Raw genomic sequence first — 288,358 nt, 5'->3', positions numbered from 1 at the left:
GGAGCTGGGCTCTGTGCTCCGCTACACAGTTGGCAGCTGGGGCTCAGGCACTGCAGGGGGCAGGGGGTTGTGGACCTAGGTCCCTGGCCCCATAGCCCTGGAAGTTGGGGACCCCCCGGCAGAGCTTGGGAGGATTGGGGGCTGTGGGTAGGCAGTAAAGGGCACCAGCAGAGCCATAGGGCCTGTGGGTAGGGACTGAGAGGCATGAGTTGGGGGGGGGATGTGGATGGGGAATGAGGGGCACCAGAAGGGGTGGAGGGGCTGTGGTTGGGGAGTGAGGGACAACAGCAGTTGTGGTGGGCCTGTGGCTTGGGAGTGAGGGGCAGAGGGAGCTCTGATAAGAAACAAAACTTATAGCTCCAATGCTGCAACCAGTTTATAGTTCTCCTCAAGGAGGACTAATGGTTGGGAAAATGTCAGATCATAAGTTTCAGACACTTTTCTCTTCTGCAAGTAAAATATATATCTCACACTTTTGTTTACAATATGAAATTTCTTTTTTACTTTTCTCTGAATGTGCTAGCAGATTTTGAGGTAATTATTAGGAAAACAAAGTATGTTAGGGCTCAGAGGGGTGCTGTAAAATTTCATATGTATGCAGGTGTTCAGAAAGTACCAGCAATTTTGAAATAAAAGCATTTTGTGAGAAATTAATGGGAAACTACAGAGCAACTGGGAACATAGATGGTGGCGCTGTCAAATGTACCCGTCATTTATGACTGTAGAGAAGTGATGTGATCCAGTAAATCAATGCATGAAAAATGGTTTTATTTCAAAATTATTGGTACTTTCTGAAATACCATTGTAAAAGGAATTTTTTTAGAAAGCACATAAACCCAGAAAATTATATATATATATAGAGAGAGAGAGACACACACACACACACACACAAAATTACAAAGATTACAAAAAGTACAAAAAAAGTAATTTTAAATTGTGGCATTTGCTACCAATAAACGCTCTGTCACAAAGTCAGGAAGTTTACAATTTAGGATGTAGATGTATATATTTTCATTTTAGAATTTGCACTTCTGTTTTCTCTACTATTCCTTGTAGCGTTTGCTATTGGCTCCTGGATTGCTTAATACATTTCTTGTCCCAAACTTCTTTTTTCCCCCCACAAGTAGCAACTGGTTATAAGGTTAGGCTTAACTTTTAGAAGTATTATAGTGATCTTTAGTTATTTTTATAAGTTACTAGAGAAGAGTAAAACTGATTTAAAAAATATGAGCTCCTTGAGCTGTTAGGAATGGAGTGGTGGACTCAGTATAAAATAATGAAATTGAAACAATTTAATATAATTAAATTGAGAATCTCATCAAGTCAAAAATAGAATCCACATAACTTACAGTATTAGTGTTTGCAGAAGTACCTGTGAATTTGACTAATAGAATCCAGTCACACATGGGAACAGATTCTATTTTAGGATAAAAGATTCATAGAAGGAGACAATAATCTCTTACAATCTCCTGAGATTTTGGCATATAATTTTGTGTGTGTGTGACGAGGGGGGGAGGTATTCCCATGGAATGAGTAACCACAGTTCCTACTTTTAAATACTTTGGGATTTCAGGAAACTTGTGGAATGCCAGGGTCATCTGTCGGGAAAGTCTTTTTCTCCTGCCTTGTGTCCTTCTTTCTTTCCTGGCTCCACTAATGAAGCTTTTTTTCAAAAGCAGTTGCTTCTGGGAACCATAGGTTTCTCAGTTGCCAACAGAGGAAGTAATAGTTTCTGTTGTAATAACTCCATCAGCTTCTTATTGGGACATAGGCAAAACAAGCTGGAAAATAGGCATTTTCCTGCCTCTACAATAGACCCTCATCTTTCAGTCTCTTCCCTGTGTCTTTCCCAGCCACACATTCCTATGCCTCTGGAACCATGGAAGCTAATAGCCAGTGAAGGCAAGGTGGAGAGCAATGGCTTATCTTGATGGTGAGGTTTCCCATCTGTTAAAATCCCAATGGATATGCCAAAAGGGATTTAGGAAAGAGCCTAATTAGTGTGACTTCATTTATGCATTTGAAATTTACTTTGTACTTCTGGGTGGTCCTGGACACAAAATGTTGAGGGGATCACTCTGAAGAAGGTGGAGAGGGGTACTCTTATAAGAGTTGACCTGTTTGAACATAATAGGGAACAAGAAAAGGCTACCCAGTCTTTATTTTTATTTGTCTTCATTCATGCCTTCTTCCTTTTTCATTCAACATATCAATTCCTCTTCTACAAAAATCACATTACATAAATCCTTCTTAAGAGAGATTTTTAGTACAAAGTAAATTTATAATGTCACTTAACCATTTATATCTTTAAGATATAACAAACATATCCATTTTTGGCTAGATCACCTGAAGTACTGCAAGTTTTTAATCAGTAACTGATTAATGGGAATTTTTTTGTGCATTACCCTCTTCCATATAACCAAAGAAACAGTAGGGAAAAGAAAGAGATGCCCTACCAGTTTGCAAAATAAGTGAATAGATTGTTCACACAATAAGGGACAGGGAGGAGATGTAAACTGGCTCTTAATCCATCCCACAGTCTCATTTAATGGCAACATGTGTCCTTTATCTTTGCATAAATGATCATGTAGGTTAAAAGACCAGACAGAACTGAAAGAAAGTACAGTTTTTATTGGTGGGGTTGGTAAGTTATACTGTGTAAAATCTATGGGCAGCATATTCAGAGATAATCGGAAAAAATAATCTGTGGTTTTCTGCATCAGCTACTTAGGACATCTCCTAGAGAACTATAGGAATATGACCTAAATGTCAGCTTGTTCAAATTTGCATGAATGAAAACAGTTGAAGAGCCAAGTTTCTAACCTTATTACTGTAATAAATGAACAAATGATGACAGAAATTAAGTAATGTAAGATACTAGGCTCTTCATCTTTGAAAAAGTATTGTTACCTTTCAGTAATCCCTTAGGGCTAAATGGAGTTGGTTGTAGCTATGTTGGTCTTAGGAAATAGGCAGACAAGGTTGTTTGGGTAGAGTTGATATCTTTTATTAGACCAACTAAATAGTTGGAAAAAATGTTCTTTGCAAGGTTGTTTGTGCCTGAAAGCTTACACAGATTTTTTTCCAACTATTTAGTTGGTCTAATAAAAGATATCACATCTACCCAAACAACCTTGTCTGCCTTTGGGATAAATGCAAACTCCCATTAAGTCACAATCTGCAGTGAGTTCAACAGGCATTGGATCAAGATACTTAGGAAACTAAGCAAAATTTTACTTCTGTATTTGGGGACTAAAGCTTTTGCTTTAGTATTGTCACATGGCTGCCTACCCAATTTGGATGCAAGATAGTTTTCCCTTCCTCATGGAAGAGTGGATTTTTCCCACTCTTCTAGGAAGGATTCTTTATCACACCCAAGTTTCCTTCCAGGCACAAATTAATTCTTGAAACTTAGGCAAACCATCAAAACAGAAAGTAATTTTTTTGGCCCACTCTGGGCTACAGCTGTAAGTTGTTTTCCCCTTGCTTTTTCTAAGGGTAAATCCACACTTGCACCATAGTATACAGACCCAATCTAGCTTGCTGTCAGGCACAGTTTAGCTGTGGTAATACAATGCTTCAGGTGGGCTAAATTACCCTACTAGGAAGGATTTCTCTGCCTTCCTATGCAGTATGCAGTATAGACATGCTCAGGGGAGGATCCAGCGGTGGGATGCACTGGTGCACTTTCATAGTTTCATGGTTGTTAGGAGTTGGAAGGGAACTTACAGATCATTGATTTGTGGGCAGGAAAGACTGCTGATATCAAATGATCCCAGCAAGATGGGCATCAAGCAGTGAAAATTGCCAGGGTAGATGACGATACCACTTCTGGGGGGAGCCTGGTCCAAAGCCTTGGGACTTGGCATGTAAAGAAGGTTTTCTTTATGTCTAGCCTGAAATGTTCAATCAGCTTGTGCCCATTATTTCTTGTCCTCCCCTGGGGGCCTTGATGAATAGATGCTCCCCCAAACTCTGATGTATGCCCCTGATATACTTATAGGCTGCAACCAAGTCCCCTCTGAGTCTTCTCTTCTCCAGGCTGAACAATACCAAGTCCTTCAGCCTCTCATCATACGTCTTGGTCTCCGGGCCTTTAACCATGTGAGTGGCCCTCCTCGGGACTCCCTCGAGTTTACCCACAACCTTCTTGAATTGCAACACCCAGAACTGGATGCAGTACTCCAGTTGTGCTCTCACCAAGGCTGAGTAAAGTGAGAAGATGACATCCTTTGCTTTGCTCGAGATGCCTTGGTGGATGCTCAAAAGTGTTTGGTTAGCTCTGCCAGTGATGCCATCACATTGGTGCCTCATGTTCATTTTGCTGTCAATCATGATACCCAGATCTCATTCAATTGTGGTGCTGGCAAGCAAAGCCCTGCTGAGCCTGTAAGTGTCTTGTGGATTATTTCTCCCCAGATGGAGCACTTTATATTTCTCTGTTTTAATTGACATTAGGTTGAGGTCTGCCCACTTCATGAGCTTGTCCAGGTCGGCCTGTATTGCCAGCTTGTCTTCGAGTATGACAACTCTCCAGTCCAAGTACCGATCCTTGAGGGATGCCACTGGTCACCCTCTGCCATGATGACTCAGTTCCATCAATCAGTACCCTTTGGGTCCTACCACAGAGCCAGTTACCTAGTCACTAGATTGTGAAGTAGCCAAGGCCACATTTTTCCAATTTGACCATGAGGACATTGTGGGAGACCAGGTCAAATGCCTGGTCCAAGTATATGACATCGACCTCATTTCCTCTATCCAGGTGGTGAGTGACCTGATTGTACAATGAAATGAGGTTGGTCTGCATGACCTGCCTGTCACACAGCCATTTGGCTATCCTTCAGAATACTGCTTTCAGTTAGCCTGTGTGTGATGGTTTCTTTAATGATTTTCTCCAGGATTTTACCTGGGGCTGAGGTCAAACTGCTTGGCCTCCCTTCTCTCTTTCTTAAAGATAGGTACCACATTGCCTTTTTTCCAGTTTTCTGAGGCCTCTCCCAAATGCCATGAGTCTTCAAATAACTTTGCCATCAGTCACCCGATGGCATTGGCTAGTTTTTCTAGCACTCTTGGGTGTAGTTCATCCGGTCCAGCTGACTTATAGATATTTAGCCTTTGTAGGTGCTCCCACACAAGATCTACATCAACTATGGGAGGGCGCTCACCCCCACCATGTTCATCTTGTATCCTGTCAAGCAGGCTAATACCCTTGGACTGGTGGAATACCAATGTGAAATATTCATTCAGGAGTTCAGTTTTGCCCTGAGTGTCAGTTAATAGATGTCCTATTTCATTTATCAGGAGACTAATGCTTCCCTTGTTCCTTTTGTGACTTCCTACATATCTAAAGAAGGACTTTTTGTTGTCCTTGATTCTGGTTGCCATTTTATGTTCAGTTAGTGCCTTTACTGTTCTTATCTGCTCCTTACAGGTGCAGGTGGCTTTTGGATACTCCTCTTTGGTAGTTGTTCTTTACTTCCATCCTGTGTAGTCTTCTTGTTTTAATTTCAGGAGGTCCATGAATTCCCTGTTTAGCCAAGGTGGGGGTCTCCTGCTCTTTTGCTGCCTTTTTTTTGTGAGAGGGAATAGAATTTTGAGCCTTTAGGATTGCTTCCTTGAGGAAAGACCAGTCTTCTTGTATTCCCTTCCTCATCAACCAATCTCCTCAGTTTGTGGAAATCAGCTTTCCTAAAATCAGGGATTTCTACCCTACTGGATGATTTCTCTGGCTTGTGGTGGATAGAGAAAGTGGTCATCTCATGGTTGTTGTCTCCCAGTTTCCCTTCAATCCACAGGTTGCTCACTAGATTAGATCATCCCCTTTGGCCAGAACCAAGTCTAGGAGCGCCTTGCCCCTGGCCAGGTCGTAGACCTCCTAAATCAGATAGAGATCCATGACGCAAGTGAGAAAGCTTGATCGGATCTAGCTGAGTGCTCATCCCACAAATGTCTGGGTAGTTGAAGTTACCCATGATGACTGTGCAGTTCTCTAGAGAATTCTTCATCAAGCTGTTCCTCTTTGACTGCCCCCTCTTTGATTCCTTCTCCACCCAAAGTTTAAAACCAGCTGTCTGGCAGTGGCAGCAGCATTTCTAGTCAGGCAGTGCTTGAGGGAATCACTTGACTTCATGGCTGATTATAATCTACCCGATCCCTTCTAAATTCCTCATTCCATAGGTGTTAACAACCCCATCTCTTTTTTAATGGTCTTGATGTTCCACCAGTCATGCTATCCTTGTTCTGCAGTTCTCTGCCCTGGTAATGAAGCTGCTCCTGGTAATGAAGCTCTTATTTCATAGCCCTTCGGATATTTTTCAACTAATTCCAATGAAGTTATTTTTGGTTTTGCTTCAATCTTAAACTGAATAATTCAGCCCTAGGCCCTTAGTGTTTTAGTAAGGCATCTATTTTAACTTGAGAAAAATGCATTGTTTTATATGGGATGATCACTATCTGCACTCCCTTTTTCAAAATTCTAGATTTGCCCATGGACATAGTCACCCTTTCTTCGCATAGGTCCCCTGTATTCCCCTTCTACTGCTCTTTGACATTTAAAGTACCATGATCACTGCTCTATAAAGGTTAAGTATGTTAAAAAGATGCATTGGCACATGAAAGGAAATACTGTAGACATCAAGATATACATTACCTATTTATTACCTGAAATAAAATTAGAGACACTTTAGTGTGACCACTGTAAATGTAATATATAGTTTAATCTAAAATCTTCAGTGCCCTGAGGCTACCATTCCTAATGCTGAGAGCTTATACTTATACTTTTAAGTCAGTGTGGTGTATAAACACCATTTTTATGTCATTTTCAATTTATATTTTTAGCTTTTCCATAGTGGAATTTGATGGAAAAAAATAGTATCACAGATTTAACATATAATTTAGTTTTAAAAAAATAGTACAGAAAGGCATGCTATTGTGTTTGGCTTTAAACTAGAATAAACATGACAAGTTAAACATCCTAATCTAGGCAATTTGGCTCAGCTGTGACATTTTTGCCTTAGGCAGTGATTGGAAAATTGTGGTTTATGTCACAACTATACAGCTAAATTGCCTAATTTTGATCTTAAAATTTCCATATACACAGTTCAATCAACATATCTTGCTTCACCTAATCTTTGAAATGTGAAACATTTCCAGCTTTTTAACTAATTAAAGGTTTCCTCACTTTAAAAATCTTTACAGTTACTTTCAAAGGCTGAAATGTAGTTGAACTGATGTCTAATGTCAGTAAATGGCAAATACGATTCACAGTGCATTTGCTGGGGCCATTGCTTTTCAAAATACTATAGCTTTTACCTGTGGTTCTTCCTTTTGGCTGATGAGTTTCCCAGAAAGCTCATTGTTACCACAGTCTCTGAGGGTATTTGTCACATCTTGGAAAAGAAGCAGAAGATTTTCCCTTAGGAATCCATCAGCACCACTGGGAATTTGTAATGGTTGCTAAAAGCAACAAAATGTGTTCCTTAGGCTGATTTGTCTCCACATTATGTGTATAAAGCAATTAAGTTTGGGCTAATATAAAACACTTGAAGTAACTATTGCAGAATATTGATGCATTAAAAATAAGGCATGATATATCAATATAAATTGACCAATATTGTAAGATTCTGGAACCTATATCTAGAATTCTGCTTAATTTTTACCCTTACAGAAAAACTTAGAAAAATGAAAATATTAGGGCTGTCAAACAATTAAAAAAATTAATCACAGTTAATTGCAAGATTTAAAAAAAGTTGTGATTAAACACAATTCTAATTGTACAGTTACACAATAATAGAATCCCAATTTATCCTATTATTTAATTCCATTATTTATTTATAATTGCTGGTGCCCCACACTCCTGATCTCCAGTTCCTCGGCCTTGCTGGTGCCCCTAAGTCCTGACCTGCAGTCCCCTGATCTTTCCAAAGTCCCCCCAACAGCATCTCCTGGGTCTGCCAGACCCCTGCAAGCATGGGCACCAGCCCCTGTGCCATCGACTGGGCCAGAGAGTTCCCCTCCACCCACAAAGTGTCCCCACCGACCCATTCCCCTGTTGGAGGGGCATGCGCCTCACCCTGCCCTGCCACAGCCCCAGTACCCAGATAGCTTCCCCCAGCACAGACCCCCCCCACACACACACATGCACACATCCTCTAGATAATCCCTAAGACCTTGCCCTCCAACCCTACCCCACTATACACTTACCTACATCCAGCTGCCAAGTCTGCTCCCAGGACCCTGCCTTGCTGGCCGTGTGTATGTGCGTGTGTGTGTGCGCGCGTGCGTGTGCATGTGCGTGCAGCCTAGCAGCAACAGCGGGGAGGGGCCACTCTTCCCCCAGTACCAGCAGTGATTAATGCTCATTAAAAAAATGAATGCAAAAACAAATTGATGCATTAATTTCCAGCACTAGAAAATACTGATTTCTCATTAGTTTGAATTCAATATCATACAGTAGTACCATGTTATACCTAACAGTGAGATGGCCACTGAATTCTTAAGAGTTTATTCTGATTTCATATTTGCATAATAGGTAGTAATTTAAAATTAGCGGAGGACAAATTTTCATACTGTGATCCAGCAGAACACTTAAACATATGCATAAGAAATATTGCCAAACTCAAGCATTTGACAATTAGAAGTCAAGGCTCCTCACCCCAAATCATGAGATTGGCTTAAAACCAATACATTTTGGATCCTTTATATTTGCCTCATTGTTGGTTCATATATTGCAATCTGGAGGGCTAAGAACATACTTTGTTGAAGAGGATAATTAAAGTTGTCATGTAAACACATCACTTCTGGAACTTCAGCTTTAGGAATAACACTGAAGAATTTCCATTGGAATGCTGAGAATTGAAATGTCTGGATAGCTGGACATGTTCTACTGAATTTACTGGTTTAGGGCCTGATTTCACAAAGCATGCTTTAAGCAGGTGCCTGTGTCCCACAGATGCTTACCTGCTTGACTTAACAAGAATAGATGTGATCTTGTGCTGAATTGAGGTTCCAAGGATATACAAAACTGAACTGAAATCTGAAAACTGAACTGAAATCTTAATGTTTCCAATGTGGTTGTTGGATAATTTTTCCTATGTATTATACAAGCAAAATAAGCAAACAATAGAACAACCTAAAATAACATTAATCATGCTGTAAATATACCATGGGATGCAGGGGCTGGGGTCATTTGAATTGGAAAAGGTAATAATTTGGTTCCTGGGAAATTTATGATCTTATAGGTCTGGAAAGGCCTATTCTTTATTTTCAAAGCTAAAGAATCCTGCCTGGATATGGAATCTATAGAATACATATTATTATTATTATTATTATTGCTTCTCCAACTATAGATGCTTTTGCCATGGCAGCTGTAATTCTGGTTGAACTCCAACTCAGCTTTAGAAGTTAAATGAAATAAAGGAAACCTATTTGTACTGTGTGCTGTTTCATAATGTTAATATACCATTAAATTTTTAAAGAAAAATTCCCCCCTTGCCACATGCTAAGATTGTTGGGGTCTACACAACTCTATCAGTTGGGTACCCACTGGTCTTTCATTAAGTTAAGCTGCTGTGTCTGCTGGATGAATATACACACTCCATTGAAATTACTTCCAGTGAATTAGGTTTTGACTACTTGCAGTTTTACATTCTTTCCACAGAACATGTGTTGTGTAATTTGAGTCATGCTTTCTATTACTTTGTGTTTTTTGTACACATAAAAATAAGACCACAGAAATGTGAAAAAGATTTTTTTTGTATTTGATTTTAAGATGACTCAGAAGTCAAGGGACTTCTTAAGTGCTTCAGTTTTGCACAATTGTCAGAGCAGTAATTTTACAAGAAACAGTCATGTCAGAAAAGTTGACAGACAACTTTATAAAATGAAAAAAATGATGATGTTAACTTCAGGGGAAAAAATCTACCAGATTTTTAAGGGTTCTTGGAAGGGAAATCTCTTCTCTGTGTAGACTGCATTAAAAGTTTGATAAGAGATAAAAATGCACACATGTAAAATGGAGCATATGTATAAGGTTGTCCCCTTTGAGCTAATCACAAATGACCCTGATTAGAACAGAACTGAAGCCAGGTTTTCCATTTTCAATTCTGCTGGAAGTATAGTTCTGCCTCTAATGTGGAATGTACCTCAAAGTAACGATTAAAATATTAGAATAGAATCAAGTCTAATATCCTAAGCAAACAGGCCTGGAGAGAAAAGTAGAACTGACAGTTAAAGAATGTCTGCTTCAGTACATCTTCTCCAGAGAGACTCTCTTCATGACCCTGGACCAAGGCAGTAATGATTTTTTTAGAAGTTTTCAGTGCCCACTTTGGAATACATCAGGGGTTGGAACTGACTGGGAAGATATTTAGTAGTATTCCAGTTGACAAAGTTTTTTAGTTGATCTTTGATTGACAATACCAGAAAGGAATAATACTGAAAAATTCATGAGTGCATTCCTCAGGTGGTTTAGAATGAACATACATGAGTTTAGATGATGCCAATTTAATTTCTAATGATATAACTGGGTGTTAAAGGAAAGGATAAAAAACATATTAATCCCTTGATAAGGCTCCCTAAACTTATTTAAGTTGCCACAAACATGTGAAAAATATTGTGAAGAAGAGAGATCAGAGTTTCCCAGATGGCTGCCCAGTGCTGGCAGCTGGCTCTGGCTTCATTTTGGCTGCCAAGTGCTGGTAGCCATGTGGCTGGAGGCTGGAGCCAACCCCCTCCCCACCTGGTGGCCACAGGGACACATGGCAGGGATGCAGGGTCTTGGGACTAACTTTAGTGCCAAGTCCAAGGTCTTGAGACTAACTTTATTCCCAAGTCTGCACGTGTAGACACCTGTCAAAAAATTGCTTAATGTGCATTAGCTTAATGCACATTAAAGTTAGTTGTGCTTAAATGCACATGTAGACACACCCTATATGAATAAAGATGAAAGGATCTAGCCCTAAGTGATTAATGTAGTACTGATGTGTTTCCACTTTACACTTATTAATAAGAAGTCCCACTTCTTATTCCCACTGGCAAAGTCATCAATTATTGCCTTGTCTTTTAATTTCTCTTTTTAGGAAAAGTTGTTATAAAGGTGTTGAAAAGGAAATATAAAAATGCTATGTAGTGATGGAAGACCTGTGGCCTGAAATTCCATTAGAGGAGGGTGAGGGATGTAATACAGCTACAAGAGATTTTATCTGCCTTTGCTTTCTACTCATATTTCCTTCAATAACACATAGGGATAGTCATAATTATTATATAGAAAATCAGAATTGGTTGGGTTTGAACTGAGGGTATAAAAGCTTTCTACCTTATAGGTGGTATTCTGTGCAAAGGACATTTACTACTGGACATTGATACTAGCATGAGGGGAAACAAGGAAGTGGATCAATATTGTTACTTTATCCACATTGATATACTGTAGTTGTGGTTTTCTCAAATTGATGCTAAGTTCCATTTTTCTTCTCAGGAAGTTTTCGTTGTTTCGTGCACAGATTTAGTGTTTGTAAGTAGGGAATTACTATCAATTACAATATTTACTGATCCTCTGGAAAGGTGTATAGTGATCCCATAAATACTGAGTGAGGGTTCTAGTTTGCTGGGATTGGTTTAATAAGGGACAGCCTTTAGGGACAGTCACAGCCCATATCAACCTGGCCCTAGTTGTCAATGGCTTTATCTACCAAAATATCCTTGATCTTTGACTGTGTTGACCTAAACCTTTTTCAGTCTTCTTTTAGTCTTGAGTGTATAACTGAAATTACAATCTTAGTTTTATAATCTCCTTTTAGTGAAAGATTAAGATTAGATGACAATATTGATTTTTTTAAATCTTTCAGTCTTTGGTACCACTGACTTGCATGCAGTGTCTAAAGAGTAGGTAATATCATCTTTTAAATGGTGTTTCTTTTCTCTGAGAGATCTCAAGAGGTTTGTCTTGTAACAGCTCTGTAAATGGGTGTAAGTAGCAGCCTTCTGGTACTGCTGAACACCCTCACTTTCACAGCATGATATGGAATAAATTCATCCCTTTCCTGGGGTTTGCCTTTATTTTTAATTTGTTTAACAAGCCCTGAGGCAAGGTTGTACTGACAGTATAATTCAGAGCCTCAGCTTTCTTTAATCCCTGCTGTTATCTCTCTCTTGGATCAGAAAGTCAGTGTTATGTACATCTGAGACTCTCCTGCACCTAGCTGTCAATGTGATGCTCTGGACCACTGCACAGGGTTCTAAAGCTCACCAAATTCATTTATGAAATGGACATTTCCTTCTAAAAGATGTTCCATTTAAGGATCTCTCCTGTCACTTCTTTTCAAGGACAAATTAATTTCCCAAGGTTCTATGTTCATTAGTTTTAAATTCTAACATACTACGTATTTGAGCAAAGAAAGCACCATAGAATATAGCAACGCTGTAGTTGCCACATTTTTATCATACCAGATGTCATGCACATGTACATACCTAGAAGAGCTGTCCCTGGATGGACTGTCATCAGACTGCTATGGTTGGAGCCCACCTGAGTCTGAATGATCTGTGCACCACAGTCCCTGCATTGGTCCTGGCTTGCTTTCCTTGGGCACATATACAAGGTGCAGATCCTCTGTCACTGCCTTCCAGGAGCTGAAGACCCATAGTATAACTCTTGGGACTGGTACTGACCTTTCAGAGTCCCAGTGGCTTACGCCTGGTCTCCCTGAACTTCAATAGTACAGTTTAAACTTACAAGTCTAATTCATCGTGAGTACTTGATAGACTTAGTGTAAAACACAACCAGACTTTGCAAAGTTTCCAAAAACTGTTCTTCACTTGGATGATAAATGAATTGTGTGGATGCAGATAATATAATAAAAACAACAAACATGTCTTTGTCTCATTTTTTTAATTTTATCATTTGAGAGCATTCTCTTGGGCTGGGGTCAGATGCCTCTGATGTAGCGTTTCTTGTAGTTACTTTCTGTTTTCCAAGTTATAAATTCCTTCTGTGCTTCAGGCCTTGATTGATCCCGCTGTTAAAATATCCCATCATAATGGCATTCTTCACCTGCCATCTACTCCAACACTTCTTGTTTGCCTCTGTGAATCTCTCCTGACCTTCACAGCCTCTTTGATTTTTAAAAGCCACCATCAACGCATGCTTCCTTTGTTCTGCACTTGGGAATTTTCCACACTTTAAACTCTAGTGCTGTTCAAGGAAGGTTGAACAAAATCTCTTTTGTAACTCAAGCCAACTTGTTTACCAAGGTATATCTACCTGAATACTCTGTCACTAAAGTGCTAATGACCAATCATTGTACTTGGTTTGGGTGGAACGTAAGACAGCCCATTTCAGCAAATGATAAATTCCATGTATACTGAAGCCTTTCTTGGTTCCGCAAGTTCAAAATAACAAGAACTCGGAAGTGATACACAGACTGATTCCTCAAAGCCTTGTATTTGACTCATGTGCTGTATTTGTCTTCTAAAATTGAGTTAAGAACTTGATTAAAATTGATCTGTCTGGACCTTTATTTAGGCAAGGTAGAGGTGATGCTTGCAATTCTGGGGAATGATCTGGAACACATGGTAGTGTCTTGCTTTACTGTTGAACAGTTTTCCAAAATATATGCCCAAGAGTGGGCTGCAGTTTAGGGAGGAAGGGAGCATTGAGGGCTAAAAGTGTTCTTTTATCTACCCAAACCTCTAATCATCTGTCAACCTCTAATCTCTTTCTCATTTGGGTAAGTGTAGCCCTTGCTGCTGAGGCTACTCCTGCAGAGTCTTAAACACCAGTGACCATCCCCTTGGCCCCTCCTTCGGGCCCAAGATTTTGGGATGAGTGGAGAGAACAAGACAGACTGCAAAGTTTGGCTCTGTCTGTCCATCTGCCTGCCCATCTGCTTGCAGTTGAGCACATTGGTGGGCAGGGGCGGCATCAGCTCTTCCTGGTGCAGGGGGGCTGAGTGTGGGCTGCAGCTGGCTGCAGGTGGGAGTGGGGTGGGCTCAGCTGCATGGGGTGGGGAGCTAAGGTAAACTTTAAGGTGGCTATTGCCCCCTGCAGGCCCCCAGCACTACTCCTGTTGGTAGGAGTTTGTAGGGGCTGGCACAGGGGCTCCTTGGGAGCAGGAAAGGGCCAGGGAATGCAGAAGCAGTGGCAGCAGTCTTCAAAGGGCAGCCACAGGCACCACTAGAATAACTGGGGCAGGTTCAGGGTGCCAGACAGGGGACATCATTTACCTCCTCACTCAGGGAGATCTTATACCACGCTTCCATCACTCTTGCAACACATTAGTGTGTCATTGCACACCATTTGGGAGTGACTGGGCACATTTACACACGTATTTTACTGCTCACTAAAGTAGCAGTGTTACATAGTGTTACAGAAAATAGTATTACAGAAAAAAAGTGCTATTACTCTAATGCATAGTAAAATAGGCTACTGTGCATTAAGCGTCACCTAAAAGCCATGCTCATTCGTTACTGTGTATTAAGGCAACCTAACGCACATTTGTTTAGTACCTCACATTAGAGGTACTAAATTTAACACGTTAGGAAAAGCACTTTAATGCATGTGTAGACATGCTCATTGATTTATAGGAAAGCTTATGTCAGTAGCACCAGAGAAGATGAGTCAGCTTTAGCAAGAGAAAAATTTGAACAATTTCTCTACTGAGAACAGGACCAGAGAATAACCATTTTCAATTCTCTCCATTCATACTAACAACTCATTTCATTTACACATTTCGTTTTCACATATAGGGGCAAATCAGCCCAACTGTAAACAGCAGGACTGAATTTGGCCTACAAGTTATCCAGTCTTTTGTGGGAAAAGTGAAATTCTAATCACTAGCCTGAATAGTTCATTAACATGCAAATAGAAGTAGATCCTTTGCCAACTTCCATCCTCAAAAGAGAGTAGTAATATCTGTATGGAACATATATAGAGCATCAGTTATTTAAAATCTTATTATTTATACCATATTCGTACTGGATGGCTGGATACAGCATCACAGTAGCTATCAAAGGCTAATCCTTTCTTCTTCATGTTCATTTGCTTCATTTCACTTCTACAATGAACAACATAAGAAATTGTAATATCTGAGTTTTTAAAATAAAAAAGTCTTTTCCTGTGGAAATAGACAAAAATGTTTTATTTTCAGATAGAAAAGGTGCAATGTCAAGAAATCAATCTGCTTATCACCCCACAATCATCTCTTCTCCTTCAGATTGGTGTTTTGGTCCTGCAGAGTTTGCCTCTTTCGAATAAATGGTTTATAAAATATAGAATGAACTCACTGCTTTAATTTGATTTGAGAAAACTTCTTGTAATGCATTGAAAAATGTGGTTCCAAAAATTCCCAGCTGGTATTATTGGAGTGGCAGCACTCCCACCTGCTATTAGTGGAGTAGTGCTCCCACCTGGTATTATTAGTATTAATGTCACTAATTGTTGCCATTGTCTCTTTTAAAATTAGATATAAATATAGTATATTTAAAAAGGAATCTCATTTCATGATTAGCTTATGATGCTGAGGTATTATCTGAATGTTTTCCTTGACAGACTCAGTGTTGGCATTTCGTCTCTGTGTTCCTTAGCTAGGTATTTAAGGTTCAATCCAGGCTGCTGTAAGGCACTTGACTTCCCATTGATGCCAGACAAGCATACTGAGAGTACTCAGTAGCAGGGTGGGGTCCCAAAAGAGTTGGACAGTTTCCTTCAGAAGTTTCATGTAGATGTTGAAAACGCTTTGTGAGTTATTAGAGTTCTGAAGGTATTCATGAATGAGTGGATGGAAAACAAATGCCCATCATGATTCTGACAGTAATTGGAAAGGAAGGAGTTTGATTACGGCTGGTTGGAGAGTAAGAATTCTGTGTTATGAAAAAAATTGAGGTTTTGAAATTTGTTTGTATTTCTTTTCAGAATGAAACTGAGACCTTTAAAAAAATAGGGGAAAGCACATGAGCAAAAGAGATGCAAAGAGACAAACCCCTGTGTAGTTCAGGAACCAGTGGTTAGGGCACTCTGCCTGGCTCAGGGGGTCTTCAGAATTCCAGATGGATCCACTAACCCCAGGCTTTGGCTATTCTGGGCAGACATTCCAATCTTCATCTGAGAAACTTTTCCCAATAAAGTTTTTTACTGAAACCAATGTGTTTAAACAAAAGTATCTTTAAACAAATCAGCATTTTCTGACAAAGAACTTTTAGGTGAAAAATTTCTCACTAGCTTTAATTGCAGTCTGTTCAATGCTTTCTTTTCAACCCTGCTACATCTCTAAGGAAGGATAATATAAATATAAATACTATAATAGTAATTGTTCTGCATAATCTATAGTAAGGGTGCTCACCCCCCCAACCTGTGGGCCAGTTCTAGCTTGCAGAGCTGTCATGCAGCCCATGAGGCTCCCGAAAGGTGTGAAAATTTGGTGCCGGGGAGTGGTGGCAGCTAATGGTGGCTTAGGGCAGCATAGGGCTACGCAGATGACATGAGTCCAATCAGGGTGGTATGGAACAGAGTGGGGTAGCATCGAGTCTGATCCTGGCATGCAGGGCCCAGTCTGGCCCATGAGCTGGCTCTGCTCCACTTAGCCAGCCTGTGAGGCCAAAATATTGAGCAGCACTGGTCCCTGGATAAGAGCAAATCATTCATCACTGCGATGAAGGATGGTTTCCATATGATCTTGACCTGATATATGATTTGAGGTCAGGATAAAATCTAGAATGTTTGCAGTGAGTAGCTGCTATTGTAGAAAGGAAGCTTTGGATTCTGAGGAGCCATTTGCTAGAAACAGAGACTAATAGTGGCTTCTTGAAAGTTATTCTAGAATTTGGAAGAAGCTTTCCTCTTCAACAGTGTAATTTTCTTTGAGACTTTCCGTAGTTAACTTTCCTGTCCCCTTAATAAAGCTTTATATCATCTTAGATTTTGCAAATAATGATCATACAAATATATTTAATTAAGTTCTATTGGTTGTTTATGTTTGTTATATAATCAGTAAAACTTTTTAAAATGTTAGTTTCTTAATTCTACTTCCCAAGCCAGAATGTCTTGCAGCAGGGCTGCATAATTTGGGGGTTTTATCCCTTAACTTATTGAATATTTATCTGGATTAAAAAATAGAACATAACAATATCACTCACAGCTACATGAATCATAGAATGGGAACAGTATTTGACCTTGTGGTATGATGTCTTCCCTTCATTAGCTATGTCTGTTTCACTGGCAAGAGTGCAGATGAATTATCTATGACTTCTGTTAAGTCCAAGTTGCAGATAATGACTTTTCAGAAAAGAAAATGCTTGAATACTTCATATTGACTATTCCTGAAAGGAGTGTACAAAAAGTCTAAGAATAAATCATTAGTCTTCTTTGGGGTCCATCCCTACAGCTCCTATTGAGGCACATATTTCCTATTTGTATCCACATGTGTATTGATTTAGCACAATATTGTGCAAATAGGATTCTGCATGGGAATGCATCCATGCGGATGAATCTGTGGGATACAGACCTTAATCAGAGCAGGTCTCAGGGCCAGACCCTTAGAGATTTACTTGGATATTATATAGTCTAAACTGAACTAGTGCTTCTGCTTATCTTGATTTATTTTGGCCCAGATGCATTTGCAAGAGAAAGAGTTGGAATGAAACTAAGTTAGAAAATAGTTTTGCGTACAGCTCAGTATTTCATTGCTCTCACTGTGATTGGGATGCTCCACATTTATTTCCAATTGCATAAGAATAACAGGAAAATTGAATGATCTTCACAGGTAAATGGACTGAAATATTTGAAGGGTGTTCGCCCCAAGTCAGTCCACACACAGTGGCAGTGACCCTGCCGCCTCTGCCGACTTAGTCCCAAGTCAGAACGCTGATGGACTGCTGGTGCTGGAATGGCCACTCCAGCCCCAGGGTCTGCACCTTGCAGAATAGCACCTGCCGCATTTTCTTTTTGCAACGCAGGGCCCTGCAGGCTCGTCTCCAACCCACTCTTATCCAACACTGGGGAGGCAGGAACATGGGGAATGGTTTAGAGCTGGGGCTGAGGCTGGGGTTGGGCCAATCGTGTTGGGAGGACTGAGGGCTCCCACCCCCTCTGCCAGCTACGCTGCTGTGAGCTTCCGTGGACTGTCCAGGGTACTTCCCAGGGCAGGCTGTCAACATGTTCACCCAGTGATCCGTGTTAAGGAGCCTTAAGGTGTACACGTATAGATGAGCACCTAAATTGCCTTAATGTACCTTAGGTTAGGTTAAGGTACATTAAGTTTAGACATGCATAAATTCATGTATAGAAACACCTAGTATTTATCAAAATTATTGAATTGTGATAACTGACATTGCAGTTATTGCAATTATTTCTTATTCTAACATTGTACCATTAGGGAAGTCTTGATAAGCCAAGTTAATACATTAAAATCTCTGTCTGGTGTATATATGGAAGTTGAGCTCTCAGAAACTGTTTTGCTCACAAGAAATTTAGCTACCTTATTGTATCTCTTCATGTTTCATTTTGTACAGGCACATTATTAAATATCTTTCTTTTGCCATGTCCTCTAGTTTCATGTGAGTTTGTCGTCATTTACTTCATTTATTTAAACCATAACCCTGACTAATGCAATAAATGTGTTTCTTTAAAAATAATACCATATTTATCTGAATCCAAAATGACCTTGAATTTAAGATGACCACCCAGTTAAATTCTATGTATGGAAAATTTGTTATACTTTTCCAGGTATAGAATCAAATTCATGCTTCCTACTGCTACAGTGGAGAAAGCAGTGGCAGGAGGTCAGGTGGCTGGAGGGTCAGGAGTCCACCTTGCCCTCTGCTCTCTCCATCACTTCTTTCCCCTGCAGCCTGCCCTCTCCCTGCCACCCCAGTGCCTGGCACCCCACAGTGCCTGCCCCCTCATTCTGTACCCTCCACTGCTCTCCATAGCTTCTGTCCCTTCCCTCAACTTTACTGCCCAAAGTGGCTGTGGCTTAATTTCCTCCTGGGTCACAGAGCACATAGAATTGTGGCCCCTGCCCAGCCATGCAGCAGTGTCCCCAGGGCTAGAGCTGCACCACTGCTGATTGGCTGGGCAAGTGCCCAAGTTTCCATGTGCTCCGTGTCCTGGGAGGAAATCTAGCTGGTGCATGAGTTAGAGCCATGCCTGACAGTAAGGCAGGAGAGGGGCAGAGACTGGTAGCAGGGACAGAAGCTCCTCTGGGTTTGGCTCTGACTCTGGCCCTGACCCTGTCTCAGAGCCAGTTAGTACTGTAGCAGCAGCCTGAGCCTCCTCCCCCAACTTTGTACTCAAATTCAAGACAAGAAGCACCCCACCCCCATGCTGAATGGGAAAAGAAACCTCATACTGGATTTGAGTAGATGTAGTATATGTGCCATTGAGAAAACTGAACTATTACTCAATGTAAGGATACTTCTACAAATTCACAATACTTCATCCATATTTGGAACTGGATAATATTATCACTTCCCAACTATACTAGCACCGGATCCCTTACATCAGTGCCAAAACTCACATTACTTTTGACAGAGTGCGGATTTCACCCTCGGAATATAGCAAACAAGTCCAGGTGTCTGTGATAAGACAGGGGAACATACAGTCTTTTATGTAAACTCTAGTCATCAACATGTTAACAGTGGAGTGGGATATAAAATATTAAGCCTATTTTTTGAATGATTAGTGAGAGAGGCTAGGGCCAGTTGATTTTATTAGCGGGCTTACCAATGCACTTATCCCTTAGTCACTCCTTAACATTAATTGTGTCCTTACTTGAGACATATTGGTATGGGTTGGGTGTTTTTTCTTTGTGTTGGTCAAACATTCCTTGGATATCTGAGTAAGCCTATATAATAGTGGGGCTCATTTTGTTGTAGCTGTTGTTTCTTTGGTGCAGAGGGGTGTTTTTGTTTTTTTTTTAACATTCTTCAGCTAAATTTGATTGTCTGTTTCAGGGGGGGAAAAAAGAAAAGAAAAAAGTGGTTGTCACAAAGAAATTAAGGGTTGTGTCACACATTACACTTAGAACATCTTTTATTTAGATCATAGTAAGCGTTACTATGAGTTACTGTAATGCTTACTATGATCTAAATAAAACATGCCCTAAGCCCCAGAGCTCTTGAAGGTGTTTTTTGGTCTCAGTCCCCACAGTGCACTAGAGCCAGTTGAAGACTCTTATGCCTTATCACAGGTATGATAAATAATTGTTTGTCAGTCCCTGACCGCTTATCATGCTGGTGTCTTAAACTCACTCTGGTGTCTTGGGGGCTGGGACTGACAATCAACTGTTTTTCTGTCTCACCCCCTCATACTGGAGCTGGTTCAAGATAGCTGTTTGTCAGTCCCATCCTCGGTACCACACCAGTCTCCTGATCATATTACCTCTGTGAAGCAGTTGGGCATTAGCTCAACATGTGTTACATAAAGTGTTCTGGAGATATGCCTTGTTGGAAAAATCCTAACTTTGTTATCCTATGATGACACTTAGCATGCGTTTTACTGCTTGAATGCCAGATGCTAAAATGTTAAGTGTGGTTAACATGTGCAAAGTGTAACGTGTGACAAGGCCATTAGTTTCCTGAGTATTTTTGCATGTACAAATATCATATTTCATTAAAGAAAAAAAAAAGAAGTAAATTTCCAACCTTCTTGGTTGTAGATCCCAAAGGATTAAAAACCAGGAAAGAAATTAAAAGACCCTCAATTTTATTCTTTTAAAAATAAAATCTCATAATATTACAGATAATATTATGATTTTTGAATGCTTAGACTTCGCAATATTACAGATCAACAAAGGTTTAAAAAAAAAAAAGACAACTATGAGATTTTACAGTTCAGTTGTTTGACTTTCACTTGTGCTGTTAAGGCTGTCTCTAAGAAGGTGTGATGGTTTTGGAACAGACTGAAAGGATGTTGGAACTAGCATTAGTTTATTTTTTTGAATATTCTACAAATACCGTGTTCATCTAAAATAACCACTAGTATTTTGAGGTTATGAAGACTGCCCTACTAATTTTCCCTTTTACAACATTGATTATTATCTATTAGGGCTGTGCAAAATTTTGCCAGCTGTTTCGTCAACACTGTTTCAACTCATTTTGAGCTCAAAACAGTGAAATCAAAATGAAACGAAGTGCTTCAAAACAGCCTGAAAATGAACTGAGGACAGTCAAAATGTTTTGAAAGTTTTGAGTTTCAAAGCTGAAGCTGGGCTTGCCTGCAGGGAAACAGAAAGTAAGGAGAGGGAGGGAGAGGAGGGACTGCTCTGATATTGACTGTAACTATTTGGCTGCCTGAGATGCTCCTGGTGCTACTGTGCTGCTTACCAAGTTATTTCCTGTTGCCATTTAAAGTGGTGGACCGGGATGATGCTCAAGGGGAGGAGGAGACCTCATTGGGGCACACTACCATGCTGTGTAGAGGCAGTAATGGCGCGCCTTAATACACACAAAGTCAAATATCGCAAGTTTTGCTTGTCAGCAGCTTGAGATGCAGTTTCCCAGAAACTCCTGCACCTGTCTCCTTGGAGCTCTTCAGCCTAGAAAAGCGCAGGCTCAGGGGTGATCTGATGGCCACCTATAAGTTTATCAGAGGTGCTCATCAGGATCTGGGGGAACGTCTGTTCACCGGAGCACCCCAAGGGATGACAAGATCAAACAATCACAAACTCCACCACGACCAATTCAGGCTGGACGTAAGAAAGAACTTCATCACTGTCTGAGCCCCCAAGGTTTGGAATAAACTGCCACCAGAGGTGGTTCAAGCACCCACTTTGGACGCCTTCAAGACACATTTGGATGCTTATCTTGCTGGGATCCTATGACCCCTACAGACTTCCTGCCCCTGGGGCAGGGGGCTGGACTCAATGATCCTCCGGGGTCTCTTCCAGCCCAAATGTCTATGAAACCTATGAAAGCTGGCAGGCTTCATAGCCTCGGCAGGGGCTACCATGCACAGTTTTCACCCTGCTGTGCCTTAACACACATACGTGACACAAGTTTTTCTTGTCAGCAGCTGGAGGTATAGTTTCCTAGAAGCCCCTGCACCTATCTCCTTGAAACTTGGCAGAGTTCATGCCCTCAGAAAGGGCTACCATTCTTACTTTTTTCATCCAGATCTGTGAAAAAATGACAAAGTTATAGGCAGTTTCATGCTTCCCCATTATAGCCTATGGGTGAAACGTTGAAACAGCAAAACAGTTTCAATGAAATGAAATAGAACAGTGCTTTTGAAATGAAATGAAACAGTCCCATCAAAACAGTGAAACAGAAGTCGAAACAAAATGGTGCCGTTTTGCATAGCCCTATTATCTATCAGTGCTTATTGCCATTCAGTGGAACTCCCCCAGCAATGTTCATATTAATAAATAGTTTAATAAATTATGAGCACTCTTTCCCATTGGAAAAAAATCTACCAGTATTAGAAATGAAACTAATGGCAAATTTCTTGTAAACTGACATCCATTTATTAAGTACATGAGACAGACAGGCAAAAAATGTATAAGTCATTAAATCTTTCCCCCCCACCTTTTCTAGGGTAATTTACATATGTTTTATGCACTGATAAATATATTTCACCTTTTCCCCCTTGATTTTATACCTCCATCCACTGTACTCCAAAAAAAAAAAAAAAAGAGACAAACTACGAGAGACAAGTGGTTTGTGATGTATTTTCCAGAATATTCCGACACAACTCTCCAGTGATTAAGCCACATCAATTAGACTTTCTGTGAATATTCATTGGATTGTGATATAATCAAGAAATGGACTTCTGTAAACTATAGATTATTTTTTATTGACTTCAATGCTTTGGGAGACTCCAAAGAGTTATTATGAGCCTGATGCTGCAACATCAGTATAGGTATGGTATGGAGTATAGGTATGAGTACCTTGACTCCCCTGAACTGTCCTATTGTAATCATTGAGACTGAGTGAATGTGAAGTCACTAACTTTCATCAAAGCATTTGTTTGATTGGGCTATAGCAACAATCTAAAAAGAGAGCTTAGATGAAAATCAAGATATATAATTAAGATCAAGATGGGATCTCTGTAGAGAGAACTTTGCAGCTTGTTCTGCCTAAAAGCATCTGGTACCAAGACAACTTATTTTGAATGTTTTATGGGTGTAAGACAACATCAACCAAGAGCTAAGATAATTTCATAGCTTACTGTAGAAACCTATGCAATTAGCATGACAAGGCATTGCCATAGAAAGTCTTGAGGCACTTTGCCCACTTTTGGGTCAATGACACTCATTTTACTTCTACAATAGTGAATTGCATCCTATTGACATTTTCTTTCTCTAAATGTTTCATCTGGCTAGGGACAAGTTTTATTTTTTTTTTTGTGAAGCTAGTACTGCAAATCACAGCAAAGCTTTGAAAGGAGTTTCAGGAAGGGCTTAAAAGAATATCTTTTAGTTTATTCTTTTGCACACCTGAAGAAGGGCACTTTATGCCTGAAGCTTGTCCAACATTCTTCCCAACTACATAGTTGCTTCAGTGAGCGATATCACAAAGAATCATTGTGTCTTGTACATTTTCTGGACCATCACAGTTACAACAGTCCAACCCTACTACTTTCATGGAAATGTAAGGTACTGCTGAATTTTAAAGTATTAACAATTGGTAGCAAAATATAAGCACTATTTGAAGGTACAAATCCCCAGCCTAGCTTGGTAACCTTGGTTGATTCTGTTAAGTAAATCCACAAAATCATATATAGTGTATATGCTTTTTGATAGAATGGCAAAAGTAGGTTCCCCTCTAATGATTTTTCTTCCCAGAGTGCCATGGAAATTTAATGGAACTGTAGGTGCTATTCCAGAAAAAAAAAAAAGTATCTTTTGGAGAGAATAATATTTGTTTTATAGGTTTTGAGCCACCCTATAGGATTCTGAAGTAAAGATAAATCTTTCTAATATATGACTGGTTCAACAAATGCTCTTTGACGTTTCTGTAAATAAATTAATAATATTCACAAAATATTTAAATTTCTGATTTTTAAAGGGATGCTAAACTTAAATCAGAAATTATAAACAAACCTTATATATTCTTTTAATAAATGCCTTCAGCTATTTCCACATGCCACAGGGATTTAATTTGATTTAGTTCTCCCTAAATTGAAAAGGTGATTTTTAAAAACATTGCTTCAATTTAGGGAGAATTAAACACAACTAAACCCCTGTGGCATGTACAGGTGTCCTGATCCTTACCTGCCTCTTTGGTGGCCAGGGGGGAGTGAGCTGCCGGCAGACTGAGTGATCTCTGAGCTGCATGGGGGCCCCCCAGGCAGCACCTGCTTGCCGACACTCGACCCAGGCACTCCCGGGGGGTGCTGCAGCTGTGAAGGGAAGCACTGTGTGCCCCCCACCCCACCCCACAAGCATGGAGGGAAGCACAGGGCCCCCACACAACTCAGGCAGGCAGGCTCTGGGGAGAGAAAAAAAAAAGAAAAAAGATCAGGCTCACTGCTTTTGTTTTGTTTTTTTCTTCAGTGGAGCCTGCCTGCACGGGCTACCGCTGGGTCCCACAGCCCTCAAGCATGTTGGCTTCCTGTGCACTGTTGCAGTTTGTTAGGTAGCAAACTAAAACACCTCAAAGGCGTTTTGTCTTGCTATGTACCAAAGTCACTTAAAGCAGAATACACCGCCAAGTGTGCAAACAGCAACGCTATTAAAGTGGTGCAGAATGGCATTTAAGCTGTTTTAAAGGCTAATTTTGTGATGCGTATAAAGGCCCTTAGATTATTATATTTCTTTTTACTTGTCACTATTTAAACATTTTTTGTTCTTGTTGTTAAAAGTCTTTGAAAGAACAAAGGCATAGAGTCTTATTCTCATAATTTTAAGGCTACTTTGCACTGCCCTGGTAGTATAAAGAAGTCTCAGTTGTTAATGTAATTTATATTTGCTTTACATATTCTTTGCAGAGTTAGAGTGCTATGAAACAAATTTAGTAAATGAGAAATAGGCCTTTAGTGAATAATGTATGTAGTTTCTTTTGTTTTACTAGCTTATGTTTTTGTGATGTCTCCTGAACATCTCCATCAAAGGTTTTCCATCTCTTGGCTTGTCTGTCCTGGGTTTTTAAGTATGTAGTATTTTCATAACAGTTTTATAGTAGTTCCATGAATGCTCTGTAGACATGCTCTGGCAGACAAGTCAATGGAGTGAAAACTTTACCCCTCCGAACAAAAATTTTATCAAGTTTTACAATGGAATAGTGATCAACTTTAAAGCACAGGTTATGTTTTTTGTTAAAATCCTATAGGTAAAATCCAGGTTCAGTTGCAGACAGACAATAGCAAAAATTCCATTGATTTCAGTGTAGGCAGGATTTTATCCTAAATGCTTATTAAACAAGCATAAAAATCAAAGGAAAACAAAAGGATCATAATTAGTTCAGGCACAACAGATTTTGGAAATCTCAGGTTGCCTCTAGCTCTCAGAGATAGAAGCATCAGTTCCTGCCTTAAGAATGACTTGCATCATTCTTAAGGAATCAAGGGCTAGATCGTAAAGGACCTAGGGTTCACAGATCTGAGCACTGCAGCTCCTAACTTTAAGGAACCCTCTGCTTTTGCAGGTAAAGGCACAATGGGATCCAGTGTATGCATGGTAGTGAAGAGAAGCATAGGAGGCATGAGGAGAGCCCAGAGGGGCAGGAGCAGGTAATGCTTACCTCCAGTCCAGGAAGAAGCAGACCTAGGAAGAAAGACCACCTGCCAAGGTCTTGTAGCAGCTGCTCTATCAGGATTGGCAGGAAGAACCCAGGTGCTGGCATTTCAGGCTCAGAAGAAGGGTCAAATGGGGGAGAGAAACTGCAGAGAATGGTGACAGAAACTGGAAGTAGCTGGAGCCAGCAATCTCCTGTGGAGGGCAGTGGAGAAGGGCCAGGACTCCAGATCTGAAGGGGTCAGAAGAGCCCTAACCAGATCCAGGACTCAGCCAGTGATGGGGAAGCAGACTGGCTGAGATAGTGAGATGGAGGGAGAAAGGGGAAGTAAGTAAGCAGCTGTTGCTCAAACTGTGAGTCTTAAAGAGGCCATACCTCAGGGGGGGTTTTCTTTTCTGAGTTGATTTTTTCTTTATCCCTCTCCATTCTGGACTGTATTAAAAGGAGAAGGAACAAAGGAGAGATATGTGATTTATTCACATGATTGAGAAAAGGGCTGTTTATGAATTGGATGACTAAATCCAGGAGGAAAATAATTTGAGTTACTTCATACTACTGTTATTTGTGAGAACCCATTAGTAGAAACTGATAAGCCCATGTGGAAGGGTGGATTGATTTTGTGTTCATTATTTTCTGAGTTTCAGGATGGATTGTTTGGTTTATACTCAAGCAGTAGATTGATTCAAGTTTGCTGCTGATGTGGCTTTGGCTGGGCTGATTAAAAGTTAAGCGACACCTCCTACAAAGAGCCAGAGACAAGCTATCTGTGGCCCAGCTTTGACTGGATTCCAGACTGAAGGTGGCTCAGCTCAGCTATAATCACAAAGGACCACTAATAGACTTCAGTGATCATCAGGATGAAGACAAAATTAATCTGCTTGAATGTGGTAAGGTTGGGTATGAGGGAAGGAGGAGCCCCATGAAGACCTATCAGGGTGAGCAGAGAGAGTTAATAGCTGGTAACCTCTTGGTACATGTCCAGAAACATCAAGGTGTGGCAGGAGCAAGGCAGGCATCACCAGCTGGGTATTTGTGGAACCCTCTCCCTTATAGCTCACACCTCAAAGACCTCAGGCCACCAGGGACCACAGCCATACAGAATCCCTACTCCACAAAGGTCCACACAGTCATGCCTTTTGCCATGCCACATGTGCATGACAGGATGGGCAATTGTGAGATCATGCATTAGATCCAGTTGTGCCTTACTTCCAGAACAGGGGGAGCCTGATCTCAGGCTCCCCCTGCACCATCAATCTCCCATGGCTACTTGCCCCTTCCCCATGGCTAGGAGATGCACCGGCTGCAATCTTCCATCCCTGGGGGTGTATGAAGCCCCAAGAATGTGCAAAATCTGTGTGGCATGGCAGGAGGTGCCATTGTGTGGATCATGCATTATCCATTTCACTTTTACCTGCATGTGTACAGGGGTCCTGTGACAGGTTCACATCCAATGCAGCTGTCTTCATGCTGTGGGTGTGTCCTGCACCCCAGAGGCCACATCACACCCAACCTTCTCAACCACCATGACTTGGTGTTGAAGTAGGTGAACCTGTACTCGCCTACAGGTGATACTGGGGTTCAGGTGTGATCATGGTAGTAAATCTTCTGTGGTGCTCCTCCTCCCCTGCACTCCACCCCTTTCCACTCAATTGCCATCAGCAAGAGTGGTGATATGTCCCCTATGGTGTGGCCTGAACTTCTCTGCATGAGTAGTGATGGGGTCTGAATCCACATGGATCCAACCACAGCCTTCGACTTTTCAGAAAGGAAAACTAAACAGGTAATGGACTCAAATGATTTGTCCTGGAAGCTAAGCAAGTCATTTATGTTTCTCCCTTCTCCAGGTTGTGGGTAGCTCTGGGGCCTGGTGTACTTCTCTCCCTCCCATTATTGGGCCCTGTAACAGGTTGACGTCCCCAGCAGTATTTTTTTTTCTTTTGTTTGCTATCTGTGGCCTATGAGGGGTGCCCTTGAAGTCCCTTAATGTTTCTTGTATCCCACTTTTACTCTCCTGCCACGTCTTGATGCAAGTATTATACAGATGTTCTTACAAGCAGGAGACTGCCTATTGTATTTCTATGTTGGGGTTCTCAGCCATCACGGGCCTTGCCCCCCTGTCTTTCGCTAGCTAGGCCTACCAGTCTAAACCCACCAGTTAGGGCTTGACTCCAAGGCTCTAGCTCCTTAATCTTGGGGCTCATGGCCCTTGCTTTTACTTCCAATATGGATCCCAGGCTCTCTGACCTAGAGGCCTGTCCACTGGCCGCACAGCCAGAGGGCTACAAGTTCAAGCCTGGGCAGCAGCCTCGCACCTTCAATGGCCCAACCCAGAAGCACACACCTGCACCCACTGGTGCACCAGGCCTCCTTGGCCTTTTATGACTTCACCCAAGGCACTAATGAGGTCTCCTACAGCCTCAACCACAAATCAGTGATCTCAATCAACAAATATATATAAACAGTAAGTCCATGGGTTATAACCACAAAAAAAATAGAAATGAAAGAAGGCAGCATGCCAGCTTACGTTTCTTCAGGGTTTGGTGCTTCTGCTTCTCCGCTGTCTGTGATGCTCCTCCCTGGGGTGCTGTCGCTGCTTCTCTGAAAGTCATCAAGAGTTCTCTTCTCACAGCAGCCAGACTGGCAGCTAAGCCACTTTGTGGAGCTCTCATGCACAACCTCCTTCCCTTTCAGCCATTACCTCTAACTGCTGCCAAGCCCAGGGTTTTTATAGTTCTGGTCTGCCTCCTTCCAGTCACCTGACTAGCCATCCAGGCTTAGCTTTTAACCCCTACCTTGCCAGTAGGCTGAGCCCAGAAAGTTCTGGTCTTAAAGGAACCAGCCGGCTTTCTGGTAAGAGGGTTAGGGTTCCCTGTTACAGGCCCCTTGTCTCTTGGTGAAATGCTTTTTCTGAGAGGGCCCTTCTTGATTAGTGCTGGGCCAGGTGTAGCTTATCTCTATGGCAGCCCCTGTCATGCCCACATGGGGCCAGTGCTGTCACCAGTCACCTAGGGGTGTGTTCCCTGTGCGCATAGGCCCTGGTGGACCTGCGGTATTAGGAGGCCTCTTTGGGAAGGCTCTCCCCCTGTTTTCCCCAGCAGCCTTCCTCTGTTTACCTGTTCACAGCCCCACTGGGCTTGGGTCCCATGGTGTGGGCTCCTAAGTGATTTCTTGGTCCTTGTTGCACTGCTGGTAGGGCACTACCCAGCTTTACTGTCCAGAAGCACTTCTGGAGGGCTAATGGCATAGAGAATGTCCCCATTTCCTCCTGGCATCCTGGCCACAAGAGAGACAGATAACTTCCCCTCTGCCACGCAGAGTGTGGCAGGCTGCCTACCTGCCCCCGGGAGGACATCCAGCATCTCTGAGCACTCTGACAGGGGTGAGAATGTCTGGGCCCATTTCCAGTGTTGCAGTTTGCCCCTTTCCCTGTGCTCCAATCTCCAGCACATTTTTGGTCAGCTGCCTTGGGGCTCTGGGCTAATCGTTGCTGCACTTCCAGTTGGTGTGGGTTTGGTGGGCTTGGTTGCAGCTTGGCTCCCCAGGCCGCATCGGGCAGGCAAGTTGGGCAAGTACCTGTTACAGGCCCTAAGACACCTTTTCTGTGTAGTAGAACCCACAACCCTGAGTTAAGTGTATGTGTTCACTATGCAAGGGGAGAGCTGGATACCTCTGAATAGGATCCCAAATGACATGCATTCTGAGTGAAGGCTGCCGTGGTAACTAATAAGGAATGCTGAGGAGAGTTCCTTAAATCCTGGCCTTCTTGTGGACTTACATGCCTAACTATTACCTAAGGTACTTCACTTTGAAATATTGGACATTGGTAACAGCTAGAGATGCCAGCTTGGCTGGGATACTTCCTAGAAACTTCTTGGGTACCTGGCCAGAGGGATTTCTCATATGTTCAAGGTCAAATCACCATATTTGGGGTCAGGAAGGGATTTTTCCTCCCGGTCAAGTTGATAAGGACCATGTCTTTTTTTTGGTATTGCTCTGTACTATGTTCCTCTTCCTAGAACATCTGAGCCAATTTCTTGCCATTTCAGTTTTCCCCTACAATTTTACCTGTGTTATGTTGTAAGGTTTTTTTTTAAATAAGGTACTTTGGGCCATGATGTGTGAGAAGGATTAGAATAAATGATGTTGTGGACCCTTTGGAGAAATAATTTCAAGGAAATGCAGGAGATGGAACTTGATGGTTCACCGTACCTGTCTGATGTTCTAACTTCTGTTCTACAGAGAAATGTCTCCCTCCACCTGGTGTTCACAACTCTGAACCCTCTCCTAGATATAGGCACCTATATTAGGCAAAATGTAATATCACCTTCCTATTTAATTTTAGGAATTAAATTTAATTTAGTTTTAGAACTCATCAAGGATGTGGGAATGCAGGTCCCATTTTCCTGTTCTGTGTAAGGGAAATGGGGCTCATATAGTCACTTAAACCACCTCCAGAAGAATACTTTAACATTTAGATCATAGTGTGCTCTGGCGTGGGGGTTCTATTTGTCCCTCCTGTTGAGAATAATGCAATTTTTATGATATAGTTAAATATTAATTTGGCTGGAAAGTGGGATTGTGACTGCAGCTTAGTGGTTGGGGCACTCACATAGGAGAGTAGAGAACTCAGTTTCAGACCCTGTGCCTGTGAATACTCAATATAAAAGAAAATCCTGATTACCTGACATTGCAACTGCCTAAGACTTTGGTGGACTGAGCTCCTAGCCTTTAAATTTATCAGACACAAGTACAGCCCTAAAGTAAGCATTGTTATGTCTGATTGCAGCAAGTTGCATTCCTTCTTTGCAAGCTTATACATTTTCTTGTTTCCTCTTCTTTTTTTCTCCGTTTTCTTCAGCATGAAGAAGTAGGGCACATCCTTGCAGGATTTGAACTACAGTCCACAGCCTGAAGGTGTAACACTGTGGATTTCTTACGTCACTAGATTAGCTTTTAGACAAAGAAAAAATGAGGCAAGTAGCTCAAACTAATTTAAATCATTACAGAAACACCACCAGCCTATTACCACCAGTAAATTAACCCAGATTCACGTTTGGATAATTTCTGTATATGCTCTAGAAATGTCTTGAGCCAGATGGGTATGATGTGAAAGTATGGGAATGAAGCATTGTACACCTCATATCAGTTTAGCACTCAACCTTTCCTCACCAGGCACCACACATTAACAGAGGAACAAACCTGAAAAACAAGCAAGGATTCTGAAAGATCTCTTAATTTGCAGCTGCTGTATGATGTAAGAAAGGAATGGAAAAATCTGTCATTAAAAATATTTCTGTGCTTTATCAGTGTGGAAAGAGAAGTAGGGCTGGAAGGAATATCTAGTCCAATCTCCTTCCTGAGACAGAATCATCCCTATCCAAACCATCCATATAGTCTAACATATTAGCAATACTACACAGTCAACTTTGACACAACCACAAGACATGACACAGGTAATTTGCCACAGGTAAGGCAGGGGGCAGTGAGGAAGTGAAGCCAGACAATGTGTAGAGTCCAGGGCTGCAAGAGGAGGAGGACTTGTCTTAGGGAGCAAAGGAGCCCTGGGTCCATCCTCAGCAGTGCTGCAGCATTTTAAAAGCTGCTGCTCCCTCAGGATTGGAAGAGAGAGCTCAAAGCCAGCTACTTCAGGCTCTGGAGAGGGGCAATGTGGGGAAAACCCTGCAGAATTGGGCAGTGGTGTACTTCCAAGTTCCACTCTGGCTGGAAACAGCTGTTCTCCAGCAGACAGGGAGGAATGCCTGCAGAGCAGAGGCAGTCAGAAGATCACCATACTTCAATGGTGAAGGCAGTGATGCTGAGCTATGACAATGGGGTGAAAGCTTAGAACCCCAAGGACGAAGGAACACAATGACCTGAGCATTGAAAGGATGAGAGATCAGTCCAGATGGACCTGAAGGGATTGTCCCAGGCTAGTGTGTCAGAAGACTGCAGACTATATAGTTTTCCTGTTTTTTGTCTTAAGGTTGGCCCAATGGTGGGCAGGGAAGAGTCGGCAGTGTAATAGTTGAGTTTTCACACTGGGAAGACTGAGCCCCAGAGGGGCTGAAGGGTGCTATTGACAGTGCAGAAAGGACAGGGATTGGGTGGCCCTTTGACATGCTTTGTATTCCTTTTTTTTTTTTCTCTTGCTTGCTATGGTTTTGTTTTTTTTTAAATTAATGAAGAAGCCCAGGGACTGACTCTCCAAGCTGTGAGGTGGGCATGGAGCCTGGGAACTCATTAGGTGAGCTGGAGTGCCCATAAATGTATCTCTCTGGTTAGGAGCCTAATTAAGACTTTCTTGGAGTATTTATCAACTACGTTGACATGGTATGGGTAGGGGTGTCAAAGGGAGGAGGAGCCCCCTGGAAAGCCCTGGGAGGGACTCAAGGACATGGGCTGTCAATTCACTGCTGCCCTGTCACGGAGTGGGACCTAGGAGCGGCCATGATCTCTCTCTAGCGCCCCCTGCCATGCCAAGTAAGCGGTCCAGCACCCTCTTACTCGCTCGCCACGTCTTGTTGTTATATGGTTCTAGAAGGGAAGCTGCCTCTTGTCACCCTGGACACCGTGACATGCTTATACTGTCCCCCTATTCTGTATGGAGTGACCTGGTGCACCCCAGCCTTATAGGCCATGCGTGCCTCCAACCTCCCCTTTAGCACACCCCAAGCCTCGCAGATGTACCGGACATTATCTGGTCAGATTCCTGTATGCACCCTTCACTAGTGCCCCTGGGCTTGTCACACAACCAGTGCCCCTTTACTGGCGCCCCTGGGCTTGTCACACAACCAGTGCCCCTCTATCCACTAGCCCTCTCAGGCCTACTAACTATATCCGCCCCGCTCCTGGGGTTTGCTCAATATACTCGCCCCTCCTGGGGCCTCTCCACATACAGACAGTGCCCCCACTGGGGTCTGTCCCTCTGCGCACTTGCCCTCTGCGGGCTCTCTATAATCGCGGACTCACCCTCTCCGGGCTCATCTCTACTGTAGCACCCTACCCTGGGGCTTATCTTTGTGTGTACCCCCCCCCCCCTTGGGACTAACACGAGTCCCTCGGGCTGCTCTCTGGTGCTCCTTGCAAGTGGGGCTCAGGTGGCCTTAGCCATGCCTGGCCCCCAAAATCCTCTTTGCCCCTTCTCAGGGCTGGGGTATTACACCCCGAACTACAGGGCCATCGCCAGCACTGTGCATCCTGTCAGGGCTGGGGTAATAAACCCCTCCTATGGTGCCTTTGTGGGCCCCAGGGTCCCTACCACTGTGGAGCCCCTCTGGGACTCTTCCCAATTGGGGCTCAGGCGGCCCTAGCCTTACCTGGCCCCCTTGACCCCTTTCTCTGTGTCCTGCCCCCCGGTGCTTCTACCTACACCCACACTGGGCTTCTTCTCACTAAACGTGCCCTCCCTGGGCTCCTCAATCTGTTCGCCCCTTCTGGGGCCGGGATCTAGACGCCCCACAATACAGCATTCCTCTCGGGGGTGGGAGCACCCCCACCTCCCTGGGGAGCTCCTGATGAGGCCTCCTCCACCCCTACAGCCTCGCCCGGTCCTCCGGTGTAACAATAACTAAACAGAACTGTAAGCCAATCGGCTGTAATGCAACAATAAGCCTCCTGGCTACAACATAGGATATAGGCCCACCTGGCTCTCTTGCAAAGGCCTCCCAGTCAGGGTTCTCTCCACCCTTACCATGGTGCAGCCCCTTGGGTGCTCAGGCTGCACCACTCATCTCTGCTCTGCTCTGCTCTGCTCTGCTCTGCTCTGCTCTGCTCTGCTCTGCTCTGCTCTGCTCTGCTCTGCTCAGCGCTCCTGCACCTCAGGCTGCCAGAAGGGAACTGTTGCTAGGCTTTGGCCTGGGCTGTTTATAAAGGCCCGGCCCTGCCCCCTTCTGGTCATGTGATCAGCCTGGCTGCTCCAGCAACCAACACCTGTGCTGTCTCAAGGAGCTTCAGCAGCCCTTATTCCTTCTTAGGAACAGGGCACCCAAGTGCTCCTGTGACACGCCCCCAAGAAGTTAAGATTTCCATCAAGTCATGGCAGATGGGAGCAGTCCATTGGAAGTAGCAGATGGCAACTTCCTTGAGCCACCTTCCCAACAGCACACACACACAATGACCAGCCTTGGCTTATTATTCTAATAATGAAAAAGCTTATCTTGATATTCAGTCAAAATGTACCTGGTTTCAGTATTAAGCCAGTGTCCTACTCTCTTCTGCACAAGAGAAATGCTATTTTCCCTCTTTTTTATGGCAGCCCTTCAGGTAATTGAAGACTGCTATTGTGTCACCTCTCAATAGCTTTTTCTGCAAGCTGAATGTGCCTATTTAATATTTTTCATAGTTTTTAGGGGCTGGAAGGGACCTTACAGATCATCAGGTCCAGCCTCCCTGCATTTGGGCAGGAAAGACTGCTGGTAGCCTGTTCCAAACCCTCAGTACCCAATTTGTAAAGAAGTTTTTTCTTAAGTCAAGTCTGAAGTGATCTTCAATAAGCTTGTGACCATTATTTCTAGTCCTCCTTGGGGCTCCTCTTTCAATCTCCCCTTGTATGAGCCCTTTATCATTTTTATTGCCAACCTCTGGACCCTCTCTAATTTTTCCACTTCCTTTAGAAAATGTGGACCCCAAAACTGCACATAGTACTCTAAATGAGACCTAACCAGTGCCAAGTAGAGGCACTGTCAGCTTCTGTCATGCACATAATGCTCCTATTGAAGCACTCTAAAACTGCATTCACTTTTTGTGCAACTGCATCACACTGCAGACTTATCTTGAGTTTTTGATCTTTTAAAATTCCCAGATCCTTCTCTGTAGTGCTGCCATCCAGCCAGGTGTCACCCATTTTGTATTTGTATTGTTGTATTATTGTTCTCTGAGTTCAGGTTATGCTACTTCAGGAGTTGGGTCCTTTTCTTCATCAAGTACTGTGCAGTATGCAACTTATATACCCCTTTATAGCCAGCTTATTTCATAGGTTTTAAGAGCTGAGAAGACTATTTTGACCACTGAGTCTCATCTCCTATTTCAAGACCAGTGACTGGTGGTTAAATTACATTAGAACATACATTTTTGAAGACTGGTGCCCCACCTTTTACCCCCCTCAAGCCAGATAGATGGTGCTCAGTCCATCTAGAGGCCAGATCCATCCAGGGGCCTGGATGTGGTGCTCAGGGTGGCAAGGCAGGGCCATGTGGGTTGTGGGGAAGGTGACCCCTCCCCAGTTCAGCCATGCACAGGGATGGGAAGGGGCATGACCCAGCCCCAATCCATTCCAGACAGGACTTGGAAATTTGTCAGCAGGGAAGGGGTGGCACTAATACTTGCCACTGCTTCCCTGCCACCAATTTCCCTGACCCAAGGGGAGCCCTGTGGGCTGGATGTAATGGAATCTGTGGCTGCATTTGGCCCATGGCCCAGAGGTTGAGCACCCTTGTTTTAGAAAGATAGCCAGTCAGGATTTAAAGACTACAGGAGAGGGAGAATTTATCTTAACTCTTGTTACATTGTCCATGTGGATAAATCCTCTTAGTCTGAGTACTAATTGTAACTACCAAGACCTATTGAACAGAGGAAAACCTTCAGAAGTCCCTATGTGATTAGTAGCCTAATTCTTGTTTTCAAAACTGACTGATGCTCTTTTGTATAATGCCTACACTGCAGTCACTAAAGTGAATCCAGGTAGTATAAACTAGCTAGCCTGGGCACTATTGCATGTCTAGTCACGACAGCACAAAGCATAGTTTCATAGTTTCTAGGGTCAGAAGGGACCTGAGTAGATCATTGAGTTTGACCCCCTGCCATGGCAGGAAAGAGTACTGGGGTCAAACAACCCCAGCAAGGTGTACAACTAGCCTCCTCTTAAAGACCCCCCAGGGTAGGAGCCAGTACCACTTCTCTTGGAAGTTGGTTCCAGATCCTAGCCGTCCTGACCGTGAAGTAGCGCCTCCTGATATCTAACCTAAATCTACCCTCTGCCAGTTTGTGACCATTATTCCTGGTCACTCCTGGCAGTGCTCGGGGGAACAGGGACTCCCCCAATGCCTGCTGGGCCCCTCTGACTAGTTTGTAACAGGCCACTAGATCCCCCCTCAGCCTTCTCTTGTGGAGGCTGAACAGGTTCAGGTCCCATAGTCTCTCCTTATAGGGCCTGCCCTGCTGCCTCTGATCATGCGAGTGGCTCTCCTCTGGCCCTTCTCCATGTTGTCCACATCCCTCTTGAAGTGTGGCACTCAGAACTGGATGCAGTACTCCAGCTGCAGCCTGACCAGTGCCGCATAGAGGGGGAGGATCACCTCCTTGGACCTGCTTGAGATGCATCTGTGGATGCATGACAAAGTATGGTTGGCCTTCCTGACAGCATCCCCACACTGCCGGCCCATTTCATCTTGGCATCAATGACGACTCCAAGATCCTTTTCTGCCTCTCTACTGACGAGAACAGAGTTCCCCAGCCTGTAGGTATGGTGCTGATTGTTCCTCCCCAGGTGCATCAGCTTGTACTTGTCGGTGTTGAATCCCATCATATTCTCATCTGCCCACCCCTGTAACCTGTGTGGGTCTGATTACAGCCTATTTCTCCCTTCTAGCATGCCCACATCCCCCCACATCTTAGTATCATCAGCAAATTTGAACAGGGTGCTTTTTACCCCCTCATCCAAGTCACTGATGAAGATGTTGAACAGTGCAGGCCCGAAGACCGAGCCCTGCAGAACACCAATGCTCACGTCCCTCCAGGTCGAAAATGACCCATCCACTACCACTCTCTGGGTGCGGCCCTCCAGCCAGTTGGCGACTCATTTGACTGTGTGGGTGTTGACACCACAGTCCCCCAGTTTCTTGCTGAGAACGGGGTGAGAGACAGTGTCGAAGGCCTTCCGAAAGTCCAGGAAGACTACATCCACTGCTACCCCCCTGCATGTAAGGATTTGGTGACCTGGTCATAGAAGGCCACGAGGTTGGTCTGACAGGACCTGCCGCTAATGAACCTGTGTTACCCCTAAGCATAATCTCCCCTGCTGGCCCCTCGTGGACATGTTCCAGAATAATTCTCTTAAAAAGCTTGCCCAGGATTGAGGTAAGACTAACTGGCCTATACTTTCCTGGGTCCTCCTTCCTCCCCTTTTTGAAGATGGGAACCACATTGGCTCTCTTCCAGTCCTCTGGCACCACACCAGAGCACCACGAGTGCTCATAGGGCCATGCCAGGGGTCCCACAATGACCTCAGCCAATTCCCTCAGTACTCGAGGGTGGAGATTGTCCGGACCAGCTGATTTGAATACATCTAGTTCCTCCAGAAGTTCCGTAACTAGGTCCTCACTAACCCTTGGCCTAGATGCACCCCCCCCCGGGATCTAAAAGGGGCCCAAGGGGGATGGCTGTTCCTGTCCCTGTTCAGGAAAATGGAGGCAAAGAAATCATTAAATATGTTAGCTTTGTCATCTGGTGTGACGACCAAATTTCCTAGCTTGTCTTGCAGGGGCCCCACGTTAACCAGAACCTTCTTTTTGCCCCCTATGTATTTAAAAAAGGACTTCTTGTTGTCCTTGATCCGGGAAGCTAGTCCCAGTTCCATCTCTGCCTTGGCCTTCCTGACTGTCCCCTGCATGCCTGTGTCACAGTATAATTCTCCCTGGTGATGGCCTCTCCCTTCCATTGGGTGTGCGCCTCCCATTTGGCTAGGAGATATTCCCGGATGCTTTTGGTGAGCCATGGGGGCTTTTGCACCCTCCTGCCACCTTTGATCCATGTTGGGATTACCTCCCTTTGGGCTTGGAGGATCATCTCCTTAAGGAGCAACCATTCTTTTGGACACCTGGCTCCCCTCCCCTCCGGGACCTCAGTGCTTCCCCAACTATTCTCCTTAGCTCATTGAAGTCTGCCCTCCTGAAATCTAGGGCTGCTGCCTTGCTGTAGGCCTTTGCCACCTTGCGCTGGATGGTGAATTCCAGCAGGCAATGATTGCTGTCGCCCAGGTGGTCAAGCACCTGCAGCCCCCTCACCAGGTCATCACCCGTGGCCAGCACCAGGTCCAACAAGGTGTCTCCCCTGGTGGGGCTGTGTACCTCCTGGGTTAGATGGAGGTCCTGCATTTTGGCCAGGAACCTCCATGAGTGGTCAGATTTGGCTGGCTGCTCTTCCCAGCAGGTATCTGGAAAGTTCAGGTCACCCATGATGACCACATCCTTTGACCTAACTACCTTTGCGAGCTGACTTAAGAATTCCTGGTCTAGCTCTTGCCCTTGGTTGGGTGGTCTATAGTAGACCCCCACCATTAAATCTCTTTTCCCTCAACTGCCCTGTATTCTAACCCAGAGCACTTCAGAGTGCCCCTCCTCTGATTCTGTGCTAATTGACGAGGATGTGTATTCCTCCTTAATGTAGAGCGCCATGCCCCCACCTTTCCTCCCTATCCTATCCCTCCTGTACAGCCTATAGCCCTTGATATTCACCGCCCAGTCATGCGTTGGGTCCCACCACGTTTCTGTGAGCCCCACTATGTCTGGGTTGGTGTCAGCTAGCAGGAGGGTGAGTTCCTCTTGCTTGTTTCCCACACTATGAGCGTTTGTGTAGAGGCATTTGAGGTCTCCTGTGGATGTGTGCATTGGTCCCCTACTTCCAGCATTACCTTGGCCCCTGTTGCTTACCTCCATATATGTTCCTCTCGTCAGTCTAGGCTGGGCTGTACTTGTGGGTGTTGCTTGGTTTGGCAGTCCAAGGCTTCCTCCGCCCTTGTCTTCCCCTTCCCCCAATGAACCTAGTTTAAAGCCCGCCGGAGGAGATCCGCCAACCTAGAAGAAAACACACACTTACCTTTAGGGGAAAGGGGGAGCCCATCTCATCTGAGCATGTCTCTTGTCGTGATGTGGGGGTCATTGTTGAGGAAGCCAAAGCCCACCTCGAGACACCATTCCCAAAGCCACCAGTTGGTCTCTGCGATGCATGTCGCATGCCATCTTCCATGTCCGCTCACTGGTAGGATAGAAGAGAAAACCACCTGTGTGTGCCTATCTCTTTCAGCATGCCCCCCAGAGCGTGGTAGTCCGCCATCAGGTGATCAGGGCCCGCATCATTAGTACCCACATGGATTAGGACCATGGGATAGTAATCGGTGGGCTGGATCATGGCCTGGATCATCCCCTTCACATCCTGAATCTTTGCTCCCGGTAGGCAGTAGACCTCGCGTGTTGAGGGGTCCTGGCGATAGATGGGGCCCTCTATACCTCTCAGGATGGAATTGCCTATGACGATCACTCGATGCTTTTTCCTCCTGGACTGCTTAGTTCCTTCAGCCTGCTTGGATGGTGGAGAGCATGGAGTTGCCTCCTCTCCGGTTGCCTCCTCTCCTTCCTTCTCCTCCAGAGTTGCTAGGGCCTTGTACCTGTTCTCCAGGTGGACTGAAGGAACTGATATTGCTGTGTTACGAGCAGCCCTGGTTCTGGAGGTGACCATCTGCCACTCTGTAGTGGAGCGCACTTCCTGAGGTGCTTCTCCCTTGGGTGTGTGACCCTGCAGGGAAAGGAAATAGTTGTCAATTTCATCCTCCACCTCCCTGATTCCCCTCAGCCTGCTAACCTCCTCCTGGAGCTCCCTCACCTGCGCCTCCAGGGCCTTAAGGTGGGCGCCTGCAGGACAGGTGTGGGGGTCCCCAGTCCCTGCCCCCCTGTGCGTTGCTGGGCAACTCCTGCAGGTCAGAAGGTGGGTGGATGCCAGCCCCCCCATGGTTTTGTCATGGTGGAGGCCTCAGAAAAGCCCAGGGAAGGCTGTGCTCCTGGGCAGGGGCCCTGGCAGCACTCTGTGTCAACACCATCTTAGGAGTTGCTGCTTGTTTCTGGCTTAGTCCAGTGCCTTCACCCTGCACTAGCAGGAGTCTCCCTCCTGGCCCTTCCTGCTCACCCGCTGGCATGAACACCAATGCAAATGCCGGCGCACTCTTACAGACTGTGCCTGTTTGTGCGCTCTGTTTGCATGGTGCGGCACAGCGCGGCATGGCGCAGCTCAGAAGCACAGCTCCATACCGGCTTAGTTAAGAGGCATCCTGGGGGCTTCCCCTCAGGATCCGGCTCAGCTGCGTCCAGTCTCTCTGCCTCACTTACCTCAGGGGGATCAGCTGGTGCTGCCCCCACTGCTGGCTCCTCTGCTGCTGCATCCGCCTCCGCTTCGGACACGGGTGCCTGGATCCCTCCTTTTCTCTCTGCTCCTGGCTCCTGAGTCTGAGCTAATTTGCTTAGCTTCTTAGCAAGGTAAATTTGGCCTGCTCTGCACTCTATGCTGCCATGGATAGTCTGTTATTGGTTCCCAAGGAATTTAGTTTAGCTAAGCTGCGGTGATGGCACTATAGGACTGCGCTAAAGCTTCCAAAGCATATATGCACTTTTGAAATGTTTTCCTCTAATTAAGGGTAACAGTTTTAACTTATAATTTTTACCTGGTGTTTTCTTGTGGAGGGGTTGGGGAAAGGGAAGGGGGCAAGGGGGCATTTCTTTTATTTCTTGTTGGCAGCTTTTCTGGCTTGTATACATCCTTTTTAACCTTCCATCTTTGGATATTTAGGCTCAATAAATTTCCCACTTAAATAAATTGAGAGTTTTTCTACTTATTTTAATAGGAGCTGTAGGTCTCTTGTGAAATGTTTCCTCCCTCCAAGCCTTTTAAATGCATTTTAAAAAATTAAAACCTTAATTCTTTAAGGGTTCATTTAAAATTGTTTTACAAAATGTGAATGGATGTGCTATAGCACCAGTTACCTAATCAGATGTTTTATTGATCCGTTCTTATACTGACATAATTGTTTTTCTTCCTCTGTTTTTTTTTCAGCTTCAGAAGCTACACCAAGTGACCCTGTTATACAGAACCATATACTTTTAAAGGTAACATTCAAAATGGCTCACTTGAGTCTCTTTTGTGAACTTTTATTTAACTATAGTTTAAAGTTGGGTGATATTTTTCAGTGTTCATAAACAATGAAAGGAAGGTCAAACATGGGGCAAACTATAATATAAGAATTTAATTCCTAATGTCTTTCTATGCTGCAATTTAGTCTGATACCAGCATTAATACTGAGTCTTCTTTTACTACTAAGTTACAAATAAAAAAAATGCTCACTTGCTTTGGTTTCATTAAGTGATGCAGAGATTGTCCTTTTCTGCATTTCTTCTAACCTTGATTACTCCAGTCTATGATTCTGATATGTGAAGTCTTATCATAATAGTTCCAACCCTGGAAAACCCCTTAAGTATAAACTTATCCATAAATGAGTAAATAAAAGGTAAACATGTGCTTGAGTGTTTTTCTGAACTTCGAGGAAAAAGAAACCTTTACTGACTTCACTGGGAGTGCATACAGACATTCAGGAAGGTTAGGATGAGGTTAGATTAATATAAGGGCACCCAACCTAAGAAAGGTTAGGATAGGGGGACTAGTGGGCAGGACTTGGGGGAATCAGAGGGGCAAGTAGGCTCTGGGGGATTGGGGGGACAGGTGGGGATCTTCAGAGGAGAACTGGAGTGCAGGCAGGGTGTTTGGGAGAACTGGGAAGGCAGGCAGGGTCCGGGAGGGATCCGGGAGGTGGAATCTGTGGAGGGATCGGGGGATTGGGGACAGGTGGGGTCTGCGGGGGGATCAGGGAATTGAGGGCCAGGCAGGATCCGTGGGGGTATCAGCGGGGTCCAGGAGACTCACAGGGTCCACAGGGAGGATCAGGGTTCTCTCCCTGATCCCTCAGGACCAAGGGCTATATTTAGTCCCCTAACCCCTCTCACTCCCAGATGAACACCTCCCCCTGGTAAAACTAAGTCCCCTATCTCACCTGCTCCCCCTCCCACCTTGACTTACTTGCTCGACTCCTGGCACTGGTTAGTGCCAGTAAAACTTGCACTGGAAGTGGCTTGTGAGATGGGGTTTTGGCAAGCTCAGGGTGGGAGCTGCCTGGTCCATGGGGCTGGGGGAGCATTATCCATCTTGGGGTGGGAGGAGAGGCTGGGGGAAATACAAATAGCCAGGTTCCAGGTATCGGGTAGTAAAGGTTCAGCCCTGGGGCTCAGCCCAGTGGCTGGGTTTTCCCAGCTCTGGAGCTGTGCTGGGAACTGTACAGAAATTCATAACAATCTAAAAATGACCAACCCAATGTAAGTTAGGTGTACTTCACAGGTAGGGTTAACTTATATTAGGTCAGCCATTTTTAGACTGATCTAACTGTTCTGAACTTCTGTACAGTTCACACTTAGATCAACATAACTAGTGTAAGGTCTGCAGCTGGGCAAATTAAGTTAGATCATGTGGTCATTTTTAATACCATGTAACTTCCCTGTAATCTTCCCAAATATCTGTATGCACCCTGGGGCTGTTAGTGCAGTGTTATTCAGGGACACATATACACAAGATGCTTAACTTCACATTAGCATAGTTTACTGTGAAGTAAGCATGTGCATCTACATGTGCACATGGTTACTTCACAGTAAACCTCCCCAGTCCTGAGTAAATTTGCTACCTGCAAATGCAAGTAGCAAATTTAGTTGGGAGCAGTAACAGCACCATATTGCTTGTTTAGATTCCTGACTGGGAACAAAATCTTCTCCCGGTCAGAAGCAGGTCCCCGCCCCATGCCCTGATCAGGCAATCAAGGTATGGGGCTTGGAAAGACCTGCAGGTCTGGGATAGGTCCCTGAGCCAATCTGTTGCTGAGGCAGCTAGCAGTGAGATCTGGGCAGGGGGCTGGAAAATGTCCCTCCCAGCAATGTTTTTCAAGCCTCATGCCCCTGATCAGGGAGCTAGGGCCAGGAGCTCCCTGCTGCTGAAGCAGGAGGACATTGTCCCTGCCCCAGCAGCAGGCAGTCCCCCAGGGCCAGGAGACAGCTGTCTGGTGGCCCAGTGTTCCCTGCCAGCCCCTGGAATAGCACCCATGGAGAGCCTAGAGCACCCCCTGGTAATGGCAGGGGCTTATTGCAGGGCTGCAAGAAACTGGGTGCACATCTGCTTCCTAATCCCTACTTGTGTAGACACCTGCCCGAAAGGTTTTACACCCGACTATCTACCACCAGTGCAAACTTAGGCCAAAGTAAATCCTTGTGTAGATGCACCCAGTGTGACAAGGGTAGGAGAATCTGGCTTTTAGCAAACTACACTAGATTTATACTCTTATCTAAAAGTTTTGCCAGTGCTCAAGTATGCATCAATTAATACTGGGTATTAGCAGCTTATTTTACTAATGGCTTCCGTATGGAAGTTAAAAAAAAATACAACCTTTCATTACTTCTAGCACAGTAACTGATTAACTGATATAAAGTCTACTAATGTTTAAGGTACCTTCTTGTTTCCTGCCCATGATTATATAACCCCTCTTACATTGCAGGCTTGGACACAGGGCATGTTTACATCAGTGTAAACAAAGAGAAGATCCATTATGTACAGCCTGATACTGGTGTAATTTACTATAACATAGTGTATAATTACTCTGGGAAAAATCAGGAATATAACTGTAGCAGTGTAAGTTACACCTTCATAAAGAGTCAAGTATCCACAGGTATCCCAAGATAGCTCTCTGCTATAGGCAAATAGGTAGTGGTGAGGCAGTGTAACAGCAACTACAATGACCCCTGGAACAGAGAGATCATCAGGTTGTGTACAAAACCAATATAAAGTACACTAGTGTAGTTGTCATGTGTCCAACCCTATTACTTCACTTTAAGATAAATCTGTTTGGATTCTGCCCTAGGCCACAACTGAAAGTAAGCTGTTCTTACTCTAATGCCTGATAGAGATTAGTCAGAAGTTGACTTCTGAAAAAAGAAATAGCAACACAAAATATCACTAACCAATACTTTGGAATCAATTATATTTTCAGTCCTGAGGGCTAGGAAAGCTGGGCTTTTGCATTTCAGGTTGTAGTCACAGTGAAGCTCAGTAACAAATTTAAATCAGATAATTTAGTTAATGGATTTTGCCTTGTTTTCTGTTTCTCTATTATCCCCAAACAGATTGTAGAATTCTTAAATGTACTAATTTTTTAAGTTATTCACAGATTCCTTCAGTAAATCATTTGATGAACCATTTGTTGTGAATGTTTTCTATTCACACTGTGCTGGTTTAGACTTCTGTTCTGCAAGCTGCTCTATGCAGGTAGTTTCCAGTTTAGCTTAATATTTTTGTAAGAAGGTCCAGAAACAGCCACCAGGAAGAGAGACTGCAAACATACCGAGGACTTAGTATGTTACATAAATCTTTGCAGGGTCAAGTCCTTAGTTACCTAAATCTTACGCTATTATTTTCAGATTAGGTGACATTCCAATAGAGGGCAAATTTCTAATGTAATATATAGGTCAAAATTTACTTTCAGCAAATATCTGAGCATTTTAAGCTCAAAATCCACTTTCCATAAGTATTAATAACTCCAAGAAACTCAAGTATTTGAATGCTTACTGCCAACAAAAGAAAGTTGCAGACACATCCAGAAATTGGCTTTTGTATTGATTGAAGTCAATGGAAGTAAGGTTTTCTTAGCCCCAATCCTGAAAGTGCTTGCACTTTACACATAAGGATCATTCCTTTGATATCACTAAGAGGATTTTATATATACAGTTATGCTAATGTATGTATGACCATGTGCAGCATCAGGGCCCTGGCTCTACTCAGCAAGGGATTATAGCATAATTGCACAGATATATTACATACTTATCTAGTTAATACTTATTGTTCATATACCCCAAACTCTGAAACAAAGTAATTAAAGCCAATCCTTGTCATGGAAGTGGATTTGTTGCTAACTTTCCATTTTGAGATAAAAGTAAACTCTACTGCATTCTCATCTACAGACTTTTATAGAGCACATCATGGAAAAAGTATGGCAGACAGTACAGGTGCTCTAAGATATTGTATAGTGCCATAGTATTTAGCGGCATGTTCTGTTCAAAGGGGAAAAAAGGCTTTTGCACAGCTTGGTGAAGTCTGTATAAGAGTAACAATGTATTGTTCGTATCTCTTTTAGACTCAATAGATTTCGACTCAGAGCAGATGGAGCAGATTGCTCCATCTGCTAGGAGACTGCCAAAAGAATACATTTAGAAGTGAGATGAGTTGTGCATTATTTTAAAGCTTGATCTGTGGTCTTTATCTCTTTTAGTAAACTCAATTTTATGTTGAGATTATAACTTTGTTTGAATGAATATGGAGATGTTTCTAAATCATTTACCATGCCTAATTTATAAACAGAAAAATATATTATTACAATTTATACTTTTTGTAGACAATTGTGGCATTTAAATTGTCTGTATTTTCATGTGCTGTATCAACATTGATTGATTTATCCTTACAACCACTGTTTGAGGGAGATAAATCTCTCTCTGTTGGCAACTGTTGATCCTTCCTGAACATGGTGTATGTGTAGAGGTCACCCAGACCTTCAACACTTCAAAATTGCTTAGGGGGCAGTTTGAAGGAGTGGAGGCTGCCCAGACCTTCCATCCCCCTTTTAGCCCACTGAGACAGAATCCAAAGGCCAGACTGAGTCCAGACATTTGGTGCATCCATGGCTGTAATTGTACAAGCATGCAGGAATCAAATCCAGGTCTCCTGTGTGACAGACAAGGGTATTACCACTGAACCCACAAGGGACTTCCAGGGACATAAATATTACAGCTGCAATACCGGTTGAGTGTATATCATAAAAATGACTCTAGTTTCATATTCATAGGTTTAAGAAAGTAGAATCATTTTAATAACATTTTGTGTGGACATTTTTTTGTATGAGTATTGAAAATACTTGGCTATTTAGTGGCACAGTTTTGGATTTCTTTTTCTGGGTTTGGTTGAGGCCTGTGACCTTTGTTGGACCAGAATGTGTTGTTCCCAGGAAGCAGAGATAGCACCGTTCCATGCTTTCTTGCATGAAAACAACGTCAAGCTGGGTTGTTGGCAAGATGTCGTGATAGAATGCATTGGCTAGAAACTGTATGTGAACAAGGGGCTATATGGCAAAGGTGCATTGGGATGTGAAAGGGAACACTACAGACATTAAAATTTACATGACCTGTTTATTAGCTGAAATAAAATTAAAAACACTTTCATGTGATCAGAGTTGAGTCCACCATAGATTATGATAAGTCTCCAAATATTGAACCCTTTTCACTTATCTTAACACTAGATTCATATTTAGTTTAGATTCCAGAAGAGTGATTTGCTGCATGTGACTGAATGTGAGTTTGCAATGTTTATGCTGTTCCACTGAATGCTTTTAATTACACATTGCTTATGTTAACATTAGAGTTGGCATGTTGTTCACTTTATGCTCTTGCTGTTTCAGGACCACATCATGTTCTTGACCCCATCAGCTGAGCAGTGCATTAAGGAGTATCGGGTATTCCTGCTCTTAGATTTTAGGCACAGATCTGACATGAGCTAGAAGCAGAATTTGCACATTACACTTTCTCATTTCCTCATGCATTTGGTTTCCATTATATTTTTTGAGGAAAGAAACATTTGTACAAAGTGTCAAAGAAATGAATGCAGGACTAACACAAAATAACCAACTGGACTGGAGCTCAGAGGTTGCTGTTTCCCAGTTCCTTCTCTACCCATTAGACCAAAGCTGGTGTTCTGCAGGCCACATGCAACCTGTACAGGATTAAGTTGTGGCCCCAAGTTTCCTGCTTAGCCACCACTCCCCCTTCTGCTCCAGCTGTAGCAGCAGACAGGGTTTTCAGGGTTCCTTCTGCCTCTTCCGGCTGCCACTTTCTTCCCCTTCCCCAGGGCCAGGGCAGTGTGGTTCATGGTGCAGGGAGCAAGGGGTGAGTCCAAGGCCATGCAAGCATGAGGTACAGCAGTGTAGGTGGGAGGGCCTATGTGGATGCACGGGGCCTGTGCAGAAATCTTGTACTGTGGTTGGAGCATCCATATGGCACACAGTCCAGGAGACCCATGGCTTGTCATGGTGGAGACTATGGTATGCAGCCCTTGCAGTACAGCCAGCAGGACATGCAGCCTCTGGCCACATGGAAATTGAACAGCCTTGCATTAGACTATACTTATCTCTTGGACATATACAGGGGCAGCAGACAAGGCCTTTGTTTCAGAAAATCATAGTAACTTGCAAATTTTTATTTTACAGTTACTTCAAATTTTGTTATACAGTTGCCTAGAAATATACTTATTTATAACAGATCTGTATTTGGCCTATTATTTGTATATATGTATAGTTTTTACTACGGAATTCCTCATCAAATAAATATAATATAGTAATACAACTTAACCAAATTTACACTGCATAATAATTCCATGGATTATTTTGATTGTGCGAAGCAAGATATTCTCTTGATAGAAACAGGGTGCATCTATATGTGTGCTTTTCTGTGGAGCTGATTAATTAGCTCTGCAGTAAAAGCATCGTCATCTCTCTGCATGTGCACCCATATTATGCTGCAGCAAATTAATTAACTCTGTCATAGGATAGCACTGTCCAGGACCAGTACTATCCTACAGCAGAGTAATTTTTGGTGCCGTAACACACACGTGGACAGTGACTGGGCTGGCTGGGGCACAAGGGAGTACCTGTTGGTTAGCTCTGAACTGTAGCACCCTCATGCTGCAGCCAACCCCTCTGCCTGATGCTGCCACCTGAAGCCTAGGGCTGACCCCTCAGCCCTCCTGCCAGCCCAGGAGGGCTGCCCCTACTCAAATTGCTGCAATCCTGGGTGCAAATGTAAACTCTGTGCCTAGGAGGAGCTCACTCTAGTGTGAACTGTGCTGAATTTATGTTGCAGTAATTGCACATATAGATGCACCCATAGTAACATAAATTGACAGTCACTTGTTTCCTTTCAACTTTCTGTAGCTGAAAAATATTTACTTATTTATTTTTGTTTATTTATTTTAGATTTATGCTAGTCTTCCTAGAAAGGCTGAGGGCAGCTTACAGTAAGAGTCATAAAATGGATAAAATAATAAAACGTTAATAAAAATAGTTCCCCAAAGAATACCTAGAACTTAAACCCCTCCTGTTGAAAGCCTGCCCAAATAAAAATGTCTTACACTACTTCTGAATGATAGCCAGGTTCAGGCTCTTGCGGGCCTCATGGGGGACGGAGTTCCAGAGCTGAGGAGCAACAACTGAGAACAAAGTCCCATGTGTTTTGGCTAAGCAGGCTTGGTGCACAGATGGTAATTGCAGGAGGGTGTCCTTGGCTAAACTTAAGAGTCATGATGGAGCATAAAGGATGGGGCAGTCCCTTAGGTATATATGACCCAGACCATTTAGGGTTTTATAGGTCAAGGCCAGCACTTTGAACACTGCCCAAAAAGCTACTGAAAGCCAGTGTAGGCTCTGGAGCACTGGAGTAATGTGTTCCCAGTGACTCACCCCCATCATGCCTACATTCTGCAGCACCTGGACTGTCCTCAGGGACAGCCCTGTGGAGAGCACATTGAAGTAGTTTAGCCCCATGTTTGTGAAAGCATGGATGATGGTGGCCATATCTGAATGTGAAAGAAAAGTTCATAGCATTTGTACCAGATGGGGTTGATGAAAAATGCTACTAGCTACCACTGTAACTAGAGAAATCAGGCATAGCAAGGGGGCCAGGATCACCACAAGGCTGCAGACCTCAGTGACACAAGGAGGCTGAACCCCATCAATAATGACCCAGTCTCTTTCCTCCCCCCCAAACCAGATCATGGAGTCTGCCTACTACCATCACCTCTGTGTCATCTGGATTCAGTTTCAACCTCTTCATCTTCATCCACCCTTTTTGAGGGCCCATGTGAGGAAAAGCTGCCAAAAATCTGGCACATGTCAAAAGTCATCGGTCACCCAAAACCGAGAAAAGACCCAAACTAGGTGTCAGTCAATTGCCCAATATCACTGCTGTCTGTTCTAAAGTTCTGGAGTGTCTGATTCTGCAGTGCATACTCCTAGAGGTGGAGAACATCCTGAGTATTGATAAAGCAGGTTTCTAACAAGGTCGAAGTACATGTGATCAGGGCTGGATTAATGTATAGGCAAACTAGGCACATGTCTCGGGCCCTGAGCTCTGTGTGTGTGTGTGTGGGGGGGTCCTTTCCTCTGTGGTGGCAGCATGAATGGCCCCATCCACCTCCTTTTCCTTCCCTTCCCTTCCTCTCTCCTCTGCCAGTCTCACTGCCAATGTGGCTGCTTCTTAGCAGCAGTTCTGAACCCTGCTCCCTGGGGGCGATAGTGCTGGGGTGGGGAGAGGGGTCTTGACCAACCTGGGGTTCATAAGTTTGTTTGCCTAGGGACCACTAAAGGGTTAATCTGGCCCTGAATATGGCCAAGTACCTGTACTAACAACATTAATTTAAAAAACAGTTTTCGAAGGAACCTCAAGACAGGCACCATTTGGCACACCAGACTGCTTGTAAAGATAGCAAGAGTTCTATTTATATGGATGACTGATGTTGTTGAACTGCTTCCCTGCAACAGATGGTTCAGGGTGCATATAGGTAAGTAGACAAATTCTTGGAGAAGACAGACAAAGGAACTGCCTTAGGAATCAGTGCTTGCTCTGACCTTGTACAACCTCTACACCAATGACTTGCCACAAACCCAGTCATTAATTTTATCTTTGCTGATGACATCTGCTGTGGGTTCCAGTCCTGGACTTTCTCTAAGCTAGAACACATGCTGAACAGTGCTGTTGCAAAGCTGGCTGACTACTGCAAGACATGGTACCTCCAGCTAACCATCAGTAAGATGATTTCCAGCATTTTCCACTTATACAATTCCATTGCTGCCCGAGAGCTGAACATTTGCCTGAATGGCCAGAGGCTGAGGCATGAAGCACAATTCATTCAACTGGGTGTGATGCTCAACTAGACACTGAGCTGTCATGAACATTTTAAAAAGATAGCAATTAAAGTTAAGACACTCAACCACCTCTTTAATCTGGCTTGGTCATCGTGGGGTGTAAGAGCATCTACTCTAAGGATGTTAGCTCTTGCCATTTTGTACTCTGCAGCAAAGTATTATACACCAATCTAGAATTGGTTGTCATGCACCAAACTTGTTGATATGCAGCTACATTCAATGATGCGCATCATTTGGGGAACTCTTTGAGTGACCCCTGTACCATGGCTCCCAGTCTTGAGCAACATTGTTTCCCCTCATATCCAATAGGAAATTGCAACTAGCAAGCTACGGGAGAACCCACGCCTGCCACTATATGACAGTCTCTTAAATACACCTGCTGCATGTCTATCATCATGACACATACTGTGGTCCAAACTGCCACACCAGGACCATACAGCAGAGACCCTCTGGTGTGAGGAATGGAGGTCAACATCAGCACCAAACAAGTTTTTTATCATAGATGCTACAGTCTGCCCACCTGACTTCAACCGGCCATGCTATCAGTGGGCCTCGCTGACTAGGTTGTGGAGTTGACAAGGGCTGTATGCAACCAACCTCCACTGTTGGGGTCTTCATGACAACCCAGACTATAGCTGTAGGAAAACATATACCATATTGCATATTGTCAATGAGTGTCTGCTGAATAAGTTCAGTGGGGGACTACAGGAACTGCACATGGCCACTGAGGATGCTATTGCCTGACCTGGTGATTATGCACATGCTGACTGACTGATCTGCATCCAGACTACAACTGTAACTGGGCACTGAGTAAGGGTAAAGACTGCAGGGCCTTGGTTGGATGAAAAGGGGAGATAGAGATGGGTGTTATCTGCAGATAGCTGGCACCACACTTCAGAAATCCAAAGTCTCACCCAATGGCCTCAGATACGCGTTAAACAGAAGGGGTGACAAGATAGAGCCTTGAGGATCTTGCCTTACTCAATGGGTTTTTTAAGTTAAGTATAGTATTCTTAAAAATAAATAAATAAAAGTGATAGATCACACCTGGCCTAAGAGTAAAATTAACTATCCCTCCTTCTTTATTAAAAACTTCTCATGTGCATATGCACAATGGAATTATATTTTTGCACTCCAGCTTGTACCCGTTTGAATGTATCTTTTTTTTCTAGTCATGATAGTGAAACTGAAAACATTTGCATGCAGACAAATTCTGAATATCTTCCCTGGTAACAGTTTATTGCAAAAGATGTGGAATAGTATAATTACTTAAAGTATCTTAGTTCTCTATGTTTTGATGATACAGTATCAGTGTTATATCTGAAGAACGTTTATCAGGCAGCAACAAAAATAAACATGATGTCCAGGCCACTTAAGACCTTTAGTACATTAAATTGCCAAGTCTAACCAACTGGTGGCTTACATTTGGCACGTTAGTTATACTTGTCATATTTTAGGAACTCTTGTGTGATTATGCTTTCCTGAGTTGAGGGTCAGATGAAGATTAGTGAGAACATCAAAGCTGCAGTTAAACTGAAGAAAGATGAGTTTAATCCAAGTCATTAGAGATCCCTTTGAAGTGATTACAGATTAAGCACTGTCTCTTTTAAGTGAGATACTTATCCAGCTTTCAATATTTAAGTAATAAGGCCTGACAGACATTGCTTTTCTGTGGGTTTATTTCATGCCTCTGGTGTGGTGTAAGGCATGAGGCTGAAGGCTAAGTCGTTCCAACTACTGAAAACTATAGTAATCTCTTAAATCCAATGCTGGACTTTCTTTTCCATCAAAATATGCTCCTTCATGTTTTGTAGCATAGTAACTTAAAATGCCTTCCCTAACAAATTGTTCTGATATTATAAAAGCCTCAATCTGTCTGTCTGTCTGTCCATAACACTTTATTCATGCTCTGATTGGCTGACTGAAACAGCCAAACAGAGTGCGAATATAGCATAGGCACAGGAGGTGATGGTGCAGTGGAGTGCTGTCATGATGGCAGGGACACAGGGGATGGAGTGGGGGCTGGGAGGCCAGCACAGCTGGCCTTGGCCCCCACCTCTGCCCTGCTCCTTGGAGGTGGCAGAAACAGAGTGGATGGAACGGAAGGGCAAGGCCAGCAGCACTGGCCTTGCCCCCCCCGCCCTGCTCCCTGCAGGCAATGACAATAGAGGGGGGTTATGCCACTGGAGCTGGCCTCATCCCCCTCCTAGCTACTTGGAGGTGGTGACGGCATGGTGAGGAGTGGGGTTGGGATGCTGCGGGGGGGGAAGGCCACCTGCAGGACTGACATGGTGGTGGTGGGGGTAGGAACAGACCCAATACAGGGGGGAGAAGCGGGTGTGCTGTAGTGGGGCAGGGGGAAAGAGTGGACTCAGGTCAATGTGGCAATGGCAGTGGGGGGAGAGGAGGAGTGGGCCCAGGCCTGAAGAGGGGGAAGGGTGGGTCCAAGTGGGGGGACAAGCTGTCCCACTGCAGTGGTGGGAGGGAGGGGGTGAGTAGCAGGCTCAGCCCAACTTGGCAGCAGTGCGGGGAAGGAAGGAGCGGGCCTTCTCCCCACCTCGGGCTGTAGCCCACTCCTCCCCCATGTCGGCCCCTCTCCCACGCCTCCCATCCTCACACTGCTGCCGTGTTGGCCCAGGCCTGGTGCCCCCCTACCACCACCATGATGGGCTAGCTTCTTCTCACCCTTGGGCCCGGTCCTCCCCCATGGCCCCCACATCAAGCCTGAGCTTGCTCCTCCTCTCCCTCCACTGCTGCAGTGGAGGGGGGGAGTGGGCCTGGACCCCAGGCAGCAGGAGGGAAGGGAGGAGTGGGCCTAGATGGGGGGGGCAGGCACGGGTCTTTGTCCCCACCCACTTCCCCCCACCATCATTCTTGACAGCCAATTGGCTAGTCCCTTAATAAATCCAAAGCATTATCATTTTCTGTTCACTTACATGATTATTTCATCTTACTTTGCCAGGTCATAAATAATTGCATGAGAACCTGTTCAATGATAATGATAATATAAATATGCAGATAAAACCAATGCAAGTAGAGAATACTGCTGTAATAGAAAGAGCTTTCTGAAGCAAATCTCCTTGGGAGAACTGAAATGTGACTACTGGGTACATGTAGTGAATCTATAGAAAATCAGATTGGCTGGCAATATAATTAATGTACATTTTGCCAGTGGCTATTTCACCAGTCACTTCTCTGTTTCTGAGGTATTTATCCATGATTAGTGTTACCTAATTTATGTCAGTGCATATGGCAGTGGCCAGGTGCAATTCATGTGTTGGTGTTTGTTCAGAAATAAAACACATGCCAGTTCTTGGCCCAAGACAAGACACAATAGCTAGATGGTATAATGAGCAGGACTGGATGGACAGTGTAATAACATTTTTTTTTAACAAGGGGACATGTATAGTTTTTATCACAGCTTGCCACTTGATTGGCTGCTGTGAAGTTGTCATTTTCTGCATGTATTCTCCTACAGGTGGGAAGATACTTGAAGAAGGATAAGATGTTGGCTTTCTGGAGTTTGACTCCCAATTTTTCCCATGGAGAGAGTGCAAATGGGAGAAAATGCATGATTCTCCATACACTACTACAAGGAGCTGTTCACCAAAATAAATTCACATTTTGACTAATGGTTTATGTGTTTTCCTTTAAAACAAAATTTTATCTATAAATACTTGAAAGAGAGCTACAGTTCTCCCAACAAATGGTGTTAATCATAAAAAATAACAGCATAATAATGGCTGTGTGTAATTGCAACTACATTTCATATAACTTGTAACCTAGGTAAATCTCTTCTGCCCAGTTTTGGCACAAAATATGTTTTCTATTTATCCCCAGGAGCATCAGTAATATTTACTGAGTTGGCTCACAGGAGAAATGTAATGGAGGACAAATGTTGAATTGAAAGTGAGTGTGCTGATGGTTAAGTACTGGGATGGTATCTGGGCTAATGCTAGTATTCAGTAGGGTGGGAATGTTGTTTCAGGTGTATCATATACTTGTCTTTAGATCTTGCATTATGAGTCAGTGCACTTGAGGAATATTAACTGTAAATTAAATATGTTTTTGAAAGGATATTATATAAACCATAATGATGTATAGGTCCATTAAAACCTCTGTTATTGGAGACATTATTTATATACGATGGGAAGCTCCCTTGATACTGCAGTTACCCAAAGCTGGAAAGGAGGGCCTGCTGACTTCAGGATGTGGAGTACCTGCATTTCCCACTGATTTCAATAATGTTTTTTAGCAGAATCACCGGAATTAGGCCACATCAGTGCTAGTGGCTGTGCAGCACTACAAACTTTGGGAGAAAATAAAAAAGAAATAAAATGGCTCCAAATGGTTCTAATACGCATAGCGGGTCTAAAATGTTATTTGTTACTGTTTTATTCCTTTTGTATGCTTAAACTCTTCACCATTGACTTTAATGTGATAAGGGATTTAAGTATCTGGACATGTCTACAAAAAGAATTGCCCTGGTTTAATTAAAGAAGTTTTGAAGTGGTTATGTCTGATAAGCTTGTGTCTGTAGAGCTGAGAGATTTTTTTTATTTGATTTATGTGTTGTTGATGTCTCATTTACAACAAGCATCATTGCTTGAATGCATCTTAAATGTTACTGCAGTTGTACCTCCTACCAGTGCCTGATTCCTTTGGCATTGTACAAAGCAGAATACTGCTTTCTTTTCAAACTGTAGAGAGGTGGTTTATGCTTTTAGCATTAGTGCTAAACTTTAACAACTTCAAACACACTGCTCAGTATAAGCAGAACCAAATTTTGGTAAGGCTATTACCTTAAGATAAGATCTTTATCTGAAGTCTCAAGCATTTGATAGGTGGTTTAAGGCAAGCCTAAGGGCAAATGACTTTTATAAAAAAACTGGCTGATTTAAATTTAAATTATATTGTTCAACAATGTTATGTAATTGGATGGGAAAGCAGGAAAGTTCTTTTATTAGAGAATTCTTTGTAGACAGTAGCCATGAAAGCCACAGTGGTTGATGCTAATTACCATATTTTGTTTAAACTTCCATCTAAATGAAAGGATCATTCAATTCAGAAGCTGCAGTCATACAAAAACCACAAGTGCAGTTGAATTGCTGCTGCCAAGCAGATGGGGCTTTGATCAGAATAAGTTATTTGCAGCTTTATTGTCTGGCTGCTAGGGTGGGGCTTGTATTGAATCATGTCCTTTAGAAGAAGGGGAAGGGGAAGAAACAGGTCTCGCTGATCAGTGATAAGTTCATGGGAGAATTTTTCCCTTTTTCATTTTTTGCAGATGAAAATCCTGAGCTGAAAAGAAAAAGCACCAAGGTACTTATTTTTAAAAAAAGGCTATTTACTGATGTTGGATCACATAAATATGTAAGATGTTTTTAGCAGAAATATTGCTAGTGTGTTTATTTTAGTCTGCTAATAGTTCGGGGTGAAAGGGATCAGAGTATTTTAAGCACAGTTGAAAAATCTGATAGCTTTCAAATTCACCTTTGTGCTGACTTATGTTGGAGAATATGAGAGAAGTTTGTACTAGAGCAATTACTGCTTTTGTGATGCATCCCATACTTCATGCTAACAGAGTTTAAAGCTTAGCAACTTCATGCACATCTGAGATGCTTTCTTATTATGCTGGGAGGCAAAAGCAGTATTGTAAACCAGGTCAGTTGACAAAGAAACATGGAGGGTGAACTGAATGTGGAGGCAAATGCTTTCTGTAGTGTAGTTTTCCGAGAAAGCACAAGGAATCTTTTTGATTATATAGATTTACTATTAAAGCAGCTAGTGGTCAGATAGGCTGAAAAATGTAGAGTACAGATGCCGCCAGATCTGAACTGGGAACTTAGCATGTGAGGAATAATACCAAAGAGTTAAAGTATAAAGGTTTAATCTGACCCTCAAGCAGAAAATGTACTGTTCTTATTTTTAAGTAGTATTTCCTTCAACCTTGTTTTTCGTAAGTCTCCCTTTCCCCACTCTACTTCCACCTCCCTCCAATGCAAGTGAAACTAACAGAAAAATTCAAAATTGCTTTGCCAATACTTCATAGAAAAAGTGCCCTTTTGAGCTTTGTGCTATTTTAAATATTGAAAATACAGTCAGTGTCTAGAACCCAGATTGGAGCTTTCTGAAATGCAGATTTTTTTTCTCAGTAATAATAATCATTGTCATCATCATCAACCCTTATTGTAATTTGTTTTTCACTTCTGCTTTTTCTACAATCTTTTTTGTACATAGTGTTTAGATTCCTGCCTCCCTTCCTCACTACAATCCATGTGTTAAAAAGTTAAAAAGAACAAAAGGTAGTAGGAAATGGAGTCTCAGTTTACTAAATCATGTTCACTTTCTTACACAGATAATTCTGCCAGTTCCGATGCTTAGATTTGAATGAATGAAGTATATATACTGAATTTGACCCTTGCTATATGATTGAATCTTGGTGCTAAAGTACCCCAAACATTTAACAAACAACCTCATGAGGATATAGTTATATATTGTAACAACAATTAGAGTGGATTAGAGGCAAGTCTTTAGATTTAAAGGGATTTGATCAATCATTATAATTAAACTTAGTGCAAAGAAGTATAGCATCCAGTGTTAAGCAGGGTTTCCTATTACAACAGGAGTTTAAAAAAGGGTTGGGAGAGGGTACATGGTACCACACATTTAACTTTAGAGTGTGTATAGGTACAGAGAAGGAAGGGAATATAACATGAAAGGATATTTTTAAATGTAGCTCTTGCCTTACAACCTAATGTTTTCTTAGATTGTGGTTCACTGGCACTTGTGTTGTTTTATGGGTACCTTAATACTTATTTTGGTGGTAAAACTCAAAACTGAAAGTTACACTTCTCAGAAGTATAAATAGCTATAAACACTATTATCATCATTATCCCCATCTTTTATTTAATTTCTGCCACTGGCTTCTCTCTTTCTCTGCCTTTCACTATTCTTGTTCCCATATCTCTCCTGTCTCTGTGATCTCTTTCCCCCCTCCCAATTTTCTTATCTTTTTTTTCCCTTTCTGTCTCTTAGTGGTCTGGCTCCTAAGTCAGATCACACTAATGCTTTTCACATGGAAAAGATAAAGGAAAACTAACATCCAAGTCCTTGTGCCAAATTGTAGTAACAAGAGCGATGACAACAGTTCTACCTGAAGGGTGAAAATGGGTGTTTAAAGTGAAAATCCAGCTAGAGGCTTATACTAGGAACTCTACAACACTAAATTCTTTGTTATAAGTAAATTAAGTGTTGCAACTAAAAGAACTAATTATGTGGAGTATTTTTATAGTAAAATAAAGTGTTGTATTTTTGATGGGTGTTTTTTACAGTTGCTCTGCACTGTGGCAGAATTTTCTTTATCTCATCTTTCCCATGCTGCTTCAGTAATCATAATTCAGGTTTGATGGGGTCAGTCCTTTGCTAATTTCAGTTGAAATGGTTAACTATTTGCTTCTGGGACTTCTGAAATGAGACTGCCATTTAGCATGATGAAATAAGCACAATGGATTTGTTATGTACACAAATTTAATCTTTTGAAAAATGAACTGAGATTAATAGGCTTATTTCCCAAGGAGCTCACTATTAAAACAGACACAGACTTGAGCTATTGTCTAAAGCCAAGCAGGCTGCTGAAGAAAATACTAAACTTTGATTGAGAATTCCCTCACCAAACAAAATTTTAAAAAAAAAAGTTGTTAGAGATGTCATTAAGGTCCTATATCAATAGTACAAGGTTAAAACACTGCAGGGGTGTTATAATCATTGCAGAACCAAACATTATAAGCCTCAGGAATTCAAAATTTAAGTTACCATGAAAAGAAATCGAACATTTAAGATGTATGACAATATCAAGGTGCCCAAAAAGTGTTTCCTCTGTTGCAGGGGTGGGCAATTATTTCAGGTGGAGGGCCGCTTACTGAGTTTTGGCAAGCCATTGAGGGTTGCGTGACAGCCAGCCAGAGGCAGAGAAATATTAATTTTCTAAATATTTTAGGGGCCCTGTGGGCTGGATAGAATGGCCTGGTGGGCTGCACCCAGCCCATGGGCCACATTTTGCCCACCCCTGCTCTATTGCATGTACAACACTGGAGAACCAGAATTTTCTTTGTCATCTTTATGTCAGTAGTTTGCAAAAATCAGTTTTCTACAAGTCTGTATTGTGAGTGAGTACAAAAGTTCCTCAGGAGAGGGAGTCAGTGGGGAGGGAGAAGAGTATGATGGTGTTTCTGTTGTTTTCATGCTTCCTGACTAAAAGAGGAAGTTGGCTAATGTAAGGCAAGGTTCTTGCTTCCATGTTTACCTACAGCTGAAATTCAATACATTGCCTGCTGAATACAAGGTAACAGGTTCAGATAAGCACGTTGGCCACACCCACACAAGAGCGCACAAGTGTTTTGCTGCACCTCCAAGGCTTTTGAAGTGCAGCAAAACACTCCCCATGCACAAGATTTGGTTCTCCACACTGCATATGTGCAGCGTGGAGCCAGATTTACATACCAGGAAATCCCAAATTTATGCTGCTGCTTCTTTCCCCACGGCAACCACACACCCCTACTCAGGGATATGTGGCCTTTATTTTTCTTTTTTTTTTTTTTTTTTTTTTTTTTGCAGGTACCTGACTGGTCATGGAAGTGCTATGAATCATAGAAAATTAGGGTTGGAAGGGATCTCATGAGGTTATCTAGCCTGACCCCCTGCTCAAAACAGGACTATTCCCAACTAGATCATCCCAGCCAAGGCTTTGCATAGCCTGATCTTAAAAACCAGTTGTGGGGCTTCCACAACCTCTCTGGGTAACCTGTTCCAGTGCTTTGTCCATTGACATCTCCCCCTCCCCTCCCTGCCAGACAGGCAGATCAGTCAGTGGGGTGTGTGCATGACACAGGGGTTTAAATCAGCCATAAATTGAAGCAGTGTTTTTTTTTTTTTAAACCTGCCAGTTCAATTTAGGGCCCCCTGTTTTATCTACACATGCCTATTGACTCTGGTCAGTTATATGTACATATCTGAGGACAGAGTTTGTCACTTACAATCTAGATGATACTTATAGCTCAATTCAGGAAATAAGGAGATGAAGATAGAGGTGTTACAGATTATGTTGTATCTGAGTTATCTAGTACCAGAGCACAATGATATGATGCACCTTATATTTTCGCGTTCCTACATTTTAAGATCATCAGAAATTTTTTTATGATTAGTCTTGGTAGCTCAAGTGAGGTAGAACAGTTGTAGAAAAGCAAATAAAGAACGCCAAATAAGCAAGAGCATTTGGCATGTACCATTTCATCACTAAGCAATACTCTTTGTTTGCTACAGACATATTTACATTTTCTTGGTTAGTTTACATCATTATCTTTAAGAGAAAGTATTTCATGGTATACATAAAAAAAAAAGTGGTGGTGGCTTAAGAGTTTTGTACTGAATACACTTCTTTGCTTTGAAATCTCTTAATAAATCTCATTCTCTGTTATCAGAATAATATTGTCACTATACATAACTTCCTATTCATAGCAACAGTTCGTCTTAAAGATAGACGGTGTTAATTTTGTGACTGCTGTACTGATGGTTTACAAACCAGAAATGCAGATTTTACTACTGCTAAAGGAAAAAAGAAAAACCAAATTTATGAACACGTGTAAATAATCTGAAGCTGGCAACAGTTGGGATGAGGATTTCCCAAATTGTAAAGTGTGGATTACAGCCATTTGGCATTACTTGTTGAGTTCTCCAATGTTGTATAATACAATAGCTGAATGATTTTACCATATTTTAAAATATTATTTAAGCATTTGAAAGATTCTAGCATAGACCTAAGTATTCTCTAATTCTCAGGAAGTATTCAGTTTTATTTTAGTTGTTTTGTTTGATCAGTTACTGTAAAAAGCAATTAAAGGTTACTGAAGCAGAAACTCTTTGAGTCAGGAACTTCTATGCCTTCATATTTGTAAAGAAACATTGTCTGAATGCAATTTAGGAGCCTGTCTACACGAAGGAAATTGGTATCCAATTAGCAAGAATGTAAATTTTTTTAGTACAAGCAACAGTGTCCATACAGTTAGTACAATATAAATTCATGGTCTAGCTTACTGTACACTGAATTTCCCAAGTTGACAGGTCCTCAATAAAAAGAATGGGAGAATTCATTCTTCCCAATTTAGAACATATTCAAACATTGTGGGCTCTAGATGTAAATCCATCCTTGACTGTTTATATTTCTTGAACTAGTTTTGCAGATTTTTTTTTCAACAAGTTTTAAAAGACTAAAAAGGCAAATATACTGGTTTGAAATAAGCATTTTTCAGAGTAAATACAGTAGCAGCATAAAGTAGATCTTTATTGGAGTGTCTTGCAAAAAGTAGACTTGTAGATATGAGATTTTTCAGCCATTTCAATAGGCAGTCTCTTTCTACATAATTTATACCGCTCTGACGTAGGCCTTCGATACAGTCAACAGACAAAGCCTTTTTACTGGGTTGTCCCAACAAACTGTTGAACATCATTCACTCATTACATCAAAACATGAAGACAACTGATGTGGGCGTAGCAGCGCTGGGAGTGGGAGCTATGTGCTGCCACCACCTGGAGCGAGCTGTACCTGCATCGCACCCCCCTGCACCAGCTAGGCAAGCAGCAGCAGGGCATAGCCGCTGTGGCTGCCTGTGCTGGGGCAGAGGCAGGCACAGCCAGAGGAGTCATGGGAGAAGCCCCCATGGCTGCCCTGCCCGGCTCCATCCCCTGTCCGGCCCCAACCTCCAGGCACTTAAAGCCCCACACTCACTGGCTCTGGCTGCGGCAAATGGGGGCCTCTGAGGGCTCATGGCAAAGTTCCCCCCCCCCATGCAGCGCGGAGCAGCAGGGGGCAGTGGGAATCATCCCCTCTTGCTTGGTACCCATGCAGCATGGCTTGGCAGGGCTGAGGCTGGGCAAAGCAGCCATGGGGGCTTCTCCTATGGCTCCCCCTGCCTGGGCAGAGGCAGGCACAGCCAGAGGAGCCACCTGGCTGTGCCTGCCTCTCTCCAGTCAATCCAAATCACCAAATCTTTCCCAATCAGCACTGAATCTGAATCCAAATCAACCGAATCGATTCAGGACAGTGATCCGAATCTCCAAATTGAATTGCTGCCCTCCAAATCAGCTGAATCCAAATCTGAATTGAATACTTCCCTATTTGCACAGGCCTAATATGCTGCTGTTGAGCATGATATGTTTACCCTGTAGGTACAGCCTAAGATACAGTTCAGAAAGTTACTAGTTTGTTCCCTGCCTGACTTTAAGTATGTAAACATTCCCAGGAAAAACAGGGAATTTACACACATGTTTAAAATTAAACAAGTGTCAAGGAATGTTGCTGAATTAGTCTACTTGGGTTCTGCTAAGGATGGAGTATGGACCTGGCTGTTACTTAAGCTTTTAGCCTCAAAGGTCCGCCCCAAAATACTTTGAATTGTTAAATGAATAACACATATTTGTCTCATCTTGTATAGCTGAATACCAAAAACTTGCATATTTTCTGTGCACTGCTATTCTATTAAATGTTATCAAGATTCTAGCTTCATATACAGTACACAGACTTTTATTAGTACTAATTGCAAAATTGCCACTATTGCAAAGGGAATTTAATCTCAATTTAAAATAGGACATGTTATATCCAGCCTGACCTAATGAAATTCATATGATGAAGAATCATACTGTACTGGTTTTTAAGAGGCAATATGCTATGGGGACCTTGGATGGATTAACACCCCCCCCCAAAAAAAACCCAAACAAAACAAAACAGGTTCATTTATCTTCCCACGTTTTTTGTAAATTTCAAAATGTGGTCAGAGGGGGTAGCTTTGTCTCGGTATTGCCCACAGATTGAAGTTTTGAAATCTCTTGCAAATTTACATCAATGACTGGTACTGTAATGATACATTTAGGAATATGATCTTTAAAATAATATAGTCAGTTCTTTAAAATAATACAGATTACAGTGTAGTAAAAGGTTAAAGTCTTTGTCTTTAGTGGTAATAAACCTATCATTTCAGAGTAACTGCTTTACGGCACTGAATGGTTTAATAGTCTGGTTACCATTTTCTGTGCTGCAGGGTAAATCTGTATGGTAGAGTACTTTAAAGGGCTTGCAGTTAGTTAATACATTTGAGAGTTATTTGTTTTGGAGAGATAATTTGATTACAAATCAACCAATTTTAGGACAAATCCTAAAGTCCTTATTCCAGGCCACATCAACCACTTCATAGAAGAACCTGCAAGGTTCTGCGTTATGGGAAAGACTAGAAGGAGTACTCTGCAGTTTTCCCAGGGTTATTGGGCTTGTTCTTTCCCTTGTAAAATTAACAAAGGAGTGATCCCGTTTCCCTGCACTGGCTCAAAGTCATGCAGATTTCTTTTCTGGCTCATTGGCAATGCAGCATCCTCTACCTTTGCTGCTCTCCTGGAAACCATACTCCAGTGGCAAAAATCATTCTACACTATGGACAAACTTTACTTCAAAGTCCATACACTTCAAATGAATTACTTTTCATTAGTTCCCACTTGGTTCCATGGTGAGGAGGCCATATACATGCTACATTTGCACTCTTCTCCCTGGTGCTTTCTTTCACCTACCTTTACTACTTGCAAGCCCTTGACCCAGCAGAGGTCTTGCTATTCGGTCTAGGATTGCTGCAGTAAAGATACAAAACACATACAGCTTTGTTAATGGGAGATCCAAACATAAATTCCTTCTTTCGTGTTGGAATCAGTGGAAAAATCTGCTTCCAAATACTTACCAGCCTGATTTGGGGGAGAAAATAAAACAAACAAACAAATCTTCCATTGGAGCTTTTTCTTAATAATTACTTCCTCACTTGTACTTCAGGTTAGATGATGATGTCCTATCTTTTCAATTGATTATCTAATGTAGCTGACAGGTCTATTTAAAGGAACGGTTACTTGTTGCTAATCTATCAAACCACACCCTTTAATTCACAAAGACACAGGTTTACCGAAAGTACTTAAGATTTCAGTGTAATTCTGGTAACATACTTTTACATGTATAGTATCTTGATTTGTAGATTTTCATATCATTAACATTAGTATCCTCCAAATTATGTTATGGTAATCAACAGGATAAATTTATAGAATATTATAAATCTTTCCTTTCCCTGTTAACCAGTTATTTCAATACTGGATTTTGTAAAGGTATAACAAAAGTATAGCAAACCAGTCATTGCTGGCATTTTGCTTAAGCTAGAAAAGAATAATTTTGGTGAATAGTTCATTTCCTTAAGAAAATCAGTTTCTATTGACTGACACCATTCATAATTTTGGGTTGAAGTTGGCAAATAGTTTTGGACAAATAAAACGAAGGAAAATGTTAAAAATGTGTAAGTGGTTTGTTTCAGTATTTCCAGTAAGAATTATTTTGATTTTGGTGGCTAGATTAACACGGAAATGTAGATGCCATTAAAAAAAATATATTCAGTATTTTTATATCCAAAAATATAAATTAGGGTTTAAATGGACCTCAGGAGGTCATCAAGTCCAGTGGTTCTCAACCTTTTGCATTTTACATCCCACTGAAGTAAGGTAAAAAAATCCTGGTCCCACCAGTCAGAGTGGGGGGTGGGTGGGTCCCCCCCCAGAGGCCAGTTGAAGACCTGGGGGGGGGGAGTCCCCCAGCAGCCATTCGAAAATGCAAACGTGAAACTGGAAGTCCCGCTATAGCACTTCAGGTTTTGCCGCCACGACCCGAGTCCCACTGGTTGAGAAACCCTGAGCTAGTCCAACTCCCTGCTCAAAGCAGACCAGCCCCAACTAGATCATCCCAGCCAAAACTTTGTCTAACCGAGTCTTAAAAACCTCCAAGGATGGAGATTCCAGAGCATCTCTAGGTTTCTCAACACTTGGAGGAGAAGGTGGTTATTAGGAACAGTCAGCATGGATTCACTCTGGGCAAGTCATGCCTGACCAACCTGATTGCCTTCTATGATGAGATGACTGGTGCTGTGAGTAAGGGGAGACCAGTGCATGTGGTATACCATGATTTTACCAAGGCTTTTGATATGGTCTCTGTGGTGGGCCAGTAGGGGGTGCTCCTGCATTGAGCCGCCCACCTCCCTGCGCCCGACCACCTTCCAGACTCCGAATGCCTCCCTAGGGGTGCCTTATGCTTGGCCGACCCCTCTCCCGGAGCACACTCGCTAGTCTGGGGGTAATGTGCTGCCATCACCCTGAGAAGGGACTGCCTTGGCCCTGTGTCCTCGGGGAAACACAGGCCTAATAGTCCGATGGGTACTCGACCCAGTACAGGCACTTGGGGCACTTCCCCAAGTCAAGGGGGCAAAAAGTAAAGTCTCCCTTAGTCCGCAGACCTAAGCGGTCTCTCTGGCGTAATTTAGACCCACCCCTCAATAAATCTCCCACACCGGGCAAAAAGGAGAACTTTATTGATTACAGAAGTAGGGGAAACTAGGGTACAGGGTTGAGTAATATCTTAGAAATCCTAAAGAGCAAACAGTGTGGCTGTGGTAGCCTTTTGATTACGCATCTGTGTTACTGCCAGCTAGATATCTAATCAGATTGAGTAGCTTACTCACAAGCATCTTCCAGAGTTCTTCCATTTCCCCTCTGGAGTCTTGGGGTGAGAGAGAGAGCTAGGTCCCGATGGCAAGGCTCCTCTGTCTCCCCTGCTTTGCTGCTGCTTCACCTCATGGCCAAAGAGAGAGCCTCCTCCCCCTCCCAACCTATATAGCCCCTGTGACCTCATTCACCTGGTCCAGTGGAGGTCAGCCCCAGTTGGCTGTCAGCCAACCAATTTGAAATGCATCACCTGTTACCAGGCAGATTCCAGCTCCCCAGGTAGAAACCCCCCACCCAGGTAATTGATGCAAGTCAGGTATGCAGAAGAAGCAGGTTTCCCCCTCTCCCTCAGGAATGCAGCCAGCTCAAGTCACCTAAAGAGACCGGCCAGGGTGTGGTCCCCTCCGTGCTGGCCCACCCTAATCAAATGGTTGCAGCTCAGAGATTTTAGTCACAGTGTCACAGGGCAGAGATTTTGGGGAGAAACAAGGTGGCTTTCTGCCACAGTCTCCCACAACATTCTTGCAGGCAAGTTAAGGAAGTATAGGCTGGATGAATGGACTGTAAGGTGGATAGAGAACTGGTTGGAACATCGGGCTTAGACAGCAGTAATCAATGGCTAGATTAGAAATGGATTCCTTAATGTTACAAGTCAGGGTCCCAGGGGTGGCTGTGATGCCCCCTGGTGGCTCCGTGACTGTGCCAGTTCCGCCCTTAAGGTGCTTTCTTGTCTCACCTGCCATGCCTTGATTGTAAAATAATAAATAGGCAGGCTTTCCATGGGCCTTTGCACAGCCCCAGTCCTGTTAAACCCCACTAGACCTCACTGGTCCTTGGGCCTCCTGCTGTGCTCACTTCAAAACTGTGCCACACGGGGCACTTCAAGCCTTATAAGCTAATTGCATGGCTCCAAATCCTGCCCTACACCTCGCTCCAAGCCTCACAGATGTTACAATGATGTTGTTCCCTCTGTCAGGGGCCTTGGTCTCCTTGGCATTTTCCCCTTTTATCTCACTAAGCCTTGGTCAGTGGGCCCCTGCCCCCCCGGTGCCAGGCCCCTGACTCTGCAAGGCTGTGCCCCACTGGCACCAGGCCCCCAGCCCCTGCAAAGCTCTGCAGCCTTGTACTATGCCCTCTCTGGACTCAACAGAAGCTCAAACCTTGAACTTACCCCTAACAAGGCTCAAGGCAATCGTGTGCCTTTTTGGGCACTAATGGGACCTCCATAACTTTCCCTTATAGTCCCATCCCAAACACTAAGCCCCTGGTTTATAACAAAAATATGTAGTAGAAACAGGCTTCTGCCCCTTTGAGAGAGCAAGACTTTCTTTTTTCCAGCAAGTATACCTTCCAGCTCAAGCTATACCCAAGCCTATACACTCAGCCCCCTTGATGCTTAGACCCTCTGGTCCTGGCTCAGCCCTTCCATGGGCATATGGACCATTGGTAGGCCCCTCAAACCCTCTAGGGCCTAACATAAAATGAAAGCCAGTTGGCTGCTAGTCAGTCTTTCTCTGCTCAGGAAATGTGTCCCTTTTTTTCCAGGCCTGCAGAGTTGTTTAGCTTCATCCAGCTTACTTCAGGAGCCCTGCAGCCAGGAGCTCTTCACCTTGTAGCTGCTGGGGGAGAGGCTACCTAAACCATGCTGGCTCTGGGCTTAGATAGCTCAAGCCTGAGCCCTCTTCTGCTCAGGTGCGTCCCTCATTAGCTTCCCCTGACACCTGCCAGCAGCTTCTCAGGCTGCTTGTCCTCTTAAAGGAGCAGGCACAAGCCAGTACCTTGCTGTCCCAGGATTGAGAGAGTGGTCGGGGGTAGAAAGGTAAGAAAAGTTTATTGACTTAACAAACACACAACTACGTGTAATATAATAAAACCACAATAACAGGCCATAACAATTTGCATTGGCAACTTACTGGCAGTCCCCTCTGATGCCTGATGTATAACAAGTTCCTCTTCTATAAAGCTCAGCAAAGTCAGGTGTCCCTGATCTGTGTTGTCCAAGGGGTACCAGGAAGGGCCCTGGTATTCAGTTCTCGGGCTCCTTGAGAACCACAGGCCCACCAAATCCAGGTCAGCAGCTAATCTTAAATCAGTGACTTCTTTCACACCACTGCATCTTCCTTCTAATGATTTCTGGATGAGCTAGCCAATTTATAACTTCTGAGCTATGCTGATAACTTACAGCCGTACAGATTCTCCCATTACAAACTTTCCTTAGGACTGACCAATAGCAGTACAAGCCTTTGCACTCTTCTGATAAGGTTAATTTTAACTGTATCACAAAGCGTACTACTACTTCTACATGGGCTTGCTAAATTTACTAGGCCTCACTACTTACAAGGCCTCGCTAATCTTTGATTTTAATTAGGCTCTTAGCGGCAACATACAGCTTACAATACAGGAACAGATGACAAGAAATGCCTGGTCTAATCTTCACAGTGTTCAGGAAGCATCTTAAACACAATTTTCAGCTGTCATACCTTGCTACACTTGAGGATCTGGTCCATGATTTTTCCAGGGACTGAGGTGAGGTTGACTGATCTGTAGCTCCCTGGATCCTCCTTTTTCCCTTTCTTAAATATGGGCAGTATGTTTGCCTTTCTCCAATCAACTAGGACCTCTCCTAAAAGCCATGAGTTTTCAAAGACTATGGCTAGTGGCTCTGCAGTCTCATCAGCCAGCTCCCTCAGCACCCTCAGGTGCATTGCATCTGGTCCCATGGACTTTTATATGTCCAGCTTTTTAAAATAGTCCCTACCATGTTCTTTCACCACTGAAGGCTGCTTATCTCCTTCCCAAACTGTGCTGCCCAGTGCAATAGTCTGTGAGCTGACCTTGTCTGTGAAGAGTGAGGCAAAAAAGGCATTGAGCACTTCAGCCTTTTTCTGCATCCTCTGTCACAAGGTTGCCTCCCACATTCAGTAAGTGACTCGCACCTTCCCTGATCTTCCTTTTGCTACTGACATACTTGTAGAAACCCTTCTTATTACCCTTCACATCCATTGCTAGCTGCAACCCCAGATGTGGTTTGGCCTTCTTGACTTCATCCCCACATGCCTGAGCAATTTGTCCAAGTTTCCATTTCTTACAAACTTCCTTTTCGCGATTCAGTTTACTGAAGAGTTCCCTGCTAAGCCAAGCTGGTCTTGTGTCATACTTGCTAGTCTTCCTGCACATTGGGATGGTTTGTTCCTACAGTCTCAGTAAAGCAATATCCAGTTGTTTTAATAGAAGATATGTTATTATCTAAAATCACAATAGCATATCAATACTCCATTAAAATCATATGAAAATTAAATAGGATTACCTGGAAGTGTTTAATCAACTTCCCTCCTAAAGCAAGAAGGAATAGAGTTACCTCTCCTAAAATTAAGCATGTCTTCTTTAAAGATTGTTTGAGGTGCCTGAACTACATATTCCATGATGACACCAGCAGTTTTTGCTTGCAATTTCAACAAAATATGGGAAAAATATCACACAGGTAATGCAAAACTAGAACAATGATATCAATGCCTTCTTTGTTAAGTATTTGAGCAATACTGAAATTGTTTTAATTAGAGTAATTCAATTGATTCTTTATTATTCACTTAATTCACTCTTTAGTATATTCCCCAAGAAAATTCTATAGTAAATACTGAAGCTGAATGAATACAATGGAATGCATTCACATTAAGCCTGTTTAGATATCTGACTAGATTTGGAGGTGAAGTGTTTTCAGGCTACACTTTGCATATCAGGACTTCAAGCTTTTTTGTATGCTTTCTTTAGGTCTCCTATCTTTGCTCTCACTGAGATAACTTAAAGGAAGATATTTAAGCCTTTCACAAAAAAGGAGAGAAAAGAAAAGACAAATCCTTTTATGCCTGTGGTTTTTCTAGATGTCATAAAATTACATTTAATTTTGCTGGGAAATGTTTTCAGTTTCTGGAATAGTTTGAAATAGAACTAATGAACTATTGTGAGGTTTGTTTGGTTTTTTACCTTTTTCTGCCCCCCAACCCTCCCCCCCCAACAAGTGGGAAGAGGACAAGAGGTCAGAGTAGAAGTGGACTATTTGCCCTATATTGAATAAGAGACAGAGAGAAAAGTGAAAGTTTTAGTGAACAAGTTTACTGAAATATATCTACATTTTAACTACCCCTAATAATTTCCAAAAGAAGTGAACTGTCAACATTTTAAGTCTTTCACTAAAGTACTGGTAGTATTTCTCCAGTAGTCCTGAAAGAGAGAGACTTTTATATCTTCTCTATGAAAGAAAGCAATAACAAACTTTATCAAACCATTGGTTTGGAAGAATGTAGGTATGGGACACGTGACTATGAAGCCAATCCAAATGCTCCATTATGAACATGCTGGTGTTGCAGTCTTCATAGCTGATTCGTTTGAGTTACTGTTCTTCTGTTATTTCTGCAATGGCCTGCTACTCTCATCTCCAGCATTTTGAGTGCAGTTCTGGCATACTGTGATTTACCGCTTTCCAACAATTGTTTTACAATAGGATCTGCTAAATGGAACTTTCCTGCATAACAAAATTTTAAAAGATCTTGTCCAACTTGACTATTTAGTATTGATTTAAGGAGTTGGAGTTAAAAGCCTTTTTAAAAGTGTGGAAGCTTCAGCAGCCAGTTATGCAGAGGGAACTTTGTCTATCTATTAAGTATCTCACTATATATATAATCTTTAAAAGCTTGCTATCTTAATATGTTCAATTATTTAAAGAAATAAGCTTTTTAAAACTTTCAGAGTGATTCATGGCATATAAAATTAAATTTGAATTCATTTATTTTCCAGCTTGAAAGTTGTCCTACAACATGCTATTTAAGTCTGTGTTTTTAAACCTCACTTTCTGTTGAATATTAATAATTTTAGAGTTTAATGATATAGCTGCTGATTTAGTATTTAACTAGCATGCAATTAGAGAACTACTTTAGCAGCCATGTTTCAGTTTCCCAGCTCAGCTGTTAGAGAAGTCTCCAGAAAATGAGAAAGAAATCTGTAGATTAGTTTGATTGTGGTTCATTCTGTAGGTGCTAAAGGCCTTTATGTGGGAGGGAATTGAAATGCTGGCTTAAATGGCAGAACACTGTTTGATAGATAAAGTTTACATAACCTATTGTGTCTGTATGGAGGTAGGAAAGTTAATGGTCTAAACTTCACTTAGACAATAATGGGATCCATTTATTTCCATGACTTCTTTGAAATAGTGGCCAAGGTCATTGTGACTAGTTCTCATGCAGGATCTTTGTAGCTACTTCCTGCCTCATTGAGCAGAATCCATTTTCAGTTCTGAACTTGTCCTGTTATCTGTTGTCTGTTTAGTGAGACTTCAAAGTCAGTACAGGCAGTTCTTGACTTACAATGTTTTGAGTTGCAATGTTTTGCACTTACAACGTTTTGGAAATTGACACCTTGTTTCAACTTTATGATGTCAGTTTCAACTTTACAATGCTTGATGTGATGTGATGTGATGTGATGTCATGCCAGTGAACAAATTCGCTGCGTCACCCATCTTCCTGGAGAATATCTGTCCAGACTTCCTTGGACACTTTCTTTAAGAAAGCAGACGAGACTCCAGAAAAACCTGCAGCCAAGACTCCTGAGAATACTCCAGCCAAGAACCCTTCACAAAGTTCAACCAAGAGCCCTTCAAAAAGTCCAGCAAAGTCAGCTCAAAATTGATCTAAATCAATATGATTGCTATTTACAATATAAATACATGAATGTAGCTATATTACTCATCTATAATTGATCAAATACAAAGTTCTGGGTTATTTTTGGTGAAAATAGGGTATCTGGCCTTGGTTCAGCAACCAATCCCCCATTTATAACATTGTTTCTTATGAAAAATTTATTCCAAGTTACAATTTTTTGACTTGGAGGGATGTGGGCAGTGGGGTTCTGCAGGGGTCCTGCAGGGCTCGGTCCTTGGGCCCGCACTCTTCAACATCTTCATCAGTGACTTGGACAAGGAGGTAATAAGCACCCTCTTCAAATTTTCTGATGACACTAATATGTGGGGGGGATGTAGGCATGCTACAAGGGAGGAATAGGCTGCAATCAGACCTAGACCGGTTACAAGGGTGGGCAGATGAGAATAGGATGGGATTCAACACCGACAAGTGCAAAGTGATGCACCTGGGGATGAACAACCGGCACCATATCTACAGGTTGGGGAACTCGCTTCTTGTCAGTACAGAGGCAGAAAAGGATCTTGGAGTCATCATTGACTCCAAGATGAACGTGGGCCGCCAGTGTGGGGCTGCAGTCAGGAAGGCCAACTGCACCTTGTTATGCATCCAAAGATGCATCTCGAGCAGGTCCAAGCAGGTGATCCTCCCCCTCTATGCGGCATTGGTCACACCACAGCTGAAGTACTGCATCCAGTTCTGGGTGCTGCACTTCAAGAGGAATGTGAACAACATGGAAAGGGTCCAGAGGAGGGCCACTCACATGATCAGGGGCAGCAGGGCAGGCCCTATGAGGAGAGCCTACAGGACCTGAACCTGTTCCACAAGAGAAGGCTGAGGGGGGATCTAGTGGCCTCTTACAAACGAGTCAGAGGGGACCAGCAGGCACTGGGGAAGTCCCTGTTCCCCCGAGCACTGCCAGGAGTGACCAGGAATAATGGTCACAAGCTAGCAGAGGGTAGATTTAGGCTAGATATCAGGAGGCGTTACTTCAGATCCTAGCCACTCTGACCGTGGAGCCAACTTCCAAGAGAAGTGGTGCTGGCTCCTACCCTGGGGGTCTTTAAGAGGAGGCTAGATGTACACCTTGCTGGGGTTGTTTTGATCCCAGTACTCTTTCCTGCCATGGCAGGGGGTCAGACTAGATGATCTATTCAGGTCCCTTCTGACCCTAGAAACTATAAAAACTATGACTTAAAGCATAAGTCATACCAAAGACATATAAAACTATGACTTAAGTTGTGGTTTTCAGTAACCAATTGTGTCAAGTCTGAGGACTGCCCATACTACTACTCTTGCAGGCTTGTTGCGAAGAAAACATATAGTTCTAGTTAGCCTAAATTTACTTCAAAGTATTGTTTAATACCATGTTAGTTAACTTGATGACTGTATCCTTGGTCATGTTTGGACAAAACTTACTATTTTTGGTGAAAACCAGCCCTTAATGAGCACTGCATTGGTTGTGCTATTGCAATTTGGGTGTCATGGTGCTTTTGAATGTTGCTTTTGGTATGGGACAAACAGTAAAAATGGAAAGAGAAAACATTGTCCCTTCCATGGGCAGAATTACCTTATCTTGTTTTGGTGGTTCCTCTGCTCTTCCAGGCTACCTGTTCTGTTTGAAAGAGCCCTGAAGAACAATACTATCATTCTTTTTTTTTTAATCTTAGTGTACAATATTAGACCATTCTGTATATGTCCCAAGTGCTTTCTTGTCTATTTGGTTTTGCACAGTTCTTTCAGGTGGTTTTTTTTTTCAATGTGGGGCTGGCAGGTGATGATAGTGAGGAAGTGGATTATGGTTTCTTCATATACTTAGAGATGCTGTTATCCAATGTATCTGCTTCCATTGTTAGAATATTGTGACAGAGGGCCATCCCAGGGCCCATTCAAAATCTTGGCCCGCCCACCTGTCTAGGGCAGTCCACCCTGTTTTGCCTGCCATGCTTTGATGAATTAAATAAACTGATGGAAAAAAGCAGGAAGCTGGCCAAGGACATAATGCATGGCTCCAACCTCCCCTTTACCATGCCCCATGCCCTGCAGATGGCATCCAAATCACTAACCACTATCACTCTCCCAGCCCCTTAACATTCGGCCTCTGTCCCAACTTGGCCTCAGGTATCCTTTGACAACCGTGGGCTTCATGCCCCCTCACTAGGGCCTCAATTCCAGCTACTTCAGCCAGTCCAGCCCTAAGGTTGTACTTTACACAGCTGTCAGCTTTCACTCCACCCCCTCTGTGGGGCCATTAGTCTGCCCCTTCATTGGGGCTTGTGGGCCTTATTCCCCATGGGCCTCAGGAGTCTGTTGATATACCTGCACTCCCCACCTTGGCCTACAGCCCACTCAAGCCTCAGGTGTCTGTCAATGTGCCTGGGCCCTGTGCTTTTCTCTTAGGGTATGCTTCCCTAGCCTTTCGACTCTATGAGGTCACCCACAAGGCAGTAGGGGCTGAGGCCTTCTGGCACCCCATACTCACCTTGCCACCTGCACAAGCCCTCAAAGTGGTGAGCACCCCAACAGTGCTCCGCCACAAATATAGATTAGAAGAACTTTATGAGATCAGACTTTGTTCCTTGCATCTTTTAATCTTGTTTTTTTACAGTTAATCCTCTAAATCACCATCTCTGGCCATGATGCTTACTTCATGTGGAGGTCTATAACAAAGGAGTTAAAAGAGATTTTACTGTATATAATATTTGTTTATCTGGCATTTAACTAAGTGGAATACTTAATTAACCAGAATTTCAGTAATGGGATCCACACAGCGCTGCACCACTTTGCTGCCTGCTGCACTGCTCTGAAGGGTATCCGCGTAGAGTATCTGAGTGTGTGCTCTTCTCTCTCCTGCTGCAGCACCTGGGCTGCCGTGGCATTTGGGGTGGCTGACCATTATGGCATTTTTATCTGTATACTATTTTATTTCTTATAGAGTATGTTATGCTGTAATGTATTGTACGCTAATTGTTTGAAAATTTGCACGATGGGTATGGCACTGTCTTCCCTGAGTATAACCCTCAGATAACTGGAATTTTTAGATAATCGGCACCCCCCTATTCCCCACTCATGCCAGAGATAACAGATTTTACTGTACTAACTAGAGTTTGGATTTTGCTTATGCTCATTTTGTTCTGTCTAGTCTCTATATTGGTAATTACAGAAAAGCTCAAAGAAGCAACTGCGATAAAATGGTAATGCAAGCATACTGTGCCTACCTCTGTCTTTTAAATGAAGGGGATATTTTTTTCTTTTTATCACATAATACACCTTTCAGGTCTTGTGGCTTTTTCATCAAATGTTCAATGCTGTATTCTCTGGGCATCCAAAATATACTGGACCAGAAGTACATAAGTGATGTGACTGATCACATAGAAAAAGCAAAGAAAAGGGTTTTTCTTTTGTTGTATTTTAAACCCAATTTATTGAAAATCTACATAAGTTTTCATTCAAATATTTGGTTTTGAATGAGAAGTCACAACATTGGTTCATTAATTTTTTGGAGGATCATCTGTGCCCACTTATCTGTTATTTGTTGGGAGATTATATAGTTTAACCTCTGGCTATCTTGAGAGAGAATCTTGAAGACCCAAAGAATCCACAGGGATATGTCAGGTGCTGGCAGCACACAATATAACCAATTACATTGCTCCATATGGGATACCAAATTGTAATTGCTCTGTTTGGACTAACAGGCGTGGCAAAATGAGTTTTTACTGAATCTGTCTATATTTTCTGCCCAGCCTGCCATTTCACCAAAAGTGCCAAACATCTTAGACTATAGATCAGGAGGCTTCATATATATTAAAAGACTTCTATAGGTAATGTAGATATTCACAATAGACTGCAGTTACTGCTCTTGGAAAGTGCTGGTCTTATTTTTACCACTAATAATTTTGTGACAACTTCATGTCTTCAAGATATGCTTTCAAGTTAAAGCAGGCTTAAGAAAGAAATGTATTTGGATATGTCAGTTCATCGGGTAACTTTTTGAACTTTCAGATTGATTTGTAAATCCATAACCTTGGAAATCTTACTATATGTCAGTGTTATCTTCCTTTTTATTTTCTTCACTCAACTCAAACTCTTATCCCAAGATGTTTTGCAAAATTCAAACATTAAAATTAATCAAAGTTGGTCATTTTCCTAGGGAAAGAAAGAAGATGGAATACAATTTTGAGATGGGTGGGGAGAAGAAATTAGAAGTCTGTTTGGGGACTACCGCGACTGAAGCAAAATCCAATTTCACTTGTTAGTAGGGTGACATGTTAGAAAATGAGTTGATCACTGGATTGATTTGTTGATAGTTTTCCAAAGGAAGTGATTAAGTTTAGCTCTTCTCACCTGAAAGTATAATGGTAGCTATGTGGGGTCAACTTCTGGACTAAGCTATACTATCCATGTGAACATTGGCTTGCTTCACTGAACTCAGCTGACGTATTCCAGGCTTATAGCCTGGGAACTGAAAGTGGAATTTGACCCTGAAGTGTTTGTGTGTAGGTAGATCTTAAGTACTTCATCAAAGCTGACAGTGATAGTTGTAGTTCTGTATGTCTTTATTTTTAACCAAAAAAAGGAACAGAAAAGAGAAATACTTTGTCATACAAGCAATCTTGGAAGCTAATGTAAAAGACTCCAGATCAGTTTCCTTCTTGTTTCAGTGCTGCTATAAAACAGATTTACTTCAACAAGATTGTTCATGATTGCCAATAAAGTTATTTGATCATTCAATCTGTGTAATAGAGCATTTGGAATTTCTTTTCAGTTTTATGCTGGCCTAACCAAGTCACAGTATCTTGACCTTCTAATACCTTTAATTTCAAAATGAATGTCAGACACACTACACAACCCAGGAACCATAAAATGTGTAATGTAACATTTTGCTAGAACTCCATTAGACTAAAACCTAAAACTAAAAATGCCTTTAAGAGCCAATACTATGGTGAATTATGAACTTAAGAATTCTTAGGACAAATAGGCTAAATAATAGAATCACTGGTATATTCTTAACTGAAATGATACAGACAACTCAGCTCTTTAATTTCACATTCAGTCTTTTTGATTTTAAGAATAAAGTAGATGCAGACTAGGACACAAGTCTTTATCTGTACACACAATTACACTATCCATTTTGAGAGGTAATGCTGTAGGTGAAAGGGATATGATAGTGATTTGGCTATCAAGCCTTTATGACCCTTTACATCAAGCATGTACATCTAAGGGGGCTATATATTAGTTCTGTGTTGTGTTTTTTTTTCTTCATACATGAATAAACATTGTTAATGCAAATATCTTAAGACTGCTTTCAGTTTTGAGTCACAGATCATTCCTTCTTGTCCTTCTCTGTAGGGCTTTGTTGTATGAGCTGATGGCATGACTACTGGACTGTATTTCTTATTCAAAGTTCACACAATCCCTGCATATGGGTCCTTCTTTCTTTACTCTTCCTCTTCAGTCTACTGTGACCTGCTATCCCAGTCTGAGCAGCTGCTGCTATTACATTACCTTTTTCCCCATCTGGGTGGGCAGATGGACTAATCTATAAAGAGCCAATATTTGTTCATAGTTCAATTTTCAGAGACCCTAAATTCAACAACTGACAATCTTCCCTGAAGCTAGTGAAAACACCCGTTCATTGGCTGTGTGCCACAAAACCAGAAAAAGTATTATAACAATCTATATATAGCAAAGGGGGAAATTTGGAACTGTATGAAAATGTGAAATGAAGTGATTCTATTGTTTGCCCCAGGAGGCAAAGGCCCACACATTTATTTCCTATTCTTTTGGAACATTTTTTGTAGAACAGGATATCCTCAAAGGACTTCCACTCACTTTTTCACTCTCCTATCCAAGAACAACAATACAAACAGAAGTCTTTTTCTAAAAGGACCTGCACATTTGCATAGTAAAAATGAACTTTGATTTTAGTTTTGTATCTGCCAGTGACTGATAGCAGTAAAGGTTAGATGGTTTCGCTTCCACTTTCCGTTAGGAAACCATGTTCACTTTTGTTGAACTTTACATTGTGTTCTACTGCCTACAGATCCAGCACATGCTCACTGGATTGAAATTAATAAAACATTATTTGACATGAAAATATTCAGCTTATTTAATTCTTTTTCTGAAGTTTCTTAAATTCCAAGCAAATAAATAAAGCTGGTCTTCTTCACTAATTCATTATCATATGGATATGTTCCTTTCTACAATGTATTTGATGCCTTTTAAACAGCACACCCTTTATGATACGAAAAACTTTCTAGGGAAATTTGTTCATTTTTAAACTCTAGTTTCAAATCAGTCATTTCATTTGGGTGTTAAAAACCTAGTTTGGGGGATTAATTTTCAAATGTATTTTCTTAGGCCAATTAAACAGCTTTTAGTTAATTTTGTTTTTGAAGATCTTGATTTTTCTTTGTAAAAGAGCCAGGAATGTATGTTAGACCAGTGCTCCTATAGCAATAGATATTATTTCCCCTTCTTCAACCTTGATGTTTTTTGTTTGGGTCCTATACATACACTGTCTATTTCTGGAAACTGGGACTGTAGTTGCTACAGTCCCATAAAGAAAATGATACATTGTCACAAGAGTTGTAACAAATTTTAATTGAAGGGTAGAATTGCTTCCTTGTGTAAATTGGCCCATGTGTATTGTATACTTTTCACCTTTGTTCACCATCTGTCCTAGCTGGAACTGATGTCTGCCATTTGAGGACTGCCTCCCTGATGCTTAGTCCTCTGATTAGATGCTCATGGCACCTTAAAAAAAAAACACACAACAAAAGACAATAAGGAGCCTTTGTATGATATACACTTCCATATCCCAAGGCACTTTTGTATTTGAACCCTTACTAGCAGCCTTTTGTGTGCCCAGACCCCAGATGGCTGCCTGTAGCCACAGCCTTTTGTAGAAGAATCAAACTGAAATTGTGTAATGGATAATAAACTGTATTTTCTGTCTTTTTTTTTTTTAAGTAAATGAACATTTTCATGTCTAACAAAGCAAGTAGGCTCCTAAGGGAAATAGCAAAAAAATAAATATTACTGGAAATCTTGGTAAACTATTTAAACCATGGCTAAATATGTAACTCAACACTGTTTGCTGGGTTTGTTGTAAAACAACGTGATTCAGAAACTGGAGATCAAAGGCAAAAAAATGTAGTAGAATTAATGGGATAAATATTCAGCTAGATGCTACAGCTGGGCAAATAATGCAAATATATTTGATACTTATCATTCACATATTTAAATTAACTCAGTAAGGCCACATTCTCTACCCACAAATATTTGAATAATTTAGCTTAACTGAAAGAAAAATGCCAAGAAGTAAATTTCAAAGTTGGAAGTATAAGGGTACACAGAAATTTGCAATACAAATATTCCTGCTGAAAAGCCTCTTGTATTCATTCACTCACAGAACATAAACAGTTATCAGGAGGTTTATGCAACAATCTTATGACTCCAGTTGCAAATATTGTCAGCCAGTCTGAACAGAAAACAGTCAAAATACATGTTAATCAAATTTAAGTAACAGTCTAAGTACAATCACTTTAGAAATATTTTAGATGCAGACAGAAGGTAAACATCTTCAAAAATTGTTAATGTGAATTGTTTTCTCACCTCTCCAAAAACATTGCTAAAACAAGCAAATTTTTCTATTTATGGAAGTAGCAATTGAGAGAGAATATTATAAAATGAGATTATGAAGTAATAAAATGGTTGCAATAGATTGAAAAGTTTGGGGAGCTGGAACATATTGAGTGATACTGGTACCATTTTCCCCCCAAATGAATATATACTTTATTTGCACATGAAATTACATTTCTAAAGCTTCATGCGTTTTATGTACTGTATTTTGCAGAAAATTGGATTGTTACTGAGAAAACAGGGCACTAGCATGGAATTGTCTTTAAGTACTTGAATTTTTTAATTAATTATTTTTCCTTTTTTTGCACAGAAGAATATTTGAAGGAAAAATGCTCATTTTGGACATACATCCTCATCTGTTTAACATTTACATTTTGAAATATAGCAGGTATTATAGATGGGGAAAGTTCTCATAAAGTAAAATCCTAAGTAGCATATTACATATGGCAGTATGTCTATTCTATTGATTTTCAGAAATGCATAATGCTTTCACATCTGGCTGACATTTTAGTCCAGATTATCAGGTTCTTGTGGCAGAATTTGCAAAAATAGCTAAATAATGGAGTAAATGGCTGACAGAGGCATTATCAAGGGAGGTATTTTTTAGAAGTGTAAGGTGTGAGCACAGGGTATTTTTTCCCTGTAACATAGGCATGACTCAAAGCAAAGGATAGCTAAATACAAATGCATAGATTTTCATGACAAGGTTCTTTGGGTAAATCTGATATACTTTATTAGACTAATTTACTATTAGTTTGTCTAATAAAAGTTATCAGGTTTACCCAAAGAATATTGTTTGCCAATGTCCTTAGACCAACACGACTACAACCTAGAGCTCTGTAGATTTTCATAAGTAACTGTTTTGGATCACTGCTAAAAGGGAGAGATCAGTCTTCTGATTACTTACATCAGTGGAGTTTAAAGAAAGGTCTGTGCAACTCAGCAGTTCTCAGATCTGACTTAAACATCACTGTCTTTTTGGGTGGATTTCATGGTATTGCAATGCTTTAAAACCACGAAGCATTTGAAACACTGTTGCCTTTATATGTCTGACCACTACGTTAGAGTTCAGCAGATACATTTTTCTGGAGACTCCTTTTTTACAAAACAGGAGGGAGCTGCTAATGATTGTTCTCCACGAAGGGTGTCTTCTGTTTTGCAAATTGTCCCCTTCGTCTTCCAAAATCCCAGCTTATCAGCTATAGGCAGGATAAAAGACCCATATGTTTTGTCCCAGGCAGAAAGACTTGATTTTGCATGAAGACAGACAATGCTTAGACATCAGTATCCTAGAGAAATCAGTTTACTTCAAGCAATTGAAACTGACATAGTGATCTCAGATGAAGATGGGGTCCTAGCAAAATGTAAAAGGACTTATAAGAGAAGTTTTTTCCTCCTGCCTATTGATATTGTAGGTAGATATTCTCTGAGAGTGATATTTGCTTTTCTATACTGTATATGGGAAAAATAATGTATCGTGTTATTAGATACAAACTCTGTATTTAAGAATCTGACGAATGATTTTAGACATCTCACTTTTTGAGTGACCAACTTGTGGCTTCTTAAATGAGATAAGCGGATAAGTATTTAGTGTTTTCTGAGGTCTCCCAAGTTGGACAGCCCAAATCACTGATTCTTACTCTGGGATAGCTTGTCCTCTGCCATTGAAACTTACACAGTCGTATAAGGTTGGCATAGATTAAGTTAATGCATTAATGTGTCATGAGTTGGGGCCCAGAGTCAGAATAAGAAATAGAACAAAAGCTGGTTGAAAAAATGTAATGGGAAAATGTAGGCAGAGTCCAGATCCCCTACTTCTCTGCCTTAACTGAACCACACAGGTTTCCTGCGCATGTAAGTGGAGCACTAGTTGAAACTTCCAGTTTTCGCCCTTAAACATTGTGTGAGACTCAATGGGTTCGTGCGTCTACACATTCATTAATGTGCCGTAATTATGGCACATTAAGTTTAGTACCTGTAATTACAAGGTATCTATACACATGCTCCAGGGTAAAGGGAGGGGTGCTTTAATTAGAGTGGCTCTGACAGGCACTCTTATTAAAGTGCCTGCAGCATTCCACATTTCAAACTGAAGCCAGGGGTACTTTAACTCCAGCAGACTTGCAGCAGGCTCAGTTAATCAAGTCTGCTCCGATGCATGCTAATTAGCAAGTGTTGGAGCAGAGGTACATCATGTGTATAGGTGACACAGGTACTAAATGTACTGTAATTGGCATTACTGCGCATTAGTGCCACACATGCTTTTTTGTGATGCTAATGTGCAGTAGACTAATTCTATCCAGCTGCTGCACCAATGCACAGTAGAATTAGTCATATTCATTAACGATGTGGACACTGGAGTCAGGAGTGGACTGGCCAAGTTCGCCGATGACACCAAACTTTGGGGCAAAGCATCCACACCAGAAGATAGGCGGGTGATCCAGGCTGACCTGGACAAGCTCAGCAAATGGGCAGACGAGAACCTCATGGTGTTTAACACTGAGAAATGCAAGGTTCTCTACCTTGGGAGGAAAAACCTGCAGCACCCTTATAGGCTCGGCAGTGCTACGTTGGTTAGCACTACAGAAGAAAAAGACTTGGGGGTCATCATTGACCACAAGATGAATATGAGCCTCCAATGCGATGCTGCGGCTAGTAAAGTGACCAAAATGCTGGTGTGCATCCATAGATGCTTCTCGAGCAAATCCCGGGACGTCATTCTCCCCTTGTACTCGGCCTTGGTGAGGCCGCAGCTGGAGTACTGCGTCCAGTTTTGGGCTCCACAATTCAAAAAGGATGTGGAGAAGCTTGAGAGAATCCAGAGGAGAGCCACACGCATGATCAGAGGTCAGGAAAACAGATCTTACGATGACAGGCTGAGAGCCACGGGACTCTTTAGCCTGGAAAACCACAGGCTCAGGGGTGATCTGATGGCCACCTACAAGTTTATCAGGGGTGACCACCAGGATCTGGGGGAACGTCTGTTCACCAGAGCGCCCCATGGGATGACAAGGTCGAACGGTCACAAACTCCTGCAAGACCGTTTCAGGCTGGACATAAGGAAGAATTTCTTTACTGTCCAAGCCTCTAAGGTCTGGAACAGTCTGTCAGTGGAGGTGGTTCAAGTGCCTACATTGAACACCTTCAAGAGTAAATTGGATGCTTATCTTGCTGGTATCCTATGACCCCAGCTGACTTCCTGCCCTTTGGGCAGGGGGCTAGACTCAATGATCTCCCGAGGTCCCTTCCAGCCCTAATGTCTATGAAATCTATGAGCCTTTAGCATCTCATGTAGATGCACCTAGTATGTTATAAAAGTACAGCTTTCACATGGTTACTGAAGATGAGTATCGTAGGGGGAGTGAAGTTAGACATCTCACTTTCTCCCCTTGACAAATCAAAAGGCCAAATTACACAATTGGGTTGAGACTCTCAGGGAAATATGTTCCTTTCAACAATGTTGTAATCTAGGGTCTCAAGAAAGTTTTGGGAAATGGAGGACTTTTATAAGCTCACTGTCTTTTTAAATTAATATTGTCTCTGCCTCTAGACATTTCTGTTGTTTCCTTAGACATTCACTCATAACTGAATGTGTTGGACAAAAGCATTCTCTGAGATGACTGCCTTGGAATTCAGATAGATCTTTCTGATTTCTCACCAGGGAGATGTACAATATTTTTTGGGGGTCATCTAATAAAAGCCACTGCTTCCTGGGGATTTCATGCATCTGTATCTTTTTCTTTTTTTTTTTTTAACATCTCTTTTTTTTTTTTTACATACACCTTTAAGATCACAATTTAAATACACTGAGATTGATACAGTAATGAACTGGAAATTCTTTTCAGCCTGAAAAAAGTCTTAAAGCTTAAGTTGTGAGATCTGTGCTGTGTTCTGCCTTTTAATGTGCAATGCCAAATGCTTGCCAAGTACCTTGTGTGTTACAGAGCACATCTATGATGCCTCTCTCCTGTCTGTGCTACCCTGCTGTTTCAAGAGAGCCTGAGAAGAGAGTTGAAGCATGTTTCAGGGCCACTCCAAGCCATATATGCTGCCTAACTACTGGGTTCTGGCATGCAGAGTGTGGGAGTGCATGGGCAAGGTTTGTTTCTCAGCCTTGGCCCCAGGCTTTGCAAGGCAGGCAGTTTAGATATGGCCATGATAATAGATGTTCTGAAACTGCATGACTAATATGCAAACACATCCTTCCACACGAGGTGCAAAGTCCTGTTAAAATCATGCTATTCTTAAAGACTTTTACATAAGAACTATTCTCCTAGTGTATTTTACAGCCAAATGTCCATGTTGTGTAGTTGTTCCCAGGCAGGAGTGGATCCAGGATTTTCTAAAGGGAGGTCCAGGAGCAATGACTGGTACTATGCAGTGGCTGCACCCCCTATCTCCAGCCTCTGCCTGCTCTGCATGAGCAGACTATATTACAGAAGCACAGCTGGGGACTTTTAGAAAAGTCCCTCAGTCAAGTAACTAACTTCCTTCCCTCCTCTCTTCCCCCTGTGTACAGCAGCACTTTCCCTCCCCTCCCATTCCCTTCTTCCCTGACCACTGCTGTCACTGTCCCTACTGCCCACAGGTGACCCGTGCTGGCTCTGTCCCACTTCAGCTGGGCTGCATGGGGAGTGAGGGTTGGCCAGAGAAAGCAGTGGTGGTGGCAGCAGCAGATGGACTCCCTTCTGCTGCGACTGCTCATGAGCTGGAAGGGAACACCTGGGAGTACCAGGCAGAGAAAAGGAACCTGCCTCCTACTGCTGTCTTGGCTGAGCCTTGATTCTTGTGGAGCTCCATGGAGCTGGAGTAGGCAGAAGCAGCTGTGATGCAGCTCTGTCTCCAGGGCAGCCGAAAACAGTGGGGGTGGTGGGTGAGGGCAGGCAGGGAAAGGCATGCCACTGAGCAGGGAGGGGAAGGGAGAGAAGAAATTCTTACCTGCTTCAGGGACTTAAAGGTCCCTGGCTGCTGCTTTTGTGGTATCATCAACTGAAAGAGGATTGTGATACTGTACCCCCTCTGGATCTGCCTCTGTTCCTAGAGTTTCAGACCAAAGTGCCCAAGATTATCTGGGAAGATAAATAGAATGAGTAATTAAATTGGAAAATGACCCCTTAATCTTTCCCTGCCAAACTATTTTTCAGTAGTACGTCCAGATCTTGATTAGAGGCCTTGTGTTCCTACCCAGCGTAGCACAACAATAGTAGAAGTGCTCCTTGTACTGAAGAACCTAAGTGACAACATCCCTCTGTTACAAAGCAAAACTGCATTGTGGAAGAGCGTATCATTTGAAAAATAATTCCTGGGAAAAGAAAGCAGGACATTCTTTTACACATTTACTATTTATTCTGCTGAAGCATCACATGCTTTAGGGCTTTTCTTGGTCAGAAGAGCTGTAGAATAGATTTTTCTCTTCAAATGAGAGAAATAAAGTTTGAGTATATTGACTGACCTTGAGGTAGGCCAGATCATAGAAATACTTCCTTCCTCTTAAGGCCTCCACATATATGACTAAGCTAGGCAGACAGTGGTTAAGAGTTTGGGACTAGGAAGTGAAGGTAATTGCATCTAAACTTTTTCAAGGTCACATGTTCCATTTTCTCAAATGGTCATCTATGTCTTAGAAAGATCAGGGTGAGGAAGGAATGAAAGCTTAACAGAATTCTGATTCTTCGCTATCTGGAATAATCCTGTGGGAATTCTGGAGAGTCTGTTCCAAGGCTGCTGCTCTGTCTTAAGAGCACATTATGATTGTCTTTAAGTTCTGTCTCCTCACTCCCCACATTTAGGCAGCATCTAGTTGAGTGCGACTGTGTGGTATGTGGTCCTGCAGACACATCTGTGGTGCCACATGCCACACATTGAGCCATTCTCTGCACTGCAAAGGAGCAGGAGCAGTGCAGGGTTTTTTTTAACCCCTGGATACCACCAAAAAAAAACACTTGTGCAAAAAAAAAGGTGGAGTGGTGCATGCAGAGGCAGCACGCACTGCTCAAAACTGGAGCCTGGTTGACTGGAGCCGCACTCCGGCTGCTGGCCAGGCTCCAAGTAGCAGGATCGCTGCTGCTGCAGCTCCAGAAGGTCCCCAGGACCCCAGGTAAGGCTGCTGGTAGGGTTCAAATTACAGGGAGCCCAGGCAGGCAGAGCTCCCCCCATAAGAGACAAGAGCCCCCCCTGTAAGATTTTAAAGTCATGACCTGGGGGGGGCGGTCTCCAATTTTCATAATGGGCAGACTAATTTTTTTTTTTTGCATATTCCCCCAAGAGTCAAACTGTAATTCGAATCTTGGCTGCTGGGGCCAGCCCAGTGCTGGCCCCAGCCTCCCTTATCCACCTTGGGTAACCTGCTGTGTGCCAGAGAGCGCGTGGCACAGGTGTTCCCTGTGGACACCTAGGAGTGGCACAAGGTATCCCACTACTAGTTGTCCCCAGGGAACCAAATCACCCATGCTTGTGTGGTTGCGGCCTTAGACTGTGAATCATAATTGTTTTACTACTGCCTCTGCTAGGAATGGTCCACTGAGGTGTATCAAACAAATAGCACCTTTCAGAACTCTCTTACCTACAGTTTCCAGGGAGGATATTTATCTCCTGTCTGGTGCTACTTGCCACATACAACACTTAAAGCAAACAGAGTTTTTAAAAGATAGCAACATATTGGAAATTGAACAGTGTTATGTGCATTTTTACCAAGTTTATAGAAAACCCACAAGCCCATCAGTTTTATAGCTGATAAAAACTTTGCTTTACGTTTTAGATAGAGTAGTAAACATTTGCTCTCGCAGTGTTAAACAAATTGCACATGCAGAAACGTTCCCTTGAGTTCTCCTTTCAGAGTAATGGATTAATTGGTAGTGAGATGCTTAAGGATTGATATTTAAGTGGGCAATGCTAATTTTTAAAGTTTAAACCACAGTGAAAATGAATGTGGAAGATTGTATTCCTTACTACTGTTTCAGGGTTTTGGCTAGAGGCGCAATGCATTGGGCTATGTCAGGATGGTTACCTTCCCTACCAGAAGGGTTAAAAATGGATTCCTTCAAAGTCTGTGGACTCCTATACATATGCAGGGAGCCTGCTTCAATGCGCTGGAAATCCAGAAAGTGATGTGCTCCACCAGCCTTCCACATCATGCATATCAGTGTCTCCATGCATCTCTGCACTGAAAAAATGGTGGTGGGGAACTCTGAAATAAGAAGAGTTTGATGTGCTTTAGTTCAAAGTGCCCCACTGCCATTTTTTCAGCATGGGGATGTGCAGGGACGCTGATACATCTGTGGCTCGCTGATAAAAGCGCCCGGCACCGTGGCTCAAACCACATATAAAAATGCCCTGTATGTCCTGAGTCTTGTGTGTTTCTGTTGTCCCAGTCAACAAGATAGAGCTCTTTTGAACCTTCGAGTATTTTAAAGACTTTCTGTTCTACATCTGAGAACTGTAATGCAGCTGCTCTCAAAATCTGGTGCATAGACCACAGGCTGTCTTTGAGGCCCACAGTAAGTGGTCTGCAGATCACACAAGGCCTGTGTGGCTTTATCGTTTTTTCAATAACAACTTTGATAGGAATTTTAGCCTGTGGTCAGACTGGTACAGACTGGGTGCATCCACATTTTCATTAATGCACTGGTGCACAGGCTTTATAGATGCTACTTGTGCCTAATACCATTGAGCAATAGTGGATTAGCACGTTTTTTGCCCAGCATGCTCTCGCACAGTGTTATTAGGCTACTGCTCAGTTTAGCATCTCATATAAGAACACCCACAGTGGAGGCTTTTGACTTCCTCCCTAGCTGGGGACATGGTCCTCTTTCTGGGATCTCATGAGTATACATTAACAATCTTTTACAAAAGTAGGATTTTGGCTGCCATGGCCCTCGTGCTTCACCTGTGGCAGGTTAGAGTGTTGTGCCAGGGTTGATGGTAGTTTTACTAAGAGGTTAGATTATGGATTTGTACGGGGTCGTCTGGATAGGGACGATCCTGCCTCAGGCAGGGGGTTGCACTAGCTGACCTGTGGAGGTCCCTGCTTCTCCGTGATTCGAGGAAAGCAGGCAGTAGTTTGGGGAACACTGGAGTGTAGGACAGTGAAATAATCAAGTCAAATGAAATTTGTCAAGGGAGGGAAAGCCCATGATCCCTCTTGATGGCTTGCAGTGGCAGAATGGATGCTGAAGTGGGAGGCTTTGCAGGGGCCCTTGGTGGGACTGGGGCCAATTAGGAGTTTTTACTTAATGTCCAAAACTCTGCTGGAAGCTACACAAGCAGCCAGCTCGGTGTCCCTACAGGCTTCAGTGGGAAGCCTACATCTGTGTTTCAAGTCACCCAGTGCCCGCAGCCCCGGCGCTTTGCGCAGATCCGCTGACAAGCCGGGCGAAGCGCGGGGGCCGAGCGGACCCTCGGCCAGTCGAGTTTACAGCAGCGGCGGGGCCACATCCGCGGCCTGGCCCTGCTGCGGCTGAGGCGCCAGGGCAGCTGTCGACCTCGGACTGAGCATGGGGCGCGGGAGCCTTGCTGGCCCGGGGGAGGGCTCTGTGGCGATTTTCCTCTCGGGCTGGGTTTGTTTTGGTTTCGTTTAGGGGGCTGGGTTTGAAAGGGCCAGCAGCCAAGGGCAGGGCCGCTCGGGGCCCCGCTTGCGGCCGGCAACGGAGGGGAAGGGGCGAGGCTGGGGCCGCCCGTGCGGGGCGGGGAGGGGCGTCGCCATCTGCTCTTCATTCCCGCCCGGTGCATTAGCGATGAGATCAGCGGGATCAGCTTTCGCGATGGGGCGCTGCAGCTGCGGGCTCTCCCCCCGCGGGCCGCCCCTGCCCCTGCCCCTGCCCCTGCCCTGAGCAGGAGGCGGCATGAGGGTGCCGGGCGGGCCGCGGCTTTGTGCGGGGAGTTACGGCGCCGGGGAGCGGCCGGGCTGCGAGCCCCGCCCGCCCGCCCCGCGATGCGCTCCTCACCCGCCGCCGCCGCCGCCCGCCTGCAACTTGGCTGAGCCCGGGCGCGGCGCGGGGAGCAGCGCCCGGCTCGGCTCGGCCTCCCTGCTCGCCTCCATCTCCACCTCCCCGCGGGCAGCGGCCGCCGGTAAGTTGTGGCGGGGCCGCTCTCGGCGCCCTCCGGACAGCGGGAAAAGTAGCGCGGGGCGAGAGCGGAGGGAGCTGCCCGGCCCGCCTGTGCCTGGCGCTGCGGGGAGCGGAGCCCGCCCTGCCCGCGGCGCGGGGTAGTGGGCGGCAGCCCGGAGCTCTGCTGAGGCCGGCGGGCGGCGGGGAGTTTTTTATTTTTTTTACAAGCCAGGGAAGTGTGGCAGGGCGCCGCATGGCGAGCGGCAGCCCACAGCCCCGGCTATCGCGGCGGGCAGTGCGGTCGGGGCCGCAGCCCTGGGCGCGGGGGTCAGAGCCGGCCTTGCCCCGGCGCAGCGCATGGCCCCGCCAGCCCCCGGTCCCGGGCTGCCCGGGGGACAGGAACCATCCGGAGCCGGGCAGAGCTGCCTTGTGAAAGAAATCACTCCCGGAAGAAATAACAGCCGCAGAAGAGGGATCTTCTATGCTTGCACTTGCAGCTAAGGTTTACATTTGCTCCTCTGCGGTGTGTACCAAGGCACGCTGCCTTTTTAATGCTGGCTTGGTAACTAAAACAGACAGCAACGTGAATTGCAGGTTTCTATTAGATTTATCTTGTCCTGATGACAGCAGAAAGCCACGTGTTGGGAACTGACTTGAAACTAATAAAGGAGGGTTGGTTTCTATAATTAGAAGTGGCAGGGGAAAGTAAAGAAAGTGCAGCCCTCACATCCTAGAGACCCTCTGTGTTTTCACTCCTGTCTGTATGACCTTGGACAACCTTTCTTTGCCTCGTTCCTTCATCTGCTTTGGAAGGAGAGATGCCACTGCTTTCTTCCATCTTATAAGGGTGACGAAGCCCAGTGTCTCTACAGCTCTTGGTGGTCTCTGGCTGGATGGTGCCATAGCTGTGCATACTTACGTGATAAACAGATTGGAATACTGTGAAACTCCAAACAGTGCTTCCTTACTAAGCAGACATGAATGAGTGTGAAGGCTTCCTAACTCATGTATTTTCCTGATGCTGGGTTTTTGTTGTTTTATTTTGGGCTTTTCCCTTTCTTACTGGGGTGTCAATTCTGCTTTCAGACTTTTTGTTCAATATGCTTCAGTGCTTTGGTATAATGCCATGATATAGGGGTTCCTCTTTTTAGAAATAATCTTTTAAGTAATCATGCTGAGATCATTTGGATAGAAATGAAGATACAGCACTAACTCGGTTCATGCTCCTTGGAGGAGGCCAGGATTGTTAATTTTTGTCTTGGTCAAGGTATGACTGTCTTAATCTGTTTTATGTAGCATAGGAATTGCTAAATGCTGGACCATGCTGGTTCACATATTGTCACTCATTAACTTGTCAGACATCATAGTTGCTGTTTAAACTTCCAATATTGGATTTTCAAGGTATTAAAAAAAAAATTGAGCAAAGTGTTTCTTTTTGCCTCATATTCCACGAATTCTGCTTCTTCTACCTCTGAGTGTTGGTTACTGTGATTTAACATTTACTCATCTCTTCTGCAAGGAAGGAAAAAATTTGTTGTAATGGAACTCAGGGTTGCTTTGGGGTTTGTACAGTCAAGCTACATGTGATGATTACATTCATGAAATGCTTTGGCATTTCACTGGCCTGAGATCTGATGACTAGGAACTCCTGTAACTAGCCTATTTATTTTTGATTGCTGCCACTATGCTCTTCCTACGATCAAAGCAAAGTTCTGAGGTTTGAAGTCTGAGTAGTTTTTCAGTGTTGCAAGTTCTTGATTAGGATGATTAGCTACTCCGGGGCAAGGACCCCCTCGCCACTCCCAGAACTCTTGGCTGACAAAAAGTGTGTGTGTGTGGTTGGTTTTTTTTACCAAGTGAGTTTTATAAATCAGACAGCAATTTAGCTGTGTTTTCTCCCCAGAGGGTCTGGCTGCTCAGCACTGTTACATTGACATCCTTTACTTACAAAGCTTTTGCACTATGGAAACATCGCTCCAGCACAAATTTTAAGAAGGCTTTCAAAGCACTTCCAGACGCTGTAAATCCCAGTTTGAACAATAGTAATGTAGAAGGACCCATGGCATCTGAGGATAAATGCACTTAATAGAAAATTAAATAAAAAGAAAATGTAAATATGTTTTAATTACATTTCCTAAGATGTTAATTTTATGTAAATTTCAGTGGAATTTACAAATCCTGGCTTTGGGCCAATGCAGGGATTACAGCACCATGCAGCAGTGCCTAGAATTTGGTGGAGATGCTTGCCTTCATGATGTGATTCAAGAAACAAACCTTGACTCATGTCGACTGAATTGTAAACAAGTCCATGCTGATAGACTGACACAGCTAATTTAGTTTGGTCTTGCTGAGCCATGTAAATAAAGTACACTCACTGAGTATAATGAAAATGAAGGCCACACACCTTGTACTAAGGTCCTAAAATATTTAGTAAGTCAACATGTATATCTGCTTTCTGTTATGAAATCTGTATTTAAGGTTGGCCAGTTGGAGCTGAACCAACAATATCTTAGAAAACTTAAAGGCTAGACTGCTGTTCATATATGCAAGGTTAAATATTTCATATTTCCACAAATTAACTTATTTTGGGATTAATTTCTAAATGTAAATGCAAGTCAGTGTAGTAGTACTTTTACTTTTTCCCCAGTACTATGAAAGGTTCATTTTAAGCTCTAAGTCTTTCATATTAGCTTCTAAGATGCAAAATACTGGTGGTGAGACATGTTTAAATGAGTCTACCAACAGGCTGGAATCCAACATCAGAACAGCTCTGGGTTTACAATTGGCTAGTTTTTATAAAGATAACTGGTGGGAGAGGAGGCTTCTCTTCCACTATAAAACCTGCAATCACAATCCCTGATTGCATAGGTAACTGGTAGGGTGGCATGTGCTCCCCCTGAGATTGGCTCCGGTCAAGATGGGGCAGTGGTTTTTTTTTCCTCATGGGGTGGTGGCATGTTGGGGGGTAGGAGGCACTAAGCTGCAGCACTCTGGAAGTATAGGAGTGGATATATGGGGCTTTGGCCTGTACCCGGGCCCACCCACAAAATGTGCCCCCCCCCTTGGGACTCAGGAGGCACCAGTCACACTTGCTTGGTTGGCTGCAAAATGAACAGATTCTAAGTATGCTGGCCAATGTAGCACCAAGAGTGACCTTGCTCTTACAGCTGCCCTTTCTCTCTTAGTTTGAATGGTGGCTTTATTGTTATTTGTTGAGAGCTGACAGTCTGAAGGCAGAGCTGAATACTACCCACAACAGAATTCCTGCCACAGTGAGCTTTCATTTTAATAATTACCCTTAAAGGACAGCAGGGTACACTAGGAACTCAGAGGCCCAGGTTACAACTTAGATGGGAGGGAGGAGGAGGAAACCCACTTTACCTGTAATCCTCATTAACTTGCTTCCTGTAGGCACCTCTGAAGAAGTGGGATTGGGAAGAAGGGAGCATTTGGAGTAGAGAGGAACTGACTGTTGTAGAGGTACATGGTGGAACAGGGAGGAGATGAGGCTGGTGTCTGGAGCTGTGGTGGCTTATAACAGCAAAATCTGATATGTGGTGACTTGAGGTTGAGGGCTAGAAGCTAGATCTTGGTGTGATTAATTTAATAGCTGTTTAATTTTGGTTGCTGATGCTTTGACTAAAAGGACTTCTCTGTTCAAGATTTAACTTGCCCACCTTTTCACTGAAGGCCAAGAACTCATGGTAGCTATTTCCCAAGACTCTAGAAAATGCTGCAGCAAAACCAAGGGTGTTGATTCTGATCTTGCCTGAAGTTCTTAAGAACTGCCATCTTCCCAAAGAGAAAACCTTTCTGTTTTCTTGTAGGGCCCTTATTAGTCATTCTAAGGAAGCAATAAGAGTGCTAAATCCATTAAAAATATCTTTGCAGCTCATCTTAAAATGTAAGGTCATATCTTTGCCTGCTGCAAGGGCAGCTGTGATGCAGCTGCCCATTTGTTTAACAACTGAAATGCATAAAATTAATCTAAGTCGCTGTGTTATCCAGGGCAGAGGAGAGGGATTGGTGGGGTGGGGAGAAAGTTTATACTTGTTGCTTTCATTAAAGTGGAATACAGAACCTAGACTAAACACCAGTGGTGGTATTTTTGCAAGTACTTTGTAGTGAACTTGCTCTGTTCCCATTGGAGTCAATGGAAATAGGCCAATGCTGATCATGTTTTGAAAAGGTAACACTGGACTATTTCCAAGTGTCTGTGCACTTCTTTTCCTTACAGCATCTTTGTTCCTTCATCCTACCAATTGCTACTTTGCCTTCTCCTTTTGGCTTATAGATTAGAAAGCAAACCTTGCTTATCCTACTGTGGGTGACAATAGCTGCTCTGGAAGTAATCTTGTGATGATGAATTTTTGTGTATCATCCTGAAAAATGTGGATGAAATTATAGCCTTGAAATCAGGGATTTGTCTGGTGCGACAAGTAAGAGTTGATGTTTCATAGTTTCTAGGGTCGGAAGGGACCTGAGCAGATCATAGAGTCTGACCCCCTGCCATGGCAGGAAAGAATACTGGGGTCAAATGACCTCAGCAAGGTGTATATCTAGCCTCCTCTTAAAGGCCCCCAGGGTAGAAGCCTGCACCACTTCTCTTGGAAGTTGGTTCCAGATCACAGCCGCCCTGACCGTGAAGTAGCGCCTCCTGATATCTAGCCTGAATCTGCCTTCTGCCAGCTTGTGACCATTATTCCTGGTCACTCCTGGTGGTGCTCGGGGGAACAGGGACTCCCCCAATGCCTGCTGGTCCCCTCTGACTAGTTTGTAATGGGCCACTAGATCCCCCCTCAGCCTTCTCTTGTGGAGGCTGAACAGGTTCAGGTCCCATAGCCTCTCCTCGTAGGTTCTGCCCTGCTGCCCCCGATCATGCGAGTGGTCCTTCTCTGGACCCTCTCCATGTTGTCCACATCCCTCTTGAAGTGCGGCACCCAGGACTGGATACAGTACTCCAGCTGCGGCCTAACCAGTGCTGCGTAGAGGGGGAGGATCACCTGCTTGGACCTGCTTGAGATGCATCTGTGGATGCATAACAAGGTGCGGTTGGCCTTCCTGACTGCAGCCCCATGCTGGGGGCCCATGTTCATTTTGTCATCAATGATGACTCCAAGATGTCACAAAGTATTTTTCATCACAATGCAGAAATTGGATCTTGCAACCAAGTTGGTACTTCTAGGACAAAAGAAGGGATGGAATTGCTTAAGTGTAACAGTTCAAATTACATTATTATAATTATTATTAAGAATTCTAAACTCCTCCCCCTTAGCCCTGTCACTTTTCTGTCACCCAAAATCAAGAGACCATCTGTGTTTTCATTTAATGTCTTTCCATGTTAAACCTACAGGAAGAGAGTTTCCAGAGAATCTTTGTAAGGATCCTCCTCTTTATCTACAGTACTAGCAAATTACCCATTATGAATGACCGGGTGGGGGAGGGGGTGGGAGGAGTGGGCTGGGACTTAGCGCCACATCACGGTGCTGCTGCTCCTTCTCTGGCCTCATGTGCCTCACCCTCTGCTGCTCCTGGTGCGGCCCTGTGCACTCCCCTCCTCCCCACGCCCCCTGTCTCCCCTTTTCCTCTCATCTCCTGTTCCCTGCTGTCTTCCTCTCCTCTCTGTGCCGGCTCTTGTTGGAGACAGGAGGGGGGGAAGGCTGCCTCAAGAAACCTCCCACCTTTCCCCTGCCTGCTGGCTGTTGTTGGGTGGGGGGGGGGCATGGCACAATGGTTCGCTTGCTCCATCTCTAATGCTTCAGACTAGGCGTGTGAGTCAGCAGTGATCTGGTCGCTTTGGAGAGCAGTGAGCTGATCCAGAGCTCCGGACTGTGTTTCTGCCTCGGTCCAGCTGAAGTGGCTCCGAAGCTTCAGAGCCGCCTCGGAGATACGGCCATAGGGTATAATGGGGGAATCAATGAAATATCTATAACTTGGTTGTTTTTGTCCAATTTGGATGAAACTTGCACGGATGGTAGCCTCTGCTGGGAGCATGAAAACGAGGAGGTGGTCTTTGGCCCTCAGATAGATACGCCCTGGTTCATCTGTTAACTATCGCCACCTAATCCACCTGAAATTGGTTATGATTTGATTAATTAGGACTCACACCAAGATGTTACTGACATGAATCAATGGTTTATTATAAAACTAACAAGAACAGGTACGTATCATATGCCATACAACTACACAGGATCCCACTTAGTCCTAACAGTCTCTATAAACTCTAATTATCTATCAAATCCTATATTGCCTATACTTATCTTAATACCAATGCTATACAAATCCTTACCTAACAATATCTGATTACAACAATGACAATAAGAGACTGACCTTTATAATAAGGGACAGGGGAACTTTATTCAGTTCGGCTCCGGTCACTGGGGTAGAGATGACTGCACCTTAGGTAGTGGCTTCTCATCTTTGTTGGACACATGCCGAGAAGAAGAACCCCAAGAACCCAGAAGGGAAGAACAGGATAGGGTATTGCTATTTGGGTAGGCCAAGAGAACCCACTCGGATGACAGCACAAGGAAAGGTCATGTCCTATCACACAAGGAAGCCTAAGGCTTCCCATGACGGACTCAACTGCCTGTATACAAACTCCAGGAGGTTGGGGAAACGAGCAAGAGGAACTGGCCCTTCTCTTCTGTGACAAAAATTGTGATCTCATTGGCATAACGTAGACCTGGTAGGACTCCATCTTACAACTGGTCTGTAGGTATAGAAGGCTATACCTTGTACAGGAGAGACTGCATTGGGAAGAAGGATGGGGGTCTAGCTCTTCACATCAAGTAGCAGTACACTTCCTTTCAAACTGAGTTTACTAACTGAAGAGGGGGTCTTTAGACCCTCTGGGTTAAAATATAGTCACACTATCAGACAGGATACAAAACATTAAAGCAAGACCTATGATGTCATCCTCCCCAGATACTCGGCCTTGGTGAGGCCACAACTAGAGTACTGCATCCAGTTCTGGGCTCCACAATTCAAGAAAGCCGTGGAGAAGCTTGAGAGAGTCCAGAGGAGAGCCACATGCATGATCAGAAGGCAAGAGAACAGGCCTTAAGAAGAGAGGCTGCGAGCTATGGGACTCTTCAGCTTGGAAAAGCACAGGCCCAGGGGTGACTTGGTGGCAGCCTGTAAGTACATAAGGGGTGTGCATCAGGATCTAGGGGAATGCCTGTTTACCAGAGCACCCCAAGGGATGACCAGGTGCAATGGTCACAAACTTGTGGAAGGCCATCTTAGGCTGGACATAAGGAAAACTTCTTTACTGTCCACACCCCCAAGACCTGGGATAGATTTTCCCCAGAGATGGTGCAAGCACCTACTCTGGACACTTTTAAGAAACATTTGGATGTTTATCTTGCTGGGATCCTTTGACCCCAGGTGATTTTTTTTCCTGCCCTTTGGGTAGGAGGCTGGACCCAATGATCTTACAAGGTCCCTTCTAGCCCTAATGTCTGTGAAGCTCGGGGAGCAGAAGATGGGCCCACAATTGACATAGATCAAGTGAGGGAGGAGAGTGGATCCGGCTAACTACAGGCCCATTAGCCTGACTTCTATCCTGGGGAAGATCTTAGAAAAGTTTATTAAGGAGGCCATCCTTGAGGGACTGGCCCAGGCTAACATTCTAAGGGACAGCCAGCACGGGTTTGTTGCGGGTAGGTCTTGTTTGACCAATCTCATTTCCTTCTATGACCAGGTGACCTATCACCTGGACAAGGGAGAAGAGATTGATGTCATATATCTTGACTTCAAAAAAGCCTTCCATCTGGTATCCCATGATCACCTCTTGGCCAAACTGGCCAGTTGTGGCCTTGGCTCCACCACGATCTGCTGGCTGGGAAATTGGCTTCGTGGTCGGACCCAGAGGGTTGTGATTGATGGCAGTCGCTCATCATGGTGCCCTGTGACCAGTGGGGTCCCTCAAGGCTCTGTCCTGGCACCCATACTATTCAACATCTTCATTAACGATGTGGACATTGGAGTTAGGAGTGGACTGGCCAAGTTCACCAATGACACCAAACTTTGGGGCAAAGCATCCACGCCAGAAGATAGGCGGGTGATCCAGGCTGACCTGGACAGGCTCAGCAAATGGGCAGACGAGAACCTCATGGTGTTTAACACTGAAAAATGCAAGGTTCTCCACCTTGGGGGGGAAAAACCTGCAGCACCCTTACAGGCTCGGCAGTGCTACGTTGGTTAGCACTACAGAAGAAAAAGACTTGGGGGTCATCATTGACCACAAGATGAACATGAACCTGCAATGCGATGCTGCGGCTAGTAAAGCGACCAAAATGCTGGCTTGCATCCATAGATGCTTCTCGAGCAAATCCCGGGACGTCATTCTCCCCTTGTACTCGGCCTTGGTGAGGCCGCAGCTGGAGTACTGCATCCAGTTTTGGGCTCCACAATTCAAAAAGGATGTGGAGAAGCTTGAGAGAGTCCAGAGGAGAGCCATGCGCATGATCAGAGGTCAGGAAAACGGATCTTACGATGACAGGCTGAGAGCCACGGGACTCTTTAGCCTGGAAAAGCGCAGGCTCAGGGGTGATCTGATGGCCACCTATAAGTTTATCAGGGGTGACCACCAGGATCTGGGGGAACGTCTGTTCACCAGAGCACCCCAAGGGATGACGAGGTCGAACGGTCACAAACTCCTGCAAGACCGTTTCAGGCTGGACATAAGGAAGAATTTCTTTACTGTCTGAGCCCCCAAGGTCTGGAAGAGTCTGCCAGCGGAGGTGGTTCAAGCACCTACATTGAACACCTTCAAGAGTAAATTGGATGCTTATCTTGCTGGTATCCTATGACCCCAGCTGACTTCCTGCCCTTTGGGCAGGGGGCTGGACTCGATGATCTCCCGAGGTCCCTTCCAGCCCTAATGTCTATGAAATCTATGAGGGAACACCTTGAGAGGATAGACAGACATAAGTCTACGGGCCTGGATGGAATTGACCCAAGTTTTGAAAGAGCTGGTGGACATCATAGCACACCCTATGTTTACAAGGGTGAATGTTTGAGAATTTGTGGCACTTGGGTGAGGTACTGGAAGACTGGAAACGAGCCAACATAGTCCCAATCTTCAAGAAGGGAAGGAGGCAAGATCCAGTGAATTTATAGGCCAATCAGTCTGACGTTCATCTGTGGAAAGATCTTGGAGAAAATCATCAACAGACTAATGGAAAGTAACCTTCTGAATGCCAGCCAACATGGCTTTGTTGCTGGAAGGTTTTGCCTTACCAACCTCATCTCCTTCTATGAACAGGTGATGCATTGCCTGGAGAAGGGAGATGAGGTTGATGTCCTATTTCTGGATTTCAAGAAGGCCTTTGACTTGGTCTCCCAGGATGTCCTCATGGTTAAGCTGGGGAACTGCAGCCTCGACTATCTCATGGGTCCGATGGCTGGGAAACTGGCTCCAGGGTTGGACCCAAAGAGTAATATTTAACGAGAGCAAATCAACATGGTATGAGGTGACCAGTGGAGTCCCTGAGGGGTCGGTACTTGGGCTAGTGGTCTTCAACATTTTCATTAATAATCTGTATTTAGGTGGCATGTGGATTAGCAAAGTTTGCAGACTACACTAAACTATGGAGGAAGGTAGTCACAGTGGAAGACAGGCTGGGGATACAGGCCAACCTGGATACACTCACAAGGTGGGTGTACCAAAACCTGATGGTATTCAACATGAAGAAGTTGAGGGAGAAAAAAACAGCATCATACTGATAGACTCATCAGTATTTTGCTCGCTAGCACCATGACCAAAAGAGACTTGGGAGTCTTAATTGACTACAAGATGAACATGAACCACCAGTACGATGCCATGTCTGGCAAAGCAAAGCAAACTCTGGCATGCATCCACTGATGCATCTCAAGCAACACCAGGGATGTCATCCTCCCACTGTCCTTGGCCTTAGTGAGGCTGTAGCTGGAGTACTGCATCCAGTTTTGGGCCCCTACTTCAGGAGGGATGTGGATAAGCTTGAGAAAGTCCAGAGGAGAGCCACCAGACCAAGAGATCAAGCCTTATGTGGAGAGGCTGAGGGACATGGGACTCTTCAGCCTGGAGAAGAGAAGGCTCAGGGGTGACTTGGTGGCAGCCTATAAATATATAAGGGGGGTATATCAGGACCTGGGAGGACAGTTGTTATCCCTTGTGGGGCCTGGGTGAACAAGGTCCAGTGGCCACACACTTTTGGAAAGTTGGTTTAGACTACATAAGGAGAAACTCCTTTACCATCTGAGTGTCCAGAGTCTGGAACAGACTCCTCTCAGGTGGTGCAAGCACCTGCTCTGGATTCATTCAAAAGATGTTTGGATATTTATCTTGCTGGGATCATATGACCCCAGCAGACTTCCTGCCTATGGCAGGGAGGCTGGACTTAATGATCTCACAAGGTCCCATCCAGCCCCTAATGTCTATGAAAGGAAGTGGAGTCGATTATACTTTAAATTTTTTTTTTCTTTTTCCTTTTTTAAATGAAGAACTCCCCTGTGGTTCCTATTAGATGTGTTTTAAGAGTGATCACTGTCCTGTAGGCCAGAGGTTATCAACCAGGGGTACTTGGGTCTTGGGGGGTATGCAGTGGCATTGCCTCGGTACATTCGCCTCTTACCCAGGGGAGGGGGAGTGGGGCACCAGGCACTGCCGGTTCCACAAGACGCGGTGGTGCCTCTGTGCTCCCCACCCCAGCTTGAGATCCTTGCAGCAGGCAATCAGGAGAACAATGGCAGGAGGGGTTAAGTGTGTTTTTTATTCCCGTTTCTAGGAGCGGGGGGGGGTTGCATGCAGCAGAGTTAAAGGAATCTTAATTTTGAGACTATAGGAAAAGCATGTGTATGTACACAGTCTTTTCTGCATTTCATTCAAACAAGTGTAGTGCCTTACCTCAGTCTCCAAAACAGAAGGGGTACACTTGCTAAGAAAAGTTGAAAGCCCCTGCTCTAGGCTTTTGAGAGATTATATGATGGTCCAGGTAATGCATAGCTTATGTGCCAACTGGGTGGAATGTAGAATGGAAGAATTTGAGCTGCGAGCTTTAAATAGAATACAAAGAAATGTCTCTGTTTGAAGCATAGTCTATCTAGCTGAAGGACAACTTTATTTTCACAATTTCTAAAATACATTTTCTTACAAGTTACTGGCCTCCTAGTTTGGAAGACTTGTATTTAATTCAGAATTGGGCTGTTACTAATTGTTCAGCCTGTGATTCCACTTCAAAAGAAAAAATTGCAATATTTTACCATTAACTAAAATGAAAGCTGTGTAGACCTTGTGCCTTGCAATGTAGTTCACCAATAAAACAGTGGCATTTTATATTAAGGTTACGATAAGCTGAAATCTGGGTTTTCCGTTCACCATGGAAAAACATGGTAAAATGCAGATGGAGAAAAACATGGGAAATAGTAGGTTTCCCCTTGCAGGCTGGCAAAGTTCCAGCCTGCAAGGGGGTAGGGGGAGCAGGAGGAGGGTGATCAGTAGGGGTCTAGGTTTTCCATTTACCGTAGAAAAAATGAAAGAAGTGTGGATTTCCCATTTTAACTGAGAAAAATGAGGATTTTTCATTTTAATGGAGAAATGTGGATTTTCCACTTTTGCAATGAGCATTCTGCAGCTGGTAGAGTTCCAGCCTGCAAGGGGCTGGGGGGAGCAGGAGAAGGGTAGGCAGGAAGGTGGCACCATATACATGTGTGTACTCACATGTGCGCATGGCTGCCAGGAAGCCTGGAGAGCAGCTCCTGCAGGTAACTCTGGTGAGAGGGAGGAGAAATTGAGGCCCTCATAGGGAGGGAGGGAGTTGGGCAGGGCTGGGACTGCTGCCTAGGTGGGGTGGTGTTTGGAGCTCTGGGCCCAAAATGTGCAGCTTCAGGGACCTGGCAGGAAGTGGGATGGGGCTGTGGGTGGCTCATCCTTGGGTTGGTGGGGTTGGCTCTTCACCACTGTGTGCGCTCCTGAGGGAAGCAGGGGGGGCACATGCCCCCCAGATCTGTATATGGGGTGGGGATGGGCTGCATCCTGGTGAGCTAAGGGGGCAGGGGAGCTATGTTTTGGTTTTTTTGTCATGGGGGGAAAAAAACCCAAACCCTCAAATACCAAAATGTATAGGTACTTGATTTATTTTGTTATAGTGACTGAGGCACGGGTAGGGTTCTAAATTGCTTTAGAAGTGTAAATATATGAATAAAATATTGTGTTTGATATAGATAGTGGTCTTCCACTTTAACTGAGGATTCTGGGGGTGTGTTTAATTGGAAAATCTTCGGGTTTTTAAACAGAAAATGGATCCCTGGTGATTTGGCAGGGGTGTCGTGTGTGAGTGTGTGTGTGTGTGCGCGCGCGCGCACATACATGAATGTGGCAGCCAGGAAGTATGGAGAAGAGGTCCTGGCAGCTGGGGGTCCCTCCGGCTGGGCTGGAGGCCCAGGGAGGCTGAGGGTGGGGAGTGAGCGGCACCGACAAGGCCTAGGGGGGCTGTAGGTGGGGAGCAAGGGGCAATGGCATAGGCAGGGGACTGGCATATCAGGTGCCTTAGCACTACAAAGTGGTGGGGGGTTGGACAGCTGCAGACGGACCCATGTCCTGGTGAACGAAGGGGCAGAGGGAGCTCTGATTTTTCCATGATTAAAAAAACCCCCAAAACAAGCACCAAAATTTATAAGTACTTAGAATGTATTTTATTATAGTAATTGAGACACTGGTAGGCTTCCAAATGGTAAATAGATCAATAAATATTGTGTTCAACTGATACATATATATAGTGCTGTTTCATTTTAATTGCAGAAAAACATGGATTTTGGGTTTTTTAATGAGAGAATTTGTGATTTTTAAACTGAGAAAACCAGGATCCCTAGTTGTCATACATATTTAAAAAGACCATCAAATGGTTATTTATTCAAACATTTTTAGAGTAGGTGATGCTGTTGCATATATTCTTGTTATGGTAGCATCCATAAAAAGTAATATATCTTTACAGTAGGGATGTGAAAGTTTAAATGATAAGTATATCCATAGGAGTAATGAGTTGCAGTTAACATTTCAGCACGGGATGCAGTCCGGTGGGGAAGGGAAGCAGCATGGTGCCTCAGGAAGGCAGCCAAGCAGGCACCATGGCTGCCCTGCCTGTCTGTCACAGCATGCAGATCTGCCTCTGTGTCCCTGCAGCATGCTGCTGACCTGGAGGAGTTTGTAGGTAATTATTTAAATGATATCTACATCCCTACTTTACAGTTGACTTCACTTTAAGATTATGCTACGATTTTTCAAACATACTTGATGGATACTATATACATCATGTGTATAATGTAGGAGACTTGGGAATATAAGAGTTAAGGTTGAAACTGAATCCTGTATGCTTAGTCTGCAGCACTAAGCAATGCCACTTATAGTGTGGCAGGGCCCTCCATAGGACAGAGCCACTGTGAAGTGAAAACCGTGTTAAATATTCATTTCGCCATCTGCTTCACTTTATTGTCTCCAGTGTTTAGTGAGCAAGAATCTCTGAACTACCCCTCCCCTTTCGCTAGTCTCCTTTGCCCTATTCCAAATGTTGTAATGACAGCCTCCATGAAGATTAAAAACATGGGTATGTTGCATTAGGGAATCAACAGTTGTTTGATGAACTCTGCAACTGGAACTTACTCCAAAACACTCTAAATTACTTGGTAAATGAATCATCAGTATGTCTATTTGTGAAGCTCAATATCCATGTGTTAAATCTGGTGGTGGCCCCCTAATTGTTTTAAAAATGTTTCATATTAAAATTCCAGTATGTGTTTTCCCTATGCAGCCTAAAAAAGTCCCCAAAAAGTTGCTTGGTTGTTGAAACCTTGTCAGATGAACAACAACAAGTAATAAATGCTCACAGTGAGACATCTATTATTGATCTTCAAAATGACAAGTAGAAGCTAGGAAAAAGGTTAAACTCTTCCAAGCAACCTCATTTTGAGTCTATTGTTGCACTACAATACTTAATCTAAATTGTACTACTAGCTGTTGTTTGTTGTAGGCGATAGTTAGTGTCTTGATCTTTACCACAGTTAACCTTTGGGAAATATTTTGCTCAAGTCAGTCACACTTAAGATTGTAGTAATTATTCACTAACCATTTATAAATATGGTGCTTATCAAAGAACATAACAGCTTGAAAAACAGGGTAAAGGGGACAAGTCTTGCAGCTGCCTGAGAGTAGGCAATTTTAGATGTTTAGATCCCAGAGTTTAAAATCTGAAACAGTAAGATTCCTTTGCACCTAAGGGGAGCGGAGATATCAGTGCTGAAATATTTTGAGAATCATAGTTTATGGATGATTTCACAATTTAAATTGCTGCAGCACTTTCTGGGTAGTAGAATTGTGGTTTTGGGGGGTTTTTTTGGGTGAAGAAATAATTAACTGAATATATGACAAATTTCTCAGACTGGGCATGTTTACATGAGATGTGTAATGGTGAATTAGCATAGTTTACTGTGAAGTAAGCACGTGAGTCTACACGTGCATATTTACTTCACAGTAAATCTCCCAAATCCCCAGTAAATTTATAACCTGCAAACACAAGTAGCAAATTTACTTGGCGTTGGTAATGGTACTGTAGCGCTCGTGTAGATGTCTGGTCAAGAGCCAAATCTGCTTCTGGTCAGCTATCCACCAGGGGGTGGGAGACAATCCCCTCTCAGGCTTCTGTGGCAAAGCCTGCTCCCTGCCTACTGCTGGGGACAGGGAGCTATGTTCCCCTGCCCTGGCAGCAGGAAGCTCCAGATTGCGATTGGGGAGCAGGGGGTGGGAGACCCTTATCTCCCAGCACTGGTTCTGAGGTCACGGAGCTGGCACTGGGAGCTCCCTGTTGGTGGGGGTTGGGGAGCTTCTTCTCCACCCAGCTCCACAAGTGCAGAGCTGGTGGGGGAGCAGGCTTGGGAGCTTGTTCCTTACCCAGCTCCAGGAGCATGGAGCGGGGGGGGGAGGCTAGGGAGCTTGTTCCCCCTCCCTGCCCAGCTCCAGGAGCCCAGAGCTGGCAGGGAGGGGGGTAGTTTACTGCATAGTAAATCTAGGCTGGAGTAAATGCATGTGTAGATGTGTCTACCATGTACCTCCTTTGTATTTCTTGCTACAAATTACATCTTCTTTTCCTTTTGAACTTGCATTTCAGGTATATTCAAACTCTTAAGCTTAATGCATACAATTTTAACACAATATTTTACCTGTACATGGAATCCTGATTCTGATTGGGCATATGTAATTTTCTTGTTATAGTAGTTGTTCAAGAAACAAAATTATTAGCATATAAATTAAGCTTTTTTCCAACAGTATTACAGCAGTCACTGGGTACAAATCTGGGGAAAAGGCTGTTCAGCTGCAGAAGTCATTTGTGACTTGCATTTGCCAGTAAAGTTTTAAAGAGAGCAGTGAAAATAGGATCGCAACGGAAATGATGCAATCTTAACTGAGGCAGTTGACTGCCAGGTACTTGTCATAATGCTAAATGGATGTTTTTTACTATTTTACAATTGTTTTAAAATCAGTTACTACAGACATGGCAGCAAACACTCCCCATCCCCCAGTATCTGTACTTTGTATGGCAACTCTGTTACTGAGTTTGTGATATGGGAGGAAATGCATGAAATTACTGTCTTGAATAATGTCTTGGGATTTTGCAGTCTCTCTCCTCTTTTTTTAGCAAGCCATTTACAGCATCAATAATTGGTTTGCATTTCCTACCTTAAACTCCATAGCAGGAATCAACAGTTTAATTATTTCCACTCAGATGCATCTCTCTTCCAGCAATGCTAAATGAAGAGAAGAGAAAAATTCAAGCATGCCAAGCCATTAAAATGTTGAAGGTGGAAGACGGTAGAAAAAGGAAGTACATGCTAAATTACAGAATCATTTCAGTAGCATCACTCTAACTGCCAATGTATCGGTGCTTTTCTAAGCCTGTGTGCCAGTCAAGTGAAGGTAAAAGTTGATGAGAACATATCACAAGTATTACCTTCAAAGGAAACTTCAGATAAAAGTAAATAAATTGTGGTACCCACAGAAGTAGTTTATTTTTATCTGTATTTTGGGTATCAGCATAATACCTGCGAAGTGAAGCAGCTGTTAAGACGATATTGGAACATAAGTGAACACATGGTTCAATTTGGGATGTGCAGGAACATTTATGTGGGCACACCCATAATGTTTTCAGGTTCTTGTAGTCCTTCCCTTCTACTTCTGATGTCTTGAAGAGAGGAGTAGGTGCACTTGTGCTTACAAAGCAGTTTTTCCTTCTGCTCCTGTTTAATGAATTGCTTGTTTTGTGAGTTACTTAAGGTCAGTTTGGAACCATCTTCCTACAGGTTTTTGTATTAAAAAAAAAAAAAATCTAGATAACAATGCAAAATGATCTTCACACATGTTTTTCTTATGGGTGTTGACACAAAATTAGAGACAGAAAAGGAGAGAAGATTGACACAATGGAGGGCAGATGGGACAGCATGTGACCTGTGGACCTATATAGCTATAGCATAACCCAATGGTGCTTATCTTCCTTGGTTGGATGATGTGTCATCATGGGGCCATATTGGCCAGCCCACGTGTCTTCTCTCAGGTCCAGAAACTTGGCAGCAGGGGACCAGCAACTACCACTGCTATTGTTCCCCTGTTGGCAAATATCCAGACCCCTGGGGAGACCTACAGGCGAGATGTTGAGTAGCACTGGCATAACCCAGCCTTCAGGGACTAATTGCATCCCATTTCTCCATTTGTCTTCTGACTGAAGGAGCAATGTTGATATGCTGAGGGGAAGGGATGATGCGTCTAGTTGTCTTGGCTATGGAGAGCAGTGCTGCAATATGAGACAGGGAAGGGGAACATGAAAAGATCTACCTTTCAGTAACTTGCATTTGAGGGAATTGCATGATCTCTCAAATGGAGTGGCAAGAGGGTAAAGAGACCAAAGAGAAAAAAAAGGAATGCAATAACAGAAATCTAGAAGCAGAACATACTTCCTGTTCACATGCCTCTAATTGATAGCTGAACAGAACATGCGTATAGGAGGGGTGACTGACTGACTTTCAGAAACCTGACATTCACAAAATTTATTCTACACAATTTGGGGAATTTCTGTTCTAGATTTTCATTCTCTCACTTCCCAAATGTTTTGCATGGAAGAGTATAACTAAACTCTTGGCTACAGGTTTGTTTACTAACATATTTGTGGATACAGGATGAACAACAATAGGAAAGCTCTCCTCTGCCCACCATCAGAATTTTGTATACAGAAATCCTTTCTGTAAAGACTGATTTATGTTCATACAAGTGGCAGGAGGACACACAGTTCTGTGGGGTGTAGAAAGTCTAAACCTGTGCATCTGAGAATACACCAAGACTGCCTGGGGTTTAGAAAGAAACTTCTTTGATACAAGTAAGTTCATTTTTATATGACAGCACTACTTTTCATAGACTAGGCAAGTTGTAAGAGAGATTACTGGTCTGAACCAGTGGTGCTCAACTTTTTGCTGTGCGGGCCAGGTGAATGGCAGGGGACTAGCTTGTGGGCCAGAATGGGCCCTGTGCCTGGATCAGGCCCTATGCTGTCTTCTCCTGTTCTCACATACTGGGATTGGGCCTTGTGCATTGGCTCCATGCTCTGGGAGTGGGCTGTGGGGTCCAGCACCATCCCCTTCTAGGCCAGCATGCTAGGGTTGGGCCCCACACACTCGATCTAGCGTGTGGGGTCTGGGGCTCCCCAGTGGTTTGGAAACTTGGGAGCAGGACCACTGTTCTTCCCTGCCCACCCCCCCGGCCAAATTTCTGGACCCATGGGGAGTGCTACAGGCTACAGAACATGCAACTGGGAGTGGGGGGGGGGGAGGTGGATCTGGCCTGTGGGCCAGAGATTGAGCACCCTTAGTCTGAACAAATATAGTGGTCCCTATGATATGTAGAGGCTTGTTCCTGCTTGTGGCAATACACAGAGGTAATAAATTAGATGAATCATAAAGGTGTTGCTTTTGATTGTGATGTCAACATAATTGGGTGCTGGACATGGAGGAAAATTTATTAAAGTTTTTCCCTGTTGTCCTATGAGAGTGTCCATCCCAGATTCTCTACCCAGGTGTCCTAGACAGAGCCTGTACTGCCTTATTTGTATTTATTTGATGATTATTAAGATTTTTATCTTAGCATATCTCCATGGTAAGCTTTGCTATCATAGTATGACCTAGTTTAGCCTTTGTTCAGTCCAGCATGGCTTCTTTTGAATAATTTTTGCCTCCTTTGTCATGTTCTGCTTATTAAAAATAAAATCCAATAAATGGAGACGATGAAGATGGCAAATGAGGGATTATTGCATAGCACAAAACGTAAAAATAAATACAAGGATGAAAAAATGAGATGTTGGCTTTTCAGCAGGTTATGGAGTGCATCACACCCAGTCTTGGGTTTTATACTTATTCATCTCCCCATTCATTTCTCCTTCATTTCATGTATCTGACTGTTTGTGTTTCAATTTTATATTTAGGATTAAATTTAATTAATACTGAGTTTAAAAAAAAAAAAAAGGGTGCACATGTAATTGCAGGATCAGGGCCTGTAAATGCTTTACTGACATGGTAGTGCAAAGTGATTTATTCTTTTAAAGCATATTTATTAAAGCAGGAAATAACTTTAACACTAGCACAGGTCTTGAGGCAATGTTAAGTAGTACAGAGAGTGCAACATGCTGTCTTTGTAACTGCTGAAAATGTAAAAGACCTGTGTTTTTTCAGTTCATAATAAACATTTCTGAGCATAGTTCTTAATGTAGTTACTGTATTCTAAAGCACCAACATCATATTTTTAAGGTGTCAGTCTAAGTGCACATGCAACCTATGTATGGAATTTGCACAGTAGACTGTGGGGAACCACTGAAGTGTGCCTAAATGAAGTCCTTTTATGTGGCTCACTATCTTTGTTGGGGGGGGGGGCAGAAGGGTAGGGGGGAGAGTGGACGGGAGGAGAGGTGGAGTCCATTTTGCAGAAGGGAAATAAAATGGAAAAATGCTTCAAACCAAAATGGGAAATCTACATGTAAACCTTGACTTAGCTTGTGTGAAGTGTTACAGGTGACTTGACTTAATTAAAGTTGAGACAAAAGAAGTTTATAGTCTGTAGCCGTTTTACAAATGTAATTCTGTCCATTAGGATTGATACAAAAGTGGCGTGCAGCTGCATTTTTGTTACTTTAATGGACTCCCTTGCATTTAGGTCTTTTATGGTCTAAGATGATTATTTTATTATAAGTGATGACTGACTAGTTTTTGAAACAAAGGGATTATCTTTCATTTTAATTACTCTGGTTTAATAGCTGGAAAAAATTCTGCTTGATAAGATTTATAGTTCAATTTTTGGCATTGTCTGGAAATAATATTTTAATTGAATTTTATGTTTGGAGCTGAGTCTTAATTTTTGGGTGGGAATTACTTTTAAGTACTTTATTTTCATGTTTTCTCTCTCCTGAATATTTTGATTGCTGCGTCTTGAATAATTTTTGCCTCATTTGTTATGTTTTGCTCATTAAAAAATAAAACCAATAGAGTTGATAATGACGGAAAATGAGGGATTATTGGATAACAAATATGAAAACTTCTGTGGTAACTGTAATACTCATTTGTTGTATAGACACTGGGTGCATTTACATGTTCATTAATGTGCTTTTCCTAATGCACATTCAATTTAGTACCTCCTGGGTGCCTGTATACAAGCAGGGAGGCTGCTCTGACATGCTGTAATTCTAGCACATCAGAACAGACTCATTTAATTGAGTCTGGAGTGTGGCAATTACTGCATTCCAGCAGCCTCCTGCATCTCATGTATCAGTGTTCCTGCACTTCAAAATGGCATGGGGGGCGCTTTATCTAAAGCATCCATGCTGCTGTTTTGAAGCACAGGAAGTCTGATGCATGAGATGCATGCACTCCAGGTGCTTTTACTTAGTGGTTCTCAAAGCAGCTGTAATTAAAGCCTTCTTTCCACTCCCAGAGCACGTTTATAAATGCCATCCAATGTGAAGTACTAAATTAACACGCATTAGGCTGCTGTAATGTGCAGTAGCGAAGCGCACACTTTTTAGGTGACAATGTGCAGTAGCCTATTTTACTGTGTCTTAAAACAGCACATAAAAACCATGCTATAATGTTAATGAGCAGTAAAATAGGCTACTGGGCTTTAAAGCACATGTGCTCACTGTATAGATACTTACTGAATATAGCTAATAGATGTTAAATAAATTACAGAAGCAAAAGGTAAATGAAGAAAGGTGCTTTCTTTGTGTGTGTATGATTTACTTGTTTAAACAAACTAAATTTCTGAATTTTAAGTAAAATGATCCATATTATTAGGGCATAAGGTAGGTAATTAATATACTGGGAGAACCATTTTCTCCTTCACCAATATTATTATTCTAAGCAACCAATAAAAGTAACACACAATTGATGAAGAGTAGAGAGATGGGTGGTTGCTTTCTTGCAGAACACTTTCTTGAATTAAATTAATTATGATGTTTACTCTGAATAAACTAACAGTTTGGTTTGAAAGGTTCCATCGAAGCTCCCATATACATTTTTCATAGTTTCCCATAACCTATGAATGAGCTGTTTGTAACAATTGTTTTATGTTGCCCGAGACAGTCCATGTTAATGGTATCAGGATGCATGGATATAAAACACTGAGCCATCTAATAAATGTAACATGCAGCTAATGATGTTGTTTCTCTCGGATTGGGTCTGAACAGAAGTCATAAGCTATAGATATTTCTGTGCTATCCAGCTGCATGAAGGCAGGCTACCTTATTTTATTTGACAGACAAAAAGGTTTTCTTGGTAACATGATTGCTGAGGTTACCACACCCTCTCTGCAGAGGAGCTCATGCTGCTTTTTCTCCTTTCCTTTGTGAAGGTGTCTACACTGCAGTCTCCATTGCAGTATTTCTTGAGGTGAGTTTTATAACTTGTGTTGAGCTCTGTGCTGCCGTAGCTAGAGTTAATCAGCATTGGCGTATGTGTATTTTATGGTGTAGTGATTAGTGCTTTATTCAAGGGATTCTTTTCTGAGAGCCTTATATCATTGCAATGGCGTAAAGTGTTTGGGGTGTATTTTTCTTCCTTCCATGTTGTGTATCTGCTAAAATAACTGGCTAGTTCTCTAAACTCTTTAGTACATTCTTCCACCATTGATTTTTGTGTTGGTCTCTAGCGCAGTCACAGAAATTACTGTAATGTAGAGAGACCCCAAAATCTGGGATGATAGTAACATTCTAGCCACAGCAGCTTGGAGCACAGTGGGGGCAATTTCCATTTTATGCTTGCAAAACTGACTGTGGTCTCCTGTGTGATCCTGCCATACTTCCTTTGCAGGCACCTGAATCAGAACTTGTACCATATCACAAAACCTGCCATCAAGTACATGTAAATGGCTACAAATCTCTCAGTGAAAGGTCTAAAGGTAGACACTGTAACAACTTGCCTTTCCTCATGAGTATTCTTATGAAAGGCCTTGGCTCCTGTGCTGTTCTGTTTTCATCTTCTCCTCATCTCATGGGAAGAGCGTTTGGTCAAATCTGAACGGTCACAAAGCTTTCTCTCATACGTGAATGAGCTTTAGCTGACTCAAGTCGTCTACGGGCCGACAAGAGGTAAAGCGCTGCTCGACTTGGTACTGGCAACCGAGGATGACCTAATCAGTGATCTAATGGTCAAAGGGAAGCTGGGTGACGGTGACCACAAGCTGATCAACTTCACCATGGCAAGTCAGTCAGCAATACAGAAATTCTCAGCTTCAGGAGAGCTGACTTTGACAAGCTCAAGAGGCTTGTCAGGCCCTAAGGGACCAGGACACAAAGGGGAGGGGAGTTTAAGATGAGTGGTTGCTTGTTAAGGGAGTGATCCTGGATGCACAAGCAAAGTCTATCCCATATTGGAGGAAAGGCAGCAAAAGGGCACAGCAGCCACCTTGGCTCTGCAGGAAGCTAGTGGACCTCTTGCCTCTAAAAAGAAAGACCTACAAAGGATGGAGGACCGGATCCACCACCAAGGAGGAATATTCTGAACTGGTCCGGACCTGCAGAGACCAAACCAGAAAAGCCAGGGCTGTGACTGAACTCCAGCTAGCTACAAGTATCAAGGACAGTAAAAAGTCCTTTTTTAGATATGTGGGGAACCGGAGGAAAAGCAAGGGCAACATTGGACCCCTGCTTAAACAGATGGGACAACTGACAACTGATGCCCAGGAAAAAGCCAGCTTGCTAAATGGGTACTTTGTGTCATTTTTTCACCAGTCCCAAGGGATGCCCCTGCCCATTACGTGGTGGGAAGGCCTAGGTGAGGGAGGTTCCCTACCCTCCATCAATGCTGACTCTGTGAAGGAATGCCTTAACAGGCTGGATACCTTCAAGTCAGTCGGCCCTGACAGTTTACACTCCAGAGTACTCAAGGAGCTGGCAAGCGTCATAGCTCAGCCCCTGGCATGGACCTTTGAGAACTCTTGGTGCTCTGGTGAAGTGCCTGAAGACTAGAAGAAGGCCACTGTGGTGTCTTTCTTCAAGAATGGCAGATCCACTTTCCTCCCTAACTACAGGCCCATCAGCCTGACTTCTATCCCAGGAAAGGTCTTAGAAAAGATTATCAAAGAGGCCATACTTAACAGACTGGCCAATGGCAACATCCTGAGGGATAGCCAGCATGGGTTTGTTGTAGGTTGTCACAGGGCAGGGCCCAGGAGTGGCCGTGATCTCTCCTGCGCCCCTACCGTGCCAAGCTGCCCTTTCAGCACCCTCATCTTGCCCGCCACGTCTTTGCTGTTTATGTAATATTAATGGGAGGCTGGGCTTCTCGGACCCGGTGCTCTTGCCCTATATGGATATCTCTTGGTGCACCCACCCTAGGGCATCGCGTGGCTCCTTCCGCCCCCAATACTATGCCTAAGCCTTGCTGGTGTTCCGGATGTTTTCGTGTCTCTGTACATGCCCTCCCCGGGGCCTCTCCGGTATATGCGCCCTCTCCGGGGCCTCTCTGATATGCGCACCCCCTCCAGGATTCTAATCGCGCGCCCACCCTTCTCTGGGCTTCTAATTGCGTGCCCGCCCTTCTGGGGCCTTTGAACCTAGTTGGCCCTACCTGGGCTCCCTATTCCCATATTCATGGCCGCTCTATGGCCTGCCTTGCACTTCTTGTGCTACCCTGCCCTCACTGGGGCCTCGCTCGCGCCTTTCGTGCTCTCCGCGCCTTCCACGCTCTCGCCCCCTCTGGGGCCTATGCCTCGTGCTACTCGTGCTCCTCGCCTGCTCTGGGCCTCGCTCGCGCGCTTCCCGCACTTGGGGCTCAGGTGGCCCGTAGCCGTGCCTGGCCCCCTGACCCTTCTTCTGGGTCGTATACCCCACTGGGCTTTACTCCCGATAGCGCCCCCACAGGGCTGGGGTCGGGACACCCCCTAATTCCTCCCGAGGTCACCCCACTGAGGCCGGGGTCAGGACACCCCAAAAAGCTGTGCCTCATCCACAGTGCCAGCTTTGGCACCAATCACTGTGCCCTCCCTGGGCACACCCTGAAACGCAGCACCCTCTGCACCGCCATGAACCCCCCCGTTCTTCTGGGGTGCTCCCCTGAGGCCTCCTCCTTCCCCTACAGCCTCACCCGGTCCTCCGGTAACATAAAGCCCTAAGCCCACCAGCTGTAACACAAAATCAGCCTACTGGCTATAACATTCCACGCCACCCTGGCTCTCCATCAAGCCTCCATGATAGAGACCTCTCCATCCCATCAACCCACGGACACTCAAGCACTCAGGCAGCCCTGCCTTGCTCTGCTCAGCAGCAGAGTTCCTGCTTCTCAGCCTGTCAGAGGGGAACTGACCTCTGGCCTCAGCCTGGTTGCTTATCAAGGCCAGGCCCTGCCCCCTTTCAGTCAGCTGACCCAATCGGTTGCCTAAGCAACCTTCAGCTGTGCTGCCCTGCTGATTGGCAGCCAAGCCCTATTACCAATGCCAGTAGCAGGCACCCTAGTGCCCTGCTACACATCTCCCCTTCCTGGGGTTGAGCCTCCTTAGGAGCGGGGCGCAGAAGTGCCCTGCAACACAGGTCTTGCTTGACCAATCTTATTTCCTTTTACAACCAGGTGAGCTATCACCTGGACAATGGAGAAGAGATTGACATCATATATCTTGACTTCAAAAAAGCCTTTGATCTGGTATCCCATGATCACATCTTAGCAAAACTGGCCAACTGTGGCCCTGGCTTCATCACGATCTGCTGGCATGGGAATTGGCTCCATGGTTGGGCCCAGAGGGTGGTGATTGATAGAAGTCGATCATTGTGGTTACCTGTGACCAGCGGGGTCCCCCCAGGCTTTGTCCTTGGACCCATATTGTTCAACATCTTCATTAATGATGTGGACAGTGGAGTCAGAAGTGGACTGGCCAGGTTTGCTGATGATGTCAAACTTTGGGGCAAAGCATCCACATCTGAGGATAGGAGAGTGATCCAGGCTGACCTGGACAGGCTCAGGAAATGGGCAGATGAGAACCTAATGGTGTTTAACACCAAAAAATGCAAGGTTCTCCACCTTGGGAAGAAAAACCTGCAGCATACTTGTAGGTTTGGCAGTGCTATGCTTCCTAGCACCATGGACGAAAAGGACTTGGGGGTCATGATTGACCACAAGAAGAACATGAGCCATCAAATGTGATGCTGCAGCTAGTAAAGCGAGCAAGATGCTGGCTTGCATCCATAGATGCTTCTCAAGCCAATCCCAGGACATCATTCTCCCCTTGTATTTGGCCTTAGTGAGGCCGCAGGTGGAGTACTGCATACAGTTTTGGGCCCCACAGTTCAAAAAGGATGTGGAGAAGCTTGAGAGTCCAGAGGAGAGCCACACACATGATCAGAGGTCAGGAAAATAGACCTTATGATGAGAGGCTGAGAGCCATGGGACTCGTCAGCCTGGAAAAGCACAGACTCAGGGGTGATCTGATAGCTGCCTATAAGTTTTTATAAGGGATACTCACCAGGATCTGGGGGAACGTCTGTTCACCAGAGCACCCCAAGGGATGTTGCTGGTTACGTATATTCACCTTTTGATCCCTGAGATGTTAATGAAAAAGGTGGCATTGCTTGATGATCCAGATGGTGGGACATAGTTGTCACTGATGGTCCCTTGATACAAGGATGACAGTCTTCTAGTAGATAGGGAGGTCATTGGTGAATTTGGCCAGTCTAAGCTCTTCATGTTTGGCTGCAGATAGGGTGAACAGTTCCAGGAGAAAGGAGTGGATCCTGGTGATGTTGGGTCACAGCTCTTCCTTTTCTCTCTCTCTCTCCTGCCTCCATAGTTAGGTGAGTTTGCTCAAAACACTGGATGCCTTGTTATACTTCATGGTGCTACTGGGGATGAGTCAGTGCTTCTAGTCTCCCCAGTATTGACATCAATACAGCATTTCTTCAGATTGGCCTTCAAAATGTCCCTGAATCTCTTTTGCCCACCTTTTTACATTGGTGACCAGTGGTGAGTTGGGAATATAGGACCTGTTTGGGGAGCTGGTTATCAGGTATGCCAGGGGTTTTCAACCTTTTTTAAGGAGTGTACCCCTTCTGGGTACACTTCTGGCACAGCGGGTGGTGGCGGCCAGACATGGAACAGGGGGTGGGGTTTGCACACAGCACTGGCATGGGGTGGTGGATGGTGGTGGAAGCCATGTGTGAGCTTTCCCCCCTGCCCACCTCTCCACCCTGTGCGGCCTGCAGAAGGGAGCCGCTGCCCTGCTCCCCCGCCGCCCTCCACCGGCTCTGCTCCTTGGAGGCGGCAGCGCAGGGTGGTGGGTGGTGGCGCTCTGTCCCTGCCCACCCCCGCATATCCCCTAGCCCCTTTCCAAGAACCCCTGGGGGTGTGTGTACCCCTGGTTGACAACCCATGAGGTATGCTTATAACATGTCCTGTCCAATGGAGTGGGTGCTGTATTAACACAACTTTGATGCTGATGGTGTTTGCTCAAGCCAGAACTCTAAAATTCATTCTCCTGTCCTTCCAATTGATACTGAAGATTTCTTGAAGATGTTGCTGATGATAACAGTCTAAGGTTTTCAGGTGTTTGCAGGTTTTACAGCTGTACAACATGGTAGGGTTGACAACACCTTGAGACATAGTGATACCCTAGCTAAACCAGATACCCATACTGTGTTGGTTTATACATGAGTCTTTTCTGAATCTTTTGGTTGGTGAGAAGATATGGTTTTAGTAAGACATTGCTTTCTCTTTTTCCACATAAGAGAAAGTGGAAGTTCTGACCTTAAAAAAAAAACAAACCATTATTGGGGCTGAAATGATAGCTTTTTAAAAAAAGAACATCTGTTTTTTAAAGTGTATTGGATTTGGAGGTGTTACAGGTATTGGAATTGCTGTGGAATTTGTCATAGATATATGCTATGTATTTCTCAGTATATACTAATTTCCTTTTAGTCATGACAGCATTAAATCTGTAAATGTTCCTTGGAGTTATAATATCTCTATGTGATGAGTTTTTATTTCATTCTTGAGGAGGTTTAAAAAGAGATAGTAATCTTTTCCCTAATCTGAATACCTCTTTGTTTTCTATAAGGGAATCATTTTCTGAGACTGCAGTTAGGGAAGATAGAAAGAGAACTGGCTCTCCTAACTTCATTTTTCCCTAAAGGTGTGGGGAGGTGGGGGCTCGGCACACGCACCTGTTTAGAGATGTTTAAAATTCTAGATTTCATGATTAGGCTATCATTTGTATAATACAAAATTGTTTCTTTATTTCTTTATTTCAGCTATGTTCTTATTGCAAGTTGTATTGGTTTGAGAGCCTACACCAAAATTGTACACAAGATGAACAGTTTACCATTATCCCAACCATTTAATAATAATAGTGAAGAGTATGTGGTTACCACTATGGAAAGACTGGACAGATAGCAAAGACTTAAAAAACCAAGAGCCTTAACAATCTGAATAGATAATTCTGTTCCTCACTATGAGACTGATGCTTTCCATTCAAATGTGGAATGATGACAGAATATAGTCTTGTCACAGGAACTGCCATACTGAATTAGACCACTGGTCCATTTAAGCCTGTGTACAGCATTTTGGAACTCACCAGAATCGGATGCTTCAAAGGAAGATAGAAGAGCCTACAGTGAGCAGATAAGTCATAATCCATAGTCTGTACCGGGGACCGTCCTGATCCTTGATAGGGTTGATCTTAAATTCTGAAGTAGGAAGTTCTAACTATTCTAACTTTATTGTGTTCTCTCAACCATATAAATACCCATTTTTAAAAAAATCTTAGTTCTTAGACTTAGCGCAAATTCTACATCTTTAATCATGCTATCTATCTAATACGTTTTTTTCAGAGGACTAGAATCATTGCATACAATTGCAGGTTTTCATAAATTAAAATAAGCCTTTAGTTCTCTCTCATTAGAGAAAGATTGAATTATGCTGGTGGAGTGGACTGATCCTGGAACTACTCCCTCTCAACAGTGATTGGAAGCTGACGCAGTCTCTTCTGCTAAAGCTGAGAGAAGCATTTAAATTTAATGACGTTGAAGAGAGAATTTTTCTCTAACAAATATTTGGAGAGCCTGGGCCGTGTGACTTTCTCTAACACACGTTTAAAAGAAAAGATAATTTCCAGCAAGAAATCTAACTTTAAATATCTGATAGCTCAGCTGTTTTTTCCCTTCTGAAATCCAGATCCAAAGGAGTCTTGGCATTAGACCAGACTCCTGCATATGTGAAATTTTGTGTTTATTTAATAAATTTGAGGTATTCTATGCTTTCATAAATTTTGAGGTACCCTATGTTGTATTTTAAACGTAATCAATTATTTTTTTAGTTATGCAACGAGGCTGACCCTAGAAAACTCAAAATTATTTTCTCATACTATATCTGATAAAGACTCAGTTCTAATTACTTATGTTCCCAACTGTGTAAAAATGCAAATTTTGAATGCTGTGCACTCCTCTAAGGCAGCGTGGTCTAGTAGAATCAATGAAAAACCCAAATGTTTAACAGACTTGTACTATGTCCTTGAAGTTTCTCTACCCAATATATGTTTTTCCTACAATTAGAATTTGGCTAAGCAAACTGCTAAGTAATTACAGCCAGTGTCCCTTAATTTTAATGATTTTAATGAAATTAGCACAAATTTTATGATTTAATTTCTGTTCGTATTATAGTAGTACCTAGGCACTAACAGATGATGCTTTTATTTTAACACAGTCTTTAAAATGATTTCAAGATAATGCTCTTGTAAAAATGTCCAGCGCCAGTGACAGATATTACGTGGATGTCCATTCCCAGAAATGGAGGTATACAGGGTCTTGAAAAAGTAAATTGAATGACTTTTCTCTCCAAACTTAGGAGTGTCTTCTCAGCTGCTATATCTCTACTAGGCATCTTAGACTTAACCTAGGAATACTCTTATAGCATAAAGATATTCCTTTCTAAAATGCATAAAATTTTGGCACTTGTAGCAGAAAATCTGTTAAAGTTGCATACTATTAGGATCAGCAATATCTGAGAGAGAAATGTTCCAGTAGCAGCTTCTTCATTTTACCAGTGAAGGCATGTTTAATCGTTGCTGATTCCTGTTTTAAAGAGGTAAGGCCTTTTCGGAGCTCTGTTTGAAAAAACAGACTTTCTCCTAAATCTAGCATTGAAAGGAAGTACATTTTAGGAACAGCATGGCATGCTACTTGTGATGAATCCCAGCTCCAGCTGGGGATGAATCATCCTTTGACAGGCAATTATTGGCTGTTGTACTAGCAGGAAACAGACCCCACCCCCAAATCCAGTTTAAGAAGCAGCAGGGCACACTGTAATGAGTTGTATATCAGTCTATGAAGAGCTGTTGTGCAGGCCATATCACTATTTTGCTTTGACGGTGGTCTCTATTCTTGGTCTAGCACTGCTAGTATCTCTGGGTTCCTATACACGTATGCAGAGCCTGCTCTGATGCGCTGGAAATCCAGTGTGGCAGAGCAGACTCAATTTAATGGACTCTGTTGGAGCATGGAAATTGACACGCTCCAGGAGCTTTCTGCATCGTGTGCATCAGTGTCCCCGTGTGTCTCCGCATGGAAAAAATGGCAGCAGGATGCTTTGAAATAAAATGCGTTCAATGAACTGTAGTTCAAAGTGCCCCGCCACCACTTTTTTCAATGTGGGGATACTAATGCACATCATGTGTGGGCACTTTTAATTAGCATAGCTTGCTAATTAAAGTGCTCGATGTTGCATCCCACAACAAGTGAGAAAATGCCCTCTGTCTCTTGACCCTTTACTTGCTCTTGACCCCAACACGATTTTAAGTTTCCTAACTCTAGCTTCTCAACTCTGCTTTGCTGCGTGGCTTCCTGATTCTGGTTCTTTGATTTTTATTTATTTTGTTCCTAACCTCTTGTCTGGTGCTCTGACTGTTTTCGTGACCACATCTCTGTAGGGAGCAAACCAGGAAAGCCAAGGCTGCAACTGAACTCCACCTGGCTACACATATCAAGGACAATAAAAAGTCCTTTTTCAGATACGTGGGGAGTAGGAAGAAAAGCAAGGATAAGATTGGACCCCTGCTAAACCAAATGGGACAACTGACAATAGACACCCAGGAAAAAGCCAACCTGCTTAATGGGTATTTGCATCAGTTTTTCACCAGCCCAAAAGGTCAGCCCTGCGTAACATGATGTGGGTTGGCCAGGGTGAAGGTGAATTTATACCCATCATCAGTGTAGACCTTGTAAAGGAACACCTTGAGAGGCTGGTTCTGACAGCTTGCACCCCAGAGTACTTAAGGAGCTGGCAGGCATCATAGCCCAGCCACTGGCTAGGACAGGGGTAGGCAATGTTTTTTGGCCAGAGTGCCAAAAAAACTACGGTGTGGCCTTGGCTATGTCACAGTCCGATGGCTGGGAAATTGGCTCCAAAGTTGGACCCAGAAAGTGGTGGTCAACGGAAGAGAATCATCATGGTGCTCCGTGACCAGTGGTGTCCCCCAGGGCTCCATCCTTGGACTCGTGCTCTTTAATGTCTTTATTAATGATGTGGACACTGGTGTCAGAAGCAGACTGCCAAGTTTGCTGAGGACACCAAACTTTGGGGTAGAGCGTCCATACCCAAGGATAGGCTGGTGATCCAGGCTGACCTTGATAGGCTTAGAAAGTGGGCGGATAAAAACCTGATGACATTCTATATGGAGGAATGCAAGGTACTCCAATTCGGGGCGGGGAAAGGGGAAACCTGCATCATGCTTATAGGCTCAGCAGTGCTATGCTCACTAGCACCATGGCCGAAAGGGACTTGGGGATCATGATTGGCCACAGATTGAACATGAGCCACCAATGCGATGTTGCAGCTGGTAAAGGAAACAAAACTCTGGCTTGCATCCATAGATGCTTCTCAAGCAAATCTCAGGATGTCATCCTCCCACTGTACTCAGCCTTAGGCTGCAGCTGGAGTACTGCATCCAGTTCTGGGCTCCACAGTTCAGGAAGGATGTGGTGAAGCTTGAGAGGCCAGAGGAGAGCCACATGCATGATCAGGGGACAAGAGAACAGGCCTTATATGAAAAGAGGCTAAGAGCCATGGGACTCTTCAGCCTGGAAAAGTGCAGGCTCAGGGATGACCTGTTGGCAGCCTATAAGAATATATATGGGGTGTACATTAGGATCTGGGGGAGCACCTGTTCATTCAGAGCACCCCGAGGGATGACAAGGTTCAACGGTCATAAACTCTTCCAAGAGGCTAGACATAAGGAAAATCTTCTTTACTGTCCGAGCCCTCATGGCCTGCAATAGACTGCCTCCAGAGGTGGTGCAAGCACATACTCTGGACTCCTTTTAAGGAACATGTGGACGCTTATCTTCCTGGGATTTTATGACCCTAGCTGCCCCTGGGGTAGGGGGCTGGACTTGATGGTCTTCTGAGGTCCCTTTCAGCCCTAGTGTCTATGACGTCTCAGGCATTTGGTGGATTGCAGTTTGACTTCTAGCTTCAGACCCTGCCTGTGACTGTTCCTTGCTCTGGACATGGGCTCTTGAGTCCCAACAGCTCAGTTGTGGAACAGCTAAACTTTTTTTACCATTGCAGAGACCAATTCTGAGACTTTCATGACCAGGACTTCAGTGAGTGCTACGGATCCATGTTATGGGGATGAAATAAGATGTACATCTTTTATCTTTTTAGCTCATTATTTAGTTCTGGCCTTCTGTAGATTCTTACGTTACAAATTTCTCTGGTTCCTAAATTTGAAACAGGCATATGTGAAAAGGGAGAATTTGTTGTCTCCAGAGATAACATCCTTGTTATCAGCCGTATATGGAGATGAGAGATAACAGACCTGATTACCCACCCATTGGTCCGTTTGTGTCTCTGCAGTTTGTGTACACACAGTCAAGCCATTACTTTTCTCTAAAAGTGGATAGTTTTAAGAAGCTAAATGAATAAAAGATATCAAACAATAAGAATGCACTTTTTGTAGAAAGCAGTGATTTTAACTGAGGCTTCCTGGCTTGTGATTAAAATTGATTTGCTTTAAATCAAATCTGCCCTGGTTATTGTCTGAAATGTTAAGTTACTAACTTATGAAATTGAGGTAGCTTGAGATGCATTGTTTGTTTGAGCCTGTAGCTCTATAACTACAGATGCTTTTATTATCTGGAAGATGTACAAAAACTAGAACTCTTGGTTCCAAAATTATACCTTTTATTAAACCAACTGGGAAATTGCAAGAAAAATTGTCCTTTTTTGCAAGCTTTCAGGGTCAAAGTCCTTTCATCAGTCTGGAAAAAGTATAGATGGTACAAGATGGTAAAAATTCCCCATAGGTAGGAAATAAACTTCATTCTTGCACAGAGGGAGCTGAAGACGGAAGGCTGTCCCTCTGGATCCATGAGAGTGTCTTTGTGAGCTGTACTGAGTAGTTCTTCGATGTGTGGATCAGGTACAATTCCTTCCCTGGCAGTGTCAGATGGCAGGCAAGGAGGTAAAAAATAATTCTTGTTGTTTTGCAATGAAGTTCAAATCCAAAATCGGCTAAAATTTGGCATGGTCTGAGACAAGAAGACACGCAAAAAAACCTAGTCTTGGTTCCAAAATGACTTATTATCTGGATGTATGCTAGTTCTTTTGTAGGTGCTTTTTTATTGTTGTAGGTCTTGTCAAAATGGGAACTGTCATATTAATCAAATGTATATTAATGAAAGTCTGTCTCTGAATTGCAGCAGGGTTAAGACAAAAATCCAAGAGCTGCTGAAGTTCAACACTTGCTGAAGTCCCTCCATCATGGTCAGCCTATGCTTTTTAAGTGGCCTTTTCAGCCCTGAGAATGACCTAGTCTGGCCTAGACACTTGAGTACAACTTTTAAAGTGTCCCTACTCCTGCTATTCACTGTTGGGACTGTGGACATTTGAAGTTGAAAACTGTGGGGGGAAAGCTACACACTTCATTATTTCCTGTTCTCTTGCTTTTTTTTTTGGAAATCTGTAGAAACTATAGTGGCCATGACAGAAGTCAGGCATTAATTATAATAAACCAGCAGCTGGCAAACCTTTTCAAGCCTCAGGAAAGAACCCAGATTCAGTCCAAGCTGGGTTGGATGGCTCGTGAGGGTTTTTCCCTGTGTCTGCTGCTGTGGCTTCTTTCAGTTCTCTCTGCCACAGCATTTAGCAGGTTGGGAGCTGTGTTGGGGCTGGGCAGCTGGAAGTTTCTGCACCATTACTGGGAGATGGGGACAGGGAGGAAGAAGTCAAAGGAGCTTTCAGCCTCCTGGCCCAGCGGAGCTCCCCAGTATCTGGAAGCTCTGTTGTACCCCAGTCAGGGAGTTGAGTGCTGAGAGAAGTGGCGGTGGCACAGGTACAGCTCCAAGTTACCCAGTCATGATGTAGTTCCTTGCTGCTTGGGCAGGCATAGGGAAAGCCCTCAAGCTCTTTGAGTCAGAACCAGCGTTTCCATGGACTGGATGAAACCTATGGGCCTTATGTGGCCAGCCTCTGAATTATACTGTTCTTTCTTTTTTCCAACATGCTTCCCTCATGGGCCAGTCCTACCTCTTTTTCTTAAAAACTGCTCTGTTTATACCTCAAAGGCTTCCTGTTAAGTAATAGAAGTGTTTTTTTTCTGTTGGAGCCTTCCACACTTAACCAATTTGAAATAAGCAGCTTGCAAACAAATCTAAATAGTAGCTCTTAGGGGTGCCATATAACTTACCTTGTTTAACTATATCTTAACTAACTATGTATTTTGGCAATGTAACTTGTTTCTTGATTGCTTCCAGTGGTAGTGGGAAGGCAGTATATACATGGCTCATTAAAGCCAAGTACAGAGAGTCAAAAAGCCCAAGTTAGAATCCATTCAATCTAGGCAGCCTCCTCTAAGCTGCGTAGGTGTAACTGATAACCTCTAGAAAGGGAGGGGGAGCCCTGCACTGACCCAGGCTAGTAGGCAGGGGATGCTAGAGCACAACTTCCAGTCTCCTGGCCACTGTCAACCCAGCCAAGTGTCCCTGATTCGCTTTCCAGTACGTGCTCCAACCCCCTGCTGACCCCTCACAAGGAGTTGAGCCAGGGATAGCCTTAGTCAGCTGTGGCCGCCATAGGAAGTGGAGGGAATTTGTTGTACTCCTCTGCACCTAGTTTTGCCTAAAGCTCACAGCAGCTGAGGCAAAACCAGCTGTGGAGGAGCAGAGAATTTCCCTCTGGTCCCTGAGGCTGCCTGGAGCTATCCCTGAGACTTGCAGCAACTAGGGTAAGCAGCTATGGGGTTTAGCAGGGGAAGAATTCCCCTCATCTCCTTGGGGCTGCCCAGGTTGGGGGGACCCTGGGCTGGGGTAGGGGGATACCCCCAAGATGGGGGGGGGGGCTGCCCAGGTTGGGGGGACCCTGGGCTGGGGTAGGGGGATACCCCCAAGACGGGGGCTTCCCATTGCCCCTATGCTGTGCTGCACAGGCAGGCACCTGGCCAGGAGGATTCCTCCTCCCGCTTTCCTTTGGCAACAGCTGAAGCAATCAGCGGGGTGGGGGTGGGGGAGGGGGCTGCTGAGGGTCAAAAAGTCCCTACCCCAGGGGCTTTCCTCTGTGTAGACCAAGGGTCAGCAACATTTTTGGGCAGAGTGCCGAAAACACCCACAACTTCAACTTGTAAGTTGGTGTGCCAAGGTGGATGACAGGGGAGCCATGAGAGGCCGAATCCTTGCTGTTGCCATGTAGCCCGGGCCCCTTCCCTGCCATCCACCCAGAGGCACATGTGCCAAGCAAAATGCCTTTGAGTGCCACACTCTGGCATCCATACCGAGGGTTGCCTACCCTTGGTGTAGACCCTGGCTAGGGAGGTCTGGGGTGGGGAAGGTCTGTTCTGTTGCCCCCTTGTCCTTATGGGATGACAGAAGTAGGCAGGAAGCAGGCTAAGGGGCAGGGGGGTTGAGTCTGTCCCTGCTCCACTGGAGCAGATGGATATCCCAGGGCTGCAAAGCATTTTGGGATTCTGAGACAACTTGAACTGGGAACAGAACTGGGACAGAAGTTCCATATACGAGTTTGACTTAAATCAGTTAAGTCTGATGGTGCCAAGTTTATCCAACCAAGTCTGATCCAACCAAGTTTATCTTAAACTGGTTTTGTCCATTTTGAAAGTGGATTATGTGCACTGAACTTCTATGCTACAGGTTTAAACCAGTTTCTGATCACTTGAATCAGTTTATGTGCAATTTCTGTCCCTAGCCTAAGGGGTGGGGTGGGATGCAAAATTAACAGTCATGGAGTGTTCTACCCATTAGCCTACTGTAGTTGCATCTACTTTCCCATATAAATTGTGGTGGCGTAAGGTAATGATGTGGCTAGCATCCCATCTGGCTGCGTTTTGGCTTTCCTTCCCAAATGACTTGGGTACCTGTTTAAGGAGGGCTAAAACCAGATTAGGTCTTTGACCTTCACTTGAACTCCAACACTTCATACTACTCTGACACCATGTCCTAGTCTCACTAATCCTATTCATTAACTGATTAGTGTGACAGGAGCTATTGTGTATGTAAAACTTCCTAGGTTGCCAACTAGAGTGGCTTTTCAGCTTTTTCAGCCAAAGAGTGTATCTTGATCCTGAGAGTAGATCTTGATCCTGGATCTCTGCTAACATGTTGAACAATGTCAAAATATTACATGTTATACCTAAATATATTTTTAGGAGGGGGAGATTTAATAATATATACATTAGCCTACCTAAAACAATATCTGTGTTGTTAAGAGAATAGTTGGTGGGTGTGGGTAGCATGGTACTGACATAAGTTATTGGGAGTTTTGAAGAAGGGTCTGGAGATGGTAATGGGATATGAGACTTGACATGTTTCATTAGTCACTGAAAGATGTTGCCATTTGAATGCCTGTTTATGATGTAATATAGGCAGTTACTAGTGAATGTCATTTTCTTCCTTGGAGGTCAAGCACTGACTACTCTCAGTCCTCTCTTCTGGAGTTTTTCCCTGTAGTATAGCCTAGAAGGGTATGGTGGAGAAGCTGCTCCATTGTTCATGAACAACCTATGTTCATACTGATAGTAACTTTATATATAACTGCTATTAGAGTGAATTGGCCTAGTCAGAGTCATTGACAGTGTCTTTGGGGGTGTTGTGTTGGGTTGTAGCCATGTTGGTTTAATGATGGAGGCAGACAAGGTTCTTTGGGTAAATGTGTGACATATTTTATTAGACCAACTAAATAGATGGAAAAAAATTGTTCTCTGCAAGCTTTTGGGCACAAACAGCTTTCTTCAGGCATAGGTAAAGTCTCCTTGTTTTTTGTGTGTTCTCTTGGGTGGAATGGAAGCCAGTATGCAAAATGCAGGTCTGTGAAAACGTAAACATGTGGCAGTGAGGATCAGAGGTGATGGGAGATAAGTGAGAGACAGGTAGGTGGGGGGAGATGGGGAAAGGCCTGCCATCCAATAACTCCCATAACCTCTCTACATTTTACCAGCTACAATTCGACCCCCAGGTCAACATTCCTCTACATACCTGTTTCACACCTATTGCCTCCCATCACCTCACTGCCACACATTTTGCATTTTCACAGACCTGCATTTTGCGCATTGGTTTTTATTCCACCCAGGAGAGCACACAAAACACCAGCAGACTGTCTGTATGGCTGAAGAAGGGTGTTTGTGCCCCCAAACTGGCAAAGAACAATTTTTCCATTTATTAGTTGGTCTGATAAAAGATGTCACATTTACCCAAAGAACCTTGTCTGCCTTTTGACACTGTCCTAGCATTCACATAGCAAATTTTAAAAATATCAGTTGTACTCTTATGGCATTACTTAACAGTGTATTTTTAAGTTTTCAACAAGTCCAACTGCTTGTTTAGCAGAACCTGGAAGAGCGAGCTAATGTAACTGAAAATGTTGAAATGAAAATTCCTTTATTTAACACCAACACAGTGTTCAAATGCTGCTAGAAACACTCCATTAATCACTATGTATTCTAAACAATTAAGTAGCATCCTGATAAGGCCTTTTCTGCAATTCTGTAATTTCACAGTTTTTGTGGTGAATAATACAGATTCTAAATATATTCTAAATGCCTTGGCAGTCCCATTTGAGGGCACTGGAAAGTGAAATTGATATTGTTTTCCTGTTCAGATATGGTGTGGTCTCAGTACAGCATGCTTAATCTAGTCATCCCAAATGCAACACAAACGTGAAACTATGAAATAGGAATTAGTTAAGTCTATAGCCCAAATACTTCTATCTCACCAGAGTATTTCCAGTGTCTTTAATAGTTGTATGGAAAATGACTCCTCCCCATGTTTCATTTAATGCGGAGAATATATTTTTCCGGACACTAGCAGTGACAAAAGCTGACATAAAAATAACTTGTGAAATTTAATGATGTTGTCATGGTTTTATGTAGATGTAGTGGGGGTCTTGTACATGTTGTATTGAACCAGAGTATTGGGATGATTTTCCTAATTTCTCTGACACAGTGAATTTTCTGCAGTTGCATAAAATACAATGGAGAGGGGAGGAACTTCCAACTACTGAGTAAAGCTACCTTCAGGGGATATTTGTATGCATAAGGGTTATATATGGAATAAAGTGGGAGCTGATAAACAACATTATACTTCATAGTACTTTTAATGAATGTATTGCAAAACTTCTGGTGGTGCTGTGTATTTGCATGTGGGAAAAGTACAGCGGCTGGTGAACAGTATTTTTGTTTGTTTTTTGATTTTTTTCCGCCCCCCCACACATGCAAGTAACTTTTCTGTTGTATACAATTATCTATACCTCCTGAAGTCTGATCCCTTCTACTTCCCTTAGGTATCCTTTTGGCTGGAGCCAAACTTTGTCTGAGGAGGTGTGCTTTGTGTGAGATGCTACTTTTCTTTATGATTTTTAGCTGCATGTTCTCAGCTCTCAAGATCATATGCTAAGCTGCCTTTTTAGGCATTGAGAACAGGGAGGGAAGGAAACTATTTTACTAATATGTAAAACTCTCTCTCCTCCTGGTTTGTGTGTAGTGAGTGAGGTAGAGGACTACAGGAAAAAGTACAAATCTTACCCTTTTTTTTTTTTTTTCTGATTTCAGCAACAGGCATTTCAGTTCTCATGAGCTAGCGACAGACATTACATATAAACCGGTTTAAGTGATCATAAACTGGTTTGAACCGGTAACCGAACAGATTTGCAGTGCACACAAACCAGTTTCAAAATGGGTGAAACCAGTTTGAGATGAATCTGGTTGAATGTAGTATCAGACTTAACTGATTTGAGTCAAACCAGTTAATGCAATGTCTGTCTCAGACCCCTTGCCAGTTCAAGTTAAATCAGACGCCCCCCCCCCCCCCCCCACCATCCCTGGGCTGGGCTCTCTGGGCTGTGCAGAGCTGGCCCCTCCTCTCTTCTCCCTGTATGGAGCTCCGACAGAGACTGCAGGCATCTGCCTAGCTTCTGCTTTCTCTCACCAGCCCCCCCACCCAAGCAGGCATTCCGCTGTCCCCTCTGCCTTACCGACACACAGCATTAGCTAGCAGACCACACGCTGGCTATGGTCCGCAGACTGGACAACGGCAGAATTAATAGGTAGTTGCTAATGTCCCTCTTGTTTTTTTTTAATGGGGCGATAAACACCAAGTTAGGGGTGATAAACTCTGTGTTATCAATTCCCTGCTGGGCTGGTCAGGAGGAGAGGAACTCCTCTCTAATCAGGGCATCCTGCCAGGGCCTGGCCATGCCTCGCTGAGCTCAGCACTATGGAGGGCAGGGAGGGCTGCTCTAGTGCCCCCACTGGCTTTTAGCCTGAGCCACTGCAGGCATGTATCTACATGTCTGGGATGTCTGTGCAGCTACAAACTGGTTTAGCCTAGCCAGGTTAGACTAACTTACAAAGATTGAATAAATTCAGGCTTAGGCTTTTTGAATGCCTGTCCCTAGCTTTGCAGACCAGTTCCTTTGCTATGCAGTTCTGATGCATCCTCAGAGCAGCACGTGTGATAGCTTTTTCATTTTTACTTAGTTAATATAAGACAGATGTTCCAAGAAGCTCCAAAAAAACCCCTGCTGCATTATCTATTCATATGGAAAAGACGGTACAGTAAAATCTTGTGCTAACTAACTTCCATAAAAGAGGGGTGGTTTTATTATATGGATTGCATCACACTAAGGCATTAAAGACTTGCATTTCTGTAGTATGGTTGGTTAAAGTGTAAAGGCATGTCTTGAAGGCTATCTTTTTTTCATTAGGCTCTTTGAGTAAGCTGGTGTTTAAATTAAATAAGTATGCCAACAGCTGCCCCTGTGGCTTGGCTGCCTCACAGTAGGAATGACTTTTTAGACATGAAGAGCTGTCGGAGGTAACACATGTTATGGCTGGTGTGGGAAAGGAATTCATGGAAGGAAGACTTTGAGCGTTCCCACTATATGAAAAATCCTGACCTTCAATAAGTGCCAGTTTAAGGTGAAGTCCTGTGCCTATTTCACATCAGTAACTAAGTGCTACAGGGTATGGTCCAAATTATTTGTCAGTTTAAGATTACAAAAAAAATGTTTTTAATAATGTTGCCCTTAACTATTCATGAGACCAAAAACTGAATGAATTGCTTCTTTAAAATAGCACTTAACTTAGATTAAAAACAGTCCTTGTGTTTATTCTGCCTCTAACTGTCCAGGGTTTGACAGGTGCAGGAAGCATCAGTTACAGGTGCATCTTGAATTGCAACTTTGTCCCAGGCTCAAATGTTATCTTGGTATTTCATAGGTACTTGAAATCAGACAATAGGCTTATACTTCTGTAATATCCCAGAATAAATGCCTGTGTCCTTGGAGAAATAAATCCATGTCTATTTTTAGTCTTGCACTTCTAAATAGTTAACTTTGTTTGATGTCCCCCCCCCGCCGTTTGGATGCATAAGATACTTATATCAACGCAGCTATTCCTCCATATTTATGATTTGTTGCATTAAGCCCACCCAAGTAATATGCCTCTGAGGTTTCTACTGTCTGCTCTGTTAAATCCCACTGCTTTCCTCAGAGACTCCAAGCAGCAGCAGTGTACATACACATTCGGATGGCTACACTGCAGCAGAGGAATTGCCTCCCTTTCTTCACCTTTCCTGTCACAATATTCTTGTAGATTTAGCTTGTATTTGTGCATTTGATTGTCTCTAAGATAAGATCCAATTTCCCATAGAAAAATTATTGCTGCTTCAAACTGCCCTTTATGCCCTTGACGTTCAACCCATTCTACTAATTCTGTACATCTCCAAACTAATGTAAATAGACACATTTTATAATGAAACTAAATAGAATCAATCTGCTCAGTACTTGAATAGAAGGCTCCTGGGGAAATCATTTAATTGATAATACTCATTCTAACAGTGAGATTGACAGTAAAAAAAAAAAAAAAAAAAAGCAATATTGTTCACTCCCCAAAGCCCACTAGTACATTTTGACGTATAAAGTAAACACTTCATTATTCCAGATTCTGCTTTCTCATCTATACTCCCAATTCACATGGAAGGCAGAATGTATCTATGTAAAGGTGGAATTTGGCATCTTCTTTAGATAAGCAGCTTTTTATTTACCCAACTCCTTTTTTATCATTTTATATGTCAATAGTTACAGTATCCACAAATCTTTATGGTTGTTTTTCAGGTTTTATTTTGTGTAGTGAGTACGCTTGAGTAATGGAGTTGATATTTTACAGCTGGAGTTTCTCTTTATTGTATTCACTAATGTGTGCTGAGGACCAAGCAAGAATAAATTAGGCTTTTTCTGGATTATTGTCATTGACTGCAAATTGTAACAGATTTGGGGGACAGCCTACTTTATTTTTTTCAGTAAATATAGAAAATTGCAGATGACTGGCAGCACAACAGGGATCACTTGTGTGGTAGGAAGTGAATATTTGGTCATCTTTGACAAGGCATGCATACTCCCAAGTGAGATGTCAGTGCTATTTCCAAAGCAAGAATTTGAAAATTAAGTAAAGTTAAGCATTGATCAGGATGTTGGAATAAAGGTGAGAGTTCATTTTATTAATTTCTGCTTCCTGCTTAAAGGACTTTTCTCTCATACTAGCCTCTGACTTAAGATACTGAGTAAGCTTTTAAACTACGTTGTTAGTGTACCAGGAGATGGCATTCAAATTGAAATCTTGGGGCAATCTTAAACTTTAAATTATACTCTAAAATTTAGCATACTTGTGAAGGATTAAATTGGGTGGTATGAAATTGCCAAATGATCAGGACTAATTGTGTTCAGTTTGCTGATTTAGTAGACATGATGCTGGACCACAACTGTCCTGGCCTAATGCAACCGAAGTTCTGGTCAGTATAATATCTTTTAAATTGAGGGGCAGGAGATGCCTAAATGCAGTCCCTGCTACCATTTAATCCAGCTGGTGGGGCTCTTCATGGGTCCATTCAGAGCCCTGTCAGTCACGGGCCTGTGGACTAGATGGGTCCAAGCAGGGTGGTGTGGAGCCCTGATTTCAGTATGTGGGGCTGGGCAGAGGCCCCGATTCACTCTGTGAACTAGCTTCACACCACTCGCTTAGCCTGTGAAGCCAAGAGGTTGAGTGGCTCTGTTCTAAGTATGTCGTTCTTCAGCTCATGTATGAACACAGGAAAGCTTTTGTAATGCAGAACAGCCTAACCCCACCTCACTCGTGGCTTTGGAAGACATCTGCTGCTTTTTCATAAAAATAACTATTTAACTGTGTGTGTCTATGGAGATACTTACACTTTTTTTTGACAAAAATTTAACAGTTTCAGCTGGCCATAGAGTGCACTTCTTTAAGACAGTGCTGTTTTAAGACCAGCAGTTGGGGGTTGCATCCTGATGGCAACTGTTCTTCAGCATTTGTTCTGTATGACCCCTGGCACATATTACACTTAAGACGTGATTAACCAGTTAATCATGTCTCAAATTTGATACCTGGCCACACATTCAATCAGTTAATGATGTGATAGAACAAGGAATAAACCACAGTTATTACACAAACTGTGTAATAACTTTGTGGCTGATTTCTATCACATCCTTAATTGAATGTGTGGCCAGGCCAGGGCTCCTAGCCACAGGAGCTTGCTTCTTGCTCATACAGGAGAAGCCTGGGCTCTCCCTGCACCAGCAGTTAGGTGTGATGGGATCTGATGGTTGATGCCACGATCTCACTTCCTGCCATACGTGTGGTATGGTGGGAAGCACAGTTGTGGGGATCATGCATCAGATCCCATGTCTCCTTTATTTGCACATTGGCCAGGGACCTCTGTGCAGTTTGACAATCGTGGCTACGACATCATTCTTTCAATACTGTAGTCTGAAAAGCACTTAAACTCCTTGGTGTGAAGGGCACTATGCATAGACAAAAATATGAGTCAGGAATTTTAATTTCTAAGTCAGTCAGTCATGGTCTGTCTGAACTTAGAAAGCCTATCAGGCTATCATGGTTGGTTTCCCTAGCTAATTTCTGTCTCTGGAGTAGCATCATTCTGTCACCACATACTTGCTGTCTGCATACCCTGTCTTAAATTTGAAACTATCAGCAACATCTTGATATGCTTCATTATTACCACTTTCCTATTTTTCTTAGTCTTATACAATAATGTTATTTCATATATCCTTATGTGAAAGGCCATTCAAATTCCTGTTACATCGTATTGTGATATGCTGATAAATGAAAATGTAAAACTTTGGCACTATTGTCAAAAAATAAAGTAGACTACTGGACACCTTTGGAATTCCCATATCTAACTAACCACTCGTGAATTCCAATTATTCTAGGTGTGCAGGTTGTGGGGGGTGGGAGAATAGAATTGATTCAATCATTGCTAGTTAAACGATTCTTGAATAATTGAGTTCTTGGTACTTCGTCTTTCTACGTAATCCATATGTTGCGTTTTGTATGTAATAGGAAAGGTAGCGCTGCTATAATGGACTAGGTCTTTATCTCCAGCTGTTAGGTACTGAGGTTATGTACTATACAATAAGGCTGTGTGAAATTTCAGCAGCCATTTTGGAGTGAATTGAAGGCGAAATGAACCGAAGGCAAAGTGAACTGAATCCAAAATGAAACGGAAGGCACCAAAACAAAACAAAACCATCCAAAACGTTTTGGAGATGTTTCGGGATGTTTCAGAGGCGCCCCCTGGGAGTAGTCCAGCACAGCCCCACAGCCCTCCTTTTAATGTGCTGGAAGGCTGGGCCTGGGCAGGGGATGGGGCCAGGGAGGCAACCATGGGGGCTTCTCCCATGGCTCCTCCCAGCTGGGGCAGAGGCAGACACAGCCAGAGTAGCTGAGGGAGAACCTGCAGCCTCTTGACTGGGCCTGCCTCATCCTGGCTGATGTGAATCTCCAAAACAGCGTCCAAACTCCAAAACTGATTTGGCCAAATCAAAACGGAACAGTGATCCAAAACACCAAAACAAATCACTGTCCTCTGAAAAGGCTGAATTTAAAACCAAAACGAAACACAGCCATTTTGGACAGCCCAACTTTCTCCAGCACCTCAGCTTCGTGCTGCTGAGGCATAGTGCAGAGCTTTGTCTTTTCAGAAAGCTTTTCAGAGTGAGACTGCAGGAGTATTGGATGTGAAGACCCTAGTAAGTGTTAATAGTACCTAGGCAGTTCTAGGAATACATGGTTTCAGTTGTTTAGAAAGCAAATGTTTAGTACAAGCAAACTGTTATAATGGTGTAAAAAGTGTCTGTATAGAATACTGTGAACAACTTCTCAACGAACTGTTAGACTAACTCTGTGGGTACTCATTAAGCAAACTTTTCAGCTCTGCTGTTACCTACTTATAAAACTAGGATTCCAACATAACCTTTACAGGCTCATGTGGGCACAGGCATGCACATGGATGCATTCCCCTCTGATCCATTTTAAAGATGACTTTTCAGTCTTTATAAAATGCCTATACTGTATAGTGTCACTTGCACTCTTCCTATCTTGCAAAAAACCGGCAGCATGTCAGTTCTTTTTTCCTAAACATTTGGAAACATTTGTCACCAAACGAACAGTCTGGAATCCCCCCAGCTAGCAGCATTCCTACTCTTAGGTTAGTAGTTGGCTTGGCTTCTCTGCTGTGGGTGAAACAGAAATCTGAAGCCTTGATCCAAGCAGTTGCTGGGAGCCAGAATTTGCAGCAGACTCATCACTTGATCCCACATCAGTCACCCCCTAAGTCCATGGGGACTAACACTTGTATCTTGCGTTGCACTCTAAGTGCTTGCAAGATGAATGTGTGTGATTTGCCAGGCATCTTGTTCAGAATGAATGCTTCCTATAGGCCTTTGGAAAGGGCCACTAAATCTAAGTCATAACCGGTCCTGGAGGTTTTCACGCTCTTTTAGTTTGAGATGCTCTGTATGTGTATCGCGACAGTATTGTCCCAACTGAAATCTAGGCATGTGTCTTTTAGTGCTTATCTTTCTTTTGTTTGGATTTTAAAAACTGCTGTGCATTAGGAGCTTGTATTCTGAGCTAAGTATCCCCTAGTAGTGAGCTCTACTAAAGAAGTGAAACTACAATGCTTAAGTTCCAGTAGATTGGAGAACACCTATCCTGCATCCATATGCTTCCATTCTTGTTCCATCATTGCTTCCCTGTCTCTCTGTCCCCCCTGCTCCCAACAAACTCCTTAGTGAATCTAAAGCTTGTCAGTTGTCCAGTAAATAAAGTGAACACAAATGCCTTAAAGGTAAGCAATCAAATTTCAAAGCTGTTTACTATCAGTGTCATTTGTTCTGGTTGCGTTCCATCTGTTCCAAGACAAAGCCTTAAATTAAAAGGGCATATGCAGAGAGGAATGCATAGAGAAAGGGACTCTGACAAAATATGAGAAAATGAAACTAAAAGATAAGTGGATATACTGCTGAATATATAAAATTAATATCTATTGCTGAAGAATATTGTGTGCCTCTTCCAAGACACTGTAGCCTGGCTAGAATAAATGGCTGGAAGGGCAGAAGGTGGAGGACGTATGTATCCTATTATGAATGGGAGGAAATTACTGTCTGTACTCTGAACGTTGGTGGGCTCTGAATATCCTGCCAGCTGTCTGGATAGGACTTCTAGGACACAGAATAAAAAGCAGAGACTTGTCAGTGCTCAGTGTCTAAAATAACCTAGCAGGGATCAAACTTTGAGATGATTTGTGGGTTTCAACTGGCTTTCTTACTTTAACTGGAAACTCTCTGCTCTCTTTCAGGAGTGTGATTCTCTTCTGAAAACACTGCTGCTCAAAAGCTGCAAACACGAGAAGTAAATCCCATCTGGTTGTCAAGTCATTGACTCAGTGTGAAAGTGCTTTCATGAGGTAACATTGGGCCAAAGTCACTTTTTCGTTCTCCTTTGTGAATCTGCAGCCAAGCAATGGGCCAGAAAATCTCAGGGAGCATAAAGTCTGTGGATGTGAGGGAGCCCCCTTACAGACCTGTCAAACGAGAGTTGAGGGGCCCTGACTTTTGCAAGCCTGCACGTCTGGACATGCTACTGGATATGCCCCCTGCCAAACTGGAGGTGCAGTATAAACACGCTTGGAATAATGAAGATCGCTCTTTAAATATATTTGTAAAGGAAGATGACAAACTCACTTTTCATAGACATCCAGTTGCCCAAAGCACAGATTGTATCCGGGGCAAAGTTGGCTACACCAGAGGTCTACATGTCTGGCAAATTCACTGGCCCACAAGGCAACGGGGAACACATGCTGTGGTGGGTGTGTCAACAGCAGAAGCTCCGTTGCATTCTGTAGGATACACATCGTTGGTTGGCAGCAATAGTGAATCCTGGGGCTGGGATCTGGGACGGAACAAACTTTATCACAATTGTAAAAACCAACCTGGGGTGACATATCCTGTCTTTTTGGAACCGGATGAGCCTTTTGTACTCCCAGACACCTTACTAGTGGTTTTGGATATGGATGAAGGGACGCTTAGCTTCATGGTAGATGGACAGTATCTTGGAGTGGCCTTCAGGGGACTGAAAGGGAAAAAAGTTTACCCTATAATCAGTGCGGTTTGGGGGCACTGTGAAATTACCATGAGATACATCAATGGACTTGATCGTAAGTGTTACACAATTTATGCATCATAATATTTTGCAACTCGTTTCCCATATTGTTACCTTTCCTTTTTCTCTTTCTTCTTAACTTTTCCTTCATTGTGAGTGGAGGAGTGCTGGAGGGTGTCTACCGCTGACAGTACATGCAATATGCATAACTCTTCCACCTGACAAAAAAAAAAAAAAAAAAAAAATTCTTTGCTGTCTCATGTTCCACATCAAAGTGGTGTGGCTTCTGTCAAGCTGTCCGGTCAAGTCCCAAGATAAATTTTGTATTCTGTAGTACAAACAATTGTGCTTCTACTTCTTGTTCTTTATGCAGGGACTGGTATCTGGAATCTATTACAGTGTAAGAAAGCTGTTTCTTCCAAGAAAATTGGGTATGTGGAATGTGGAAAACCTCCAGAAACCCCATGTTATAAAATTCTAGTTTATTTGAAGTTGTTATGCTCATTTAAATTCTTCTAAAGATATTGTTTTGAAAGTGACGCCATTTTTGTCCCCTTATTTTCTGGATAATTTTATCAAAAAATGATTGGGCTTCCTGAAAATAAGGCTTAACTTGGTCTCTTTTGGTTCTACTGACTTTTTTCTTTCTTAGGGCTTGCTTGATTTTTTTTGTGAGCATAAAGCGTGGTCAATAAGAAGCATCTTGGTCTTATGACAGCATAACTAGAGCAGCTGACTAGAGCAACTGACTGATTCTGAATCTCCCTATGGGTCTTGTTGTTGCTTTGGGAACAGTAAACATTGTTTCATCTATATCTAGTGTAGTGTACATTTTTGTGCTGGCACAGTTATGCAAGGGCATATAAGGAAGTGTTGCTACTTTGGAGCCTAGTTTCCTTCCCACTCTGAAGTGTGATATAAGTAGGTTGCATGAGTAAACAGAAGCTTATTCTCTGCTGTATAACATGCTGTAAAAGGTGGACCACAATTTGAGCCGTGAGCATGAATCTACAGAGTACGGACAAAATAGCTGACTAAAAGTTTCTTGACCCTGGAACTTTCCTTTATGAATTGGGCTATTAGTTATTTCCTGTAAAGGAGGATAAACTGCAGTCGCTCTCCTAATTTGAGGGACATGTTTCAGATTTAATTTTGTTTTAGTTTTTAATGGAGGCAGTCTGTATTTTCTTCATCAATTTAATTCCCTGCTCATTAATTTTGCATTTGTGTTAGTTTGTAAAATCCTAATTAAAGAACTTGCATGTGTTTAAAGGATTGCCTTTTTAAAAACAGAACACTCCTTTTTGGGGGAGAAAATTTACCAACTGAACCCTTGCAGTTTACATTTTTAATGAAATCTTCTAGTGCCTTTAAAAAGAAGAAAATGAAAGGGTCAGGAGGTTTCAAACCTTGAAAAGAGTTGTTTTTTTGGGTTTTTTTTTGACAAAGTGCCATAGCAGTTTGGCTTTCTTTTTAGCTTTAGTTTTTTGAAAGCTCCAGTAAAATAGAGTAAAAATAAACAACAATCACTTCACATACTATAGTTATTCATGTAGATTAGACAGTAGGCCAAGTTATTCATTACATTTGTTGGTTGTCTTATATTCATTTTTTCTGTTTGGGTTATTCAAGCTGGTATTTGAGATTTGATAGAAAGGCAGAATACTCCCCCAGGTCAGAAAGGAGGAGCAGGCAGAAAACATTTATCAAGAGGATAAAGGTATTTACAAGGGGAGAGGTAATAATTTATAACTCAGAATGACAGAAGGGGTGAAATCTTCCACCTTGTTCCTTAATCTATCACTAGTTCACTTAAAGGGCAAAGCTTAGTGGGGTCCCTCCAGTGGCATGAGAGGGGTGCCTTAGAACTTGAACATGACCCTCATGAAGTCAGTACTTTCAGGTTGTGGCCTTTAATGTGATCACTGTGGTTTAACTGCAGTTTTCTGAAGCCTACTAGACTAGGAGTAGTATCATGTAGACCCAGTAGTTACAGAAAGTGGCTAGCTGATGACTAACCCAAGAGTTTTGATGCATAGTCTTATCACAGGTTCTCTTGATCCATTCCATTTTTCAAGCTGGATCATATGCGGGCTGTCTCTGCTTCTCCAGAGTAAAGAAGTTGGGATATGATGACATGCATACTGTATCCCCAGTGGATGTACAAGTCAAAGTGATTTGAGCTAAATCTTCCTTAACTTGTTTTGTGGAAAGCAGGATGCTTCTGAAGATAAGTGTCTCCTTAATTGTGAGATGTGGTAGATAAGTTAGTATTAACTTGATTGTTGATCAGTTCTCTAAATCATGTCAGTTCATGATTTCCATTGCTCAAAATGCACATCACAGCTTGTGATGACTTGTGTAGCTTTTTTGCTAGACAGACACCTGGACTGTGTAGGGATTTCTAGTGCTCTGAAAACTTGTTGTTGTGGGTGCGGGGGCAATGAGTTTCATATTGTGTGTTTTGCTTTTAACAAAGAGTAATCGTGCTTGTAAAAAGAGGGAAAGGAAGAGCTGAAGGATCAAGTGTTAGGCAGCTATTCCACAGCTGAGAGAGAATCCGTGTTCAGAAGTGCAGGCTGATGCAAACCAGTTGCTCTCTCCAGCTTGATATTAAAACTTGCAATTTCTTAAATATATCTTAATGAGACTGAGAAGCAAACCTAAAAAAGGGAACCGGAACAGTATGAGGGAGGCTTTATATGTCTGCTGCTACTCAAGGGGGGCCAATAACATCTGATCTAAGTGCATCTCCCACGAGGCAAATTTTCAGACAGCCTGGCTGCTCAAAAGCTGCTTCAGCCAGGGAATGGTAACCAAGCCAGAAGGTGTTCAGCATGCTGATGCTGTAGGAAATCAAGCTCAAGTTGTTTTGCAATGAAGCATATGCTAACAACCACCTTTTCTAGTCCATTCATGTCCTAAGTGAGCTCTTGAAAGAATTCCCATATATTTTATTATCTATCCTGCTTTTAAGAGGGGTTCTTTCAAACCAAGCAGGAACTTATTCAAATTAACCCAATTCTTGAAACAAACTTTATATTGCCAGTTGACTGACTAGAGGAATGTTAAAACTGATAGTTGATTTCAATGAAAATACAAATTGGGCATCCACATAGCATTTCTTCAAGGCCTAAAAAAATGTTTTGCATTATAATTTTCTCACAAGCATCGGTTACTTAATTTGTTTTCTGTAGTATAGACTCATAGGGTTTTTCCTTCTCCTTTTTAATTTTTAGTGTAAGCTTTTTGTATTTAAAAATATGAAGTATTTACTTTTAATATTAAAAAATGTAGCATCAGATAAGCATTATTCTCTGTTGCACCTAACTGTCAGTACATGTTTCTTTTAGGAATTCTAGTTCCCCCTTTTTTTTTTTCTACCTTTAGTTAAAGGTCACCTTTTGGACTTTTGATTTGTGGTGGACCTTGGGTCAGGAAAAGTTGCCTTGAGCACTGAATTTGTGGTAGGCATGGTCAAGAATCCTACATGGCATTAGAAGAAACTAATTTCAAACCTTATTTAGGTGTATTGTGTTTTTTCCCAGAGCCATGGAATTGCATATTTTTTTTTACTGCTTTAGTCGCTGGGGGGAGGGCATTATGGCTTACGAGTAAAGGGCTCCAGCATATCGGGGCTGCTCAGTGCTACAAAGCAGCTGTGGGGGAGGGGAGGAGCCACAGCTGGACCTGCATCCTGGTGAGTGAAGGGGGCAGGGAGAGCTGTGATTTAAAAAAAAACCCAAAAAACAAAAAAATCAAATGCCAAAATATGGATATTTAGAATTTGTTTTATTGAAATGATTGAGGCACCCTGGCTTCCAAATTGCTTTAATATTGTAAATATATCAGTAAAGCATTTTGTTCCACTATATATATAGTGGTGTGTCATTTTAAGCATGGGAAAATGCAGTTTTGGGTTGTTTTAATCTGATACTTTTGGTTTTTTTAATAGACAAAAGCTAGGATCCGTGCTTATTACTGATTGATTGATAATCAGCACCTCACTCAAATTAGTTTCATTTCTTCCCAAATTCCAAAAGCACCAGTAAGCATCGCTGGTAAGTGTTTAGTCAGAGTTGATTTGCACTAAAAGCAGGAGAAACAAAAGTGAGTGTTTTAACCTGGTATTGCTAGCTCCTACTTCCCAGTCAGGTGCCGTGGCAGCTACTTTGAGGCTAGGTACAGACATTTCATAGTTTCATAGTTGGTAGGGTCGGAAGGGACCTGAGCAGATCATCTAGTCCGACCCCCTGCCATGGCAGGAAAGATTACCGGGGTCAAACAACCCTGGCAAGGTGTTCATCCAGCCTCCTCTTAAAGCCCCCCAGGGTAGGAGCCAGCACCACTTCTCTTGGAACTTGGTACCAGATCATAGCTGCCCTGACCGTGAAGTAGCGCCTCCTGATATCTAACCTAAATCTACCCTCTGCCAGCTTGTGACAGTTATTCTTGGTCACTCCTGGTAGTGCTCGAGGGAACAGGGACTCCCCCAATGCCTGCTGGTCCCCTCTGACTAGTTTGTAACAGGCCACTAGATCCCCCCTCAGCCTTCTCTTGTGGAGGCTGAGCAGGTTCAGGCCTCTCAGCCTCTCCTCATAGGGCCTGCCCTGCTGCCCCCTGATCGTGCGGGTGGCCCTCCTCTGGACCCTCTCCATGCTGTCCGCATCCCTCTTGAAGTGCAATGCCCAGAACTGGACACAGTACTTCACCTGCGGCCTGACCAGTGCCGCATAGAGGGGGAGGATCACCTCCTTGGACCTGCTTTAGATGCATTTGTGCATGCATGACAAGGTGCGGTCGGCCTTCCTGACTGCATCCCCACACTGCTGGCCCATGTCTATTTTGGCATCAGTAATAACTCCAAGATCCTTTTCTACCTCTGCGCTGACGAGAAGGAAGTTCCCCAGCCTGTAGGTATGCTGCTTGTTCTTCTTTCCCAGGTGCATCACCTTGTACTTGTCAGTGTTGAATCCCATCCTGTTCCCATCAGCCCACCCCTGTAACCTGTCTAGGTCTGATTGCAGCCTATTCCTCCCTTCTAGCATGCAAAAAGCCTAAGGCAGAAGCTATCCAAGTTGAATATTTTTCTGTAAGCAGTGTTGTTTAGATTGGTAATTGCTTGTGTTGCATCTGTTGGTGAGGTTACAGAAGGTTGTTTTTTGTTTTGTTTTTTTTATTTTATTTTGGTTTTTTTGGGGAGTGTGGTGGTCATTGCTCGCTCGCGCTCTCTCTCTCTCTCTCTCTAACTAGGGAGCAGATTCAAACCTTGCTGAAGGACAACCTTTTGGAGAATATGATTTCACTTGTTAATCTGATCCAACTCTTGATTAATATACTTGTTGTTAGGGCTCCGCTGCGGAGCTGCAAGCAACTTCCAGACGTTGTTGCCTGTCTGCTCATAAACTAGGTGGTGAAATAAGGACCAGACTTTGTTTGAGGCATATAGAGTAATTGTCCTGGGAACACTAATGTATCAAGAATTTAGAATGATTGTACCTGACAAGTTCTTATAATCTTAGTTTTAACTTTGGTTTATTTTAATTAAAAGAACAGCCTGTTCAATAATGTGCTACAAATGTTAAACATAAATATAGGCTCTTCCCTGTCTTTATTGCAGAGGCATTCATTTAAAGGCAAAATGTTAACTATCATGCAGTATTTTTCTCTAAGATATTGCATGATTTTCCCTTCCCCCCCTCAGTGGTCTCTGGTGAATGACTTTTAAAGTATTCTTTTAATGGATATGCTTTCTTATTCGTTTCTATGCTACTTAACACACAATTCAAGGGGATGCGTTGGGAAGATTACTTTAAACTACTGAGAACAATTCTTTTGTATGAAATCTTAGTGGGCATTTCCCCCCTCATACATGTGATCAGGAAATTAAGTGGTGGCAATTAATTAGCTAGCAGCTTGACCAAGCAGCCCCCAACATTTGGGATAATTTAACAGAGAATAGCATTTGCAGGTCCCATTTTAGGAAATTGGCAGCTCATAGTAGTTTCACTTGCAAGTACTTTTCCTTTCCTCCTATAATCCTAATTCATTGACATTTTTCTAATGGAGTCCTAACCTCTTTCTCAACAACCTGAAACTACTTTGTTACTATAATTATACCACTCAGCTGATTGACTCCTTGCCCCTGTCCCTTATAGTCCCAGCATTGTCAGCTTCTCTCTCCCTGCTCTCCAAGGACATCTTTTCTCCTGTCTCCTTTCCCTGCTTGTGGTTCATCATTTTCTCTTTCTCCTCTTGCTACCCCCTCCCTCCCCACACTCCTGGTGATGATAATTTATTCTCTTTTACTTTCACCACTCACTTATGTATGTAATAAAAAAAATACATTGGGCTGCAATTTCAAATTCTCAGAAATTTAAGAATCTCTTGAATTAGGGTTGCTTGCATACCCATAAAATATTTCCTTGATCTTACCCATGATGCAACTTTTAATTGCAAGCACATGCCTCCCTCTTCTCTCCTCCTCTCCCCCCACCCATGAAGCTATTGCCTCATTGATTGCATAGAATAAATCAGGGTGCTGAAATGAATGAATTTATGTCTGTGGGACCTCCTGTCCATTTGCAGTTAGAACTAGAAGAATAATAAATTTGAGTTTTATGGCAAAAATGTCTGTCAGCAGCTGACAACATTTACAAGACACAGGTTGGAATAATCTAGCTCCAGTCTAGCCCAAGCCAGTAAGCTTCAACACTGCACGTCTCTCCCCACACTACCTCGGGCCAAGCAGCGGGGGGCTGCATCTGCACTGCTGCTGCTTCTCTTAGTCCTTTGCTCCCTGTCTGGGGCAAGAGTACAGCTTCTAGCTGATAGGGAACTGTGCTGGGGCTGGGCAGCTGGAAGCTGTGTCCAAACTGGTGCTGTGTCCCCTGCCTTCTAGCTGTGACATGGGTGAAGATCACCACCTGGAAGCTGTGTCCCTGCTGCAGCCTTGGGGAGGTGGTGAGGATGAGGGGAAGCACACTTTTTATATGGAGTGCTGCTGTCTTTCTTCTCCCCCTTCTCCTCCCCCTCGTGCAGCCTTAGCCAAAAAACATCCTTTGAACAAGTGATGTGTGAAGATATTGGAGTGACTGTTTCAGCAGTGGTAATGGCCACTGGCTGTAGTGAGGGGGAGAGCTGCCATCCCTCTTACAAAGAGTAGGATGCTCGAGTGGTAGGCAGGGATCAGCGCACCGTTAGTAAAATATGGAACCTGAATTGCAGGTTGGATAAATGGTTGGGACACTGTTAATGGGGGACTGGATTAGATTTTTGCAGGTTTGAGGGCTAGATCTGTCCTGCAAGCCTATCTAATTCAATGTCCAGTGGGTGGCAACCACTAGCGGAGCAACTGTTTGTTCTTGATAGCGTTCTCACTATCCTCATCCGCTCTTGCCCTGGCCTTTATTATGACTTATTATCTTATGGCATGGGTCTGGTATTGGGTGCTGCAAGCTCCACTTTCTCTATACCTAATGGGTTGCCATCATTAGCGGAGCCTGATTTTTTTTTTCTTTTTTTTTTTTTCCTTCTTCTTACGGCAGTCTTGTCACTAAAGTCCAGTTTTGCCCCAGCCACTGTCTTTTGTGTAGGAGGGTTTCTTTCCTAGCTTTTAAAAAGTATAAACACTCTGATTTAGCATAATGTAGCACAGAGAACCAAATCAATTGGGATTGCTCTGTTTTGCATGGTCTCAGCCACCACCTTGCATTTATGTGCAAGATGCACTGTTATTTCAGTTTGGTCGTATAGATTTTGTGTAGGTTCAGCTCAGTTGTCACTTCACTCATCAACCCCCCTAGGGATGTCTTGCATATGCCCAGGGGTGTGCAAAGCATAGTTTGGAAACTCCTGATTTAGATCAATGCATTGTGAGGGGCATTATAATAAAGCTCACAAGTAAATAATAGCATGGAATAGCATAAGGTAACCATGCAGGGACTAAATGCTGAAAGATGAAGATAAAACAAAATAGCATCCAGGAACATTAATCCTACAATAGGACCCATTCAGCCTAGATAAATACAAATGCAACAAAAGGCTATTTCCTATCTTCAATGAGTTTTATAGTCTACATATGCTGACTAATTACTCATTCAGTGAGCCTTCTGTATGCCGTGCATAAAATGAGGCGGGGCCTTGTAGGAAAAATAGTTGATTGTCATATAATTTAATGGCTTTATCCTATGTATATAAATAGACTTCTGAAATAAAGCTGCATTATATCAGGTATTTTTAAAGTTCTGAATCTCCACTTTACAACTGTGATGTACTTTTATCACAGGGTGAGGTAGGCGGGGCAGGGTGCCCATCTTTTATATATAAAAGAGTTAGTTGGCCTGAGTTAAGAGTTTTGTTGGACTCTGAGCTCTGTAGGAAGTAATTGCTTAGCTAGCATTGAGTCCAGCTGCACTGTTTTTTCCTTAAAGGATTTTGAATTAATTAACCAATGCATTTCCAGCATTGACTGTTAGTGAATTTGAAACCTAAGAATAAGGGTACACATTCAACAGCAATGTGGTAACTTGCTTGTATTGTATATTACCTATACATTTTCTTCCAGCTATGCTTGGAATAACTACCAGACATCTACTAAGCTTTCTAGGTATATAGGGGCTAGAAAAGCGTAGTGAGTTCTGTTAACTGATTTTTCTTATTTCTATACACATGCCTTTTTAGAAGTAAATGTAAAGAGCTTGAAAGTAACACCTACCTAGGCAGTTCTGTAGGGAAATTAATGTTTAGTTTCAGGATGCTACTGTGCAGTGTTTAAATCATCTGTTAACAGTAAAATAATTTTCTTTACAATTGAGCTGAAATGCTGATGGTGTTGCTTATGCATTTGTTTTTCTCTTGCAAGTGAAGTTTAACAGATAATGCAAATGGAGTTAACAGATAATGCAAATGGAGTTTCATAGCTTTGTTGGGAATACAGGTTTTCATGCTTCTTGTTTTTCTTTTGAAGAATGCTTGACTGATTTATATTTCTACCACCATCACAGAGAATGAAAGTGTCCAAGCTTTTTAGTGCAAATTAACTGTTTCTGCTTTCAGTTATCAGTGACTTATTTATTTTGTTTCTAAGAGTGTGTTTACATGCATTGTTGGAACATTTGAAAAAACATTAAAAGAATGGAGTTTATAAAACTCTTTTCTGATACAGGGATCCTGATTTTCTTTGTTTAAAAATTGTCAATTCTCTGATTTAAAAACCCTCAAATCCACGATTAAAATGAAACGCCACTAAATCGATTGAACGCAACATTTTATTGATATAGTTACAATTTTAAAGCAATTTGGAAGCTTACCAGTGCCTTAATCACTGTAATTAAATAAATTCTAAATACATATAAACTTTTGGTGTTTTGATTTTCGGTTTTTATCATAGGAAATCAAAGCTTCCCCTGCTGCCTTAGCTCACTAGGGTGCAAGTCCAGGCCCCTCACTCCCAAGCCACAGACCCAGCCCTGCCAGAGGGAGCCCAAGCGACCACGCCTACAAGACCAGGAACCTGAGTCCATAGCCTCTGCCCCACGCAGCAGTGCCTGAGCCCCAACTGCTACTCACAGCGACAGGCCTGTTGCTGACAGTTGCTGAGGCTGAGTGCAGTATGGAGCCGAGCTCCCCCTCCTTCACAAGTGGCATGGCTGGAGTGGAGCCCATGGAGTGGGGAAGGGGGCCAGTGCAGGCTGTTCACTGTGGGCTCGGGGCTTTCTGCCCTGCTGCCTTTCCCCTGGGACCTCCACATCCCAGCAGTTGGGACCTGGCATGGCAGGGCACCTCACACCACCATGGCAATGCACCCCCTGCATGCCAGGGGCACAACTCTGCGTCACTGCCTCTGCTTCTTTCAGGCAGGCAGAGGGTGCTTTGCCAGGGCAGTGCGCGGCTTGTAATAGCAAGCAGCTTCCCTGCCTCACCCCACTCTGCCCTACTGTGCTGGGTCCTGCCCACTGGGCTTTAGAGGCCCTGTGGGGAGGACAGCAGGGTGGGTAGCCCAAGCCCACAGCTGGCAGCCTGCACCCACCTTGTGCACAGATCTAGGGGGCATGTGCCCCCTTGCCTCCAGGAGTTTATAATGCACCAGAAAGCTTCCCCTGGATGAGCCACCCATGGCCCTGTCCCACTCCCCATCCAGGCCCTTTTGGTTGTGCATTCCAGCCCTGAGCCCCAATCCCCACACACCGCCTGGCTGGGCAGCAGCCCTAGCCTTGCCCAACTCACTCCTTGTTTACCCCTGTGGGGGTCTCAGTCCCTCCCCCTACTGAACTTACCAGTGGGATCTGCTCTCCAGGCTGCCTGGTAGCCATGTGCAAGTGTGAGCATGCACATGGACATGCACATGGCACCCCCTGCCTGACCACAATTCTCTCCACCCCTTTCCCCACCCCTGGTCCGTTGTAGGCTGGAAATCTGCCTGCCTTTAGAGAACTCTTTGCAAAAGTGGAAAATTTGTGGTTTCTCCATTAAAATGAGAAATCTGCATTTTTCTCAGTTAAAAAGGAAAATTAGCAGTTTTTTTTCTCCTGTTTTTCTGTGGGAAACACAAAACCTGGATCACTGCTGATCAAGTTGCTACATGTTAATCAGAACATTTTTTAACACCTTCCCCTCCTCCCCACCCCCATCTGAAATGTTACGGTTAACTGGTGTTCCTGGTAGTATACTTTGCTCCTCCCTCCCCCATTGCTGTCCACTCTTGCTTTGCTCAATGGAAAGAGATTTGAAGCTGTGTCCTGAGACTTTAAATTTCTCACTAGATTTTAGATTTGCCCTTTTATTGTACCCTACCCGTGCTGAGTCATGACCATAGCAGATGTGAAATAAACATTTTATTTTTTAATTTATCTATTTTATATATTAGCTTCTGACTGGGGAATTTTGTAGTGTCAGATAGAGATTCGTGATTTCTCATATCTGTGGATATTGTTTTGGCCCCTTTTGAAGCAAATCCACTTTGTAGTACATTTCATAGTTCAGCTATTAATATAAGAACATTGCAACATTTGCTGTATTAATTATAACTATGAGACTGTGCCCTTAAGAACATATGTGAAGGTCTTCAAAGTTTTGCAGCTTCTGTTTTGAGCCTTTTACACACATTTTCATTCCTCTTCTTACAGTTTCTAAATCCAAATGCACTTATTTTATGTCTTCACCCATCCAAATTTTTTCAGTGTTGGCACTCTATGCATATCATCTCAAAGCAAACAATTTCTTCCTTTATGGCTGTGCATTAGTTTAACTAGGGGTGGAGGGGTGCTAGAATGGAGGAGTCCTAGGAACTCTGTGTTACAGTGGCAGCAGCCAGTTGAGTATAGGGATCCTCTTGTGCCCCTATATTGAAGCCAGATTCTCACTGCCATATCGTCTGCTACCAATTTCTGCCAGTGCTGGTATTTGGCAGCTGCAATAGGAAGTATGTAACAGTCCCACCCAGGTTTGAGAAACACTTTCCCAAGGGGTAAGTTTCATAGTTTCATCATTTCATAGTAGCTAGGGTCAGGAGGGACCTGAATAGATCATCTAGCCTGACCCCCAGCCACAGGCAGAAATGAATGCTGAATTCATAAGACCCCAGACAGGTGGTCATCCAACCTCCTCTTGAATTTGCCCAAGGTAGGGGCGAGGAAACTTGTCTTCCCTGAAAAATTGGTTTCAGATTTTGGCCACCCTAACTATAAAATATTGCCTTCTGATCTGTAACCTAAACCTGTTCTCCATCAGCTTATTACCATTGTTCCTTGTCACCCCAGGTGGTGCTGGGGAGAAAAGGGCGTTACTTATTTTCTGTTGACCTCCCTTGATGAATTTGTAGGCAGCCACCAGGTCCCCGCTCAGCCGCCTTTTGCTGAGGCTGAACAGGTTCAGGTCCCTCAGGTAGGGTCTGTTCTGCTGCCCCCTCACCAAGTGGATGGCCCTCCTCTGAACCCTCTCCAGGCTGGCCATATCCCTTTTGAAGTCCGGCTCCCCGTACTGGATGCAGTACTCCAACTGTGGCCTGACCAGTGTCACACAGAGGGGGAGTATCACCCCTCTGGACTGGCTAGAGATGCACCTTTGGATGTATGACAAGGTTTGGCTGGCCTTGATGGCTGTGGTCTGGCATTGCCGGCTGATGTTCATCTTTGAGTCAATAATGATTCCAAGATCCCTTTCTGCCTTTGTGCTTTCAAGAAGGGAACTCCCCAGCGTGTATGTATGCTGTGGATTCCTTCTCCCAAGGTGTAGCACCCTGCATTTGTTTAGGTTGAACCCCACCCTATTCTCATCTGCCCACTTTTGTAGTCTGTCTAAATCTATTTGCAGCTTCTCTCTCCCTTCAAGCGTGTCCACTTTGCCCCACATCTTAGTGTCATCAGCAAACTTGAACAGCGTGCTTTCCACCCCCTCGTCCAAGTCGCTTATGAAGATGTTAAACAGTGCGGGCCTGAGAACAGCGCCCTGGGGTACCCCACTGCTCACATCTCGCCAGGTTGAGTACAGCCTGTCTACCAGTACTCTCTGGGTGCGCCCCATCAGCCAATTTTTTACTCATCTGACTGTGAAAGCATCAGTGCCACAGTCGCTTAATTTATTGATGAGGATGGGGTGAGAGACGGTGTCAAAGGCCTTCTTAAAGTCCAGGAAGACTATGTCCACGATGACACCATCATCCAAGGATTTAGTTACTTGGTCATAAAAGGCAACCAGGTTGATCAGGCAGGACCTGCCTTTGATGAACCCATGCTGATTGCCCCTGAGCATGATCCCCCCTGCTGGCCCCCCTCAGATGTGCTCCTTGATGATTCTCTCCCGAGCACTGGGGTGAGGCTTACAGGCCTATAATTACTTGGGTCCTCTTTCCTCCCCTTCTTGAAAATTGGGACCATATTAGCCAGTTTCCAATCCCCCAGCACCTGGCCAGATGACCATGAATGTTCATACAGCCGGGCCAAGGGCTCCGCGATGACCCCTGCCAGCTCTCTCAACATCCTTGGGTGAAGGTCATCTGGGCCCGCAGGTGTAAAAATGTCTAGCCCTTCCAGAAGATCCCTAACTGCATCTGCACTGACTGAAGGCCTGACAGCTATCCCCAAGATTGTCCCTACCTCTGGTGGGTGGGATATCCTGGTCCCTGCTCAATAAAATAGAGGCAAAGAAACTGTTAAAATATCAGCTTTGCTGTCTGGTGTAGCCACAAGATTACTGTTTGTGTCTTGCAGGGGCCCTACATTGCCTGGTGCCCTCTTCTTGCTCCCAATGTACTTGAAAAAGGACTTTTTGTTGTCCTTAATCCTGGACACTAGCCTGAGTTCCATCTCTGCCTTGGCCTTCCTAATAGCCCTCCTACACTCATGGGCCAAGGAGAAGTACTCCTCCTTGGTGATAGCTCCTCCCTTCCACTGGTTGTACGTCCCCCTTTTAGTCCTCAGGCATTCGTGAATGCCCTTGCTGAGCCAAGGGGGGTTTCTGAGCACTCTTACCCACCTTGTTTCTCTACAAGTGTTTGTAGTTATGTCTGGGGCTCTCTTTGTTAACTCTCAGTTGATATCTTGTAGATGGATTCAGGGGTTTGGTCACATTGGCTAGGGACAGAAATTGCACAGAAGCCAGTTTGTGATCAGAAAGTGGTTTAAACTTGTACTAGAACAGAAGTTCAGTGCATACAAACCAGTTTCAAAATGGCTGAAACTGGCTTAAGATAAACCTAGTTGAATGTAGTAATTAATCGCTTCTCGGCCTCTTGAAGGCTCGGATTGAAAACATTTACTCTTCAGCTTTAACTGTTTGAGGTCAAACCAGTTTATAGAACTTGTGTCCCAGACTCCCTTTGCCTCTGGGGGCCATGCCAGCTGGTGTCTGGCCATTCCCCTGCTGCTGGATTGGCAAGGAGGGATGTACCCTGATGGGGCAGCAGCCCCTGTCATGGTGTCCCAGGGAGTATAAACTTCTTCCCAGTGGGGAGGGGCTGCACTGTGGGAGGGAGCAGGGCAGGCAGAACTGCTGCAGACTGCTGAGCAGTGATGGCGGTGGTACTAGGGAGGGCTTGCGGGGGCTGTGGCTATCCCAAAATTCAGCTTAACTCCATAATCTAGAAGCAGGGGTGTAGCCAGATGCCAGCTGGCATGGCCCCCTGAAGTGAAGGGGGCATGGAGTGGGTTTATTTCCACCTCTGTCCCCTCTCCCATCAGGGAAGCACAGCTGGGATCTGCCTATCTGGGTACAAACCTAGCTGCTAGATGTACACCTTGCTGAGGTCATTTGACCCCAGTACCCTTTCCTGCCATGGCAGGGGGTTGGACTAGATGATCTACTCAGGTCCCTTCCGACCCTAGGAACTAGGAAACTAACTATGAAGTGGCAGAGGCAGCGGCTGGAGCTGGTAGATCCCTGTGCTATCCTCCTGGGAGATGGGGACAGGGGGAATAAACCTCCACCCTGCCTCATTCGCTTTAGAGGGCCAAGCTGGCTGGTGTCTCACCACATCTCTGCCCCTGCTGCTGGAGCGGCAAGCAGGGAGTGACTCTGCCTTGGCCAGGCAAACTCTGGCTGGGATCCTCTATGAGATGTGGGGGGGGAAAGAGGGAAGGGAGAAGGGAATAAACCACCTTTGCCTCAGGGGGCCCTGTCGGGCATGTCCCTGCCCATGGAGTGGCAAGGGGTTGGGACCCTAACAGGGGATTGCACCTCATCCAGGCAGACCCTGGCTGGAGTCCCAATGGGAGAGGGGATGGTGTGGGGAGTATACCCCTTCCCTGCCCCCTTTGCCTTAAGGGCCATGCTGGACTGGCATCTGGTTGGGGCCCAGGTCTGACCACTTTCTATGCCCCCCCTTTCCCCCCCCCACCAAAGTCTGGCAAGGGCTGCTTTCCACTCTCCCCCAACCCCCTTCCAGGCACACCCCACCTGGTGTCCCTGCAGGCCGGGGTGGTGGTTTAAACCCCTCTCCAATTGGCTTGCTGTAGCCTGGTTAGGTCCCCCCCCACCTCAGGTTAGATTCCCCCTCACCCAGCCACTGTGGAAGGGAAGGGAGGGCTTGATCTATTGTCCCAGGCTTCTGGCCTGAGCCACTGCAGGCCTCTTGCTGCAAATCAGTAGTGAATGTCTATTCACTTGCTTGCCGGTTCAATCTACACGGGTTAGACTAACCTGCAAAGATTGAACAATTCAGGCTCGAGCTTTTTGAATGTCTGTCCTTAGCCATTATCTTAACAAATATATGCTTTAACTTGAGGCTCCACTTCCCAAAGTAACTTCTTACTCTTCCTGTGCTGCCAACAATAATTGTGATTCACTTACAGCTGAAATGCTGATGAAGGAACTCAGTTTTATGACCAGTTCCTGGTTTGCCTCTTGAAATCAATGAAGAACATTCCAATCACAACATTGTAAGCCACACTCTTCATTTTCAAGAAGTATTACTTGCTATTAAAAGACAAAACCTTTTGTTTTGTGGATAGGTGTGGGTGTGGGTATTATATGCAGATTTGGTGTAGTTCCAGAAAACAATGCTATTGTCCTTGTACTCCTTAAAAATTAATAAGTACATTAGTCTTTTATTTTACATAACTCTTTATGGTTATACAATGAGGCTATAACTCAAACCTCTAATGCCTGATCTAATGTACTAGACCACTTCGCTTCATAAAAAAAGCAATGCTTCACTGTTATGTCCTATTACCATCTTTTATACATGCCTGCATACTTTTAAAAAAAAAAAAAAGTCTGTATGAAAAATCAAAGGAGTCTTCAATGGCATGCTCCTCTCTTCTTTTTCTTTAGCTTCATTCTTTGCTCAACACTTTGTATAAAATATTTCCTTTTAATATTATTCCTTTAATCCCTCTCTTCTGGCAGTTCTGTGCCTGGTTTTGTGAACCATGCTGGAGAAGCCTGAAAACTGGCTTCACAGCTTCTCCAGCTTAATCTCAGATCCTCCTTATTCTCCACATTCTCCCCTCCACCCCCAAATGCATATTTTATTCCCTTCCAGAAAGAACTAAGTACTGTACTTCATTAGTGTGAGAAGTGGGTAGTGATTTTTCCAGCTTACCCCAGAATTCGGTGCAGGGGAAGGACCTTCCCCTGACCCCTCAAAAGAGCTGTTTCTCTGAGATTTGCCTTTTGGAGTTAACTCCGTGGTCCTTCAGCTTGCTTATTCTTCTCATAAGGCTGCCCTTGAAATCAGTCTAATCCTTAGCATGTTACACATTCTGTAATAATACCTATACACAAAGGACAGTATATTGGAGTGCAACCTTGTTTTGCCCAGACTTATTAAAGTGAATAATGGCACAAGCGTCTTCAGATGTGTAACTTTTACTTCGCAACGCAGCTAGAATAAATATTGTAAGCATGTGTTTTAAAGGATTGCAAAGTCAAGTGCTCAGATGTTAGGAGATACTAGAATAAATGTTGTTTGTGCAATCGTAATAGAAATGACCCTGGGGCCTATATTATGATATAATCTCTAATTACACAGTGTTGCTATTTTATCTGTGGAGGGCTTTCTAATTGTTAGTCTTTTGCCTTCTTTGGTCTTTCTGCATTTTTCTCTCACTTCTTTGCAACTCATTTTGGGTAATTTTCCTTCTCTGTTGTTGCCTTCTAAATACTGTCTTAAATTTGATTGAGCTGGGGTACAATTAAGTGTACAGGACTGTTTCCCAGATTTGAGTGCTGTTTTGTGTTCCATCGTTTAAAAAAAAACAGAAGGGAAAGGATAAACTATTAGCAAGAATAGGGACTGGACTTACTCAATAGGTAACATAAAACAGAGCATCAAGCTGTTGATTCTTTAAAGTAATATAAGGTGAATTTACATTTACCTCAACTCTTAATTTGAGATTGTTCTACACTATGGCGATGTAGTTTAATTCTGTAGTGAAGAAAAGTCAAGATACTTTTAAGTTGTTAGTGTGTGTGTGTGTGTGTGCATGCGCGCGCGCACGTGTGTGAGCATATTGGAGAGGCTAAGCATGTTGGTTTTCATGCTTGTTAATGAAATGGGGTTCAATTGATTTGGAAGGCCATTATCCTTCAATGTGAAAAGTGTGAAATGGTGCATTTCAAATTTCAGCATTGAATTTTAAGGTTTAGGAGGAGAGCTCTTGAGTCTCAGTTAAGGAATCTACAAACTGCTTAAATGTGTCCTGTCAGAGATGGTTACCAAATAATTTTTTTGTGGGGGGGCGGGGAAGGAGAAGATGGCTAATAACATGAGTTTTCTGCAGTAATTTAAAATGTTATTTTTTCAAGTCATTAGAATTAATTAACTCTGAGAACTACTTCACATCTTCCTTGGTTTCAATGTTCAGTTATTCTAATAGGGCCCTATTCACTCACATCCCATGTTGTAATTGGCAGTGTTGCATAGCTCTCAGTTGAATTAAAACCAATGAGCCACCAACAAAGCATTACATTATGAAGCCTTTTTTTTTTTTTTAAATAAAAAAGAAGTTATGACAGGTCATGGTCTGGCACAAATTATCAGTAATTCTTAGGAAATCTGACATGTTGCTGTCCAGTATCTTCACTTGATTTGTAAACTAATCCAGGTTGATGAAGATCACTAGCTTTATTTGTAAAGAATAGCTGGTATATTAGATAAAGCATGAAAAGCTGTTGACTCTATTCCCATTGTATAAAAATGTTCACCTAGGTTACATGGGAATGATCACTGATGCTGGAGTTTGGCTGCCAGACTGCCATTAGTGAGATATAGAAGGCGAAATGATGCTACTTTATCTTTGTATACCTCTCATAACATTTATTTGCTAGAGCTTTGAAATGTACTGAACATTGTACATAACCTTATGGATGGTCCAGTGCCATGTGTCCTGGATTTCCAATTGTAGGTTTTCAGTTGTGGGCATGACTGTTTGGCAAATTTGAGGTTGTGCTCTAAGCACATTACATAGGCTAGGGACAGACGTTACACATAAAGTGGTTTAAATTATCAGAAACTGGTTTAAACCTGTAACAGAACAGAAGTTCAGTGCAGACGTTGCTCTGCTGCCGTCTCTGCCAGAGCTTCATCTAGGTAGCAGAGGGGAGCAGAGAGCCCCGTCCAGGGCTGCAAAGCATCTGGGGCACTGAGGGACTCTGGTTTAAGTTGAAGAAGGAAGGGGTCTAAGACTGACATTGCATAAAGCTGTTTGACCCAAATCCATTAAGTCTAACACTACATTCAACCAGGTTTATCTCAAACAGGTTGCAGCCATTTTCAAACCGGTTTAAACTCTGACTGGACAAAGCAGTTATTTTAAGCACACTGATGGGGGAACAACGAGAAGGGTTATGATGATAGAAATGAATACCTATGCTTTCTGAGCCTGAAAGTTCTGATGCTAGTATCCTAGCCCATATTTGGATGCCTGCAATAAAGGGTGGCTTCACTTCGAGAGGTACTCAGCACCCATAGTTCCTGCTTCAGACTCTAGGAGTTGTAGGTTGTTAGTGATCCTAAACATTGGACTCCTTTTTTTATTTTTTTAGGAACCTCATCTGAAAAAATTGCCTGTTAGGTGAAATGATGGCACCAAAAGGATTGTCATGTCAAAATATTCATGCCTTTAGTTCAGTATTTTTCCTTTCAGCCTGTCTGAATTAAGTACAGCATTTCATAAATTAATGTTGTCTTCTGATCCTTATCTTTATCGAGATGGTAGACCTGAGACGCAAGTTACAGACGGTAGAGTCTCTGCGTGCTTTCATTGGCATCTAAGAGCCAGCTGCTGGAGACTGGGGTAACTTCTGTGGTGGAGAAGGCTGTTGTCATGGATCCAGAGAAGGTGGAACAAGGTGAAAATATGAAAAACCTTTACTCAGCATCGTAGTTGCTCAAGATTAGAGCCGGTAACAGTGTTTGACAAAACCTGCCTTTTATTTTCTTGGAGGATGTCAGGTTTTTGAAACTCTGTTTTTTTCAGAGAATGCGAATCTTGGATTGGCCTATTCTGTCATCTAGGAACTTGCTAATTGCTTCCTTATTTACCAGAAGACTGCCATCCTTGTATCAAGGGACTGCCACTGATGTCATTTTCTGGAGAAAACTTATTGAGTTCCTTTATTGGGAAAGGTTTTCAGTGTGTAATTTTGAAGAGCATATGCCAGCCATGAGGCAGTTTGGTTTTGTGTGTGTGTGTGTGTGTGTGTGTGTGTGTGTGTGTTCCTGGCTCTTCACAAATAAAGTTGAAAGGAATATTTTCAGCCCAGTGCAGAACAAGAAAAATCAGTGTGTCAAAAGCTTGTGGGATGGAGAGAAACTTTGGGGCCCAGCTCTTCACAACTGCTTCTGGTGGCATTGTCAGCCTACCTACTTCCCACTGTGCAGTAATGGGCCAAGGACTCTTTAGAACAGTGTTTCCCAAATTTTTATTTTCCTTGGTATGACCCCATTTATGACCCCATATCCTCAGCATGGCCCCTCACTCCCAACCCACAGCCCTCCACCCCCACCAGGCTCCCCAGGGTGAAGGCCCTCAGCCCCCTGCCTGCACCAGCTGTGCCTGAGCCCCAGCTGCCACCCATGGGAGGTGTTGGCTATTGTGGCTGAAGTAGAGTGCAGAGCCCAGTTTCTTCTCCACCCGCCCCTTGTCCCCTCCCCTGTTGGCAGCACTGCCTGTGGTGAGAGAAGATGCAGGCTGCCTGCTGCCCTCCCGCTAGGGGCTCTGCAACCCTGTGGATGGGACCTGGTGCAGGAAAGAGGGCTGCACTGCACTGTGCTGTGCTGTACCGCATCGCACTGCACCACCATGGCTACCGAGCTGAAATGCCTCCTGTTCACCCAGACCTTGGAGGCCATGGTGGTATGGCGCTCCCTCCCACAATGGGTCCCACCCACTGGGCTGCAGAGGCGGTTCCTTCACAGAACTGGTCAAGCCCAGCTGTGGCCCTGTATCCCAGTGTTGGCACAAATCTCAGGGGGCACACTTATTGCAACCCCATCCACTGATATTGCGATCCCATAGTTTGGGAACTGCTGCTTTAGAACTGTAGCCTAGTGTCCGAACCATGGTTCAGCAAATGCCACTGAACAAAGCACAGGGCTGTGGGAAGCTTTTTCTTAATGCAGATTACTGCAAATGTCTCATGAGAATAAAGTAATAACAAAGTTCCCTCCTCCCCATTCTTGAGGGCTCTTACTGATATTTCTCCCTCTGAGGATCAGATGGTGAATAAGAAAGATGAGATTCCACTAGTAGTATTAAAAAAAAAACCCAACTCCTGACTGTTTATCTTCAGAAGAGTCTGATTCGGGATTCCTTTAGGAAGTGCTCTAAGACAGGCACAAAAAGAAACCTTTCCCTCAAGTCTGATTTGTGTATTACAGAAGGGCAAGTATTTCAGTGCTAGGTTCTACTACCTATTTTGTGAGTAAAGTCTGATGAAAGGTACAGAAAATTTCGGGCTATAGTGATGCACTAATTCCTCAAACAAACTGCCACATAAAGGAAATGTTTTCCTTGGGGAGGGAAAACCAGCTTCCCAGTCAGTGAGACACTAATAGTAAAATGTGTTTGTATCTGATCACTCTCATGCTCTCAGGGCTATCCTTACTAGCTCCACAGCTACCTTGAACTATTGCTCTATATATACCCTCTTAATGGATCCTAAAAATGTATAAAAGTAGGATAGGGGGTTCTCATCAAGCTTTAAATGACTGTTGTAGGGCTGTGCGAAACACTGCCATTTTGTTTCAATGTCCATTTCACCATTTCAAAGAGACAGTATTCTGTTTTGTCATTTTGTTTAATTTCGAAGCACTGTCCTGTTTCATTTAGTTGAAACTATTTCACTGTTTTGACTCATTTCAGTGTTTCATCCGTAGGCTATAATGGGGAATCATGAAAATGCCTAAAACATTGTCATTTGTTGCCTGATTTGGATGCAAATTGCAGGGCTGGTAGCTCCTCCTGAGGGCATGAAGCCTGCCAAGTTTCAAGGAGATAGGTGCAGAGGATTCTCAGAAACTACACCTCAAAGCCTTGAAAGCAAAATTTGCTGGCAGCAACAGTCTCCTGTCATTCAGCATGAAGATCTGGGGGGTCATGCCCTTGGAGGGCTGCAGGGCTGTGCTGGACTCCTCCTGGGGATGTGGGCCCCCGGATCTGTGCCCCAGATAAGAGGAGGCTGCCCTGTCACCTGGGACTGGCACTGGGCACGGGTTGTACCCAGTACTGGAGAAAATTGGTGCTACCATGTGTCCCAGGCAGGAGTCCGAAGGAGTCGCACCCCTGGGAGGAGTCTGGCACAGCCCATCAGCTCTCTCGGGCTCTGGCTGTGGCAGCAGCAATCTTGTCTGGTGCTGGCCGCAGCCTATGCCCAGCACTGGTCCCAGGTGGGAAAGGCAGCCTGATCCTCCCCTCATCTGGCGTGCAGACCCCACTGCTGGGCTATGCTCTGTGGGGCTGGCAGAGCCGATTGGAGTGCAGCCTGGTGGTGGGAGGCGGAGAGAGCCAGGCCTGTGCTCCCCACTGGGCTGAACTACATGGGGCTGTGGAGCCACTCGGAGGGTACCCCTGGCCCTTCCGTGCCTCCCACCACTAGGCTGCTTCAAAACTCGAAACATTTTGAAATATTTCGAGTGCCCTCATTTTGTTTCAAAGCTGTTTTGATGCTTTTTGTTTTGTTTCAGTTTCACTGTTTTGAGCTTGAAATGTTTCAGAACGAAACACATGGTAAAATTTTGCAAAGCCCTACTACATTGTTGTCTCTAATGACTCGACTATTGTTTTCCAGTTTGGGGTTGCAGGTCATGCATTCCATCATATTCTGGACACCCACTCTCGTCATGGTTTTTCAAATTGTTTTGTGTTTCATTTTTGTCTGCCTTGTCCTTCCTATCTCCACTTCTACCAACACAGAGAGAACAGTTAGCCCTCTCTCTCCAAAGCTTAGGTATGGAAAAACTATCAGTTATGAGCCTCTTGGCCCACCATTTTATTTTTAACCTTGCTTTCCTCTCTTTTTTGAAGTTTAAAAGTACCTTAATATGCACCACTCAAAATTTTAATCTGATAATACCACCAAAGATAAATGTCTTTCTACAGTGGTTGGAGACTTCTCACTTTTAAGTGATAGAGACTTGCTTTCACAGGTAGTGAAGTCCAGTGCTAGACATGGACTTGGCTGGTTCCTTTAGACATAAGGACTGCTGAAGGGACATGTACCCAACTCATAAATAAGCAAAAAGCATACAAACTATCATCTGATACGCTATGGCTGTGCTGTGCAGAGATACTCAAACTAGTTTGCATGTTCTGGCTCCTAAATATTTACTCCATTATACTACTTCTACTTTCACTTTTATTCAGAACTGGTGAAGCCTCATCTGAAGTACTCTGTACAGTTTTGGTCACCACACTTCAAAAAAGATGTAAACACATGGGAAAGAGCCCACCAGAGGGCAACAAAGTATGGAAACATGGATTTGCAAGAAAAAAACTGTAAGATATAGCATTATTTAGTCTGGAGAAAAGAAGACTTATCAAATGGTTATGAAGAAAATGGTGATAGCCTATCCTCTGTGGCTACAGAGGACAGGCCAAGAAGTGAATCACTTAACTTTGCAAAAATGGGAATTTTATGTTGAATATTAGGAAGAATTTTTTTGAAGTTGGTTTGAGCTGTGGAATGAAGTTTAGGGTGTTTAAAAGAATAAGTTAATTCAACCCTTGGACGATATGGTTTAGATAGGCATGATCCTGTCTTGACCATGGGATTGGGCTAGATGACCTCCTAGGTTCCCTTCAGCCCTATTTTTCTATGCTTCTGTATTTATCATGCAAATATAGTGGTTTTGTGTATGTAAATTTCTTCTCCTACTCTGTTTTGAGGCATGGCAGTATATTTTTGAAAACTGCTTTCAGGCTCTTTCCCTCACACGCTCTCATGCATGCTCTTGCTTTTGCTCCCTTTTTGGAAGCAATTAATATATTGATTTTGTGAGGTTTAAACGTATGTTCAGATATGTGAATAATCCTATTTGAGTTCATGGGATTAAACATTTCTTTAAGTGTATGCATGTGGGGGAGGTTTGTTTTTTATTTTTTGCAGGTTCAGGCCCCCAAGGAAGATAAAATAGTGTGTAATACATTAAACTCCAAGGTATTTCTGTGAAATTCAAACTCATTTTCTTGCCATCTTCTGCTTTGACATACGGATACTTGGATAAGCTTAATTTTGTCAAAAGTGAAATATTTTATTCCCAAAGATTTGTACCAGGCAAAATGTCAGTAAGAATGAAAAGGATGGTTTTAATGGGAGGCTCTTGTTTTTATTCTGTGTCAGCTGAGAGATTTGTCTCTAACCTCATTTTGACTTGGAGTGTTTGCATGTATAAAAGAAAAGTATAAGGAGCCTGTTTTCTGCTGCCAGCATATTTTGTAAAGTAACAGTAAACCTTTAATGCTGGTCGCTACATATTTTATTGGTTTTGTTTATTATAAATTCTTGGAGCAACATCATGAAGAACAAAATAAATTGCACTTTATTTTTGTGTAGGTTCAGTAAACTTGATGGCTGAAGTGTTTTGCAGAGACTAACTGAGTTTCTTTTAGAATCTGGTGATATGTGCTTTTATGTGCTGCTTATATCTGCTTCACTCTTTTTATAAATGAGAGCTTGAAAGCAGTTTTCAAAAATATACTCATGTGCATCTGAAAACAGTAGGAGAGGAGATAATATGTATGTGCATATATGTGTGTATGTATATATCTTTTAATAGCACTTGCTGATAAATATATTTTCTAAATGTAATGGCTTTAATGTTTTTAATTTTGTATATACTTTATGCATGTTAGCACGTGTGTTACCAATGTTATGTTATTTCAAATACTTGTTTATATTAGGTTCCTGGCAAACTTTTTAGGACATTTTAAGGCTGCATAAGCACATCTTTTACTCCTGAGTTCCTGGATGCTTAAAGGTACACTGAACCAGTTCTGCCAAGCTAGGCTGCATCAGCTTGCCTTTCTACTTGCCAGCAACACACATAACTGTGTGTATTTGGTATGGCAGGATGTGTATATTTTGGGGATCCAGGATGACATTTTTCAGATCGAATTGAGCGATTAACATCTGATAGGAGCCTTGGTATGCAAAATGTTAAGCCTGAAAGTCATTTTTGAAAAGCCCTGTATCAAACAACCCTAAAAAATCTTAAAACTTGCCTCCTTCACATGATTTGGTCTTTTGGATGGACATCTTGCTTACAGTAGTGGGGGGCTGTGTTTCTGTAAGTAAAAGAATAAGCTTTTTAAATGCACAAACTTAATAATGAACGTTTTCAGGTTATAAAACTCGTCATAATAGAGTGAACCTAGTAAAAATATACATTATTTGGTCTCCAGGAATGGACCATCGGTGTTTTTAAATGCCGTTTAAAACCTGTGCGTGCACACTGCACATGCACCATAAACATTCCTACTTGCCTTAATTTTAATTTACCGAGTTACTCTTCAGCGCACTTCATGAGCATTGTCACAGCACTGCGCTCAACTTACAAGTGCCCCTCAGTATAACAGTTGATATCTTCTAAGGCTGTCATCTTTACAGAACATGTGTTAAGTATATCAGGGAACCCTGATCTGGTCGATAAAATAGATTTGAGCATGCATCTTCATTCACCCTGGAAAAAAAATCAACAAATATATTACTAGACCAAATTTCACAGTATTTTGCTACAAATTTAACTGTGTGCATATGTACTTTATGCTCTGCTGTTTCAACTGAAGCAACAGCTTTCTTCTGCTTAGCTGTAGCTTTGATATATAGGCTACTACTTGCCATATGTGTAAATAACTTGCTGATCTTAGTGTTATGACCTGTTGACCTCTGCTTGTAAAAACAAATGAAGGCCAAAAGTTGAAGAGATCAGAGGGGAGACTTTTAAACATCTTGCAAAATGAAGTCCATTAAGAGTATTTTACTGTTTGGTTACAGACCAAGTTTCTTGTACTTACAAATATTTTTGTTAATAACACTTTTCTAAAGCAAATAGTTTTATCTGATTCATGTGTTTTTTAGGTGGTTTCTCTGTAATGCTGTTCTTAAAAGGAAACCAACTTAAAAAAATCACTTTTCTCTGGACATTTGTTTGGCTGCTACCTAAGTTTATAACTGAGATTACTATATTATTTACTGTAAGTGAAAGATCTGAGAGGCATCCTCTCAGTTTCATCTTTGCATTTAATAGTGTTATGGTCCTTGCAGTCAGTAAGACTTAAGCTTGTGCTTAAATCGTTTTCCTCACTTTCATGCACTGTCAGCATGCCTGTTTCCCCGTATATTTAGTCTCTGTGTTGTATCTGGATTTTAGTTGAATGGTATGAAGGGAAATAAAATGGATGAAAGTTTTGTTTTTTCTTTCTTTTTTATAAGTAAGCACAAATGCCAGAAAAGTTGGCAGTAAACCTCATCAGGTAAGGTATAACAGCTAGAACTACTTCATTTTGTTTTTAACACATTACAGTTTTAGGCTCAGTGTTTTTCAGTCATTACTTATTTGGTCCTTTCTTCTGATTTCATTCAATCAATTTTTACCCACACACACACACACCCACCCACACCCCCCCCATAGAAGCCTGATTCTTAATAGCATATTTTACTAAATGAGAAAAGACTGTAAAAGGAGACTGCCTGCTCAGACATGCATGTTCATGTGAACAGTAACTGCAGGTTGATATGATCACTCTAGTGTATTAAGGCTCTGATGTACACAGAGTACTTTGTTTTTTCATTTTGGTTCTGTCATGCAGTGTTCTAGTATACACTATACTCTACCAGAATTGATTTGGGTATTTTCAAAGTGCAATAGGTAATGGTCAGGTATAGAATGTGTCAGAATGGCTGTGATGATGTGTGCCTTAGGGTTGTTGGTTGTAGCCATGTTGGTCTAAGGACATAGGTAGATAAGGTTCTTTTGGTAAATGTGATATCTTGTATTAGACCAACTAAATAGTTGGAAAATGTTTCTTTGCAAGCTTTTGGACACAAACACCTTTCTTCAGGCATAGGGAGAGTCTGCTGGGGGAACTGCATATTGACCATATCGTGACTATAGAGAAGTTGCAATGCAAATCTGCAAGAGGTCAGAGTACTGCAAAATGATCTCATGATCCTGGGCTTCCCCTGTCCTGGCAAGTAGAAAGTTGGATTCTTGACAATCAGCTGATTGTCTGCTGGCTCTGGGGACCCAAGCTGTGGTACAGTCTTGATCTAGCTGATGATCAGCTGATAATCAGCAGGCAGAGACTATATGGGGACAGGTTGGAGCCCTAGTGCAGGCTTGCATCCAGCTGACAATCAGTTGATGAGCTGATGGGGATGTACCAGGGCCAGTTGGAGACACTGGTGTACAGGGCCTACCACATCTTCAGTTTAAGGTGTAATAGAAACCAGCCACAAAATTATTATTCAACTTATGGAATAACTTTTTTGCTTATGTCCTGTTCTATTACCCCATTAATGGCTTGAACATATGACTGGCTTATTATTTAAGATGGGATTAACTGGTTAATAGGTCTGAAGTGTAACGTCTGCCAGGGAGCAGAAATAGCTTCTAGGGTGCCACCCTACCCTGCCTTCTGCCTCACTTGAGACTAATATGGCTAACTATCTTGTTATACCTGTTAGGGGGGTTGTGTTTTTTTGGGCTCACTTTCTTCTTGACTCCAATTATGAAATAATTGTGTGTACTGGGGTGCAGCTTGGAAGCTTTCCTATAAATACCTCCTTTAAAATGGGTATTCTCTAGTCTGCTAAACTTCTTTTGCTGGAGGAGAGGGTCACTTCCATCAATTTTTTTTCTTTCAGTAGCTCTACTGCAAAGCTTTGTTGTGCAATTTCATGCAATATATTTTTCAAGACCTGCATAACTTACAGCTAAATGCACATAGCAAAAATGTATTGGTGAACATACTGTTCCACACACTGACATGGTATCTACATTCTTATATTTTCAGCTGCTAATTGTGGGAATACCCATGTTGGCAAGTGTAGCGTTTGAAGAGCTGGAAAATGAGATGCAAAACTAAAAATTATTATCTGATTACATAGTTTAGACCCCAGGGTTAATATTGTCATAGAGCAAGAAGTGAATTAACAGTATTCTGTTTTTACTCCTAATAACATGTCCTTTTATATCATTATTTGGTATGTTTTTGTGTAAGGCTGACCAAACAGATAGGATAAGCTGTTGACACTAAAATTATTACATTTTCCTTTGTCACCTTTATCTCCCCTTACTGTGCCATGGTCTCTGCTGTGTTAATTTCCTTCTAAAAAAGATCAGTACTTTAAATTGCAGCTTCCAGCTTCCCTGCATATTTCATTGTTGATATTTAAAATAAAATATCAGGTTAAGCAATAGCAAGTGATCCACTCTTAAGATAGCAATATTGTACAATTAACTATTTCTTTGTGTTCAAGAATTGTGTTCAGTATTGAGCAGCACACTAAATATAATTATATAAATGGCTTGTGTGCATCTGCCAAAATGAGGGGGGTTTTTTCTAGACCAAGATTGTATGCTAAAGTCAGTTGGTAAATCCATTTCCAAATGTCGATCCGACTATAATATCATGATCCTCAATGTGGTGAGGTAATGCAAAGTACTTGTCTGAATTTCACAGATTTATCATGAAAAGTATCTTTGCATGCACAGCTGTGTGATGGAGAATGCTGGAAAATGTGTTAGGTGCTGATAGATTAATACCTCCAACAAGGAAGGAGAAGGTTCTGGATAATGCATTTGTCTAGCAACTCTCCAGCAAGCAATATAAATCATGAATTCCCCGTGAGAGAAGGGGAAAATGCTATGTTCTGACCTGAAAAAGGATGCAGTGAAACATTTTAATGGGATTCATTTTTTCTTTTCATTAATAAGTAAGCAATACTTCCTGTATTCTTGCAGGTTTAGTAACCTTTCTACTTGCTATATGGGAGGTTATTCAGCATTAAGAAAGGTGTTTCAGGACAAATCTAAATAACCATACATCTAAATATATACATTTTAAGAATTCTGGGGAAGCAAATTAACTGCTTAATAATAAGACCTGCAATCATGCAAACTCCCTTAAAAATGCAAGCCTGTCTTGTTAGAAATGCAAAACTCTAAAACTCTTGGTTTGGAGATGATACCTTTTATTAAACCAACTAAGAAATAGCACCAAAAAAAATCTTTCTTTTTTGTGATTTCTTAGTTGGCTTAATAAAGAGCATCATCTCTGAACCAAGAGTTCTAGGGTTTTTTGCATTTCTTTTTGTCTGAAACCAATACGGCTACCAAATTCATCCCTGAAGTCAGTCTTATTGGCATTTTGACATAGCCCCCCAAGATGTAACACTGTTGTCCCTACCCTGGGGAGAAACAGAGAGAGAGGGAAAGAATATCTCATTTCCATGTGGTGGCTTGATTTTCCCCCTTTTGATTCTCATCCCTGCTTTTTTTTTTAAATGCTTTAAAAATCAAAACAAAAAGGGTCCAGTCAAAGTGTATTCCTAAACTTCAGCTACAGAAACCTGCACATGCACCTTTTTAGCTAATGGGTAAATCAAGGAGGAAAAAAAACTTGGTTGTTTGTCAGTTGCTGGCACAGCTGGTATCTTCTTATCAATTTGCCAGTCAACACACAATCATGAAATTGCAGGGGTACCCTGTGAAATTTCTCAGGTTGGTTGATATGTCCTTTATTGATAACTTTTATGTACAGATGTATACATTTTTCTTTTCAGAATACTATACACGTTATAGACAAATGCAGTAGTGTCCAGTGTCTCCTGTTTGTTTTTGTTTAAGTAATGCACAGAACTTTCATAGAACAAAATATTTTGGATGAGACTATTAGGTTTGCAAGTTTTCTATAGTACATTATTTCTATCTGTTTTTATTATTGACCTAAATATGCCCTGTATCTTATAGTTTGGCTATTCTGTTGTTAATTCCTTTCACAGAGAGTCAGAGTCCTATAGTTGCATTCAGTGTTTTTTGGCAGTCAAATCTGATATCCTCTTCATTTGTCTCCATATAGCACTTGTCTTAAAATTACTTTAATGTACTTTATTATTCCACTGAAACTCAGTCAGCTGATTTGGTTAAACACACAATTGTCTAACTGTTACAAGATTCACTCTGTAATGGTGTTTCTACTATACTCTTCTGTTAGGTAATTGCAGTAGGGAATTCTTAATGCCCTCTGGGCCACTTCTTCCTCTTTCAGTCTCCTGTTATTTCCTGTCTCTCAGGAAATAAAATTTACTAAGGGTAAGAGACTTTGGATTATGCTGAAGATGATACATAACTTCAGGGTCCCAAGAATATGAGGTCATTAAGTGTACTGTCTCTGTTGTAGTTGTGCGTGTGTAACTTACTCATGTGTCTAGGTATTTATCAAGTCAGTCGGTATGATTTCTGGGTATTTGCAAGGGCTTTTGGGAAATGTTACATAATTTTGTTTCCAGCAGCATGCTGTTGATACTCAGACTGGCATTAAATTTTAGCCCTTTGAACTGTTTAACTACTAGGTTAACTTTTGAGCAACAGTCCTCAACTTTTTTGGCCCCACAGGCCAGATAAGTGGCATGGGGTCAGTTCTTGGGGGTCTGGTAGCACTCCCTCCCACCCTCCACACACCAGGCTTTGGATGGGGGTGGTGCTGGGTCCCCAAAACCAGTCTTGTATGCTGGAGTTGGGTACCCCATGCAGCACACAGGGCCCAGGTTTCTCCATGGGTACAGAAATTTGGCAGCTGGGGAGTGCCACTGCTGCTTCCCCCTGCCAAATTACCAGACCCAAGGGTTGCCCCATGGGCTGGTTGATCTGATACTGTAGGCCACATCTGGTCCATGGGCCAGGAGTTGAGCACTTCTGCTTTTGAGAAGTGTGTCATTGCTGAGATTTTGTATTGAATGTAAAGTGATATCTCCTCCCCCTTGAACTAAAGGAACTGGCCATAGTAATGGTATTGAAGATCCTTTTAACAGATTAACCATGTAAAGGGCACCAGTCTACTACTGTGCAAAGTTCAGGGCAGCAGCAACCATTTTTTCATTAGTATCTTCCATCCATTAATACAGAATAGTTTTCATCATTGACGTGGGGACCTTTGCATTATTTTAGCATGGATTTAGTGGATTGAACTACTGATGTAATAATATTACTACTATTGAAGTCTCGGGACTGCTGTTGTTTTTCAATTTATCTGAGACTCCAGATGAGAAAAATTAATACATTTTCACATTCCTAGCTGACATCATATACAGTAGGATCCCACTACAACAGTAAACACTGCCTTTTGGTTTTAAACTTTTCATTGGATTTGATTGTAGAGCTAATGTGCAGATCTGAATTACTTTTAGATTTTGTTTTTAGGTAGAATTTACTTTCCAGGTTCAAATTCAGCATTACCTGCCTCTCAGAAGTGGATAAATAGTTTAACTAAATTCCTGTTATATCAACCTCATTTTTCACCTCTCTGCCTCTTTGTGGCATAACTGCTTTTGTAGATCTGGTTTACAGTGCCTTAAGAATTTCCCCTTTAAAAATGAGGGCTCAATTTTTTTGAGTTGTGATTTATCCTCAGCGATTCTCACTGTAGTGCTGTGGTTTACCTCTGACCACCAACATTACTATTTGTCCAAGTGCCCAAGTTCATCATAATTTTCTGTTATGATAGTTATTTAGACACTAAAAAGTTTAGTTCTCATTGAAAAACAATTGATGGCTTCTAACACTTGAACAGGGGGTTTTTAAACATTACCCCAGATCTGAAAAATAGGTTCCTTTATAGAATTACTATATTTCAAGTTTAAAAACAGCTAATAGCTGTTTTCAGTATTATTATTAAAAAAAAAAAGAGGATACCCTGTTTGGGGGAAGGGGGGGAAGGGTCCTAGATATGCCCATGCCCTGCTGCTGTCACTTCCAACCCACAGTACCCCACCCCCAGACCATGCTGGTGCCCCTCACTATCCAACCTTCACCCCCCCATCCCTGCTGATACCCCTTACTCTTGACCCGTAGCCTGCTGGACCTTTCTGTGCCCCACGCTCCTGATCCACAGTCCCTCACCCCCCTGGTGCCCTTCACTTCCAAGTCGCACCTACCCCAGCTGTGCTGGTGCCCTTCACTCCTAACCTGCAGCCTCTTGCCCCATCCCCCTCCAGCTCTGCTGGCGGCCCTGGCCCTCCAGTCCCCATGCCCCACAGACTTACCTGCCTGCAGGGTGCATGCACAGATGCATGTGATGCCCCTGCCTCCAATCGCCCTCCCCCATCCCCAAACAGCTCCTTGCTGGGGCAAGATGGAAGTGCTGGGAAAAACTTCAATGCTGAGCAGAGCAGAATCCCAGACATTTGTTGACATTTTTAAAACCCACCCAGACAGAGATGGGAGGACCCAACAAGAGGACATGTTTGGGAAAATCTGCGTGTATGGTAACCCTCCTCTTCTAATTTCAGAAGGAAATTCCCTGGGCATGCTTTAATACTAGGCTGTAAAATGAAGGCATTCCCTTCCTGAATTAACAGAAGTTATTTTTGATTGACAGAGCTAATAGCTGTTTTCAGTATTATTTAAAAAAAAAAAAAAAAGTACTTGCAGTAGATATCAGCAAGCCAACTGAATGGAGGTGTCTGTAGCAGGAAAAAAATATTTTGTGTGCAGCTTAATGATACATTAAAATAAGTACATGGTTTAGCAATACACACTTTCAAGTGAAAGTGTCTAAGGGTAATAGAAGTGAATTGTTTTGCCTGTGCCTGTATTGGTCTTTGGGTGATACTATATTTAGTCAAATATCAAATAATTCCAGGGAACTGAATTCTGAAGCAGGTTTATGCAAGAGGCAAAGATTTCTTAAGGTGGTATCTTCTGTTGGACCAGCTATGCAGTTGGAATAGTTAGACAAGCTTTCCAAAATAAGACATTCTGAGGAAGTTTGTCTAACTCTATCCCAGCTACACAGTTGGCCCAATAAAATATATTACCTTAAATTCTTGCCTCTTACATAATGTCTGGGTTATTATGGCTTGTGACTGTCGGGCCTCGAGTACCCGCTCTCGAGCAGCCTTTGCCCAGATGGTGCACGTCAGGCGTTCTCCGGGCTGGTGTCTTTGGCCAAGGAGGTGTCTTCCTCACAACTTACCGCCCTGTTGTCACAGGCCAGCTGGGCACTATGAGTATATCAATTTAGTTGCAGACTGACTGAGCACTGCAGCTTTATTAGTTACTGGGCTTTTTGGTTTGGGTTCAAGAAGGTGATGTTGAAAAGGAAAGAAATGACAAGTTTTACTTACAAAAAGAAATGAATTTTACTTATGACAACAAAAGATATAGTTTGCATATATTATTGTTAATAAAAATGTTAAGTTAATAAACAGACAACATAACAATACAGATTAAAATTGATAGTGATAATAAAACAGATAAAGAAATTAACCAAGAGTTCCCACTTGGTTAGTAACTTATTGATAGTTCCTCAGTTAAAAGATGCACGTTAAGTTGAATCAGCCAAGTCAGACATCTCTGAACTGGGCTGCCCGAAGGAGAATCGGTGGAAGCCCCTCAGTCAGGATCTGGTCCTCGCTCTCACAGGGAGTAAGAGAGATCCATGGGGGTATGGGACAGCAATGATCCTTCTGTTCTGTCCTTCCTGAGGGTTACTATGATGTGTGTGTTCTTTTATATTTTAATTATGCTAATCTTTTATTTATGTAGCCTTTCATAATATTGCTTTATAGCTGTTATCCCACTGGGGTTAAAAGGTGTTAGAAATTATTATAAGAAGTTACTGCCCAAGCTTGGGTTTATCCAGTAAGCAAACTGCAACACAACATCTTCAGGTTTAAAATTAACATTACCCTGCCTAAATCCAGCCCCTTCAAAACTCTCTGACTATGCTTTTTTGAGATGTCCTTTCTTGAAATGTACTGGATAAGCTGGGCAGTTGAATCCAGTTTTTATCATCATCAAGGCTAAATTCTGAGCGAGAGAACTAATTTCACAGCTATAGCTTTGTCTTTGAGACCTAGTCAGTTCCACAAAGTTACAAGTTACATTTGCAGAATGTAAAAATACAAACTTCATATTAGACAAAAGTTCCAAATGCCTCCAAGAAACACATATTTATTGCTTATTAATTTCTTTGGTTTTGGCCATCACACCCTGCTCTCGCCTGTCATGACTTGTTGGTTCCTCAGTGGATGGGGTCGGCTGCCTGGTTAACTCTCTGGCCCACGGTTCGCCTGACGGTCATTCACGGGGCTCCACTACCCCTACACCCCAGCCTCACTCCACCTAGTGCATGTTGTCTCCCAGTTGGCCTTGTCGCTGTCATGGAGTCGTGTCCTTCTACTGGCCACCTACTTTGTCTGCCAGCCAACACGGGGCCTGGTCTCTTGGCTCTGACCTTACTCCACCTTCCTCCTTCCCACCAACCTCTTCTCCCAGGGAAACATAAAGAAAAACCTCCGAGGCACTACCCTTGGCCCCACTGCCTGGGGAAATGAAAAGAACCCTCTTCTCAACCCCTTCACATATGGGGAAACATAAAGCAAACTCTTTAGTGGAAACTAAAACATTGGGTCGCTCCTTCACATGCCCACACCTGGCTTCGTAGCTCTGATCACCCCTACTCCAGCTCGGGGACGCTCTCCCAGGCATCAGCCATCCCTTGGGTTTCCTCCCACCCTGTCATCGACTCGGCCGACAATGGTGGCAATACCCACCCTGACTGTGGCCACTCTGGAGTTTTCCTCATGGTCCTTCCCTCTGGCGTGGTGCCGCTCTCCCCCCGGCCACTCCAGCACTCCCACCTGGAATCCTGCAGAGTCTTCAGTCCTTCCCTGGGTCCTAGTTCGGGTCCGGGGCTCCTGATGCCTGACAGTCTCTCGCTCTTGCCTCTCGGTGGGCCGCCCTGCTCCCCACAGCTCCTGTTTGTTCCCAGCTTGCCAGGTCCTGCGAGATCCAAAGTAGGGGTCTCCTCCTTCCTCTGGTCTGGCTGAGGTCCTTTTTTTCCGCCACCGCCTCCTGCCATGGTGTCAGAAGCCATTTTTAAGATTGCCAGCTGGCGCTCGTAGTTTATTTCACCGGCCAGTCTTAAGTAAATAAATAAGCGGCTGACACACCGCGCGGGTGGTTCCTTCCACCCCTGCTGGGCTGTCTCCTGCTACAGGTGAGTGTTTATCATTACTTGTACATCCCTTCCTTGGACATGGCTATAATATCATTCTTAAAGTACTGAAATTGAAATTCATCAGAGGTGCCAGGACTCATTTTTTCTGGTCATGTATTTTTAAGATACATTTAAATTCCATTTCACGCTCCTAAAACTAATTTTAAAATACAAACATTAAAATGCTACTATTATGATTTTATGCTGTAATGAATAATACTACAGAAGTGTTTGTTTTTTCTTCAACAATAAATCTTTTAACTATGTTTAGAAGACTAAAACGTTTTTAGATGATTTCATTTTATAAAAGTCTCATCAGAGTTAGTTTGACATATTTTCATTTGGTCTAATTATTTTCCAGATATATTTCCTATTTTAATTTTAAGAATATTTTGAGAGGCTTGTGGGGTATCATGCATATTTTCTCACATTTGTTTTACTGATATGGCATGAGGCACTTGTACCTATAGTGTCAAGTTGTTTTTATCCTTATCATTACTTTATCTGTATGAATTGCGGTATTGGATATAGATAAAATGTTTGTTTCATAATTTGACCAAGAGTGTTTAATACAGAATGATAACTTAAGTCTTCCTTGTGTATTCACATATGAGAGAAGTAATAGTGAGGGGTGCACCAGTAGAGATTTTTTGGGCTGATACCAATGGCCAATTTTTTAAGAAGTCGTAATTGGCCGATACCAATCTGATTCAGATATGCAGCTGGGATAGCTTGGGGACCAGCATCAAGCTGGTAAGTCTGTGTGGGGGAAGGAGCGTTGGCGGAGGGGGAAGATTGAGGCCTCTGTGGTGAGGGAGTGAGTGGGGAAGAGGCAGGCACTGCTGGGGTAGGACATGAGATGGAGTTGCGAGCAGCTTACCTGGGGGGCAAGGAGGGGTGTCTCCTGCCCTACATCACCCTAGGAGGGCATGGGGGGACATATGTCCCTGGACCTGCGTGGATGGCGAGGGCGGGCTGCCACTGCAGGCTGGGGCTATGGGCTGCACTGGACTTTTTCTGGCAGGGGGCTGGATCAGGCTGCACGTGGGGGCAGGCAGCAGTGGTGTTGGGAGGGGTTTACAGGGGGGGTCAGCAGCTACCCCAAAATTCACCGTAGCCTTCCTGTAGCCCTCTCCCAGTGCTGCCGCCTGGCACATCCCACAGCGACAACCCATCCTGCCCTGTCTTACATACAGATCCAGAGGCACATGATCCCCCATACCCTCCTAGGGTTTCATAGTTTGTAGGGTCAGAAGGGACCTGAGCAGACCATCAAGTCTGACCCCCTGCCTTGGCAGGAAAAAGTACTGGGGTCAAACAACCCCAGCAAGGTGTTTGTCTAGCCTCGTCTTAAAGACCCCCAGGGTAGGAGCCAGCACCACTTTGCTTGGAAGTTGGTTCCAGATCCTGGCTGCCCTGGCAGTGAAGCAGAGCCTCCTGATGTCTAGTCTGAATCTACCCTCTGCCCACCATTATTTCTAGTCACTCCTGGTAGTGCTCAGGGGAGCAGGGGTTCATGCAGCAGCAGGAGCCACTACCCCCCTCCCGCACCCTGCCTCAGCTAAACTGCCCTGCCCTGGCCCCTGCCCCTGCCCCATTCCTTCCCTCACCACACGGGCCTTGTTCTGCCCCTCCCCTTCCCCTGCAGCAGACTTACCAGCCAGGTGCTACTCTCCAATCTGCTTGGCTGCACTCCTGGCCATGTGCATGTTGTGGCTGCGTGCATGTGCGGGACTTTTATCAGCCATGTTGTTGATCTGATATGGGGCCAATGTATCGGTGCACCTCTAGTAACTGTTGAAAATTTAGCATCTGACTGAGTGTGTCTAATGGCCCATCAAATAGAGCCATACAGAAGTGTTCTGAGGTGCTTGAACCAGGCCTTTGCAGTTAATGACAAATTTTGCATTTTAAAAGGGATCCATAAAAATAACACCTGAGAACAGGTAATTCAGGGAAGGATATTTTTCACAGTAAAGAAAGGGCATATTCCTTTAGCTGGCAATATCCCTGCTGCTAAGACCTGGCAAGACCCAGGCAAGGCAGGTAAAGCTTAGGCACTGTTGCTCAAGGAGGTGACTTTCGTGGCATCTCAGTCTGTTCTCAGTGGTCAAGCAGCAGGTGGCAGAGAGACATTTGGAGCTGAAGGGCACTCCTGAAGTCATAGGAACACCCTGGAAGTATGTATTAAAGCTACACTTTACCACATTTGGGGTCAGGGTGTTTCATTTGCCTTGTACCCTCAATAAATTTAGGAAGATGCACGGGTGACTAGTGCCTCCTGAGTAAGGGGGGGTACTTGCCTGCCTCAGTGGCCAGTCAATGACCGGGGGGGTTCCCCCACACCTGATTGTTCCGACCGGGGGGGGGGGGTGCGTTCTCCACGGTCAGTCGCGCCAACCCAATCACACTGGCACTTCTGGGTCAATGCAATCAGCCATGGGGGATTGCTTCTCCTGGTGCCCCCACTCCTAGGCTGGCACTCGCAGAGGGGCACCAGTGCTTTCGCCTGCCCTCCCTGCCCATTGCCTAAGCAGGGAATGCTCCTGTCGGGGAGTGCACGAACACTTCCAGGGGATGCACGTGCACCCCCTAAACGTTGCCACTGGGTAGATGACACTTTGTTTGGTTAAACCAGTGACTCTCAGACTCTCAACCTCATTAAATTCTGAACACTTTTTAGAAAATGTCAGGTCTTAGATTTCACTTGGGGTTTTTTTTTCTTTTTGGAGTCCAAGAAAAGTGATAAAGCAGTTCTTCTGTTGCAAAAAAACTTGGAAAGACCACAGCAGGTCAGAATATTTATTTATTTATTTATTTTGGCATAATGGATTCCTATTTGAAGTTTCTGGGTTGAGCTTGTGAATCGTATGTAGGAGTTTTGCACACCTAACACTGCTCATATTGAGCAGCACCCATCAGCATCCTAAAGAGTATCTTGTACCACTTTGGTTGTGAATCACTGTGTTAAACCGTAACACAGAGTTGATTCTACATACTATTTTTGAATTCAGTATGTACACTTATTTATGTTTAATTGCAACCTCCACTGCTAAGAATAGGCTGAATATTCTATTTTTGTGCACTCTTACTGTTGTTAGCAATCCCTTGATTTGAGGTTAGTCTCTACCATGGCTTACCTGATAGGTCTTGAAATGACTTACGAGTCCAATCCTTGATTTACATATCCATCCACAGAAGTTGTGGGTCTTCCACGGGTGAGAGATTAGGTTGTGAGTGGGGATTCCTCTCCTCTTTCTCCCTCTGCTTTCTCTCTCTCTCTTCTGCTTTGAGGGCAAGAAACTTTATCTCAAAATGGGCTGTCACTTAGTTGAGGTTCAGGGACCATTGGAATTAGTTGGCAGCCAACTCCCTTTCAACTCTTGATGTTGGCATCTGTTTTCTTGAGAGATGCCTTGTGATGTTTCCTCTGGCCATTCATATCTCTGGTGAGATCTCAGGTTGCAATTAAACTGGGAGTAGAGCACTTGTTTTGGGAGTCAGGAGTCAGGCATGTGCACACCATGTCAGGTGCAGTGAAGTCAGTGCTTACAGAATACTGACTCAGTGCTTCAGCACAAATGCTGGTGTCTCTGTGGTCATCTTCATGTTTAATGTGAAGATTTTCTGGAGGCATTTTTGCTGATAACTCTGCAGGTTCTTTAGCTGACGTTGGTAGGTCACCCATGTTTCACATCCATAGAAGAGGGTGGGGATGATTATTGCATTGTAAACCTGGATCATAGTGTCTTTTCAGAGGTCAGAATGAATTAAGACGTGTCAAAGCAATTTCCCATAGAGGGCACTTGTGTACAGGATCCTCTGCTGGAACTCCTCCTCAATGTTCACTCTCTGAGGGAAGTGAATACCAAAGGGGGGAAGTGTTGACTACACCCAGTGTCTTCCCCTCAGTAGTTTGAAGAGGGGAGTTACATACATAGCCTGGAGCAGCCAAGTAGAGCACTTTGGCTTTCTTGGCTAGGGACAGACATTACACACAAACTGGTTTAAGTGATCAGAAACTGGTTTAAACCTGTAACAGAATGGAAGTTATATAAACCAGTTTCAAAACGGCTGAAACTGGTTTGAGATGAGTCTGGTTTTAATGTAGTATCAGACTTAACCAATTAGGGTCAAACAGGTTTAGGCTGTGTCTGTTCCAGGCCCCTTCCTGGTAAGTTAAATCGGAGTCTCCTAGCATCCCAGATGCTTTGTGGCTCTGGATGGGGCTGTCACCTCCAGAGAGCAGAACTGGCCCCACCTGCCTGCTGTCTGGGTGGAGCTCTGGCGGAGACTGCAGGTATAGGAGGGTCTGCCTAACTTCCCTTGCCTCACCTTCCCCTTGCTGCTCGGTGTTCAAGCAGGGATCCCACGCCCTTCCTCCCATTGCCCACAGCATGGACCCCAGCCCCATCTGTGTGTGTGTGTCTAGTTTCACTCGGACAAGCGGACAGAACAGTGTCCACTTATGGCTTCTGGAGATAATAAACAGGTCAGGTGGTAATGTCCCGCATTCCTTCCTTGGAAAAAGCTGTTTAAGAAGAGCTTGAACTAATGAGAGAGGCTTTTCTTTTGTTGGTGGACCGATAAACACTGTTGATGGGCTGATTAAACACTGATAAACCCTGCTGGCTTGTTTGCCTGTCAGTCTCCTGCAGATAGCATAAAGAAGCAGGGAGAGGGAGATTGAAAAGCTCCATATCATCAGCAGATGCATGCACTGCACATCCCCCTTTTGCCTCAGAGTGCTAGCCCGGGGCCTGGCTCTGGCAACACTCGCCCCTTGAGCAGTAATCAGGAAAAAGCCTGGGATGGTGCAGGCAGATCTCCCTAATCAGAGTGCCCTGCCAGGGCCTGGCTATGGCCCCCCCCTCCCAGCTCATCCCTGTGGAAGGGAAAGGAAGGCTTCTCCGGTGCCCCCATCTTCTAGCCTGAGCCAGTGCAGGCATGTGCTTGCATTTTTTCAGTCCAGAGGGAATGTTTGAATGCTTAAAAACTGGTTCAGCCTAGCTAGGTTAGACTAACCTGCAAAGATTGAATCAATTCAGGCTCAGGCTTTTTAAATCTCTGTCCCTAGTGCTTGATGTTCAGTGGCCCAAAATTTGGTAGGCTTCTCTGAAAAAAATCTGCAGTCTGGAGGTTTTTTTCAGTGTACACAAGGATGGTGCAGTCATCAGCATATTGAAGATCAAGGCCGCCTGTTTTGAGCACTTTGGTCTCTGAGTAAAAATAACCCATATGGGTTAACCCATAAGAGTCATTCTGATCATGAGGGTGGGACTGTTAATCATTATTATGTCTCATTCATTAAATCTCCTTCCTTTCTAAGTGGTATCAGCAATTCTTCTGTCCACTTCGCTGTTCTAGAGGAAAATGGATGACACCCAAGTTGTGAAGATGGAGATAAAAGCAAACAAACAAGAATACTTAGAACAGGGGCGGGCAGTTATTTTGGGCACAGGGCCGCTTACGTTGGCAAGCCATCAAGGGCCGCATGATGGGCAGCCAGGGGAAGATGAATATCAATTTTCTAGATCATTTAGGGGCCCCACGGGCTGGATAGAGTGGCCTGGTGGGCCACATTTTGCCCACCCCTGACTTAAAATGTATGAAAAGTACTTACTTTACATGGCCTGTTCTCTCAACATTTCTTAAACTGATAGCATTTGCTTCAGAGTAGTAAGAAAAGCACTTGTCTCCTTATTGATTTTGATATCTTCTTGATTTTAGAAAGTGTCTTAAGCAATTAGATCTTATGAGAAACATTTTAGTAGGCTAATAATCATCATATTGACTAGTAATTCCAAGTCTAACAACTCTTAAAATTTTCATAGTCTGACTTTGTTAGCAATATGGGATAGTGACATGACTTTACTTCTGTGCCAGCTTCAGCCCACATACCACAGAGTTTGCTACCGTTTCAAATAAAGGACAGGATTATCAACAGGTGGGTATGTAGAAAGATATATATTAAAGGCTGAGAAGGGCATGTAATAGTGTGTTTCCCCTCCCCTTTACTCTTTGAAAAGTATATTGAAAGATAGTGTAAAGGAAAATTACTTAGAGATTCCTCAATCATTGGACCAACACAGAGTAGCTTATTTGCAGGCAAATTTACCTGACAATAAACTCAATTCTTTTTTTTTGGTCTTCATTGATCCTCAGTAAACAGTTTCTGGCCACAGAGAAGATTAGATTATTTTAGGATTTGCAATGCTCTTTGGTAATTGCCATGTCTACAGTTTGAGCCTCAACAGTTTATAGTGAACCATCACCCAGAGATCCAGATGGATCTTAAAGAGAGCCAAAGCACCTGTTTCTAAGCAAAGAGTTCTCTTATTTACCTGCAGATATTCTTTGGGTGGGTATTAAATCTGAGTTCAAGAATCGCAGGCTAGCTGATGGAATGGGAGTGGTGTTTAGCCTCTAAAAAAAGTAGGCCTGCCATGTACATAGGGAGGCTGAATAAGCCAAAGATTCAGTTTTCCAAGTTTAAGAAAGAACAGATTTAAGGGTCTGTTTATGGCCGTGCTGATGGAGATGAGGGTGTTTTGAAGGTCAATGGTTAATCTACTTAAGCACGTTTTTAACATTTTATTGGGGTCTCCATTTGCAATAACATTTGTATTTAAGCAACATGTGCAGGCCATGTGCTTTCTTACAAAGATGTATTTCAGTGTTCAATCCTGTGAAAGAAGGTAGTACATGCAGAATGGTCTGTGTTGTTGGCAGCAGATGATAAATTCTTCAGGAGACTAAAAGTTTGGCCTCCTCTTCAATGAACAGGAAAATTAAAGTAGCCTCCAAGAAAGATTTAAAACCATGTTAGATGTTTTGAAAACCAGCCTTCTACCTAGCCATCCTTGCTGTCTAAAGATGATAAATTCCCCTCAGAACACTGTGGTGATAACAAGGGCTAACAGCATTAATTGCTTTACTGCTTCCCATTGCTGCACTTCTAGTGAATCTCTTCATTGTACTAACAACAGAACAACTTCTGTTTACTTTTGTTTGAAAGTTGTGTGGCTGAGATGCAGATGCAAGTGGGTCAGATTCTCAACCTCTAGAAGTTAGTGGAACTAAGCCAATTTATAAATTAGCTGGCCGGCTGCCTCTAGGCTCTGCTTCTTTATACTCTCAGACCTATTGAGAAAGCTGTGCTAGAAAATATTTAGGGACATATTCAATCTAGTAGCTCCTACCTAGTAGTTTTTGTTCAACTTGCTTAGTTAATTTTCATAAAAGGATCTTTTTATTTTCAGCTGTATTAATTTTTTTTTAAATAATTTATTTAGGTCCGACTCTTGGTGTATCAAAATAATATTTTACCTGAAATCATGAAACACAAAGCCAGACTTTTTTCCCTGTAGTTGTTCTGTAACAGTATTATGGTAGTTTCTAAAAGAGTGTTTTTCCTTTTAACAAATCATCTTTTTGCTTCATAAAATATCCCAGGCTTAAAAAGGCCTCCCTTCATAAAGGTGATGCTTTCACAAGAGTTTCTTCAGCTGTCACAGTTAGGAGCAAATAATGTTACTCCCTTTTATGCATCATATCTCTGAGAACACTTTTACTCTGCTAACTTGAATTTGCCTGATGTCAGCCTTCCTAGATCAGAGCAACTAAACTCTAAAGTGAAATTTTACATCTGCAAATTAAAACTTTTGCCATATACTTCATTTATTCCCTGCCCTCAATCAACCCCCCACAAAAGAAAACAACAAAAAACAAATTCTGCTCATTTGCATAGTGAAAAACCAGAATAGAAGAAAAGAAATTGGCTGGGTTGTATACTTTTTTTTCCCCTTCACATTTCAAGGGAAGAGTGTTATTGTAACTTGGGCACAATATTTCTATCCTCTAACTATGGAAAATACAAGTATCAAATACTGAGTAATGGTTAATGGAAAAAAATAAAATCAGTGATTCATTGGCATTGTAAATAATCATATATAATATAAATATATATAATGTAATATATCATATACAATATGGAAATCTAGTTTTTTGAAAAGGGTTGCATGTGTGCATGTGCATACATGTATATGTATGTAAAATCAATAAAATAAATACCTTGTTTTCATTCTCATCAGATCAGCCAAATAGGCAAGGGATTTTAAAACCCTTCTCATTTGTAATAAATTTGGAGAATTTAGGCATATCAGAAATTATAGTCTGAGGAATCTTGCCTTATTGCTACCATGTTGTATTTTATCTTTTGCCTAAGCTGAGAACTCCAGGCTGCTGTAGTAATTTATTCACCCTTTTTTCAAAAATTATATTTGTTTCAAATTAGGACCCAAAAAAACCATTTCAGGCCAACGCATAGTGCCTTTTGTCTGTACAGCTGGCTACTACACTAAGAGATTTAATTGTTACTACTGTTTACAGGGAAGGTGACTCAGTTTATGTAATAGTGTTGTGTTGAGCATGTCAAGTTAGGCTTGGGAGTGGGAGGAAACAGCATGTGATGCTTGCAACCTAACTGAGGCTATGGCCTGCAAATTTGGGGGCCCAGCCAGCCAGCACAGTTACTCATTCCAGCCTGCCATCTTTTTGGCTGAGCATCTAGGTGGGCCCAGACACCCACCCATTTCTTGCCACCCTTTACCCATTCCCACAAAGTGTCCAGAAGCAGAAGAGGAAGTGTCCAGACAATCAGGGCTCAACTTGTACCCAAACTACTTAGCTCCCAGCTTGTGGCTCTCCCAACTTTCCTACATTCCCCGGCTACTTGACCCAGCTCTGCTATGGACCCTGAGTTTGTCTGACACTTTGGTTTCTTAACTCAACTACTGGTTTGATATTTCAGATACTAGACCCATCTGACCACGTATTCTGCCTGATGCTTTGGATCTCTGACTTGGCTCCCCGGATAGATCTCCAGGCTCGTGGATGCTCAGGATCTGAGCATTCCGTCTGATCTTGGTTGCTTCACCAGACCCCAGGGGACTCCTAGGACTGGCCACCCATGACCTGGTGTGACCTAAACTTGCCTTACATTTAATACTCCCTGAGTTTCAAATTACTAAAAGATTATCTAGTACACTGTCAGCTACCATGTTATGAACTGTAGCCTGGAAAAAGAAGAGGAGGAAGCTGATCTAGAAACTTATTACATTTTGGTTAGTGAGGATATATGAGAAGAATTTTTCCAAAAAACATGGAGCTTTACATTTGGGTATGGTGCATTTCAAATGGAGATCATACTGTTCAAGAAAATCAAAAGCTTTGTATAGGACATTATAATAGATAAAGGAGTTGGTTCAAATTCTCCTCCAAATGCTTGATGTTAAGAAGATGCCTATTTGAAAATATGCCAATACAAAAAGTGGCATCTTTTCAATATCTGTTAATTGGATGAGAATTTGCATAACTTTTTCACACCACCCCACATATTTCTTAATTTTAAAAAGCCTCATTAGAAGATGCATACACACATGCAGGTGTATGCACGTATATCTGTATGTGGGCACCATGAGAAATGCAGACGACATTAAGATGTGGGGAGAAGTGGGCACACTAAAAGGAAGGAATAGGCTGCAATCGGACCTAGACAGGTTACAAGGGTGGATGGATGAGAATAGGATGGGTTTCAACACTGACAAGTGCAAGGTGATGCACCTGGGGAGGAAGAACCAGCAGCATGCCTACAGGTTGGGGAACTCCCTTCTTGTCAGTGCAGAGGCAGAAAAGGATCTTGGAGTTATTATTGATGCCAAAATGAACGCGGGCCGACAGTGTGGAGATGTGGTCAGGAAGGCCAATCGTACCTTGTCATGCATCCACAGATGCATCTCGAGCAGGTCCAAGGAGGTGATCCTCCCCCTCTATGCGGCACTGGTCAGGCTGCAGCTGGAGTACTGAGTCCAGTTCTGGGCGCCGCACTTCAGGAGGGATGCGGACAGCATGGAGAGGGTCCAGAAGAGGGCCGCTCGCATGATCAGGGGGCAGCAGGGCAGACCCTATGAGGAGAGGCTAAGGGACCTGAACCTGTTTAACCTCCACTAGAGAAGGCTGTGGGGGGATCTAGGGGTCATTTACAAACTAGTCAGAGGGGACCAGCAGGCACTGGGGGAGTCCCTGTTCCCCCCGAGCTCTACCAGGAGTGACTAGAAATAATGGTCACAAGCTGGCAGAGGGTAGATTCAGACTAGATATCAGGAGGCGCTACTTCACTGTCAGGGTGGCTAGGATCTGAAACCAAGTTCCAAGAGAAGTGGTGCAGGCTCCTACCCTGGGGGTCTTTAAGAAGAGGCTGGATGAACACCTCGCTGGGGTCATCTGACCCCAGTACTCTTTCCTGCCATGACAGGGGGTTGGACTCGATGATCTGCTCAGGTCCCTTCTGACCCTACCAATTACGAAACTATATATATCATGTGTATGCACATGTATATATTATATATGCAAATGTACATAGATTTGTGTACTTGCATATACACACACAATGTTTATATGTAAGCATATAAGTATTACTAATTGTGTATTTTTTTTTTTGCTGGAAATACTTTTTGTGAGTGTTGTTGGTTTGGTGTGTTAGCTTTTTTATCAGTTTGGCTGGTCAGGTGTTCCTTAAATGTTTAGCAACAACAAAATATGTTTTTGGTTGGAGGTTTTTGTTTAGGTTGTGGCCAGACGAATACAGGTTTACCTTTTCTGTTTTCATCTATTGAGTTTTATTAAGATCTAAAACATCAAGGTCTGCCTGCGGCCTCTTATTATTCCATGATTATATATGGAACGGATTGGAAAACATACGGAGTGGATTGGAAGGAGAGCAGGATTTTCTACCTGTTTGGAGAACCTACCAGTTCACTTTTCCTTTATTCCAAAGTAGAACAAAAACAAAATCAAAATATCTTGTGTAACACAACTCTGGAAAAAATGGTAAATCTAAATACGTCTTTCATTTTAAATGAAGCATAACATTTGGAAAATAAATACATTGTAGAAATGTCATTAATTTAACAAATTGGCATTTTTTGTGATGGGTGAAGCATTCTGTCAGAAAACTGAGCCAGCTCCAATGTCAAAAACCCACTGTTCTTCCCTTTGCTTTAAAGTTGACAATTTTGGTTTACAGTAGAATAGCCCGCTAACTGCATAGCCTATCTGCCAGTGCTTCCTGGAGAAGATACTGATTTTTTTCATGATGTAGCTTTTTTAAGCTGGCTGTACTTCTCAGTATAAGTCAGTGGTTCCCAGTGAAATGCTACTTAACAAGCAACTAAAAATGTTTCCTTAAATGCCAGCTTAAGGGGTGATTCAATAGTCTAGGATAGCAGTAGGTAACCTTTTCCTGCTATAGGCTGGAGTACGATCCACCTTGCATTAGAGGCAGGCAGCGGGGTGGGTAATAGGATTCACCTGCAGTAAGCCATTTCTACCCCCAGCAGCACTGGGAGAGTACTTTGGCCCCAGGCCTATGCATTGGACTTGCAGCCTTTAATTCAAAATTGACTAACCTAAGGGGGTGGGGGAGGGAAGAGGAGGAGGGGAAGGATAATTTTTAATTTAACAACAATTCAGAGAGCCCAATGAATGTATAGGTGAAATTCTACAGCCTATGCTTATGCAGTAAGTTTAGATTATAATTATGTTCTTGTTTGCCTTTTAAAAATGATCAGTTAGCCCATGCTACAACAAAACAAGTGGCTCTTTAAACATAACCACGCATCTGCTACATGAGGTACGGAAGTTAAAGGTTTTCAAGAACATATTTTACAACGTAACTTCCACGCATCCTTGTTTGGATAATACAGAGAAGGCACATGAGGTTTTGAGTCCATAGATCCTAAGGTCTCCTTGAATAATGCATTAATGTCTGACTGACAGATGTTTTAATACGCTGCTCATGAAGAATATGATTTAGCTGTCTCACCAAGCAGGACTTCTCTAGAAGGGTGCTGCGGGGTTTTTTGTTTTTTTGTTTTTAGTCATTATTTGTCATCAACTATCATATAGTTAATATCATCTCTTTCAGGCATCAGCTATCAGGGATTGTAGAAACTATATGCCATATCCACATCAATAATGCAGTGTAGCCACTTGAACAATTGATTTTGCTGTTTGGAGAAAAGAGGAAAGACAGAATTTAAGTCTTTGGCCATAAGAGGTTTATGTCAGTTTTTATGGAAGTTCTAATTGTTGCATCATAGCTGTCTAATTAGTTAAGTCGTACAATGATTTAGGATTATTCCACAAGATATGCATTTTTTTGCATAATGCATGCCCTCAAATAAGACAGGCACCTTGTTTTTTGGATGGCAGATTGTCAGCTTGCGGCCATGACTCTGGAAAAATCCTATAACCTGCAGCAGCTCGCTGGCCCACCTTCATTGGCTGTTTCAGGAAAAAGCTAAAAATCTGCCATGGCTAGTGCCAAGGATAGTGGCAGCAGCTTTTGGCTAGTCAACCAAGAGTTGCTTCTAATTTGGCAGTGGCTACAAGAGGGTTAAAACTGGCCTCGGCCTACTCTGCATGCTGGCCTAGAAAGAAGCAACAGCCCTTCACAGTGCAGGATATCCCATGTTTCTGTTTCTCTATCCTTCTATCCTGGCAAAGAAAATCAGCTTCTTTTCTTATGACACACCCCAATTTTGAAAATATGTGAGTAAATATGGTAATACCTAGGGGTGCACCAATAGAGATTTTTGGGGCCAGTACTGATAGCTGATATTTAAGGAGGCATATCAGCTGATACTGATCCAATTTCCGATACAGCCGCATGCAGGTGATTAAGTCTGTTGTGGTGGAAGGGGAAAGGGAAGGGAAGGGATGTGGAGGGGCAGATCAACACCCCCTGCGGTGAGGAAGGGCGCAGGGCAGGCACTGCATAGCTGGGGTGTGGTTGGGTGCGGGATGGAGCTGCAGCTATGGGGGGGCAGCTTCTGCTGCTGCTTGCACCCTGGGAGGACATGGGGGGAGGGAAGGGGATCTGTGTGGGGTGGGGTGGGGCAGGTGGGCTGCAGCTGCAAGCTAGAGCTGGGGCTGCACTGGGCTCTTCTCGGCAGGGGCTGGGCTCAGGGGCTACAGAGGGGGTTGCAGCCACCCCAAACTTTGTCACAGCCCTGCTCCCAGCGCTATTGCCACTGCCATCCATCTGGTGCAGTTCCAGCTCAATGCCCCTCCTCCACCCCTGCGCGGGGAAGAGCCAGGGTTGTGTCAGGCTCACGGCAGTGGCAGCACTGGGAGTAGGGCTATGGCAAAATTTGGAGTGGCTGCAGCCTGCCCCGGGCATAGCCCACTCTGAAAAGAGCCTGGCATAGCCCCAGCTCCCACCCATAGCTGCAGCCTGCCTGCTCTGCCCCAAGCAGGTCTGAGTAATGAGCAGGGATCCTGGTTTTTACTTGTAAAAAATTTAAGAATTCTCCAATTTAAAAAAAAAATCCCAAATTCTCTGATTTAAAAATCCCCAAATATGCATTTTCCTGCAATTTAAAATGAAACACCATATGCATGCACACACATTCACATATATCAGTTGAACACAATGTTTTATTGAGATATTAACAGTTTTAAAGCAATTTGGAAGCCTCCTCATGCCTCAGTAATTATAATAAAATAAATTCTGAAACGTGTATATCTTGGCATATGATTTTGGCTATTTTATCATGGAAAATCAGAGCTCCCCCTGCCCCTTCCCATGCACGATGCCCAGGCATTATGCCCATTGGACAGGCTGGGGTGGTTGGGTGCAGCAAGAGCGGAACAGAGCCTGGGGCTCTGGCAAGTCCATGAAATTAAGCCCTGGGCTCTGAAAACTAAGCCTGTCCCTACCATCTTTTTAACACTTCCCTTGGTCGGATGCCTTTTAAGTTACAAACAATAATATAATATGGCACATCATATAGTTTCCTTTTATTCAACCTGATAGATTTTAGATCAGTATTGTGCTGTTACAAGGCATTATATTTCACTAACTTATACCTAAAGCAGATGATACCAAAGCACTTCGTGTATATATACTACTATATAAACTACTTTCAAATTTACTCTATTTTATTCATGCAAATTCCTAGGACTTTAATTCAGTGGACAAGTTTGATTTCATCAGTCCTGTACCAAGCACATTCTAAAAGGAATCAGAAACACTGCATATTCATTTCAAATACATATGTACAGAGGTTGGGATTGACCGTGTCCATTAGATACTAAATGCAGACACCCCACTTTTGTCCTTTTCAGGAAATCATCCCCTATCAGGAAAATCACTTAAGCATATGCTTAATTGCCATTATGTGTATTTGCTTAAAAATGCTCCTAGCATTTGAGCCCTGTATATAGAAAGGGCACCAGGAACAGAAATTAATTATGTGCACACCATATATTAAGACGGTTGTTTCATTCATACAGCAATTAAGTATTAGTTTAGAGGGTGAATAGAGCTTTACCACATTCTGTGCTGTTAAAAATCACCTTCTGGCAGAATAAGAAACCACTTTCTTTATCTTTCAATTTTGTTGTTGGTATTGACAAAAATGAGAGTGGTGACATTTATACCAGAACCTGTTGCTCCATTGTTAACTTTGAATAAGTTGTTCTTTAAAACTTGCTGTCAGAATAAAAACACCAGGGATCCTGGTTTTCTTTGTTTTAAAAATCCCAAGTTTTCTGATTTAAAAACAAACAACCCAACATTCTCTGACTAAAAACCTCAAACTCTGTGTTTCTCCACAATTAAAATGAAATGCCACTATTTATGTAGGTATTAACTGAACACAATGTTTGATTGATATATTTACAATTTTAAAGCAGTATGGAAGCCTGTCACTGCCTCAATCATTCTAATAAAATAAATTCTAAATACCTACATATTTTAGTATTTCATTTTGGTTATTTATCATTGAAAATCAGAGCTCCACCTGCCCGTTTGCTTACTAGTGCATGGGTCCAGCTATGGCCATCCCCCCTCTGCTGCCTTGTGGTGCGGAACAGCCCTGACATGACGGTGCTCTGCCCCTGCCCATGCCATTGCCCCTCACTCCTAAGCCACAGTCCCCTCTGCCCTGCTGGTGCGCCTCACTCCCAATCCACAGCCCTCTGCTCCCCAAGGAGGGGGGAGGGGAAGAGGGCATAGGTAATGAGTCAGGGCTTGGGGATGGACATTGAGGCAGCCGGAGTGGGGGAGGGTGGGGGTGGGCAGGGTGCACATCACTTTTGGAAGTGTGGCTGGGCCTTTGGTAGTGGTGGCAGCAGCAGCACTGAACCTTCCTGCCCTGCTCTGCCCTCTTGTGCAGGGTCCCTCCTGCTAGGCTGCAGAAGCCCCTGGAAAGTGGGCAACAGGGCAGGGAGCCCTGAGCCCTGCAGTGAACAGCCTGCATCCTGCCCTACTCTGCGCATAAATCTGGAAGGGCACATGTGCCCTCCCATGCCCCCTTCCCCAGAAGTGCATGCAAGAGCAGGGAGCCGGTTCCCCAGACAAGCTACCCATGGCTCTATCCTACTCCCCAGCTGGGCTCCACAGCTTTGCATACCCACCTGGTGCTGGGCAGCACCCGCAGCCCCAACCACCATCCCTCCACCACTCCCTCACTATGGCTACCTCAATGCCTACCCCCACCCCCTGATGTATTGCCTGGGCATGTCCCCCTCCCCCAAGATTTTTGTGCAGGGCAGATGCGGGCTGTTTGCTGTGGGTTCAGGTGTTTCCGCTTGACTGACTTTCCTGTGGGAGTCCCATGCCAGCTATGTATCTTCTGTCTGCCCGGTATTAGTGGGGCTGCAAGTTTTACCTTGCGCTGCCAGGCAGGCACGGGACATGCAGCTGGCGTGGGGCTCTCAGGGCAAAGGCAGCAAAGCAGAGAGCCCTGAGCCCACAGTAAGCAGCTTGCTCCTCACCCCACTTGGCTTGGCTCTGGTTAAAGCGTCTGTGCGCTAAAAAATGGTGGTTGCAGCACTTGAACTAAAGCTCATTCAACAAGCTTTAATTCAAGCACCCCTGCTGCCATTTTGAAGGATCAGGATGCTGATCCCCTGGACAAGCTGCCTGCAGCTCAGTTGCATTCACCACCCTGGCTGGGCAGCATCCCCAGCCCCTGCCCCACTCCCTCTCTCACCATGGGAGCCTCAACCTACCCCTTCCATCTCACGTCCCCCTTCCCTTCCACAGACTTTCTTCTCTTCTGTGCCTTCCTTAAGATGAAGCAGTGAGTTCAGTTTTAATAAAGCACATTTTCCTCACTACTTAGGTACATCACTTGAATATTACTCTTTCTGAGGTCTCACGGGCTAAAATTTATATAGAAATTGTTGAGGAGAGGGCAAAAACTAGTGAATAGTACTCCTCCCATCCCGGTTTCAGCAAAATCATAGATTATTGGTGTTCATTTTAAAAGCATTCAAATACGAGTAAATTTGCTTGCATTTCTCTTGGGTTGAGGGGGGGTCAAGGTTTTCATTAAACTTCAAATTTTGAAATTGGTAAAGTTGTTAGAACTTATTATTTTGTCCTTGTCATGCTTGCTAACAAAGGTTGCATGCTAATATTTTAAAACAATCAACTTGTGTTAATACTTGGATGCAAGAGAGCTTTAACTGAAGCAGCAACCTCTGATCTCACTCTTTCCATAGGGCTACTGTATAGGATGGGTGAAAAGTGACAAACTCTAAAGGATAAGATATATTCTGTCCGAGTGACACTCTGGCTCCACATTACTTTCAATGACTTTAGCTGAGGGAAAAAGTATGAATCATCCATCAGCTTATTGTAACAGGGTAGCCAGCTGTAAATATATCCTGTCTAGAGATTTGATTCCAGTAATCAGTGTAAAATAACTGCTGACATCCCAAAAGATAACTCAGAGTGCTCTCCCAAAAAGGAGCTGATGTTGCTAAAATACTGACAGTGAATACTGTGCCTCATGAATGAAGTAAGTGCATATTTTCTTATGCCTTCACAAACAAAATGGAATACAGAAACTTTGTATGAAAACTACTTGTGTTCTATCATAATAAGTTAGCATCTTCTGGACAAATGTAAATGTTTTTAAAAAAGAAACATACATAACGTTATCCATACTGAGGTTTTGTTGAAGGCCTCAAAATTACATATTTTATAGTGCTGCTGTAGATATAGCTAAATATAAGGTAGTTTACATGGAAAAACTCAAGGATCTGAGTTACGGAATGGGTGTTCAGATATGAAATGTATACTCTGCTTTAATGTCTGTTGTTTTAGTGTTTGTCAGGTTGAAGATGTGTGTGAAACCTCTGTTTTCTTAATGGTAAATTCTACAGGACTGAATACTTACATGTTTGGGAAGAACCTGTATGCATTTAAGTTTGCGGCTGAGGAAATACTGTGTTTATCTACTAGGAAGTTTTAATATTTCATTTGAGATGTGGGTCAACCAAGGACAGCAGCAGATGGGTTCCCATGCCCCACTATAGACCTCCCTACCAAGAAGAGGAGAGCTATCAGGCATTTTCCAGGGAACTGACTGAGAAAGCCATCACTAAAGATCTGATTGTCATGGGTGATTTCAACTACCCTGACATGTTGAAAGGACCATTCAGCCAGCTCCAGCAGGTCAGCCAACTTCCTGGCAGCTATCGAAGACCTGTTCTTGACACAGGGTGTGGAAGGACTGACTAGCGTAAAGCCACTTTGGACTTAGTGCTGGGGAAAACATAGTAGGCAACTTGAGGATTGGAGGTACTCCAGGCAACAGTGACCATGACCTGATTAGGTTCCCCATCTGCCGAAAAAACTGGGAATTCAGTCAGTAGAACAAAAATCCTAGACTTCAGAAGGGCAGACTTTGGTAAGCTCAGGAGTCTAGTTGGAAAGCTCTCTGTGACCAGCAGCTGGACAATTTGGGAGTTCAGGATCAGTGGAGCTTCCTTAAAGGGGTGATTCTCACTACTAGGGCAGCATCAGCAAGATGTGGGGTGGGGGGAGGGAATGGGGGGGCAAAGGGACCTGCCACTGAGGATGCAGGGAACTGGAAGGGATTCCCTTCCTGGAGAGCAGGGGGATGGGATGAGATTTTTAACTGATCTGAAGACCTTAAAAGTCCTCACTGCTGCTTCTGTCATGCAGTTTGCCTGCTTGGGAGGAGAGTGGGGCTAAGCTGGGGGAGAGGTGGGAAGGGGGAGGGAGACCTGAGAGCAGGGTGCCACTCCTAAAACCTCTTTCACAAATCCTATATCTGCCCATGAATCTCAAATCTCAGATCACACCTATTTGCCCTTCTCTTGAAATGTTTCATATCTGAAGCATTCAATGATGCACCAACCAGATTGATCAGAAATCTCCATTTGTTGTATTTTCTGCAATCACATAAAAAGACAGCTGTGGTATGTAGTGTCATGGGGAGTTGGTCAGAATGATAATACTTATTTCCATAGTTCAGTGTGTTGGGCCTAGGTATCTAGCATGTAAAAATCATTTCTACAGTATTCAGGATATTCGGTACATTAGTGATCATCAGTTCTTAAAAATGATGTTTGCCTCGGATATGCTTTAGCTTTTAATTCCAGTGCAGCAGCTGCCTAACATTTTTCACAGTGATACATTATAACACTTAAGACAGTTCCACTGAAGAGCAACAGTAGCCCACAAAACATGAGCAGCTAAATTTAACATTACTAATTTTGAAAGATTTGTCTGAAGAAAATATTCAAGTGACAGGTATAAATAAGTACTGATTCTCCCACCCACACTAGTTATTTCCCCAGAGCATAAAGAGATCACCTGCTTTCCTTTAAATTATATAATTCATTTGAATCCTAATTCAAAACCCAACATTCAGTGTCTACTGATTTTGAAGGGCCTTAATGACTAACGATCCCTGTTTCTTTATCCAGCATTTGAACTGCCTGTACACATGTGGGGAGACTGCTCTGATGCACTGTAATTACAGTACATTGGAGCAGACTGGATTAATCAAGTCTGCTGGAGCGTGCTAATTAGTGCACTCCAACCAGCCTCTGCATTTTGTGTATCAACATCCCCATTCTTCAGTGGCTGTGGAGGTATCCACTATCAACCCAGGGACAGCAGGGTTGGCAGGTATAGTGGCAGTAGCTGGAGACAGAGAGGGTATGGAGAATGGGGTGGGTAAAAGGGATTTTTTACCTGATTAGGGACTCAAAAAATGCCTACTGCTGCTCTTAGTGGGGTATGTAAGGCAGGGGGAAGGGGGGATCATTTTTGCCACTCCTCCCCCACCCCAGATCTGCTCCTGGAGAGATGTACCAAGTGAAGGCTGCCTATTGAAAGTCATACTTCTAAATTACCGAATCGCCCTTCAAGTTGTCAGTTAAAGTTTTTGAATTCAGCTGAAGATCAGTAACTAGCCAATTTTTCTGCATAGTGTAATGCAAGTATAGTATCTCCTTTATGGCTTAATATTTAGCATGAATTACTTTGGTTACTTTTTCTTTTGGATATTTTTTTAAGTTCATAAACAGGCTTTGATTGCCAGTTTTTCTGTGTGGTTTTTTTTTTTTTTTTTCCAGTGAGGATCAGAGAAATACGCATGTTATTTCGAGAGGATTTCTACATTAGAAAGCTATCTGAAATTTATCCTCTCTGCAGCTAATTTTTTTCTAATGAGCTGAAAACCTGCCAGGTTCTCTGCTTTTTCAAAACAAATTGATGGTGTTCTTAATCACTAGTGCAAAGATATCTGCAGCTTCAGCAGCCTTCATGTAGGAATTTAGTAACTGTCCTGGATGAATTAATGTAATGCTGAATGGTTGGTGTTCTTGATGCATGGATAGAAGTACTGTAATACCATACTTTACTCAAATACAAGATTAAGTTTTTCACCCCAGTAAGCATGGGGAGGTCCCTCATGTTATATTCACGTACAAGGAAATTTCATTAAATACATTGTGTATCATTAAATTGCTACCAAAAGCACCATGTGCTCAGCAGTGGAAACCAACTGTCCATACTGGCCAAACATACTGATGGTAATCTACCATAAGGATTAGCCTTAATGCAGTGCCTTTGAATAAGATGTATGGCAGTGTCCATTGAGTGCAGACTCCCTCAGCACCTACTCTTTTTTAAGTCAGTGAGCCACTATGTTGAATACCTTTCAACTTCCTCTTCACTCCCACACCTTTCCCATTTCCAATGATCCTATTTCTTCATCAGATTTAAACATCTGGCAAACATCACCAAATGGGGCCCAAAGCAGTTAACTCAGCTTCCCTGTCACCCCCTCTCTCAGACTGTCATATATGTTTAGTGTGGTCCCTCTGTCACATGAGGTGGATGGAGCTGGACTAGGTTGCCTTGTGCTTCATCTGCATTTAAATTTTTGGAGGATCCCAAGTTTCAAGGCAAACAAACTCTTCCAGTCATGAGTGGGGCACTAATTAGCCCATGGATCCTTTGTGGAGGTCGTCTGGAATAAGTGCACATACCAAGCAGTGCTGAGCTATGGGGTCACCATGGCTTGAAATGCTGACTCTGCTGGAGTCCAGCCCAGTCAGCTATATGATGAATCATGAGCCTTTTGGCTTTGGACCAATATTATTAGGGACCTACCAAATTCATGGTGAAGTGGGGTATGCTGCTGTGGCTTCTTTCTTGCAAGTGTCCCCCCCACTCCCCCCCCCGCTGACTTGGTTGGGGGGGCCACATTTGTGGCTCACTCCTGGTCAGTGGGGAGGTGAAAATTGCAGTTTTAAATGTGGTGCCATTTTTGCCTCTTACCACTGATTGGCTGAGGACCCCTGGACAGTCCTGCTGTTTGCTCTCGACTGTCAGGGAGGCAAAACAACACCATGTTTAAAACAGTGTTTTAGCTTCCCTCCTGATCAAGAGGGAGTTGCGGATTCCTCTGCTAATCAGCGGTTGGGGGGGTGGGGGCATGAGATGCATGCGGGGGAACATGCAGGATTAAAAGAAGTGCCACACACTCTAATTTTGCCATGAATTCAGTAAGTCCCTAAATATCAGGAAAAGTATATACTGTATGTAAGTAGGTACAAGAGTGTTGCTTAAAAGTGTGTTTATGGAGTACCCGTGTTAAAACTTCCAGAAGTTTCAGAAAAGGTGAAATGCATCAACTCTGGATGAACTAAGCTGAAGGGTACCTGTTGTAACTTGCTTCTATGCAGATTACTACAGGCATGTTTCTTTCAAAGTCAGTGTTTTCAAATTTGCCCCTTACTTCCCTATGCTCAGGGAGAGCAGGGTCTGACAGTAAAGTGGGGAGGGGCTGAAGAGGGAAGAAGTTTGGGGGACAGAGGAAAAAGGGGCCACCTGACCTCTTACCCTGCAGATTTTATTTTCCCTGTACTAGTAGGAGAGGAGTAAATTTAAGCTCCAATAATTAGATTGTGTACATGTAAAATTAGAACATACTAGCAAATTGGCTGTTAAGAATGATGTAGGGAGGGGAGGGCAGCTGGACACAAGGCTCCATCTATCCCTCCTCCACCACACACTCTGGGTCTGGCCCCATTCCACAGGCCCCCTTCTTTCTGCTCTGGGTCTGGCCCCGCTCTATCCCCTTCCCCCTCCCCACCCCCCCGCCGCTCCAGGTCTGGTCCCCTCCACATCCCCCTGGCTCATACCCACCTCCCTCCCTCCCTGCCCGCTGTCTCTCCTCCTCTGCTGGCTGTTCTGGAGGGCATAAGGCTGGGCATTGGGGGAGCACTGCCACTGTGATCTCCCCCTTCACCCTCAGGCAGGGAGGTAGGAGGGAAGCCCCGCTGCTCTGGTGGCTGGGGCGTGTTCACCGCCACCACAAACTTCCCCAGCAATTTGGGCATGTGCAGCCCGGGCTGTGCAGCCAATTGCTGCCTGTGCTCTTGGCAGCGCATGTACAGTTGCCCAAAAGCATTACAGAGAGACACACAGATAGATTAAGCCTTTTATTATAGTAGAACTTATACATTTTCCATGTATAGAATCTAATTATTGGGGGGGGGTCATCTTATATTCACGGTGATTTTATATTTGACTAAGTATGGCATATTTTAAAAATCAATTTGCTGATTATTATTCCAAAAGGAAGTTTCCAAAAATCCATTGTTGGAAATGTGGGTTTCTCACACTTTTGTAACAGAAAACTTGAATGGGGTACACACATATATTGCTAACATGGATCTGTTGTGGTCTGAATCTTAATTCTCTGTGCTTACCATATGCATTATAGCAGGCTCCATTTTAGATGATCATTATATGACTCCTAAGATTTCAAGCTGTAGTTTATATTAATTTCTCTGGGTATGCTGTGCCCTAAAAACTATCAGATTTTAGAAAATAATGATGAACATGTCTGTCTCCCTCTCTTAAATAAATGCATCACACCTTTTTGAAATATGGAAGACATTTAAAATATGTTTGCCTTCAAAACTGACTCTTTTTCCTCACACTTCTTCAGCTTCTGTTAGCTAGAAAATAAACTGCATTTCAGTATTTTGTTATTTGCAGTACTTTGAAAACACATGCATCAGTTACACTTGGAGAACTGGCAGTAAGCAAAGTTAATGATTTTTGTGTGTGTTAGGTTTTTTTAACTCAATCCTGCCCTTTATTAAGGTCAGCAGGATCAAGGCTGAGTATTATGGATTTGGTCTAAAGCTTGCAGTCTCTTAAATCAACTGTGCTTTACATCCTTTGCACTTAAGAATCCAAAGACATTGTGTGTCAAAAAACCACAGTGACTTTCTATAGCTGACTAATGTCTTCATTCAAAATTGTAGAGACCTGTATGTCTTTAACAGTTTAGCAATAGATCCAGAGTATGCATTCTAGCTTTCTGGGTATGTCACCTTTATTGTGGAAAAATGATATCCCTTCTGCATTTAAGGTTGCAAGCATAGATCCATTATGAGTAGAGGTGCACTGATATATCAATCATAGCTTCATCAGCACCAATAAAAGCAAAATTAATATTATTGGCTATTGTCTCTTTTTTTTTTTTTTTTTTTTTTGGCTGGTGTAGCCAATAATGTCACTGATAATGCTGTGTGAATGTGCGCAGCGGCATGCATGTGTGAGGCCGGGAATGCAGCCTAGCAGCTTGGAGAACAGTGCCCTGCCAGTAAGTCTGTGGGGGGGAAAGGGGTGTGAGGGAGGGAAGGGGTATGGAAGGGTAGATCGAGTTCCTCATGATGAGGGAGGGAGTGAGGCAGGGACAGGGACAGGCGTTGCCCAGCCAGGGTGGTGAATGTGACCTCAGGGCCAGGAGTGGGACAGAACTGTGGGGGCTTGTCCAGGGGATGTAGGGGGGGTGAAGTACGGGGGAGGCTCCCAGATGCTGCATGCATCTCTGGGGCAGGCATGGGGGGGGGCATGTGCCCCCCCTGGATTTGTATGCAGTGTGGAGGCAGGCTGTGGGCTTAAGCCCAGGGGCTGCTCCAGCCTCTTCCTGGTGTGGGGGCTGGGCTCAGAGAGGGTGGGAGCGGGGTGGGCTCAGTTGCACGGGGCAGTTGGGCAGTGGTGGCACGGGGGGGTGGCTACAGGGGAGCTAGGGTGAATTTTGGGGTGGCTATAGCTCTCAAACCCCAGTAGCACCACCCCTGCTTGGAGCACTCCTCTGTGCTGTCTTTTCCTTGGGAGCCCTGCGGAGTGGGGTAGGTAGGGGGAATACAGGGCTCCTGAGGTAAAAGCAGCAGAGTGGAGTGCCCCAAACAGGGGTGGCACTAGGAGAGGCTTGGGGGGATATAGCTACCCCAAAATTTGTTTTAACCTCCCCTCCCCATAGCCACCTCTTCCCACACCACCACCGCCTGTCCACTCTGTGCAGCTGAGCCCATCCTGCTCCAGCACACTCTGAGCCCAGCATACCCACCAGGAAGAGGCCGGTGCTGCACCTGGCCCTGAGCCCACAATGGGCATTCTGCCTCTGCCCAGTTACCAAATCCAAGGGGCACACGTCCCCCCATGTCTCTCCCTGGGGGTGTGCACAGCAACAAGGAGCTGCCCGCCTCCCCAAGCACCTTGGATGAGCCACCCAAAGCTTCATCCTACTCCCAGCCCCAGGGTCCAATTCACCACCCTGGCTGGACATCCCCTTCCTGTGCCCCTGCCCCACTCCCCCCTTCACCTTGGGGACCTCAGTCTACCCATCCATGGTCCTTTCCTCTCTCATGCCTCTTGTCCCCCCGCAGCCTTACCAGCAGGGCGCTACTTTTCAAGCTGCAAGGCTGCATTCTTGTAAATCAGCTATCAGATTGGTACTGGCCAATATGCTGGTTAATAATTGTCTATTGGTATTGGCTAAGAAAATCTTTATTGATGCTGATTTTGATTACCAAAAGAAGATAAACCCCTATATTAGGGTTGACTTTTCGATAACTGAAACATCTTCTGGAATCCTTCTTTGCAAGAATGTTCTATCTGTTTGAGGTGACCAGCATAATGTTTTATTGACCACTTACTGTTTATTTCCTTGCCTTTAAGGGTTTCAGTTTTGAACAGTATGACAACATAGTTTAAGAATTTTAAAAGTTAACAGATTTTTTATGTCACTAATGCAAATACGTGACAGTGCATATGTTATATGTATATAATTTTTTATCTTTAGCTCTGACCTTGTATACTACTTATTGCAGAGTTCTGCTGAAATAAACGGGGCAGTTGTAGCAGGTGAACTGATCTGCTTGACTGGAGTAGTTCACAGGATCTTTGCCTTTGGTTGTAGCAAAAGGGTCATTCTTTTCTCATTTTTGACAAATATTATACCTCAGCACCTGTTTCTATCATCATGCATGTCTAGTTTACACAAAGGGCCTCCCTTTCAAAAGAACAGAATTATTTGCAACAGATTTAATTATGAATGTCCTGACCTTTCCCCCCCTTGATTACAACTTCAGCCTTAATACAAGGTTAACACAATTTGGTGACAGTTAAATATATTTTCACAGACATTTTAAGGGGGAAAAAGTCAATTAAGAAGATGGCAAATGCTAGCAGATGACATAACAGGTGCAGTCTGATGCACAGAAAATATTCATGTTTGCCTGGAAGCTTTTGTTCTCTAGTGGGCTCTGATCCAAATTCTGACTAGGCCAATTCTTTCTTCGGCTTGAGATCTAAGAAGATCCCAACCCATTGGCATATGGTTGCAGCCTAGTGTTTTCTTTATTAAATTCCCCGGAGCTAGAGTGTAAGGAGAAGTTATCAAATGCAGGGTTCCCACATTACTCTGGATACCACTCGTAAAGGAAGAAACAGGCTTGTACAGTAAATCTTGTTTCATAAAATAGCACCTGTTGCTTTTACTGATATTGCAGGAGAGAGGTAATCCTGGAACAGCTGCTTCTATCTGGTTGGGGCTGGAAATATCTAGTTTCAGTTATATAGTCAGTACCCTTAAAGTGTTGATGTAATGGTATATTTGCATTACTGTAAACATGAGTACTTTTAAATAGCACGAATAAACTCCAAAATGGAAATTTCAGAAGGGTTATTTTTATAGTAAAGAGAGTACTAAGAATTAATTGCTTATACTGAAATGCCAAAAGCATTATTATTTATGGAGTACATTATTTTTGTACTAATAAAGTTAAGGTAAACATTTTATATAAAATTCTGTATCTAGTAAAACAGCTCACTATGTCTTGTAGTCAGCTGTGCCAGGGCACTGTGATAAAGAACAGTGGGTGGGTGTTGATAAATGTAGTAGACTCTCCCTCATTTTTTAACCAACCTAAAGCTAAGTATCAACTTATCATGAGGCAGGAATTTAAGGGCAGCTCTCACCTGTCCCGACTACTAAGTATCTTAAGTAGAGCATGCTGTAAGGCACCTAGTTAACATGTCCCTAGAACTGAGTGCTGCAAAGGAGTGCTGTTTCTCTCTAGGGCAGGGTATCAAATTGTGGTGGCAAGCTTGGCTGGAGTCACTCTCCTGGACCTCTTGCTGCTGCTGCTAGATTCCTCACTGTTGCTGTGGTGGCCCCTGCAGCAGCCCTCACAATCTGGGCCGGATCTGACCCACAAGCAGCTTTGTGATCCGGGGTCCTAGATTAGTTTGACACCCTTGCTAGGGAAGCCTTTGCAAGGGACAGTTTGTCAAGATTATGCTGAATTCTGTCTTTTAGCAAGTGCTAGTTTGACCTGGAATTGCCTGGTCTGCTCCTTCTTACAGCAATTGTTTTAAAGAATATGAGTGATGATTTAAATATTTCAGATTTACTAAATTGCTTTGCCTAAAAGGTATATTTGAAGTCTCAACTAATAGTATTAACATGGTCTTCCATGTTAAGCTTCTGTTAATGATTCCTTGCATTAACATGCAAGTATAGGAAGGTCTCCCAAGAAGTACTGGGTAGCACTTTTAGTTGCAGACACCAGACATTTGTTTGTTTACTTGTTTGGTGGTTTTCCCAGAGTCCCAATGATTTTTTGTTTTTGTTTTTTGAAGCTGAAAGACTTCCTACTGTTGCCATTCATGTACCACTCTAATGGGCTGAATTGGGATTGGCAGGAAGGTCCTGATTTAGCTCAGTGGGTTAGAAGCCAGGTAGTGGTAGATAAGTGTATTGAAAACTACTTGTAAAATGGAAATACTGAGAAGGCAGACACTTGCTCCTCACAAGTTACTCTCCTCTCCTGTTATGGGATTGGCAGTTTGATATATGCAGTCATGAGGATTAGAGCATGTTTTGATGTCCATTGCCAATGTGTTTAATATTGTCACATGAAGATGCATGCCTCATCATGTAGATATAATTTATCATGCCAGGTTTTTCTCCCTTTATTGTTAATTTCATTTGGATGAATGTTGGTAGCAGTGTTCTTTGGTAGCCCTAAAGCAGGGGTTACAAACTCATTTGGACCTGTGGACCAAACAATCTGAGAATGGTGGTGGGATTCATCCCAACTGCTAGACCTGCTATTTCAGCGTGGCTCTGAAACACTCTTGCCCCCAGCCGCTTCCCCTGCTGCTGATCTTAATTGTCAAGGGTGACTAAAACACCCAATTGTGGCAGCTGTTGAGGGGGAGGCGAGTGGCATTAATTCCTTAGGTTCCAGAGCTGTATTGAAACAGCAGCTGCGGCAGCCACAGGGATTAACATGGCTGCCGCAGGGGTTCCAGCAGCCATAGCAGTGAGTCCTGTGAGCTGAATCTGGCCCACAGAGGTAGGTAGTATGGTCTGCAAAAAGCCCCATGGGCTGGATGGCTTACCTGTGTTGGCCATATTTGGCCCCCAGGTCATAATGTGTAATGCCTTGGTCCTAAATAATTAATTGGACCTCTTCTCTCTGACTTCCCAGTCATTATGCCTTCTTAGTTTAGTAAATATCCATTAATTGCTGACCCTTCCTTCCGCTCCTTTACTGAAATAACTGCATATAAGGTGATCTCATGTAGGAAGGATGATGCCACCAGCAAATTCTAAGTGCAGCCCTTTTTTATCATATTACATTACTGTTAATTTAAAAAATCCTCTAAGAATTGTACACTTGCAAAATGAACTGAAAAAAGACTTGTATATAAAGAATTGCATGTATGCTGCATGTACAAATGCCTACAGTTGTTTTCATGTATGTGAAACAGTATTTGTGTATGTGAATATGGGGAGTTCTAGCCCCTCCAGACCACTCTAATGTTTGTAATGAATTATTGTAAACACAACAGTTGTAAACCTAGTAATCCAGGAGAGTATTCCATAGTGCAGGGAACACAATCAGCTTTGCTACTCCCTGTCCCCTGGTAGAGCCCTTTGAAAAGTAGGTCAGAGTTTGCTTGTGGTATGGTTTGGGGTTGCAGAGCAGTCCACATCAGCAACTCAGTGGAGACTGAGGAGCACAGCCTTGATGTTAGCATTAGTGATTCTTTCCATTCTGTCATATATATGTAAACTTCTGTTTTATTAGATAAAATAGCACACAGAGGCACATGTATAGTCTCATGGGGATGTGTAGATCTTTTAAATGTAGTATTCTTCTCACAAGGAAGTGGTGTTGTCTTTAAATTCTACTATGTATTGACTACTGTTTTGTAATAGGCATCTTCTTTATAAGGATGCATTCCCTCATAGTCATACAATAAATTGCAAAGGACTGCATTTTCAGTTTTGTAAATCCAGACTTCTGGAATCTGGTGGTAGACCAGGAGTCAATTGCCTAAGAGCTCATGGGCCAGATCCAGCCTGCTAGGTTTTTTTATTAAGCCCCTCCCCCCAAAATTTTATCTAAGTATCAGTGGCATTTTGGCAGTGAAGGGATTTTGTGGTGGGTCACATGTGCCTTGGCAGGGCGATCATTTTGGCTATAGCAGCAACAGCTAAATCGGAAGCACTTGACCACTGTGCGAAGGTTGCTGATCCCTGAATTAGACTATGATTTAAGATCTGTAATCCAGTGACAGTGATGAAAGTGGTTGGTTTTTCAATCCCAAATATTTTGAAAGTTAACAGCAGAATTGTCTTTTGTTGAATGGTTCCCTACTTATATATACTGTATTTTTAAGGTATAGAAAGACATTAAGAAAATTACACACCCACCCACCCACCCTGTCTTCCAAAATCCTGATGACTATGTAACTGTGGAGAATCATCAGGAAGTTATTTGCATTTGAAGTCTGTGAAATTTGAGATTATTACTGATGATCAGGAAGGCCTCTTTTTGAGCCATACCGTTACTGTCTCCTGACATTTAGCAGACTTAAACATTTTAGTTCAGGTCTGTGCACAGCAGCATTCTTTTATCTTGCCAGTAAATGGGTGCTGCTACTGTTCATGAAATGAGGATAAGAAAATACATGTGAAATACCTGTGAACTCTTAATCTGTAAGGCAGAGGCAGGCAAAATATAGCCTGCAGGCCAGATTTGGCCCACCAGGCAACTTCATCTGGTCCATAGGCACCCACTAATTAGATTGTATCCAACCCCGCCTGCATGTCTCACTCCCATCCTTGTGGATGGAAGGGCCCAACCCAGCCAGCGCACACAGCTTCTGAGTAGGGCTACTGCTGTCACTGCTGCAGCTATTGGAGGATGTGCTTGGCTTCCCCAGTGGTTCCTTCTTGTCTCCCTTCTGCAGCGCTCACTCTGAGTAGCAGGTAGGGAAGTGGTAGGGTGAGGGAGCTGTGGCAGGGTAGGTGGGAACTGTGGCAGGGAGCATGGGGTTGGGGCCTGAGGGAACATGGACCCCACAGCCGGGGAGCCTGCAGGAGCGTGGAGTCCAGGTCAGCAGGGTGTGGGTGTGAGGGGGTTGTGGGGACCTCCCACACACACACCTTCCCCCCATGGTGCACAGCCCCCACCACCGGCAGCGGCAGCAGGCCCTCATAGAGCTGGTGGCCCACACAGGTGCTGCCACCTGCTGGCATGCACGGCTCTGGCCACAGCTGTATGTGGCAGCAAGGAATGCAGCTAGGCCTGTTTGTCTCTTTTGCATGGGGCTCTCCACAGCGCACATACTGCTCTCAGCACTCGTGCATCACTGGGAGAAGCTTTGCTCAGTGGAGCCGACTGCCTTCCCTGCTGCTATGTGCAGGTCCCAGGACTACATTGGGAAGCTGGGGGGAGGTGGGGGAAGGCAGCTGGCTCCATTGTGTGGGGCTTCCCCCCAATGGCATGTGACTGTCAGGAGCTGCACATTCTCCACTGGGAGCCCTGCGCGATAGAGGCAGGCCAACCTGGCTGTACGCCTTGCTGCCTCATGCAGCTTTGGCTAGAGCTGTGTGCCACTGGGCAGCAGCACCTGCGTGAGCCCCAAGGGTCCACCACCTGCTGCCAGTGGGAGTTGTGTGCTATGCAGGGGGAGTGTGTGTGGGGGGGTCCCCACACCCCCAACTTTCCCTCACACCCCAGAAACCCCACATACTTGCACCCTGTCCCACAACCCCCGCTGTTCAACATCTTCATCAGTGACTTGGATGAGGAGGTGAATATCACCTTGTTCAAATTCACAGATGACACTAAGATGTGGGGGGAGGTAGGCACGCTGGAGGGGAGGGACAAGCTGCAATCAGATCTGGACAGGTTACAAAGGTGGGCAGATGAGGATAGGATGGGTTTCAACAGTGACAAGTGCAAGGTACTGCACCTGGGGAGGAAGAACCAGCAACATACCTACAGGTTAGGGAACTCCCCTCTCACCAGCACAGAAGCAGAAAAGGATCTTGGAGTCATTATTGACTCAAAGATGAACATGGGCCGCCACTGTGGAGATGCAGTCAGAAAGGCTAACCACACCTTGTCATACATCCATGGATGCATCTGGAGCAGGTACAAGGAAGTGATCCTCCCCCTCTATGCGGCACTGGTTAGGCCCCAGTTGGGGTACTGCATCCAGTTCTGGGCACCACACTTCAGGAGGGATGTGGACAACATGGAGAGGGTCCAGAGGAGAGCCACTCGCATGATCAAGGGGCAATAGGCCAGGTCCTGTGAGGACAGGCTATGGAATCTGAACCTGTTCAGCCTCTGCAAGAGGAGGCTGAGAGGGGGTCTGGTGGCTGTCTATAAACTGGCTACGGGAGACCAGCAGGCAATGGGAGAGTCCCTGTTCTCCTGAGCACTATCAGGAGTGATAAAGAACAACGGCCATAAGCTGACAGAGAGCAGATTCAGGCTGGATATCAGGAGGCACTACACAGTCAGGGTGGCTAGGATCTGGAACCAACTTCCAAGGGAAGTGGTCCTCACTCCTACCCTGGGGGTCTTTAAGAGGAGGCTAGATAGACACCTTGCTGGGGTCATCTGACCCCAGCATTCTTTCCTGCCTATGGCAGGGAGTCGGACTTGATGATCTGCTCATGTCCCTTCCAGCCCTACCTACTATGAAACCCTCCCACACCCTGCAACATACCCTATACCCCCCAAACATACACCCCCACCCCACTCTACACACCCCCAACTACATCCTCCACACTCCCCCACATACAATATACAAGAGTAAGTCTTTATTTTTGAGCTATTATGCAATCACTTCTATATACACTGCAAACACAAATCATGACAAAAATATGTTTTTAATTAAATTGAAGTATTCTAGTAGGTGTTTGATGTCTGGTGTATGATTTGTTTTTGTTCAGGTTCCAAGATGGCAACCCCCCACTTCCCCAAAGGCGTACTTCCGAGGGGCAAGGGGAGGAACTTCCAGTGGCAGAAGTCAGGGGTTTGGGGCAGAACTCTCAGTCCCAAGATGGTGACCAGAGGGTGGGTACATGTCAAGGGGCAGGGCTACCCTTGCAGCCCTTGATAACTCACCAACTCTTTAAGTGGCCCTCCAGACAAAATAATTGCCCACCCCTGTTCTAAGGTCTTTCCTGTCCTTCTTCATACTGGAGCAGTTCAGCTGATGGAGACAGAACTCTATTTAAAATCTCTTATTTTTTTTAAATGTGGGGGTGAAGTAGATCTTGTTGCATTTCATAGGACAGTAGCATAGACAAGAGCTTTCACTTTACAACAAAAGTACTTCTAGGACATTAGAAGCAGGAATGGGGAAGAGTCGCTTTCTTGACGTTTTTTACATTTTTGTCATGTTACTCTGCTTCTTGAAATGGCCAAGGGTTTTATTCCTGCTTCACCTTTGCTCTGTTAGAAAATACAAATCAAAGGCTTTCCTTCTGATTTTTTTATTTTATCATTGGGATTGGGCGCTTTAATTGTCTTAGAATTTATTAGGCCACCGTACAGTTGCTACAGTACAGTTTGCTCCTTGGACCCACTTCAGCCTAGTTGTGTATAGTAAATTTGGTATGACCTTGATAACAAAAATGGGAAGTGATTTAACTTTCTCTCTTTTTTTGAAGGTATTAAATATAATTATAACAGAGAACTTCATTCAGATGTTCATAAAATAATGCATATGATTTTTTACTTGTATTGATTTATTTTCTTGAAGGTTTTTGTTTGTTTGTTGTGTGTGTCTGTAACTGACTCATTTGATGTACTGGGTTTTCACTTTGGATTTCATTTGGATGCAATTCCTGACAAATGGAAAACTCCTAGTAGACTGCATAATAATAATGTCTAAAACTATTAAAGCAGTGAATGGATTGTCCTACCACTTTTCATTTAAAAATAGTGGAAGAGGCATGTAACTTTCCAAGACTGCTTTGAAAAATCACAACCATAGATCCAGTTAATTGATCTATCTGGCAAGTGTCAGACACCAAAAATAACACTGTAGAAATACTTTTGAAAAGATAAGAAGTAAATGACAGTTTCAGGGAAAAGTGGTCGTGAGCAGGGGAAGTGTATTGTAGTAATATTTTCTAAACGTCAGTTTTCCTTTGGTTGCCTTTACTCTGATCAGTTTCTGACAGTACATTTTAAGACACCAGACTAGAATGAATTATACATGATGTTGGATGTTAAGGCATGCTAGAAGGAATTACTGCTTCTCCCATGCTGAACTGCTGTTTTCTGTTTCTTAAGGAGGTGAAATGATATCACTGTGAAATAGACATTTTGCAATGTGAGCCAAAGTCCCTGTCATTTCATAGGACTGCTAATGTAAGAGTTAAGTCTAATAAGCTTCCACTTACTGTTCTTGATCCTCTTAATGTATAGTATTGATTGTGGTATGTTCACATTTATACCCAAGTTCTCTCTTTTTTTTATAGAAAGGAAGGAATATTATTAAAGCTTATTGCCAAATGTATTGGTTGCTTCTGTACAGGTTCAGTCTCAGTTTATCTGCTCACATCCTGCAGTGTTAGAATAGTCAGTCATTACACAAGACAATCTAGTTTGCCTTTCTTTCTCCCCACATTTCTCAGTCCAGTCTCTTCTTCCTTGACTGTCACACTGCAGGTCCTGTTAAAACGACATGCAACACTGCAGATAATTGGTACCTGTAGGTTTTTCATTCTCGTTAGCAGTGTATGAATTAAAACAGACTTGAAATACGCTGAGTGTTATGACTATTCTGGCTTAGTCAAAATTGGAATTAGACAGGAGTTCAAGAAAATCAAAACCGGTTCCTACTTTTCTGTGAAGTAAATACAAATATTTGCTTCTAAACCTGGACTGATCAGTTGGGAGCCAACCTGGAACAGTTCTCTTCGTTGTTTAAAAAAATAGTGTGGAAACCGTACCTTGCTCAGTGACCCCATTCAAATTAGAGCAAGCACCTCCTATCTAGTAGCAGTTCCTAACAAGGACATCTATACATGTGCTGTATTATAATAGCGGAATAGAATGCTTTATTATAATGGGGGGGGGGGGGCACTTTGAGTAAAGAGGCTCTGAGAGCCACTCTAATTAAAGCACCTACCGTGTCATGTGTGTTGAGTGTCCCGCATTTCAAAATGGCAACAGGAACATTTGAACTAAAGCTTGCTCAAAGAGTTTTTGTTCAAATGCCCTGCCACCATTTTGAAGTGTGGGGACGCTGAATAGATGTGATGCGGAAGCTGCTGGAGTATGTTAATTAGCACACTCCAGCAGACTTGTTTAATTGAATCTGTTCCGACACATTGGAGCAGATGTCCTGCATGTGTATAGCTGCCCTAAGTACCATAAACTTTGGAGTCATTTTCATCACTAGTACGTGTCAGTGTGAAAGAGCACTGCTTGTGCCATCTCCCAGATGATTGTGGTTAATCCTAGGGCAATTATTTCAATGGCACAGGGCATTCAAAATCTTTTAATGACATGCATGCAGTAATGACTGTTTCATTAGCACACCAGTATAATTTAGGATAGTTGAGAAATTTTGTGGAAGACTTTTTCTGACCCCACCTTGGAAATCTTTGTGGACTACAGTGTACCTGTGAATAGGATAATATTATAGGTTAGTATGTCTGATAAGGTAATGTATCTGTAAATTTTCTAAGATAAAGTATTCAGTACAGTTTCTCATCAGCTCCAGCCAATGACCAGAATAATACATTTGGAAACGGTTATCCACAAATAACAAGCGGTGTACAGATAGCATCATAGGGTGTTGGGGGAAGATTAATAATACAGTAACTGCATTCCTTCTTGAGTAATGGTCTATACCAGTCACGGCCCATAGGAGATGTCCCATTAATTTTACAGAATATGGAAAAATGAGGCACCAGATTCCTCTTGTTCAGTCACCCAGAATAAATAGCTCTTCTCTGGAAAGCTCTTAAAAAGGTAGAACAAGAATGCAGTGAGGTAAGACAACAGTAATGCAAATGCATTAAATTTCATATATGCCTTTCAGTGGTTTTATGTGGAGGGTTTTAATTTGTTAAAGTGATAAAGAAATGATGCAGAATTTTATTGACTCACTTATGGAATTGGGGAATCGGTGGATCTTCTGGGAAGCTATAAATGAGAAAAGGAGTTGTAGGACCTTGGCCGGCCTACTTTTCATGTTTCTTTCTAACAAGCTGCATCTTCTGTTCATCACCGTATTTATATTTTTGCATTGGCTATCATTAGAAAACCTACCCTTGTGTATCAAACCTACCTTTGACCAGAGAAACCTGTTTTCGGACCATACCAGGTCAAGATCAGAGATGTGTGTTCAGTAACTGAGGACTTAAGTAGAGAAGTAAAACTGCCTGTACTGTGAATGCTCATTTGATCTTTCTGGGAATATGTTTAAAGAGGGTCTCTCATTAAGGCCCTCAACTTGGTCTCATTGAACTCAATGGAAAGTCTTACACTAACTTCAGTGGGAGCAAGATCAGAGCTCATCATGTGCTGTGTAGTGTCTTTCTTTCCTTCCTTACTACTGTTATACATGCATATGTTATTTTGAACTGGGTCATGTGCAAGTAACTTCACTTTTTTTCCAATGCCATCTTTCTCAATGCTGTTAAAATGTTTGTCAGTCACGCTTCCATAGGTAAATAGTTTTGTGGTACCTTAGTATTGCTGATGCTATGATGCATTGGTGATGAGGGAACAGTTACCTTTTTTTTCCATAATACATATGAGGCGGAATGGAGGAAATAGGCTGGAGCCCATTCTATTTTGCTATTACAGTCTTCTAAATAAGTGGTATTTTGGAACCTTTTCAAACGATAAAAATAGTGGTTTAAGCAGGGCTTCCACCACTCCTGCAATTTATAGTACTTCATTATTATCTATTGATTCCCACCCCCCCATAGACAGTTGTTCATTATGGCCTTGCTTTCCATTCCTGTGCAGTAAATGCTGAGATTTGGACAGAAGCTTACTAATTTTAAGGAGTGTGGGTTTTTTTTTCCTTTTGCAGAGGTCTGTGAGGCATTTTATTTGAACGTATTTTACCCTTGACCTCCAGAATTTTAACTTAAAATTATAGATAAACCTTCAGTGGGACTTAGAAGAGGTAGGGTTGCTCTGTGATTTAATGCATTGATCTGGGATTCAAGATGTAGAGTCAGATTACTTTCTCTGCCAGTAACTTTTTTTTGCAAGTCATTTAATCTTTGTACCTCAGTTTTCCCATTGCATATCCCCACTTAATCTTCCCTTCCTATTTATATTTATTTTCATTTGACAAGACATACTGCATTTATCCAAATCTAATATGACTTTGAATTAAAGAGGACCTCCCAATAATGACATTCATAGAAAATTAGAAAAATATAAAATTATAATCACATACATTATCTGCCCCATGAAATAAGCCATTCCACCCCAAGACAGGCCATGGCTCAGTCCTGGCTGTGGCCCAAAGTTGAAGCTGAGCCACCACCTGCCCTGGGTCAGTACTCAAATCCAAGACCAAGCTTTTTTTCCTGTGCTAATTAGGAAAAAAACCTCATCTTGCATTCAGTTAAATATGGTGTCTCCAACTATACAGGTGTCTGCTTTGTCTAAAACACTGGAACCTGACCTTGGTTGGAATTCTTAGCTGCTACCAATGATACAAATAGTAATGGGAATGAAATACCTTTCTTTTCCAAGCTTTTGAAGAAAGTTCATAAATGCATCAGATTCATTGCTCAAAGAGAGCAGAATTATAATATGTAACTGACAGCAAAAGCAGCTTGTAAAAACTGAATCACTTAAAGTTTTATGTAACTGAGCTGACATTTGTTTGAAGTACTGCCCCTGCTAAGGAACTGTCCTTGAGCTTTCAGCATGTACGTGTAGGCATATTTTTTATTGTTTTGTTGTTGTTTTAAGCTTTGGCAAGTATTTTTCTTTACATTGTACTCTTCCCCGAACTTGTTTTATATCCAGTGCCAATTAGAAATTATATTTATAGGCATTTATACACATACCTTTTCATCCTGTGACGTGCTGGGGATCTGGCACAGCATGGGTCCACACATGATCTAACGTGCACGGCACTGCTTTTTGTGCAGTTGTATAAGTGGTGAAACGCGCGTCAGCATGGAGAAAATGGTGATGGTGCACTTTTGAACTCAAAACACCGATATGTTATAGTTCCAAAACGGGCTGCCACCATTTTTTCAGTGCTGATGTGCATTTTGCCACTTATACAAATGCATGTGCCACAGTGCTGGGCACTTTTAAAAGCTCCTGGTGCTGCAGTACAAGCATGTGTACCAATGCCCTTTATTGCAGACTAAATTTACTGAGTCTGGTCCACATGAAATGTTGCCTCTACAATGGAAAACATGGACCTTCCCCCGTTCCTGTTTACATTCCTTTCAAAATGAAATATGGTTTCCTAAAATGCATCCTGTGCTCCTGGAAATCTAAATTTCGGTTTTACAGAATCAGATGCAAATAACCTGTTAAAATGCTCTGCTTTAATAGTGCAAGGGGCTATTTATGCTGATTTATATGGCATGACTGTACCTAAAGAAGTATCTATTTCAAATGGGAACCTCAAAACTCTTTTTAAGATGATTAGCTAACATAAAATAACCAAGTAATTGCAATATGGAACAAAAATGACATACTTTATTTCAGGAGGGAAAGTGACACTAGTGCTATGCTATAGATACTAGGGCTGTGCGAAGCTTCAGTCCCTGATTTGATTTGGCGGAGGTTCGGGCCAATTTGATGGCGGAATCTGAATCGAATCAGGAGACCCTTTAATCTCTCTGAATCAAATCAGAAACCTCCAAATCAATTTGGAGAGATTCGGCAATTCAGATATTGACAGAGCTTGAAATGTTTTTTCTACATACCTCAGGATACCAGGCGGCTTGTGAAAGCTGCAGTGGTGGGGTGGATGGAGCATCCTGTAGGAGCATGGGGGGGCTCCCCTGTGCACTTAGCACCAGATCCAGAAGTGGACTGGAAATGCTTCTGGTTGACTTCCGGATCTGAAGGGAAGCACGCTGGCCCCCCACCCACCCCTCATCCCCCCGGCTTAGCAACTGATGCCTCCTGGTCTGGGGGTGTGCCTAGAGCCAGGTGTACTTCCAAGTACTTCCAGTCTACTTCTGGGTACACCACTGAGCATGTGGGGGAGCCCCCCCCATGCTCCTGTGGGACGCTCCATCCACCCCAGCATTGCCGCATTCGCGAGCTGCACCTGGTACCTCAAGGTATGTAGGAAAAAACATTTAAAGCTGTGTCTATGGATGAATCACTGATTCTCCAAATTAACATCGATCTTCAGATTCAGCTGAATCGAATCAGGGACAGGGATCTGAATAAATTAATTGAATCGATGTCCCCAATTTCATGCCGAATCTAAATCAAATATGGTCTGTTTCATACACCCTTAATAGGTGCCATTTCAGCTGAGACATGAGTGAAGAGAGTTATATGGCTTCCATGAGTTTCTATCATCATGTCTTCCAAGAATACAGTCTATGAAATTTGCTTATATATGTAAGTAATTTTGTCCTCGAATTTAGCAGTTAAAGGTGTCACATGGAGAGGTGTGTCCCTCACCCTGTTGGGGAAATTTGATCAGCTACTGTGTAGCACCCATACACTGAAGGATGTGCTCATACACCAAGGAGCACTGATCTCGTCCCTTTTGCTGGGCTCATTCCTAGCCGCGATCAATTAGGCAGAGAATGAGGGAGTGTCGGCAAGATGATTTATTTCTCTGCAGAGGGGGCCACCCAGCGTCACAAAGACAGACAGTTCCCACTGAACTGAGTTTACAGCTTGGTATTTATACATCAAGCATTGCATTGCTACATTGTTGCACGGCATCTAGGTTTTTCCTCTTGCCATTACAAAATTACAAAACACAGTACAGAGCAAGCTATGGCTAGTTGAGACTGGTTTCGCAGTTACACATTACTGTCAGTGAGAAGTACACGTTGCTTACTGTCAGCAAGAGGTGAGCTTTAATCTTAGGGGGAAAAAGATCATTTGCTTTTTCAAGGGTCATCTGCTTTTTATGATTGTATTGTCGTTTTCTCTTACAACCCTCACTGCCCAAGTATTTACTTTAAGTCCAGTAAACAAATGGGTGTCTTTATTATGCACAACTATATACAGAAAAGAAATGATTAATCAAGAGAAGAACTATATAATAAAACCAACAATTTGAATAGAATGTACAACTGCAACAATAGTTGAGTAATTCCACCACACTGGGTGGTCCTACTTGCATCAAACAATCTCAATGATTACATTCACCTAGTTATAACACTTTCAAACAGTTTCCCCCCCATAACCCAGGTTGATTTCCCTCTAGTCACACTTCCCTTCCCATAACAATAAATAGCAATACAGCTTTTAACTATGATCCACCACTAGTGGCAGAGGCAGTTTCTGCTGCTCTGAGGAAGGTGGACTTTGCTCATTCTTGGTAACTCAGCAAAAACAAGTCTCTGACCAGCCACTGCAAGTAATAGGCTTCTTTTCTTGAGTTTGCTTCTGCAAAATACACCTCTTGCAAACATTAAGGGTTAGGTGTCCCCTTACGTGCCCATGCAGATTTGGGATTCTCACAGCCCACTCCCTCTCTGGGCTCTCTCTCTCCCCCAGCACCTCCACATGCAGACAGAGGATTCCCTCTGCAGGTCTCTGTCCCGTTAGTACAAGCCTTTCCAGCTCAAACTGAGGACTTTCCTCTGCAGGCCCCTGCCCAGGCAGCTTCTCCCAGCTAGCTTACCAACCCCTCCACATTCTTTCCCTGTGTTCCTGTGTCCCTGATTGCACAGCTTTAACTGAGGCGGGGAATCAGCTTATCCTGGGATGACTCAGGTTCTCCTCTGTCCTGGATTCTGCTCCCCAGCAAGCCTCAGCTAAGTTCCCTCTACGGGGGGGCTGAGTCTTTACCCCTCTCTTCAGGCTGGTGTTGCTCTCCTCTGACTTCTCCCCACTTCTTTTCCCTCCGTCAGCTTTTTATGGTTCCATAATAGCCAATCAGAGCCCAGGGTTTGCAATGGGGGCTCTGGTCACAGTTCAAATGCTCCAGTAAAAAGCATGCATTGTGCACAGAATACCCTCTGTTTGGAAAAGCTATTTCACCTCTGCAAACTTTTTGCTGCCTTTCTTGTAAAGTTCTTAGGCACAGCTCAGCCACTCAGTTTGCAGCCAAGCAAGGCTTTGCAGCTGTTACAGCTGCTTATCCTCTGCTCTTGATTTTTCCAGTAAAGACAGGGGTCTGAGGACATTTTCACAATGTTGCACACCTGAATGATAAAATAAATTGTAAAATTTTGTTCATCAGTTTAAAAAAAATCTCTCTTAATACTGATAGTGAATTCTAATATTATAAAAGCCTAAATCTGTCTGTCTTCCCGTAATGTTTTATTTGCACTCTTACTGCCTGAGGGAAAGAGCCCATCAGTGTACTCTAAGCATGGGGGAGCATGCCATTATTCTGAAGCTGTGCTGAGGACTGGACAGAGGCCAGCAGCTCTAGCCTCAGCTCCCCCAGCCCACTCCCTGCAAGTGGCACCAAGGACCGGACAGAGGTGGGGGAACTGAAACCAGCACTCCCCCATCCCACACCCTGCAAAAGGCAGAACAGTGGCAGCCTGGGGTATTAGGTGGCGGCACTCTCCCCACCCCCTGTTATTCTTGACGGACAATTGGCTAGTAAACTAATAAGAGACCAGTCTTAAAGATAGATAGTTCTGCACATAGCTTCCAGTCTTTAAATCTATTGGACTACCCATTTCCTTTTGTTACACTGCAGTAATTGAAAGTACATTAATATGTTAAAGCCTAACCATTCTTGATGTCTAGGGCATGATTAAAATATTTTTCCCAAGTGGGGTCATTCGGTAGATTCAAAGGTTGTTGTTTTCCCTAAGAGAGTAAAGTGTTTGAAGGCCGTTAGGATGAGCCAACTGTAAAGCTGGCACTTATAGGTACATGTGCATAAGAAGTGTTCTGATAAATTCATCTTCTGCATTTTTAAAGATTCATAATAGGCCCAAGCAATGTCACACATCTGTGCATTGCAGTATGGAAAACGAGCTCTTTGCTATATGTCTACTTGTGTGATATGGTCTCTGAATTCAACATGCAAGTCATGCCTGAGCCAGGTGGTGTAAAACATCATTTAACGTGAACATTTGAAAGGTTTTGTTTTTCCTGGTTCATAAAACAAACAAAAAACCCCTCCCAGATATTACTAAGAAATGACTGGCACATGTACTCTTACCGTTCTGAGAGTACTTATTTTTTTACTTGGTTTATTTTAAAGCATTTAATAACATGCAACTTTCTTAATTTAACTTTCTAAAATGAATTAAAGATTTCTTTTTACTATAGTAATTTACAGCATTTCTAAATTTCACCAAAATTGTATATGCTCATTAAATCTAAGTATTTAGGATTTTGTCTTTTTCTGTGGATATTACTGGAATCACAAAATCAAGAATAGGAGGTTAATTTTTAAGACTGAAGTGTTGAGATGCACAATGAAGCAGTTAGCTTCATGGAAAGTTTATGGAGAATATTGCAAAATATATTGCAGTGTGGTGTTTGAGGTCACACTGCAGTAATGAGTTCTAAGAAGAGCTTTATCATGGGATTTAATGCCTGTGTTCTCTAGGAAGGACAGGGGGAATTTCCGAAAGGAAAGTAGGCCACAGAAAAATGGAAAGGAATTTGAAAGGTTTATGGTGGCACTACAGTAAAGTTATTTGCCAATTCAGGAAACAAAAGAGGTTATGTATGAAGAAAGAACTCCTGACTATAAAAAGAAAAGACAGATATATGCCAAATACAAAAAAGTGTTTACCAGTCTAACACTTTTAGTTTTATAGGCTTAGACCAGCAACAAAGACATTTTTTTTAACCATTTGGCAATCTAAATAGGATTTCTCTTTTCTGGACCATTGTGCTGGGATAAAGTTACTTCCTCTCTTGCTATTGCTACTCCCTGCAAAAGGTTGTAAATTTATGTAAAAGGTTTCAGCATATTTATTTCATGACTTCAGTGCTGGAAGGTAGCAACGAAACTCCAAATCTGAACATTTTCCCCTTAAGGTTCTTAACTTTTAAAGATATAATACAATATAAAGTCTAACAGCCCAATCTCCAGGGAGGAGCACAGTGTATTTTGTCAGCTTGGTGCATTACACCACTATTTAGAAATGCAATAAGTAATGCCTTGTGCTTGCAGAATTACAGGGAATTCTATAGTATGCTGTCAAACTTCATGAGAAGAGAGTCATTACTGTTAGCAAAATGAATCAGAAAAATATTTAGTAAAATTTCAGTGATCTCTAAATATTTCTTTCATGGCAATCTGATAGACGCTACACTATTTCTACATGCTAACGGGCTTGTTTGTTTGTTTTAAAGGAATTTTTCATTGGAAAAAATAAGAAAATTATTTTTAGAGCAACATAAGCATTAATGATGTTCTGCAAAACTTACAAGTTCTGGAATCAGATCTTCTTTCATAGTCTGGCCCTCTAGCATGCTAGTGCATAAAGTTATGAGTTCTTTCAGCAGAAAACACTTGGCAGGGGCTGGGGTTTCATAAGTCAGTACTACCTCCTATTTGTATTGTTCCCAGACTTACCCAAGTGACTCAATGAAGAATATGCAGAGTAGCTTATACAAAATTCTTGAACCTATGGCAATCTTCTCAGGTGGTGGTGGTCTTTAAACAGCTAACAGCAGTTTCCAAATTGCAGGACCTGGTCCTTATCTCATATTAAGGACTTTGGAACAAGCTATACCAACATAATGAAAGATTGGGACGAGCTGCAAGAAGCAGTCTGGCTCCTGTGGCAATCTTTCCAGTGAGTTAACACTGAAAAAAGAAATCCTACAAGAAGTGGAACCTCGGTTGTATTGCTAGGCAAGAATATAAGAGTATTGCACTGGTGCACAGGGAGAAAAGCTGCAAGTCCAGAGCATGATTTGAGATGCAACTGGCAAATGGTGTAAAAGGCACTAAACATTATTATCAAAATATGTCAACAGCAAAAGGAAGACCAAAAAAGATTGGAAAAGGCAATCAATTTATGGATGATGCAGAGAAGGTTGAAGTACTTAATGCCTTTTTTTACTTCAGTTTTCCTGAATAAAGTTAGCTACCAGATGAGTGTATTTGGCAAGAAATATAAGAAAGGAGACAAACAGCCTAGAGTAGTGCAAGAACACATTAGGGGTTACTTAGAGGACAGATGCTTTTAAATTGGCAGGGCCTGATGAAATATACCTTAGAGTACTGATGGAATTGGCTGAGGTAAGTTTAGAGCCATTGGCTATTATTTTTAAGAACTCATGGAGTTCTTGGAAAAAGGCAATTTTAATGCCAATCTTTAAGAAAGGCGAGGAAAGAGAATCTGAGGAATTACAAACTAGTCCATCTGATCTCAACACTTAGAAAAACTGTGGAGTAGATCATCAAGGAATCTATTTCAAACCACCTGGAGGAGAACAAGGTAATAAGGTACAGCCAGCATGGATACACCAAGAGGAACTTGTGCCTGACCAACTTGATTTCTTTCTATGATAAGATGACAGGCTGTATGGATGGAGGGAGAGCAGTGGATGTGATGTGATATACCTTGATTTTTCTTTTTCTTTTTTTTTCTTTTTTTCTTTTTTGACAAGACGCAACATTCTCATTAGTAAGCCAAGGAAATACAGACTAAATGAGAGTACTTTAAGGTGAATACATAACTGGTTGGGTCATCGAGTAGTCATTAATGTCTCATTGTCTATTTGGGAGGAGGTTCTAATCAAGTGGGATTCCTAGGAGTCTGTTCTCCAGTATTGCTTAACATCTTCATCAGTGATTCAGAGGAAGGAATTCTGTGTACACTTAGAATAGGTATAGATGACACCAAGCTGGATGAATTGGCAGATACTCTGGAGGGTAGGTTATTCTGGTCAAGGATCCAGAATTACCTGGATACACTGGAGAAATGGTCCACAATCAAAGAAATTAAGCAAGGACAAGTAAAAAGTCCTGCACTTGGGATGGAATAAATGCATGCATGAATAAAGACTAGACAATGATTGATCAAGCTGCAGTACTGCAGAGAAGAACCATAGAGTTGTAGTGAATCATAAGCTGAAAATGAACAGTAGTGTGTTCTTGTTTCGAAAAAAAATAGAGCAAACAATACCCTGGGTTGTGTTAACAAAAGTGCAAGTGAAGGAGAGTGATCCTGCCACTCTGTCTAGCACTGATGATGCTTCTCCTGTGTTCAGTTTTTGGGCCCTACATTTCAAGAAAAATATGGACAGATTGGAAAGAGTCCAAGTGAGTGATAAAAGTGATCGGAGACTTGACAAACATAACTTATGAGAAAAGGCTGGAAGAACTAGGGTTATTTAGTCTGGAGAAGAGAAGACTGAAGGGGGGTTTGATAATCTCTCTCTCATGTATTTGAAGATGTTATAAAGATGATGGACATAGATTATTCTCTTTGGCTGTCAGGACAGGATTAGAAGCTGTGGCCTCAAACTGCAGCAGAGGAAATTTAGGTTGAACTTTAGGAAAAACTTTCTGTGAGGGCGGCTAAACGTTGGAATAGGCTACCTAGAGAGGTTGCAGATCTCCATCCCTAGAATTTTTTAGGAGTGGGCTAGACAGATGCTTGCTTGGGATATTTTAGTCAGGGATGATCCTACCTTGAGGAGGGGGCCTGACTAGATGACCTCATCTAGCCCAACTTTCCAGCCCTGTTTCCTGTGATCCTCATCAGATGTGTTCTTCCAATAAAATAGTCTTTCAGACCCTTAAACCAAGCCACCAACCAGTCAGTAATTTTGTAGCTGATTCTGACACTTACTTGCAAACACTCAATTGAATGAAGTAGCACCAGCCCACCATTTCCACACAGGCCTAAATGGAAAAAATTAAAGAGGAACTTCCACAAATCAAGACCAGCCTTGTGCTTGACCTTAATTATTTATGTTGTTCCAGAAGGACTACCATTTGACTGAACAGCACTAGGAACAAAAACATTTTTTGTTGGGGATTTCACGACCTTGGTATTTCTGGTTGGCCCTAAATGGCTGCACTGTAATGGATCCAGTTCATGGGGGCACTCATTTGTAGCCAGAAGTGGGGGGAAAAAACTGGTTGGAGGCATGATTTGTGACTCTAATGTGGGAAGTTAAGGCATTTTGCAGTTCCAGAAAAAAAATTCTGGAAGATCTGGAACATCCAGACCCACTCCAGGTGAAGGATCCACTTTTGACTCCTCTTGTAGTACAACCCTCATCATCCTGTTGTATCCTCTGAAGACATGGGAGGATTGTAAGACAGATCATGCCAACTCCAAGTGGCATTAATACTCACAAGATACTCTTCCACCCTTCTGTGCACACATTGGTTCAGTGAGCTGTGGTAAGTCTGGGAGCCTCATGGAATTTTAGACATGAACTTTTAAAGCTCGTCAGGTGCTGAGAATCTAGGGACCCCCCCAGTGGAGTTAGCAGAGAGGCTGTCAGTATTTTCCAGTGACAATGGAGTCAATCTCATATGAGACATCCATGCTATAAGCAACTAAACAGAACCATAAAGAGGTGCTCCACTTTGGAGCATTTGCTTCTCAATCATCTTGTATGCTTCCTGGTTTGTTCTTCATGATCTAGATATACAGTAGCATATAGTGAAGGCTTATTTTAGCTTTCCATGCAATTGACAGCTTTTGTGCATCCCCAGAGCTCTAACCAGTACTGCAGCTGCTGCTGCTGCTGCTGAATGGAGCCATAGAATATCCCATTCCTATCAGATCTCAGCTCTCTTAAGCACAGTGGCTTCTCAACAAGGTGTCCTGTATATTCCCTGACCACAGCTGCCTTGCCTGATAACTATCAGAATTTCACTGATGTGTTTGATAAGAAGTCAGTAGATACCTTACGGCTGCCCCATCAGTTTCCAGCTGTGGCAAGAAATTCCTTTCAGAAACATTTATGCCCATTCTCAGGAATGCATTCAGGAAAACCTGAAAGAGGGTCTCATATCTTAGTCATGGTCAACTGCAGGTACCCTGAACTCTGTATGTGTCCTTGTGTGATATGTGTGTCCTTGTGTAAGCTACCAAGTCCACAATCAGTATTCCTTCCCACAGATGAATGAACTCATTTCAACAGCTTTCATTGGCCCAGGCTTTTAGCTAGATGGATCTGTGTAGAGCCTGTAACCATGTCCAGATCCAGAAGGGGGATAAATGGAAAACAACAGCTTTTTTAACTCATTAAGTATGGTTAAAACATCCAGTGTGTAACGTGCACACTACACATGAACATTCTTTGAGAAATCTTACATTAATTTCTCATTATCTACCTAAAAGATCTTTTACATTTTTCTGAGAACCCAACTTTTCACGTAATAAGTCTTCAGCATTCTAGAGGTAGAAAAGAAGAAAGATAGAAATGTAAAGATAGAACTTCATTGGGTTCTTGGGCATGCATAAAGTAGTGGCTATTGTAGAAGGGGATGCTCTGTGGTACATGTGGTAGAATCCAGTCTTTCCTTGCATTCACCGATTAATTTTTAGGCATTTAATCAGGAGATTGTCAGTAGCTAGCCCTGCTTACAGCTCTGCTCAAGAAAGGATTACATTTCAAAGAGTCTTAGGAGGCCTAAACAGTCTCTGAGATGCTTAAGATACTTGCCCATCTTGGTGTTCCCAGACCCATTAAACATTCACAGAAGAATTTGATGCATTCTGTGATATAGGAGCCATCTTGGACAGAAATGGGGACTATTGGGTTGTCCAGTTACCCATTACAGGGGTTGTTTACAACAATGCTGCCCATGCCTTGGCTAGGTGAAAAGCATTTTTTTTTTGTCAGTTATGGTTTTTACCTTTATTTCCACTCTGTGCTGTTCATGTTCCCTAGATGCTTTTGCCCAGCAGGTTTCAGAACATCCACAAGGAATTAAGAGCAGCACCTCAATGTTTCTAAAGAGCCCCTGTCCCATCCAGCTCAGTCCAGGGCAGCTCAGACATGGAGACTCAGTCCAGGGCAGCTCCTGTCACTCCAGGGACACCAGCAGGTATATGGATGGAGGTGGCAGAGATAAGCCTTTGACCAGGGAGGGTAAGGGTTTGAATTTTTATCTGCTTTGGGGACTGAAAGTCCTCAGCTGTTGTTTCTGTTGTATGGTATACCTTCTGCGGTGGGTGGCAGGAGCTGGGGGAGGGGAGATACGCAACCACCCCTATAGCACTGGTCACTGCTTCTACCCTCTAAACCCCAGCCCCCCTTTGAATCCACTTCTGGAGGAGATTACGTACCAAATTGGACTCAGTACTCGGGAGCCTTCAAGCAGGTGAACCTGGTACCATTCAAATTCCCAGGTATTCAAATTGATATACAAAACATTCCATGTTACATATCTCCATCCTCAGGCCTTATGTGTAGAGCACGCATCTAGTGTGATTCACTCAAGTTTCATTGCCTGCAGTTCACTCAAGAATACGGATATGTGGCAAGGTAAAATCCTTAACTTAAAGCAAATCTGTGGTGGGAAATCTTTTTTTTTCTGGTCATGAGTGTCATGAGACCTTGTGGATAGTGTTCTTATGTCCAGTCTAGTGCAAGAATTTCTTTGTACCTATGCAGTAGTCTGGCACTGGGTGCCTGCATGCAATGTCAGATGCCCCATGTAAAGTCAGAGCCATACTGAGCCTAACTGGCTGGTTGAGACATGTGAGGCTGGCTGTGCCTGCATGCCACCCAATTGGCTAGCAGAAAGTGTCAGCAGGATTCTCTTTAAACCCATCTGTTGCTGTGATCTGTAGACTGCTTGACAAATATACTGTATGTGCTACCCATATTGACTCTGGTATATTGTATACAGATTTCTGCCTTTGTTTCCTAGTTATTGGCCACTGGCCATTGTCTTATTCCCCACACCTTGACTCTGTAACGTGGGGAAATTTTTCAAATAGAAAGGCATAAAATGGACAGCATGGACTCCAGGATACAGCTTTGTCGAAAGTAGGTTATGAAAAGAAATTTTGAAAGAGGAAGAGTGGATAGCTTTTTCCAGATGTAGGGATGGCGACGTAGTTCCTTGAAGTAAGAGACTTCTTGTGAAAGTCTTAGCCTAAATGTTTTGTGCATTTTACTGTCTTTGGGCATTCTCTTAAGGGAAGCTGAGAAGTTTTTTGAGTTTTTTTTAATTATTTGTAAGTTGTCATATGATATTGGTGTTATCAAAAGAATAAAGGGGAAGCTGGAATAATGAAGCTGGTTTTTCAGCTTTGAAAGTGTAAAATGAATGGAAGCTAGTCTGTTAAAAATATCTTGTTTACAAATGTTAAATGACACCTCCTGAATTTTTTCCCCCCAACTCCTATGATAAATACCTTTGATCAGAACCCTGCAGCAAAGTCAATGGGAGTTTTGTCTGTAGGAGCTGACTCCCTGTTTTAAATATTTTACAGCTCATATTGTACTATAAATGAGAGGCGTTCAGACCTAGATGCAAAAATGAGATAACTTACTTACACAGACAGCTGGAATAATGTGATTATATGACTAGCTATGATTCTGCTGCAGAAAAATAATGGCTGCTCTGACTGTATATACATGTTTCTAGAACAAAGTTTCTAGGTATACAATATTAGTTTTGGACTGGCATGTCCCAATATATTTTTAAAGCTTATTTAATTGAAAAAGGGCTACTGTAAATACATAGTAACTATTGTCTATACTTACAGTTTACAAACCTTTGGAAATAAGCCATTTAAAAAAATGTAAAGATTTTATTAGAGCAATAATCTCTGGAAGTTTGTTTTATTGTGTAGGTTTATCTAGAGAATTTCTCATAAGACTAGAATTCTTCAATTTTGAAGCATTAGTTGCTTAAATATTTAGTAGCAAGTTCACTTTCAGTGAGAATGGTAAAGCACTGTATTCTGTGTGACAGGAGATCCAACAGTGTCTGAGAGAACTGTTAGCCATTCTCTCATTTCACATCTACTTCTGTAAAAATATATCTGTTAACCTAGCATTGCTTTCAATTAAAATAATCTAGGAATTTTTTTTGGGGGGGGTTGATTTTGTTTTAAAGATTATAGGCCTATTCTCAAAACAGTGATCCATCTGCCTCCCCATAATCTGAATTTACCATAGTCATTTTAAACTGGTGAGTAAATTCCTGTTGTTCCATGTATGAGTAATTCATGACCTTCCCAGCAGTAATAAGACATCAGTTCATTCTTTGGACCTTTAAGTTTTCTTCTATTATTGTTCAGCTGCTGCGCTCCTGATATTATTTGGGGGGTGTAGAAATTTCAGTCTTATTCTACAACTGTGGGTTGAATTTAAGAGAATATCCTTTTATGTGCCTAATGTTATCCCCACTATTCAAACTTTTCAACAGTGATTTTTATCTCTTTGTATTTGAAAAACATGCTAACATGTTTTTTTCCTCCCTTTTTTTTTAACTAAACACTTTGATACCACAGTGATGCACAGAGTACTGTATACATATGACTGTATATTGCCTGCTTATACACAGTATGATTTTATGTGCTACAGAATATCAGAAGGTAGTTGTAAGTGTTCTACATACTATGTTAAGGAGTAGCCCCTGATTAAACATCAATGAAATGTGTGTGACTTTTTTTAAGCACTTGAATAGAATTTGTGGGCACATCCACTCATGCAGGCACGTGCTCTTGCAGCAGCACAGATAGCAACGGCATAAATTTGTGCCAGAGATTTGTGCCTCAGCACACATGCCTGAACAAACATACACTTTGCTGTGGGGCAAATTGTGCCACTTGTGGAAAACTGATCCTGCTTAGCTTCTCCCAGATCTTCAGCCAGGGGGAGCTAGAGGCTGGGGCCGGCACTTGTGCTTTTCCCAGCAGTATAAAAAACTGCCTTGGTGAGCAGCTCAGGGCTACTTGCCTTCAGGAGCTTCTGAGGTCCACTTAGTTGGTATCTGAGGACACTAGCCCCCTCAGTGCCCCTACTCTGGACCCACAGCCCCTGCCTGCCCCCACTAGCTCCCGCCCAGCAGCAGCTCTGTCCCAGCACCAGGATGTGAGTCCAGCTGCAGCTGTCCCACTGACTGCTTTGTGGCTCTGAGCAGTGCCAGCCCTTACTGTTCTGCTCCCTTTGCCTGTGCCCAGGCCCCACTGATCCCTATGCCATTCCTAGGAAGCCCTAGACTGTCTCGGACTGGGCTGGGCAAGACCCTTCCCTTCCAGGCCAGCCTCCCCCTGCACAGGTTGCTCTAGGGGGACAAAGGGGCCACTCCTACCTACAGCACTCCCTGATCCGTGACCCTAATTTCTCTCACACTCTCTCTTACCTGTTGCCACTTCCACTCCTCCCCACAGCTCATCACACCCCCAACTGGTTCCTGGGACCAGGAGCCGCATCAGGCCGGGGCCACATGTCCCAGCACTGTTATGGACATGGAGCAGGGCTGCAGTGCAGCTGTTGCCCCTGCAGCCGTGGCTCCCACCAACAGCTCTCATCCTGTCTGGTGGCTGTGGTTTGTGAGGGTGTTTGGGGGTGGGGTTTGTGGGGCGATGTGCGGGGTTAGTGATTGGATAGTGGACGGTTCATGGGTGTGGGTGCTAGGGGTGCACTGAGAGAGATTTTTTTTGGCTGATACCAATAGCTGATTTTTAACAAGACATATTGGTTGATACCAATCCGATTCCGATATGCACTCCCACAGCATGGAGAGCAGCATCCAGCTGGTAAGTCTGTTGTAGGGGAAGGGGTGGGAAGAGGGAAGGGCATGGGAGGGTTGCGCCCAGCCCCACACATAGATCTGGGGTGCACACAGCCCCTATATCTTCCCAGGATGTGTGCAGTGGTGAGAGTCGCCCCCCCCCGATGAGCTGTGGTTCTGTCCTTACCCCAGCCCCACTCCTTACCTCACTGTGGGAGCCTTGATCTGCGCCACCCCCCCCACCATGTCCCTTCCCTCACAACAGACTTACCAACCAGACCCAGCTACTCTCCATGCTGCTGGGGTGCACTGTGAGCTGCCTATGTGCTGCACCATGGCTGTACACATGCACACAGCATTCATTGGCCACATCAGACAAAAAAAGCCGATTGCTGACACTCTCAATTTTCCTCATTGGTGTTGATCCAATATGGGACCAATGTATCGGTGCACCTTTAGTGGATATGGTGGGTGAGTATATGGGTAGGGTTTGAGGTTTGTGGGTGTGGTGGTGTATGGGGTTTGTGGCTGGGTAGGTAAGGGTGTGGAGGAATTGTGGGGGGGGCCACCACAAGCCCACCCACACCATGATACACAGTAGCAGCAGCCAGCACCGGGCCCTTGGGGCTCTTATGGCCTATAGCAGGCAGAGCATGCCATGCCACATTAGTCCTGGGGGCTACACATGGTGCATGGAGCTGGCCTAGCCCACTGGCACACACCTTCAGGCAGGACCTGGCCAGCTCCTGCCACTGCCTAGGTCTCCTGGCACTGCACAAGGAGCCATGCACCATTGGGCCAGGCCGGCTCCTGCCTCTGTGGTCCTGCCACTCGGAGGGAGGAGCTGGCTTGGCCTGATGGTACATGGGCCGTGCAGAAGCAGAAGTGGCCCAGCCCAATGGCATGCAGCTCCTGCATTCAATGCTGGGAGCCTTGGATGATGGCAGAAGCTGGCCTGATCTTGTTTGAAGGCTCATGCCAGCGGGTCAGGCTGGCTCTATGCACCATGCATAGTCCCTAGGTCACAGGTGGTGCCCTGTCTGCAGCAAGCCATGAGCATCCAAAGAGTGGTGCGAGTTGTGAGCCATGGCAGGGGATTCCCCTTCCACACAGTCCACCCCACCCACACACTGTCCCCTCCAACCCCACATCCCTGCTTACTGGGAACAGAGCCTGGGTCCCAGGTAGTTCTGAGACACTGCTGCCAGCCTTGCCCCACTTCTATTTGCTCCAGCACCCTGAGGTAGCCTGCTTGAGCAGCAGGGGCACACAGCAGGCATAGAGTTGCTTGGGCCTGGCGCTAAAGTGTCTCTTTGAGGACTCAGCCTCCGGCTGTTTCAGGGTACACTCCAGGAGTATGGCCTGTACCACTTTTTTCCAGCATGGGTTTGTTTTGTTTTTTTGATACCAGGATTTCCCAGTATCCAACTTAGAGTTTGCATTGCATAACATTTTTTTTCATTCCTAATGTACCTCCTGCAGCATCTCAAATTGCTTTGAGATGTTGCAACAGGCACATGCTTGCTTGTCTGGACATGACCTGAGAAGGGAAAAGGATAAGCCAAAAAGGTGCATGGAGCCTTGTGAGGAAACATCTGCATTTTGCCCTATGCTTGCCCTCACCTTAATTGAATCCTTTGTGTTTGATATTCCAGAAGGGCAAGGAAAGGCTTGCTTGCAAAACTCTTTGTTTCTGTATCTTTCCTTGTATTATCAGGACCACTTCTGAGGCTAACCCATATCCTTTGCTTTTGTGCATGTTGTATCACTTTGAGTTAGTCTGATATGGGACAGTACACTGTGGCTGTTTCCAGAAGCTGCCTATCTTTCTCCTTTTGTGCTTGTGCTACTCAGACATCTATTCTCATTTCCCCAATCAAAGAAAGTTCTCTGTCATAATGCACCTTGAGTTACATATGGAAGGTAGGTGAGATAAAGCTCAAGAAGGGCTGTACATATCTTGATGCATCCTAGCTATATACTGTTTGAGTCCAGTGTTCCTTCCAGTATGTTCTCAGAGAGAAGTCTCTTTGCATCTTGTATCTGTAGGCAGGTGGGTATCTATGTGCATAAGGTGAAGTCCATCTTGTGTCCTAGCAGGCATAACTAGGTCATAACATACTACAGGGCCCAGCTATACATGTATATTAGTGCAATATGCAATTGGGGTTATTGCTGTTGGGCGCTGCGTTTATATGTGCACCCAGGACTGTAGCACATTGAGCAAGGCTGGAGCAGCCCCAGCTGGCAGGGTCCTACCATTTTGACCTGACTCAAATTGCTGCAGAGGGGCTGGCTGGAGCATGAAGGTGCTCCAGTCTGGGGCTAGCTGGCAGTGAAGCACCCTTGTGCCCCAGTCAGCTGCATCAGCACCTAACATGTGCACTGCTCCAAAGTTTAAAAAAGCAAAACAAACAAACAAACAAAAACTTCCACAGCAGCAAACAAACAAACAAAAAAACCTCCACACCCTGCTGTGGAGTTAATTTAGTTTCCTGCAGCTTAATAGGGCTGCATATGTAAATGCAGAGATGTTTACTACAGAGCTAATTAGACAACTCCGCAGTAAACATGTTGTGTTGATGTGCCCACAATATTTTTTCAATCACTTCAGTATATTCAAACTATATGTATTTTGCAATAAATAACTTTTCAGTTATTATTTGGCTTGTTAATGCCCTGCGAAGAGTGGTTCCCCCAAATAATTGAACCTTAATGAAATTATTTTTGATTCATCAGAGCTGAAAATATGTAGCAAGATTGGAAGGGCAAGGGCATTTAAATTTGCCTTACATAGTATCAAGTACTGTGAAGGAAGCGTACAAAAATGGAAGATATGTAAGATTTATGACCATTATAACATATAATCGGCTCAATGCTAGAGCTTGGGTATTATACATTTTATGGTATATTGCATCAATTTATCATTATTATTATGGTAGAACTGAGGGACTGGAGCCACAGTTAATGTAAATCAATATAGTGCTGGTTTGATCCTACTTTTTGGTAGAGCAAGAACAAATTATAAAACTGGCTAAGTCATCCAGTCTGACCCTCTGAATTTTATCTATCTTTTTTGAATCCCTGTCTTGGGGATAGGCTGTTCCACTACCTTTGGAATCAATTTCACTGCCTGATTTCATTTTGCTTTGAAGCCCACACAAATCCCTTCCTGTCTTTATATGGTTACTTTGAAAATCTTCTTAGAAGTTATCCCCTGTAGAAAGACTGTACATAATATCACCAGTGAATGGTTTTTAAAAAAAAAAAAAAAAAAAAGGTATGAAGGCTCTATGTTTGCCAAAAAATTAACAAAATATTTCAAAAATATACCCAGTAATTGTTTATTCAAATTTTGATGTATGCTCTTTTTCTTCTTGTTCCTATTCCAGAGTATCAGTTGTTTTGTTGTTGTTTTGTTTACAGGAATCAAATATATCAGTAAAACACATTGTATTCAATTGATACTTGTATATATAGCAATGTTTCATTTTAATCACAGAAATATGCAGATTTGCGGGATTTAAATCAGAGAATTTGTGTTTTTATCAGAGAATTTGCAATTTTTAAACAGAGAGAACCAGGATCCCTGTTAATTACTCACTCCTCTATCTCTACCTTTGTTGACATTTGTTAGATTCTGAACCTAGGAAGGGGATGAAGCTAGACAAAATATTGGAACCTTTTAATATTGTATGATATGGGAGAACTAGATTCCATTTTGTTTACACTTCAAGCAGTTGTGACAGTTGTTCATGGTAAGAAATTCTATGCAAGTTTCTCCAGCTAAATTATTAATTCCACATAGTTTTATTGATTTTTTTTGTTTGTTTGTTTGTTTCATTCCTAGGACTAATTACGGTGGACCAATTTTATATATTCTTTTACATTAATAATGGTTCAGCCTATGATATATGCTAGCAGCTACAAATCAATCATTTTAAGCAATACTGTGTCTTAGTGAAACTGCAAGAAACAGATACTTAAAGGGACCTGATCAACTTTGAATCTAATCAAAGCATTCTAGTTGAAGGTTATTTCAGGTCCTACATCTGAGGAAAGGGTCTTATTTCACTACCTCCCCTGCACAGGGAATGATCATCAGAGGCAGCAGTCAAGCCTACCAGACCCCAGCTTGGGTCCCCTGGAGATGGAGGGGGAAACAAACCCCTTCCCTGCCCCCTTTGCCTCAGGGGGTAATACTGGCCAGTGTCTGGTTACACCCCTCTTTCTCTCCCCCCACCCCCATCAGTGCCCTACTGCTTCTCAGCCATATAATCCAGCCCATGTTCTGTGTATTAACAGCAGGCTTCTCCTTTGCTGCCATTTCAGTGTTCCTGCTTTGCGTGGAGAACTGCTGCCTTGCCCTCCACTACAGCATATGCTTAGGGTTACCACCAATTAGCCAGTCCAGATTCTCACTCACCATGCTGTTTGTGGTGTTTTTCAACAGGGGCTGCATCACTGGAGGAGTAGAGAAGGGGAAGGCTAAAAGAGCAGACAGAGCAAAAATAGCTAGATGGCAGAAGGGAATCGGGCTGAGGTTTCTGACCTAGCCACTATTGGTAAAAGGTTGCTAAATCCTGCACTAAACTAATCTTTTGGGGTCACGGTTCATGTGTTCATGCAATTCCTTGGGGTCTCTGGATCTACTATGTCCTACTCGTATACTATTATGATTTACTGATGTGTAATTAAAGTAAAAATCAGAATCCAGCAAAGCAATTTTCCAGCTTTACGCCTAAAACTATACATTTTTCTGTTAAAATGGGCACACCAATTACAAATATAAGATAAATGAAGACCATGGTTAAGATCATTTAAAGACCTTGGTTGTAAATGAATTTAGTGGTAGTGTTTTTAGTGATCTTTCTTCCCTGTAATACAGTCCCAACTTCTGGTCATTAGGGTAATAGCAGATCATGAGAGAGTATCTTTTCCAAGCTGTGGGTAGCATTTGGCAAAATGCCTAATTCTGAGTTGCTAACAGCTTTTTAGTGTAAGCATCATCTGCTCCTCATTTTCATAAATAGTGCACCTTAAAGACTTAGAGCTATATTTTTGTCTTGTGGTGGTAACTGCCAAGATGGGGAGTAATATATTTGCCTTCCTCATCTTCCCTGGGGCCTTCCTTCCTCAGTTGCCCTGAAGAATGTAGACTGTTGATCATGTGGGACTGTGCCTCAACTTGACTGGCAGAAGGGGGAGCACACTTCTAAGGAACACCTGCCAGCAGCAATTGGCACCATTAGTCTCTGATTAGGACCATGGAGTTCATGATGGGCCAGAAATTAAAGGTCTAGATTATGATGGTTAATGGCTATGTCACTATTATACTAATGAAATATAATCCATAAGAATTTCATCAGAGCAGTTTTACTCTATTAAAAAGCTTAACTTCTCCAGTGTAAATCAGATATTATAGCTGGTTTGTCTAGCACACCTCTTGTTATGTACATTATTGTTATGTAATAATATTGTTTATTATTTATTATTGTTTGCAAAATAAATGGGGCCATAAATTAACTTATGTCATCCTTTATTTCTCTCTCTCTCACCCTCCTACCTCCTCCCCCCCAATAAAGATCAGTTTCCATATTCTTATGGAAAAGTTCAACTTTATACACAAGATAGTGCTACACTATAACGTACAGTTAATGTACATTGTTAATGAACAGTTGTGTTTTATTAGTCACCAGTTCCCTTTAGAAAAGGATCAAGAATAAGCATGTGCTTGGAATTCATTGAATGATCTCTTAAGTGATGCACTGGGTTTTTTTGCAGATCTTTCCCCGCTGACCTTATTCTTTTTTTTAGATGAACAAGCTTCATTTCATCTTGGAGAAATGAAACAATAATAGTCTGCCATGTTGTACCTTTTAAGGAGTTGTCTCGTTTTGTGCAAACTGCTTTAATGGAAGCTACTCTGGCATAAAGGTCACCTTCTTTAAATGACTTGCTTTTTACTTTACTCTCTCCATAATAGCAGTAGTGCAGTATGAGAAGCTAAAGGTCTTCATATATTGGAATTTAACGTATGTGCTTTTGAAAGGAAATTTTTTTTTTAGTGGAGGAAGGCAGATACTGTTGATAAATGATTACACATTGCCACATAGAATGGACACACCTCTAAGTTTATTGTTACTTTGCATAATACCTATTAGAGACCACATTCATGCATCGTGGGAAAATCACATTAATTGACAGTGTAAGTTTTTCGTTCAGTAAAATGTAATTTTAAGTAGTAAAAATACTCTTCTAATAAAAAATATAAGTTCAGGACTATAACAAGTGCCTTCTCTCTGAGACCCTCAGTGCTTTAAAATATTAGCAAAATAAAATTCGGATGTAAGGAAGTTATTATTTCGTTAGTACCAAATAGGATGTTACTGTCTTGGCTGGGTAAACCCAGGTGCCCCAGGCTAGACTAACTAAAGTGTAGAAGCTACACTTCAGGCTCAGTGGTAAGCTAACAACTCACAAGAAGTATGTTGCAGAGTAAGGAAACTTCCTCCATGATTCTGGCATGCTTTTGTATACAAAGCTCTGGTGTAAAAACCTAAGGCTTCATATTCATTTTGCTCTGTAAGATGTTTTTGCAGCATTGTGTAGCAGCTGCCTAATCAGCTTTGACTTATGTTTATACCAAATGCCCACAGTATTAAGATTTTTTGGAAAATAACAAGATTTCTTTATCTCTATTGTCGATTTCTATAAATATCCATTACAACTGAGGTTCATATTGTGTTGATGATACTTCGAGTTGTTCTCCCTACAGACCTGAGCAATAACCTTTCCATGATTCTTCAATGCATATGTAATCTCCACAATGCAATATCTAAAAATTGGCTGCAAGATTAATAAAACAGGATTTCTTACTGGAAATACATGGAGATCAGTCCACAAATTTCTTATAATCTTAATGTTGATTTCCTACTTCATGTCACTGCTGATAGGAAATTGAAACTCATCTTAGACACAGATTTTATTGGGAGGTGCTGAAAACTTTCCCCTCACTTGATGCCAGATGAAAATTTCTGTCACCAGCTGATTTTAGTGTTCACATTTTTGTCATGTATATTGTTCATTCTGTATCAAGGTTAACAGTCTATAAAAATGGGATCCAATTGAGCCTGAACGCTACAGAAAGTTTAATCAGTAATACAAAATGTAGCAAGCATAGTTCAACTACTCCCACAAATAGAAAAATTCATTTAATTTGTTTTCTTTAACCTGCAGTGACCTTCAAGAGTTCAGCCATATTTAATTAACATTTTGGTTTCCATATATCTTATCTTATGTCTCCCATGTTTAATGGTTCATGCTTTATTAACCATTTAAAACAATCCATTTAAAAACAAACCAACAAACAAAAACCCTCTATAAGTTTTGTTCACCAAGATTCTGCTTTCAATTGTCTGATCTTAAGTTTGCTATTTCTTTTTTATATTTGTGCATTAAAATCAAACTTAGCTTCTTTAGCTAGCCAGATCTGAGCTGACTAAATTAGTCTTTGTACAGTCTTTGTGATGCTTTGATTTCCCAAAGGTCTATTTAGAATATGCATTGTAGTGTTTAGTCTTTTCTCTCAAATAGAGCTAATTAAGGAAAATTATTATATTACTCTGTCAAGGTTATTTGAAACCTGTGTGAGAAACTAGAAATAAGATCAGTGAACTCCAGGCACTTGCATTAAAAACTTTAGGTAGGAAGAGAAGACTGATGCAAATAAGCAATAAAAAAAAGTGAGGGGCAAAGGAATGGGAACAGATGGAATTTTGTGGCTGTACTGCCTACATAATGAAACAGTCTGTGTGTGTATATATATAGAAGCAGACAGCCCACTATTTTAATCTTCCAGGTACGGTACATTTATTGGAAAGGTCTATACATTGTGCAGTTGAACATATTTAATTGCTTTTAATGTCCACAATTATACAAATAGCCAGAAAACAAGAATACAGTACTACAGTGAGCATCCTCAAGGGGTCAGCTTTGGTTGCAATGTTGAACTGGCAAATTGCCCATCAAGAATGACTGGGACGGGGATGGAGAGGAGGGTGGGGACAGAGGTCTGCATCCGGCCCCCTACTCCCTGACTCAGGCCGGGATTGCAGCCACTTCCCTCCTCTCCCCTGCCCCTTTGGGCTGAGGCCAGTGTTACTACCTTCCCTCCCCCCACATCCGCTTCAGGCCAGGGCCGGTGCCCACAACAGCAGTGGTGGTCGCGACAGTGGAGGTTGCAGTGGAGGTCACGGCCACAGTGGTGGTCATGGCGGGGTGCGGCCACTGGTCAGCCCACCTCCCACTCCTCTCCTTTCCTCCCCTCTTCCCCGCTGCCTCACCCTCCCTGCCAGCTGGTGTTGTGAGAGGGGCTGGGAGGGCACTCCAGCCCCTGGCTTCAAGGAGCCTTGTTGGGGGGGGACCCAGCTCCAGCCCCAGTCCCCACGGTTATGGTAGTGCTCCACCATGTGGGGCAGGGTGAGACCAGCACTGCACAGCCAGCACGCGAACCCCTGCCACCTCCACGGTGCAGGGGGGCAAGGCCAGCACTGCTGGCCTTGGCTCCTTGCTCTGTCCCCTCCATCATGGCGTTGCTCCAGTCCCCATCATCCCCCTCAGCCGAGGCAAATATTTGGAGTGCGATTAAAGCATTATGGACAGACAGACTAAGGCTTTTATTATGTTAGAATTATCAGGTGGTGAGCTTAATTTTTCTATTTAGAAACTTCTCATTTTGAAGTTTGTCTTGTTAGATGTTAGAAAACACTTCCAGAGCACTTTGGAAGAGATAGCTAGAAGTTTCAGGTGTCTGGTTATTGTATAATTAACTCCTTCAAAGAAGAAAAATAAAGGCTTTGGAAATGCTGTTTTAATAGATGTTCTCAAGCTACTGAAAAGCAGTATTAAACGATGTATAGTCCTGCTTTTGTATGTTAAGGTTACATCAATAAAGCAAGTTACATAAAAAACTTGACCTTTTTCTAAGCGTGGGGGTTACCTTAGGGAGACCCAAATGAATAACTCAGACTATACCTGTAAGTGAATAAATTAAGATATGTATCAAAAATGAGACTTCTGTTCAGAGAGAAGAATTTAACATTTGAGTGACATCAGCAGTTGCTTTGAGGGTGAAGATATGTTTGATTTTTTTTTTCCAGGTGAAGAAAGTTTCCAGAATCTTCAGGTTTTTGCTCTAATTTTAAAATGTCTAGCTTTCAAAAAGTTTGTCATTGGAAGACTTTACACCCACACTTCATTATTGGTTTTATCAGGTTAGATATTGATATTTTTTTTTAAGTAAAATAATTCAAGGATGGGCATGGGGTAAAGAGCAGAAGTCATGTAAATATATATACAAAATAACATCACAGGCTTTCTTTTGTACTTTACACTCATTTTACTCTTGTTTTCCTGCAAATGGCCATGTTGACACTGTACTACCCAATCCCTGATGTTTACAGATGAACAGCTATGATGTGACTTGATCTTGCATTCCTAGAACTGAGTATAACAGTAGGCCTTATGATTACATTATTAGAAAACACAACCCAGGGAAATAAAGACCACAGATGATAATGAGAAATCAGAAAAGACTAATGATTTGTGATTTCAGAAAATTTCACAGGAAAAATCACATTGCAGAAGATAAACGTGAACTGAGATACAAAACAAAGGGAAATGAAGTTGCTTGCAAGAAAGCAGTCCCCCATTGCCACAAAACTGTGCAATCGAGTTTCCACCTCTCCTAGTGCAACCCATAGGATAATACAACCCTTGCAGAAAAGATATGCTCCTTTTTCTTTTTTTTTTTAATTTTATTTTGTGTGTCAGACAAATTAGCCAAATCAGTTCCAAATTATATTGACTGAGCTCAGTCTTTCAAGTCTGTGGGGTGCTACTACCAGCAAAAATCCTCAATACCAGACTTTTCAGCCTGGGGCTTCAGATACTCTAAAATCCATGGCAGGCATCCTATGTGCAGGCCCCAAACCTAAAGGCTTTGGAGGAAGCTAGGGAGAAATCCCCCATCTCTATAAAAAATCAAGTATGTAGCCAAGATTTTCCCATTGGGAGGCTGTAGTAGACTCTGCCAGGGGGCCTGCCTGCAATGCATTGGACAAGTCTCCCCTGTTAACTACATGATGCCATTGAAGGTGATTTTGGGCCACAAGAGGCTGAGATCATACGTACAAGACCCTGCGAGCCAACAGGAATTTTTTTTGCAACAATATTTTTTATATATGTACACTACACCTTTCCAGCATGTTCACCATTACAGTATCACATACCCATTATAATACATGCTCCTGCGCATCCGTTACAATTTGCGCACCCATACACCCATTACAGTTCTTACCCCTGCACACCCTTGAAGCCATCCACATTCCCTTCGTCATTAGAATTACGGTGGCCTGCCTCTGCCCTCTGTTCCTTTCTTTAGTCTTTGGTCTGTAGTCCATGTTGCTGTTACTATTTCCGTTATTGCTGCCACTGTCCTTGTTGTCATCTTCTTTTCCTCCACTGTCCACATTGTTCAATCCACTTTCTTTTTTGCTGTCCCTAACTTCTTCCATGTTGTCACTGCTCTTTTCACCGAGAGAGTGTTTTTGAACACTGTGCAAGTGGTTATCTGCCAGATGATCTTTGCTGCCTCTTCACTGTTCTCTCTTACTGTCTTCTGGTAGCATGTCTGCAGCTCGCTCAGTCCTATTTTAATACAGTCCTTGACTGAGAGCTTTGTGTGTCACTACATTAGAAGATTCCTGGTCTTACATAGTGCACTCCTGATGCAGGCGATGAACTGGTTGAAGCAGGCTGATGGGGACCTCTGTTGTTTGGTCAGGTATCCATGCAGGACTCTGGTCAAGGTTTTGACCCCTGTCACCACTCAGCAGAGAAGGTTTACTTTTTTTCCACACCACCTTGGTGTATGGGCATACCCACAGGAGGTGGTGGATTGTCTCTGCTTTCCCTTGGCAAGTTTTCCTCGTGAAGTTGGCTTGGCTTCTCTGCCCAGTGGGCTGCCTGCCAGTTCAAATTCCTGTGGTCTTTCCATCGGCCCCTAGTGAAGATTCACTCTCACATGGCCTTGCAGCTGTTGCTGGGGAGCAGGTCCACAGCTGACAGTCTGTCTTTGGCTCTTGACTGCCTCCTGCATCTTCTGGTGCTTGGTCATTGTTTCAGGGGTTTCTTTGAGCAGGTCATACTTGCTCCAGAAAATGTTTAAGACCTTGTAGAACCATGGCTGCTTCATGGTCCTCAGCTTCCTGTTGGGCAGCACGTATACCTGCCAACATCTCAGCAGGTGCGCTACCTAGTATTGTACAAAGCAGGCTGTTTTTATCTCTGCCCCAGTTGTCAGTTTGCAGATCTGACTCATGTACTTAGCCCAGAGGAACAGCAGGATATCTAGCATTCCCCTACCCCCAGCATGTTTTTCCTCTAGTTGCAAACCATTTAATAGGTTTCTTAAGGTCTGTGCGGTATATCTTGCAATACCTAAGAAAGTAACATCTATTTTAACAAGTTGCAGAACTCTGGAATGCTAAAAATAAGAATGACTCTGCTATTAATCATAGCATTTTTCATAGACTAAACAGTTAGATTCCTGTAGCTTTTAAGTTTCCCATTTTTTTATCAATTGTATTTTGTCAAACATAAAGCCAAGTAATTATGAGTGCTTTTGAATTTTATCGTGTGCATCTCTGCAATATGTTGCTGACATTTGAATAACAAAAACACATTCAAAAGAACATTTTTCCAACCTTCAATCTTTTTCATGTCCCAGTCTACAATCTTTTCTTTCTTTTGGAAAAGTTGGCAGGTATGTTGTCTTAGATTGAAAGATGTTTGTTGTAGAAGCCACTTTTTCTGTCTATTGGTAAAAACTCTTATCTATATCATAAAAATTGTTTACAAGAATGTTAAAATAACAATAATATACCGTACTATACACATATTAGTGTAGCAAGCTTACCTTTCAGAGCTCGGGTTGAGTCCCAGGCTTGAGATCCTGCTGTTTTGATTGGTGGAGCCCATCCACCAATCAGAAGCCAGCAAGAGAAATAACATCACGTCCCTTTCCGGGGGGGGGGAGGAAGAAGAGCTCCCCCGGACCTGACTGAAGACTGCAAACTGTCAGGTCCAGAAGACTTCAGGGGCAGAGCCTTAGAGCATATACAAGGAGCTGGGTGCCCAGCACAGGGGGGGATGTATCAGGGACAGAGAAGAGAGAAGAGATGGGCTTAGAAGAGCTGAGGAAAGCTGCTTAGCAGGGTGAAGAGCCAGGAATAGCCCCTGAAGACTTCTTTCAGCAGGCAGAGGCAGACAGGACTAGCAGTCAGGTTTTCAGTGCACAGCACGGCGCATAGTGTCCAGACCCTGGGAGCTGCATGAGGTGGCTCGGGTCTGCAACCTCTGGTGTGTATACAGAGACACAGTGCACAGGCTAGTGCACGGAGCAGGATCTTTGGAGCCCCTGAGGCAGCTCAGGTCCTCAACCCCTGGAACAAGGCTGGGAGCTTGGTGCAGGAGGCGCTGCAGGGAGGGTGAGAGACCCTGGGTGCCGCTTGAGGTGGCTTGGGTCTACAGCTGCTGACACGGGGCAGACAATGCTGCCCAGAGGGTCCAGGAGCAGACTGAGCCCTGGTGCTGCATGAGACTGTCCAGGCCTCCAACCCCTAGCCCAAGGCAAAATGCTCACTACACACAGTGGTGCATGTGGCCCTAAGCTACAATGGCGGCAGCAGAGTCAGGCAGCAGGAAAACTTGGCGGGGAACAGAGCTTAACCTGGAGAACAAGAGGCAATCCTCCAGGACTGTGGAGTAGTAAGTTACCCTGGAGAGAGGGTCCCGACAGGGAGGGACCCCCCCCAAGGGTTACGAATGGGCACCACGTGGGCCACTTCTGGGTGATAGTGGGGAAGCTTAGGAGTCTTTGGGGTCTTCCTCTCCTTTTCTTTCCCCCCATCTCCTTTCCTGTAGTGGTACCTTGGGAGTGGGGCCCCTACCCTGGAGGGCAACCAGGTAGTCTAAGGACAACTGGTTATATTTGTAGACTGTGCCTTATAGTTTATGTGAATAATTTGAAGTAATAGTTTGTATATTAATAGAGTCATAAGGTTATCCAATCAATATCTTTTGGTCTGGTTTGTTCTATTGTTCATCTGTATTTTGAAACGATAACTCTGTGTGTGTGTGTGTGTGTGTGTAGTATAGAGTTTATTGTTTTGTAAATTTGTACATATATAAAATCTGTGTCCTTACCCTTTAATGGTTTTGATGTAATAATAAATCTGTATATAGTTAAGTAATTGATTGACTGGGCCTGACTCTATAGGGGACGGAGGCAGCCTCTGGGCTGTTGTGTCCCTTCACAACACACTGCCCTGCCAATAATTCCCTCAATTGGAGAGGGAAGTACAAACCCATGTACACCCGGGCTACATTAATTCAAGGAACTCTCCGATGTTGTTCTAGTTGGTTTTTGCTCTTGACCCATTTCCTGCTGGCCTATTTTGTAATCATAACCTCTGGTAGCTTTAGTCTTTTTAAATATATTTTTACAGTGTAAAAATTTTGCAGTAGATGAGTAGAGAGTTACTTGCTGATGCACTTGAGGAAGTTATGAAAACACCCAATATAAGAATTATTACAATAGAATGCCAAACAACTGCACTTTGAAGTCAGGAAGACACAGTTGATCAGTATCCTGCCAAAACTCAGTGTAACAAACTGAGTGTAACAAAAAATATACTGTATTATAAAATATTTCATTTACTGGGTTAATGTAGCATGACTAGAACTCAATTGATTTTCAATTCAGTATTGGTGCAGATGGAGATCTGCACAGTGGAGACTCTGCTTTTTGATTAACTACACATCATGAAACAATGTGGGATGATTGGATGGTATTTGGCATTCTGTTGTATATTAATCAGAATCTATTCCTTCTGTTCTTTAATTGTAAGGGCACTTGCATGAAAGCAGGACCTTTGTCGCTGTACTCTGAAAACTCACTGTATCAATGGAGATTGCGTCTGCATCTAGGGAAGTGAATGAATTGCTCAGTTGGCAAGTAATGGAACTTCTCAGAAGTAATGCTTCCTAATTGTCAGCCTTGCAAACTCACCTGGGGATCTGAAAATCAAGCTGGAGCCTTTCCTGCTCATGTGTCATTGCCAGCAATAAAGCTTCTGTTGGCCAAGGGATATTTTCATTTATACATGTGCAACCTCATTAGTCAGCTGGCAGGTAGGGAAGGAGGGGGAAAGCCTTTTTTAGATGGAGTCCATTTGATGGTGAATCCATAATACCCAATAAATGGAGACCTATAATAGTATGTTAGAGATATTTTCAACACAAAATTGCTGTTTAAAGACTTGTTTTTACATTGTACTGAGTGCTGTGGAGAAGGTCCTCAAATAGAGGGATGGATGACACAGGAAGAAGACCTTGGGAACTAACCAACTCAAACTTCAGTCATTGAAACAACCACTCCCTGTCCTAGAGAAAGTGTCATCTCACTCCTACCATGGTCAGTGCCAGTGATCCATAAATCCATTGTGCCTTTGAATTCACCAGGATAGTGGCCTAGGCCTTTTCTACAGTATGAGGGGTTGTGGCTGTAGCCATGATGGTCTAAGGCAGGGACAGCCAAACTATGGCCTATGGGCTGGATCTAGCCTGCCAGGCACTTTCATTTAGAGTGCAGTGCCCACATACAAATTGTACCTCAACCAGCCGTTCTGCCCATGAGGGTCGGAGCAAGGCGCCTAACTGTACACACCCCCCCAAACATATCCTACTGAACCAGTGCCCTGAGTGTCCCCACACCCCCCACCCTCCCTTACACCCCACAAATACAACACACCCACACCTTTCCCCCACACTGCCCTACATATAGGCAACCCCCCAATGAACCGTGTGCCCCCCCACAGAGCTACACCCTCTCACACACCCTGCCACACTCCCACACTGTACCACACATGCACACCCCCAACCACCCCCCCACAATCTACAAGACTAAGCATTTATTTGAATTATTATGCAGTCACTTCTATATATAGTATGCAAACACAAATGACAACTTTTTTTTGTAATAAAATTAAAATACGTTATAGTAGGTTTTTGATTTGTTTTATTTGGGGGTTTTTTTCTGGTTCTAAGGTGGTACTCCCCCTTCCCCCACGAAAGGAGTATTTCCAGGGGCAAGGGGAGGGACTTCCAGTGGCAAAGATCAGGGCTTGGGGGTAGGTGGGATGCTTCAGTTCCTAAGATGGTGACCAGGGGGCAAAGCAGCTGTCAAGGGCCAGAGCTACCCATGCAGCTCTTGACAGCTCATCAAAACTCTTTAAATGGCTTTCTGCTCAAAATAAGTGGTCTAATGACATGGGTCTAAGGAGTAATAATTGGTCTTGTAGCAAAACCCGCAGTTTTTCTTTTTTTTATTTATTTTAAAATTCATTCCCTCCCCTTCCCCAACCCTTTCTGACTTTTTCCCTATAGATAAGTATAAGTAAGGTAAGATGTAAGATAAGCTTTAACATTTTATTTTAGGTAGTAAATTTTATTTTTCTCTCCTCTTTGCATGAAAGTACCCTGCTATTTTTATATAGATATCCACTGTTTTATAAGTGATAATTATTATGTTTGTGTTGATTTATTTGTTTATTTATTTTTACTGCTTTTCTATTGTGTGATTACTGTTTTAGGCCTATATATGTAAGTTAGCTTAAGTCATGTCAAGTTTCCATTCTGTAATGTCAAGCCTCCATCTTATCCCCATGCCTGGTTGTATAACCTATGACTCACACCTACCCCTCCTATGTAACCTGGTTCCTGAATGAATGGGGATGAATGAGGGCACTTGAGAGACAATGGCAGTAGGTCTAAAAATAGCTCCCTCTGAATGACCAAACCATCAACACCCTGGACCAAGGACCCAGCCCTTGGAACCACCATCAGTGTTCAAGAAACAAAAAATGAGACAACCCACCTTTGTGCCAGGCTGCACATTCTCAGTAAGAACACCTGGAGCCCTCTGGAACAGGACTGACCTTGCCTAGACAGGCCCTCCCCATAGGAGATCAGAGGTAGTCTGCCCCATAAAAGGGGTAGTGAAGACTGACTCTTTGGGATGCCCTCTCCATCTGCACCAGCACCATGCCACACCACCTATCTACCCAGAGGCCATGCCAGCGACCACCCTCTGGACAACACTTACTGGACAAGGACCCCTTTCCAGCCTGGATAGGTAGCTATCAACCGCACCCTCTCTTTAACCTAGGACTTGGACTCTGCTTCTATTCCCTACCTGGACTGCAACCCTTCCACTGAATCTCTTTTTCCTGCTGCCATTGTGAGTGCGTGTGTATGTGTGTGTGTGTGTGTGTGTGTTAACTAATAACTTCATGGGGCTGTGTAGCATGTTGTCTGTTTAATAAACCTGTTATCTGGACCCCTGAGTTGGGTTTGCTTTACTACAGTCCAGCCCTGCTCCAACCTCTGCTCCTCACCCCTCTAACTTCTGTCTCATTTCTCCCCCTCCTGCTTCTGGCTCACTGCCAACTCCCAACACCTGTCCTGAGCTCCTCTCTGCCTCCAAACCCCCTGTTTCTTTGCCACTGTCTTATCCCCACTTCCTTTTCCCCTTCCCCATTTCTGCCTCAGTTTCTTTCCTAGCTATCTCCTCCTTGCCACCACTTATCCCCCCCCCCCCAATATCTCAGCTTTCTGCCTCAGTTTTCAGCTCCAAGCTCCCAGGTTTCTGTCTCTCTCTCTTTCCTGGCTGTCTCCCTCTTGCCACCAGGCTTTTTCTTTTTCTTTCCTCCCACCCTCGTGCACCAGTGACCTCAAGTAACCCTAGGGCCACTTGTTCTTACCCAAGCCTCAGTTCCTCACCTAGCTTCTCTCTAGTCCACTGGTTCTAATCCCAGTTCTAGCAACTTTCACTCCCTACACTTTAACTCTCTCTCTCTCACCTTAACCTTCCCCCAAGTATCCCTGGTACCTCAAGCACACACACACACACACTGTACCATCCAAGTTAGGAACTTACCTGTGTATGTATTTGTACGTGGGTTGTGTGTGTATATATATCGCATTGTGTGCATGATATACTAGTTAGTGATCTGTCTGTGTACTGAGTGTGCGGGTATTGACTATTGATTTTGTCTAATTTTCAGTGTGTAGTGTGTATGTGCTTGAACTGGCGATAGGTGTGTATGTGCCTGAGCTCGTAGTGTGTGTGTGTGTGTGTGTGTATGCACCTAATTGATATGTGTGTTTGTATATGTGCAATTGTGTCACACCCTCCTGTCTAACAACACAATATTGAGATCCTGAGAGTTGGCCTGACCCCACAGGGCAACAGTTTAATAAAAGATATCACATCTGCCCAAAGAACCTTGCTTGTTTTATACAGTCTGAGGCACATAGGAGACATAAAGCTTTGTGTGGCCAACTGACCTCTCCCAGCATGAAATGAATGTCCTCAAGCTGTTGCAAGGCTAGTACCTATCCCTATTACCTTTTTCTTAATCAGCCTAGAACAAGCAGTATGTTGGCAGAAATGGAAGCGATATGGTTGAAGCACAGTGCCATGTTCCAGCTACAGGTGCTTGTCTTGGTCTACTTGCTCTGTACTGCTGTCTCCTGATGAGACTGCTTTCTCTCCTCTAGACTTCCTACATGCCAGCAAGAGGAGGGGATTTAGTGCACAGTTCTCAGTTCCAGTCCACCTCCTCTCAACTCACAGGAACCAGGAAGAACAACTGCAAGAGAAGTCCTTCTCAGCTTCTCCAGCCCTGGGAACAGTTGGACAATGCTTAGTGTAGACCAAATCTTGGGAGATCTTAGCTGCCAAACACTTAACAAGCTTTGTTGAACATGTGCAGTCAGAGACTTCCTCCCCCACCCTCACTAAAGGCTTATGACTTGGCTAAATTATGTGTGTGCTATTACCCAGAACAACAAAAGGAACATCCCTGCCAACCTCCATAATATTTCACATCCTTGCTCAAAATAGTGAGGTGCTAGAGTATTTTAAATAGCTGTAAGATATTCTTTAAGACAGATAAACGTTTTTCCCTAGTCTCATTTTTTTAGAAATGGCTGAGCTATTTTTGCTGAAACCTTCCAAAAGCTAACAAACAAACAGAAACATAAATCAACAAAATGAGGGTAGGAGTGGAGGGGATTGAATGGGATCACTTGACTTCTGATTTGTGAAATGTCAGCAAATGTGTTAGTTTTGGCCACGTGATAGGTGACAGTAAACAAGAACTTATAATAGGAAGAGTTGAGCAAACTTACTTCAAGGTGGCATTGCCAGCTCCACTTAGAATATGCCAGCAGATTTGTTTTTGAATAAATCTATGAACATTTTCTGTAGATTATCACTTGTGCGCTGTCATCTAACCAATAAGAAAATCCTTAATCTGGCATGAAAATAACTCTGGGTATGTCCACATGTGCAGCTGTCTAATATGTGGCAATGTAGACACATCTATGGTGCCATATACTGCACGTTTAGTTGTTCTTTGCACTGCAAAGAAGCAGTACAGAGGGTTTTTTTGACTCCTGGATATCCAGGAGTCAAAAAAAAACAGTGGAGAAAAAAAGTGGAGCAGCATAAGCACAGGCAACACACGCTGCTCAAAAACGGAGCCGGACCACCCAGAGCCACACTGCAGCTGCTGGCCAGGCTCCATGTGGCATAATTGCTACTGCTGCAGCCCCAGAAGGGCCCCAGGGGCCCAGGTAAGGCTGTGAGGCCAGCCCAGTGCTGGGCCCAGCCTCTCCTACCACTCCCGGGATAACTTGCTGCGTGGTAGAGCATGTGACACAGATGTTCTCCAGCGACAAATAGCAGTAGTGCAAGATGTACTACTTGCACGACTTGTCCTTGGAGAACCAAAGATCCATACCATACCACATGTGGACATGGCCATTAAACAGTCCATGAATTGAAGTATTGAAGAATGATTCCAAAAAATGTTTGAAAAATACTTTCTTTTAATTCATGTTTGGGCTAGTAAATCAATTACTTTTTTCCAGACCAAGACTGCTTAACCTTAGAGGATAGCTTTGTGTTATCTTTCTTGCATGTTCTTCTCTTGTTGTTTTGGTCACTCATAAAATCTGTAAATTCTATTTACATTTCTGCTAGCAAATCATCCGAGTCAGAACTCTTGTACTGCATTCCTAGGCATGATGATATAGGTGTGCCTTGTCTTTAAAAGTTGTAAATCAAAATTAAAGTTTGTGTTTATTTTCAGTTACAGTTTAGAGATGTTATTTATACCATTGTTTATATGCTTGCCTGAAAGAGTTAAAATGTGCAGGGCTTGTGATGAGGAAACATGCAAGGCAGGGTTTCAAGACATTTCTGTGCTTAGGCATAGAATAAGCCATCTTGTATATTGTTTGAACTGTATAGCTTTTCTAATCCTTGAAACTGAACTTTCCTTCAACTTACCCTGCTATTACTTTGTCTGTAAATCTGCCTACTACCTCCTGTACAATACTACTTCTGAATTCAACTATATCACCTCCAAGTCTGCTGAAATTTTCATCCTGGCTTTAATCTTCTCTCACCTTAATATATCATAACTCCCTTCTTTATGGCCTGGCACAACAGAATTTTCTTCTTCCCAGAACTTGGTAAAGGTTGAATTTGTAGAATGCAATGTTTGTAACTTAATTTCCAACATTTATGGGTTTTTTTGGGTTTTTTTACTCTTCTTTGGTTTAATTCAACAAACATTAATGTTATTATATGTATAATCTTTCCTACCATAAAGCAAGTAGTTAACTCATCATCAGAGATCATGGTTTTCCCTAATAAAAAACTGCAAATTCCCTAATAAAACCCTCAATATCCATTATTAAAATGAAATGTCCCCCTGCCCAACTCCCTTCCTGCTTCCCTTTGAGGGCCTTAACCCCCCCCCCCAACTTACCTGCTGGAACTGCTCTCCATGCTGCCTGGTGGCCATGTGCATATTCGTGCACGTGGTGCCCCCCGCCTGACTGCCCTCCTCCCACTCCCTGCAGCCTCTTACAGGCTGGAACTCTGCCAGCCTGCCAAGGGCTTATTGTAAAACTGCAAAATCTGCGGGTTTCTCTGCTAAAATGAGAAATCTGTGTTTTATTCCAGTAAGGGGGGAAATCCATGTTTTACTCATTTTTCTGTGGGAAACAGAAAACCTGGATCCCTGCTCATCACTTCCTCTTTCAGCATCCAGGTGCCTCCTGGATTTGTAGTCCAGAGTTGCAGGCAGCAGTAAGTTTGAGTGTGGGGAGGGGTGTTCAATGCCCCTCCCTGGCCCCAGACCCCAGCTGGGCTTGCTCCCTGCACCCCCTTGTCAGCCAGCCCTCACTACTCCAGCAAGGGAGCACAGGGGCAGGGCCAGCTCTACTCTCAGGAACAGACAGCACAGCACAGCCCAGCCCAGGGCTGGAAAGGATGCTTGGATGCTGAGGGACTGTGATTTAACTTGAACAAGGAAGGGCTCTAGGACAGATGTTTGATAAACCAGTTTGACCCAAATCACTTAAGCCTGATACTACATTCAACCAAGTTTATCTTAAACCAATTTCAGCCATTTTGAAACTGATTTATATGCACTGAATGTTCTGTTACAGTTTTAAACCAGTTTTTTTATGACTTAAACCAGTTTATGTATGACTTCTGTCCCTAGTCCTATGGACCAGATATTTTCCTAGGTATCCAGATTTTCTTCCTTCCAGATTTTCATTAATTTTGTATTGAGATATTTCCATTCTCCATTTTTGAAATGTTTGTGTTCCTAGTGATTTCTACTGCCAAGTAATGTAAGTTTTGGCACAGGAAAACTTATTCAGCAGTTGCCTCATTAATGAGGTGATTGTTCAGTCTTCTAGTGCTATTGCTAAGACAGCAAGTTTCAGGTCCAGGAGAGTGTCATCATCCTTATTTAATAATGTGTTTGTTTGCAAGTCTGTCCAATAACTTAGCATGCTTTCTATATTTTATTATTTCTTACCTGACTTTTACAGTAAATTGCCTCACTCTACTGGAAAAGATGTTTGGTTAATACAAATCAGATATCATTGGATATGGAATCCCTTTCTCACCAATGCTTTGAAGCCAAACGTATCCTGACTTGAAATAATTCTGTATTTTAAATAGATTTCCAATTCCAATATTATAAAAGGGACAAACTTTCATAAATTTGTCTGATTTTTTTTCAGCCAGCACTAATTTTGAGTTGCTTTCTGCATGAGTTGCTTTCTAAATGAATTGTTGGTTTTTAAGTCAGGTAACAGTGAGTATATTGTATTGTACAAGTAAAGATTACACATTGTACATGTTTCAGAAATGTTCATCTCATGACTAAGGTCTCATTTGGTGAATAAACTATGCACATTAATGTGGTTCCCGTGTTCAAGCATAGCCTAAATGTTTAGTGCCTTGTAATATTTCTTGGTGTGAGATGGCTCAGGAGCCATCCCCTTATAACTAATAAATGTTTGTCAGCATCAGAAATTACTGTTACTGTCAGCCACTTCGACTGCAATTTGCCAAGAATAAACAAGCTTTTCAGTCTCTACTGGGTGTATATGGATTGTATGAGTATACATTATGTGCAGGTGCATAAGGGGCAGCTCTGTGCCCTAGGCAGCGGTCGTGTGTAAGGTGGTGGTAGGGGGTGCTGTTTTTTTTACACACACCTTTAGTTACACTTCTGATTTTGTGAGAGTGTCTAATGCAGTGATTCTCAGACAGGATGTTGGATGCCACAAAATCTTTTTTTGCTATGAGGCAGTAAGTACAGGGTCAGGCTAGACCATCATTAGCCATTGCCCTTCCTTCACTACCCAGCCCCTCTAAGGAGGTAAGCACTGTAATAAATGCATTCCATTTTGAAATGGGGTACTATCAATTCACAAAAATTGCAGGGGGGGGAGACTCAAAACAAATGAAGGGTGCCTCAACTCTAAAAGGGTTGAGAACCACAGGTCTAGTATTATATTTGCTTTCACATTGCATGCTAAATAACGTTTTTTTACGAGGATATTTTCAGCTCCATTTTCATTAAATTGTTGGATGCTGGATGAGTGGCATTACCCACATTGCATCCCATCCATGTCTTGACTTCCTGATTTGTGTGCAGCAAGCAGTCTGTAGGCTAGCTGACCACCAGGTAGAAAAAGTGAGAAGGCTCACAAACAGGATTATGGCTGCATTACCCATAATGGCTGTATTAGATGCACTTTTTTGGTGAAAAACTAGCCTATTATGTATGTTAGTTGCCCACTTTAAAGTAGTCACCTTTTTATAGGGCTGATGCAAAATTTCAGCTTTCTGATAGGAGTTCCAGCATGTAGAACTGAGAGGAAGAATAGGAGAAGCTGCCTTCCCTTTCTGAAAAATACTTTTCCCCATCTGGCAGCGGTTGAAAAGATACTTTTAAGAAAAGTTCCTTTATAATAACCCTCAGTCTGAGGAGAAGCTGTCTGCAGACACCATCAAAAACATGACAGGATTTTGGAAGTATAATCACCCTCACATATTACTGGAATAAGCTTTTGACAGAAACTTTCTTCTCTTGGTACTGCTGGAGCCTGGGAGGAAACCTTAGGTTTCCTGTGAAAAGTTTGCCACATTGCACTGGGATATCTCATTTTGTATTGAATTCCCAACCAGGTTAAGAAACTGAAAGAGCCATTCTTGTGAATTGTGTTTTCTTTACAATTTTATATTGGAACTTAGTAATTCATTTCTATTTTTTCAATTGATAGGACACTAGTAGGGTTTAGAAACTTCTAGTAAAACCAATGGCTACAAATTCTACTTGCAAGCTCACTACTGCAATGGAGCACTTTAAATAAGACATGTAAATAGGATTTAAAGAACAACTGAAAGTAACTAGCAGTTAGGTTGTAGGTCTGCAGGTGAATGCGTATGGTAGTTGCTATCCTAATGACCATTTTATGTGAGAGGTAGAAGCACATTTTGGTGGAGGGTGGGGGGAAGCCATTAGTTTGTCACTGGAGTAAAGAAGTTTTCTTTTCGGGGCAAATAGTAAAGAGTCTTCTAAAAGCAAAAAACAAACAAACCCTTTTTATAGTTAAATTTTCAACTTAGCCTGCTTTTCTTTGTCTCCGGAAGTGAGAGAGGATATTTGTACAGACTTCAAAGGCTCCTCTAGTGCTGAAAGGAGTTGTTCCTTAAAAACTGGATGGTAGTGCCTTTGACCATTTTGTGCAAGGAAGATCTGTGTGTGTACTTTGTGAATGGCTCAAATACGTACTCACAGTTAAGGGGCCCATGCATCCTCTTCCCAAAGGGAAGAAAAAGTTATATAAATGCATTTAAAGTTAATATATTTTTGTTGTGTGAAAAACTATTCAGCCATTTTTCATATATGAAAATGATGGAATTGGGATAGAGGTAGGCCTTCTGCCATGAATGGTTATTTGTGGTCTGGTTTGGAACAACTCAGTGGCTTGATATACAGATTCCTACCCTACCTTTTTCCCCGATGCCAATAAAAAAATGTGTAAGATTTCGTAACTTTTTCATCACTTTTCAAATGTTAGAGTTGACATCAGGTGACTCTAAACTCACACCTTGGGCCTGGGTGCAGAATCGTGGGCATGTAAAGAAAGGCATTAGGCTTACCCTAATATAACCTAGGTTATAGAGGCACAAGAAGTTGCCCCATGTGGACTGTAGAATCCAAAATCTGTTCTCTGCTGTTCTTATCTGCATGATAACTATGGACCTATCTAATTCTTGGGGGCTGCCCCCTAATTTTATGCTCTGAGCACGGTACTGGGCATTATTTTCCTAGTGGAGCACAGTAGCCACCCCCACACACACCTCTGGCCAAGGGGCTCTGGAAGTCATCTGTCTTCCAGATGGCCATCTGTCAATCTCTGGCCAGGGGCAGGACTTACAGGGCCCTTCAGCCAATCGGAGATGTAGGAGACCCTCCCACCCTTCCCTGGAAACTGATAAATGGCCATCTGTCAATCTCCAAGCAGAGGCAAGACTTCTGGGACCCCTCAGTCAATCAGGTGTGTGGGGCGAGGGAGGGCACCATGCGCCACCATGAAAATCTCTCCCCCTTCCCCCCATGCTTCAAGATGCCAGAGCTTCCTGCTTCCTGTCTCCATTTTCAGCTCCATTCCTTCTCCCCCCCACCTCCCTCCTTGCTAGCTGTTGTCCATCTTTTTTGTGGGGACTAGGCTTTTTCATCGTGGACCTACCAAATTCATGGTTTCCATGAAAAATCATAGAATTACAAATGTGGTAGGTTCCTAATGATAACTAGGAGTTTTTTCCTCCCAAATGACCCCAGAATCTTTCAGGTTGCAGCTTGGACAGTACATAGTAAGTAAGGCAGATAAATGTGTCTCTTTTTATATATACCATATAAACATATACATTTAACACTAGTTCTCACTGTTTGGGCCACATATCATATTCCCTGACCTCTTCTACCATTTTTATTAGTTCTGGGCATTTTTATATTGATCACATTGTCTATTTCAAAACCTAAGAGGCTTTTTTTAATTTTGAAATTTCCAGCCAGTGCACAGCTGGAAAAATGTTTTAATGGCCGTTGTGAGGGGTTTTTTTCCTTTACACTATTCTAAAGCCAAACTATTAAATAAAGTATTTTAGAATAAATCTTCTCTAATATGGATGGAAGCTTGAGCTACTGTAGGACTGAAAGGGAAAGAAAAAGAAAAGATTTCAAGTTGCAAAAATACATTCAATACTTGATATTTAGCAGCTGTTGCAGCCACTTAAAGGCATTTCCTTTACCAACACATAGCATTTGATGTTTTGGAGCCCCTCTAGTGAAAGAGGAGATCCATGTGTAGCATTTAAAAATAGGAAAATAATTTGTTTATATTAATACTTTGGAATATTTCCATAACTGGCTAATTGCTTAGACAACGAAATATGCTTTCAAATATGTTTAGCTGGAAAAATATACCATATGTTCAATTCAAGGTTAGTAGTATTGCCAAACTTTAGGCCCTGGAATGATGTATAGCAAATTGTTCTGTAATTCATTAGCTACCTTTGTAGCTTCATGCTTATTAAATCCTGTTTAATCAATTATACGGGTCCATCATACAAATCTGTAAAAGAAATACTTGAGTCATTGATGACTCAAAACTTTACAGACACTTTAAGTGTTTTATTTGTTCAGTGGGCCACCAATCATCATAACGTACCAAAGATTGCTAAGGTGATTTTAACAATGGAACATCTCCAAAATCTGAGAGCAATCAAAATATCCTAGAATGGTTAAAGAGTCATATCTTGACACATCTTGATCCAGCCTTTATCATCAGTGAAACTCAGATTCTCAGATTCTTCTTGGTGGGAGTGATTAAAATTCCAGGAAGTCCACAAAGTTGCAGTAGTTTATACCAGTAGTTTGATTTATTGGGTATATAACATTTTAATATTTTTATTTGTGCATGCACGCATGCACACAGCTCATTAAAACTAAATTGTTGTATGGTAATGAATAACCATGAAGTTGAGTAATATGTCAGCTGTCTGATTTCTAGAAAAGTTGATAATCTACCTATGTGGATAGAATCTAGAAATATTTTAAACTATGTTTTGTTCAATGGTAATAAAAAAAAAGCCAGATAGTTTTAAGGGTCTTAACAGCTTTGCAACTTGGAAATTTTCAAGTGGTTAAATCTGTTTGGGTGAAATTGGCACAGTAGTTGTATAGCCATAACTTTTGGCAGAGACTTAGCTGCTTCTGAAATCTATTGATGCTTCTGTTTAGTTCTTGTTATATCAATCACATGTTGTCATCATGGTGGACACCAATGCTTGCAGTTTCAGTAGAGATATTAATGATTTGAATGTGTTTAAAGACCACAGTATTTACTTACTGCCTGCATGTAATTGTCAGGATAAAGTAAAGTAGTGGAGTGGGTTCGGGAAATTGCAGGTCAGTGTTTTTGAGTCAATCTGTTATTTTCCAAAAGTACTTTAATTCAGTTCTTAAAAGTAAGATCAAAACCACTAGAAAGGAGTTATTGATGAAATTAAAAAATCCTGCCTGGTCACCTGAGAGGAAGAAAAAGAAAGAAAAGGGTAAAAACAAAAACTTTGTTTATTCACAAGGAAAAAATGACTGACTTTTCTGTCTTTACTTCCAGTAACTGCTGAAAAAGGTTAGGCAGAGCTTTCGGGGTCAAGCAACATTTGCTGAAAAGTTCAATTAGTCTTAAGTTTTATTTCAAGCTCCTAAAAGATGGAAGGAAGCCAGAATTTAAAAGGTCAGGAGCTTCTAGTTTAGCACAATATTCCTAACTGCTATAACCAGATTGTAAGTAGTAGAAAGCTCAGTATTTAACAGAAAAAAATACCAATACAGTGCTACAACTTGAGAAAGAATGGGAATGTTGCTTATTTACCAGCAAATGCTTTGTAGATGCGAATACTGAGTCAGAATCATTACCCTATCTATATCTATATCATGTGTGGAATATGCAGTAAAGTTGTGACTCCACTTCTGGTAGTAAGTCCAATTTCACTTTTATTGTTTTACAAGTTTGCCAGTTATTTTTCTGAATTGATTGCTGTTTATGAAGTACAGCCTGAGAACTTTGATACAGTCTGTATTTTAATCATGACTAAAAGAAATAGTGAGTATAAGTGCAACTGCCAAGTCATTAACTCTGTATTCTTTTTCTTCCCTTTTTTCAGCGGAGCCCCTGCCTTTAATGGACTTGTGCCGAAGATCAATTCGGTTTGCTCTTGGCCGAGACCGCCTGCATGACATAGAATCTCTACCTTTGCCTCAGTCTCTGAAAAATTATTTACAGTATCAGTAAGAAGCCTAGAACCCCTCTGGCCTCATGTTGGACTAAATCAATGCAAATGGCAGATATTATTGTTTACAGCAAAATATAAATCTTTGTGGCGGACACTTGAGTGTTATTTAATTTTTAATATATATATTTTTTTTGAATCAACCACAGCAGAACCTTAAAGGCACTACTGAAGAATGTGAAAATATTAATCTGATCTAGATTTGTATATTATGTTGCCTACTGTTTGCCATCTTTTCAGATAATATCGAAGGCTGAATCCCCTTGGATCAGTTGTCCATCTGGCAGATGTTAGCTTACCTGTATTGACTTCTGGTAAACACGAGCTGAACATCTGGCCTCAAGTTTTATGCTTGTACAGAAAAGCATCCTTTCAATAATGTGATTGCTGCAGATTAGTGAAAGAAATGACACCATGCGAAATTTTCAGTGTTTAAAAAATAGGGCTTCATTTCCAGAGTTGCTAAGTGATTTCGGGTCTCAAATTTTATCTGGAATTCCGAGTCCTCAGTGCTTCAAAAAATCAAGCTCTCAATGTGTTAGAGGGCCTGCCATGAAAGATTATTGTATAAAGCAGTAATGCTTGATTTAAAGGTAGATGAGTGGAAAAGGTACTTTGTAAGTGTATTTTGGATAAATGAGATAAGGTAGTCAGTGCAGCCCATTGTTTCCAAGACCAAATCTAGTTCCTCTAGAGTTCTGCTGTTTTTAACAACAAAATGTTCACAATCTCAATTTTAGAATATTCACATTTTACAAAACGTGTCACTTTTTATTTGAACAAATTTATTTTTACATTATATGAACTCTAAATACTTTGTTCTCCTTTTAACCTATGTGTGGGATATTGTTTATTTATCCGTTTAGAGTCAGTGGAATCCTCTTTTAACAGTTTTTCATCTTGAAAGGACTAGTTTGTTTTTTTTTCTCCTCTCCCCTTCACCCCACCTGAAACGCTCATTTTATCAGGCTCATCCCATTTTAAAGATGCTGCTCTCTAGTTGCATTTCTTATGTATTCCAAGGTATCTGCCTAATCAGTTATCTAGTTTTTAAACTGGAAGTTGTTGTAATGGCAGGATGTCAGATGTTTAAACTGAGCTGCCTTCAGCATATTTTAATGTGAATTTACTAATGAATGAGGAGAACATTTCTAATAAAGTCTGCTGTCCAAAATGAAACAGTGTTCCTGTCATTAATTACTCTATATACATAACATTATGTACAGAGTTAGTTTCAGTTGCATTTCTTTATTACCTTTGTGAACCATCTCTGTTCAAGTGCTCTGTGTGGGTGGGTGAGTGGTGGTGCATGCATATGCATGTGCTTGTGCATATGCATATACAGTTCCTTTAAGTATGGCCAATACCATGTTCTAGTCATTTTGGGTAGGTCTCTTGCATCCTTGGCCTGTGTACCTAACATGCTTTTTGCCCAGCCTTCTACCACCCATATACAAAACTCTCAAGCACATGCTTAGTTTGATCTGCAAAGCTATGCATGATTTCATAGCCAGAGGGAATGCTAAGACTGAGCTGCAACTTGTCCACTTTGCATTAGGGATTGTCTTTCAAGTGCTTTTCCCATAATTACCTCAGGGGACAGGCAAATTCCCTTGCAGTTAACAAACTGACTGCGAAGAAATCCTACATCATCTCAACACATGATATGTCCTCAGACCCATACAAGCAAGTGCAGTAAAATGGGGCAAAGTTTTGTTTTGGAAATGCTAACAGTTGGGCTAGGCTGAACCCAGGCATTCTTGGAGGCTAGTCAATTTGGCTCAAGTTTATGTGCCCCCTCTCCCTGCCTCTCACCGCTTAAGCGGAGATCCCTTCCTCTCTGCCACAGCAGGCACCATAGCCAGCATGTGGTATGCTAGCTAATACCAAGAGGTGTCTTTGTGCGGGATAGGCAGACAGAACAGTGACCACTTGGGGGTTTTTAGGGTTAATCAACAGGTCAGCTGGTAAATTGTTTAAGAAGTTTGAAGTAATGTGGAGAGAGGCTATTGTTTTGCTAATCAGGTGATAAAAACCATTATCAGCCTCCCCTCCCCCCCAGGTTTGCTCATCTGTTGGTTTGTTGCAGACAGTATGATGAAGCAGGGAAAGAGATTGAAAAGCTCCATATCATCAACAGATGCATTCACTGCACACCCCACCTTGCCTCAGAGTGGTAGCCCGGGACTGGAAGCTGGCAATACTCCCCTCCCTTGAGCAGCCAGTGGGGAAAAGCTTGCGACTGTGCAGAATAAGAGTCCGGCCAGGGCCTGGCCATGCCCCCCTCAGCTCAGCTCCCTTCAGAAGGTAAGAGAGGGCTCCTCTGGCTCCCCCTCAGCTTCTAGCCTCAGCCACTGCAGGCATGTGCCTGAATTTGGTCTGTCCAGAGAGAATGTGTGTCCAGTTTCAAACCAGTTCAGCCTAGCCAGGTTAGACTAACCTGCAAAGATTGAATTAATTCAGGCTTAGGCTTTATGAATGTCTGTCCCTAGCCAAATGAGTCTGTACCAAAAGAGAAGCTGCACGCTGCATTGCAGGCTGCCTTCCAGAGGGAGAAAGTAATAAAGAACTTGCTATACCTCCACTCCTATTTCTTTGTCTAACAATTTATTTTTTTAAATTTTCTCTTAGTGCTTTTGCCACTGGTGTCTATTATGTTTTGCGATTCTGTGCCAGTATGTCATCCTCTCCGTACAGTATCTTTAAAATGCACAGTAACTGTTGTAATTCCCCAAAATGTATTACAGACTTTCAAAGAATATGTATGATCTGCACTCATTAGGAGAGTGTGCTGTTCAAAAAGAGGTGACTGCTCCCTTCCTATTGGTCCCATATTCTGTAGAGATTGTCTTTATGTTTTCAACCAGTTTGAATTGTAAGAAGCTTAATGGCCCTGTGTAACTATATGACATTAGGTAAGCGCAGGGACAAGGTGGGGGTATAAGTAGATAAGCAGTTACCCCAAAAAAGGGAAAACCATTTTAGTATGTATATAAGCAAATCAGTCCTTTATCTTGTATTTCTGTTGTTCACATTCCTTTTAAGGACTGTGGCCAGTAAGAACTATTACTGTTTTTTTTCTATTCCTGTCTCTATCTTGACCTGAGCTTGTATCAAGAGTTTAATGTCTCTGGGATGTGAACTGATATGCATTAGAAGTTGAACTGAGACAAATATTTCCTTACACTTTGTTTATCAACCTAATTCACCTGGATTTAATATTGTAGTTCAACTATCAGTCCCCTGAATTGTTAAAGGGACAGCGTTAAGTTAAAACATGTATGTTAATATCTTTATTTGTTTTTAAATATTTTATAATAGTTTTATTAAAAATCTTCCTTTTGCTGATTTCACTGTTGTAACTCCTTTAGGAACAAGAAATCCATTCACTCACCTCTGAACAAGGGTGCCAATTGTAGGGTAGAGTCCTGAGGCTTTACACAAGACATGGGACTGCAGGAATCTTAAACAGTCTCTAGAAGAACACCTCTAATAACAGATTACCACCTATTTGATACTGTTAGTTGTTACATAATTTATTTGTCCTTTCCATAACACATTATAGGGAAAAATGCTACTCACTCACAATGCTAGAATCAAGGAAAGCCAAAGCTGCCTTACAGGCTATGTCATGGCAAAATAAATCAAAATGAATAAATCAGTGCACCTCATAGGTACACCAGCCTGCTCGTAAGGCAATCTCATTCAACATCAGGGCTCATTCCACCACAGTGTAAGCAATATCTTCTGGTTTCAAGAATGTGCCAAGATCGGTAATTTGGGCTCTGGTGATTAGGGACAAATCACTGAACTTTGCCCAAAATTGTGCCTTGAATTTAGCTGCTAGGTTGGATGCTATACTCAGGAGCCATATTACAATCACTGTTTGACTGAGGTAGTTGAAACTTCCCAGTTGCCCTAAGGGGAAGCTGCTTGCTAGTCCCTAGGAATTGAATCCACACTGGCATATGCTTGAAGAAGAAAGAACAGGTATTACCCTACAATACTTATGATTATCTGAGCATCGTTTAGACGCTTTGTCCAACTCTCCATCATTGCTTTACAGTCTGAAATGCCATGAACTGAAGGAGAAGGCTGAGGGTTGGACACTGCTGGTTTGGGGTGGGAATGAGGGCAAGAGAGGAGAACCAAACATTCATCAGGCTACATGCACATACCATGGAATCCACATAGATCTGTCTTGAAGAAATGCTACTCTGTAAGGTAAGTGTTCCCTAATCCTTTGTATCTATTTACTTGAGTTAGGGAATGCTTTGTTATGAACAGCACCCTTGAACTTACGAGCACAAAAGTTGGCCACTTGAAATTGTCAAGGGAGTTCAAAGCAGTAATATAGTGATCTCTTGATTTCTTTGTGAAAATACGGTTTCATTGTGAAAATTGAAACTATGGAGTCTTCTTTAGTTAAGCTATTACTGGATGTTACCCAGATCACACACTTGATCCAGGATTTTCCAGACCTAAAATCATGAGTGTATATAGCTTCACTTAAAGAACTGGGCGCTGTAGGTGACAGCTTTGAGACTACTCTTCTGTGGTTTGGGCATAGAAGGGGCTGCATAACATACACTGGCTAGCAAGTGACATCTGGAAGCATTCCTTCTTCTCTTTGTCTCTTTGCTGCCTGTCAGTTGCTTTAAACTTTAAGTGGACCAGAACTTCTTGGTCTTCCTCTGATTCTCCCAAGTTACAGCTGGCCTGTTTTCAGCCTCTTACTACTATTCCCTTGACTTTTGATTTGCATTATCCTGTATTTATTACTTCCTACTGAAATAGATCTTAGAATGGCAACTAGACACCCAAATCTGTCTGTCCTAAGTCAGTAGGCCTTCATCTTTACAGGACATAGCATGCCTTTTCAAGGAAAGACAGACTAACAAATAACAGGAAAACATCCAGGCAGTTATACTGTTTGTTCTTTATTTCTCTTAGCTGGGCACAAAAGTGGACAGTTAACTTCTGGTTCTTATCAGTTTCAGAACAATGGGAGAGAGTCAGGGCTAGAAACACTACAGGGACAATATTTAAAAAGATTGTTTTATGGAGATATTGCTGTTGGCTTTTTGATTCTATAAAATTCCAGTTGAAACTGCAACTCCAATTTTACAAACTCTGAATTTTGTTGGCACTGGATTTATGATTCAGATACCTTGTTCTGGGTGGACCCAAACCCTCAGACTGACCATGAACTCTCCATTCGATAATAGGAGAATTTTATTGATACACAGTGATAGCAGATAAGAATAATGCAAACAGTGTCAGCAGCCTGGAGGTCAGAGGCTGAGGCAGACCCCACCTCCCCCCACAGTGGGGTGGGTGAGACAGGCTGGTAGTGTGCCCTCTGTCCATGGTGACTTCGGGTTCCCCTCTCAGGGACTCTTTTCTGCTCTGAAATCCCTCCTTTTGCATTCTTCCCTCCTTTGATGACTCTTCATCTCACGGCATTGCTGATTGGTCTCTGTGGTCATCTTACTGGCCACATTCTGTCCAGCCACCATATGGCTCACAAGCCCATCACATACACACATTCTAATTTGGGGTTTTCATAGATTTCATAGACATTAGGGCTGGAAGGGACCTCAGGAGATCATCGAGTCCAGCCCCCTGCCCAAAGGGCAGGAAGTCAGCTGGGGTCATAGGATCCCAGCAAGATAAGCATCCAATTTACTCTTGAAGGTGTTCAATGTAGGTGCTTGAACCACCTCCGCTGGCAGACTGTTCCAGACCTTGGGGGCTCGGACAGTAAAGAAATTCTTCCTTATGTCCAGCCTGAAACGGTCTTGCAGGAGTTTGTGACCGTTCGACCTCGTCATCCCTTGGGGCGCTCTGGTGAACAGACGTTCCCCCAGATCCTGGTGGTCACCCCGATAAACTTATAGGTGGCCATGAGATCACCCCTGAGCCTGCGCTTTTCCAGGCTAAAGAGTCCCATGGCTCTCAGCCTGTCATCATAAGATCTGTTTTATTGACCTCTGATCATGCGCGTGGCTCTTCACTGGACTTTCTCAAGCTTCTCCACATCCTTTTTGAATTGTGGAGCCCAAAACTGGATGCAGTACTCCAGCTGCGGCCTCACCAAGGCCGAGTACAAGGGGAGAATGACGTCCCGGGATTTGCTCAAGAAGCATCTATGGATACACGCCAGCATTTTGGTCGCTTTACTAGCCGCAGCATCGCATTGCAGGCTCATGTTCATCTTGTGGTCAATGATGACCCCCAAGTCTTTTTCTTCTGTAGTGCTAACCAACGTAGCACTGCCGAGCCTATAAGGGTGCTGCAGGTTTTTCCTCCCAAGGTGGAGAACCTTGCATTTTTCAGTGTTAAACACCATGAGGTTCTCGTCTGCCCATTTCCTGAGCCTGTCCAGGTCAGCCTGGATCACCCGCCTATCTTCTGGCGTGGATGCTTTGCCCCAAAGTTTGGTGTCATCGGCGAACTTGACCAGTCCACTCCTGACTCCAATGTCCACATCGTTAATGAAGATGTTGAACAGTATGGGTGCCAGGACAGAGCCTTGAGGGACCCCACTGGTCACGGGGCACCATGATGAGTGACTGCCATCAATCACAACCCTCTGGGTCCGACCACGAAGCCAATTTCCCAGCCAGCGGATCGTGGTGGAGCCAAGGCCACAACTGGCCAGTTTGGCCAAGAGGTGATCATGGGATACCAGATGGAAGGCTTTTTTGAAGTCAAGATATATGACATCAATCTCTTCTCCCTTGTCCAGGTGATAGGTCACCTGGTCATAGAAGGAAATGAGATTGGTCAAACAAGACCTACCCGCAACAAACCCGTGCTGGCTGTCCCTTAGAATGTTAGCCTGGGCCAGTCCCTCAAGGATGGCCTCCTTAATAAACTTTTCTAAGATCTTCCCCAGGATAGAAGTCAGGCTAATGGGCCTGTAGTTAGCCGGATCCACTCTCCTCCCTTTTTTGAAGATCGGCACCACATTGGCCTTCTTCCAGTCTTCGGGCACTACACCAGAGCGCCAGGAGTTTTCAAAGATCCGTGCCAGGGGCAGGGCTATGACGCTCGCCAGCTCCTTGAGTACCCTGGGGTGCAGATTGTCAGGGCTGGCTGACTTGAAGGTATCCAGCTTCTCAAGGTGTTCCTTCACGAGGTCAGCATTGGTGGAGGGTAGGGGATCCCCCCCACCCAGATTTCCCTGTCCCATAGCAGGCATGGGCATCCCATGTGACTGATGAAAGACTGATGCAAAGTACCTATTTAATAGGTTGGCTTTTTCCTGGGCATCAGTTGTCAGTTGCCCCATCTGGTTTAGCAGGGGTCCAACATTGCCCTTGCTTTTCCTCCGGCTCCCCACATATCTGAAAAAGGACTTTTTGTTGTCCTTGATGCCTGAAGCTACTTGGAGTTCAGTTGCAGCCTTGGCTTTCCTGGTTTGCTCCCTGCAGGACCGGACCAGCGCGGAGTAATCCTCCTTGGAGGTGAATCCCATCCTCCATCCTTTGTAGGCTTTCCTTTTTAGCCACAGTAGGTCCACTAGGTCTCTGGAGATCCAGGGGGGCTGCTGTGCCTTCTTGCTGCCTTTCCTCCGTGTTGGAATAGATTTAGCTTGTGCATTGAGGATCGCTTCCTTGAGAAGCAACCACTCTTCTTGAACTCCCATCTCCCTGGGGTCATGGTCCCTGAGGGCCTGACCGACTAGCCTCTTGAGCTTGTCAAAGTCGGCTTTTCTGAAGTCAAGGACTTGTGTGTTGCTGACTGACTTGCCAGCTTTACGGCGGATGGTGAAGGTGATCAGCTCGTGGTCGCTGTCACCCAACTTCCCATCAATCACTAGGTCGCCGATTAGGTCGACCCCCATAGCCAGTACCAGGTCAAGCAGCGCTTTGCCTCTCGTTGGCCCATAGACTTCTTGAGTCAGGTAGAGGTCATCCACGCACGAGAGAAAGCTTTGCGCCCACTCAGATTTAGCTGAGTGATCTTCCCAGGAGATGTCCAGGTAATTGAAGTCACCCATGACAACCAAGGTCCTGGAGTAAGCGGCCTCAGTCAATTCCCGGGCGAACTCCTGGTCAAGCTCGGGACTTTGAGTGGGAGGTCTGTAGTAGACTCCCACCGTTGTGTCCCCTGTGCCGAATTCCCCACAAATTTTTACCCAGAGGGTCTCTAGCTGTCCATGCCGGTTGCCAACATCAGCTTGCAGGGACATGTAGCTTTCCTTCACATAGAGAGCTACACCCCCGCCCCTTTTGTCAACACGATCCCTCCTGTATAGGGTATAGCCCTCTATACTCGTGGTCCAGTCATGGGTGGAGTCCCACCAGGTCTCCATTATCCCAATGACATCATATTTCTTTGCACTGAGCAGGAGGACGAGCTCGTCCTGCTTGTTGCCCAGGCTCCTGGCGTTAGTGTACAGGCAGGCAAGTGTGCCCTTGGGGGCTCTTGCCTTGCCCACAGATTGTGCCAGGGCTGGGGCAGGGGTGGGCTCCCTTAAGTGCCTTGGCCCGCTGGCTTTGCAAGGGCCGTTCAGCGGGCCAGCAGGGGCAGTAGTCCCCCCATCCCCCAGCGGGCTTAGTTTAAAGCCCGGTGGAGCAGGTCAGCCAGCCTGGCTGAGAAGAGCCTCCTCCCCAGGGGAGAGAGGTGGAGGCTATCTCTTCCCAGCAGCTCGCTGCCTCTCTCTCCAAAGAGCGGGCTGTGGTCATGGAAGCCAAAGCCTTCCAGATAACACCAGCACCGCAGTCTTTGGTTCACCGCATGGATCCTTCTCTCCCTCCTCAGCCCATAGCCCAAGACTGGGAGGATCGACAAAAACACCACCTGAGCTCCCAGACCCCTAAGCCCTGCTCCCAACTCCCTGTAGCACCTCATGACCTGGCTGGGGGTGCTCCGAGCCGTGTCATTGGTGCCCACATGAATAAGGAGCATGGGGTAGTGGTCTGTGGGCCGGAGGAGCTGCAGGATCCTCTCCGCAATGTCTCGGATGCGGGACCCCGGGAAGCAGCAAACTTCCCGGGCTAAGAGGTCGGGGCGGCAGATTGCCCCCTCAGTGCCCCGCAGGATGGAGTCTCCCACAACAAACACCTTACGCTTTGTCTTGGGGAGAGCGGGGCCAGTAGCTGCAGTCGAGCCTGGGTTGCCTGCGGGAGCTGGCAACTGCGTGGGCTCTGCCGGGGCTGCAAGAGGTGCGAACCTGTTGCTAAGCTCTGGCGGGGCAGGGGCCTTGGTGCGGCGGGCCTTGGGGCCCTTGACCACCTTGGTTCATGCCCCTGGCTGGGCAGAGTGGGAGGTCCCATAGTCCTCCTTAGTTGCGGAGGGAGACGGAGCTCTCCCCTGCGGCTCCCGGGGGAGAAGGGCCTGGCAGTAGGAGTCTATCTCCTGCTCACAGTCCCTGATGGCATGCAGTCTCTGGACTGTGGCCTGGAGCTCCTGCAGCTGGCGTGCCAGAGACCCCAGTAGGGAGCAGACCCCGCAAGGGGAGGTGGCCATGCTCCCGGGCCCCAGAGCCTGAAAAAGGGACAGGCAGCCCGCGCAGCCAAGAGACAGGGGCTCCGTCTGCGTGGAGCCCGGAACCATGGGCTCCGTCTGGGTGGCCGTCTCTGAGGTGCCCAGTGGAGGGGCCGCAGAGCCCGAGGGGACCCTCGGGGTGCGGCGCGTGCCCATCCGTGTCATGCCTCTGGTAGGCTGGCTACGGCTGGGGCTGGCTATGGCTGGCGGGGTCGCAGGCGGGGTCTCGTGCCCTCCCACACCCTCCTCTGCGCGAACTCTGCGCTAACTCGAGCGCCTGTTTACGCAGCCTGTTCGCGCGGCTCCCTGGGGGGCTGGGCCAAGTAGGGTCCTGGGCTGGGGCTTGACCCGGCCCGGCACCAGGCAGTGGCCTCCTCCCAGCAAGCGAGGAGTTAACCCCTTCCCACCACGAGCCCGCTCACCTTCGGCTGTGCTGGGGGTCGGCAGGGGGCTCGGCGGCTGCTGAGGGGGTGTCTGGGGGGCTTTTGGGGAGCGGGGGCGCAGCGGGCTTCACCCACGCGTCTCTCACCACTCCAGAGCCTACCTGAGGGTGTGGGGTTTTTTTTCCCCCCCTGTTTGGTGGGCCCTTTTAAACTACACTCATGCGCAGTGGGCCTGCCGTCGGGGAACGCTGGCTTCTCAGGCCAGGGGGGCCCTGCCTGGGATTTGGGGGGCCCTGCCCTACAGGAGGGGGACTGGTGAGTACCCCCTCCTTCACTCCTCTCTCCCTGGGGGGCTGGGCCAAGTAGGGGCCTGAGCGGGGGCTTGACCCGGCCCGGCACCAGGCAGCGGCCTCCTCCCAGCAAGTGAGGAGTTAACTCCTTCCCACCACGAGCCCGCTTACCTCCGGCTGTGCTGGGGGTCGGCAGGGGGCTTGGCGGCTGCTGAGGGGGTGTCTGGGGGGCTTCGGGGGAGCGGGGGCGCAGCGGGCTTCACCCGCGCATCTCTCACCGCTCCAGAACCTACCTGAGTGTTTTACTGGTTTCTTTTAATTTGGTCTATGTGGCAGTGACTTAGTCATGTCTCTCAACAACAAATAGTGTCTGCTTAAAACAGCGCTTGCTGAGGCATCCTGTGACAGCTAAACCGGCTTTCTGAGAGTTAAACCTGGTTTTCTGCTGCTTATCTATGTATTGAAGAATGCTTATAACTAGAAGAGTGTAAAAAGAAGCCATTGTGTTTCTAAGCATTTCCTGTATTTTGTTAATGCATTTTGCCATAGCTTCAAGCCGGCTTCGTTAGCGATGGTGCAGCTAAAATTAATAATGTAAGGAAAATGCAAAGGCTTGTGCTGCTATTGGTTAGTCATATAAGGAAAGTTGTAGCATAAAACCTAGAATTGCCTGCAAGCCAACAGCATAGTTCAAAAAAATCTATAAATTTGCTGGCACATCCGAAAATCGGCTGAAAGAAAGCAGCATGGTAAAAGAAGCTATCGTTGTAAAAGAGAAGCCGCAGACCTGGAATCAGCAGAGTGGTGGGTCCTGAGAAGCTTGAAGACTGATTACCAGGGTCCTTCCCAGTACCTGTTTGGACAGCGTAGATCAGGGACACCTAACTTTACTGGATTTCAAAAGGCTTGTCATATACCAGGCATAAAAGGGGACTGCTGTTAAGTTGCTGACTCGGAGATTTAGTGTCTGTCTTTTTGTGTTGTTAAGCTTTGCGTAATTACGTGTTTGTTAGATCAATAAACCTGTCTTACTTTTTCACCCCGACCACTCTCTCAATCCCAAACTGACCCACTGCAGGCAGCTAGAACAGGTTCATCTACCAAAACAGGAAATCCCAAGGGTTCTGCAGCTGTACACTGTGACCTGGCGCCAGTACTGCAGATTCCATTATCTGTTATGGAACAATGTGGTACATGTCTTCTATTTCTGAGCCTGTGTGTCTGCTTACTGCATGCCTGTGTCAGACACAGCAGACCATTAAAGACACTGTGACAAACAGGCTTTTAAAAATCAATCAACCCTTGCCATTGCCCTGGACCATTATGCTAATGCATATCTACTTTACCTATAAGCCAATTCCCAAAAGCAAATTTCTAAATACCATTTTCTAGCCATCAGATTTGGGATCAAATTTGACCAGACACTACCCTTGATATCCTTCTCCAGAATGTGTAAATACTGGAAATTACTCATGTTGATCATTTATGGTGCAAAAACAAAGTGCAAGAGAGAATCAGTGACCTTCACTGCTCACAAATAGGAAACTTGGCTCTGTAGTGCTGCATACGTTGGGAAACCAATTCTTGTTCAGGGGCAGTAACTAATCGTCATGCTATGTGCTTATTCCTTCCTGGTGGACAAGGATTAAGATGTACAGTGTGTTGGATTCTAATATAAGCTTCAAATATGCCCAGAGTTGTTGGTTGTAGCTGTGTTGGTCTAAGGACACAAGCAGACAAGGTTCTTTGGGTGAATGTGGTATCTTTTATTAGACCAACTAAATAGTTGGTAAAATTGTACTTTGCAAGCTTTTGGGCACAAACACTTTTCTTCAGGCATTGGAGAGAGTCTTCTCTTTGTTTGGGTGCTCTCCTGAGTAGATTAGATGCCAATATGCAAAAATGCAGATCTGTGAAAATGCAAATGCAGGGTAGGTAATAGGTTGGTGGAAGAGGTGGGGAGGGAGGCAAGGGGGATATTGACTTGATGAAAGAATGCAGCTAATAAACTGTAGAGCGTTTACCTGGGGTTCTCAGATGGCAGGCAGATTATAATATGCGATAAATCCAATGTCTGTATTTAGTTCATGATTTTTTGTATCCAGTAGATCTACAAAGTGAAATTCAATTAATCTATGAAAGCTGTTTTGTAAATAGCCTTTCAGGATCAGAACTGAGAGATCAGAGAGAAAGTGGTTATTTTGGGAAAAGTGTGCACCAAGAGGTAATTGTATATTTTTGTCTTTGATGGAGTTTTCAGTGTGCGTTCATTCTAGTATGGAGTTGTTGTTTGGTCTCTCCTATATATTTTTCATCAGGGCATTTAGTGCACTGGATGAAATATATTTCTGGAGGTGCAGGTATAAGATCCAGGACTGGTGATGGTTCTGTTTTAGGGGTGTAGTTATTGTGGGAGTGACAGAGATGTGTTGGCAGCTTTTCCATTTCTTATCCCATCAAGGTCTGGATCCATTCAGTGTGGTTTGGGCCATAGGAAGTTTCCTTCTGGTGGTGAGGTTAGCAAGGTTCAGTGCTTGTTTAAAGGCTAGGATGGGTGGTTCTGGAAAGATCTTTTTGAGAATTGGGTGTTCTTGTAGTATTGGTTGAAATTGTTTCAGGATTTTTCATGTAGGTTCCAGGGAAGGATGGTATGTCATAATGGCTAATGGTGTGCATGTAACAGGGTGCCAATAAACCCTGTTACTTAGGCTTGTAGAGCCACAGCTACCCAAGGGTGGAGGTGGAATAGGAGCTGCTGGAGGATTTCAGTTAAGTAGAGCTGGCTGCGGGGAATCCCACACCAGGAAGGAATCAAAAGGATCAGCATGGGGGTGGTGGATGCCACAGATAAAAAGAGATGGCTGAGAAGAGCAAGCTGCTTGAGAGGGTGTAGTCTTCCGTGTGTCTCTCTCCTGTGCATCACGTATGGAGATTCTTCTCAAGCCTCACCATTATTCTTAGGGATGAACAGTTTGGTTATTGGAACGACTTCAGGTTGATTCACTGGGGGTGGCCTCACCTGCCACATCTTTGATGATGATTGCCTTCAGATTGGGAGAATGATGTTTGGTTCCATCTCCCTTTGGGGTCACCCCTCAGTCATTCCTGCTGTTCTGCCTTTGTGGGGCTCTGCCTCCCTTATATCCCGCCTAACACCAACCACGATGCTGTCACCTGCATTGTTGAGGCTGATGTCCTGTGCCTTCTTGGTGCTTGGGTTCCTGGAATATGATGGTCACTGGGTAGTAGCAATGTTACTATCCCAAACATTTTCCATGGCCTTCCTCCTTTTTGATTATATGTTTTCTGGCTTCAGTACTGGTCCATCCCCTGATGCATTGCCCCTGCCCCAGGCTTGGTATTTGCCGTCCATCAGTCTTGTCTGTATCCTGGCTCTACTGAGTCCTGCCAGGCTCCTGTCTCCGCTGCTGACTTATTTGGTTCGCGTCTGCCCTGTAAGCAAATCCTCAGGTCCTCTCTGGCCCTGTGCTCTCGTGGAGGCCCTTTCCTGGAGTGACCACCAGGTCCCCTCACTGGGACTGCTTGTGTTCTCTGGCCCCTCTGAGCCAGCTGTGGACTCCACTTCTAGTCCCCCCCTACTTGTCTTCCACCAGGACTTTTATCTTGAACCTGGGGTTCTGGCCACCCAATTTGCCCCGGCACGCTGTTATAAAGTGTGCCTACACTGATGGGGGTGCTGATCCTGGTTCCTTTGGGCTCAGCCAGATTTTTTCCTTTTTGTTTTTTCCTGTAGCGGCTCTGCCCGCTGAGGTTTCACTTTCACTGCTTTCATCTCCCAGTGCGGTGTTCTGCCACCTCCATTCCTTATCAGGTAAGCCTTTTCCACAGAGGGCAATGGAGGAGAAAGAAAGAGATCCTGACAGGTGTCGAAACAATGACTGGCATTAAGGATGCAAAGCCAAACTGACTGCAACAAAGCAGACCTAATACCGGCAGGTTAGACTGGGGTTTTCTACTTACTGCAGTGTTCGGCTGTGACGAGGAAGGTCCAGGGCATTGAACACCGTCACCCGGGAAGAAAAGAGAGAAAAAGCTGGAGTTAACTCTTAGCTACCATTTACTTAAGACTGTGTTGATTTATGTTGACCTACTATCCAAGCTGTTTGTAGTCTGGGCAGGAGCACAAGAAAATAAATGGAGTGGCTGTTTAAGTTAAACATCTTGAGAGCACCTGGTATTCTTTTTTCAGGATTAATCTTTTAATTTTCTCCCATTAAAGGCATGGCAGGTGAGCTCCCAAATGAGATGGAGAGGGTCTCCATCCCCATAACAGTGCAATCATGGGGACTTTCTTTTTGTACTGCAGCAATTCTTCATGTGGTATCTGGGTGACTCTTTCAAAAGTGCAAACTATTTCTCTGGAGAAGTGTCCTTGTCAAGTGAGGGCCCTTTTGAGATTTGCGGAGTGGTGATTGCGAGTATTTTCCTTAGTGCAAATTCAGCAGTATTGGAGGGGTTAGCTTTAAATTACAGCTTTCTTGGTGTGTTTAGAGTGATTGTTGGTTTTATGTGGATATGTATGTTTGGTCCGTGGGTCTCATGTATACAGTTGTTTGTATTTTACCTTTCTGGATATTGATAATAATATCTAAATAGGAGATGTTGGTGCTGGAGTTATTCAAGAGACAGTCTGATGAAAGGGTGATGATTATTGAATTTATGAGGAAAATCAATCAGAGACTGTAGGTTTTAAGTCCAAATGATGATGATGTCATCAGTATATCTTGGGTACAGCATGGGTTTTGTTTGATGGTGAAGTTCTTGAGGAATTCTTCCAGGTAGGCCATAAAAAGTTTGGCATATTGTGGGTACATTTTTGTGCCCATCCGCGGTCTGGAGGATAAACCTAAATAAAACACTTCTGAATACCTGGATGCAAGGCAGGGGCAGGCAAGTATTTCAGGTGGAGAAACCCCTTCCTGAGTTTTGGCAAGTTGTCAAGGACTGCATGGGTAGCCACACCCCTTGACAGTTGCCCCATCTGCTGGTCACCATCTTGTGACTGGTAGTCCTTCCCCCTAACCCTTGACCTTACCTACCAGAAATCCGCCCTGTATCCCCAAAAGTACCCCTTTCAGCAAGGGGTTTTGCCATCTCAGAACCAGAAAAATACCAAATTATATTCTAAAAAGTGAACATCTACAGCATTCATTAATATGATTTCAAAAAACTACTTTTATCCTGATTTACATGTGTTTGTATAGTGTAAACAGAAGTGATTGCACAATAGCTAAAAATGAAGTTTTACTATTGTATTGTATGTCAGACTGGGTATAGGTTTGTGGGGGCTGCGGGTGTGTGGGAGAGGGTGTGGGTGTGTCTGTGGGGGGTAAATAAGGGTGGGGAGTGAGGGAGCATGTGCGTGTGTGAATGGATATATGGGGTATGGCTGGGTATGAGGTTTGTGGGGGGATATCTGAGGTGTGTGAGGGGGTGTGGGTGTGGGGGTCTGCATGTATGTTAGTGTGAGGCGGGATGTAGGTGCATGTGTATGGCTGGATGTACATGTAGGGCTGGCCCTACAAACGCACACACAAACAACCTCCCCTACCCACGCGCACACACTCTGCCCCTCCTACATACATGCGCCTGCTGCTCCTGACCCCAGGGTACCAGCATGGCCCTGTGCTCCCCATTCTGCCCGTGCAGTGCTGGAACAGTGTGGGGGCCAGGAAGCAGGGAAATGGCTGGAGGTGGGGCAAGGGTGGGCTGCTTGGTCCTGCTGAGGCTCCCCCTGGGTCCTACTGCCCCTGGCTCCTATTATTTTTGACAAGCAGCCAGGAGCAAATAAATATTAATTTTCTAAATTTGTTAGGGTCCCCATGCACCAGATAGAATGACCTGGTGGGCTGGATCTCGCCCATGGGCCATAATTTGCCTGCCCCTGCCCTCTACCATCAGGATTAGTAGGACTTATGCAAGGCTTTCTCTTGTCTTCCTGTTTTACATTTTAAGTTAGACTAAGATGTGTATGCTGTGTTTTACTAGGCTGTATCTTAGCTTAGGCAAAGATTTTTGGTAGTTCCCTGTTGTATGCTTTGTAAATTGCTGTGTTACATACATGCTTGCTTCTCAGTCTGGAAGCAGCTCACCCCCTCCCCCCCAGATGGTGGATGCCTAGTAGCCCCAGCTGGTCCTTGACACACCCCCTTCACTCTAGCAGGGAGAGGTGAGAGCCTTAGAGGGCATCTCTCTTCCCTCCCCTTTGGCAGTGTTTGGCAGGCATGTTCTAGCATGCCCTGGCTTCTGGGTTGAGCCACTGTAGGCATGTGCCTACATTTCCTGATTTAACAGACAATGTCTGTCCAGTCACTAATCAGTTTAAGCTGTGCAGCTTCGACTAACCTCCAAAGAGTGAATCAATTCTAGCTCAGGCTTTTTAAATGTCTGTCCCTAGCCATAGTGTGTATTTGATCACATTTTTAAACCCGTTCAAATTGAGACTTGTAAATTTGCATATATTTGCAATTTTGCAAGTCTTCTTTTGTCCTATGCAGGTTTGCCTCCATGGATTGATTCAAACTGAGTGTAAGTAGAATCTCACTTTGTAGAATCTATAAATCTTCTCTTGATTTGGGGGAAAAAATAACCCATAAGCAGATTTGTATGGATAAATCATTTGATTGTTTCTGATAGTTATGAAAAAGCAGTAAAACAGCAATCAAATAGTATCTTCTTCTCCCTGTGTAACTCAGTATGTTTAATTGATCTTATGTTCTCCCATCACTCATTTGCAGCCCTTAGTCCATAAGCTTTGCATCAGATCCTTCAAACAGTAATACTTATTCCGGTAAAATTCCCACCAATGTCAGTAGAAAATCTGAGTCATCATTGCAAATGTTGGTTCCCAGGTAAAGATGTGCAAATTTCCAGTATATTGATTTGAGTGATATTTTGTATGTAAATGGTGCTGAGCAAATTGGTTCAGCAGAAGCCTTTCATACAGGAAAATATGTTAGCAAGTAAAGCTAGGTAAAGTGATGAGAAAGTCAAATCAAGAAATGTGTCTATCTGAGGCTGTGTGATACACAAGGGGAAACCTAGACTGTCTAGCATCTTGATGACACTAAAGAAAAAAGTTCTAGTTTATAAACCTTTAAATCCATGATTTCAGTTGACAATATTTTTGAGAGCTCACACTCTGGTTTGAGTTCATTGGTTCCTGTTTATCTTGTATCAGAAGGAACAGTGCTCATGGTACAAAAATCTTTTCTTTATCTGGCTGATGTCATGCAGAGATGACAAGTAAGTAGAGTCAGAAGTACTAAGAAACAAGACTCTCTCAGCACAAAATATTTTTTGCACACATGCAACACAAGAGAAGAGCAATTCAAAAACAAAACAACCCCACCACCCCTCCCCAAACCTAGGTTTTTTTTTTCTTTCCCCTCTCAGATAGCACCAGCTCTTTAAATACAGAACTAGAGAAATGGGCAGATAAACTATCACGACATCAAAAGCAGCATGGAATGGAGTATTTGTGCCAACAATTGGGAGGCAAAATGCCTTCACTGAAATCACTTCTTTAAAGAATCTGAACTTTGGAGGTGGGGACTCTATGCAAATCAATAATACAATATGGCAGTAATGCCTACATCTTAGTTTACCTATTAAATCTAAGGCTGTGTTTACATATTCAAATGACCTGGAAGAATTCTTCTGGTTCTCTGGTAGAAAACTTACCCAGAGATGCCTAAACAGTTAGTCCAATTCTGAGCCCCTGAAGAGCAGGGAGCTTGCAGTGCTGATGCTGTGCAGCCAGGGGGGCCCTACGTACACATCTCAGCATGCTCTGAAGGTTTCCTCAGTCTGCCTGGCAACTGGCAGCAATGTGCAGAGCAGCCCTAATGGCCTCACCCAGACTGCTTAATGTGTCTCCTTGCAGCATAATGTGGGACTGTGAAAACTTATTTTTCTCCTAGTAGAATCCAGCCCAAGTGACAACCTCCTTGTGGGGAGGAAGGGGAGAGAGAGGCAAGAGCATAGCACCCTGGGATGCTCGAGGATTGTGCTGTGTCTCCTTGCAGACACATCATGAAGCATGAAGACAATTATGAGTTGTACATACTTTTGCTGTCCGAGGAGAAGTTCTCTTGGGAGTAACTGAACCCTGGTTGTTCCTAGGTGATTTTTCTCCTGAAACAGCCATTTTTGCTCTGGGAGAAAAATCATGAACATCTGTATATCCGTGGTTTCTTCTGGGAGAACAGCAACTCTTCCAGGGGAAACTGAATGTATGTGTGTTGTCTTAGGCACCAGAGGCCTGTTCAGGTGTCTCTGGGTAAGTGTTTCTAGCAGGAGAACAAACCCTGGCAAACTCTCAGGAGATTGGAATGTGTGTGTGTAGCTCTCATTTCAGGCTGATTAACTCCTTGAAAAAAAAATTAACACAGTGGGTGGGTTCTACCCCCCCGCAGCTTTTAGAGGTGTAGCTGGAAGGCTAAGAGGTAATCCATTGAACAGGGTGGAGGAGGATTACACTTACAAATCTACATGCCACTTAGATGCCTACTGTGTGGAATACCATCTAGATCTTAGTATTTACCAAAGAATAAATAAGCACTGAACTACTAGTCAGAAACTGTTGTAGTATCATCAAGCTTTCTTTCAGAATTAAATTTACAATTAAAAGTTGGAGTAGCATCTTTTAAAATGAAAGAGATGTATATATGTTGAGAGGAAATTCTAAGTAGGAGTATGGCGTTTTTCCTCTTGCTTCTGGATTACATTTGTCAAAGGTCTAAAGGAATTCTGCAGTTCTGGATTCTTATGAGCTGAAGTCAGACGCATGGCACAGTACCTTATAGATTAACTGAATCAGACAGGCATGAGCTCTGTGCATGGCTTTTCACAACATCTGACATAGTGAGCTATTGCTAATGAAAGCTTATGCACCTCTTATTTATATAAGGTTAATGGGTCAATTTGCAAACTAAGGTTTTTCTACCTGGCAGAAACCACTGTGACTACAGTGTAAGATCCCTAAACCAGCTTTAGCCTAACTAGCTCAGGAGCCAGTAGCAGTGTAGCTGTGGCAGCATAAAGGTCAGTCTGGACTAATTTATCTTGCCTGGAAATACCTGGACTGTAATGTAGACATGTCCTAAGATAGGAACCAATGGTTGAAATTTTCATAGGATTTCAGTGCCAAAATACTTCAGACACCTTTACAAATCCCATAAAGATGTCAGAAATTACCTGTATTGCTCTGTTCTCATCTCTGTAATATCCCCCTGTATCAGGATCAGAATGTAGCTTTTAATCTCGCTTAGGGTATTGGCATACAAACAAGTTACTGTGGGGTAAAGGGCAACAAGGTCTGACAATACTTCTGCTGTTCTGAAGTTGCTGCCCATGAGTATGTTTTCACACCTTGATAAATTATAGTGAATGCACAGTAGTCAATCCTGCAAAGGAAGCGGGTCTATGCTATAAGACTATAATTAGTTTTAAAAGTAGAATTGTTTTTTTTAATAAGTTTCAGTAATCATTTATAAAAATTATAATGGTATTTAAAAGAATAATGTCCCCTGGCTTCAATTAGCCTCAGTCTCTGGCTTCAGAAAATCTATGCTAATCTGGTGTTTCCAAACTCTAAATTTAAAACGGAGGAAAAAAACCTGCCACTTTTGACGGTTCTCATGTACAATGAATGTCATTGTCTGTTTCAAATACGTCTCATAAATGGTCATCAGAGAGGTACTTATTTGAGGTCAACATCTGTTCATAGATCTTTCTGGATCAAACAGTTTCTCTTAAAATAAAGGAAGAAAGTAAAAAGGAAATGTATTAAATGGAGTTACTCACATTTCACATTCCACCTGAAAATGCACATTCTTCCAGTGAATAAAATGGTCATATTACACTTCAGGCTTTATTCACAGAGACACAAATAACTGTTTCACACATACCTGGGAAAACTAATTCATGTTTTTAATGGCAGATGGCTTCAGCCTTTCTAGCCTTTGCTAAGAAAATCAATTTGGCAAGTCAATTGCATCTCATATAACAAAATGTGAACAGATTTAAGGCATATGGCCAAAATTTCAATGAAAGCATTTGGAAATTACTTTCCAAACTTATTAAAAGTGCTTTCGTAGTTATCTTAGGAGTTACAGTAGTTGTCTCTTTTACAAATGAATTAAAACTGAAATTCTAGTGAATTAATAAGTGAAGGGACCCGATGGACAGAGCAGTTCATTAAAAGCATGTGGTATGTACAGAATTGAACAAAAACAACTCCCTCAACAATTGTATTATCTGTGGAAAGCCTACCATGGCATCATATGCTGCAGTTAAAATAATAGTACATGCTGTCAGCTAATTAACAGTCATTGCCCTACAATGAAGTGCAGTATGAAAAAAAGTATAAAATCATTGTCACAAATTGTGTATGTATGTATGAAAACTGTATTTTATAAGCCAATTTTTCTACTTGGCTTGAATTTTTACCCTTGGATGTGAGGAGAGAAGATTAAAACTAACTTGAACAAAACCTAAATGTCTAACATCTAAAAACAATCTTGCAGAGGTAGTAGATTTATTGACATTGTGTCTGCAATGGTCTCTTTCATTTTTATCTCTGTTTGTAACTGTCAGCATGTCCGTGGTGTATCCCCTCTATCCTCGTGTTTTCCGCCTGCCACGACTTGGACCTTAAAGAAATAAAATAGGGAGGAAGTGATTGTTACCAGAGGAAGTACCTGCAGGAAGTACCACGCTGAAATAACTTAGTTTTCTCCCTTTTTGCTTTTATTCAGTGGCTTTGCATGTGTTAACAGGGAATTCCCCTTTTGGAGGGGAAGATCACAGTCCAAAGGGTTAAACCTGGGGTCTCTACCCTCCAAGCCAGCTCCAGTTACACAGTTACAGTTCAGGAAAGCCACGCTGCCTTCATCCAATTGTTCCATTAGCAGCTTGTTACGGCCATGGTTAGTCCTCTCTTGTCTGCTAACAAGCCAATTAACAACTTGTTACCGCTGCCGCTTGCAGCTTTCCCTTGGCAGAGCCGGCATGCAGACTCCGCGGCTCTCCCTTGATCTCCCGAACCTCAGCCCCATGTTCCCCTTTTTGGGGCATCCTATAGTCCCCTAGGGCCTCCTGAGTTCTGTGTAAGAGTCCTTCCCCTCTCGCCACCTCTTCACCTCACCGGAGCCTCCCCGAACTGCAATAACAGCTCCTGCTCCTGTCCGTGGTGCAGTTCCGCTTCTCTCTCTACTCACCGTCATCCCTCTAGTGTCCAGGTCAGTCCGTGTCCAGGCTTCCGGATCCCTTTTTCCCCCCTCTGACCCTGGGTCAGGTCCCACTTCCCAGATCCTTTTCTCTGGGTTGCCCTCTTTTGCAACTCCTCTCTGTGCTCCTGTTCCAGTGTCCAAAGGCATCCCTCCTCCTCTTCCTTTCCGTTTTATCCTCTGGGGTCTAGTTGCCATTGGCTCCTTAGGGCTGGGGCCCGTCCTCCTCATGGTGTAATTATTTCCAGCTGCCCTTGTTCCCTTGGCAACAGGGTCTCAATGGGGACCCTGTTACAGTAACCACTTCTTTTTTTTAGCAACAGAAGGGTTAATTCATAGTTAAGAAACTAGACTAGAACTGAGAAGATCTGGGTTCAAAACTGAGCACAACCAAGGGGCTTCTTGTGTGACTTTGCATAACTGACTTAATATTTCTGTCTCATTTCATTTTCCGTACATTGAGAATATAAGCACTCCTCTGTTCTCCATAAATTGCATGTATTTAGGCTGTAATCTCTTTCAAACAAAGAATGATTTTTATTATAAGGTCTTAATTTTTGTTTGGGCGGCCAGATACCACTGTAATATATAGAAAGAAAAATGCATGCTTACAATGTCTTCAGTTGTCCCATCTGAAGTACATGTGTTATGAAATTCTATCAGCTTCTGCATGCTTTTACTTGGCTGTCAAAGCTGTACAATAAAGTGTGGCATGTGCAAAGCAATGGGACTTCCACATACCTAGAAACATAAATTGCCATATGGGATCAGATCACAGACAAGCCTAATTAGTTACACTGCCTGTCATAGTCATCAGCTTCTTATGATTCAAATGATGGCAGATGAAAGATAAACAGTGCTCTCTGGGCTGGATGGGGCTCTCAGCTCCACAGCAGAACTGGCTCCTCCCCTCTGCTCCCTGGTTGGAGCTCTGGCAGTAAACTGCAGGTTCAGCAGGGTCTCCCTGGCTTCTCCCTGCCCTGCCCCCACCCCTTGTTGCTCACCCACCCATCTCCCACAGTGTGAGCCCTAGACCCACAGCCCCTACACATGTGGTATGCTAGCTAATGCCAAGTGTTGTGTATGTGTTTGTGTGTGTATGGATATGTCAAACCAATTTATGCAATATCTGTCCCAGACCCATGTTGGTTTAAGGTAAACCAGACTCCCCCAGCATCCCCGCATGCTCTCTGGGTTTCTCCAATTTCACTGGGATAGGCAGACAGATCAGTGGCTGCTGAGGGCTTTTTGGAGATAATCAACAGGTCAACAGGTAAGCTGTTTAAGAAGAGTTTGACCTAATGGAGAGAGGCTATTGTTTTGCTGATGGGGTGATAAACACTGTTATCATCCCGCCCCCCCCACCCCTGATGGCTTGCTTGCCTGTCAGTTTGGTGCAGGCAGTATAAAGAAGCAGTGAGGAAGATGAAAAAGCTCTGTATCATCAACAGATGCATGCACTACATGCCCCCCCTGCCTCAGAGTGCTAGCAGGGGGCTGGCAACACTCCTGTACCTTGAGCAATCAGTGGGGAAAATCCTGGGATGGTGCAGGCAGAGCTCCCTAATCAGAGGTTCTGCCAGGGCCTGGCCATGCCCCCCCTCAGCTTGGCACTGTGCAAGGGAAGACAGGGCTGCTGTAGCACCCCCCAGCTTCTAGGCTGAGCCACTGCAGACATGTACCAGAATTTCCTCAGTCCAGAGAGAATGCCTGTCTGATTCCAAGCTGGTTCAGCCTGGCCAGGTTAGACTAACCTGCAAAGATTGAATCAATTCAGGCTCAGGCTTTTTGAATGTCTGCGCTCTGCTGGTATCTGCAAAATAATGTAGTCAGTTTGAATTTCTTCCATCTTTTCCCATATTCTGGGCCTTTTCCTGAATTGGGCTGCTAGTTATGCTATGTGCAGCTCTCTGGTTTGATTCTGGCTTTGAGTTCTGCATGCTATTTGCTTCTTGTTTCTTTGTGGTATTTTAGGTTCTCAGTCATGTCTCCAGTATCAAAGCATTGTCCACTTTTTGTTAGCTTCAATCTGGATTTGGGTGCGTGCCTTCTGAAGTTATGCAAATTCTAATGATTATGGGTTAATTCTGTATCACTATATGCATCTCCTCCAATGTTTAACCCTGATTTTTAAAAAAAATTTTTTTTTCTAACTTTCGGTTTCATTGAATATTTTCCTGGTTTGCTACAGCCAACTGCCATTTTTCATGATAAAGAGAAAAACTTCACTCCTAGTTAGAGGCCCTAAAGATATCCAATCTGCTGAGGCAGATAATAAATCAGTGTGAATTCTGCCTGCTTGATCATTCCTCCTCACCAGCATCGCTCCTGTTGGCCTTACCCAGATAATCCTTCCACAAAAATATGTTGAATCTCATGTTTGCTTTTTTACAAGGAGCTTTTCTGCCAGAGTCCACAGTGAGTGGAATCACTGTTGTTAGTTTGTCACTGGGAGAGCTTAGTTTAATTGTTCTTTTCCAGCAGATGTGTAGTACTCTTTGAAGAGTCTTCTTTAAGAGGTCAAAATTACTTTATACGCATACCATATTCTAAGAATTGTTATGGAAATTGGAATAATATAGTGCTGTGCGTTCTTATGTTTTAAATCTACAAAATCTGTTTTCTCTTCCAGTCTTCAATTTCCCTAATTAGAAAGTTTTCATGTAACTGCTTTCATAACTTATTTTTGACATAGGAGAAAGATAAAATGCATCTGTGCAGTTGTATCTCAGATACTTTCTGCTGCCTGAGACACCTCCTGCATCCTGTTAAGTCTGAATTGCAAAACATAATATGATAAGGAAGCTAATTTTTGTGCATTACTTGGTATTCCAGAATCCCCAGTCCTCTCACACATAAGGTTTGTATTGTCAAAAACCTGATGATGAATAGATGCTAATGACAGAACTCTCCTAGGATCTTGTATCATCTATTTTAAAAGCCCAAATGACCCATCTTTCAAAAAAAATTCTCTCCTCAGATAAGTTAACTTAGCTTCAGTATCCCTGCCAGTTGAATGAAGAGTTCCTTTCCTACTTTGGATGAATAGTCTTTTGTATCTGGGAAAATTCCTTAAAGACGACTTGCAAAAGGAAGGAAAAAATTGGGCAGTGTCCTACTTTTTACTCCTTTTGTTTTATAAAGAAGTTCTGAAACCTGGAAGCTGTGTGGGCTTTTCTTCCTTAGAAATGAAATATAAAAAAATAGCAACTATTTGCTGGAAAATGCCCTAGGGAACTAATATGTCATTACAGTATTGCCCATTATTAGGAGGGGCAGATGTTACATATTTAACAAAGATCTTCTCTTCAACTGTTTTTCAGGGATTTAAGTTAGATAAGCAAAAAGCAAAACGTGAAAGTTAAACAGTTTGTGGGTCGAAATCTTTTCTCTAACCTTTCCTGCACGCTCATTTTTCCCTGCACTCATCATCTTACTAGTTCTCCCTTTTGCTAAGAATAGGATTAACATTAGCCTTGAAATTGTACTATAAATTTCAACAAGACTTTGAGAGAGAGCGAGCTTCCAAGACTTCTTTATTTTAAGCATAAAGAAGAAGGATGAAAAATGTAGGAAAAGGATGAACCTTTCTTTCTATTTTTACACATTAGCATTAAAATTAGAATTTTAATGTCAATTCCCAAACTGTTACTTTTCCTAGTGGCTTTAAGAAATAGACCTTTGCACTCCCAAACGAAAATTGTGTTACTGTGATTTTATTCTCTACTTATCCAAGTGGAAATGCTCTAAAACAGGGGCATCCAGCTTCTAAGGCCCCAGGAACCACACACCCTGGGGGCCACACAAGGCATAAGTCACTAGGCCACACATTATGCAGATGCTCCCCATGACCCATGTGGCAACCAGCTCATTTGAGCACCCCCCAGTGCTTCACCATGCTTCCATGCAGGCATCCCTAACCCTACTGCTGCACCAGAGGGCATGATTTCTTCACAGTCCTGATCCTTCCCCTGCAACGTGGCCTTAGATTCATCCTCAGTCTCTGCACAGCATGTCACACTGTCCCATGCCCTGGGACAGGGGCAGGAAACAGCAGAAGGAGGAGGGAAGGTGGGGGTGGAGGGAAACCCAGAGACTCCAGCTGCTGTTGCAGCTGGAGGAATGGTGACAGTGGCAGCGGGACAGGCGCCCAGGGGCTGCAACTTAACCCCTTGCAGGCTGCCAGTTGGACAGTCCTGCTCTAAAATTTATGGCAACTAGGAAAGTGTCCCAGGTGGGACACTTTACTAGTAGAGTTGGATGATATTTTTCACTGAAGTTCATACCATCTTAGAAGCAGTGAAGGTATTTGCTTATGTTTGTTCAGTTCAGTGAGATGACAAAAGTCAAAACACCACATTGTGATATTTTTACATTAAATATTTCAGTTTGTTTTCATTTTGAAACAACATTGGTTCATATTTGTCTCATTCTATTAGCGAATGTACCTCCTATTCAGTAGTTACATTCTGACACCCTGAAATATTTTTTTTTCCAATTATTTTCCTGGAAACATCCTAAAAAATGTGATGAGGTTTTGTGGAAACATTTGCTCCTCTCATTGGGCCTCAGAAGTAATAGATTATGCAAAGCTGTGTTCACTAAGATGGTCCCACATACGCAATATCTATACTCCTGAGATTCCCTTGGTCACCGTAGACTCAGTGCTGTTTGTCCCCTTGGCTTCTCTGACAGTCTTCTTGGGTACTGGTTTCTGTCCCTTCCCCTTTAAAAGAAATGAGGCCATATCACCTTGCTGCCATAGGTCCCAAAGACCAGAGCTGACCCCTGTACCTATGTTTCCTCAGTATCTTCAGCACACACTTTCCCAGACATTTTATAGTTTGACATCTTCCAGAGGCACACGACAGTGAAAGTAAATTAATAAAAAACTTTGCAATGTTTTCTTAATACAATGGCTCTTTTATTCATATCACAGAGGATACACAAATGCAAACCAAAACAAGAAAACCCTGCACATATTTCCATACCTCACTGTTCTCAGTCCTCTGAAGTGCTCTGTAGGCTTAGGGGAGAAGTCCTCTGAAATTAGCCAGAATCCTCCTGCAAAATTATGGAGCATCTTTCTCCTTTAGATCAGCTTCAGTTAACTTTAGCTGGCTCTGCAGTCCATTCCTTATGCTATGAAAATATAGTCCTTTTGTTCTTCCTTCTTGCTTTGTGAGTCTTTCAAATTTCTAACTGCTACCACTAATACCTTGTTCCTTTGCTTGGTCTCTGAGGTGACTAGTATTCCATTCCCTAAGCCCTTGCAGCCACTCTTTTATTCTCAGTGAGTTCTATTAATTAGTGGCCAATTCTTAATTAATGCCTGTCCCTTTCAAAGTAGGAATTGTAGACAACACTATGTTTTTCCTTAGCACAAGAAGCATTAAGAAGTACCCAGGAATGAATTTTTAAGAGTAAAAGTGGTTAATAAAAACTGGAATTCGTAAATTGTACATAGATTCCCCAAATTGTCACAGAACCTAAATGACTTGGAAGCCCAAGCCTCACTGAAGGTCACAGTTTACCTCTAATAGCGCTAGAAGGAAAAGAAACCTGCAACATAGTTCCAAGAAAACTTGTTAGCATTTTTTTCAGATATCGGGAATCTATAGTTAAAAGTCAGTAGTCTCTAACCCAAGAAACTATAGGCACAAGCAACATTTCTCAGCACTATCTGTGGCTCTCCCAGATTTCCAGAGTCAAATGTTTACTCTCCCCAAGAGGCAAAGTTAGCAGTCTTAGATCAGGTGAGTGTATTCTACAATAGACACTAAGAAGAAAAGTTTATTTTTAATTGGCAAGTTGCTTGCTACCCTTGCCACTCTGAAGGAAGGGAAATGAAGGACACAAGTGCTGCTGAAAGCCATGCTTTTCCACTGCATCTCTGAAAAGATAAAAAGTAACCCCCCCCCCACCCACCCATAACCACACACAGATTTATAGAGTGTAGGGCCAGATGGTGCCATAAAATCATCCACCCTTATCCACAGTGTATCTGAGGTGATTCTATTTCACCTTGTTGCTCCTATACCAAGTCCAATAACTTGTGTGTGTAACTGCAAAATATCTTCCTGAAAGGAATCCACTCTTGATTTGAAGATATCAAGAGATAAAGAACCCACATATATACCTTCTGGAGCTCTTTGCTCCACGCGTCCTTTTTAAACTGCGGTCACTAGAATTGTACTTTGCATTACCAGTCTCACCAGTGCTGTACACAGAGGTAAAATCATCTCTTAGCTCCCAATTATTAATCCCTTGTTTATAGTTCCAAGGATCACATTAGTCCTTCTTTGCTACAGCTTTCCCCCTGAAGCTCAGGTTGGGTTGTACACTATGACCCTCTAAATCTGTTCTTTTCAGAGTTATTGTAATCCAGCATACAATCTCCCATTCTGTATGTACAGGCTGTATTCCTTGTTCCTTGGTATAACTTTGCCACTTACTATACTAAAACACATTTTGTATGAGGGGGTCCACAATGAAGTTACCATTATGTAACACTATGCCAATCTTTATGCCATTCACAAATTTAATGAGCAGTAATATTCAATTTACTTCCAGATCCCTGGGAATGTTAAACAGTAGAAGGCACATAGATTTGCTCCGTATAGACTAACCCAAGTATGTGTGTATAATATATCACAAACTTTCATGAGCTAAAGCTAGGCAGGCTTGGTACAGATCCTTGTGAAGTGCAAATAGGAACACTCCTATTTGATGCTGAACCTCAGTTGACAAACTACTTTTTGAGGTTTGTCAGTTAGCCAGTTCATTATTCATTTATTTTGTATTTTGTTGATATTGTATAGAACTATTTTCTGTACTCACAGGGCATGTCTACATGAGATGCTTTACTGCACCATAAACTAATTGAATGCACAGCAAAGCATCATTGTCTACATGTGCAGATGCTTATTGCACAATATATTAATCTACTCCTACGTTAATTTGCTACCAGCATCTGTAGCCACATGTGGAAGTGCAGGCATGACTAATCAGTGCACCAGTGCTGCATAAATGTCAAGGCCTTGTGGGCACACTGAGTCAGTGTCACTGACCACAACCACCGGTTGAGGCTGCCCACAAGTCCATGCCCTTTATGCAGCGGTTAGATCAGATTCTTGCACCCTGGGACCCAGGCCAGAGCTGCTCTATGTGTTCCATCACAGGCGCCTGCCCAAGCCTCTGCTTTGGCCTGGCAGCTGCAACAAGGCATCAGTGGGGGAGGGTCCTTCAGGGCACCAGGAGCCTATCCTGCAGGGGTACCCACCCCAATGTTGTCCAGCAGCTCTGGCAGCCTGGGCCAGTGCTTGCCGCACCAGTACCAACCCCACCCAGGAGGCCAACTGAACCATGGCACTGCCTGCCCTCAGCAGCTCCAGCTTCTCCCCAGAAGAGGCCTCTGCCCAGGCAGCCAGGTGCCACAGCCATGGTCCTCTGTGGGGGAGGGTAGGGGCATCACCAGCTCCATGTCATAGTTGTCTGGGGGCTGTGGGATTGGCAGCAGTGCAGGACACAGTCTGGCCTGCAGGAGGAGATGGGGGGTGGGGAATGGTTTTGGAGCCACAGCAGCAGGTGCTGCCAGGAGCCAGGCCTGTTCTGGCCTGGGAAAGGGGCAGGGAAAGCAGGCTGCCTGCTGCCAGCACCCAGTAGCCCAACTGCCACTGTGGGGACAGGGGGCTTGGCCAGTGGATGCCTATGCCAGGGCCTGCCCAGCTGACTTACCATGGTCCCGGAGCACCTGTGCATGCATGGCCTATCTGAGGCCAGGTAGTGCACAGCCTCCTGGTATAGTGCATGTAATATCAGATATGTTGCAAACCTTCACAAACAGCCTCTTTCTTCTGGCTCTGCAGGTCCAGCAGGTGTGCACGAGGAAGAGACACCAGCTGCATGTGGGGATCCACCATCAAGGACACCACCAGTCATGTCTGGGGCCCCCTGTGTGTGCTGGCTCTGGCAGCAGTGGATCTAGGACCAGACCCAGCTGCTGGACCAGCTTGTTACAGTGGCTGAGGAGCAGCTGGCAGACTAGTGGGCAAATGGGAGAGGGACTGAGTGAACCAGGAGTTCTGGGACAGTCTCCTGGACCTCAAGGAGAGGCACATAAGGGCTCAGGAGTGGCAGGCTGCCATAGTGCAAGGGCATTGGAGGCTATGGAGGAGGACTGCTGGGTGTTAGATACCATCCTGGTCCTGGTGGTCACCTTTGTGCTTCCTGCTGCATAGCCCTCAGCCACAGCCACACTTGCCCTCTGGCAGCCACACACCACCCACCTGCAAGTCCCCCAGTAAGCTTGGGATGAGGTGCAGTAGAACCTCCAGCAGCCAGCATCCCCTAGGTGCACTCACCCAACTGCCCCAACACACACAGCACACTGTACATAGTTTGCATGGGGAAGAGGGTGCTTTATTGGTGGTGGGTAAGGGGGTTGGTGGCAGGGCTCAAGAGAGGAGGGGCTTTGTGGTTTGGGAGGGAAGTGGGGATGAGGCCTGATATGGGGGGAGAGGGAGGAAAGGCTCTGTTGTTGGAGGGAGGGGGGACAGGGGTCTGTGTTTGTGGAAGGGAATAAAGTGCTTTTCTGAAAACTGTCCACAGTGAGCATGGTGCTGGGGGTGCGTGGTGGGGCTGGCGGATGGAGCCAGCTGTGCAGGTGGCCTATAGCAGAGTATACAGGAGGAGGAGATCCACCAGTGCCTCTCACTCCTGGTGCTCTGGCCCCCACTGCTGAGTGTGTGGCTCGCCTGGGGCCTCATTAGGGGGTCCCATCCCTATCACTGCTTCTGTAGTTGGCACTCCCAGTGCCAGTTGTCTTCCACCTGCTATGCCTCCTTCACCCAGGCCACAGCAAAAATCTTCCCCTGGAGCCTCACAGATGTTATACAGTACACAGGCTGCAATGATGACCCAGGGGATGTTGGCATTTGTCATTTCACGGCGGGCAGTGAGGGTGTGCCAGCTTCCCTTTAGGCAGCTGAAGGCACACTCTACCAGCCCACAGGTCCAGCCCAGGCACCTGTTGTAGTGTGCCTGGTGGGGTTCCAGCTGGCTGGTTTAGAGCCACACAAGGAGTATGTAGGTGGGGCCCCTGATAAGGAGAGGTAGAACTACCGCTTTGCCCAGCTGGAGGTCCAGCACCCCTGGCACCACCTATGTGACTGCACAATGCAGAGGGGCAGGCGGGATTGAGACTGACTTGGGTGAGGTGGCAGTCACCATGTTGATCAGGGTAGCAAGCAGGAGCCAGGGCACAGGTTGTTGCTCTTGGGACCTAGGGGTGGACCAGACCTTGCACAGTGGGTACAGTCTCTGGCAACAGTCACAGAGGGTTATGCCAGCACACTGCAGCCTGCTTCAGGCCAGAAAGGCAGACGGCCAGGGAGCAACGCATGGGGCTGGCTTTTAAAAATGGCCCCCGGTCACAGGCAACTGTGGCTGGAGCCTCCAGCTTCCCTTGGCTGCTGCAAGGGAGCAGAAGACCAGGAGCAGGCTACTGCTGTGAGCAGCAGATATGTTCCCAAATGCCTGCCTGTGCAGATGCCTGCCCGGGGTGGGTTTACGTTGCAGTAAATTACTGTATCACTAATTGCACATGCTGATGTGTCCAGAATGTCATGCAGTATGAATTCAAATGCTTTACAAAAGAGAAATGCTACTTTCAGAACATCCATCCTTCCCTGGAACAAACAGAAACTGCATGGGAAAAGAAGTAGGGAAAAAAGAGAAAGGTGAAACTAGCAGCCTATACTGTGTACTGGTGTGGGAAAAATCTATCCCTTTCTCTTTTGATAAAGGGGAGAGGAGAGAGTATAATAGCCACTTCATTACTGAACAGAGATGCAGCAACATCACAAGCTGACACAATGATTAATATAGTAATTGAAAGTGACTCTGAAAATATTCAGCTATAGCATCTCATCGGCTTCTAATGGTTAAAAACAAAACAGTGCTTATTGGCAAGAATGACATTTGGGGTTTATAGTATCTTTTTTCTTTTATCCTTTGGTCTGTTTGTTACTGCAATGTATCTGACAATTTATATTCATGCTGATTTATTTCTATCTACATGTATGCTTTTGTAAGTAAAAGGATGATGTATGAGCCATCCAGTTCAATTTTTTTATTATTTAGTGTGTATATTTAGTATGTTTTTAAACACAGTGAGGAAAAAGTTTGTGCTGCAATGTCTTCCTCTCATCTTTAAGGCAGTTTATCAGCAGACAAGTAAGTTCTCACAGGTAAGGGATAAGGATCTAGTCATAGGGTTGCAACTTCTTGGTAAATTCTCATGAAAGGCAGATTATACAAATTGCTAATCTGAAATGCAGTTCCTATGGCATTGAAGATGTGGAGCCACTGACACAGGATGAGATTTGGGTCCCATTTCTGATTCTGACTCTTTCCCTTGGAAAAGTCCCTTATTCCAAACTTTACTGGGGTTTGTGTTAACTTAGACAGTGTAAGAGAGTAATTTCCTCTAGTGCAAGAATGACTGGATGAAGATACATGGCTTATGTTATGTATGAGTCTGACTAACCTGAAAACATATCAATCAAGGATGCTTAAAAAGCTTATTTAGAAAATTAAAATAAACCCCAAAGGATTTTGTAATTATTAGTTGGCATTGTCATAGGTTGTCTCTTCTATTATAAATCAGATTATAAGGCCATCTGTACTTGATCTTCAACCAGTAAGGTGGCATCAGTCCAGAATACTTTACTAAGATGCAAAAGCAAAGTTATATTAATATAAGTAAATGGCAGTAGGATCATATTTTATGAACAAACCATGTTGGGTGTTGGTTAGTTATGAATCTCATGAATACTTTAACTCAAGGTTTGGCAGTCTATGGCCTTCATGCCAGATCTGGCCCACAGAACCATGGGTTTTCTCCTGTGGCTATGGGTTTTAGCTGTGGGCGCTCTCCTAGGTTGCCAAAGGGACAAGACCCAGGTGTGGGGAGGTCCTAGCACCTGCCTGTTCACCTGTATCTGACCCACAGTGGGGCATTCCAGCCCACAGCTATAATAGGCTGCATACTCCTGCTTTAACTCAGTCACACTGCACATAATATCATAATATTTCTTCACCATGCTTTTTTGACATGGAGTGTAACTTATACTATTCAAAATGTTGTGGCAATTTCCATATCTCTTCCAATCTGTAGCTCTCTTGCTGCCTCACTGGTATTTCCAACCTTTATATTTAAGAAGCAAAATGCAATTTGGTTGGCATTAGAAGCTAGAGTAATTGCAAAGAGAGAGTGTCACATTTTCCTCCCTTCCTTTCCCCCACCCTTAACATAATTTGTGCTGAGAAAAATGATACTGTTTTTACTGACCATGTATTTCTATTTGCACACTGAATCAAGACTTCACCTTTCACAGACAAGTCAAAGGTTTATATTAAATTTCTTGCAACAAGTTGGCACTGACAACGAGTTCCAGTCAATATCAGGACCCCTCAGAGAATGAAGGTTTTCCAAAAGGTTTCCTTCCTCAGTCAACTTCTGAATTTTTCTAATACCTGCGTGACAAGCACCACTCATTTATGGTACTGGGTGAGTATTAACTTACTGTTGAATTAGCCATCTTTCCCTAGTCTGTAACAATTTATTGACATGAAATATACTTTCTGGGCTGATTTGGCAATGGTGTATCCCATGTTATGACCTTTCTGTTCTTTCAGCAGCTCTTTCTGAGTTCTGCTTTTCCTAGATGCAGGATTCGGCAAGCTTGTGCCTGTGCCCAAATACTTAATTCTTGTCAGGAGGAAATGATATGTCCCCCTTCGAATGTGTTCACTCACCTTGTATTAGAATAACAGTTGAGGACTGGAAGCTGTTCCAGCTGGTTTTTAGAGGTTAAACAATGTTGTTTGGGTGACTGATCATCAGGTGACAATGGCACTAAGGCTTTTGTGTCCTACCAAGATAGAAAAAGGAAAGATTCCCAGTATGAATCCTTGTGTCCTTCCCAAATGAAACAATTCAGTAACATCATATGTTGTCTGGAATTTTCTAACGATATCATGATAGTGTTAATGAGAATGCGGACAGATGAAAATAAAAATGTGGAATGCAAGCCGGTGCATGACATTCTCAAGTGGGCCCATTCTCCTCTGACGAATTATAAGGGCAGTATATTTTCCAGTTAAAGGAAATGTTTAAAGCCAGTTTGCAAATACTGAATTGTGAGAACAGCTCCTGTGACAACCTTAGATTCCAATGAAAGGTCAATGCTTGTCTTATGCATGTACATTTCAGTGAGAAAACATCACCTTTAGGGTTGAAGAGTATATCTAAGCTTCTCAGAGTGATTAATAACACATAGGATATTCCTGAGATAAGCTCTAGTAGTTCTTCAGTATTCATATAATATTCTTGTTATCTCCAAATCAACTTTACTACTAGGCCTGTGCGAGTCGGCAGCAATCTGATCTGGCTTTGGATCCGGCCACTTCAGATGGCCACAATCTGATCCGGAGGTCCGGATTAGTTTGCCACTTCGGAGCCTCCTCAGAGATCTGGCTATAGGTTATAATGGGGGATGAATGAACTATCTATAACTTTGTTATTTTAGCTCCAGTTTGGGTGCAGCTTGCAGGGAAGGTAGCCTCTGCTGAGAGTATGAAGCTTGCGCAGTTTCAAGAGGATCAGTGCAGGGGTCTGGGGGGAACTGCACCTCAAATTCTTGAAAGCAAAACTCCTGTCATGTCTACGTGTTACACCACAGGGGGCTGAAAACTGCAGGGCTGAAAGCCCCTGGTGAGGCCACAAAGCCTGCCAAGTTTCAAGAAGATTGGTGGAGGGGTTTGGGGGGAATTGCACCCCAAGCTGCTGACAGGCAAAACTCATCCTGTGGGTGGGTGCTTGGGTGACCGCTGCATCTGTCTTGGGACGCAGGAGGGTTAAATCTAGTGCAGGCCTGAGTGCTGGGCCCTGCCAGGCCACGAAGCCTGCCAGCTGTGTGTGTCTCACTGTGGGAGTCTGTCGTCTGGGGCCCTGCACCCCAAGCTGCTGAAAGGCAAAACTCGTCATGTGGGTGGGTGATATTATGTGTGCATAACGGTATGCCTTTCCTGGTGCTGGGGCCTCCGCACAACATGGCAGTGCGCCCCAGTGAGGCCGCGTCCTCCCCTACAGCCTCTCGCCCAGTCCTCTGCATTACGTGACAACAAGTAAAATAACTTAGCTGGCTCAACACCAGCAGCATCAGAGGTATCCAAACCGAACTGTCACAGAGCCTTTCTTTTTATAAAGGAATTGACAGCAAGACGTAAAGATGTTGTGTTCTGTTGTGTTGGACATATGATGTTATTCATGGTGTGTGATGGCTTATCTTGTGTTTTTATGTCTATATATGTATTATGAAAAAAAAGGAATACTTAAAAAAATGTACCTTTGGAAGCGTTAGGGTTGAAAACCCCTTTGTCAGGCTGAGGAAGTACCTGCAGTTGGTCCTGGATGAAAGGAATAAGCCAGAAATGCAGGCAAGAAAGCCAGTCAGTGAAAATGGAAATGGAGGTGCCAGGGGGTGAGGGACAGGCTGGGGTGAGGGGGTAAAAGAGGATGTAACAGCTCAGGTGAAAGTGCAGAGGTGCCTGGGGTGCCAGATGTCCAGCCAGGTCGCAGTGTGCCAGGTCTCCACTGTCTATATTGAATCCATGAGTTTGTGTACCTACTACCTAGGAGGCTGATGAAGTGCAGTTCATAGGCCCAGCTCTGAAAAGTGGTTTGTACATTCAAACAAGCATTTAACCTCATCACCAGAACTGAAGCCAACTTCCTACAGCTCAGAACATAAAACACAAAACCTGCCAACTATCTCCAGTACCCCACAAACGGCGCACCAGAATCTATCAAAGACAACAAAACCCAGCTACCTGTGGGGGCACGTTCCTCACCAAAAATGCTCTGCCTCCAGTCTCTCAGGCCTGATCCTGAGAGGGAACAAATTACAATGCAAACCACTTTTCAGAGCTGGGCCTATGAACTGCACCTCATCAGCCTCCTAGGTAGACTGTACACAAACTCATGGACTCAGTATACACTGTGCAGTTTTGGCACACTGCGACCGGCCAGACATCTGACACCCCAGGCACCTCTGCCCTTTTACCTGCGCTGCTACATCCCCACTACTCGCCACCTAGCCTGTCCCTTCCCCCCAATGCCTCCATTTCCATTTTCACTGACTGGCTTGCTTGCCTGCATTGCGGACCAGGCCAGCCTCTGGCTTCTTTACTATTCCTTCCATCCAGGACCAACTGCAGGTACTTCCTCAGCCTGACAAAGGGGTTTTCAAACCTAAAGCTGGCATCCCAGGCAGCTAAGCTGAACTCACCAGGAACCTCACAACTGCACTGCAACCAGCAACCATCAGGCCTGTCAAAAACGTGACAGGTCTGGGCGTTCCCCAGCCATGACTTTGTGCATGTGTGAGTTAGCTGGAGGTTATGGTGCCTCCTACCCACCTTTCACCAGGGGATCATTGGTCCTGGCATTTACAGGGCTACCACGCCACCAACAGTCCCACCAGGCCCCCCTACCCTGGCAGTGTGCAGTTTTAGTAGTCATGCCCAGGACCTGGGGCCGCCTCCTTCCCCATAGCCGCAATCCCATACCTCCAAGTTTGTCCTGGCAGGGGAATGAGCTCGGCAGGGACATGTTCTTTCCCTCCTGGCTGGTGATGTGGTTAGTGCTTCATCCAGCTGAGAGTGGGGCATTACTCAGCTTCTAAACAATTCAAAATGGGAAATTGGTGCAGACGGAGTGAGGAGGATGGCACTCATTCCATCTGCACCTGGAGCTTGGGGACCCCCAGAAGTGGGAGGTTCACCTTTAGGAACACCAGCTGCTCCACCAACGTAGGATCCAAGCAGGTGCAGTGGGGTATCACAACATCCCCAGCAATGCTGAACACCCTCTTGTTTGGAACACTGGTTGGTGGACAGGACAGGTGTTGCCAGGCAACAGTGGCCAGATCCTGCCACATCTACCTGTGGTTTGCCCAGTAGGCCAAGGGGTCGCTGTCCAGTGGCTCCACATCCTCAGCGAGATAGCCACTGAAGCCTCAACACTACCTGCCCGAGACTGGGGTCTGGTGCGTTTGGACCCCAGTATTGAAGCCATGCCCATGGCCCACATTGGCAGTGGCTGGCACGGAGGAGACTGGCTGGTGCTGATGCTGGCACCATTGCTGGTGCTGGGAGTGCTAGCACAGGAAAGTGCGTCCCCCTCTTCCACATCCCCTTGCCTCTGCACTTCGCCCTCCCTGACTTTGTTCACCAGCACCTGTGTCCAGTGATCAGGGATTTTGGGGCTGCCAGTGCACATGCTCCCCTTCACCCTCATGTTGCACATGCCCACCATCATGTAGACTGTACTGGACTGCAAGGGATCCAGCCGTCTCCTGATGCCCTCCTTCAGCCACCTCACAAGTGCCTACACATCTGGTGACAGTGGCCTGCCCCAGCCAGGAACATTGATCCCCTGGAACGTCTCCATTTTGTTCTCCAGTTCCCTCACTAGGGGGATCACATGGCTAAGGAGGGCATTGCCAGCACTAAGGATCTCAGTGGCCTTGAGGAAGAGCTTGAGGGACGAGCAAGATCTGGGAGATGGTACCCCACTCAGCTGTGTTCAGGGGGGCACTGATCCCAATCTCCCCAAGCAAGGCCATCTCATGCTCCACCGGCCTCTTGAGCATCAGGTATGTGGAGTTCCACTGAGTCTCCACATCCTGGATGATTCTGTGCTGTGGGATGCTAAGCTCTGCCTGTTTCTTCCTCAGCATCTCACCCCCCTTGATGTTGTGGTGGAAATAACCCACCACCTTCCTGCATTTTGAAAACAGCTGGCTTGTAGTAGTACTGGTGGTGGTGCCATCACCAGCAGCCCTGTCCCCCTCCAGGGCATCCCTCACTATTAGGTGCAGCCTGGGTGCCACACAGTGGATGCCAACAAAGTTGGCATCATGGACAGCTTTCACCATATTGGCCGCATTGCCAGTGACCATGAACCCACGGGTGAGCTCAGCCTGTCCAACGAACAGCCCCTGCACCATATGGTTCATGGCCCCCATGATCTCCCTTGCCATATGGAACTCATCCAGCACCTCAGCTTGCAGTAGAGCCCGCTGACGGCCTGACCGAGTGCACCAGTGCCCCATGAGGGAGAGGTAAGCGTGATCATCATCCCGGCTGCTCCAGATATTGGAGGTGAAGTACAAGGCTACCTACGGCCCTGCCTTGCACAGCTCCTCCCTCAAGTACTTCCTGTATGCCTCATACAGGGAGGGCATCACCACCTGGCTAAAGATGATGTGTGCTGGCACTTTGTAAAATGGGGCCAGAAGTGCTACAAACAACCTGAATCCTGGCCACTCAACTAGGGAGAAGGGCTGACTATCCAGAGCAAGCATCTTCCCAATGCTCTGGGTGATATCGCTCGCCTTGGGAATGCACCCTGCTTTCTGTCCACCTTTCCCCAACTGGTTCAGGGTGGCCTACCTCTGCTTTGGGGATAAGGGAGCTTTGGAGTGAGCGGAAGACTTCCCTTTTGGCACGCTCGCATTGGTGCCAGGCTGAGCAGGAAGAAGGGCAAGGGGGTTGTACCTCCTCAGATGCAGCAGCATGGCCATAGTAGAGAAGTGCAAGACCATTTCAGGCTGGACATAAGGAAGAATTTCTTTACTGTCCGAGCCCCCAAGGTCTGGAACAGCCTGCCATTGGAGGTGGCTCAAGCACCTACATTGAACACATTCAAAAAAAAATTGGATGCTTATCTTGCTGGGATCCTATGACCCCAGCTGACTTCCTATCCTTTGGGTATGGGGCTGGACTTGATGATCTTCCAAGGTCCCTTCCAGCCCTAATGTCTATGAAATCTAAGTGTCTCACATCCTTGCCACAGCTCATGTGTCTTTGGCAGTGCTGGCAGATGGCAAACCTGGGATCATTTGCCACCTCAAAATGATCCCACACTACACTACTCCCCTGCTTCTGGGTTGAGGGTGAGGATCCTGCCTTTCCCCCTTCTCAGCAGGCTGAGGCTGAACAGTGGGAGGAGTTGTCTCAGCTGAGCCACTTGCCTCCACAACCTCAGCTGCCTCTGAGGTGCTGCTTTCTTGAGAAGACCTGGATCTAGGGGCAACTTGAGGGGTGTGGAGTACAAACTCTGATTCCCTCTCAGTCCCCAGAATTGCTTGAGCCAGTGCACACAACATCCCTGGTTCCAGCTCCAGCTCCTCCTCTGGCAGTGGGAGGCTCACGCTGAGAGATGAAATTGGGGTGGAGGAGGCAGTGATTCCACTGCTGGTGCCCACTTCTGGACTGCGTGAAGGTGGTTCAGGTACAGGGACGTCAGGTGCAGACACTGTGCCCACCTCCTGGCTTCCACTGTTCCAAATTGTGTGCTGTCTGTTTCTCTGTCTGTCTTCTTCTGCTGTGAATATCTGATTTTTTTTCTATATTGTGGGTCTCTGTGTATGTGTGTGTGTGAGTGCTTGCGTGCGTGCGTGCAAGCAATCTGTGCCTCCCTGCACAGTGATAGATCACACTGGCTGGGAAAACACACCTTTCCTTTTGCAAAGTTTCCAAAAAAAAAAAAAAAAGCAAATATAAATTCAAAGAAATAAATTGAATCATAATACTAATAATAATTTAATATAATAGCTAAGCTAAGCTAAGCTAAATCCTACCAACTCCTTTGTAACAAGAAAAAGGAGCAGGCAAGTCTCAGTCTGAACATTCCTCTTTCACACAGTTGCTGACAGGGAACAAGCTGGAAAAGGCACAGAAGGGCTGCAAACAGAGGCTTTTATGCTGTTTCTAGTCCCACCCCATAGAGGCTGCCATTGTAAAGGTAGCCAGGGAGAAATCCTTCTCACTGGCTACCTACAAACATCAGTCTTCCCACCTGCTCCCCCTCCCTTCTAATTGTGAATCAAAATGGCCAAAGTGGGTCCAAAGCATCCAAATGGATCCAAAGTGCTTCGGATGCTCCAACCTGCTTTGGATATCATTGCTGAAGCCCCGCTTCGATCCAGACATGTCGCTTTGGATGCCAAAGCATCCAAAGTGGCTCTGAATCTGAAGCAGGATCCAAAGACTCGCACAGCCCTACTTGCTACTATCCTCCTATTTATTGTACCTCTTTCTTTCCCTAGGGAAGGAGCAGTAAAGAAGCTTGCAAAGTTTGGCTACCAGACATTATATTTTTACCAGAGTTAAAATAGCTCTGACGCTAAAGAAGAACCTGCTCCTTCTGTTTTACCTGTAGGAGCTCAGCAAACTATGCAGCTAACTGCATCCAACAAGGCTTTTTTCAGACAACTACTGGAAATTTCCAGATCACAGGCCCTGGTTCTCATGGGAGACTCTAGTCACCTAGACATGTGCTCGGAGGGCAATACAGCAGTGCACAAGCAATCCAAGAAGTTTCTGGTGTAAGTGTTGGAGAGACCAACTTAGGGGAATGCTCTTCTTGACCTGCTGCTGACAAACACAGAAGAATTGGTGGGAGATGTAGAATTACATGACACCTAGGGCAGCAGTGACCACAAGATGATTGAGTTCAGGATCCTGACAAAAGGAAGAAAGAAGAGCATCAGAGTATGGACCCTGGACTTCAGAAAAGGAGACTTTGACTCCCTTAGGGATCTCATGGGCAGGAGAGCTGGTTGTATTTTCAAGAAACCTTACTGAGGGTGAAGGAACAAATGATCCCCTTGTGCAGAAAGAATAGCAATGAGCTTGGCTTAGCAGAGAACTCTTTGGAGAGGTTAAACACAAAAATGAAGCTTACAAAAAGTGGAAGCCTGGACAGATGACTAGGAAGGAGTATAAGAATATTGCTCAGGTATGCCAAGATGAAATCAGAAAGCCCAAAGTACAACTGGAGTTGCAGCTAGCAAAGAACATGAAAGATAACAAGAAGGGTTTCTGTAAGTATGTTAAGCAACAAGAGGAGGACCAGGGGAAGTGTGGGTCCTTACTGAATAGGGGAGGCAACCAAGTGACTGATGATGAGGAAAAGGCTGAAGTACTCAATGCTTTTTTTACCTTGGTCAGCTCCCAGACTACTGCACCTGGCAGCACAATTTGGGGGGAAGATAAGCATCTCTCAGTGGTGAAAAAACAGGTTAGGGACTATTTAGAAAAGTCCATGAGGGTAGATGCAATGCATCCTAGGGTGGTGAGGGATGATAGCAGAGCCACTGACCATTATCTTGGAAAACTCATGGTGATTGAGAGAGATTTTGGATGACTGAAGAAGGACCAATATAGTGCCCATCTTTAAGAAAGGGTAGGAGGAGGAACCCAAGAACCACTGACTAGTCAGCCTCACCTCAATCCCCAGGAAAATCATGGAGCTGGTCCTGAAGGAGTCCATTTCTAAGCACTTGGAAAAAAACAAGCTGATCAGGAACAGTCAGCATGGATTCAGCAATGGCAGTCATGCCTGACCAACCTGATTGTCTTCCCTGATGAGATGACCTACTCTTTGGAAGCTGGGAAAGCAGTGAGCATGATAGACCTTGACTTTAGCAGAGCTTTTGATACAGTGTCCCACAGCATTGCAAGCAAGCTAAGGAAGTATGTATTGGATAAATGGACTGTAAGGTGGATAGAAATCTGGCTGGAATATCGGGCTCAACAGGAAGCCATCAATGGCTCATGGTCTAGTTGGCATCCAGTATCAAGTGAAGTGCCCCAGGGGTCAGTCCAGGGACTGGTTTTGTTCAATATGTTCATTAATGATCTAGAAGATGGGGTGGCTTGCACCCTAAGCAAGTTTGCAGAAGATACCAAGTTATGGGAAGCAGTAGACACAAAGAAGAGCAGTGTTAGGATTCAGAGAGATCTAGACAAGTTGGAGGACTGTGCCAAAACAGGTCTTATGGGTTTCAACAAGGACAAGTACAAAGTCTTGCATTTAGGATTGAATAGGAGCTGGAGCCAACTATCAGTCCCCTTCAGTAAGTGTCCCATGCTAGACCAAAGCAGTGCGCTCATGGACTGAGGCAGCGTGCTCACAGACCACTACCCCTTAGAGGGAATGTTGGTCAGGCTGCTTGATTCCCCCACTGCCTGTCCCCCCTACCACCTTCCCCCTGCCACTGTTTTCCCTAGCCATGGTGGGGGGGAGGGACTAATCTGCATTTAAACTTGGAGCATCTCAGGACTCAAGACAAGAATACCTGGTTCCAGTCAAATGCTGTTGACTCTGTCATGGCTGATACTGATCCAATTTCTGATACCAGCCCAGCAGCATGGAGAGTTTCATAGTTTCTAGGGTCAGGAGGGACCTGAGTAGATCATCTAGTCCGACCCCCTGCCATGGCAGGAAAGAATACTGGGGTCAAACGACCCCAGCAAGATGTTCATCCAACCTCCTCTTAAAAACCCCCAGGGTAGGAGCTAGGACCACCTCTCTTGGAAGTTGGTTCCAGATCTTAGCTGCCCTGACCGTGAAGTAGTGCTTCCTGATATCTAGCCTAAACCTGCCCTCTGCCAGCTTGTGACCGTTATTCCTGGTCACTCCTGGCAGTGCATGGGGGAACAGTGACTCCCCCAATGCCCACTGATCCCCCTGACTAATTTATAACAGGCCACTAGTTATAAATAGCCTTAGCCTTCTTTTTGTGGAGGCTGAACAGGTTCAGGTCCCGTAGCCTCTCCTCATAGGGCCTGCCCTGTTGTCCCCTGATCATACACGTGGCCCTCCTCTGGACCTTCTCAATGCTGTCCACATCCCTCTTGAAGTGTGGTGCCCAGAACTGGATGCAGTACTCCATCTGCGGCCTGACCAATGCCGCATAGAGGGGGAGGATCACCTCTTTGGACCTGCTTGAGATGCATCTGTGGATGTATGACAAGGTACGGTTGGCCTTCCTGATTGCATCCCCACACTGCCGGCCCACGTTCATCTTGGAGTCAATTATGACTCCAAGATCCTTTCTCGCCTCCGTGCTGACAAGAGGGGAGTTCCCCAACCTGTAGGTATGGTGCCGGTTGTTCCTCCCCAGGTGCATCACCTGGCACTTGTCTGTGTTGAATCCCATCCTATTCACATCCGTCCACCCTTGTAGCCTGTCTAGGTCTGATTGAAGCCTGATGCTTCCTTCCAGTGTGCCCACGTCCCCCCACATCTTAGTGTCATCAGCAAATTTGAACAGGGTGCTTTTTACCCCCTCATCCAAATCACTGATGAAGGTGCTGAACAGCACGGGCCCGAGGAGCGAGCCCTGCGGAACCCCACTGCCCATGTCCTTCCAGGTTGAGAAGGACACATCCACTACCACTCTCTGGGTGCAGCCCTCAAGCCAGTTGGTGACCCAATTGACCGTGTGGGCATCGATACCACAGTCCCCCAGTTTCTTAATGAGAACGGGGTGAGAGACAGTGTCAAAAGCCTTCCAGAAGTCCAGGAAGACTATGTCCACTGCTAGCCCTGCATCTAATGATCTGGTAATCTGATCATAGAAGGCCACCAAGTTGGTCTGACAGGACCTGCCACTGATGAACCTGTGTTGGTTGCCCCTAAGCATGCAGTCCCCAGCTGGGCCCTCATAAATGTGTGCCAGCATAATTTTCTCAAACAGCTTGCCTAGGATCGAGGTAAGACTAACTGGCCTATAGTTTCCTGAGTCCTCCTTCATCCCCTTTTTGAAGATGGGAACCACGTTGGCCCTCTTCCAGTCCTCTGGGACCACACCAGAGCACCACGAGTGCTCATAGGGCCATGCCAGGGGTCCTGCAATGACCTCGGCCAATTCCTTTAGGACTCTAGGGTGGAGATTGTCCAGGCTGGATGACTTAAACACGTCCAGCCCCTTGTTACCAGATTTGCCTGCTACTTTGGGGTGTGTTCATTTATTAGGGATAGGGTCTTGGTAATTCTATCAATGTGCTGCTTGTGTTACTTGTGTTTCTATATAGAGCTGTATCTCTCCCTTCTGCAAGCCCTCACCCCCAATGGAGCATCTTGCAGGACTCAGTTCAGTGGGGCTGGGTTCCTCCAGTCCCCAAATCAGTCATACACACAAACACACACAGATTACCATGACACACCTGACCCTGCCGGGTTGATCAGCATGGACAGGCTGACACCCTCATATGCCAAGAATCAGTTCATCAGAGCAACAATAAACTACAGTCAGACACAAGCACACAGTTATACAGAATACCTCTGAATCCGGCTGGGTGTCCAGATGACACCCTCATGGGCCACCATTCAGTTCTTTAGGGCACGTCTGAGCCAAACTGGGTCAATCAGCCTGTACAAGCTGATCCCCTTATGTGTTTCAAACTCAGCACATCCCAATCTTTTAGCCTCTTGATGAGCAGACCCCACAGTATTTCTGGGCTTCACAGGGACCTAGCTTAGGTAAGAGGGGCGTTGCTGCAGAGCAAGTGGGGGAAAGAGAAGTAAAGAAGGCAAAATATACCCAATTACCACCAGTTTGACTATAAAAGTTATTTATTGCTATGTAGATGAAATATATATTGACACTGGTAGTGATAGATATGCAAAGGAAAAACAAACTCAAACAGTCACAGTATACCTTGATTGCACTAAGTATTTGGGGAAACTTAGCCCAAACTTAACTAATACAGTTCAAGTTCAGAAATCTATGCTTAGAGAGAGAGAAGAGAAAAGAGAGAGAGAGAGAGAGAGAGAGCTGGGATCTCACCAGTCCAAGACACTCGGGTTGCAAAGCTGACAGGTCAAAGTTCTCAGCACAATCCTTGAAGGGAGATGATCTTCCTCCTGCAGCCTCTCCAGAAGAAAGCGAGTGGTGTCAGCACACACACTGCTGCTTCTTTTACAGATTTTTATATCCCCAGTTCAGCTTCTTTCAGGCATTCGCAGTAGTGTAAATCAAATTGTCCTCTCTATTGACAAGGGTTTATCTGAGTGGAACATCTCAGGAACTCGATTGATGCTCAGGAAACACTTACTTGGGAGCCAGCTTGACATTATATACTTGATGGGATATCTCTTGGTGTCTTCCGAAACAATAGGGAACAATAGCATCAGGGTTTTGGATTTTTATTTGCTGTGAACAAGCCTCAGCTTAGCATGACTTTTCCAGATCTTACTATAGTCTTTTAACAGACTTAAGGCACTTATTGGAGTGTTCATAACCTGTTGTGGAGAGGACTTCCACCAGTTGTCTTGGGAAAAGTATGACAACACTTGCGGACAGGGCTCCAACGGGCTGCACGCTGTGATGAACCCAGTACCATTGTTCAAATGTTGCCCATACCCCCTCTGACTCGGTCTATTGCCTCAGCATTCCCTAACCCGGCAACCGAGTTTTAGCCAATTAAGTTTACATAGGCCTCCCATAGTGGGACCGGGGAATGTACGGCCCGAGATGCCTAGTAAACTTACTTTTGCTTAGAGGTGTGTGTGTGGGGTGGGGGGAAGTCCTTTGTAAATCCAGATTAGAACTTGTCTGATAAATGCTGAGCTGGGTGTGTGGGTTGATGAGCATTTGGAACACAGATTCCTCATCATGCAGTGCTCCCCTGCTTCGCTGATCCCAGAATTCACTGCAGTCTCTGCTTCAGGCTTTCTGTTCTCCATCTCTCATGTAAATGAATGGTCATCTGTTCCCATCTCTGATGCAAATGAGACTTAGGGTCCTTGTTTCACTTTTGTCACCCTTATCTGGAGGGTTTTAGGTGTGTGTCTCACTACATCTTAATCAGCTTCTGTTTAGGTGGGGGGGCGATTCTTTGTGAGTCAGACAGTCTGTGTCCTGTGTCAGGGTTACCCAAGAACATGGAGCTGACAGGTAACACCCTCCAGAAGCCCCCGAACTAGTTCCAGGATAACCTTTGGCCCAGGTGTGCCTCCCCTGGGGCCCGAGGGGGGCCCAGCAGGGAGGTGGCTGTTCTGGTCCCTACTTAGGAAGACAGAGGCAAAGAAATCGTTAAACATGTTAGCTTTGTCGTCTGGTGTGATGACCAAATTTTCCAATGCATCCTGCAAGGGCCCCACATTACCTGGGACCTTCTTTTTGCCCCCTATGTATTTAAAAAAGGACTTCTTATTGTCCTTAATCTGAGAAGCTAGTCCTAATTCCATCTTTGCCTTGGCCTTCCTAACTGCCCCCCTACAAC

The 288,358-nt window shown here is 43.6% G+C and overlaps 1 protein-coding gene across 5 annotated transcripts; it reads left to right on the top strand.

Annotated features, from left to right (window-relative positions):
- Positions 1-54,773: 54,773 nt before the first annotated feature.
- On the top strand, positions 54,774-272,599 carry SPSB4 (splA/ryanodine receptor domain and SOCS box containing 4). 5 transcript variants are annotated; one of them, XM_090054490.1, is made up of 3 exons: positions 54,774-54,793; positions 131,129-131,986; positions 242,663-244,152. In XM_090054490.1, the coding sequence occupies exons 2-3, from the start codon at positions 131,293-131,295 to the stop codon at positions 242,788-242,790; spliced, it is 822 nt and encodes a 273-aa protein (XP_089910616.1). In that variant the 5' UTR covers positions 54,774-54,793; positions 131,129-131,292; the 3' UTR covers positions 242,791-244,152. The 5 variants fall into 5 exon arrangements, with proteins under 5 accessions (XP_089910616.1, XP_089910617.1, XP_089910618.1 ...); XM_090054491.1 differs by lacking the exons at positions 54,774-54,793; positions 242,663-244,152 and adding exons at positions 85,970-86,436; positions 272,080-272,599; XM_090054492.1 differs by lacking the exons at positions 54,774-54,793; positions 242,663-244,152 and adding exons at positions 85,972-86,436; positions 150,581-150,732.
- Positions 272,600-288,358: the final 15,759 nt, after the last annotated feature.

This window comes from Crocodylus siamensis, chromosome 6, assembly GCF_052110815.1.
Source record: "Crocodylus siamensis isolate JL-2025a chromosome 6, ASM5211081v1, whole genome shotgun sequence".
Classification (NCBI taxonomy): domain Eukaryota; kingdom Metazoa; phylum Chordata; order Crocodylia; family Crocodylidae; genus Crocodylus; species Crocodylus siamensis.
Note: the sequence above shows the minus strand (reverse complement) of the source record. Positions and strands in the feature narration are given on the sequence as shown.

Coding starts and splice junctions, on each gene's coding strand:
- SPSB4 (XM_090054490.1), top strand. CDS start 131,293: ATGGGCCAGAAAATCTCAGGGAGCATAAAGTCTGTGGATGTGAGGGAG. Junction 131,987..242,662: donor ATACATCAATGGACTTGATC/GTAAGTGTTACA, acceptor CCCTTTTTTCAG/CGGAGCCCCTGCCTTTAATG.